The 288,358-nt window shown below is 34.1% G+C and overlaps 13 protein-coding genes and 2 long non-coding RNA genes across 17 annotated transcripts; 8 read left to right on the top strand and 7 right to left on the bottom strand.

The window, feature by feature from the left end:
- The first annotated feature begins 3,932 nt into the window (after positions 1-3,932).
- On the top strand, positions 3,933-7,925 carry LOC130629895 (uncharacterized). The gene is made up of 5 exons (XM_057443272.1): positions 3,933-5,499; positions 5,670-5,978; positions 6,083-6,662; positions 6,869-7,157; positions 7,248-7,925. Exons 1-5 carry the CDS (start codon positions 3,933-3,935, stop codon positions 7,923-7,925), a joined length of 3,423 nt encoding a protein of 1,140 aa, XP_057299255.1.
- Positions 7,926-13,667: 5,742 nt separating this feature from the next.
- LOC130629919 (platelet endothelial aggregation receptor 1-like) lies at positions 13,668-19,696 on the top strand. Its single transcript, XM_057443295.1, has 6 exons — positions 13,668-13,917; positions 14,971-14,997; positions 17,496-17,644; positions 17,782-17,950; positions 18,204-18,313; positions 19,034-19,696. Exons 1-6 carry the CDS (start codon positions 13,860-13,862, stop codon positions 19,097-19,099), a joined length of 579 nt encoding a protein of 192 aa, XP_057299278.1. The 5' UTR covers positions 13,668-13,859; the 3' UTR covers positions 19,100-19,696.
- Positions 19,697-28,410: 8,714 nt separating this feature from the next.
- Positions 28,411-30,436, bottom strand: LOC130629918 (uncharacterized). Its single transcript, XM_057443294.1, has 2 exons — positions 30,321-30,436; positions 28,411-29,670 (listed from the first exon to the last, which is right to left on the bottom strand). Exon 2 carries the CDS (start codon positions 29,659-29,661, stop codon positions 28,900-28,902), a length of 762 nt encoding a protein of 253 aa, XP_057299277.1. The 5' UTR covers positions 29,662-29,670; positions 30,321-30,436; the 3' UTR covers positions 28,411-28,899.
- A 33,001-nt stretch (positions 30,437-63,437) lies between these two features.
- Positions 63,438-66,587, bottom strand: LOC130629893 (tigger transposable element-derived protein 6-like). Its single transcript, XM_057443270.1, has 4 exons — positions 66,539-66,587; positions 66,203-66,311; positions 65,371-65,919; positions 63,438-64,638 (listed from the first exon to the last, which is right to left on the bottom strand). Exons 1-4 carry the CDS (start codon positions 66,585-66,587, stop codon positions 63,438-63,440), a joined length of 1,908 nt encoding a protein of 635 aa, XP_057299253.1.
- A 15,582-nt stretch (positions 66,588-82,169) lies between these two features.
- Positions 82,170-112,214, top strand: LOC130629912 (TNF receptor-associated factor 5-like). 3 transcript variants are annotated; one of them, XM_057443288.1, is made up of 9 exons: positions 82,170-82,441; positions 82,535-82,657; positions 91,005-91,185; positions 93,575-93,626; positions 98,207-98,311; positions 100,606-100,770; positions 104,925-105,002; positions 109,703-109,777; positions 109,879-112,214. In XM_057443288.1, the coding sequence occupies exons 3-9, from the start codon at positions 91,028-91,030 to the stop codon at positions 110,770-110,772; spliced, it is 1,527 nt and encodes a 508-aa protein (XP_057299271.1). In that variant the 5' UTR covers positions 82,170-82,441; positions 82,535-82,657; positions 91,005-91,027; the 3' UTR covers positions 110,773-112,214. The 3 variants fall into 3 exon arrangements, with proteins under 3 accessions (XP_057299271.1, XP_057299270.1, XP_057299272.1); XM_057443287.1 differs by lacking the exons at positions 82,170-82,441; positions 82,535-82,657 and adding an exon at positions 84,434-85,098; XM_057443289.1 differs by lacking the exons at positions 82,170-82,441; positions 82,535-82,657; positions 100,606-100,770 and adding an exon at positions 84,434-85,098.
- A 1,557-nt stretch (positions 112,215-113,771) lies between these two features.
- LOC130629906 (probable global transcription activator SNF2L2) lies at positions 113,772-219,977 on the top strand. The gene is made up of 38 exons (XM_057443282.1): positions 113,772-113,782; positions 204,430-204,533; positions 204,613-204,748; positions 205,066-205,433; positions 205,808-205,991; positions 206,709-207,012; positions 207,097-207,223; positions 207,455-207,561; positions 207,737-207,977; positions 208,102-208,266; positions 208,599-208,720; positions 208,959-209,078; positions 209,205-209,310; positions 210,034-210,197; positions 210,394-210,460; positions 210,559-210,669; positions 210,936-211,229; positions 211,671-211,733; positions 212,302-212,409; positions 212,685-212,771; positions 212,855-212,901; positions 213,155-213,485; positions 213,721-213,855; positions 214,081-214,176; positions 214,428-214,505; positions 214,715-214,750; positions 214,978-215,058; positions 215,439-215,552; positions 215,902-216,033; positions 216,340-216,376; positions 216,681-216,759; positions 217,166-217,271; positions 217,699-217,800; positions 218,023-218,049; positions 218,175-218,262; positions 218,688-218,725; positions 218,807-218,884; positions 219,205-219,977. Exons 2-38 carry the CDS (start codon positions 204,483-204,485, stop codon positions 219,283-219,285), a joined length of 4,611 nt encoding a protein of 1,536 aa, XP_057299265.1. The 5' UTR covers positions 113,772-113,782; positions 204,430-204,482; the 3' UTR covers positions 219,286-219,977.
- LOC130629909 (uncharacterized) lies at positions 128,640-150,246 on the bottom strand. The gene is made up of 5 exons (XM_057443285.1): positions 149,897-150,246; positions 148,380-148,518; positions 141,028-141,553; positions 139,214-139,412; positions 128,640-131,024 (listed from the first exon to the last, which is right to left on the bottom strand). Exons 1-5 carry the CDS (start codon positions 150,132-150,134, stop codon positions 130,414-130,416), a joined length of 1,713 nt encoding a protein of 570 aa, XP_057299268.1. The 5' UTR covers positions 150,135-150,246; the 3' UTR covers positions 128,640-130,413.
- Positions 156,041-159,990, bottom strand: LOC130629911 (uncharacterized). The gene is made up of 2 exons (XR_008982027.1): positions 159,833-159,990; positions 156,041-156,416 (listed from the first exon to the last, which is right to left on the bottom strand). It is a non-coding gene; the product is annotated as an uncharacterized LOC130629911 (long non-coding RNA).
- On the bottom strand, positions 156,041-160,899 carry LOC130629907 (52 kDa repressor of the inhibitor of the protein kinase-like). Its single transcript, XM_057443283.1, has 2 exons — positions 160,205-160,899; positions 156,041-159,846 (listed from the first exon to the last, which is right to left on the bottom strand). The coding sequence occupies exon 2, from the start codon at positions 159,573-159,575 to the stop codon at positions 156,789-156,791; it is 2,787 nt and encodes a 928-aa protein (XP_057299266.1). The 5' UTR covers positions 159,576-159,846; positions 160,205-160,899; the 3' UTR covers positions 156,041-156,788.
- Positions 176,433-195,298, top strand: LOC130629905 (uncharacterized). The gene is made up of 13 exons (XM_057443281.1): positions 176,433-176,628; positions 179,517-179,579; positions 179,693-179,844; positions 180,157-180,274; positions 180,458-180,910; positions 181,390-181,642; positions 181,778-182,039; positions 182,129-182,583; positions 182,676-183,638; positions 183,755-193,227; positions 193,392-193,778; positions 193,873-194,256; positions 194,378-195,298. Exons 1-13 carry the CDS (start codon positions 176,583-176,585, stop codon positions 195,202-195,204), a joined length of 13,836 nt encoding a protein of 4,611 aa, XP_057299264.1. The 5' UTR covers positions 176,433-176,582; the 3' UTR covers positions 195,205-195,298.
- A 3,469-nt stretch (positions 219,978-223,446) lies between the features above and the next one.
- Positions 223,447-234,004, bottom strand: LOC130629910 (DNA methyltransferase 1-associated protein 1-like). The gene is made up of 18 exons (XM_057443286.1): positions 233,864-234,004; positions 230,806-230,914; positions 230,378-230,466; positions 229,902-230,097; positions 229,320-229,358; positions 228,948-229,015; positions 228,663-228,720; positions 228,463-228,522; positions 227,979-228,092; positions 227,018-227,214; positions 226,276-226,408; positions 226,008-226,080; positions 225,676-225,727; positions 224,644-224,715; positions 224,253-224,302; positions 224,048-224,082; positions 223,880-223,954; positions 223,447-223,684 (listed from the first exon to the last, which is right to left on the bottom strand). Exons 2-18 carry the CDS (start codon positions 230,863-230,865, stop codon positions 223,619-223,621), a joined length of 1,437 nt encoding a protein of 478 aa, XP_057299269.1. The 5' UTR covers positions 230,866-230,914; positions 233,864-234,004; the 3' UTR covers positions 223,447-223,618.
- Positions 234,005-239,686: 5,682 nt separating this feature from the next.
- Positions 239,687-248,450, top strand: LOC130629908 (probable ATP-dependent RNA helicase vasa-like). The gene is made up of 8 exons (XM_057443284.1): positions 239,687-239,881; positions 242,898-242,934; positions 243,956-245,046; positions 245,317-245,604; positions 246,109-246,518; positions 246,924-247,194; positions 247,521-247,625; positions 247,992-248,450. Exons 1-8 carry the CDS (start codon positions 239,843-239,845, stop codon positions 248,127-248,129), a joined length of 2,379 nt encoding a protein of 792 aa, XP_057299267.1. The 5' UTR covers positions 239,687-239,842; the 3' UTR covers positions 248,130-248,450.
- A 7,620-nt stretch (positions 248,451-256,070) lies between these two features.
- On the top strand, positions 256,071-259,011 carry LOC130629904 (sulfotransferase 1C1-like). Its single transcript, XM_057443279.1, has 2 exons — positions 256,071-256,209; positions 256,663-259,011. The coding sequence occupies exon 2, from the start codon at positions 256,668-256,670 to the stop codon at positions 257,544-257,546; it is 879 nt and encodes a 292-aa protein (XP_057299262.1). The 5' UTR covers positions 256,071-256,209; positions 256,663-256,667; the 3' UTR covers positions 257,547-259,011.
- A 6,320-nt stretch (positions 259,012-265,331) lies between these two features.
- Positions 265,332-268,106, top strand: LOC130629903 (uncharacterized). Its single transcript, XR_008982026.1, has 2 exons — positions 265,332-265,965; positions 267,579-268,106. It is a non-coding gene; the product is annotated as an uncharacterized LOC130629903 (long non-coding RNA).
- Positions 268,107-271,839: 3,733 nt separating this feature from the next.
- Positions 271,840-273,567, bottom strand: LOC130629892 (interferon-inducible GTPase 5-like). The gene is made up of 3 exons (XM_057443269.1): positions 273,448-273,567; positions 273,161-273,393; positions 271,840-273,075 (listed from the first exon to the last, which is right to left on the bottom strand). The coding sequence occupies exons 1-3, from the start codon at positions 273,565-273,567 to the stop codon at positions 272,268-272,270; spliced, it is 1,161 nt and encodes a 386-aa protein (XP_057299252.1). The 3' UTR covers positions 271,840-272,267.
- Between the last annotated feature and the right edge of the window lie 14,791 nt (positions 273,568-288,358).

The following is a 288,358-nucleotide window of genomic DNA, read 5'->3' as shown; positions in this document are numbered from 1 at the left end:
AATTCACGCGTTTCGACCCACAAAATTATTAGATGAGGGCGGAATTAATTAGTGAGAATCGGCAACATTGCTAAAAATTGCGCAACTTATTTTTGATATATTTTAACAGTCTAAAGCATAAGAAATTAATTTATCTGACTTTTTCCTCATAAAGCAAATCAAAATTTTTCCTTATTGCAAAATTTTTGACTTTCTTTGGCGTTTCCTTGGAATTAATTAGTACGATTTTTACCAAAATTCTTAATAATCAGTTTTCTATTCAGCACACCTTTATTCTCGCATTTTTAAATGAAATATTTTAAATGCATACTACAGCGTCTACCTTGACTGTTTTAATATTACCTCCTTACGTCATCTCTTTAATAATAGCGAAAGCCGCGTCCCGTAACGGAAACACGAAATTTTAAAAATGCGCACCAATACCAAATGCGGTATATTTTTGTCTACTTTGTTGCAACAGGTTAATTTAAATGACGGGCGACCCCTTGGATTATTCCACGGGCTAACGACTAGTCTATATTATAATACCTGTATACGTCTGTCTGTCACGCAAAGTGGTAGCTTAGCTCTGCAAGTAGTGAGACGCACGCAATGCGGAATAAAAAGGACGGGCGAGTATACGGCAGCCTTTATACTTTAATGGATTTTTTTTTCTATTTTACGGCTTTGGTTTTTTAACTAAACGCTTGTTGTGTATTGATAAAAAGATAAGCACATCAATATATATTTTATCAGGATGAGGATGCAATTTCTTTACTTTTAGTCAATGTCTCATCTCTACCAAATGATGAATTTTAGGTTTCAACTAAAAATAGGAAAAAAATGACAATGAAAAAAGCTTGGATAATAGCACGTAAAAATAATAAAAATTTGGTCATTTATCTGTGATATCAACATATTTACCTACAATACTTTCGCACAATATATATGTTCAATTGTTCTGAGTTATTTGTATGCTTTGTAATTTGTGATTTTTTAGCATGTTTGAAAATTTTAAAAAAAGAAATTATAAAACTTTAATTTTCCCTGTTATGAGTTTTTTCTGAAGGTTTTTCTATATTCTATTTTTTCCCTTTTGTGTTTTATAACATGTTGTCACTAGCGAAAGCACTATAGACTATTCGTTCACACAAAACCTGTACAGTAGGCCGAAGGACCAATATAGTCCGCACAATGCTGAACTTTGGTTTAACTAAAGTGAATTTTTGAGAAATTTCGGGCCTTTTGAGACGTCACTAATAAGATGGCGGAACTTTTTTTTATTATTTTTTGTTTATCAGAATATTTATACAGGATATGTACATTTCAGTTTTGAAACTGCTATAAATATGTATCCTGTTTAAAATATAAAAGTAATGATTCCAAAAAATAAATTATATATAAAATATGCTCTAAAATTACTATAGATATGTTAAAAAGTAGAAAACTATTCAAAAAAAATCTTTATATAATAGACAGGGAAGATTATAAACATACCCAAACAGACTATATCCAAACAAATGTGAGACGGAAAGGTAAATTTACTAAGTATATATTAAGAGAAACGAGAAATGATTTGTTGTGAGCCTTTTGTTTCTTTTACGCCACGCCACAATTGTGTAAATTTGATTTCATTCTGGAAAGATATTAGATGTTATGGATGAGTTGTTGATTCTCTCCGTGTTTAAGATGTAGTAAATAAGAGCAGGGGTTAACAAATTATTTTTTTGTATCCGTAGCTACACATATTGTTTATTCATTGCACATTTGTTGATGGTGACGAGCATGCATAAATATGAAACATAGTTGTACTTTTTGACACCATTTATTCTTTGCTGTGTGAGATGCAATTTTTTAGTTGAGAATTAAAAAATCTGTAACCAATTAACCGAAACAAACAAAATTATTTAAACTTATAGTCTGACCATTCTGGTCAAAAATGTTTAAATGAAAAAAAAAGGTTTTTAAAAACATATTGTCAGATCTCTCTGGTGGACAGCCTCCCTCACTTTGGATATATTTGTGTGTAGTGAACTAGGTAATAGTTGAAACTTTATGTTTGAGAAAGAAAAACTTAATATTCAGTCTGATCGTAATTCTTTTCCCGGGATCCAACAAATGGTGCCGAGACCCGGGAAATTTTTAGAAAATCTAGTTCATAATTATATAGGAAATCTTAGTGATTAAAATTAAACAGAAGATTATTCTTGTTGATTGGAGATTTTACAAAATTTATTGTTGTTGATTTATATTTTACAAACACGTGTTTAGTTATTCGTGGTTTTACTTTTCTTACTTGGACATTTTTTACCGGAGAAATTTTTTTTGATAACCTTCACAAAGATGGAAGAACAAATTAAAACATGGAAAAGATCACGTGTTATGCACAGAGTAGTCGCTAAAAAATGTCTTTCGGAAACACATGCTATTTTGCAGCAAAACGTAACGACAGACACATTTCATAACTTAGAACAAGAACTTTTGAAAAATGAGAAAATTCTTAACGAAAAGATGAACATTCTTAAGGATTTGGATGAGAAAATTTTATCGAATATTGATGAAGAACATGAAATGGAAAACGCTAGTTTGGACTGTTACGAATTTCAAAGAAGTGTAACGAAAGGTATAATTAATATTCAATCTTGGTTGAAGCGAACTCATTTGGATAGTGTGTCTACTATTTCGGCTGACGAAGCGCGTAGTTTTCATTCTGCCACTTCTTTCTCTAAGTCCGCGAAGCTTCCTAAATTAACCTTGCAAAAGTTTAGCGGCGACCCTTTAAGCTTCCAGTCATTTTGAGATTGAGTTGAGAGCGCTATACACTCAAACGAAATGCTTGATGATATTTCGAGATTTAATTACTTAAAAGGACTGCTTGAAGGAAGCGCTAGTTTGAGCCTTCAAGGATTGGCGCTTACAACTGACAATTACAAGGTGGCTGTAAAAATTCTAAAGGAAAGATTTGGCGATACTCAAACTATTATCAGTGCTCACATGGAGTGCTCAATATCGCACCTGCTAAAAGTTGTGATACGACAGAATTGCGCACAATTTTTGATTTGATAGAAGTGCATACCCGTAATCTTCAGTCTCTTGACGTTGAATCCAAGGCGTATGGTCCAATTTCTATTGTAATGAATAAACTACCAGGTGATTTTAAACTTGATATTACTCGTAAAATGCCGCAGGGAACATGGAAAATAGGCGACTTAATGAACTGCTTTAAAGAGGAAATCATGGCGCGCGAGCGCCGTTGTGCGATGGACCCTAACACAGGTTTTGCTTCCACATCCCCTTCTTCGACTCTTTTTACTCAGCAATATAACGCTGAAAGAAACCCTCGGAAACAGCAGCATGGACGAGTCAACTCTATCTCCTGTTCTTATTGTAAGGGTTCCCATAATTCTAACAGGTGTACCGTAGTTACAGACGTCACAGCAAGGAAGCAAATCATTCGAGCTAAAAACAGATGTTTTAATTGTTTAAAGTCCGGACATCTCGTTAGAAATTGCAACTCTAAAAACACGTGCTTTAAGTGCAAGGGAAGACATCATATCTCCCTCTGTGACCTTAAGGGTGGAGGAGAGCGAAACAAAAATAACAACGATGGACAGGTTCCGCATTCTCAGGATGATGAACAAAATCGATCATCAAATGTGAACGTCGTTGGTTGCCATGACAGTACACTGCTGCAAACAGCAAATGCGCACTTGTTAAATACTGACGAAAATTCCGTTGTTTTTTCTGGTTGCGTGCTCTTTGATAACTGTTCGCAAAAATCATTCATCACAAGTAACGCAAAACAACGATTAAAATTAAAAATCATCCGCAGCGAGATTTTAAACGTAAAAGTGTTTGGCGACAACTCTGAAAAACCTTGAAAATTAGACGTCGTAAAGGTTAAAATTAAAAACGCCCATTCTAACGATTATTCCGTAATCGAAGCGTATGTTATGGACATGATATGCTCACCTCTATCTAACCAAAGAGTCGATTTAGCGCAAACACTTATCCCAAACATTTGCCTTGCTGACAACAACGCCTCTGACAATAAACAGATCGACTTTCTTATAGGTGCAAATTATTATTGGAACTTTGTAACAGGACAAATTATAAAAACCGAGAACGCTCTTACCGCTGTTCAAACTATCCTTGGTTGGACTCTTAACGGAAATGTGCGGGCATCTTCTTCGACTGTTAACGTTGCACACGTTTTACTTTCCCATGGCGGGCACGAACTGTCAACTGATAATCTAAAGAAATTTTGGCAAGTCGAGGACATAAATGAAGTAGATACTACGTTTAACATAGGTAAATTCAGCGAGAAAATTGATTTCGATGGAGAAAGATATTCCGTCCCATTACCATGGAAACAAGATCATGAACAGATACCGGACAATTTCCAAAACAGCCGAAATCGGTTAACATCAGTCTTCCGCCGACTTAAGGCTAAGCCCGAGCTTCTGCAACAATACGACGACATCATTAAACAGCAAAAACGTGACGGTATCATCGAGCAGGTGACAGAGCCGCCACCGCCGCCAGGTAAAGTCCATTACTTGCCCCATCATTACGTCTTAAAGGAAGATAAGTCCACAACCAAGGTGCGCATTGTTTACGATGCTTCTTCAAATTCTCCGTCACTCAACGATTGTTTGGAAAAGGGTCCTTCTCTTCTTCCTCTACTTATGGACATCCTTATCCGTTTTGGGACCTACAAGGTTGCGGTAGCAAGCGACATTAAACAAGCATTTTTAAATGTGGCGATCAACACACCTGATCGTGACTTCTTACGCTTCCTATGGTTTGACGATATAACAAAAGAAAATCCTCAACTCATGATATACCGATACACTCGTGTAATCTTTGGAATGAACGCTTCACAGTTCCTTTCAGCTGCATCAATTATAAAGCACTTGGAGAAATACCAAAGTGCCGACCCTGACTTTGTGCTAGCTTTCTTAGAAAATCTTTATGTCGACGACAGCATTGGCGGAGGAGATACCAGCGATCAGGTGTTCACATTTTACCAAAAGGCAAAAGCACGGCTTAAGGAAGCTGGTTTAATCTTACGAAAATGGCGTTCTAACAGTCCAACTCTCCAAGCGGAAATCTCCAAATTCGAAATCGAGGATCCAGCTCCTCCCGATGAAAAAATCTTGGGCATCACATGGGATACGACCAATGACGAAATGGAAATAGACCTGTCAAGACAAAAACAGTTAGCTCAATCCGACGTCCTTCTAACTAAACGCAACATCCTAAAAATCATCGCATCGATTTACGACCCAGTCGGTTTGGTTTCGCCCCTCGTTGTACCGTTTAAGGTATTCTTCCAGGAGTTATGCACAACCGTAAACGATTGGGACACTGAGGTTAGTGAGGAATTAAAGGACGAATGGAATTCGTTAATACAGTTATTTTCAATCTCGTCGAAATATCGATTGCAACGTTATTACTTCGCTAACTATCCTTTAAGTGATTTAAAAGACATCACCCTGCATGGCTTTTGTCATGCAAGTAAAAGATAATACGCTGCTGTTGTCTACATTATTGGAACGTTATCAAGCGGACGCTCTGTTGGACGCATTGTGTGTAGTAAAACAAAAGTATCCCCTCTCAATGAACTGTCTATCCCTAGACTGGAGCTTCTCTCGTGCTTACTTCTTTCTTCCTTCTTCCGTCGTTAGGTAGCGCCGTTCCAGTAGCTTTGAAATTTTGTTGGAGCGACTCAATTGATGCACTATTTTGGGTTAGAAATAATAATTCTAGTAAGCCATTTGTTAAGAACAGAGTGACAAAAATTAGGGATTTAACGCCTCCAGCTATGTGGAGATTTTGTCCCGGAAAGTTGAACCCTGCTGATTTATCATCTCGTGGTGTAAACAAGGCCAATAAAAACAATTGGTTTCAAACATGGACTGTCGGACCTAGTTTTATATATGAAGATCAACTACAATGGCCGGAAGAACCAAATAATAATAAAATAAAAATTACAAGTGTTAATCCCGGGACCGTTGATCCTGGGCAGTCAGTCAAGGATCAACGGCCCAACAGTGTTCCTAATTAATTTTTTACCCTGCATTCTGTACTCTCCCACCAGAATCTAGACACTGTAAAAAATGTTGTTCTACTAAGCCTGTTTTATCTGATGAATGTCCTGTTATTTGCAAACGGACCGTGGACCTTGAGGATCATCTTCAAGATCAACGGCCCAGCCTTAGACAACGGACTGGGGACGTTGGGGTTCGACCCCAAGGTCAACAGCCCTATTTTTCAGGTAGCATAATAAATTCAAGAACTCTACCTATCGAGGAGCTGGTCAACTCCACACCTATAAACCTACGACGAATATTTGACGTCGAACGATTCAGCTCAATGCACAAACTTTTGCGCGCTACAGCTTACGTGATTAAATTTATTGATTGTCTAAAATCTCGAATTAATGGTAACGTATCGAAACAAACCTTGTTGTCAACTGAAGATCTGGAACATGCAGAACTTTTGTGGGTTAAAACATGTCAAAAAGACTTAACAAGCCGTTTAAATCAGTTAAATAATACTCTTGGGCTTTTTATTGACAAAGATGACATCATCCGCTGCAAAGGACGGCTCCTGTATGCCAACTTGCCGTACGACTCTAAATATCCCATCTTGTTACCTGGTGACTCATACCTATCAACGTAAATTATACGAAGAGTCCACCAACAAACCTTTCATGCAGGTGTGAAACACACGCTTTGTCGCATTCGAGAAAAATATTGGATTCTGCAATGTCGAAAATATGTACGTGCTATTGTAAACAAATGTGTTTACTGTAAAAGGTTGTTTGGGAAGGCTTACAAGTCTACAGAATCTGCCAACTTACCCCCTTTCGTGTTTCTGCAAGCTATCCATTTCAATCTACAGGAGTGGATTACTTGGGACCACTCATGGTCAAGCCTATATTTAACGAAGATCAAAGCGCAATGTTTCCGGTACATGTTGCACTATTTACCTGCGCTGTTACTCGTGCAGTCCATCTGGATGTAGTTCCCGATCAGTCAGCCTCGTCGTTTATACGAACTTTAAAACGATTTATAGCCAGACGCGGCATACCTACGTTAATGATTTCCGACAACGCAACGTGCTTTAAAAACGAAGAACTTAGGTTAAGTGAAGAGTTATCTAAATTAAACGTAAAATGAAAATATATAGTTGAAGCAGCCCCATGGTGGGGCGGATTTTGGGAACGTTTGGTTTAATCTGTTAAAAGGTCATTAACAAAGGCCTTGTTTCGAAGTAGTATATCTTATGAAGAACTTCAAACGGTGCTATGCGAAGTTGAAAGCCTTCTTAACTGTAGACCTTTAACGTACATCTATAACGATGACATTGAAGAGGTGCTCACTCCATCACATTTAATGCATGGTCGCAACATATGTAGGCCTTGTGTTCAGTCTGGAGATGCGGACGAACTTGATAGCAAGGCAAAACTTTCAAAACGAATGATGTACATAAAGACCTTGAAGGAGCATTTTTGGAATCGATTCAGTAACGAATACATAACCAATCTGAGAGAGTTTCACGCACAAGGACCAAGTCACAGTCGTTCTGTTGAGCTTGGAGAAATAGTCATTATTCATTCTGATAAGGAGCGCATCAATTGGCGTATGGGAAAGGTGACATACCTTATTACGAGCAGGGACAATAACTTCCGTGCAGCTATAGTTAAAGTGTTTACGCCGTATACCAAAGTCATTAACTATATGAAGCGACCAATTGAAAAATTGTATCCCTTAGAGGTAAAGAGCGTTGAATCTGTGAGTTACGAGGAGAAACAAGAAAGTATGAAAATTATGGACAGCGATATGACAGTTATAGCCGATGACACTGCAACGGAACGCCCCAGAAGGATTGCAGCAGACAATAGCATTCTTATACGACGTATTCTGGGGCAAACCTGACATTGTATATACTCTTTAGTTTTTATGCATCTTGGCGTAGTACTTGTTGAACACTTTTGTTCAAGGGGGGAGTGTGTCAGATCTCTCTCGTGGAGAGCCTCCCTCACTTTGGATATATTTGTGTGTAGTGAACTAGGTAATAGTTGAAACTTTATGTTTGAGAAAGAAAAACTTAATATTCAGTCTGATCGTAATTCTTTTCCCGGGATCCAACACATATTATCACGCAATTAAAAAGAAAGAGTGTTCAGAATACAAAATGCGCGGCGCTGACTCACATTAAATTCCGTGTTCAGTGCCTTCGATCAAAACCTTTAGGTGTGTATCTATATATCAGCGTCAGTTATATGATGATAGTAGACAGAGTATGCTTTGTTCTGACAACATGCTTTAAGCATTTCGTTCTGAATTATTTAACCTGCATGAACCGTAAGAAATCTCATCAGATTCTATCATTATGTTGTAGTTGGTTTACTTTTATTTCAACTTGATATCCGACACGACTTTTATTAAAAAGACAAGAACACGGATATGTGGACGAATAGAAGTCTGTTAGGAGAATCAAAAATATGGGAAAAAAGAAAAAGGCAGTAGTACTGTATGGGAGCACCAAATTATCTCCCGATCCAGGAGGAAAGGGAAGATGACAGATTTCTTGCCATCTACCTGTGAAGGATTTGCGTAATACGGAGCAGACATCTAGCAAAGCGTGATATTAAAAACTGGGCGCTACCGTGGATAAAACCCTTTGTGATCGGAGAAAAGAAATTTTCAATAAAACTTAACCGATCAGTATAATTATTACTGCAACAAACATAAAAGTATGTGTCAAATCAAAATCTTTTGAAATGCTATTTGCAAAACTTAATTTTGGTCCAAAAACCCTCAAAATAAATACTCAAAAAATGTGAGCTTGTTAAGTGAAGAATAAAAAGAATTGCGTTTTAAAAACATCTAATTAGGAAAAGGAAAGGCAGGTTTTTGGGAATGTCAAGGATGCAAAATGTAAAAACAAAGATGAGAAGATTCCTAAAGTAAATACATTTTTGAAGCTATGTCAGTTGCTATAATCCCGGTCAAAATATATTGGCAGTAAGCTACAAAATAATCCTTAGCAGTATAATCCTTTCCTACCCCCTCTCCCCCATTATCAATGTTTGGAAACGTGTTAGCACAGCTTTTGAACATTGATACTGGGGGAAAGGGGGCGTTGTACTTATCTTGCTCTTGCTACACGTGTAAAAAGGGTTTACTGCCATTATTTTTGACCGGGATTGTAGAAATGAGTTCACAACATACGAATTCAAAGTTTCAGTTAAGCATTATAAATAAATCATTCTTTGTTACAATGCTCGTATTGAGTATGGAGAAAAGGAATTAAACCGTCCTCACTTTCTGAGGAGCAACTTTGAGATCATAAAAGCTACAATACAGCCACAGATTAGAAAATGAGAATTCAAGAGCTTAAACATAAAGAATGGTTATATGAAGTTAAATTTCTGCCCAGCAGTCATGCACCTAGAATTACATGACCATTTAAAGATTTTGCAGCTATTTCTGCACTATAGAGAACCAACGAAGTGTTATAATCAGATCAAATCATTTACCAATTTCAAAGTATCCCCTGGCTACAAGTTTTGCAACTCAGTACTTTCTAGCCAACCAATTTAGTAAAATATACGTAACGTAACTACTGGAATTTTAAGTAAACAGCAGCCTAAATGACATGATTGTGCATTTCGCTATGCATTTGGAAAACAGTCAATAGCAATGCGCGAGCTCCGTATGAGAGGAATGAAAACAAACTCGCCGCACATATCTGTGACGTAAAAGACCGAGCTCGCTTATCTCTAAAAGTCATATATAAAACTTGAGTACATTGAGACAAATCTCATTAAATATTACACCCAGAAACATGGCCTCCTCCAGGCCATGTTCGCCTCACCGACCAGATATAAAAAAGAGACAACAGGCACTAGCTGAAACGTTTCTGCATTATACACAGTATTTAATTCAAAAAAAATATTTAAACTTTCTTTAAAGTTACAATGTTGCCTTCGTTATTTGACCTTTAGACCTGACCACATTAATTTATGTGTGTCAGTTAACGCTCGTCCAGAGCGCGTAAAAACTTGTGTCGGTAAAGAAATTACACGAAGTCACAAAGTTAGTTACAGGAACACATTGGTCGTTTGACTTATATTGCTCAGGAATTTCCAATAGTTCAGCTCGACACGTTTTAATCCACTCATGTTATGGGTTTATAATATTTGTAATATCTATTGGGTCATCTATGTCAACCTGTATTGCATAACGACTTATGGCTAATCACCGGTATGTTTGAAGGTCGAGTGCGTATATAAGAAGAGCTCATCGGTGTGTTTAATATAAGCAAAAGTGAGGAAGCAATTGTGTTTGACATTAGAAAAACAAACTATTTCTTTGCTACAAGAAGACATCGTGATGAACAGCCAAATGTACATTATCCTTGTTGTTATTATTGTACGTTTCAGTTCTGTCCATTGTCGTAAGTGACCAAATATTTAATATCATTTTATTAATATATTTCAGGCATCTTTCTTGACCAAGGTTACATGAAACTCACTTGGTATACTGTTATTTTTATTTATTTTATAGCGCAATACTTCTAATGTTCTGTATACCAGTTATCAACATTATTGACGCATGCGTCTGGGATATATATTTTTGATTTTTAGATCAGTTTTTATTATAACCTGTTTGTTGTTACTTCTAAAGGAGTGTTTATCTACAAAAACGAAATTTCTTCCAACTATTGTTTTGCTTATTGGTTTAATTGCTTTTTTATATAACGCGATTGTTTGATTTCACCATTCAATCAATTTTTTGCATATCAGGAAAAGAACAAATTTAACTGTCAAAAAGAAAATGATTCATTAAGGAAGTGATTTGAAAGGGTTATTTTCCGTTTTTATTTCATTTTGTCAAAACAGGAATCCTGAAGGAAAAACAGTGTCAACTTGTCTAATGAAAAATTCCTAATCATTTACTCATTTGCTTCTTCGACAGATGAACATTATATTTTTAAAAATAGAAGTAGAAAAAGCTTCCTCTTATTTTTTAGATTGCTCTTCTGTTAACGACTGTCAAATAACACCCGGTCAAGCCTTTGCATGTCTTTCATCTGGTAACTGTTTATGCAATCCGGGATGGATCGGATCAAATGCTACGTATCTAAATATCGACACACCGGTACATGGAATAAGACTTGTCGTGAGTAGTTAAAAACATTATTTATAATAACTTGTCTCTCAAATTTAAATATTCTTAACAGGACGTGAGGTAATTTTGTATTGACAGTAAAAGATTTTTATTTTTTCTCACTAGTATTTCAAGAAGATAATATAATTTAATAGATGAACATTATTATAATTATGTTTTTTTCGATTCGGCTTACCAGATCTCGTTACTCGTACTTCGCCCTTAAATTTGAGTAAAAGTCGTTATGTTTTTCCAGTGGAATATATAATAGCTACCTAAACAACTTGTTTTTATTAGGCAAGTAACTGCAAGACACCTTGTAACACTGTTTCGCAACCATCGTCATGCGCTTCCAAGCACTCACCTCAAGGTTATTGCAGCAACAGTTCGCCTGAAGACCAGCTAAGAAAAGATGGGTTATTACCTCCAGCTCCTGAAACAAAATGTCATTCAAGATGTACAATGTGTAAGTTTGTAGTAAAACTGATCTTCATCTGCATTCGTTCGTTCGTTCGTTTGTAAATTTTACGTCGTCTTCATATCGATTCATTTCTAGATGGTGCTGGAAAATGCTCAACATCCGTTCCTGGTGCGTGTGAATGCCATTATGGATGGACGGGACCCAAGTCGTGCTTTTATGACAAGTCAAATAAAATTTTAGTAAGTTGTAATGGAAAAACATTAAATTATCTTAGTGTGACAACAGGTTAAATATTTTAAGGATGAATGCTTGTTATTTACATTTTCATAACGAAATGGGAAACTAGCGAATAAAAGAAACTTTTGTTGAACCATGTTGAACTGAAAATCAGTTTAGATTTCAGTTTGTTTGATTGTTTTATTTTGTTTTGTTGTTGTTTTCTAAAATTTGAAAAAAATGAAAAAGTTCACTTCACGCCCTGTAGTATGTTTTCAATACTCAAGGGGTAAATACAATTGAGAAGAAGGTATTTATAAATCTGTTTTTATTTTTTAGGCTTTATACTGCACCATTCCATGTCATTACAATCACAATGTAAGAAATTCTCGTTGTGTGGGAATAATAGCCTGATAAAAACGAACAAGATTGTATATAGATCATGTGATCACAGAGATCTACATATTTTTTTTTATTCTGTAACAAAGATATAATCTTTCATAATTATGTTTTTTTGCTTTCGCGTAATCGCTCCTTTTTGCTTTAAAACCTCATGCAATTGGTGAAAAAAGAACTACGTCTAGAAAAAACCCCTTTTTTAAGCGACAGATGAAGTATACAGAGTAGGCATTTCGTGACGCATGGTTGTCTAAGCCTACGTCAGTTATATTGATTCCTTTTGCTTCTCTCTCCTTCTTCATAAATGTTTAAGTTCAAATTATAAAAAACATTATAGCCATGTTTGATTTAGTCTAGAATCTCAAAGTTTTATAAACCAGACCTGATTTACGATTTTATAGCTATTGTTACATTAACTTGCGCTTACAAACTATTCATTAACATTAAATATATATAAAAAACTAGCTGCGATCTTTATGTTTTGTGTCTCAGCCTTGGACGAGGCTCAAAACTATCTTTACGGTAGCCGGAGTTTGCTATAGGTTGGGAATTAGTTATTGAAATTGATTTCTGTTTTGGTTTGAACACTTCCTGCTCCTAACCACTTCAATAAGTGGTAACTACCGCACTATAGGTATGAACAGATTTCTGTCTGAATTAAAACTAATTAAAAATTAACAACATTCGCATTCTTAACTAACGATAGAATCTAATTAGTTAATACCATAATGAGGTTTGCTTTGACGTATACTAAGATTTTTAACTACAAATCAAGCGCTTTGCTGAAGACATGGTTACTCTTTTTTAGGTTTTTTACTCGTTGATGAACTATTTTATTTTATAAATGTATAACTGCTACATTTGATTTCTTAATAAAGGAAGTATTCCCATTACCGTTTAATAACAATTTAAGCAAGATCAATCGGGAACATTGGATATAAAAACCTTAACATTTCACATGTAAATTTGATTTTAGTCGTTTATAGTCTGATGATAAACCTAGTGTATGAAAAACTTATTTTTTTTTACTATGGCTGTTATTTTTGCACAATACTTTATTCAACATTTTGGGTAAACGAGCGAAAATAATGGAGCAAATCCAGCTTCTGTTTGCTTAAAAGTCTTGGAATGGAATAAAACATAAAATTTCGGTAGTAATGGTGTGATGCTGTTTGTTTACAATTCCATACGCTAAAAAATGCTTGCAATACTTTCGAGGTGAGCAATGCAAGTTTTCAATGGTATTAGATTGATAAACTGTAATTGAATTAGCACCTAAGAAAACCAATCTTAATTGCATTAATAAGTTCAACTTCTGATTAAAATTTAAATTAAAATACTAAACGAGAAGAAAAGAAAAGCTTAAGATTTAATTACTGGCGCTAATTACATTAAATTTAATTAGGCAGAATAAAAAAAATTAATCTAATTTGCAAATACAATAATAGGCGGAAAACGAAAAGAAAAACTTCGAATACCTGCAAATTAGACAAACAAAAAACTCTGTATGGTGCACGTTTGCTCGGAACTAGTAACACCTTCTCTCTTCTTCACCAGTCTCCTTACATCAAGGATAAGGAAAGGTTCATTAAACGGGGAATCTTCAAGCTTTATTTAGCTAGCAACATTATCATATTGTGTTAGGAAAAGAAGAGAAAATGATGAGCATCACATACATTCTTATAGCTTTTCTTTACATTGGTTTTATCCATAATGGTAAGCAACATTTATTTTATAAGGAAAATAAACTACTTTGCTAACGTTTTGTTTGCCTTTACTTCAATTCTGGCCTTGTATTACAACTAGACGGATCTGTTTAAACAAGAAAATTGTTTATTAGACAATTGGTAACTTATATTATTGACAGCAAAAGGGTTGCTATTAAAAGAATTAATGTTGCAGCGTAAGTAATTTTTGTTATTACAATCATGAACAAAATTGATGAAAAAAAGACAGTTTTTTATCAAATTTTTCAAAGCTTTGTGCACATGTAGGTCGTGTAAATAGCGTGAGGAATTCGCTAGTAGCATCAGTTAGCGAAATAATCCACGTCGAGGTCTACAAAGGTGGCGAAATTCAAGAAAAAGGTTGAACTGACCTTAGCAGCAATTTACATGTTTCAAGACTTTAAATTTCACCAAAGAAGTCCTGAGTCTGCTGTAAACATTGGCAATTTCAAATTAGGCGACTCTAAAATGAAACAAACAATGTGATCCTTGCGGCAGCTAAATTTGAAATTAGCCGTGCTATATCATTATACTTTGTCCATGATTGTAAACATTTTTTGATGATTTGATGACTTTTCATTTTTGTTCGATGTGTATTTTTTTGTGTGTTACCCGTGTAATGCCCATAAACTTTTGAATTACGGTTTTCGTCTAATTTTTGAAACATTCGGAACAAATTCCAAACCCTTTTTTAACTTTTTCTTTTAACGGCTGTCGTGCACCAATAAATTAACAACCCTTGGAAATCTATTCGTTAGGTTTTTTATTTCGAGTACTTAACATGGTACTCCTCTCACATGGAAACACGGTCGATGAGACGAGGAGACTAGGCAAGACAAAGTTAAACATGTTTTAAACTCTAACACGAAAAGTTTTGAAAATAGATCCAAAAAATTGTTGTCGTCGTCGTTATTTTGGTAGTAACTCTTTCTTGCCTTAACATTTGTTATCCCGCAAATGTCACATTTATCAGATATTTTTTTTAACAAAAGCACTGGCCTATAAAGAACCTCAAAACTTTACACGTCTTTATGTGTTTTAGGAGCTGCATTATGCGATGCAAACACAGGTGAGAAACTTCTTATTTCGCTTTATCTTATACCATAAGCAACTCACATACCGGAACACTTATAAAAATTTTTACCCCATAATACCTAGGGAAGAAAACTCCTGATTTCATCTTGAATGTGGCACCTTTTAAATTTGACATTGATTTTTTACTTTTACATAGATTTTGTTTTTGGTAAAAAAATATTTATCACATTTTTTATCACGATAATGCTCAAATATTTTGCGAGTAACAACGATTAATTTCAATTTTTGAGCACTAATAATATTTGCGCACTGGAATTTTTTGCGTTAAAACATTCGTTGAAACCATTTATTGGGTAGCATAATAAACAGTATTGACATCGACATATTAAATTTAACGCAAAAATCACATTGCCGAAGAATCTTAGTTTTTTGGAAAAAGAACATTCAAGGCAAGAAATTATTTACACAAAAATTTGTAACGCGCAAAAATTAATGAATTTATGTTGATAATATTTTCTTATTAATCTTGTCGTTTGATAAAAAAAAAAAAAAAATAAAAATAGGCCGACGTTCATACAAATAACAGTGGCATGTTTGTTCCTGTACAGGCTGATAAGATTGATAAGTAATTTAGTTGTGACGCAGAAGATTTGCAAAAAAGATAAGTAAACAAGTGGGATGTAAATGTTACGTTAAAAACACACATGCATGATATACCGGAATTTTTTAACATAAAAAACAAAACAGTTTTTGTATTTTATTTATGGTTTTTAAACAGGCGCAATTGCGTATGAAAATATGATTATTCTTGACAATGAGGTGAACTTAGTGTGGTGTGATATGTCAAGTTATTAGTATTCCTAAACCAAATAGCATTTTAAGTCCGATATCTAATTGTGTCAAGAAACTCATCCAGTAAACGAAGATAACCTACAAATTTAAACCTACCAATTCTTTTACATAAAACCTCCAATTCTTTTACATAAACATGTTTCAAACTGCAGGTAAATTTAGCTAAAAAAAGTATTTGTTTACTTGTGTCTAATAATTCGTTAAATGTTGTGAACTCAGCTTAGGTATTCCCAAAAACACCTTGATAGTAAACTTCAGTGTATTCTCACATGTTGACTGAAAAACGTGGAAAATCGCTCTTTAAATCAAATTGTTAATCGCTAACACGCGTGAAAGTAAAATATTATTGCTAACTTTGACAAATATTTCTTTGTTTTTGCATAAAATGTTCGTTTCTGTTCACAAAAAAGGATAAAGTGATTGTATTTTTTAACCCGGACCAGCATAAAATAACCAACCGGGTATCAGAAATAACGATTTTCCATTCTGGACTGGAAATCCAGATTCTAAAAGTTTTAATACCATTTATAAGTTACTCTACTCAAACTTTAGAGCGTGATTCCAAAATTGAAATGGAGCAAAAAAAGGCGTAACCCTATTGGTTTCGGGTTTTTTGGAACATATTATGACCGGGGGATTAAGCGGATTTCGCTTCCCAGCTCATTATAACTTTTGTTAGACCAAATTTAATCAAAGTTGGCACACTTATATCATGACAAGAACAAAATAATAACAATAGTTTTTGCTTACGTCAGCACTTTCTCTCTGACGTCATTATGACATCATTTAAAGCCTAAATTTGTCCACAATACCACTATCTGATTAAATTTCAATTAATTTAGTGCTGAAACGAATTTTAAAATTCTGTTTAAAATTCCCTTTAAGCCTTATAAAAGTCACTAATATATTTTTTACGTAATTTCCATAAAAATATCCGAAAATTGCATTTTCCCAATTTTTTGGTAAAATCCAAAAAATATCGAAATAAAGGGTTAGTCACTTCGATAAAAACTTCACCTCAATGAATAGAACATGTGTTGCGAGTTTCAAGTTCTAAGAATAATCCTACCGAAGTTATTCTATTTTTCCGATTATAAGAATCTCATAAAAATTTAAGGGGCAATTTCGAGTAATGGGCAATATCTAAGACTTAAAGAGATATTACACCTAACTATTAAACTTTAGTAAGAATCAGAACGATGTAGCACAGCAAAAAAGAGTTATTAAAAAACTGACAGGAGCGGCGCGGAACAGGGCGCCTTTTTAGTTAGCAAAGAAAAAAATAAAGTTATATCATTAAGACATAGAAGACAATAAGCTTCAGGTCAATTTACGACAAAAAGAACATATTTTCACTGGACGGGAAAATTTTTAAAAGCGCTATTGAAGTGCTATTCCTACAGTTAGGACACACTCATAACATTTTTAACACTTTGGAACGAAAAACGGTTTCACTTTGTAAATACGGATTTCATTATGATAGGCAATATTTACAAATCTGCAAACGGATTTAGGAAGTGATCTGTGAAGGTTTGAGATATCTCCTTCTCCAGAAAATAAACTATAAACTGCCATTGATCTCTACTCAGTGAATGTTTAATTTTGTAACTATCACGTTCGTCAAGATAAGGCAAACAAACGATGCTAATAAACTTTACTTTACTAATTTTTTTTACTCAGGGTGTACGTCGATTAACGATTGCCAGTTTACGCCAGGCCAAGCTTTTGCGTGTCTTTCATCCGGTAAATGTTTGTGTAATCCGGGATGGACCGGACCAAATGCTATATATTTGAATATCAATACACCGGTACATGGCATCAGACTTGTTGTAAGTATATATTAAACAATTTTACTGATAACTGCTTTACTTTTCATTATCTACGAAGATCAACACAAGACGAAGACATAAGTCATTATTAATGTTCATGAGTGGTGATTTTTTTAAACTTTTTGTTTTCTTTCTAGGCTGACAATTGCAAAACTCCTTGCAACACAGTAGGACAGCCACCAACCTGCGCTTCACAGCAGCAGTCGAACGGATTCTGTGGCGAGCCCTCACCTGAAGATCAGCTGAGAAAAGATGGTTTGCTGCCACCTGATCCTGCAAAGGAGTGTAACTCAAGATGTACTCTGTGTAAGAAACAGCTAGCCAGTATTAACTGCTTTTCCACTATATTTGTGGAAGTTTAAGATGGCAAAACTAATACTTAAATAACACTGTATAAAAGAAAAGTATTCTGTTATTTGACAATGATAGGAACATTCATGCCATGTTCCATATCTTTTTGTTTTTAAGTTATAAAGTTAACTTAAAAACATTTTATGACAATACCGTAAGTAAAGTAAGCGCCTTATATGATCAGTTGAACTATTTCTTGTATCCTTAGATGGTGCTGGGAAATGTTCCACTACTGTTCCCGGAGCATGTGAATGTTACTATGGATGGACTGGACCCAATTCTTGTTTTTACGATATGTTAGGAGTAAACAGAATTCTGGTAAGGATCTTTCATTTAAAATCTTTTGCCAGAAGTCAAAGAGAAAGAAGGGAAATACAATATACCTAAAATACTTCGAGATATTGGTTGAAATGAATAGAAAAAAGACTTCAGATTTCTATGAAAAATAAGTACAGAAAAAAACTCAGTTTGGGGAAATTAAACTTAAAGATGTTAAAAATAAATAACGCAAAATACTGTATATCCTTCACTATAAGAATAAGGTAGTGAATTGCAAAATGGGATTAAGTTCTGTATATCACGTGTAGAAGTTTGATTTTTAGGAGATGTTTTAACTATATTTAAATTGTTTCTTTTAATATTCTTATCCAACATCTTTTAAAGACCATGATTTAACCTCAAAACTCTCAAATCCTAAGGTTGGCTTATGTTTTTCTCATACAACAGGAAATTTAAAGATATTGGTTTAGAGTTAAATTATACAAAAGTATCTTTGATATCAAGGTCATTTTACCAATGTGGTACAGAAAGAAGAAACAAAGGAAGTGAACTTGCACTGCTATGAAAGTTGTAACACAAAAATTCTATTTCTCGCCTTCTTTTCTTTTATAAAAAAATCCTTTTTTATATTCATGAATAAACGTGAAAGGCGCCCCATAAACAAATTACTTTTTTATTTATAACTATACAGTAGCTTCATTTTTTCTTGTATTATAACAAGACATTTGACATTTGACCTTTGTTGTTTTCTATATTTAGGCAACTCATTGCAATCAACCTTGCCATTACACCCACGATTATCGAAATTCGGCATGTCTAATGTAGATATCATGTACTCAAAGATGGCTAAAAAATGTGTCACTGTCGTCATGGAGTGTAAACACATGGAATACAAATAATGAAAAACAAAGTTGAACATCTAATTTTAGTCAGCAGTAGTATTTATTTTTTGGATCACTTTATTTTATGGACTTAAGAATGATCTTTCTTAACAGCAGCAAAGAGCTTTTTCTAATATTTCGACGACTTAAGATTTTTGAATCTCTATGATAATAACCGTGTTCTGACTTTTACACCGAGTGATTTTGTGCTAAAAATCCCACAAAATAGAGATGATATAACGAGCGAAAATCTGAGGTCTGGGACCTGTAAATTTTTTCAATGGGTTTACCTCTACTACTTTCGTATATTGCCTGTTTTGATTGCACCCTTCTTAAACTTTCGAGACAAAATATTCCACCATACACAAGTAAACATTATTTCATTTCCACGAGAGATACACCCATTATCTTTTGTCCAAGAGTTTACTTTTTTCTTCGTACAAAGAAATTACGGAAGTGTAGTACGTTTATTATCAACATCTACAACCAGTTTAACTGAACGATACGTATTAGCTGACTACTAATTTATATATTAAATGGACTTAGGGTTTTCTCCTGTTCTTCAGATGTCTCACCGTGTTTCCTCGTAAATCTTTATGAACTCGCCGTAACTGGAAGTTGAGCATACTTTTGCTCATATAATAAACTCTTTCTAAATGTTACGCTTTTTTAAATTTCGATTTATAAAATTTTTTGTTATCTTCGGATTTATTATAGCTAAATTAGCACGCGTGTGAATTTATAAACTCGTTTCAGTTTAGTGAAAATCTGTATTTGAGGCATTATTGTCAACTTCTAATCCTTTTTAATTTTAAAGTAATTCATATGAGCCTCGATTTTAAACAAGATTCAAGTACGACAATGTTAAATAAACCTTTTCAGCGTTTTTTTGTAAACTTCAAATTTCTACATAGTAAAAAGCTGTGGAAAAAACCAAAAGAAATAACTAGTGTTATATTACATTGTGAAATTGCAAACACACCAAGAGATTTATTAACATTTTCGAAATTTTGATGGAAAACCAACGATAAAAAATTAGGGTGAAAAAGTATGACAAATGTCTTTATGTACAAAGTTTTTTCCCAGAATGCTACAAAATACTATTACGTGATCTTCTGATTTCCGATGTCCAGGATGAACAAAATGAGGACAGAAATGCTGAAAAAGGAAAACAGTGGTTCGCTATATAGCTAAGTGCCAACCTCGTGTCTAGTCTTCCGTGCTGTTTCCATATTCTATCACGGGAACGAACAAAGCAAGGTAAAAGCTACAAAAAGAAAATCTGAGAAATCTTAAGTGTTTTGTTTCTACAGAAATGCCTAAAATTTAAAGAAAGGTGATGCTATATAGCAGCTCATATTAAGTTTAATCTAATTGCCAAAAAATGCTACTTCTCTAATTGTTTTTCTAACTAAAGACTTAAAGCTGCACTATGTCACGTGGATGGCTGCTGAGCAACTATTGTTCGACAGCTAACATGAGTAAATAGCAATTTCGTAACGTTGTTTTGTCCTGTTTGTAAGCGCCATTCGGATCTGAAACGAGACCGTTCGATATCGGGTCATTGAAGCAAACTTGTCCCTCAAATCACTACGGCATCCCGGTTTAAAACACAAAAATGCCATACCAACATAACTTCCCTTGTATTAGGTTATAACTTATAAAACTTGGTAAGGATGATGTCTGTCACATGACTATCATGCCTAAAATGCTAACTATCAGCAATTTTATAGCCGACGTCAGCATTTTTTTTGCACACCTGGTTAGAGATCACCAAAATGCTAAAGATAATTGGAACAGTGCCTTTTATAATAGGCGTAGCACACAACCTGCTGTACATTTTTGGATTTGTTTTTCCCATATTTCTGATCCAAAATGATAAAAAGTCAGCTACTTCAGGGTAATACCATTTATGGTTCCAGAGCTATTAACGAAAGTATGCCAGGTAGGGTCCCTAATTTATCCAATCAGTTGTTCCAAATCTGTTAGCTGAAATGTTCGCCAACACTTTCCCGAAGGGCAGAAATATACATACGATTTCCTTTGTTTTCATTGATGTAAGCTTCTTCTTTTACCATACAATCTTTTTATAATTTCTAGTTATTCCATAAATGAAGTTATTCTAAATTTTGCATTAAAACTATAGCTAAAACTGCATTGCAAAATAGCTAAACTTGCATATCAAGGAATATGGTCACAGATTTGCCTCTCCTAGAGGGTGGGTTTGTACTTTCCAATAACTACAGCTGTTAAAATGGGGGTGTAAATTTAGGATTTTGTGAGCTGATGGTGTAACCAGCAATTATTATTGGATATAGACACAAGAAATGATATTGCTCGGTATAAGATTAGAAATTGTTGCGAGTCCTTGTGTCTGCATATACAGCTCCAATGAACGTTGATGGATTTTGGTACCCAGCAGTATTAAATATGAACTGTCTAGGTCTTGTCTCTAGTCACCAATCTGGGTTCCAATCTCGAGAAGCTGATTATATGTTGACTACATAAAAACGAGGTTTCCACTATCGCAGATTGCTGGAAACTACGTTTCTTTTCAGATTCTGTACAGCAATACTTTTCAGGTCTGACCACACATGCGTAGTAAGTTAGTATTTAAGGGAATTCTCGCAAGAGTTCTTCCTCGATTGTGAGTTGGCCTTGGCATCGCAAACATGGCGGACGGTGATATCCAGAAGATTGTCGAAGCAACACTTGCAAAGCATCAGGGATCCACTTTGGAAGCTGCTGCTACCGTTGCAGAAACAATCGCCAAAAGGTTCCTAAAAAAGCACGAGAAGAAGGTAGAAGCTACCATAGAAGAACAATGCAGCTTCCAATTAGCTAACTTGAAGGGACGCGGTAACCAAAAACAGATGGAATTCTGCACCAAATCGCTTACTACATTAGACAGAGCTTTCTACATTTGGCAAGCTGCTAACAAATATGAGAGCGATGATCTAGCATCTAACTCTGAGGACGAAAGCACCATAAAGAGAGCAATAAGGACAGCAAATGCTAAAAAAGAAAAAATTTAAAAAGCAAAGTTACAATATAAGCCTGCGGAAACTTGCAGAAGATACTTTAACTATCACAGTCAAAATACTACATTTGTTCCTAATGTACGAAACCCCACATCTACTCGGTTATTTTGGATTTGTCAAAAGCAAGGTCATATTTCGGCGTATTGTCCTAGCAAGAATCAACCTTTGCAACTACCTACTATCCAAAGTAGGGACGGAAGATAAAACATTTTCGAACTTTTGCAGACAGTCTGATTTGTGTTAAATTTCTATCTTTTACGTTTATTCTAATTTTCTCGTTGTAGCCACTCGAAATTGAAAATTTGACTCAGGAGGTACAAATGACATCTCCGTAGTCGGTACTTATTTGCCTCGTAGATTTTCTTTCCAAAATTATAGATGCAGATAATTGGGGCATAGACACAGAGTCATTTCTTTTCATACAAAAAGAGTTCGAAAAATTTACAATAGATCGATTTCCCGACGACCTAAACAAAAGGTGTGATAGGTTCAATTGAAAGTATTTTTGTTCCGGCTCAGAACGCGTTAACGCATTGACTTACTGCTGGACCCATTTTACATTAATAACACAGGTTGTAAATCTGTTTTTAACGGTTTTGCTAATTTCTATGCAATAGCAATGTTACTTCGATTCCGATAGGATATCATAAACAAACCTAATTATGGCAATCAATTGAATGTTTTCAGTAAACGCTATGCAGGGCTTCATGAGTAAAACTGAAAGGTGTATTATTTGGATACCTAGCCGCCCAAAGCTTGAGAAAAACTTGATGAAAGAATTATTTCGATATCTGGCCGCACAGGACTTGAGGAGAAAAATGTGAGAATTGTTTATGTTATCTTGCCGCACAGGGCTTGAGAAGTGAAATTTATATGATGTATAGCGATACAAGGCTCGACGAATGATTTGTTCACGATATCCTGCTACCTGTGACTTGACGAGCTGAAAAACGAAAAAACTTGAAATATAAAAGTATTTATTTATTTTTTGTCAATAATTTCACGATACCTCGAATTATATAGCTTGAAGACTTGTAATAGGGGCTTTAGGTGTGCAGTAATGTTTGCGCGCTTATAGTTTAACATCACTTGAAACTTGTTTCTATAGCCTCTAAGATGTAATTTAGAATTTATTTTACAGTGATTACGCAAACTTTACATTAATTAATCAAATAGTTGTTTTTTTTGACAGATCACCTCAACATTGGCATCTGGGAGAAACTAGATTCTATTAGGGGCGACTCCTTACGACAAAAAGCTGCTAACCTACCAGCACTTTTCAACGCAGTCTTTGCGCTAGTGACAATCAGTAAATATTTTAGGGCATGGCAAAGGTGGGTGAAATGGGCCAGTGACTATCTTGAAGTTTTACACTGTCCGGCTGAACCGTTCTTCGTTTGCATTTACCTAAACGATTTGATCGGAGAAAAAAGTTCTGTCAGTACAGTCATTTCGGCTTTTGTGGAATTCAATTGGGGCACCTGAATACAGGTTTGAATCTCCTACAGACAGCCCAAATGTAAAGTTAGCATTTTAAGAAGCTAAACGGCTACTTTCGAAAAACAATACAAATCGCAAGGAACCATTTACTGCGAAAATGATTAGAACATTGGTGGCTAAGAATGAGAATTCCAAAAATTTGCTGCATCTAAGATTCACAATTTTAGGTATTTTTGGCTTCGCGGGATTCTTTCGTATAAGCGAACTCCTGAGCATTTGACTAAAACACTTAAAAATAGAAAAGGATTCTGTCCACTTTTTTATGGAAAAGTCAAAAACAGAACAGTTGAGAGATGACAACACTGTCTATATTGCAAAAAGTGGCAGCACTGCTTGTCCATTATATTGGCTTCATAAGGACTTGGAAGTGTCAAATATTTCAGATCCAGAGTCTTTCTTGATGTGCAGGTTAGCAAAGACCAAACATGGTCATAACGCAATAGGGAATAAAGCAATTTTATACAGTGCTGCCCGAAAAACATTCGTCGATCACGTTAGCGACACATTTCTTAATTCTGGCCAATATAGATTGCACTCTTTTAGATAAGGGGGAACTTCCGCAACTGCTAACTACGGAGTTACCGGCAATTGATAGGGAAGCATGGTCGCTGGGACCCTAGTAGCATCGCCAACGACAGATACATAAAAGATAGCAAAAAGAAACGTTTGGACATTTCTCTGAACTTAGGTATATAGCACCCTACAGACCTGAGCTCTTTAACCCCTTGGTATATTGTATGTGCTTCGCCAAGCCAACGAGGCGAGAGTACCAATTATCACCTTATGGAGTTGTTATTTATTCTTGATCACCCATTGCTGGGAAGAAGTGAAAAGAAGGAATTTTTTCAAGAACGGACCGTCCTTTAAGGGCTAAGTATCTTTCATTCGCATAAAAAATCTATATATATTTTAATTTTATTATCGCTGGAAGTAAAGCTGATCGTCGCAGAATTCTTCAGTGTTAAATCATATCTTACTTTTATTATACGATTTACCATATAAGTTTTTGATAGCCCTACATTAACCTTTTCTGTATGGTATACTTTCATTTATGTCCTTGTTATTTGGGATTAGTTATACCGTATTTTTGCTTTGAACAAGTTAGAAGGCTTGAGCATTGTAATCATTTTTGTACATTTTAAGAGCCTCAAACACTATGCGATTTTTTAAAATAGATAGATAGATATTATTCCGTAAACAAAGGTATATACAGTAGTAAAGTGTTACAGTACTAAATTCAATAAATTTAATTGTTACAAGATTAAAAAGATGTAATAATGCTGTCTAATTAAACACCTTTGTAAACAAGGAAACTCACAGACTCACTCTTGCTAAGAAGACGCTTATATATAAAAATATGCATGAAAAAGAGAATTAAAATAACCTACGTAAAAAATGCTAAATACTATATAACAAATGCCTGCAAAAGATAAATAAAGATCTAAAAGTACAAGACTTCATTGTTCAATCTGTGTAATATAAATGTTTCTTCTTTGTTTTGAAAATATTTAAAGGATCGCTCATTGTCAAGTACAAATCTATCAATTCTGTGTATGCTATTCCAGATATATGGACCACGATACGAAGTTGAAAACTGACTGGCCTTAGTTTTTCTGTATGGTGGATAGTACTGACCAGAAATTTAAAACTGCAGTAGTGGTTTGCTATGCGTAAATTTGTCCTTACAGCGTGTTTTTGACGTTTTTATATCGATTCAAGATTAGATTTGTTAGTGCTGCCCCAAACTATATTTGCGTAATTTATATGACTATGTACGAATGAAAAATATAAATTTATTAGACAATGTTTATTTAGGAGGTGTCGAGCTTTATAAAAAACACCAATAGATTTTGAAAGTTTTATACTTACAGTTTCAATGCGTTTTTGCCATGTAAGATTCTCATCTAGTAAAACTTCCGGGAACTTCGTTCCTGTTTCACGTGAGATTGTGAAATCTTCGATTTTTTATTCCGGTAATATTGTTCGTAGTCTGTTTCTTTTATGCGCTCGGTGGAATAATGTATATTTGCTCTTTTTAACATTTAGAGATAATTTATTTGCCTTAAAATAGTCTGTTAGTTTTATAAGTTCGTTGTTTACAGTGCTGTAGTGTTTTTTGAGATCTTTATGAGAATAGAAAAGGTTAGTATGATCTGCAAACATAATGGGATTTAGAACTTGAGTGGAATAATTAAGACCATTAATGTAAAATCAAAAACAGGAGAGGCCCAAGTATAGAACCTTGAGGGACCCCACATTTTATCACCAGATTATTAGTTCTTTTGCCATTCCCAACATTGACAAACTGTGTGCGATTAGATAAATAACTTTCAAACCACTTTAACGTAACTCCGTCTATACCATATGTATGTAAATTTTCTAGTAAAATCTTATGATTAACATTATCAAAAGCTTTTGAAAGGTCAATAAATACACCCAGGGTATATTTATCGCTTAAAAAGGAATTGTGTAAATCTTCCACAAGTTGCATAAGGGCATGTTCTGTCGAATGCTGTTGATGGAAGCCAAATTGCTTGCTATAGAAAAGTGAGTTTTTAGTAAAGTAATTGAACACTCTGTTATACATAATTCTTTCCAACAGCTTCGAAAACACTGGCAATATCGGTCTGTAATTTGAGACCGGCTCAGTATCGCCTGATTTGTGTATTGGAATTACTTTAGCAGTTCTTTAGTAGCTCTGGAAATATGCCTTGTGAAAATGATTGTTTAAAAATATGATATATAATGTGTTTAATCGATGTGAAAGAATTTATTACTATATCACTACTAATATTGTCGTAACCTGGAGCTTTACCCTTTTTTAGGCCTTTAAATGCATTTTTTAATTCATCTAATTGAAGTTCATCATTTAGTATTTTAAATTTACATTTCGGTATATAGTTTTTATAGTTCACATTGCTTGTAACCTTTGAAGCCAGATTTGGTCTACATTAACAAAAAAATTCATTAAACGTGTTACCTATTTCAGTATCGTTTTCAATAATATTGTTGTCATATGTGATCCTGTCTGGAAGACAATGTTGAACATTTTGTTTTTTACCTATAACTTTTTTATTATTTGCCACGTTCTTTTTGTGTCATATTTATATTGTGTTGCTGCGCTTTTGTAGTGCTGTTTTGAGATTTTTTTTAGCCGCTCGAATAAGTTTTTATAATTTAAATACGTTTCTTTATCTCTAAGTGATTTAGATTTTAGGTACTTTACATACATTTTCTGTTTTAATTTTGATGATTTAATTAATCCCTTCGTCATACAAGGTGATAACAAAGATTTTATTTTTATTACATATTTTTTAATGGAAAGCATTGGCTATAATGGCCAGGGAAGATCTCTATAAATTAATTGTACGCGTCATTAACACTTTTACCGTTTACTACTTGCTCCCAATTTAATTTTGCTAGAGCTAGCTTAAATTTCTGGACTGCTGGTTTAGAAAAACTTCTTTTGTAAATTATCTTTTTTCGCTGCATGGATGGAGTGTCGTTAGCAGCATTGCATGTAAAAAAAACCTGGTAATTGGTCAGAAAATTCTGTTTTTATGATACCTGACGTGATGTGGCTTTCAAAAAGAGAGTTAGTAAATATGTGGTCTATTATTGTGTTAGATATACTGGTCACCCGTGTTGGCCTGTTAGTTATTGGTATAAACCCTACGGAGGAGAGAGTGTTACATACATTTTGAATATTTGCATTGTTGTCAGATTTTAAAGAATCTATGTTAAAATCTCCAATTAGAAAACCTCGTTTGTTCTCTCGATTTATTATACGAAACTCGTTAATATTTCCGGTAGTACGTCACACTAATGACGATATTTTTACCACATTTTTTTTCTTCTTCTATTGTAAGAATCTCGTTGTCAGGATTAGAACTATGCGCAAGAAAAAATATATTTTTATGATATTATAACGTATTTTGACAAATTTTTTAAAATATTCTACCACTTTTCTTTAAAATTAACTACCGCAAAATTACGCAGATAAGCCCTGCGATTATTTGATTTCAAAGGCTTTTTTGAGTGGGAATATCTGCGAGTGAGCTGATCTGTGAGTGGGCTTATGTGCGGATGGACTTATCTGCAGATGGGCTTATCTGCGGATGGGCTTTTTTGCGGCAATTAGCTTTTTTGAGTTCCGATAAGGTTGACTTTTAGTAAACCACAAACTATTCATAATTTGACGACGACGAATAGTCTTCCTTGTATTGAGATTCTTTATTGTCATATTCGTCATCACTGCTGTCACTGTTAAAAAGTGAAATTTACTTTCTGGCTCTAGCGTTTTCTAATCATCAAGATCTCGAATGTTGACTAAATGATCCTCGCTACAGTCTAGCTTGTTGAACAATCCACATTTAAGAAAGGATCGCCAAAACATTTTCTTATCTTCTTTTATTTTATTTTATTTTCTTATTCCTATATTTGCAGCCCAACAATTTGAAACCAATTTTGTCGTTAAAACGCAGCAATCCAAAACAGTAAGCTATGTTTGTAAAGAAATCTTCATTCATATGCTTTTACAACGACCCTCGCACACGATTCTCGACCGTTGTACATAATCAGCAAATCTCTATTTCGTGTATCCGTGAATTTTCCAAGAGTAAAGTTACAAAAAGAGTGTTAAAAGTTTTATAGTCTTTTTTGTCCAGCAGTAAAAAGATGACTGAGGTGTGAAACAAAAGTGTGAAGTAATATATAACAATAACAAAAACAAAGTCTGTATTTCTTGTTGGATGGACCTAATTATATTCAGTCGAAAAGTGTTCTAGATTAAAATCAATTACATTTTCCAAGTGGGAAAAAAAGTCATTTTTTTGGAAATATTTTGCAAGCTTTAGGCCTGAACATTAGGGATCCAGAGAACCGCTCTATGGCTTACAAGATTAAAAGGGTTAATTAAAAACGAAGTTTGTAAAATGCTTCAACATATTTGGCTTCCAGTGGTCCACAAATATTTCTAGATTTCATTATGTCAAGGTTTTATAGAGCTTGTGATTTTTACGGCTAACAATTGTCTGAAATTATCTTGTAATATCAAACAAATTTGTCCTAAAATGTCCTGAATTTACTTTTTAATTTTCTGTGCTTACCATGATTTTAGAACTTTCAGCTACTACTACTGCTGGCTTAGTGATAAAATAACCAATGTAAAACCTTAACATTACAGTTTATTGCAAACCAAAATTTAATTTCGCATCGAAGCTTTATAAAACATATACATTGCAATTGGAATTGATACAAGCTCATACAAAAGTATCATGGAACGTCTGTGATTCCTACCAGTCCGTTCATGAAAAGATTGGCTGTCATTGGTGTGTGGAAAAGGCTGTTCAGGAATTGGAACATTCAGGAATTTACACAGCGGTTCCCAGCCTTCTTTAACACTATACACAAGTAACTTCTCTTCGGGTACGTTCCGCTTAACTTCTTCAACCCATCTGTTGTAATACGCTACACCGTTACCGCTCTTTAGGGACGATATCATCTCTCGAGAACGCTCTGTTTGGAATAAGGCTCTTTGCATCAGTTTAGTAGGCATAAGATAGGATTTGAAGAATCCCAGACTGAGAAAAATACATTCTGGAAATTGGTCATCATCAGCCATTTTAATAATAGTTTCATTCATTGATCTTTCCCAGGATTTCGGTTCACGTATATTTAATAGCACTTTGGCATTTGGGAATACTTTCATCAATCTTTGATAAACTAAAATAACAGGCGCATCAACTCCCGCAACGTCTCCATTTGAAAGAAAAAAATCTTTAAATTCGTCGTCGGACATTTCATCGTTTAGGATACGTATCCATTCTTTTTGGTGGAAAGCCAAAGCCCTATACATATGATGGCATTTACCAGGGAGAAGAATCTCCAAAGCAGTTTTTGTTGAATAAGTTCCATTTCGAGGGAGACCTGCACCGATGAGAATGAAATCATTTCGCGTCGTCATATTTTTACCCTGAAAGAAATGAAATATATCAATAATTAAGTTTATACTGTTGATGAGGGCATTGCCAGATAATATTAACTGACGGTAATAGCATTGCGCGAGCTTGTTAGTAAATTTGACAGTGTTAGTTTATCGTTTGATAAAATCTCTTAAAAGTGTTGTAATCACTAACATCTTTTTACTTCGTTGCCTTTGCCTTTTGTTTGACAATGTAAGCATCTATATGTTCACTACTTATAAGGTTGAATGTTATGTTCTTTATACATTTTACATCTATTTTTGCCCGCTTACCCAGATGATAAAGGGCAATAACATATTTATTACCAATATCTTATGAATGAGTCAGCCTAAAAACACATGCGCATCTTATTAAAAATTATAGTATTATCTGCAGTACGAATTACAGAACCAGCCAAAGGTAAATAAGCAAGTAAATATATGAATAATTTTGTCATTTTCAAAGTTTGATCGTCTTCCAAAATCCTAAAATTGAAGTTAAACTTTGACACAACCTATTGTACAGCCCAGACATAGACGAGGTGTCTCTTGGTGTTACACCACAAATGTCAGTAACCGCTCTTCTTAGTGTAAAAGTTTTTTTTAAATGTTATTACCACATAATAAGAACTGACTGACGAAAATATTTAAAGCGTTCTCACCACATTGAAAACTTCAACTAACTTTATAACGCTTCTCCACACGCTTTTCCAAATAATGTCGATTAAAAAGTTTTTGTTTTGTAATAAAATTAATCATTGCTTTGTAAAAAATTTAATCAACAAAGGAGTTTAAAGATGTCATAGAATACACTATTGTCGTGACGTGCAACAGTTTCATCAAAGGGAATCGAACGCTCCTCCACAGATTTCCAAAAGTTGTAGAAAATACTTTTGTTTGCAATTAAATTAAAACAAGGACATGGAGAGTTTGAAGATAAAATAAAAATTAGCTGTGGTTTGCTTAATGATAAGTTGCTGTGGCAGCAGAAGTGTGTTTTTTTACCGTGGCTCAATAGTGCCATTTCTAATGGCACCCTTTTTTTCTTTCTTTTTCTGTCGAATCGTCACTTTTTTTTTTCGATTCGCCACTTTTTTCTGTCGAATCACCACTTTTTGTGTCGACTCGCCACTTTTTTGTGTCGAATCGCCACTTTTTGTGTCGACTCGCCACTTTTTGTGTCGCTTCGCCAATTTATTCGTCAAATCGCCACTTTTTGTGTCGATTCGCCACTTTTCACGGTAGTTCACGGGCGGACATTCAGTCTACGCATGCGCAAACTTTGTTTACGTTATTTTTAAATTCAATATTGCCCCTGACCGCGTGAGATTTTGCTCTTTTTAACCCTAAATAAGCAAATTAAATGCACGCGAAAACTTGCTGACTCAGACTTTGACTCACAATTCGGAAAATTTTTGTTGTGGTGACTTGAAACAACTGGATGCAGATTTCTTGAGCAGTTGAAATTAAGGTATGATAATACCTGAAAAATCACATCAAAGCAAAAAATGCATTATATATTTCTCCAGCCGATTATGGCAACTTGTTGAATGGTTTTAAAGTGAAGCGGAAAGGTTACGGATATCAGCTCAAGCTGCCTGAGTTATGGCCATTTTTTTTGTGAATTTAGTAAAACATAAAAAATGACCCTTTTTGACGCTCAAAATGGATACCATTTATCGCACTTGCAAGGTATGTAACTGTAAGTTTCTTTTGCATATATTATTTCAGTGTGCATAGATGTAGAGCAGCCTATTATTAACTTAATTCATCCTCCCCCAGACACCCTTTGCTGCTTCCAGCTGCAAACGTTAAAGAAAATCCAGCTGACGGAACGCCTTATTCTTGTGCGGACTTCAGGGCATAAACATGACATATTTTCATTGGTAACCCAATGTACAATTCTTTATGCAGGTTGGCAAAAAGTGGATGTTTGCCTAGGGTACCCTTAAAACTGTTTGTTTTCTGTAACCTAACTAACTTTAAAGGTCATTTCACCAACCTTACAAATTTTACCGAAAAAGAGCTTAAAACTTTTATTGATGTTGAATAAACATGGCTCTGGTGAAGCGATTTTTCGAGTTGCTGAGACCAACATGCAATTTAAAGTTAATTGTTGTTGCATAGCAAACGTTTAAATACATTTTCAGTGTAAAGTTTTTCCTTTTTTATTTACAGTGAAATACACAAAAAGGATGATGAAAAGAAATGGGGCGAACATACGGAAAAGTGTTATCATAACTGGTGCAATGTTTTGCGTTTTATTTTGATAAACATAACTTGATCCTTGACGAGCATTAAAATTCAGTGCCAAATTGTGTGATGTAGCTTACAGTTTACTTTTGCTCAAACAATGTATATAGTAAATAGACTTTTGAAGCATAATATATAAAAAAATTCACGTAACAGACCACTTTCTGAGCGACGTAGTATTTCATTTTGAGAACAATGGGCATGCGCACACTCTTGTGTAGGGAAAAAGCACGCCTAGCACAGGGCAAAATGGTTATTAATAAAGATTAAAGATTTTTTTGGGTAGCATAAGATCCAGGAGGAACTAGAATTAAATTTTAACTATATCTTATTAATTTTTCTTAAAAAATTTCACTAATTATGAGCGAATATTTCTTTTTTAGATGAATTTCCTTGATGACTGTGGTCTGTTGTTTATATTTTCTGCCTATAGAAATGCTTGCGCATGTGCAAGAAAAACGCAAACTTTTTAAGTTTTGTAAACATTAGCAAGTCATCTATAAAGTTATAGGTTATATAAAAATGTTTTCATGGCTCAGTTTGAGATTTGTCTATGTGTCATCACCAGAATTTAAAGATGTTTTTGGAAATAAAATAATGTTGTTGTTGTTACATAGAATATTGAAATCACAAATTTTACTACTGTATATGACTGGTTAATTGTTCAGTGCTTTAGCATCCCGTCCCAATACGAGCACAGATTTATAAAATTTTAAATATATTGGTCCGTCCGTGCATTCATATCAAGCCATATTTGTGCAACATTTAATCTATGGTTTAGAAATGCGCTTGTGTTTTGTGATGCAGATTTTGCAACAAAAAATTATCACTCGATTCTCGGGCGAAAAGAGTAACATATACAACACAATATTGTGACCTCAAAAATACAAGAGAGCTACAGTTTTTGGTGTCAAAATATCATTATTTTTTAGTTCCATATAGCCACCCAGGGAAAATTCTTCTCCCAATGGTACACTCAAAACAACAATTTTTTGATTTTATAAAAGTGCACCATCCTGATTCATGTTGTTTTTATAAAGAACACTCGACTTGAAGAAAGTTCTTAACTTTCTTAATCTAAAGCCTTGAAATGTTCTTAAATTCTTCGAAATTTTCCTTTCATTTTGCCATTTTTGAAGTTTAAAGAAGATTCTTGGTACTCACGAAGGCTTAAATGTTTTTAGCACGTTCTAATGTTTTGTACCTCTAAAGCCATATGTTCTTATATGGTTCGGTCTTATATAAAAAAAAAACGAGTCAGCAGTCTAAATATTAGAAAATTTAGCTCCTTAATCAGGTCGGTTGTATCAGTTAAACGTTTTCATAATTGATTTTCTTTGTGCATTATTGTGCTAGAAAGCCATTATCAGTTTCAATTGTAAAAGGAGTATCTTCCAAATAAAAATAGGGGGATTTTCAGACACATACTAAACATTTGCCTTCTGGTTCCAACTTTTAGGGTTGATTTATGTATATAAATATTATATTTGTTAGTATTCCAATGGGATTTGTACACATTTCGGCAGTGATTTGTTGCGGGTAAGCCATTATGAATTGGGCTAGCTACTGCGCAAAAACGTAAAATAAAGTAATATTACAAAAATGCCAGTAACTTTTTGTAAAAAAGTGGCCATTAGCAGAAACTTTCAGGAATGGTGGTTGTTGGTTAGCTTTAACTATTTCAATTAATCTTTTAAATTAAACTGACAGGGCTCTGATATTTTATGGCTAAATCAGAGAATTAGCTAGCTTTACTTATTGGAAGATAAGGAACTGATTTTGTTTGGGTGTTTCAAGTTATGTCAATAGTATATTCAATGTTCTTTACATTTGAATATGAAATATGAAATGTGTTATAATTGATGGTTTTTCTACAATTTCAGGGCATTTAACTCATGTGGTCGTTTCCCGTAGTTTGTTTATCGTAAATCCACGCATGCGTAGACTGAATGTCCGCATTCGCAATGGGATTGAATGAACTTGTTTTTGTGTCGACTCGCTACTTTTTGTGTCGACTCGCTACTATTTGTGTCGATTCGCCAATTTTTTCTGTCGACTCGCCACTTTTTTGAAGTGTCACGTGGTTCTTTTCTGTTAGGGGTATTGTTTAAGGCAGCTTGTATCAACTGAAATCATAATAAATATGGCTGCCTCGTTGCAGCAAGATGTTGTTGATGTTGTTAAAGGGGAGAAAGACGTATTAAGGGTTAGTTTTAATCGTATCTCTTTGTAAGTCTTTGTAAAAGCTTCGCTATGTGCTAACCAACTCTAAGAAACAAGTTCCATACATTCCTTTGTGATAGTTTTAAAGTAATAGTTGATATTTATACTTTTGCAGATTTGTGACTTTCTCATAAAGAGAGATGTGAACGAAAATGTTATCAAAGAATTTGCATCAAATAAGGTAGCCATATATAATTATTTTAATGTTTGTAAACTAAAGGTAGTACCTAGCTTATTTTTTGCATTCATTTTGATCAGCTATAGCTAACTACGTAGTTTTATCGGTTGGTGCTAGTAATTTTGTTTAGTTGAAAATAAACCAAACAGCCCAGCTCTTCTTCACAAAACGCGTCTCTACCCTGTTTATTACGTTGCAAAAATTTTGGGGCTTGTTGTGAGTTATTGAGCTGGCGGTTCAGTAGTAAAAAGTAAACCTGTACAAACGTACAACATAAAAGAGATCTTCTTTTACAACGACTTTACAACAGCTAATACCACATGTATACTTCTTTAGATGGATTGTTTTCAATGCAAACATAATTTAAAGGATTTGGAAAGTTTTTTACAAAATTAAAACCACAGTTTATTGATGCGTTATGCTACCATGCAACGGCAACTACTGAATTACTAATCAGTAATATAGAGAGTAATTAGATGTGCAAAATTGATCAAAACCAAAGTTTAGATTACTTGAGACCCATATCGAAAACGTGCTTCGAAATCCTAATTTTTCCAAGACAATACAATTGTTTTACACAGTTGAGATAGAATTTGGACTTCTGCATCAACAATTCTGAGAACTGGATTGTATGCTATTGACTCATTGTGACTTGACTTTATTATTGTTTATGTTATCTTAGTAATTTTTTGCATTCTTATGTTTTCATTTTCTTCTGTTGATTTTCTCCTAAAGGGGAGTGTCGTGTTCTTGACTTCTGTCCATTTTAATACAAGGAAACATGCACATAATTTCAGTAAGTTATTACGTATACATATTTTAATAAGTTTTTATATATGCCGTGACTTCTTGACGGATTATTTTCGAATTATTTTGCTTTGTAACTAAATTACATCTTATTAATACACGCCATACGCTATTTTTGTTACCTTGTGTGGGTAAAGCATTGGAAAAATAATTTTCCTTAAATTTTTTTATACTACATATACTTTACAAATTTTCAATTTCTACTAAAAGACTTTGTAAAAGTCTTTCAGCGTTATATACACCGTAGTGTTGATGGCTTTTCGCAGAAACCTGAAGCAATTTAAATGTCAGTTTCGCTTACGCTGCAGCTGCAGTCTCTTTCTTTGGATAATCGTGGAGAATAGAATAATACATCCGGACGTCCTGCTAAGGATTCCGAATCGCGCACTTTTTGCCTTCTGTGACAATTCCATAAGTTTTTGGTTTGCTCCAGTTCTTCTTTAAGAATTTCCATGAACTTATTTCTACATTTTTAACGTCGCATAGTTCTTTAAAAAAGTTCATCAACCAGTTGCATCTATTGCAGTGGAAGATAGACCACCATGCTTCTATGCGTTGATTCTGTGTTGACGGGCCGTACCAAAATTTTGATTATAAGATAACAAAACAGCAAGCTGTAGTAATTCGACTAGTCTAATGACTCTTATTTTAGGTGGTACAGGTTAAACCCTCTAAAGATCTCTATACAAAGCAAGATCTCCCTTTTACAAGGATGGTCTGTACAACCAAGTTAATTAAAAGCAACCCTCTGGACAATACAAATTTTGCAACAACAACAAAAAAACAACATACATTGACATAACTACTATAAAAAAACTATAAAAAGGGGGCAAACAACTACCTATGCGCAGGACTTGTGAACCTGGCTGTAGCTTTACACGTGTTACGGGATCCCAACACTTAGCCTTACACAGGTGATTGATGCTTAGAAACAGCCTGAAGTTACTGGGGTGATATGCGTGGGCGTAAAACCACGAAGACATGAAAGAGAAATTTCACACCCCTTGCAGAGCTTCTTACAAGAATAACTATGGGTACAGCAGGGTCGTTAACCCTGCAGACCAAGTGAGCAAACTATTGGACTGGGGTAAAAAGTGGGGTCGTCGCACCCAAAGACAAGACATAGTCGAACCCCCTTGCTATGCTTCTTATGATTACTCTAAAAGAGAGTGTAGAGTGAGCAAACTCTAGGTTCACGGTAGACGGCTTGTGACAGAAACAGCCAGGGTAATACAAAACCGCTAGGGAAAGATAACCCTACTGTTATTTCCCGAAAGATATTCGAGACCGTTGCGGCGTAAATATCTCTGAATTCCACCTAAAACAACGTTTTCGTAACCCCGATCTCCTCTCACCAATTTCGGGGTAAATTTAAACTTTTCGACACATGTCAAATAATAAAACGTAATCGATTTAGGGTTTTTATTACTTGGTGAAACCTCGAGTCTTGTAATTTTTCGTCTATAGTCATCTATAGCACCATGTATGGAAAAACCAAAAGGCTTCACTTATCATAACCATCACTGTCCCAAACAAAATTTGGTCCTGCTGATGCGTATCTGCGTCGATTAAGTTTGTTGGTAGCTCTTGAAGCCACACCAGAAGGATCCAAGTTTTTAAGGATAAAGCGGACGATGTGGCGATCGACAACAACATGGCCTTTACCTTGAAGTTGTTGATGCGTGAACCTATATCCGAACGAAGAACCTGATCCTTCTACAATCCCGGTCAAAATATATTGGCAGTAAGCTACAAAAAGTGCAGTATAATCCTTTCCTACCCCCTCCTCCATTATCAATGTTGGAAAACGTGTTGGTACAACTTCTGAACATTGATACTGGGAAAAAGGGGGCTTTGTACTTATCTTGCTCTTGCTACACGTGTAAAAAGGGTTTACTGCCATTATTTTTGACCAGGTTGATGCATGAACCTATATCCGAACGAAGAACCTGATCCTTCTAGCTCCTTGCTAACACCATTTATTACATCATTTATTGAAGTCTTTTCTCGTCTTCTGTATAAAGATAAACGTCTTAACACACGATGAAGTTGACGATTACTTAGTTTAACTCCGTGTTGCGATTCCAACAAACACAATATCTCTTTGTATGAAAATCCTCTGTGAAAATAACTTTCGATTATTTGATCTCTCTCTGTTGACATTTTGGTAATAAACAAAGTAATTAACACCTCAGCAGTATACAAACCAAATACACGTGACTAACTACCAATAAAAACGCAATATTACTCATCCGTCACTAATCTTCGCATGCGTGCTGAAGAATACACAAAAAGTAGCGAATCGATACAAAAAGTAGTCAGTCGACACAAAAGTAGCTAGTCGACACAAAAAGTAGCGAGTCGACACAAAAACGGCGAATCGATAGTCGACAATTAGTAAACAAAAAAGCATGGCATTAGAAATGGCACTATTCTGCCGCGGTAGTTTTTAGTTGAGTACAGTGGTATCAAATATGCATCCACTACACCTGGTACGGTAAACAAGAAATGCCAACAAATTTGAGATAGAACATTTACCTTCGACGTGAGTTTAAACCTAAAACAATAAACAAAAATCTTAAACCCGTACAAAATATTAAAAAATGATAAAATAACTCACTGTTTTATCGCGTACAAATATCCCAACAGTTGATGCTTTCTTTATGACTAGGTGTTACGGGCGAGGCGTTGCGGATAGGACGTGGTTTGACAGGCAGCGTGACGTGGCGGTAGTGTATTTGCGGGCATTGAGGGATGAGCGTTGCAGGGGAAGGTGAAAGTTGTGGCGTAGCTGGCGCGTCAGTGCCTATTGCCTTGTTTGTTTTCGTTCCTATTTGGCTTGCTCTGTCTATTCCGGCAGCTACCTTGTTTTGTATTGCCTTGCTGATTTATTTTCCTGTCGCCTTGCTAGTCTTTACCGTACCTATTCCCTGTGATGATTAATGCCTTTGCTTGTTGCAGGGTGACGTGGCGGGCGTACATATATGGTTACAGGTTTCTGGATGATTTTTGCGAGCGTAGGTGACGGATGCAGCGTTAGTGCCTTTTGTCTTGCCTTTTTACTGACCAAAGCAAAGTTCATTTTCCGATGTCAATTGTGCGCGCATATAAAATTTCCGCCATTTCCCTTTAATATAGGTGAAATTTGGAGTTGCACATTAACTTTGTAAACGTTTAAACTCAAGACACTCAAGCATAAACTGGGGTAGCTTCTTGTGTATGCAGCTGAAACAAAAAGGCACAAAGTGGCAAACGTAATCCATTGGCTGAAAATAGCATATGATAGCTATGGTTTCCCAACAAACTAATAGAGCACAAATAGAGCTCCAAAATAAGTGAGTCAAATCAATAAAAAAGTTTTGGAACGAATTTTATAGCAAATAAAATACATGACATGCTGCCAATCCATAGCTTGTTGAGGTTTGATTTTCGTGTTGGTTGGTTTAGTTCTTCTTTGTAGAATTAAATATTTGTTTTAACTAATAATCATAAAAATTTATGACTAAGCCAACAGTAAGAGTAGCTAGAAGTTTTAAAGTCATGGTGACCACAGAAAATTAAAATGTAAATTTAGGACATTTTAGGACAAATTTGTTTGATATTACAAGATAATTTCGGACAATTGTTAACCTTAAAAATTACAAGCCCAATAAAACCTTGACACAATGAAATCTAGAAGTATTTGTGGACCACTGGAAGCCATATATGTTGCAACATTTTAAAAAGCATGTTTTTAATTAACCATTCCGAACTTGTAACCCATAGAGCGGTTTTCTGGATTCCTAATGTGCAGGCCTAAGGTTGCCCAAATATTTCTGAACCCATTTGGAAAATATAATTGATTTCATGATAGAATCCAATAAAAATAAATTAGCCTTGGTCAAAGAAGTAGCTATGAATACAAGTGATTCAGAGTAAAAATACAAAAAGGAGGGTAAAGAAAAGTAACAGTATTCTCAGAGTGTACTAAAGTCTCTTCAACGGTTCCTGTGGAACATAAAAGATCAGTAACATTTTTAGAATGACGTTTTGAGAAAAAGATATACTGAGATAATCAGTGATCTGTGAGGAAAACGAGCACGTTTAAAAAGATTGCTCAGTAGTTTTCTTGCTATTTAACGTCAATAATTATCATTTTTTGTTCTGGGAATATAGCCAATTTTCTTTTAAGGTTAGAGTGAGCGAAGTGTATAGCTGCACTAACTTAACCTCACCAAGACCTACGATATTTCTCCATGTCATGAACTTGTAAGTTTCTCACTAATGAGCTTTCGCTGTAAACAGGTGTTAAATTTTGAGGCGTTAGCACTTTATTCATACCATATTTATAAAAAATTTAATTGAAAAATGTACCTTATGGTCATCTAGTAAATTGGTCTAGAGCATATTGCACTTAAAGTAGTTTTTTTGTTAATTTTGTCTTGTAAATTAATCTCTGACCACGTGGGAAAGTATTTTCAACCATTATGATTGATTTAGAGCAAATTTTATACAAAAAAAATGTTGAAGTTGGTGGCTACACAATGCGACTTTATTTTCAGGCACATGCACATGAAATCATTGATTTCTGGGATGTTTATTAATCTCAACAAAATTTCGAAGCTGTGATGATAATTTTAAAAAGTTTAAGGACTAAAAGAAAAAAAAAACTTGGATTTACTGAAAAAATAAAATGAAATTAGTAACGGGAAGTTTTAACTTGGGGATTCCATCCTAACGGTTGGCTCTTCCTCCCCTCAGACTGCAACTATGTTACATTGCCGCCGGAAGTACGTATAGCATTGCTCTAACTTGCCAGCCTGTCACACAAGCTGCCTAGCTTGTGTGACAGGCAAATTTAAGTTTTTTCTTAATAAGCAAAGCTAAAAAGAGAAAGTTCTGAAAGTTTCCTTAAAAGAGATCGGTCTCTCAGAACTTAGCAGCATCGCATTAATTGATTATGAAAAACCTATGAAAAGTGAATAAAAAATTTAGCTCAATGATGTAAAATAAAGAAGTTTAAGAAACCTCTAACTAACAAATTTTAACTACTACTTAAAAAAATCATTTTTCTTAACATGATTACTTTCCAATTCCAGGACATTTTCAATTTTTTGTCAACATTGCAGGATTACAGAAATTTCCAGGACAAGTCAATTTTCCAGGATTTTTTAGGACCGTTGTCCCCATTAAAGTAGCTTTAGGTAAGCATTTTTTAAGACTTTATTTTCTAGTTAGCAGCAAAACTTTAAAAAGTTCAAGAGGCTTCTCCGACTCTAAACGTATATTCCTACGTTAAAATTTATCTACTAATGTTTAGAGAAACATCTGGTTTTAAAAGCTGTTCTATACTATAAGTTGGGCACATTAACAAACGTTTTTGCGTGAAAACGTCCGGTTTGATCAGTAAAATCTGCCCCACTACCGAAAAATATCTGCAATAAATGATTGCATGAGACCGAATTAGTCTACTTCTTGTGATAAAAAACAAGAAATCGTGTATAAGCATTTCACATTACAGTGAAACCTCCTTATAGAGGACATCCTTTACAGCAGACACCTCTTTACAACGGACACTTTTCTTGGGAACAGATGAAACGACGGTCAAACTCTTAAAACAAAACCTCCAAGGAGCGTACACTTTATAGTGGACACCTCTATATAAAGGACATCATTTCACGGTCCCGACTGACATTACCCCCCTGGAACTGACCTCTCTACAGCAGACAGGCTTAAAAATGGGTCATACGAAACAAATTTTTGTAAAGAATTTGTTTATATTTACCTAAGACATTGTTTTACATTATTATTTAATAATTTTTCAATCTTTCGTATGTTATCTTTCAGCCAGTTTTTCAGGGCCATAAAAACAAAAATTTCCAGGGATTTCCAGGGCGTATCCACCTCTGCGGTTAACGCTTTTCCCAGTCACTATAATTTCCATAGAGCAATAAGGGAGGGATAGAAACATAAACACAATTTAGATATATTTTTAGGCACATGACCAACCACCACTTCTTTAGTATGAGAATTTGTACGAACAACAGCAACTTCATTTGTGTCCACTTCGTTAGTTGGCTCTTTCACGCATTTCAAACACTCACCAATCAGCGGTTTACAAATATCCATGTTTTTGTTGCATACTGTAAAAATTGCGGTAAGCAAGGACTTGGTTCAACTGTATCTTGGAACCATGGCATTAAAATTCTGCTGATATCACTGGTAGACATTGTATGGTATTACTAGGTCTTCTAACGGAAAGCCACATCTAACAAGTATTAAGAAAAATTCTTTCTCAGAAGAAAGAATTCTACTACGTCCTCTTTTGTTTACATTTGCAGTTGTTTTATTTTCCTTATTCATGTTTAATACAAAAATACACTAGTTTGCTGGCTGCTGGCTGAAGGTAGTCTAATACAGCTTTAAATACGTCATAAAGTTTAATCCTGTATAGAACTTAAAGTAAGCTTCATTATGCTTGAATCGATCAACTGTAAATTTGTTGTTTTGAATATTTGTTTAAAGGTTTTGTAATTTTGCTTTCATTTCTTCCCCTCTCAGATCATATTTTAGTTTCAAATTCTGGAGCTCATTAGTTAGTTTTGAATTTCTATGTTTAACTCCTCTTCAACTGAAAGTTTTTTTCTGTAGCACCATTGCGTACAGGAGACCGGTTTTTATTCGTGATATAATTCCTCTACTATTTCTCCGCGGGTAACATGTTTAATTACTTCTTTCATGTAAAAACGATAATGCCAATAAAAAAAATATATCTCAAAATAACTTGATTTTAAAAACTTGTATTGTATCAAAATAGCAGGGTAAATCTGTATTTATCATTCAAAAGAGTGATTAAAGAGTAAAAAACTTAATTATTACCCCCGTCTGTACAATTTTAAATGTCTGCGGAACTTTTAAACAAAACCAAGTCGAGAAAGGTAACCGGTTGGTTGCAGAAAGTAAGTTAAAATTGTTTTTGTTTTTATTTGCATTATTCATCAAATGAGTTCCGGCAATGTGGTAGCCCGATATAGAGCTGAGGCTTGTTTCTTCTTAAAATTGATCGTGTTTTTTCATGAACACCAAAAAAGTTATCTTTTTATTTTGTGAAGCGAGTTTGGGGACTAAGAGCTATGGATCGTATGTAGTTAAGGTCATGTTATATATTTATTTTATTGTTTACTTTTTTTACTGTTAAAGCTAGTAGCTATAGTAAAAAATATTTTTTTCCAGGGTTGTAGCTAGGTGTTTCTAGCCAGCTAGTGTAACCATAAGTCTCATAGAGCTAAGTTTTACGTGCTATCTAAAGAGAAAATAATTAGTCACAAATGTTTATAGTTGTACCAGCTAGCTAACAAACATTTATAAGCCTTTTACACCCAAAAGCCACCACACCACCCACACACAAACCCTATTGATTCTGTGTGACTTGTACAATTGAATTTTTAAATTAAACAAAAGTATTTACATCACAAAAAGTACCTGTGTCTTAATAAAATTTCCATATAAAGATTATTAGAAAGTCATACAAAATACAGAGAAATATTTGTGACATCTTGCAGCTATTTCTCAAGGCAAAATGACATATACTTTGCCAGTCACAGACACGTTTCTGTAACTTGACCTGAACTAAAAGCTGACGTTTCTTAAAAATTATTTAACTAAATATTTTATTAAGAACATTGATGAATAAATCTTCACTTTCTTAAATAAGTTTTGTAACTATAACTTTAGAGTGGATCGGTCTGTACTTAATAGAAATTGTCAAGCAAGTTTAAATTTTATCCACAGGCTGGCTATATTTTTAACATTACATCAATTTTAACTAAGCATTGAATTTATTTCAGAAATGGATAAGTCAAAGAGGCGGAATGAACGACGGAGGTTGCAGCAAAAAGTTGAGGAGTTTTTAAGGCAGGAGGATAGCGGAAGTAGTGATAACATGTTAGATGATACATCAGAAATTGAAAGTCAACCAAAATCTCACAATCGTCTTTTTTTTTCCTTTTTTTTTCAGACGCTATTGCACGAAAGTACACTGCAGCCACGGAGAAGGATGTGCGCAATCAAATTGCAATAAAGCTAAAAAACGGCCCTGATCAAAAGGGCGGTGCCGGTCGCCAAAAAGCAAACCAGCCAGAATGAAATATTTAATATTTTTGTGATTGTTTTTCTGTTTGTTTATTCCGCTCCTCAGGATTTGGAACTGTTAGTCTTTATTTATTTATCACGAGCATTTATACAGGATAGTCATTCAAAAACTACCGTAGTTTGTCTAATTTAACGCATAGGCCATTTTTAGCAAAAATTGTAATTTATTACCAAGACAGACTTATTCTTTTTACATATCAGTACAGTACGCTCTGGGAAAGTGGAACCTACCTGTGGCGGAAAACATTGAAAGAGCCCGAAAAAAATTCTATCCGACTTAGTGGAAGTACCATGGTTCTTCTAACAAGATTTATAAAAAAAGTAAAAAAGCAAATTATATTTGGTCACAGTATTTTTATAACATAAGGCAGATATAATTTGAAAAAAATTCTTATTTTCCGGGCTTATAAATTTTTTGCCTTTAATTAACGCGTGTTTAGTTTCGTTCCAGTTTCTATTTTATTTTCCTTTAATTATTAACGCATGAAAATAATTATTTTTATAATTAGAAAAACTACGGTACCTTAACTTGGAAGTATTCGAATATAATTAGCGATTCTAGACTCACATTATTTGGTCCTTAATCTATGGGGGGATTCACACTGAGTACTAAGCCTCAACGTTCTTTTAAACTAGGTTCTCATAAAAAGAAAAACGTGTAGTAACTAACTAATTTGAGCAAATACTAATGTTTAACTGCTGTGAATAAAATTATTGTAAATTTGTTGATAATATAGAATTATTTATGATATTTATGATTTTAAAGAAAATATTACAAAAAGATAAAGTTATACAGTTTTACTGCATTTCTAACCCCTCTAAGGACAAAGGTTGTTTGAACAGCTTTCTAGATTGACTATATTTATGAGTTTACGTCTTATTTGCCACTTAAAAAAGACGCACAAAAAAGACGCAAACATTTAAGACCTAAAAAGATGCACTTAAGACGCATTTAAATAAACGTCTTTAAAAAGCATTACAAAGACGTCTTTAAGACTGCGAAAAAGACGTCTTTAAGACGCACAGAAAGATGCCATAAAGACGCACAAAAAGATGTCGGAAAAGCGGACATTTAAGACCTAGAAAAGACGCATTTAAGACGCATTTAAAAGATGTCTTTAAAACGCATTTGGAAGACGTCTTAAAAACTTAAAAAAAAAGACGTCTTTACGACGCACGGAAAGGACGTCGTAAAGACGCACGAAAAAAGACGTCAGGAAAGCGGATATTTAAGACCAAAATAAGACGCCAAAAAGACGCACGGAAATGCGTCTTAAAGACGTTTTTTGCCGGCTGGGATTTCTTTCAATTCCTTGGGTTTTATGGCTTTTGAAATATAGTGGGAATGGTGTTCATGTACGTTTGCTTACGCGAAAAATTAAACACAACTACCAGAATGCATTGCGAGAAAGCCGTATAGAGGGAACGGGGGATTTGGGGACGAGCTGTTGGTGCTTTTTTTTCTTTTTTTACTGTATATATATTCTACTGCAGAGAAACAAGTTGAACAGCAATGTTGGAAAATCGATGTTTTGTGATTTAATTTTTAGAATTAGAACAAACAATTAGACAAAATACAGCCTGTAAATTTCTGTTGTGGACACACCGGAAATAAAAGTGTCATTACATGACCGACATGTCAACAATCATTTATTGTGGGTTTTTTTTATCCATAAAACAACATCTTCTCGTTAGGGTCAGTTCATCCGTTAGTATACCTTTAACTCTTGGCACTATTTGCTGTTTATTTTCTCATTGATAAGGTAGCTTCCACCTTCTGAAGTTACCGTCTATGTATATTTTGTTTGAAAAATTTAGATACTTTAAGGAACAGAGTACATCAAGGTTAATATTCGCTGCCAACGTGTTGACCAACGTGATTTGTTTCACAGCGACGTGGAAACAGTATACTATAGCTTACGAAAAAGAACCTGATGCGAACTACGACCTAATCAATAAAATGATTTCATAGCCTGAAATGCCTTTTTTCCCCATTATTCTGCAGGTGGAGGACAACGTTGTCAATAGTAGCGCTAATGAGCTATATATATACAACGCAGAAAAAAAACTGAAGGCGAAACATCAATCAAACTTAACTCAAGCTTCTTTAAATCTGAGTGTGAGTTGTCTTTAATCTGAATAATAAATTTTATGAATATTTTTGTTTTTAGAGGCTAAAAATACAGACCAATTTGATTGGATTTATTCATAATGCTTCACCAAAAAAGAGTAAGAAATGTTTCCGCTTCAAGCGACAATTCTCAAAATTAAAAAAAAGCCATAAGCTTCGATACAGAAAAACACGATATTCTACGTCAGAAAGAAACTTCTGGGGAGCCAGTAATATTAAGAACAGTGTGTGAAGAATTAAAATATAATTTCTATGCTGATGTGGTACTTAACAAGGCAACTATTCTCCATGAAGTTGACAGTATTAAATTAGATCGGTTAACTCAATCAATATGGATCATCCATTTAAACCAGGCAGTTTAATTTCAACAAAAGCAACATTGGATGTAAAACATGCAGCAGAAAAAATAGAATAAAATGCTACAGTTCTTAATCAAGCTTATTTGTACGATTGTAAGGCAACCATGCCTTTAAGCATATGGGAAGGGTGGATTCCATATCTTCGGGAAGAGAATAAAAAATATAATTACTTCACATTTAACAACTTATTAGTGCGTAAATGAAATGCTTAAATACCATTATCAACATGCTCACAAACTAATATCAGTGCCTGTAATGAAAATGTACCTGATGTTGACCTCCCATTGGAAAGCCAACATGGCAAGATCGAACAATTGAAGAATTCTTTTCCGTAAAGGATGTATTATATTATGCAGTCTGTGGAACATGTAAGAACAATATTCGAGCTGCAAAGGACACTCCTCATATGTAATTCCTGCCGAGCGATAATGCGCAACAAAAATTTAAAGAAGATAGTTAAAGTCATTGTGAGATGTGACGGAGATGACAACAATTACTATGTTAACGATGCAGCAGAAGTGGTGCCATTCATGTCACCTTCCATAGATCCTCAATCGTTTACCACCGACAAGGAAGAACTCATAGCAAGAGTTATGGAGTTAAAGTTTATGAGATTAATGGAATTGGATGAAGGAATTACAGATTTATTATTTGACAATGCAAGTAAAGTCCAAAAACACTCAGATTGATCGATGAATGAACAGATTGAATTCAAAACAAAAATTAAAGAGCTCGAAAGATTTATAAGTAAACATAGCGAAAATTTTTGTGAATAAGTCAAGTGTTACTAGTGGTATATCTGGGGAAGCTCCGATGTGTTGGAGTTCGTCCCATAACGCGTTTTAGGCAGCCGCTGACAATAACCAAAATTTATCACGAGTTTAAAAAATGACTTAAAGAGTTACTTTGGTGGAAAAGCCAAGGATGCGATTAAAGGATTAAAATCATCCAACGATCATTATGACATAGGGATGAAAATATTAAGTAATAGATTTGGAGACACTCAAATATCGATTTCGCTTACATGAATGAGTTGCTAAGTTTGATTCGAACACAGAAACAGAGGAAATTAAATTGTTATGTCGCTTATACAATAAAGTAGAAAAGCAAGTAAGGTCATTAAACAATCTTGGTACTCCATGTGTGAATTAGGGGCCGATGCTGGCACCAGTTTTAATTTTAGAAAATGCCCACAAAATTTAACTTAATTATATCGTCAATTTGGAAAAAACAATTGGGACATAAAAGTATTATGGCGTATTATAAAGATTTTACCCTAACTCAAATGAAATCTGTACTTTTACAAACAGCTCGTACAAAGGTTTCTTCTACTGATTAGAAAAATTGTGAAACTTTACGTATATTGTTTGACAGTGGATCACAAATAAGTTACATAACGCTGAGAGCGGGTCATTTAAATCAAAACTTTCGGAGAAGCTGAAACTAAAAAAACGTTTAGTTAGAGTTAAATTTGCTATAAAATCTATAAATGGAAATTTAAATATTTATGTAAGTGGTTTTGTAAATGATGTTTGCTTCCCAATCGAAGACAACAAATTAAATTTGCAATAGAAAATTATCCTTATACTTTAATTTAACATTAACAGACACAAATCTTAATGAGTTATCAGTTGGTATAGATATCCTCATCGTTGCGGACTTTTACTGGCAGTTTATTAATTCGTTGATCGTAAAAGGAAATCATGGCCCTCTAGAGATATAGACCAATTTGTGGTCCCGTTCACAACAAAACATCCGTTAATTCGAGTACAAACATCGTTAACACACATGTTTTAAAAATCCAAGGAAAAATTATTCAAAAAAATCCGAATCAAACTTTAAGAAATTCCAAAAACCCTGTCGAGCAGCCTGATGAATCAGCCATACAAAATTTTCAACAAAAAGTAAAATTTAAAGATGATAGATACGACGTTCGACTTCCGTTTAAAGAAATACATGGAAGCGATTCAAACAATTGTTTACACGAATGTTCAGAGAAACCCGTGTTATGCGCAAGTTTGTAATTTCTGCGCCACTTTGTAATTATTTTGCACAACTTTTCTGCGCCACTTTGTAATTAGGAATTTCTTTTTTTAACAATTTTTTTATTTACAAGAAAAGTGTTTATCCTGAGTTCTATTATCGCACTTAAAATAGATAGAAAGCAACATGTTTCGCGGCGGCAGGTGTTTGAGCAACAGGTGTTCTTAACACATCTATTAAATAACAAAGGAAATAAAATATTGAAAATGAGTTACTCTGCAAGTGATGTAGCATTATCGACAGGTGTTTTTTCTGCTTTAACTGCTATGTAGCGTTAATACTTGAAGCACTGAAATAATTTGATCGACATGCAGTAAAGGTTGTATTGTTAGTTGAAAATGTTCACGAAAGTAATTATTTTAGTAAGCTTTTATGTAAGCCATATTTTGGGAGCATACATACATGTTATGAAAAAAAAAATATGAAATAATAAGTCAATTGTTAAAAAAGGATGGACGATTCACTGTACCTTCAAAGGACAGGACAACTAACACTAAGAGGGGTTTCTGACATTTACAAAGTCGATTTTACTATTGTTTCCACTCTTGAAGCCCAAAGGAGAATAAACATTTCACCAGCTAGTTTTAATTCCCTCGGTATAATCGTTCTTGGTAACTTTGCTGAAGGGTTTGGAGAGCACTATGTTTTGCTGACTAATTCCGGTACGGCAATGATAGGCATCAATTTCAACACGAAAAAAAGGGGTAGCTCGGAAGAAAAAATTGAAATAGTGGACAAAACCGAATCAGAAGAGCAAACATAGATTTTAACGTCATGTAAAATTATGACGTTTAATGTTTTCTTGTACACTGTGGTATTTCCTTTCTTAATGTGTTAAGGTTTATATTTTGGAACGTCCAAAAAGAACAAAAAAGGTTCAGTCGAAAATAAAACACTCCATTGGAAGTCCTAGTCTATCACTCGCTTCTTTAAGAGGTTTTTATAATTATATATTTTTTTATCATTAGAACAGAATTAGTTTTTTATAGATACGTAAAAATTTGTTTAATTGATTAACACTTTTATACTTTAGCTCGTTCTACTAGCCTTTCCGATTTGAGCTGAAATTGTGGAAAAAATTCTAAAAACAGCATTAAAAAGTTGTAAATACGATTGGCCTAATCACATCGTTTCACTCTTTAAGAAGTGTTTGCAACTTCTGGAAGATAATTTGCGACTCAAGTAAATTTTGTGCAATTCTTCCAAGGGTGTATATACAATACCAAGAGATTTTACCGAAATCTAAAGCTAACAACAGCATTCGTGTGAATATGCAGAGGGTGATAAAGACTGTTGGTTCATTTTCAGGGATTTCGATTAAGTTAAAGAACATTTTAAATCATCCACAATGGCACACTGCTTGGCTAAATTTAAGTTTACTTCTTTATGGTTGGTATTTAATTCAGAAAATTCAATTGCGCTTTAAAGAATGACACTCTTTAATTTTTTAAATCTTTCTTTTGTTGCCGCTTTTTAGTGTTTAAAAGCAGATTCCTTTGTTTCATTCATTTCTTTATGTTTCATTTACTTTATTTGGAATTTAGTCTTTATATTGTATTATTTGTATTAAAATTTAAAAAGAGTAAAGACTTTTGGCAAAATTGACGCTGATTTAATTGTTTATATACGCAACTTCATATATTTTTGTCATTATCGTGGTTTTAAGTGGTAGAGGTTAAACCCTCTAAAAATCTCTATGCAAAGCAAGATCTCACTTTTACAAGGATGGTCTGTACAATCAAGTTAATTGAAAAAGCAACCCTCTGGACAATACAAATATTGCAACAACAAAACAAAAAACTTTTATATCTACACACGGTGCGTCTAAAGATATCATTTCAGATAATGGTTTCTGTTTAGCAAAAACATTTTTTGGAGTTGCTCGTTTCATACAATCTATTAAAAGGTGTTTACGTAAAATTTTATTGAAACCCCGTTTAGATTATTTGGTACTTTGAACAATTTTGAAGCGTATCCAACAAGTAGTCAGATTTCTAACTTACGTTTACAACGAAATTACGGAAGAACCGTTCACTCCAAATCATATGATCTATGGACAAACGTTAAATCAATCTTCAAATGGCAACCCAAACTCAAACGAGAGTACCGGAAAAGTTGTCCATCTAGCAGAAAACGTCAACAAGTTACTCGTAAACATTTGGAAACGATGGAAAACTGAATATTTCTCGGAACTGCGCGAAAATTATTTACATTACTCGAAACGAAAAAATGGCGATTTACACGTTAACGATGTCGTATTAATAAAGAATGAAAAGCCAAATCGCAATGTTGTAAAATTAATTGAGAGTAGGGACAAAGTCAGTTGTAGCACAAAAATTCTTACACTTCCGGAAACGGGAAGATTGAATGTGTTACGTTGCCGAATTTACGAACCTGTTCTATTAGAACTTTCAGAACAAAACGAAGACCAACATGTAGTACAACATGACGAACGTACGCCGGAAGAGAAAAGAACTTACGGGAAAAGAACTCGTGCGAAAGAAAACTATAACGGCAGTATGTTTTTCTCGCAATTATATCTCGCCTACTCAGGTCTTGATAATCAAAACTGCTGCATTTTTTTGGTCAAAAGCCTTGTGGGGACCTTTTACTTTGCGGGGACCGAATTACATGTCCCACAAGGCTTCTGACCAAAAAATGACCTCTAACAGCCCTCTAATGATAAAGAACAGCATTCTCACAAGGCATGTAAATTAAATCCCTTGCGGGAAACGCGTTTATATGATGTCACATTCCAAAATTTGTTTTGTTGGGACAAACACAGAAGGAAAATTACAAAATGCACGCACAACGATAAACTCGACCCAACTAGAAAAGTCATATTTTCATTCCGTCGACATAATTTTGATTTGAATTAAGGGGCGAAAAAGACAGTCGGGAAAAGTAATTTTTTGACGAACAAAACCAAAACTGGACTCAGGACTTACGACAGAGTGCATGCTTGGTTCTTTTGCGGGACACTTGCTTTAAATTTGTCACGGCATCGTTGTCGCACCACAACAAAGAGCAGGCCGTGCAAGAAATTTTAAAGCTTTCAGTTGAAGATAAAGATGAGACACGCAATTGACATTCTACGAAAAAGTTGATTTTCTCCACAATACAAAGGTTTTAAACGCGGGACATGGTAGAATGATTATTTACCACCACACAAAAGGAATACACAAGCGTGATGACTATATACTATGCAAATTTCGTCCGTTTTTTTATGCTGGTGGTATAAGCAGACAATGTAAAAAATGAGTGCAACGAAAAGGTGGTGTTGAGCGTGCTGCTCATTAACATCAAAATCAGTTTGAACTACTTCTGTACGACCCCTCCCACACCTCCCCACCCCCCAAAAAGCCGGTTGGTGGTTCAATAGAATTGCAAGGATTTGTTGTCCAACTAATGAATAACGACCAAATTAAAGAATTTATCAAGAGTTTATCTAATGGATCGTTTATGGTTAGTGGAAAGGGGCTTAAAAATCGTTCAAGATTTTACAAAAAATTGAGGATATTGGCCAGGTTGGTTTGGGAAATTAGAAAAAATGCAAGTATAAAAGATTTTACAATGTTCGACTGTCTCACTCCAGCTTTTTTAAATGTTTTTGAGGCCACCAAACATCTTGCTAGGTTCACAAACACAAATAATGACGGTGAAAAGGTACCCGCATTGGATAAGCCATCGTTGGCATTAAAACTCGCTTACGCTCTCGAGAACTAAGCAATGTTGTTGAAGGGCTAGGCTTAAGAAAAAATGATGACATAATTGTTGTTAGGGCGCAGAAATTTTAAAAAACTCTTTTAGAGTGAATGATCTGTGAGAATTCTTTCTGCTTCCTTGCGTTCCTTGGCTGACAATAAATATAAAAAATAAGATATCCTTTCGTTAACATCTGACTTGCTTCTCTTGCAATCGTACAGCGATAAAACACTGGAATAAATAGGAAAAGAAATATAAATAACCCCGAGCATAGATCTATAGAGGGAACAAGCAGACATAATTTTGACTAAAGTTACAGTTTTTAGCAAAAGAAGAGGAAACGAACCCTCTTCAATATTATTATCAAGATATACTTCAAAAAACGTTGTTGATGGTGATATATTGGAAGCACTGTCATATTTTCCAAAAATTAATCAAGTAATAAAAATGTATTTTACTTATCCTGACAACATGGGCTGGTTCAGACAATATGGGTTGTTGTTGTTTTTCGGACAACATGGGTCGGCCGGACTATATAGGTCGGAGCAGCTATATTTGAAAACAAGATTTCAAATAATTAGACAACAAAGTATACGGAAGTAATGTTTATTAGCAAACCAAACCAAAAACAGTCTCAAAGTTTGTGTCTGTTTAGATGCTCTAGTTTGTTGTTAAATTCTTTAAAATCATTTTTTTACGGTGATTTTTTTCTACTAGAATTTAGCTTGTTTTCTTCATCGTCTAGACCTTTAAATTTTAATCACCATAGATACAGGAAGAAGTGAGTGAATCTTCACAGGTCGTGTGAAGCTATGAACGCCGTGTGACGTCACAAGCGATTAAAATTTGTATAAACCAAGTTGGCTTTTGTTCAATAATAGTCTCGACCGTCACTGTAATAATCGCTTTTGGTTGACAAAATTTGCACATAAAATGTAAATAATGAAAATTTTTATGTGTTTATGAGTCCCCAATTAAAATTTCTATCAGTTTGCCGGCGTAAAATTACTTTAATGTTTGCTGCGTTTTCGCAGGACTTTTTATTTCAACATTCTCGGGAGTCTTATTCAAGATAAAAATCATATTTCTATGAAAGTAGCTTGTATAACCTTGAGGCAAAATGTTATATTTTCTAAATATTTGTTTTAAAATGAAGTTGTGTTGAAGTGAAAAGTAAGCTTTAATTGTCAAGATATGGAGAGTGAATCCAGGGCAGCAAAGCGGCGTCAGGGAGTTTTCATCACACTTCGCAACCATGAGAGTTCACAGCGGCATGCAGTAATTGCTGCTGAATATGCGAAATATGTGCTTTTCGGCGGCAATAAGTTTGCCGTCGCCCCAAATATCTGTTGTAAGGGAGGAAATGCATCGAACTGACGTAAAGTAAAAGCGAATATGAATCCTAATTATCAGGGATATTGCCGATCTTTCAGTTGCTGTGGAGCTATTCGGAGCAAAAAAACACTCATTCAACAGGCAGATGTGGATTTTAAGTCTTTTGTAGATAAGCAACCACCAACGTTAAACAACACATTGATTGCATGAACATGTTATCCTGAAATTTATGACTCCCATGCGAAAGGTCCGCTTTATAAGGGTGGTACTATCACAATTTTAGATCACATTTTTCTATAAAAGAGAAAATTTGTTCACATCCGCCTCATTCCAAAATAACCATTTTATAGAGTTTTCGAGGTGACAAACTGCTTAAACTGCTGAAACCAAACAGTTCGTGTTCCTCATTTATGGATGCAAAGAATCCTGTTAAGGGTTTTGTGATACAGATACAAAAATTTGAGGCATGTCCTAACGATTATGTCCTCTTCCAGAAAGAGTTCAGGAATTTAAAAAATTGCCCTTAATGTCATTCACCTCCATAAAAGGATGGAGTGCCAAAAAAAGGTTTTTAAATATTTGCTTGCTGATCAAACTACACAACAAAAGATTATACCAGAGTCAAAAACTCTGCAAAATTTTACAACTGCATCGCGCTCGACCTAAAAATGGTTTCATCCAAGACATATGAGGCACGAATAGACGGAATGAAAAGTGGTTTAGTAGATCTGGTGAGATGGTAGAACAAGGCAGTGGTTGTGTATTAAGTTTTTGCACTGACGGTGTGAATCCCTTCAAGATGAAGCATCTTGTGTATTCTATGTGGCTGTTGATGTTATCTATTTTAAACTTTCCTATAGCGTTAAGAAAATCAGTTACTTTTACTTGGCATTATACCCGGAAATAGTAAAAAAGAGGGCCTTTGAAATGGAATCATATTGGAAAGCTCCGTGAATGATTATGAGATAACAAAACAGCAAGCTGTAGTGATTCGACTAGTCTAATGATTCTTATTTTAAGTGGTAGAGGTTAAACCCTCTAAAGATCTCTACGCAAAGCAAGATCTCCCTTTTACAAGGATGGTCTGTACAACAAGTTAATTGAAAAAGCAACCCTCTGGACAATACAAATATAGAAACAACAAAACAAAAAAAAACAAAAACATATATTGACATAAAACATATATATACAAATAAATACAAACTATAAAGAGGGGGCAAACAACTATCTATGTGCCAGGACTTGTGAACCTTGCTTTAGCTTTACACGTGTTACGGGATCCCAACACTCAGCCTTACACAGGTGATTGATGCTTAGGACCAGCCTTGGTCAGGACCAGCCTGAAGTTACTGGGGTGATATGCGTGGGTGTAAAACCACGAAGACATGAAAGAGAAATTTCACACCCCCTTGCAGAGCTTTTTCAAGAGCAACTATGGGTACAGCAGGATAGTTAACCCTGTAGACCAAGTGAGCAAACTTGGCCTTCTTACCAGACTGAGGTAAAAAGTCATCCTTCTTACATGACTGCACCGGTAAATGTTCTTGTGGAAATTTTGGAGTATGTTTTAGATTTTCTCATGATTAGTAAAGTGCTTCACCAGCCTTGGGCAGGGCTTACAATGGCCTGTCCTTGGTGTGGTATTGTGGGATGTTACGTTCATTCCTTAAAAAAGGCCGTGTATCTTTAAAGTAGACGATATCTGGAGGATGGAGGTCCATTATGGAACAGCCCTGATTTTACTAATGTTGAACAAAGAGGTGGGCCACAGGTAGTCTTAAAAAAGCAGAAGCTGCCAAGACAAAACTTTATAATAAATTACCAAATAAAGGTAAATGGTGTTACGGGTAAGAAGTTTTACCCTATATAAAAATATAAACCTGTATATTTATAATGAAATTTTTCTATTATTCATTTAGGTGTTTATAATTTGTGAAACTCCCCTAACATTTGCATTATCAACCAGATCCAATGCATTATCAACCAGATCCAATGCATACCATTACAGATTTGGTTCAACATTTGGTGGACTGGCTAATTGGTAACGTTGACGAAACCAAATTTGGCAATCTTTTAACAAAGATTGTACTACCTTAAAATATACATTTGCTCACGTTTTCACACCCGAATGTTAGGTTGCAACTAAAAAATACTTCAATAGCAGAACTTGTTTGTTAGGTTCGCTTGCTTTTGGATCATTAAATAAATAAAAAATAGCCCTTGTTTTTTATTAGAGCCTTTTAAGCGCTATAAAAATTAACCGTTATGCATGATATTGGCAGTTAACAATATTTATAAACCGTCATTAATGTTTACACTTAGTTAATAAAATCTGTTAGCGGTTAATATTTACGCAAATGGTTAGTATTACTTAAATATGGTCAACTTATTTTGTTGCCAGACAATTCATTTAATTAACGGTCAATTTGTTGTTTACGGTCAATTTAGAAGAATGAAAATTACAAAGTGCACGCACAATGATAAAGTCGACCAGTTAAGTTTTAAAATTTTAAATTCTAGAGGTTTTGCTCCTCTAAAGAATATGCTCATATAAAAGAACACAATTCTTCCTTTTCCAACTCACCTTCCTTTTCCAACTCACATTCCTGAACCAAGGTACCCAAAATGTCTAGATGAGTCACCTCAAAAGAGGTCTGCCAACAGTCTTCAGCAGGAACTAGACATTTCTTTCATCCATAACTTTTCATCTGTCCTACTCTGTACAATCTTGTGTAACTGTGTTAAGAAGTGGAGTAGTCACTCTCAAAAGATAGGACCTGGTACAGTCAAACTCCCTTGCTGGCAAAATTTTTATTTTGTTTTTCGCTTTTATTTTGACTGGGGTAATAATCAAGATAAGTTATGGAGATCTAATGATACAACAAAAGAATGACATCTAGCTATGATATAATACATCAAAGTATGTCGTCAGTTTAAACTAATCAGTCGACACAATCTATAAATGTAAGCAATAACCTATAACAATGTGCATTAATCCTCTCACGGTAAGTGGAGTCACCACTCTCCAAAGACAAGACTACAAAAAAAAATAATAAGAAGAATAGTCAAACCCCCCTTGCTGACATAAACCGGAAGTTGTGGTGCTGACTGCAATTTACCTTTAGCTCTTCAAGGAAAAGGATGTAAGGCTGTACACCATTTAGCAAGCTTTGTTTGCAAGGGAACACTGTTTCGCAATGAAACCCCTTACCATACACTTGGTTATAAGCAACAGTAGTGTAATGGCCATTGTTCAAGTGGTTAATTATAGCCCTTAAGTTATAGTGCTTGCGACAAGAGACTTCACTGTCTACAGTGATATGTATAGCAAGGGTGCCCGGGTAAGATGTGACAGGAGAACAAACCTTAGACACAAGACCTTTGTTATAGGCAAAGCGCTTTAACTGCAGAACCAAAATTTAACTGTACTCTGTGACCTCATTTTTACCTGTTGCAGTTTGGTAACAATTGCAGTAGTGACAGAAGTACGAGTTGACAAAAATTCTTTGCCCTGCAAAAAGTTATCTATTGAAGATTGTACAGGACTTACAGAGGTGCTAATATTATTGCAAGCGCTGCAAGTAGTGCAGATTTTCACACGAGTGTTGAATAATCTACCAAAGAAAGGAAAGGCTAAGGACAACTCTGGTATGAGATTCTCAAGAATCTCTAGGACATCTTGCTGAGAGAACGAATTAAAAGCAGCACCCCTTGCATTAGAAACATGGCCTTTTAATGCATTTAGAAATAAAGAAGTGTTCACTGGAACCTTGGAGGAGAATAGTTTGCGTAGAATACTTACAAAACTTTAACCTATCGCCATATTAGAATCATTTACAGAGATGGATGTGGCAACTGCGGGTAACACATAAAAACATTGAAAGATGGAAATGATGTAACAAGTGTTGCCCAAATTTAGTAAGACGCTGTTGCTGCTTAGTGATTCTTGTGCAGGAAAGGTAGTGGAGCTCTTTGTTACAGCCTGGGGATTCGTGTCCTTAAAGCTAGTGGTTGAAGTTGCTTGTGACTTAGATGTTTTCTTTGAAACAGTTAGTATTAATTGAGCGGTATGCTGTGGATCCCTACCAGAATGAATCCGAGACAAAGAATCTCGAGATATCAAGATGTAAAACGACAATCGCATAGATGACTCAGTAAGCGATTTCAGCAACAAACATGTCCGAATGTTTTGGAGAAACGCATGGGAGCAGAAAGAACTTGCTCTTCGACAATGTTTTCATCAATCACCCAAGAAACTTAAGGAACACTCTCACCAACTACCTCCAGTCAATGTTGGTAACAAATGCCATGTCCAGAATTAGACTGGCAACTACCCACAACGTTGGGGTCGGTCAGGAGTTATTGTATTAAACACTGTTTAAATTAATAGCAGAAGATCCAAACAAAACAAAATAGGAAATTCCTTTGCCGTTTTACGCAACCTTCTGTGGCTGTCAATCACGAGCCCTTTGTGCAGCATAAATACAACTCCAATTCCACATTTTGTTACGCCACATTTATGCCGAAGCTACTCGTTGCGGAAACAAGCCATTGAACATACAATATCTCAGCCCTTAACTGATGCTTCACCTAAGGATGCAATCAGTGTCGACATCGTTTCACCACAACGCTTAGATGCAATACCTTTTACAAACAGCCAGCCATTTGTAGAGCCAGCGCATAATAAAAGATTGGAGTTTTCTGCCCCAAAGCTTAGCGCTTCACCCGTACACGAGAACAACCTTAACCAACCACTCGCCCACCAAAACAATATGAACTTGAAACGGGACTATCGAAAGGAGTAGAATTCAACTTTTGTCGAACTGGTGGGAAGAAAATAATTTAGAAAGAGGTGGCTAACCACCGCAATGATGAACTCAACCAGTTAGGTCTTTGGAAATAAGCTAGAGGTTGTACTCCTCTAGAGAAAATGCCTCTAAAAGCACAATAATCCTTCTTTACAAGGAATTAATTAAAAAAATTAAGAAATAAAAACGACAGAACACATTTGAAAAAATGAACAGACCTTTAAACAAGGGCAGGTAGGTTTTGATCCTTATTTCTAAACCTAATTACCCTGGATGTCTAGCTGGGTCACCTCGAAGAGGTCCGCGGACGATCAACAGGAGAAACTAGACATCCCTATCTTCCTAAAGTTAACTTTGACCACTTTCTGTTCAAATGTGCTATTCTTTGTTTTTAACTCAGGCAAAAGTGGAGTATTCACTCTCCAAAAGACAAGACTGCGTGTAGCCAAGCCCCAGGTTATTGCTGACTTATTCTGGAGAAAATATTCTTACCTCAGCTTTTCCAAAAAGAAAACATATGACTCGTGACTGTTAATAAGGCGATCATCACAGAAAATTACTGCTCTATCGTTGCAATGCATCCACCTGTGAACCATTTGGTCAAAGGCTATGGTTATGTAGTGACTGTTATTTAAATCGCCGCAATGGTTGATAATAGCCCTTAATTGAAAATTTTTACGAAATTTCATTTTTCTATCTACGGTAAAAGGTATGGAAATGGTACCAGGGTAAGCAGTAATACGAAAGACAATTTTCGACACAAGGCCGTTGGCACTGGCAAAACTTTTTAGCTGTAAAATGAGATGGGAACCGCACGACACTACCTCTTTTTAACTAGAGCAGTTTGATGAGTGTTGCAAACATGGCAGAAGTAGGCATTAGTGTGTGACAACTCCTTGCTTTCAAAAAAATATTCTAAGGAAGATTATAACATAGGGTGCAGAGAAAGTGGGATGCATGGTGCTAAAACTTCTGAGGAGCCAGTAATATGACATGAATTGGTGGGTGATGTCTTGATGCCAATACTAAAAAGACTTCCAAGAAAACGAAAGTCTAATGACAGACCAGGTAGGAGATATTCAAGAACCTCGGGGATGTCGTGCTGAGCAAAGATATTAAATGCACTTCCCTTCGCAGCTGAGATATGTTTCATAGCATGCAAAAATTGGGAGGGATTAATTGGACTTCTAGAAGCACCAAACTTTGAAGAACACCTACAAATGGTTCGCCTAACTTTGAGGTTGTTTTGCTGACAGAAATGGCTTCTTTAACCTTTGGAAGGTTATAAAAACATCGTAAGATTGAGTTTGTGTAAGATTGAGGTTGCATAACATGTGTTTCCTAAGTTTTTTAGACCGCTATTCCTAAAATCAATGTTAGATGGCAAAGCAACTGTTGTTTTAAAATACCTTGTAGCAAGATTTTCGGGTTTTTTGATTTTACAAGATTTTGTGTGACTTGCGGAAGATTTCTCAGGGGTTTTTGATGTAGAGTCATTACCACTTGTTTTGTTAAGGACATCGATTATATTTTATAACATTTACTCTTTGTTAATGTTAGATCCAAACATCTAATAGACATTTAAAACTACTAATTAAATTGGAGGATCTTTGCTACGGATCAACGGAGATATTTTCTTGCTTTCTTTTTGCGGAGCGTAGCGGAGCCCATTTTCTCATTAAATAAGCCAAATATAAAAGAAAAAGTAAGCACGGTGGAGAGTATATAGGATTTCTATACGATTTCCGCGCCCCGTCCCCCTATACATCAAAAATATCAAAAATCCGTCGTTTTGGGGCCCAGTCTCCCAGCGATTTCATATGGTCATTCTTAAGTACATTTTTCTAGTGAGCGAGACAACATGTTTTTAGCACGGCGATGGAGTTTTTGTTGTTTTTTAAATATGGTACCAAGCGTAAATGGTGCCGTTTCCAGTTTAGGTTAAATCTGCCTACACTTTTTAGCCACGTGATACATAAATCACTTTTACTAACATCACATGACATTTTCTCGGACACATAGCGCCTCAAACTCAATCTAAGCCATATCGCAACTGACGGAAGGGCTTGTTATGTTCAAGAAAGCGAAGAAAGAAAGGGTATGTAATGAACCCTTTCTTATTCTCACTCACACCTAAGGTTAGCTAGCATAAAACTACTGACTGAGCTGGAATAATAATAGAACTTAAATAGCTAGCTAGAGCTACTTGAATTGAAGAGCTAACTAGCTAATAGCATAAAAAAGATCAAACAATATCATAATGGCTAGTATAAAACTAGCTAGCTACAAAGAAATAGATTTTCTGGCTATAGCTAGCTATAGCTCTACATATACTACACAGTGAATGAGATAATACACTCAATCATAGTGCCGTGTTTAATTTTTAATCTTTAACAGAAACTTTTTCAATTAAATATTGCGGGGTTTTTTTGCTTAGAGAAGGTAAAAACAGGTTATAAACTGTATTTTTATTTTTAAATGTTACAAAATTTTCCACAAAGTATATAAAATTGTTTTAGCTGCGTAGGATAAGAACAGGTTGTTAACTGTCTGTTTGTTTGAACTGAAGTTAGGATAGTTTTTTAGAAATGGGTATTGTGCCGAAACGTATGTGCGAAACAGTATACCTGTACAAATCACTCAGCCCTGTGTTAACAACAAGCTGTTACCTGTGTTTCTATTTAACAGAAGTTTAAGCTAATCTTTTGTTTGAAATGGTATTAAACCTATATGGATGTGCAACATACCTGTACTAAGCACTCACCCTGGATTGAAATTCACTTTTTAAGTTTTGCCAGAAACATTTTAAAAAAATTCGCTAAGATGGGCACAACATATAAACTGTATTTTTGCAAAAAAGTTATTATTTAAAAAATATATTACACCTGAGACATCTTACTGCTATGTGTGCTTCACATAATTTATCATATATATACTGCATGTACTAAAGCGCTCCACATGAAAGTTCTTCATTCGCGAAAGTTTCTCCAATTAAAGTACTAAAATTGTATTGCTTTGATGCAAAATTTAGCATTCATATAAAAGGCTTTTTGTATTAAAATTTAATACTGAGGTAGGTTTCAGACACATTTGTGTCCTATGTTTCTGTATTATATCTTTAAAGCAATTGCTAAAGTTTTGCCACATAAAGGCAGTCTTCCATAGACTAGCTGTTGTTATTTGGTTGGTCTCCTGACTGCCATAGATTGTATTATGTATATGAACTCATTGTCATCTCATTATACGTAATACATAAAATTGTAATTAAAACAGCAAATAAATACTACTTTTAGCAACCAAATAAGATAATATAATACTTAGTTGGATTAGCATACAAGAATTAGCATATAAAAGTACAGTATTAAATTCATTTGAGAGGAATCTTTATGTAGGAGTTGAAACAGCAAGTTGAATTATTGGAGGGAAAAGTTGCTGAGTTAGAGGAGAAGGTTAAAGTAAGTTATGCACTAGAAATAATTGCTTTAAAGTGTAGAATGTGGTAAAACAGTAACAATAACTTAGTGAAAGATTAGAAAGTTTAGAACGTAGCATTTCCACAAATGTCTTATGTTTTAGGAATTATCAGCTGAGAAAACTGATTTATCTTGGGACACCTTCCGGGACTTTTGTTCCCAAAATAAATCGTTGGGAGCTTATATAAGCTCCCAAAATTACAAGTCCTGGAAGGCGTCTGGTGGCTCCCGCACCTTCACGGAGGAGGACGATGTGCGGGAGCGGATGAAGCTAGAGGGGCAGTGGAAGAAGAGGAGGAAGAGGAGGAGGAGGAGGGTATCGCTGGTGAAAAAATAAAAAAATGCTAAAACTTGCTGTTCTTAATTCATTCCTCTCAACCCATCCCCAGACCTTTCTTCTTATAAAATTTTTCTTTTGCACAACAGCATGCGGTTTTAATATTTTAACGTAGTATATAGTTATATAGTCAGTTAGCAAGCCTAACTTTAGGTTATAAAATTCTTTACTAAGCTATTATAAAACGAGTTATTTAGCTACAATAAAATTCTGGTAGACTGGTGCGTTTTGTCATTACACCCTATCAACAGCTAGTAGCTAGCTAATTAACTAGATATGCTAGCTAACCGAATAAAATATTGAGAAGAGGGTTCCGTTGGTATTGTATTTATAAACTATTTTTGTTGCTTCAGTTTTGTTCCAAGATTCTGCATAAAATGTGCGTAATTATACTCTCTTGGTCTACCTTATTCCATGAAATTACCTAGTCATGAGTGAACGCGGTTTTTCAAAAATTCGCGTTAATTAATGACCGTTAATTAAATGCAGTGTTAATTTAAGGACTGTTAATTTCATGACTCGTAAATTAAAATACTGTTAATTAGTGACTTTTTTACAATATATAAAATCCTAAAAAACATAAAAATACAAATTTTCTGTTATTATCTTCTCCTTGGACGATAGCTCAACAGTGTTCTTTTTTTTCAGAGATCTTTTTTAAATAGCTTTTGTATCATCTTCATACTCTGATCCAAGTGATAAAACCACTTCTTCTACCAAAATTTAAAAATTTTTAACATTGTCTTTCCAAACAACAAAAACTTTTATTTTGATTTCCAAACCACATTGTAATAGAGGAGACCGCTTCACTACCGTGGATTCGACTGTTGCCGTAATTTTATTGTTAATTTAATTCGGGTTAGTTTCTTGACTCGTTAATTTCATGGCATAAGGTAGTTTGTTCTGATAATAGTCGTTCCTTTACATTGGGAAAACTTTATATAAACATACTTAGTTTCACCTCAAGTTTTGGGATTAAGCCTGAAATACACGATCCTTTAAAACGAAAGGTGAACCTGGATAATGGATAATGGATGGATAATGACCAATATTTTTTAAAAGCTTAGTTAATTAGACATAAGCGTAAACATTTCAGTATATGTAATTAACAAAATTACATCATTATTACGCCCTGTTGGTCTAATGGCTATGACACTCTTGCAAACGAGAGATCCAGGTTCGAATCCTGGACAGGGCATGAAAAACAATTATCTTGCACCTACAACAACCAGGTTGTATTATATTGGCACATAATTCTGCTAAGATGATTCACTGTATATTGACCTTATATAAATGTAATACTTTACATTGAGTATATCTTTGAGTTGTAGGGGAAGAGAGTTTCTATTAACGTGCCTGTCCCTGCCTTGCCGTCCTCTTTACATTGCCTACCCTTCCTATGCCTTTTCTGTTGCCTGCCTTCTATGGCCTTGCCTGTGCGTCCCATGCCTTGCCTACCCCTGCCTTGCTGATTTCTCTTCCTGTTTCCTTGCCTGCTTTGCCGTGCATTGCCATGCCCTTTCTTGCCGTGCTTAATGCCTTTGCCTACCCTTCCCATGCCTTTTCTGGTGCCTGCCTACTATGCCCTTGCCTGTGCCTCCCATGCCTTCCTACCCCTGCCTTGCTGATTCCTCTTCCTTTTTCCTTGGCTGCCTTTGCCGTGCCTTTGCCGTGCTTAATGCCTTTGCCTTGGCAACCTCTCCGCAACACTTTCTATACTAGTTGTGGTTTTGCTACACGAATATTTCTAATAAATAAAAAACAGTAAAAACCAGCTACAGTAGAGTCTCCATAACTCGAACAGCCACGGGGAAAAGGAAATCGTTCGAGTTATGGAGACATTCGAGTTGTAGAGGTTTTCAACTTTTAGCGCAATATCCTCCCTTTACGTGAACCAGCTGGATAAAAACGTTATATTTAATCTTAAGTCTAACTTTAAGGGGGCTATTAGGTTAATGAAAGTCAAAACAATACACTTTTAATGAATTTTTTAATGTTTATTTAGAAAAGAAGTCGGTGATAACTGTTTGCTTACAACTCATATGAAAATCTTTGGCGATATTACGATTCAAGTCCCTCAGGGAAGCTATCATTTCTTCTCCAAAATGTGAAAAAATACTCAAGTCTTCGAGGACGTTGATAGCTGTACGCACTTGCTCGGCCGTCGGTCTTGTGATCTTATCTTCTTCCTTCTTGTCTTCTTCGTCGACCTCTTCTAATTCTTCGTCTTGAGTCCCAGTGATCTCAGCAATGATGTCAGCAGTCTTCAGACGCCCATGAGATGTACTGACTTCAATGTCAAAATCAATGAAATCTTCAGTTGATAAGTCAGGATTAATGTGGTCAGGAAACCTTCGTTTTATGTAAGAGAGTTCAGCATCGAGGGTTGGAATTGGGTCTTCTTCTACTTCGCTGGTTAAACTTTTAAAAGGGTCGTCATCTTCGTTGATCGCTCTTTCTGCATCCTTTTGGGAAATTCCTGATTTTCGAAAGCAATTGGTGAATGTTTTGTTGGAAACATCATCCCATGCTTTCCTTAGCATGTACATAGCTGCAAGAATCGAGAACTTCGGAGTCGATTTTGCCTCGTCCAAGGCTTTTATCAATTTCCGCACTGCTAGCGATCGATATTTTGCTTTCAGGGCGCGGATAATTCCTTGGTCCATAGGTTGGGTTCGGGACGTGGTATTTGGAGGAAGAAAGATCAATTCTACCCATTCCAGGTTTTCAACATGAGGATGTGCGGTACAATTGTCAATAATCAAAGCAATTTTTCGCTTAGAGACAGAGAATTTTCGATCAAGCTCGCGTACCCACTCTTCGAACAGCTCTCCAGACATCCAACTCTTCTTTTGCGAACGGTATCGACAGGGTAGTGTTTTGACACCTTTAAAGCAACGAGGGTTGGCGGACTTGCCGATTACAAACATTGGCAATCGTTCCCCCAAGGCATTACCAGCAGCTAAACCTGTAAGTCTAACTTTGCTGTGTTTTCCTCCAGGACACTTATCACCTTTCATATGCAAAGTTTTATTGGGAAGGCATTGAAAGAAAAGCCCAAATTCGTCGGCGTTAAAAATGTCTTCCAGAGGATAGCGGGAGAGAATGGTTGGTAATGTTGTCTCCGACCATGGCGCTGTCATTTCCTCAGTGACGGACCGTGATTCTCCAGCGATGGTTTTGAAGGATACTCCATACCTGAAAGGAATGGATGAGAAAAACGTTTATCTCTGTAGTTGTGACTAGTGTAGATGGAGCTTTACATTTTGTTTGATTCGAATCATGGAATTCTAAATTTAGAATGCCATGGCCATGATTCGAATAGAAAACATTCGATTGTTACCATGTTTTGATTTGTGAAAGAATTCGAATAGAAAAAGATTCGATTTTTACCAAGTTTCGAAGTTTTGACGAGTGAAAGAAAGCATGGAAGCCATGAAAGGCCAACAAGTCAAAAGATTAACAGACATTATTTGTTGTATAGAACTTTCTATCATTAAACTTATTACGTACGAAATCGACGCTTTTGTCATGGGGTATCATGTTTATAAAAGTAATTGGACACCCTCTGTTGGAGATGAATTTTATGGTTTCATGGAACCAACAAATAAAATGGATAAATATGCAGTTGCAGTCAAGAAAAATGATGGAGAAATCATTGGACATCTACCACTAGGAAAGTCAGGACGCTTTGCAAAAGTCATATTTTACTTTCTGAAGAATGACAGCTTCAATGTTTGCAAAATAACAATTACTGGAAAGTCATTGAATGCTGGTGATGGATTAGGGATGAAAGTCCCATGCAAATTATCCTTCCTCTCTGAAAGAGAGTCTATTGATATTTTGAAAAAACAACTACCAAAGCTATTGTAACATTTTTTTAGATTTTATTTTCACGAAGATAAACAAACAAAATCTTAGTCAACTAACCTGGTTTTCCATTTAGCCATCCACCCCTGAGAAGCTTGAAATGACTCGACACCCAACGCTTCGGCAAACTCAAGAGCTTTCTCTTTCAGCATCGGGCCACTGATTGGGATATTCTCACTCCTCATCATAAGTAACCATTTATGAACAGCTTTGTTCACATCTTCGAATTTTTCTGGCTTTGATCTCTTCGATGTTTGCCCGTTGTTAAACTGCTTGTAAATCTTTTCTTTATTTTTTTTCCAAGTTGACAGGGTGCTTGGAGGAATTTTGAACTCTTTTGCCACATCCTTTGGCGCAGTACCCTTTTCCAACGCTTTAAGAGCTTTGTACTTGATTTTGCACGACTTATTGTCAATTCGACGCTTTGATCCTGCCACAGACGACATTGTTATGAGAGTGTCTTTCTTTTGAAATTCTTTAAATTTTCTCGAAAACGTTCGAAAAAGACGTTCGAAAGGCTTGGATGACGCATCATTAATCATTCGAATTAAAAATAAGGCCTGCAAAACACGTATTAACAAGATTTTTAGACCCAATTTATCAGGAAAACTGTTCGAATTTTGATTATGATGTCAGAAAATTCGAGTTATGGAGAAAAAAGTCTCCAAGGGACAAAAAAATTTGTTCGAGTTAAGGGAAGATTCGAGTTATGGAGGTTCGAGTTGTAGAGGTTTTTTTATAAGAGTTTATTAGGAAATTTTCACGGTGCCAACGAATTTGTTCGAGTTAAGGAGAGATTCGAGTTATAGAGGTTCGAGTTATGGAGACTGTACTGTATATCCCGTGGAAGAATCCGCTGTATTTTCTCAGTTGGTTCATGTAACAGATATACGTCCATAAAAAAAGAAACAATATAGCAATCTTACAATCTGCATTATTAAATAAATACCCAAAAAATTGAAGGTGTTGAACAACTGCAGTATATATGTGACATATGGAATCTAAATTTAATAAAATTATTTGCTCTGACCCTCTGACAAATACGAAAATTGGAGCAATTTTACAATACAGTCTACGATAGGATAGATATATTTTTAATATTTTAAGCGCTCTCAATAATGCTGTTTTCCACAACCTGTTAGGATCTCACCCTCTTTCAGAGAGAATGGAAATAATAGAATCCACAATTTACCATCATGCCTCCCTCCTCTTTGGATTTAAGGCTCACAAAACACACATGCCCCATGTGGTTTAAACAGACGTGCCTTACAGTCCATCTCGTCTTCATCAACAACTGGAAAACATGTCGGACTTAATGCAGAGGGAACATTTACAAACTTCGCTAGGTAATGTTAAAAGACTAGTCGAATCATTACAGCTTGCTGTTTTGTTATCTCATAATCATTAAAGATAACAACACTGCGCCGGGGTGAACACAACAGAAAATAGCGATGCAGATCCGCAATGCAAACCGTGCATTTTGTAAGAATCCTTATCAGGCTGGTAAAGATCTCCTGGATCGCAAATGCTCTATTAGGCTTAATGTTCATTGTCAGATTCAGCTGTTGTCCAACAGGTTATTGTTATTGCTGTAGACCAAGTCAAACTCATAGATAATTCGTCCCATAGAGGCAATCACAAAAAACATCATGTCTTAAAGGTAGCATCTCACCCAACTGACGATGTGTCTTTCAACAACAAGTATAACTTGGTTGCTACCATTAACCACTCAGGTACATCAAAAGCAGGTCATTACTGGGCCTTCATTAAGGACCAACAAAACACCTGGTTCAAATGCAACGATTGCTGTATTTCTCAAGTAGACACATTCCACTTGAATAATTCTTCGTCATACATACTTTTCTTTTCCAGAAGTTAGCTTATTTGTATGTCACACAACAAATGGGGGAGGGAATCCATGACCCTAGCGGTTTTATTTACCCCAGCTGATTTATGTTGGTCAGTGCACCGTGAAACCGGAGTTTGCTCACTCCTCTCTTTGTATAGAGGCAATGTAAGAAGCACAGCAAGGGGGCTTGATATCATATCTTGTCTTTGGGTTTAACGATCCCACTTATTACCCCAGTCCAGTAGGGAGGCAGAGTTTGCTCACTTTGCTTTCAGGATTGACAATCCTGCTGCCCTTAGTCATTTTAGAAGAAGCTTTGCAAGGGGGTTACATTTTCTTATCTGGTCTTCGTGGTGTTACGCCCACGCATATTACCCCAGTTATGACAGGCTGGTACTGTCATTAGACAGGTCCACAGCAACAATTATCTGTGTAAGGCTGAGTGTTGGAGCTCCATAACACATGTGGAAAGCTACAGCCAGGGTCACAAGTCCTGGCGCGCAGATAGTTGTTTGCTTCTTAAACACATTCTCTAAAGAATAATTTTAAATTTACCCGTTTAAGGATATTCACGTTATGATAAGTTTTATTTATCTCATTTGTACCTATTCAATTCATTTTGAATTGCTTTAATATTTATTTTTTAGTGTTGTGTTCTGTCGCTGTTGTATTTTTCTGCCTTTTACGGTCAATGTTTTTAGGAAATCCTTGCAAAAAGGGGGATTTTGCTTTTTTGAAAAATCTCTAGAAGGTTGCAACCTCTAACTATAGTAGAACCAGCTGTCATTAGACAAGAAATATCATTACAGCTAGCTGTTTTGTCACCTCATCATCAATTTAGATCATCTTCTAATTCCCTGAATATGATGGCCTTTTTTAATTTAAGAAGTTCCAATATCTCGTATTGTTTCACTAGAACAAAAGTTTTCTTTTTTCATAAGAAAATGGCTGAGACTCCATCACTCTATTTCTAACATAAGTTTGTATTCCGCTTCATCGCCATGCCTGTTAGTCTATCCTCTGTGCTAAAATCTGGATCAGCGGTCATCTTCTCCTGTGAGATTCGGCAGACTTAAACGATGGACACTGGAAAGTAGATCAGACAGTAAAATCAGCAGAGAGTCAACTCGAAGTCAAGAAAATACTTGGTTTCCATCAGTTTGGTAGCGCAGGCTTGGAACTGGTAAGCCATAAGAGTGTCCCACCAATTGGTTCCCATTTTTACTGCAAACTTGTATCAGATGTTGTGCAGGACAATGAGGAAGACATCTATTATGCTTGGGCCGTTCAGCTTCATGTCCAAGTCAACTAGACTAAATACGATCTTTCTTGGAAGAACCTACTGTCTCTGCCGCAAAGTTTATCAGAAGTTCTTATCCGATTATGAGCCAGCAAAGTCATCTAGATGTCATAAAATATCCTTTGTTCCAGCTGGTAAACGTCTTCCCACCAAGAAGCGTTAAAAAATTTAAGGAATCCTTCACTTGGCCTCTGATTGGAGATTATTGTCAGACTTAGATTCAACCTTAATAGTACCACCTTATCTTGCTGTAACGCAACTTCGTCCTGACATACTTTTAACTTTTGCCATGACCAAAACTGAAAATATCCTTGAATTAACTTGCCCATGCAAAGAGAACATGGAGACTTGGCATGAAGTTAAGGTTGAATAATAATCGTCTTTTTGTTCTCTCATAAGATTAAACAATTGGTCTGTCCATTTCTTTGCTGTTGAAGTAGAAGCTAGGAGATTTTGTTCCAAAACAGTTAGAATCTGCCTCCGTGGCCTCAGCTTTTCTAAAATATGTGTGTGTGTTCCACTCTGAAATGTGTTACTGAGTCATCTATGTAATCATCGTTTTACATCTGCCTATCTCGAGATTTTTTGTCTTGGATTCATCCTGGTAGGGATCCACAGCATACAGCTCAATTGATATCAACCGTTTCAAAGAAAACATCCAACTCACAAAGTAAAGAAACTTCGACCATTAGCTTTAAGGACGCAATTTCTGAGGGCGTAACATAAAGCATCAATTTCATCTTGCAATGTTTTTATGTGTTACCGAATTCCCAGGCCGTAACAAAGAGCTCCACTACCTTGCCTGCACAAGAATCACTAGGCAGCACCAGCGGCTTGCTAATTTTGGGCCACACATGTTCATCAATTCCATCTTGCAATGTTTTTTTATGTGTTACCCGCAGTGGCCACAGCCATCTCTGCGAATGATTCCAATATGGCGATAGGTAAAAGTTTTGTAAGTATTCTACGCAAACTATTCTCCTCCAAAGTTCCAGTGAACACTTCTTTATTTCTAAATGCACTATTTGAAGGGCTTGCAATAATATTAGCACCTCTGAGAAAGTAAGTTCATTTCTTCAATTGCCTTTGACATCGACTGTACAATCTTCAATAGATAACTTTTTGCAGGGCAAAGAATTTTTGTCAACTCGTACTTCTGTCACTACTGCAATAGTTGCCAAACTGCAACAGTTAAAAAGAAGGCGCAGAGTGCAGTTCAATTTTGGTTCTGCAATTAAAGCGCTTTGCCTATAACAAAGGTCTTGTGTCTAGGGTTTGTTCTCCTGTCACATCTTAACCTGCCACCCTTTTTACACCTATCACTGTAGACAGTGAAGTCTTTTGTCGCAAGCGCTACAACTTAAGGGTTGTAATTAACCAATCTGGATATTGAACAATGGCCATTGCACTAGTGTTGCTTATAACCAAGTGCATGGTAAGTGGTCTCATTGCAACGACAGAGCAGTGGTCCCTTGCAAACAAAGCTTGTTTAATGGTGTACAACCTTGCATCCTTTTCCTTGAAGAGCTTAGGTAAATTGCACTCAGCACCACAACTTCCGGCTTATGTCAGCAAGGGGGTTTGACTATTCTTATTTTTTTTTTACTTTTTTTTTGTTGTCTTCTTTTTGGAGAGTGACGACTCCACTTATTACCCCAGTCAAAAAAAAGCGAAAAACAAAAAAAATTACGCCAGCAAGGGGGTTTGGCTGTACCAGGTCCTATCTTTGGAGAGTTACGACTCCACGTATTATCCAAGTTAAAAAGGAAAACACAAAAAACAAAAACAAATAAAAACAAAAAATAAAAAAAAAATTACGCCAGCAAGGGTGTTTGGCTGTACCAGGTCCTATCTTTGGAGAGTGACGACTCCACGTATTATCCCAGTTAAAAAGGAAAAAACAAAAACAAATAAAAACAAAAAACAAAATAAAAATTATGTCAGCAAGGGGGTTTGACTGCATTGGTCTTATCTTTGGAGAGTGACGACTCCACTTCTTACCCCAGTCACACAAGATTGTACAGTGTAGGACAGATGAAAAGTTATGGATGAAAGAAATGTCTCTTTCCTGCTGAAGACTGTTTGCAGACCTCTTTTGAGGTGACTCAGCTAGACATTTTGGGTACCTTGGTGCAGGAATATGAGTCGAAACCCTTATACCCTTTACAGAAGTCCTGTCCTACTCTCTCTGCCTGTTTGTTTGTTCAGTTTTTGTGTCAATTATCTCCTTGGAAAAGGAAGAATTGTTCCTTCCCACAAAAGTTTAATCAAAATGTAAAAGATGAGAGGTTAACGACAAAATCAAAGTTTGCAAAATTTAATTATTTTGGTATTATCTATTGCATATGCCCCCTAAAATATTATTTTAATCCAAAGCGACAAAGAAAAACAGTTTGCAACAAAAATCAGTTATTTCAATGATATTGCATCTTTCCCCACAATAGCTCACAAAGTGTAAAAAAATGAATGGTTTTAGGGAGTACTTCTGATTCAACAAAAATCAATTTTTTTGACATTTTACATGTTGTCGTTACCTATTAAATCTTGCACAAAATTTTAAAAAACTACTATTTGGAACGTATCAAATTTATATTGAGAAGGGTGACGGACGGTTCTGGGTCCCTTGCTGTTTCTTATTTACATAAATGACCTTTCAGAGATCATTAAACATTCCAAAACTTTCCATTTTGCTGATGATACCAGTCTGTTGTGCTCCCATAAATCACTAAAAAGGCTGAACAAACAAGTGAATGAAGATCTTAAATTACCCACCATTTAGCTTAGAAGCAATAAAATAATCAAGAGCAAACATAGCCAAGTAAGTGTTTTATCGTTATGTTATCACTCACGTTAGTTTAGTCGAACCATTTCCCTTTCTGATGCTGCACCTCACAGTTTTCCTGCATTGGTGGCCAATTCACTGTTTTTAAATTTTGCCCATTGCTCTGCACCGAGCCAAAGTTCCATTTGAGCTTCTTCTCTGTCCAACCCTGGCGTATCGATCACTTTTGTTATAGCTCTTATGTCATTTATGAAATCTTAATTTCATGGTTATCAAATCATCCACACCAAGTTCATACAACTCCAAAACTTCACTCATGGCAAATTCCATTAATGAAATTACCGACGACATGTAGTGCTTTAGGTTTGCTGTTTTGCTTTGCTTTTCTAACTAATTGACAGATGTTACTCTTAAATAGGTTGACAAGTTGACCCCCAACCACTCTTTATTTCGTGTTGCTAACCATCTGGGGACAAAAGGTATATTAGGAACTGTAGAATTGGACCATCAATTTTAAAGCTCATGCTCCTTTCGCTGTCGTTTTGTTTGAAAAGGCACAAGAAGAACATAATAACTGATAAAATGATCATTAGTCTCCAATTTATAGTAAAGTTGCAGATGTTTTGACATTAGTTTCATCACTCTGGAGCATGTTGCCAACGCATGTATTCAAAAAAAACATGATAGTGTTAATATTTTTTTTTTATCTGCATCTCCTTTTCTCTACTGTGTCAATGACAGGTTGAGTTCATCATTGCGGTGGCTTGCCACCTCTTTGTAAATTATTTTCTTTTTCTTTCATTACTTTGATTTTTCTGTTCTTCCTTACTTTCCTTAACACGCTCTGCTAGATGCTCTAAAACATCATTAAGTGGGATAGGCTCTGGACAAATAGCAGTTGCATTTATTTCAGCTCTTTATTTTGATTTGAAATGATTTGGAAGTAGGTTAAACCTCTCTTACAGCACGGGCATCAACTTTGAAGAAACAACTTTCAGTCGAACCTGCATTCAATGCATCAGCTATTTGTTTACATGCATTACCTCTTTCACGACTTCGAGGCTCAAACTGATAAGTCAGCATCAAAAGAATTTCTCTGCAGAGGTAATCGTCCTTTCTGATCATTCCATACCATAATTGCCCTGGAGGAAAAAAGGAAGAAATTCTGTGTCAAACAAACAAACAAGTTAAGTGGAAGGGATTGCTATTTTCTTGCTATTTTTTTTTTATTTTTTTATTTTTTTTTTTCCAAAGTACAACTCCCTTCTTAACAAGATGAGTCCTGATAAGTCACCAAAAACAGCAACTATATTTAGCCATTTAACCTGAGCTGGGTAGCATAAAATTATCCAATGCGTTGCAAAGTAACAACCAAACAATAAATAAATCGCTTTGAATCAAGATTAAGACATACAAGAGCTAATTAAACCCATCACTCATCGCGTTCAAGAGAAAGACTTGACGGCAAGCAAGAGAGGAATCCGCTCAGTCTGCGCACAAAAATTTTATGACGTAATTTCGCTGTACCTTTTCTCCTGTCGTCTTTGCTTAAGGTCCCTAATGGTCGCTGTTTGCAGAAAAAGAACAGTACTGTTGGTGGTAGTAGTTGTGTACCAGAGATAACGTTGCCTGTGATATCTGTTGTTGATAAGGCAGCCCAGTTCTCAAATATTTCAATCAGGGCGGACGGTGTCAATGAATGTGGCTGGTGTCTTGCAAGAGGCATTTGATGCTTACTCAAGGGTCCGCGCCAGATCACAAGCATGAGTGAATTTCACCAATTTTCATGCTTCCACATTCATAGGTGTTTGTTTCAGTACAGTCGAAATCCATTTGCTTTCCGATTATCCCTGTAAAGGGGAGAAAGGAGAAGTTCTCTAGCGGTTTCTTATTCTTTGGGGAGAAACCTTTTTTTTTTCATTAAACTTTCCGTCTTAAAAGACTAATTTTATCTGCATTTCGATGTAGTTACTCCTATTCTCTCTTCTGCTTTTGAAATTAATCAATGTTGATTGTACAAAATGTAAAAAGTTAATTGCGAATTGACTGATTTAGGTAAGCAACTCGGAAGCTTTTAGTTAATTTTGTGCAATGTGTAAAACACAGAAACTAGGCAATGCAAAAAGTATGGGCCCTATATAACTTTATATACGTTAAATCGAGGGAAATGCTTTTCTCTTGGAGGCTTCCTAATTAGTTCTCGTGCTCGAGTGCACAAATGTGTATCTTTAAAGGAGCATAAAGCCATCTAAGGCCATTTTAATTCGATCATTTGTGTTTCGCCCATTTTGGATTATGTGGCCGCATCGTTAATGAATCTTCTCGATCTCTTCTTCCGAAAACATTTTTTGTCGGGCAATATTGCTACTAAATTGGTCTAACACATAATAAAAAAAGTAAATTATTCAGGTCAGTTTGCATATCGTGATGACATTCATAACACATAATGTATTTCATATTATTATTAAGAGATTTTTGAGTCATCTCCAAGGTGCTCAGAGACCACATTATAAGTCTTTTTTTTACCTATTATTGTTCCTACTCTACCTTACTACCTATGTAATAATCAATTTAATTAGAAACTAAATAAAGCCTTGCCTTGTGTAATTTTATTTTATTTTTACGATTCACATAGTGCGTTTCTGTAGTTTGGATACTATATGACATCGCTTCAGTTGGTTTAGCATAACATTGTTTTTCGCCTTTCGAATTCCAGTGTTATCACTTTTCCCTAATATTGCGCAACTTAAGTTTTCGGTTAAGTTATCCTTCGATGCCTTCCTCTATCCAAAGACTGTGCAGCTAACGACTGATAGCAAAAGATCCCATATGTTTACCAGACCATGATTTTAAAACGTAAGAACAACAAACGCTAATTATCTTTCTAGTATCGCAATGCAGGCTCATGTACGTGAAAGGTTTTGTGATCTCTCACTTCCATCGTCTTGTTGAATTAGAGCTCCAAATTCTTGTAATTTCATGCTTGTACCAAAGCGTTAAGCTGTCTTGGTATGTAGCTCCACAAACAAAAAAATTCTCATTATGCAAAAATCTGTCATGTTTAATCGTATCAGTATGGGCTGGCGTATTGACCAAACAGCTTAATGGCAGCCCTGCCATGTTCACTTTTTTTTAAAGTGGAGTAACCATCCCGATCTGATCCTGTTCTTGTCTTTCCCAAGATCACTCCTTTGAGTGCTTCTTGTAGGTAGGGGACGAGGTTAATAACGCCTCTAAGGATAAAGGTAAAGGAATACTAGCTTTAACTAAATAGTGTTCAAATCTTGTTCCTGCCCTTGATGAGATTATACGGACAGACAGGAAACGAAAACACATGATTCAGCAATTTTTTCAGTTTGTGCGATAATGTGACGACAGTTGTCAAGACAACGACGTAACGACATATCGTAGCAATCGGTTCCCCAATGAACGCTGGCTCTTTAACGATTATTTACTTAACTTGATATTTTTGATTATCATTAAATACTTGTACCTTCTCATTCTTTAGGGCAGTCTTTTTTCGGCATAAAGAGGATTGCAGACAGTTTTCACATAATTTGGTAGGCAACACACAAAGGGCATTGCATTCGCCCATTTCACCCTGAAATTTTCTCTTCTGACAATAGCAATATATATGAAATAAATAAAAAATAAAATGATAATGCACCGTTTAATGGGTATGTTAAAACACTAAATTTTATTTGGCGTTATATGAAGCTTAATACTACTCAACATCCTATAAATAGTTTCCATGCAAAATCTTACCTTGACATTTGTTTATCCAGGCATAGAGTACATGAAAATACATCACTCTCCGCACACGATTGTCGGCCACATTTTTGAACAGTAAATTTGTGCTAAAAATACGTTTTAGGAAATTCATCTATCATATATAATATATATTCACTTAAGGAAAAAAAAAGTGAAATCATAACCTCTGCCCTAGTGATCAGTATTTCTCAAATGAGTCTCTTCAGAAGTCTTACAATGCGATGGATGTCATGACGAATAATCTAAATGTTAGTGTCTGTCAAGTTGGCTTGAAAAAAAGGTCCGTCACGAGTTTATTTACCTTTCTTCTAACTTCCACTTCTAAGAAATTTGGAAACTTTGCATGGTTGACATTTATTATATTTTCCCGGCTTTCTGGCCTAAATACTATCGTATCAAACATCATCGACAGTTGATAGTGTTTTCACTGTTGAATAACCAACTCAGCATCAGACTTCTTTTTCGTGGTCTTTCAACACTCCTTACGATTGTACTTCAGTTTGTCAGAGTTGCAATTGCCATTGCGAATTTTAACAAACTGAATTGTGACTTTTTTTCACCTTTAATTGGTTACAATGACGACGAAAATCAATTACTCACTTTAGCAATATTTACACAATGAAATAATACCTTTAGTTGCCATCTTTTGTTATTGTTGTTTGTTTGGTTTTTTAAAGAGCTTATCTAAAAATCAACTCCAACTATAGACCTGTTGTAGTCCTGTACAGCTGTCGGACAGTTTATTTTCACATATTGTAATTTTTGGCGGTGCCGCAGTCTTACGCTCCGAGCTTTCCCTGGGTCAGAGTAGTTGCTGATAATTTGCACACACTTTTACTGTATCATTTTGTTGTTCGAATCAAGTTGAAACGACTGACTGCGAGGATAGCGTTTGCAAAATACCCATTTTTTCAAGACGAGTTAAAACCATTTTAAAAACAATTATCACAGAAGATTTTAAAGTTTTGTGGCTTTAGCAGTGTTTCAAGTAGCCTCTATACGACATAGGAAGCGGTTCATTTTTGGTTACTTGCAGAGCCAAAATATGGAAAAAATTAATACGTCGTGCAGGATTCACAATAATGGGAAAAAAATAACATCTGCAATTGGCGCATATCTTGTTTCAGCAGCCCAGTACATATTGTATACAGGAAGAGTGACAACTGAGATGGCAATTAAATTGAATACTATATAAATTTTCTTGATCCGATATCAGCTGATTCAATTCACATTTCCAAAAAATCTTGAAGTAGGTCAACGGTGTGGAAGTTGCACAATCACTTGGAGGTAAGCTGATATATTCCAGTGAGAATCAGTGGTGATTGCTGGTGGAGCTTTCGAACGCTAACAAGGTAATGTTTTTTAAAGGGACTGTCCGGTGAAAAATTATTTTAAAATATTATTTGTAATTTAAAATTATGACACATTTATTTACACATTTACGATACATTTCTTTTTTGATATTATTCACTTAATCACATATATAAACAAACCTTTTTATCGTAGATGTTGTTAAAGCATGGCTTCGTCTCGTTGCTGCAAATGCGCGCAAAACGGCCTGGGTTAAAAATTTAATATGCGTAATTATGCATGTGACGTAGAACAGTGGTGAAAAACAGACTAGGTAGCGAAAGTGTGTAGCGTTTTTAGTACAAAATATGAACCCCCCTAGAAGTTAACTGTTTAGAAACTTATTTAAAAAAACTTTTAATTTTAAACTCTTCTCTACAAATTATGAAATACGATTATTAATATGTCTTCGTCGAACAAAAATTTCACGGTATTAGGATTTCAGTATGAACCAGAAAGATCAGATTCCGAAATTGCTTCACAGCCTAGGCGGGTTTTTAATGATGCTTTTGATGATCAGGCGACTTCGATCCTCAGCAAAATCCTAGATTGTGTAAGCCTGTTACTGATTGGTGTCGTTGTGGTAAATGTGAGAGGATGCCGACAGAGAAAGAGTGTGTTTGCTGTGTTGAAATCGATGCCAAAAAATACTTCAATCTTAATGGTAGCGATTTATTTTTATATATTTCCAAAAATAATAAGGGGAGTTTATATTTCCAGACTTTTTTCTAACTTCATGATAATTATTTTAAGATCAGGAATGCATCACACAGCATCCACATTTTAACTACATCGTGTTGTAGAAAGATGTGTTATGGACAGCGTTAGTCGCGCTATATGACCGGGAAAGTCGCGGTTTACCTGAGCGTGACCATGTACCAAATAGGTAATCTATTTAATCTCTCCCGCGTTACTAAAAATTCGACGATTGACTTAACTTATTTTGCTAAAAATTTTAGGACGTACCGTTACGGTGCTTATCGACAGTTTTGCTGGTTTATCCACAACAAACTTGGGCGAGGTGTACGACGTGTCATACCAGCGTGTGCAGTTTGTAAGATCAGGGAGGAGTATCCTAGTGTAGATGGACGATACACTGGGTTTAAGGGTGACGCAGAAGGGGGAGAACTGGTTGAAATGGATTTTTCTTGGATAGCGGAGATAGAAGACGAATAGTTGTTATATACACTACTTGTACATATTTACAAAAGTCATACACATTTTTTTCGTATAAGAATCTGTTTTTTTAAGAAACGTAGTAATAGATTTTTTTGTGCAAATTTAAGAAACGTTAGAAGAAGTATTCATCGGATTGCTTAAAAATTAAAAACGTGTATTAGAAATTTTATATTTACAATTTTATACGTTTATATTTGGTCGATTTTTCGATAATTTCTTCGCGAGGTGGCCTGTCATCGGGAGTATCTTTAACGACAGTTGGCGTTTCATCCGATTTCTTTCTGAAACTTTTTTTTTACATTCGGCGCGTTTCATTATTTTTTGCAGGATATAGTGTAAGTAGCCATAATCCTTATCAACTTTCACAATTTTGGATACAAATCTTTTGATCGGTTTGGAATACGCGACTTTGAAAAGTGGTTTCCGAATTCCTTCTTTGTTAACTGAGTGTTTCTAAAGATTATCAGAGCACATACAAAATATTGCATATTTAATATCAAAAACATAAAATTTGCAATGTTTTATATACCTGTTCTCTGTTGATGTTGTGGTTGTGATCTAAAATAGCGAGTTGGGTACCAGCGAGCATCTTTTCCATTTAAAAAAGGTTGACTTTGGCAAGTACCTAATTTTCAGTGAATGAAAAACTTCCAAGAGGGTAGTGTTGATTTGCTCCGTAAGCTTTTCAATATCTTTTACAAGGCAAGGCTGTGTCACAATTTTAACCAATTTGTTGTGAGCTTCAGAACCCATCACAAGCCACTTTTTTCTTTCTGTCTCTTCCTCATTTAATCTTGGATGGTCGCAAGCTTTGTATGTCTTGTTGTGGGTAAAGGTATGTTTGTTGACAGAGTGGTGAATTATCGACGTAAATCTTTCAACTAACTCTTTTCCACTACCATTACAATTATGGATTGACCAGTACAGATGGTTGACCACTGCAGGTGCCCAGCTTGCAAGTATGTTTAAGTCTATGAAGAAATAATTTAATAAAATCCGCACATTGAGATCTTAATCACTCTACAACAAAAGTAACATACCTTTCTTTTTTGAAGCCTTTATTAACTTTTTAACGAGTCCCTTCCCAATGTGCCAAGGATCGAACTGATGAATAATTTTTGTAAATCTTGGGTCGGTCCTCATTAGCTTCTTTATGGAGGGATGCCTATCAGTGAAAATCACACGTATTGGAAGTTCCATGTCTTCTTGAAGTTCTTGGATACATCTGATAAAGCCTTCTTTTTCCATTGCTTGTGAGCTGGTTACCTCCTAAATGTAAGAAGAAGTTAAAAGCCGATGAGATAGAAATATATATTTAGGAACACTCAAACGTAAACAAATTTACCTTCACGTGTACTATGCTGAAATTTAATATTTTGTTTGTCTGGCAGTCCATCGCCGATACGGTACTGTAGGTGGCGTTGTGACCAGCTGTATCACATTGACCGTCAACGGCAAGTTCTAGCTGCCGATTTTCATTTGTAATTTCACGTGACAGTATCTGTTTTTCTTTTCGCCAAGCATGATCTACCTCTGGGTAAGCAAAGTTGCCACGATGCTCGTAGTACATGGTTTTGGAAATGAATTGCAAGTTTAATATGTTTACAAATTTTAACATTTTGTTAAATGTTATTCCAGCTAGTTCAATAGCAGCGGTTAAGTGTAAATTACCAGGTCCTTTGGTGCAATTTAGTTTTGGTTGACCAGACCAGTTGTAGTTACAACCTAAAATTCAACAATTAAATTAGAACCTAGGAGGGAGCTACAGGCTATTTTTCAGAATCGATCAATAAATGTTTTACTTAACCTTTTACACACTGTATCTTGTACGTTAGCTGACTGCCAGTATTCTTAACTTCGCTGATGCTTTCACTGTCTATGATGGAACCACACTTTATGCAATACTTAATCAGCTCTTTGATACATGTTTCGTACACCAAGTAAGTTTTTGCTTGCATGACTCCATGTTTCGATGTTCAATACGTTCTTGTTCTTGTTCTTCGTCTTCCCCTTCATCCATCTCTTGACTAATTGAATAATTAGGGTCACTTTTATCAGCCCTGAAATAAGGAATATGCAAAAAATAGATTCATAAATACGACTTTATGGAAGTGGTTGGAAATTTATTTTTGTTTTGTTACTTCTCAAGAGATTTGACTAGCCATTCATCATCCTCACTCTCATTGTCGCCATCGGAAATTACGTCCTCGTCCAAATCGTGTCCCCCGTGTGAAAATTCAGAAGTTGGTGGTTCAATTAAATTCGACAATCCTAGCATTTCCAATGTGTTGCTTATATTACCTGAAGTATTAAATGAAGAAAAACGATATAAACAGTTCCTTCATTAATAATTTTTTCATTGTAAATTCGTGCACGTATAAGAAAATATTTACCTTTGTGTAGGATATTGAATGTACTGTTCAGAGCTGCTGCTGCGCTTTGTAGGTTCACGTTATCCAAATCGAAATTAAATGAGGAATCAGTACAATTTGAATCTGAAAACATATACATTCTTAAAAATTACAAAATAATTTGCCACTTCGGTTAAGCATGAAAATGAAATAAAGTCGAAAGCCATACCGTTATATGTGTCCGTTTCATTTTCAGTTTGACAAGAAGCATGTACAACAGCTACTTGGGTTTGCGTTTGCGCATCTGCTACAGAACACGACGTTTGTGTACATGTACTTCGTACTGACGTATCTTTATATTGGGTTGCACTCGTTTGTGTTTTTGGTATGGCCTGTATTCCAATTGATAATTTGGATTCAACTTCAAATTCAACTTCATTATCGATTAAACATAATTGCTCAGAATCTTCAATCAAGGCTGACTTCACCAACTAATAACGATCGAACGAAGTAATAAAAAGGAATGGGAACGAAGATGATATACTCGAAAAATGTTAAGAACATTCAAGGCTTTGTCAATACCAATAGCAAAATACGAGGAAATTAAGAATAATTTTCAAGATTAACATTCTTATAAAAAAAACGGATTTGCTTACGTCTTTAGATTGACTTCGTTTGGCTCGCGATGTGGAGGATGTACGTTCCTTAGGGGCAGTCTTATGACAAAAAATTGTCGGCACTGAATTTGGAATCAACCGCTGTTTGCAAGGACGATCTTTATAAAATAATTCATTCTGAAGTTTCCAGCTTGGGTCAAAGCAGGTTTCTTCAAAATGGTCAGAGCATAGAAATACTTTAGCTGGCAGCTTTGTTCTGTTAATTGCGGCAATCCAGGCTTTGCTAACTTCAGGATTCTTAGGCATTAGAAAGAAGCTTTTATCTTTGTTTGACTTAATGTTGTTTTTACAACCGTACGCCGAACAGTAGGCCATACTAACAGCAAGTTTTTCGACCTTTCTCCGTTCAGAGTTGTTTCACAAAAAGAAACAAAAATGTTACTTAGTTTGCTTTCGAGGGGAAATTGCGTAATGTCGCGCTGAAGCGGCTTCTTTTACATTTTGATCTTTAAATTTTATCTTCAGCGAAGCGCCTTTAGCGAATAATAACAGAACCTGTGAAATCTGATAAATTATTTATAACACATTTCCGAATATATGCTACACGGGGGTATTAACTGACTTAAAAATAATAAACGAAAATAAAACAAGTCAATAAGATTTTTTGTTCCGGTCTATCCTTTAACGGGCTAGCGCGTTTTGTTTTGATTTTCTCACCATTGTGCTACGTCAGGGGAAACATGTGTGTTTAGCCTCTCATTCATGCTGAATTATTCAAACAAAATGGCGATCCAAAGGTGATGCTTCACGAGGGAATTGAAAAAAAGAAAACAACTTACATAAGCGTATTAATATATTATGTTTTAAAAGATGCAGATATTCTTTAGTAATAAGTACATATTAGTTGATATAATAAAACTTATTTTTTTACTGGACAGTCCCTTTAAACTTAGACATGTTTATATTTTCATCCTACTTCTGACCGGAGGGGTGAAATCCGAGTTAAAATCTGTATTATATCTAGAAACGATCAAGGTTATAAATATCTAGTTTTTCCACATTCACTTAACACATAAAATGTGATTATTTAAATTATTACCGCTATCCTCAACTTTATAGCCATTTTGTGCCTTTGTTTTCGACGTGATAAAGTAAATAATTTTTTTGTCGTAATTTTAGCAAGGTAAGATTTAAAAAGTTCGGATGAAAGGTAGATTTTTTGTTTGACAACATTCGAAGTAATTTTTCATCACTATGGCTTTCGAAAAATGCGTTTTAATGGTACATCCAGAGACACTTTCGGAAGGGTGTGCTCAATATGAAGTGCGGTTAGTTTTGATGCATTTTAAGTAACATCTTGACTTTATATCAACTTAATGTATCTACAAAACATGATTATAAACAATCAGAAGTCAGTGATAAACCTGGACCATTAAGACCCTCAGTTTATTTATAGTTTTTATTTTCCTAGAAATAACAAAACTTCATATTTAGTTAGGCTTGGGAAGTTATTTATAGTTTTTTTTCCTGGAAATAACAAAACTTCATATTCAGTTATACGTGGGAAGTTATTTATAGTTTTTATTTTCCTGGAAATAACAAAACTTTATATTTAGTTATGCTTGGGAAGTTATTTATAGTTTTTATTTTCCTAGAAATAAAATTATGCTTGGGAAGTTATGTTTATAAAAAAACGTGTCGCAAAACTAAAAAAAAATGTTCAGAAATAATTGTTTCTTAGTAATTCTAAACTCACATTTTTTTGTTCTTAAAAGCAGTAAAGGAATTCAGGCTGAAATGTCATGGAAATGTCATAGAAATGCCAAGAGTACCATTTTCTGTCCATATTTATAAATATTTATTTTCCTAGATATATAAAATGGCAAGAAAACGAAGTTTCGATTGACAGAAATACCGAGAATTGGGCAAAAGGTAAGTGAACTTAAACTTAAAATCAAGTTGATTTTTTAAAACTACTGTTCGTTTGGTGTGTGTGTGTATAAATTGGTGTCTCGTTACTTTTAGGATTCAAACCGTGTTTTCCTCATTTTAGTGTGATGGTTCACACGATAACTATATTTTGTTTTCGGACCTACATAATGCAGTTAAAACAGGGTATGCTTGATCTATGGCACCACTACTAACAGGGTATGTTTGATACTATGGTACCACTACTAACAGGGTATGTTTGATACTATGGTACCACTACTAACAGGGTATGTTTGATACTATGGTACCACTGCTTTTAAGATTAAATAAAGCATGTGGTGCTAAAAATGCCACTTTGCAGAACGGAACTATGGATTTTATAGCTCGAGCAAAATAAAGCGAATAATTAAGGAATTTTTCATTGAAACCAGTCATTTGAGAGGCTCATTGACGAAAATCAAACTCATTTTGCCTTCAAACAATGAACAATAAAATAGAGTTTAAAAATATGTATCATTTATGTTGTGTTTTACTGAAAAAGTTTTACGTTACGTAATATTTATGTGTTTTTTTCTCTACTTTATCTCTATCTTTTAACTCGTCTACATTTTTTATAAGAACCATGAAATTTAGCTTCAGGCTCAAGTGTTCTTTAGTTCAGCCTGAAATTGTTCTTATTTTGTTCTTAAATTTTGAGTATTTTTAATCTATTTCACAGTACATTACATTAAAATCGAGTTTTCCCAAAAACGCAAAAATTTATTTTGTGAAAAATTCTGCCTTGAAAGATATTTCTTCATGTTTGTTGTGTTTTTCCTCTATGTTTGTTATGTTTTTGCAAAAAAAATTAGAATATCAGTAAATTTTTCGCCTTGCCATTGTTCTTTTTTTGTTCTTATATTTCAGCAAATCTCAGTCTCATCATTCTTATAAAATTTTTCTAATAGAAAAAAATTGTTCTAATAAAAGAAAAAAGGTGTATCCTTTTGACCCTTGTAGAGCTTGTAAAAAAATGCACGTAAAAGCAATTCTTGTTTCAAGGATTTTAAGAAAGTTCTTATTTATTTTAAGAAGTGCTAATGCTTAACAAGAATTATAATGCTTATTTTCTTGGAACAAGCATTTTGTTTCTTAAAATATGAAAATTCTTACTTAACTTATTCTTGGTAAGAATTTTACTTGAGGGTTAATAACATAATGATGTCTGTGTTTAATTACTAGTATACTTTGACACCTTGGCATCAGCTTGACAACTAGCTAGTGATTAGTATGCGTAACGCAAACATCTGTAGGGAATTTCGTAGCGCTGGTTGGTTAAAAAGCCTTAACGACGGGCTTACATACAGCACGGTATAACTTTTTTAATCGTATAGCAACAATAATGGTAGCTATAAATGCGAACAAATAACATTTCCGGAGAATCGTTAAAACAGCTACATACTTACAGAATCAAAAATCAAGTTACAGTAAATCTGAAATCTCCAATCACTCCGCCAGAAAAACAGCAAGAAATGTTGATAATTTTAAATCCATTTTTAATGGTGTAAACATAAATAACTGCGTTTTTAGTATAAACATTCATCAGCACAATGAGCAACCATGAAAACGGCGTCAAATTTGTGTGATAGACTCTTCTTCTGACGAATAGTAAACTTTCGTTCAAAAAAAGTTTAAAAAAAATATATCTGGTTATTGAAATATTTTTTTCTCTTTGTACATGGATTTGAAAAATTAATACAATAAAATTTAAATCAAACGTTATCTTTTTGGTCTTTACAACCTTATCACAAGTATCATCGTCATTCTTGACTTTCGTTTACTTAATATATATATCTAAAGAATAATCCTGGTTTCTAGACACCTCAACAAAATAACTATCAGTTAATAAGTACAATATAAACTGTTTTATCTCTCTCATTGACCCCAGGTAATATTTTTCGGTATAAACAGTTTATATGTAACAAAGAATAGCACAGTTGAACAGAAAGGGGTCAAAGTTTACTTTAGGAAGATAGGGATGTCTAGTTTCTGCTGATGACCGTCCGCGGACCTTTTCGAGGTGACCCAGCTAGTCATCCTGGGTACTTAGGTTCAGAAGTATGGGTTGAAACCTTCCTGCCCTTTGTTAAAGTTCTGTCCATCTTTTCAAATGTATTGTGTCGTTTTTATTTTGCTTTTTATTTTTAATTCCTTGAAAGAGGGAGAATTATACTTCTGAAGGCATTTCCTCTGGGGAGTACAACCTCTAGTTTGTTTCCAAAGACCTAACAGGTTGAGTTCATCATTGTGGTGGGTAGCCACCACTTTGTAAATTATTTTCTTAATATAAAATTACAGAGGACCTTTACAACCATTCGAAAAACGCGTTGCTCCGTGCAACAGTCATGGACCCTATGGCGTGAAAATATTCCAGGAATCTAGATCTTAATTAAAAAGTATTAGACAGACTAATTCATAAACGGTGAGTAGGACAAAGACAGCTAATAAAGTTATACTGCAGTCATAGGTACAACAATATAGCAAGATTTTAATTAAACATCACAATATGAAATCAAATGCTCCTACTTTCTCATTAAAATATTATTTAGCCAAGTAACTCGGAGAAAGCTATCAGTTCACGTTGATTTTTGCACGTTTCGGTGGCATTCCAAAATTTTTATGTAAGTATATTTTTTTTATTCTTCTTCTGCTAAATCACGTAGGTATAAGAGCGCCATACTCCAATGGCCCAATGTATAAATTTTAACTTTCACTTTTATTATTTTCTGCCGATTTTTTTTTCTTCTTTAGAACTTCTCACAAACTCTTCTACACAGTACATTTAATACAGTTGTGGTATAGCATATAGAAACAAAATGCAATAATTTTGCTGTGGCATTATTTTTTTTAAAAAAAGCTATATCCTCAAGTTTTCTCTTACTTTGGTTTAAATCTAAGTTTGGAGTTCTGTTTCGATTTTTCGCAAAAAGATCTAATTTTTATAGTTTTGGGTAGAATAAGAATGAAAATTAGAACACCGGTTAGTCACGTGTCAATTCATGACATAAAAGTAGTAGCAGTTTTAAAGTTTTGAGTTATGACCATATTCACAACTGGAGTTTATCATAACAATGACAAAAAATTAAACAAATTATTTTGAATAATAACCAGTACTTAAAAACCAATAAAGTCTGAGAGCTAGCGAAAAGAAGTTATTAAAAAGATTCCTTCAGATGAAAATTGACAAATTTTTAATCCAAGTTGTGAAAAGCCCAACAAATATTACCAACGTTTTAAAAAAACAATGACAGTAAAAAAAGTTATTAATTTGTAAGTCCACTTTTGAAGCGATATTTTTCGTTACTCTGTTATCTTCTGATGTGATGAAACCTATAATCCTTGTTAAAACCATGTAGGCACAATACAAGACTGCTTTTGAAAGGATATTTTTTTCCTTATTATCATTGGTTAAGTTTTTTTTTTTTGCATTTGGTTAGGTCAATCTGCACGAAATATGTGCCATATTTTTATTTTCTACTGAGAAACGAGTGCAATTTTCACTCCTTTTTCAATTCAATAGGACAAAAATTGATTTTTTTCTCCCTGTGGCTGAAATAGCGTACAAAAAACTTATGTTAATCTGCTAATTGGTAATAACTCATTGACTAAAGTTATCGTTCCATAACTTTCTTCTCATCAAAACATACATTATTTTTATAAATCTGACATTGTTTACGGTTCAATTATTCGTTTGTTCGCATGTAGTCATTTCAAAATGCCCGTGCTCTCCACCGCTGAGATTTTTAAGGTTTAATTATTTAGATCAAAGTTATAAACAAGTAATAAAAACAAGTTTTATGAAGAAGAGTACGATATATTTTAAGAGGATTTTTGTTTTAAACACAAATTTGGAATTTACTTCGAAAATTTTAGTTCATCTGTAACTATTTGCATTTTTATAGTCTGAAGCTGCATGTACTTAATTTTTTGCTGAAATTGTTCTTATGTTTTTAAGTAAACAAAAAGTTAAGAAAATGTCAACTTTAGCTTTTTAAGCGCTATTTACAAGAGGAGCTTATTTCTTAACCCCAAACAGGCCATAAAAATGCGCGGTCTTTATTTTAGGGCGTATCTTTTGGTATATGTTAGCTAGCTAAACCTAAAACCTAACCACGTTTTTAGAATGATGTGAATACATTTTTATTTTACTGTTTCCAAGTAAATTTAGAACTAAAACTCAATATATAGTTTATCAACGCTCAGTGGCACTTCAAATCACTCTGATCAGTTCAAAATATTAAAATTAGCTTGCTGGTGTGGTAGCTAGTCAAAGTAGCCAGCTAAGTTACAACCCTGGAAAAACATATTGTGAATTTTATTTTGAGCTCTCCATTCCCTCAAAATCAATGTTGAATACTGAATATGCTTTTCTGATGCTAACAGAAGTATGCCAGAAACCTGGAGTACAAAAGTAAAGTAACATTGACTTACAAAGGCTGGGTTTTCTTATAGCATTTTCATACAAGTATTTTTTCCAGAGTTGTAGCTATAGCTTAGCTGCATGAGTAATTAACAAATCATTTTTCAACATTTGTTGCGTAAAAAAAAATATTTAAAATTAAAATTTTTAAACTATTGACTGTTGTGATTATAAAACTGTCGCACTCCCTGTAAATAATCGTACATTTGTATCAAGCATTGTAATGGTTAACCTTAATACTTACAGCTTGTAAGTAATACGAATTGATAGAGCATAGAGCTTATCATAAATCTGCATATATAGATATATATATTTTTTAAATGACACCTTATTTTTTTAGGTTTTTATTCAAAAAAGGAAAATAAAAGAATCTACTTTTTCTCATAAGAATGTCTGGATTTCAGCGTGCTTAATTTTTGTCATAATCTTGAAAATTAATCTTGCAGAATTGTTCAAATTGTTTCTTTACAGAAAATAATCTCCATGGAATTCTTCCATAGAGTCGATTTATAAAAATATAAAACCAAAAATATTTTTTTGACGTCACAAAAAATTCCTCATTGCTTTCACTTATTAAAGGTAAAGTTCAACATGACAAAAATTTTGTGGACAAAATTTTACAGGAATTTCTTTTTATCTAAGGCAGTACGTCAGCAAACATTTTGTGTTTTTGTGATTCTCTCAAGGAAAAATTTGTTTTTGACCGAGGAAAATCACTGGACAATTTTATTTGCCTAAAAAAATACCAAGATGGTTACTCTCTGAGTACAAAATTTAAGAATTAGGATATCATCCTTTTAGTCAACCTTATATTTTAAAATTTTAAATAATTTTTTTACCAAATTCAATCTACGACAGAGGCTTAAAATTTAACACAAATAAGCAAGAACATTCCAAGGAAAATTTAGTCCAACTTTTTCCACCAAGTCAAATTAGTATCCTCATTCTGAAATCACAAATGTGTAAAATGTGAGTTAAAAATACTTCCAAAACTACCCTTACTTGAAAAAATTAACGAGTTAAGGCACCCAGAAGGTCAACCCAACTACTATTTTAAAACCACAGTCAGTAAGCCTAGCTAATGTTATTTTCACAGATGTTGTTTAAAAAATAAGGTACACTCAATAGCTGGAGAAAGGTTATATACCAGCAACATCACCAAAAACAAGTCAACCAGCCATCTAGATTGCTACCCATATATTCAAAGCTAGTAATATCTAGCTCATTTAACACCAAGAATAATAATTAAAAAGCATTAGAACGGCCCAATGATACATGCTATTATCCCATATTATCACCAAATGTTGACAATCTGTATGACAAATTAATTTTGCAAATACTTCTTGTAAACAAACCATATCTGCACTACTTCACCGCAAACTAAAAATTCGCTCATAACTAATCTCGTTTTCATGTTATTCGGTATTTTGGTATGTATATTCCGCGGAACGAAAATTGATATGGATATAGGTCTGTTATCAAATATGTTTTATCAAACAATCAAATTTTCAGAAAAGTCGTTCATTCTTTAATTCAAGATGGCGACGGTGGGTCAGGATTTAACAACTTTTTTTCTGGTAAATAAATTAATGCATTCAGATGACGAAAAGCCCCACCGGGGTAAAACAAGAACATGGGTGTAAAATGCGTAAAAAAGAATGTTTTAATAAAATTATAAGAGTTGAAAATAGAAGATAGGATTGGCTTCAGAGAAATGTTTCGTATAGACGCTACAGATTATGAGTACGTTTTGAGTAAAATTTTGGATTAAGGACACAATTTCTCAGGGCGTAACATAAAGCATCAATTTCATCTTGAAATGTTTTTATGTGTTACCCGTAGTCGCCACAGCCATCTCTGCAAATGATTCTAATATGGCGATAGGTAGAAGTTTTGTAAGCATTCTACGCAAGTTATCCTCCTCCAAGGTTTCAGTGAAACCTTACCTATCTCTAAATGAATTAAAAGGCTTTATTTCTAATGCAAACGGCGCTGCTTTTAATACTTTAACTAAGCAAGATGCCCTAGAGATTCTTGAGTATCTCATACCAGAGTTGTCTTTAGCCTTTCCTTTTTTTGGTAGATTATTCATGTGAAAATCTGTACTACTTGCAACGCTTGCAATAATATTAGCACTTCTGAGCAAGTAAGTCCATTTCTTCAAATGCCCTACAATCGTCAATAGATAACTTTTTGGAGAGAGAAGAATTGTCAGGCATTAACAACTCGTACTTCTGTCACTACTGCAATAGTTACCAAACTGCAACAGTTGAAAAAGAGGCCGCAGAGTCCAGTCCAATTTTGATTCTGCAATTAAAGCGCTTTGCCTATAACAAAGATCTTGTGTCTAAGGTTTGTTCTCCTCTCACACCTTACCGGGCATTGTTTCTATACCTATCACTGTAGAAAGCACTACAACTTAGGGCTGTAATCAACTGCTCTGGAAATTTGGACAATGGCCATTACACTACTGTCGCTTAAAACCAAGTCCATAGTAAGCGGTTTCATTGCAACGACAGAGCAGTGTTCCCTTGCAAAAAAGCTTGCTAAATGGTGTACAACCTTACATCCTTTTACTTAAAGAGCTTAGGTAAATTGCAGTCCGCACCGCAACTTCCGGTTTTATCAGCAAGAGGATTTGACTATTCTTTTTTTTTCTTTGTAGTCTTGTCTTTGGAAAGTGACGACTCCACTTATTAACCCAGTCAAAAAAAAACGAAAACCAAAATAAAAATTACGCCAGCAAGGGGTTTGACTTTACCAGGTCTTATCTTTGGACAGTGACAACTCCACTTATTATCCCAGTCGAAAAAAAACCAAAAACAACATAAAAATTATGTCAGCAAGGGGGTTTGACTGCACTGGTCTTATCTTTGGAGTGTGACGACTCCACTTCTTACCGCAGTCACACAAGATTGTACAGAGTACAAGATTGTACAGAGTAGGACAGATGAAAAGTTATGGATGAAAGAAATGTCTAGTTTCTGCTGAAGACTGTTCGTAGACCTCTTTTGAGGTGACTCAGCTAGACATTTTGGGTACCTTGGTTCAGGAATATGAGTCGAAACCTTTGTACCCTTTACAGAAGTCCTGTCCTACTCTCTCTGTTTGTTTGTTCAATTTTTGTGCCAATTATCTCCTTGGAAAAAGGAAGAATTGTGTTTTTTTGTATGAGCATATTCTTTAGGTGAGCAAAATCTCTAGACTTTAAATTTTAAGACTTAACTGGTCGAGTTTATCATTGTGCGTGCACTTTGTAACTGTCATTCATTCTTCATAAAAAGTTATTAAAAAAGGGACGGAGAAGGGGCTAAATAGGTTTAACGAATTCCTGAAGTCTCTCAAAAAATCTTGGACATATTGAGCTATTTAATGAAAATTCCACTTATAAGGAGATTCGCTTAAGTAGAACGCCCTCTAAGTAGTACATTTTTTTCTCCGTCCCTTGAGTGTCCCACTTAACGAGAGTATACTGTATTTTCAAAGTTTTGGCCCATCTCAAAGGCGCTTAACAGTGCGTCAAACTCGCAAGTTTAACGCAGTTTAATGAACTCTCTGATGCACTTACGCCCACCTTAGCATTGCGCGAAAAAATTACGACTACGAATTCCCGTGGATTGTTCCACGGGCTAATGACTAGGATATAATTATTCCTTCAGCTTCTAACGTGCTATTGAAAAAGTTATTACTCCAACTAAGAGAAAGTTAGGTAAAATTGAAAAGGTGAGCTATCTAGCTAGCTAACTAGCTAGCCAGCATAACTTCCCACAGTTTTATCCAGCTGGCTAACTATAGCTGGTAACAAAATAATTTTTACCTGATAAAATATATACATGAATAGTATCAAGTTCTGTTTTACATCACGTGAGCTACGCAATATACATATATTTTGACTTTACCACCAAATAGAAAAAGAATAGCAATGACTGTCATTTAGACGTTCTGGCCACGCGAATGTTTTTGACTTAAACACAACTTTTTACGAAAGTTCAATGCACATTTATATCCTTGCTCGTTGTTAGGGAAACCACGGAATTTACCTTTCAAGTTGTGACTAGTAATTAAGAAAGATTACGCTAATTTTTTTAAATTTTTTTGTGCTTTTAGGCAAAATATCTTGAAAATAAAAGATGGCTACAAATCATGACCTTAAAGTTGTTGAGAAAGTGAAAGGAGGTTTGTATTGTGTTATTTGTCAGATACTGATAAAAGATGATATGCAGTTAGGTTGCGATCATGGTCTATGTAAAAGCTGTTTGGATGACTTAAAGAAGATCAGCGAAAAAAGGTATGTTAGAAAAATTGATTTAGCTAAGCCCTGACCAGAGAACAGAATGCTAACTACAACTCACGTTATAAGTATTTGGATAACGTTTTAAAACAAATTATCAAAATCTTTATTCACTTTGAAAGTTAAATGGTTCATTATTACAATAACAGGTAAAGGCTACTCATGTTGTCTCGTTTAAGTAAAAGTTACAAAAATGAACCAATTTTGTAGGAATAAAGAACGTTCTGGGGATCAAGGGGGTAGCCTGTGACATTGTGTGCATTTTTTGGATCTCTTTTTGGGATTCAGGATACATAAAAATGCTAAGAGAGAAAATTCAGTATGATTTAAAAGTTGTCCATAGACAGGCATGGCGAGAAACATATTCTTAACCCTATTCGGTCCGGGGTTTTTTTCATAGGCTTGTCAAAAGTGAATAAAACTTAGCACACTTATATTACGCCACAAAAGGAACAAAATAGCACAATAAACTTTTGCTTGCGTCAGCACATTTTCTGTGACGTCATCAAAAGCTTGAAATTTGTTCAAAATGCCACTATCTGCTTGCAATACAATTACTTTAGTTCTAGAGCGAATTTTTACATTCTCTTTAAAGTTTCGGAAAGCTAAATAAAGGTTATTTAACATGTTTTCCGATTTTTGCATAGATAGCATGAAAAATTGACAAATATAGCCCGGATTCCGCCCCCCCCCCCCCTCAATAACTTTTCATAGGGTTGTTCAAATTGAATCAAACTTGGCACACTTATAGTACGTCATAAACGGAACAAAATGGCGCCAAAAAAAATTTTCTTGCGTCAGCACATTTTCTGTGACGTCATCAAAAGCTTGAAAATTGTTAAAAATGCCACTACCTGCTTAAAATATAATTACTTTTGTTCTAGAGCGAATTTTTACATTCTGTTTGAAGTTTCTGAAAGCTAAATAAAAGTTATTTAAAATATCTTCCGGTTTTTACATAGATCGGATAAAAAATTGCCAAAAATTGCCCGAAAATCCGTTTTTTCCCGATTTTCGGGTAAAATCCGACAAAATCGGGAAATCGGATTAGTCACGTGTTCAAATTATTCAAAATGATTCTTCTTGATGAAACAAAGTTGTCTTGCAAGTTTCAAGTTCTAAGGATAATCCTAACAGGAGTTATTATATTTTCCCCATTGTAAGGATTTCATAGAGATTTTTAGGGGTAGTTTCGAGTAATGGCCAATATCAAAGCCTCTGAAAGGTATGGGACCTAAAAAATTAGCATGCAGGTGTCTAATAGATAAATGTTGAAACTCAGTAAGTATCATAGCCATATAACAAAGCAATCAGGAGTTATTAATAAAAACCGTCAGGGGGGGCGGAATCCGCCCCCCCCCCCGGACCGAATAGGGTTAAGGGATTTTTAGGGGTAGTTTCGAGTACTAACAATATGAAAGCCTCTAAAAGGTATAGGACCTAAAAATGTTGCATCCAGTTGTCTTATAGATAAATATTGAAACTCAGTAAGTATTGTAGCCCCCAGATGTAACGTTTCACAATATAGCCTAGCGTCCTAGCAATTTCTATTTTCAGAATAAGCTTTTGTCAAAGTTCAAAAATTGAACCGTATCTTTGCTTTTAATATAAACACAGGGTTTTTGCAAAGCCACATTCGACAACCTGTTGCTTTTGTTATTTTTGCTACTATTTGAGCTATCAAAAGCGGTGCAAACTAACAAATCTTTAAACTACGCTGCAGCCTAAGATATCAACCTGTGTTCTCATGCTGAACGTTAGTCGAAAAAATCGATTCACACTTTTATAGTATACGACATGACTCGGCTAAGGTTTGATCTCACGACCTTCATCACCAAAGACTACAAGTCGGTGCCTCTTCATAGCAGCTCACCCGGCTAATCAGCCACCAAATAATTTAAGTTTGTGAAATAAGTTTTCGTTAGATGCTTCAATTTATCGTCAGATTGATCAAAAACGCAGACTACCATCGCAAAAATACCACGTTAATCAAGGCTGGGAAAACCTCTCATTGAATCAATAAACTTTAGACTTTTGCCCAAGTTTTTATCACAGTAAAAGGAGTAGCTACATATGTCTAGACAGATACAATAAATGCTGTCTATGTTATAAGCACTTATACCAAACTTCCGTTGACGCCATTTTGCTCAGAAATAATTCTGGGGTAAGCATAAACAAACCTTTTTCTTAGGCCATGTTTTGGCAATTATTTGAGAAGAGCCAATGACAATTTTTTGTCCTATCATGAATTTCCATAAAGAAATAGCTTCTGAAATCAAGGTTGGGTAAATAATTTCCTTCGCAGCAAACATTATGACAATTCGGAAAATAGTTTTTTGATTTCCAAACTCTTATTTTCTTGTATTACATTTGTTTTTGTTTTTAGTGGTTTCGGATTTGTCTGCCCGAGATGTCGTTTTGAAATATTCCAAACACAGGTAAGAAAGTAAGATGAAGTAAAAGTTTTCTGCAGCATTCATCATTACGGCTATTTATCAAAATTTGCGTGTATCCATACTTCTAAAATCAAAAGTAATTGCTTTTATACAGAGCATTGTATTACAACGACAATATGTATCAGTCATGCCACAGTACAACTTAGCAGGCAAAACAACGTTCTAAAAACGTCAAATGAACGTTCTTTTAAACCGTTAGATTAAGGTTGGCGCGAGGTTCTGTTTGCAACATACGACCACATTCTGTAGCGACGTATTTTGAAAGTTAATGTAAAAGGAACGTTATATTGACGTCCGCAGACCGGTCCGTGTACTGAAATATCATGATTAAGAATGCATCCAAGGGAGTCAAATCAATTCACATTTGTATTAAAATTGATTCAGTTATTCACAGTAAAAATGAACTATATAATACAATTACTGTCTGGTTTTTTTAAACCTACTTTCATAAAGGGGGCTTGCTTGAGCACGTCCACGCAGAACCGTCTCACATCGTCTTTTGTTACATTTCATAACGTTCTCTAAAAAGAATAGGTACATCGATATAAAAAATACCACTAAGTCATGCATATGCCTTCATTCTATTTTGACTACGTGGAAAAAAAACTAAATTCGTAAAATATCGAGGTGCACAAAAATTGGATGCACGATATCTAAACTCGCGCATGAAGGTGTGAAAATGAGATGAAATGTTCGTGAAAAACATAGATATGATTTACAAATCATTTATTTACCAACAATAACATTATACAATGTCAATTCAGTAAACTTTTTTTTGCCATGCTTCCCAGTCTTATTGTACGCTATAGTGTTAGTCAGGCTGAAAAGAAAACGACGACAGAAAACGTGTAAATTTAATTTGTACTACTTTTTTAAGAAACGCATATAAACCTTTTTAAGATTTTTATAAGCTATCTCTAATCAAATAAAAAGTAAAAACAGTGAATAGCTTTTGGTAACACTTTTTAATTTCAAATTTTATACAGCATTAATTTAACATCATCCCTAGCTATACCCAGTACTTGCTATTCAAGGCGAATTTAAAAACGCCCAGCTCTTTATGAAGTTGTTGAAACAGAAATCTAAAATCTTTACTTACTGTAGCAAAACATTGTACACTACTTTCCGAGCAATGCTTCCGCCGTTTTTACTTAATATCCCCTAATATAAAGCAACAATTTATGTGTTAATCATGGAAATGGGTTTTCAGTATGAAAAAAGAAGAACCATTTGATCAAATGCCTTTTTTATTTATGTTGTTAAATAAGTTTAGATATTTTGTCGGTTTTTTGGTCTGTTCTGTGCCATGAAATACTTTTCCAGTATGTTTACTAAACTGAATTCGAATTACAGAGCCAAAAACTATAGATTTTCTTTAAAACATGCCTTTTGCGAAAATTGAAACAGAGAAAGTGCCAAAAAATGACAAATAGTAACTAAAATGACTATCTGCAATAATATCAAATTGTAATTTACTTACCAAATCCAAATACTTATTATGTTCTTGAGTGACATTATCATCAACTTCTCTTCTGTGTCGCATATTGTCGATGCTGATAGGTGTACTTCCTTGTCAGCTATTGCAAATTTGACAATGACTTTTCTTTTTCTTAGGCGTATTGTGCAGTTGAACATTTCCTTCATATGACCTCTGAAAATTAAATATGTTCAATCCGTCTCCATTAAATGGAACATTCATAGCTTTGGGTGGTTTCGGAAATACAGTTTCTAAACTTAAAAATATCCAGATTTATTATGATTATTTTTATATTTGGTTTAACATTCACACATACAAAAGGAAGCAATATTTCAATGTATAAAATGTAATGTAAAATTATTAAAGTCATAAAAACTATAATTGTGAAACTTATAGTGTACGGAAATGCTACAAATCTAAGAGGAAATCAAGAAGATATGGAATTCCTAAATCTTAAGTGTTTTATTAAAAGTACACGAACTAAATGTACACTTACCGCAGGGGCACTTTATTTTAATTAATTGGTAACAATCCCATCTTTCCCTGATCTCTGTACAATTCTTTAATCCATTTCTGCATTCAGACCATTTTCCCAATATATACAGTTCTTGACTAGCCAGTGAGAGGGAAATCAGATATTGTACAAGACTATACCTTTTTCTAATTTAATTTCTGACTATGACTTTCATGCTGATAAATATAAAAATCTAAATATAAAAGGTGTACTTAACGCCTGTTACAAGTTCTACTAAAACTCGCCAACTCTCAACTTTAAAACAAATAAGGTTACATTTAAACAATGTTTAATATTAACTATTAGCGCTATGTGATCAATGTCTTGTTCTATATCATTCAACTTTCTAACTATACCTACTTTCAACCCAAGATAAGCGTAATAACCACCCCATTTTGTCTATGTTGGAACATTCCTTGGAGTTTTTGCTATGGTCCTATAGTCCTTTGGCATAATAATCATGGTGAAAAGTCTAATTGAAGGGAAAAGTCGAATTGTATCTATTTATGTATCTCCTTTTAATCAGCACGTTATATTGTGACACCATTCATGAATGCCATTGTCCCTTCGCCAAAATTAGTTTCCGCAAAATGTGCGAAGATTTTACTCGCAGAAATGTCATTGCGAAGCAGTTACATTAAATAATTTAATCTTATTCTTAATGTGTCACGTTTCCACGTTTTCTGTGTTAGCAGCAGCGTATGTTTACGACTTTTATATGTTATACTTAAATTTTATACTCGCTAACAATTTTGGTTAATGATTTGCAGGATTTTTTTAAAAAATCTGGCGAAATTTGCATCAAAATTGTATATTAACTGTACTTTCTTAGTTAGAGAATTAAGGTATTTTTAGGACATTAGTGAATTTTTCCCAAAGCATTTCTATTTTGACGATATCAAAAGTCACTTAACACAAACTCTTCCTAAATGGATGATCCATTATACATTTATATAACTTGGCACATTACATACCCTGCACACCACAGTAACTTAACCTGCCTTGTATTCAAAGCATGTCATATTTTTCGCAAAAATTTCTTCATTTCTAACAATTCATTTGTAATGAAAAAAGATTTTAAGTGTGATTAAAATAAAAAGAGGGGTTACCCAGCATGACACTTGACACAATATGCCGGCATAGATATTATTGCTATAACAGCCGTCAAAACGTCAAGTGAAGCCACCAGTAGTCAAATAAATATAAAATGAATACTGAAAAGTTATATTTCCTATGATTCTATTGCTGACAGCATAAGAAAAACTTTATCCTGTGAAGTAGGCAAAGCAATTTTTAAAAAGGATATTTTTCATTTATTCACAAAATTGCTTACATTCTTAATTTTATGAAAAAATAAAAGTATATTGACTGTTAGAAGAGGACACTGGTACATGTTATAACCCTGTAGTAACCCTGACCTTCAGTTTAAGAATGTTAACTGTGCCAAAAAGGATTTTAAGAAAAAGAAATGCAAACATATTTTTAATAGGAAAAACAAATTCCTTTTTTTTGTAAAGAAGGAAGCCATGGGATTTGAAACCTCACCCAAGAGAAAGAAAAGCAACATTTAACGGTACAACAAAGGGTAAAAATTTTGCCTTACGTTTTGCTGCGGCTTGTTTGTGTAATTGATTTACTCGTTTTACACTATGACGTTGTGCATCTGCTTTACTACGTGGCAGAGCACTTTCTACATTTTGTTTGGCTCTTAATGCCCTCTAATATTGAGCGAAGTCAGCCCTCACATTCAAACTACCATGTAATCGAGGATGAGGATTTACATTAACATCAACAGTTCAAGGAGTACTTACCAGCAATTATTATTATTATTATTATTCCGAATATTTATACAGGATATAGCCACTTAAGTGTTTGAAACACTGTGTGGGTCCTGGTTCGGAATGTATACATTAAGTATACACCGGCATTACCTACCCAATTTCCCTCACATGGCATGGGTTGACCCGTAGCTGTAGTAAAGACACTTGCTAAACATGCCTGCGCTGTGGACCGAACCACGGACCTTGTGATTGCGAAGCGAACTCCATAACCACAAGGCCACGCGCTATGTGATTAGGCTGGCTATGGGCTCGCTAAGCTAACAAAACAAACCTACCTAGCTATAAATAACAAGAAATGTAAACGAACAGAAAAATTATAAAAAGGTTTACAAAATTTAGAAAACTGTAATATTCTCAGAGCAGGAAAAGTCTTCTCAGCAGGATCCGACAGACAGAATACTGTTATTGATAAAAGATACTAAACGTAAACCCGTGGACCATGCACGAAAATAAAAAGCGATTTGGGATAGTTCACTATATTGCCTTTTTAGACAGCCTTTTTTTTCTGGTGAAAATATGGTCTCGCATAAATTGATTCACATATATCGGCTATACAGAGATAAACGTAAGTATAACATGCCACTGACGTGTGGTTGGCCAAAGAAAATCTTAAAGATTTTAACGTAAACCTTCACTGGCATTATTTTTTTATACACACAAAGTTATAATGTTTATGTTAAGAATTCTGAATAAGACTAAACAAAATTTAACTGTTTTTTAATATTCTTAGGGACAACCGTCAATAATGATAGATTGGATGCTTTCATCTGTGACAGCTAAATATAAGAATACCGCAAAAGGATGTGAGTGGACTGGTGAGCTTTGCAAGATGATGGTACGTTTGTTTGCTATCATAAATACATGTTAAAATGTGTGCAATAGATATGATTATAACTACTTTACCTTTTTGGAAAAATCTGTAAAAAAAAAGCTGCAAAATATCCGGTAAAAATCTGTAGTCTGTAAAATTATTAGTCACTTGCGCAAAATTTAGTCACTTTTAGAGGTTATTTTGGGGACAAGTTAGGTTGGTTATGTGTTATTAACGGCTTAAAATTGTTCCCGCATTCGAATGAATTTTGCAGCGAACATTTTCACGATAAAAATACTTTTTTAATTTACGATTAAATTTTACGATTAATATCGTTGTTATATTTTTCGCACTTCATACACACATGAACTTTATTTACTGATTTATACATTGTGTTATCACATGGACGGCAAAATAACCGCGCTTTGCAGACCCGATCTAATACTTCTTCTCATGCCTGATATAACATCAAAACAAACCACCAAAATATGCTGCGGCAGTTTTGGAAAATACGTGACAAATTTTAAAAATATTACATTCCTGCAATTTCCGTTTACTAAAAAATTGTTTTATGCCATGTAGATTAGGATTCTGATCTTATTACGTACCAGTAATAGCTCTCTTATTTAGGAAATAAAAAGTTGTGTAGGTTTTTAAAAACTAATTTTTTATTAAAAAAATACTAGACCGTGTTTTATGTATCGTCAAATTTTTTTAAGAAATTTCACAATATTTTGACGTATTATGTTATAATGTGGTGCATTTCAGCAGCACGACTTTTTATATCTGTCTGGCGTCTATTTATAACACGCTGATCATTATACATTTGCCGAGCAGCAACAGCCTGCTTTGCATCAATTCGCAACATTCTCATATTTTATGCTTGACGCGCAGCAGCCTGCATTTCAGCATTTTGTGAACATGTAGCATTAACCTGCTCGCTATATTGAGCATTACGAACAACCGCCATTCTAACAGCATTGTTGTGCCGCCTATTAAAGACAGTTTCAGAAGGCCACATTTTGCGCATGTCGGCACCAAGCAGAAGCAACATTGTAGTTATCTAAAATGCGTAGCATTTCATTTTGTTGGCCATTCTATGGAAGCTCAGCTTGTTCAGGACAATAGTGCTAAAATAGAGCCCACCATACTTTGATTAAATCCAGGCTGTTGAAGCACAAATTTACCCATTCTTGAAAAGCCTTAAACTATGTACAAGGGTGCTACTGTTATTACTACTTACAAATGTTTTTGACGTTTTGTATTATAAAACAATACAGGTATTTCAAATATTAAAAATACAAACTGCATATGATACTGCTGCTAGAATTTACAGTAAGGAAAAACTAATCAAATACTACTAATTTGAAGTGTTGCTGCTGACTAACAGAATATTTAGGTCTAATTTGAATAATGAAAGGCTAATTATCTATAAAAAACATAATCATTGATTAAACAAAAAAGTCAAAACTGCACGCTCTTTAACAGTCATACACACACAAAAAAAAAATAAGGAGCCATTTGTTTCAAAATTAAAATTATTTTGCCGGACCCGACGTCAGCAAACAACCATTTCACAATGCATATAAATTTTGTAATGGAATTCTTATTGGACGAAGTGAAACTTTTTCTGCCATTTTTAAAGCGTTTATGGTTTGCAGCGCTTAATTAGGTAAAAATCAATAAAATTGGGGTTAAAGAAACATATGGTACAAAAGTAACCAAGATCCCCCTACTTTTTGTATAACAGACCCTGCCTTCATTTCAAAAGGTAGGGTCTGTTATTACAGACCCTATCTTCATTTCAAAAGGTAGGGTCTGTTATTATAGGCCCTACCTTGAAAAAATCCATTTGAAAAAGACCTGAGGGAGGTAGGGCTTGTAGGATCTGTAATAACAGACCCTAGATTTGGAAATGAAGTTATAGAACAATAATTTTCTCAAGATGGGTCAACACACCCGTTTTAGAACAGATAGGTTAATGGCATATTCATAATTGATGCAACAGGTAAATAATCTTTTATAAAGAAATGTGTATATACGGGCCACTGTTTACGTCATCTTATTGTTTTTCTGTCTCAGTTGACTTTTCCGCATGTTGTAAAAACTACTCCTTTATAGTAATACGATAATTCAGGTGTTGGTGATACAATCAGGGTATTCTGTTGGGCCCAGACATAACTACCTCGGTCTGTACATTTAACTTCGGGCTTTGTATTTTACAGTGTAACATAAAAAACGGTTAGTATCCCCTTAGTCACTGACAGTGTAATGTTTCGTTACAATCTTTTAACACAACATTAACGTCATATTTTAAGGACCATCTTGTCAAAGAATGCAATTTTCATCTCGTTACTTCCTCCTTTACACACTGCGAGGAAAATGTTGAAAGATATGTTCTTGCAGAACATCAGGTGGAATGTCCTTATAAATCTATAACATGCAGATATTGCAGATGGGTATGTTGCCAATCACAAATCCAGGTATATCTAACTTCGCTTTATTTCTTAAGTAGAATTAGGTTAGTTTTTTTTTATAATATGCTTCATAAGATTATTAGGTTGAAATTTCAGAAACAATAGTTCTACTGTTTAGAACAAAAGAGAAATTAAAATTCTGACCTTCTTATAAAAAACAAACGTTTATAAACGGGTGGCTTTTTTTTCTCATATGCGACATGCTGGTACAGATACCATTATCCATAATTTCCACTTATGACACTTATTATTTTGTTTCAAGTGTACGCATGAGTGTTGTAAATACTTTTATCATTTATAAGTAATGCCTTGCTTTTATGTCTAGATAGAACTTGCTTTAATTAAACTTCCAAAAAGATAAAGCGTTAATAATCTTCTTTCTAGCTTTTTTCCCGTGGAAGAATCCACAGTGTTTCTCATTTAATTCATGTAACATATACGTCCATAAAAAACAACAACAATACAGCAGTGCGAATTTTACAAACTGCATTATTATATAAATGACCAAAAAAATTGAAGGTGTCCAACAACTACAATATATATGTGACATTTAAAATCTAAATCTACTAAAATTACTTGCTCTGACATTCTAAATTATTAGGAAAAAGTTTACCAAAGCATTTTAAAACAATCTCACCAATAAAATTTAAATCACTTAAAATGTAACATACAACAAAAGCTGATCAATGTCAAACGCAAATCTCTCTCAATGTATATGTTGAAATCAGTCAGTTTATTGCAAACCCTGCCAAAGGTCGGCACAAAATGTGAAAAATAAACAATAAATTGTGCCTCTGGCAGAAATTTTATCTAAGGTGTAAAAAATGGATTGGAAGAATAAATTATAATGCAACAAAACGTTTTTTGATATATTGCATATTCCTCACTAAACTTTAGAAAAAAAATCCGGTTTTATAATGCGAAATTAATAAAAATCAGTCCTTTTAGCAACTGGCATGCATTTTCACCATCAATAAAGTCTTACACAAAATTTCAAATCTCACATAAAACATATATATAAAATAACAGCTTGTATGGTGTGAAACTATTGGCAAAAAATGTTTTTTTGCTAATTAGTAAAATTAGAAATGCAAAAAAAGTTTGAGTCATAATGAGTCATGTTAAAACAACAATCAATCAATCTAACAGTTCATTTGGTGTCAATTTTTGCACCAAATTTGCAACACAAAATACAAATTCTAAATAATACTAAGTTCTCTTATATTGGTCCATTGCATACCCACGATCGCCCACAAAAGTTTAATCAAAATGTAAAAGACGAGAGGTTAACGACAAAATCAAAGTTTGCAAAATTTAATTATTTTGGTATACATACGATAATATGACATACACTCTTTCCTCACAAAAAAGGAATTGTTGTACAGAGTACTTTTGATTCAACGAAAATCAGTTGTTTGACATTCTGCATGTCGTCCTTAACCATTAAATCTTACACAAAATTTCAAAAAACACGACTTGGAACGGATCAAATTTAAGTCGAGGAGTCCTCTCCAGTAAGAATTTATACAAAATATAGAAACACAGAGCTTGCAAGGTGTAAAATCTAATTGTTCTTCTGTGTATGGTCCTTCCTCAAAAAAGTAACATAAAATGTCAAAAAAAGATTCAGTTATAACCAAAATTAGTTCTATATCAGTAATGTCACCTTAAAGTTTCACAAGCCGCAGCCTGTAAATTAAAAACAACTAAGATCTGGTATTTTGGTCTATTTCATACCATCCTGTCTTAACCCTACTTGGTATGGGCTTTTTTGACCCTTGTAAGTACGGGGGGGTGGGGGCAAGTGACAAAACTTGGCACAAAGAAGCATTAATATGTTATGACTTAATTAGTGGCAAAATATTTAAGTTGACATGTCATTACAGGAGGTGATGACGTCATAATGAGACTAATTTGAAGAAAATATGTCTTTCTTGGAAATTCTCGTTTTTGTATATTTTTTAAAACTATTTACATTACTAGTCATTAAAAAAGTAATATGAGAATGTAAGATATTATTAGAAACATTAACAGGTGGTATAAAGACAAAGGGTTTCTCTAAGGAGAAAATGGAATTCAATCAGAATTCAAATCTTCAAGTACTTTTCTTGAAAAACCTATATTTGAGAACCTTAGTGTAAGTAGCTGTCATGGAATAAAACTTGGTAATATCTACTGGCACTTATGTCAGTAGCTACTCAATAAAGAGAAATTGGATTGACATGGGAGAAAATGACCTATGACGTCATTATATGACAATTGAAATAGAGAAATAGGAAATTACAAATATTCCGATTTATAAATTACCAATATTCTGGTCTGCAAATCACACAGTATGCATGTCAGCAATGTATGATGACTTTTGTCACTGTCACATACATAATCCCAAATTCATAGAACTGGTTAGTTTAGAAAGCATTTATTTTAAGCACTACAGTGAAAAAGTTGATATGACCACCTGTCAAACAGGACAAAGTGACATTGACAGGACCATTTTTGGATTTTTAATTTTATTTTTTGAAAGTCCAGTAAAAGTTAGGAAAAGTCACAAAATTTCAAGTAATTTCATCCAGTATTTAAAAAGTTATTAGACTTTGAAAATGCCGCTGGCACTTTATGTCCCCCCCCCCCAATGCCAAATAGGGTTTAAAGAATTTATATAAAATGTGAAAATTGAGTGGTAAAACAGACATTTGCAAAATTCTTTTTTTATATGCATATTTTAATGCTTTCTACAACAATGACTTAATCCAAAATGTTAAAAAGAAGACAAAAATAGCTCACAAAGAGTATAAAATCAATAAAGTAGCTCTTTTGGTGTATTGAATATGGCCATACGCACAAAAGTTTACACTAAATGTAACCAAATGGGTGTGTTTAATAATTCTAAATCAACAAAAGTCAAGAAAAGTTAGCATGCTGATTTATGTCTTTTGCGGGAAAAAACTTCGCCAACAAAAAAAGAATTAGGAAAATGTTTAAAATTTTCAGGGTCAATAACGTTTGATGGATTTTGTGGTAATTTTACTTTTTGATTTTGTATATATAATGTCAGAGTTGAATTTCTCATTTTAATATAAAAACACGAATGGCTTGCGAGGTATATGATCCTTTTGCCACAAAAGTTAACACAAAATTTCAACAACAAAGAACACAACAGTTTGTATATATTAAATGCACTATGTATATAAATGGATGTGATAGTCACCCCAGCCTTCCCTGTACATTTTACCTTAAATGGAAAATGCCATGTTTATAAGTCCTTCCCCCGCCTCACCCCCCCCCCAAAAAAAAAAATAATAATAATAATAAAAATAAAAGCCCATGTAATTCATTTCTTTACCAAATAATCTAAACAACACACTTGCTTTTTCTTTCACTTTCTCAGTTGTTGCTAGCGTTTTCTGGATGAAAGTTCAATTAGTTTTTTACTTCGAATACTAAACTATGCTTCATCCCAAAGAGAATAAATTGGAAGCGTATACAATTGTTTGATACATTTTCAAGCAATTCTCTAAGTGATGTTACATCATGGCACGTTTTTCTTTTTTTAAAAAATATTTCTAACTAATAACACCAACTTCGTTCGACAACAACAGTTTGTTTTTTACATTTTAGATTTGGATTACATTCATATTCGAATCCAATAGGTTTTCTATAAAAGGAAGCAACCTCGGTCTCAAAACACAAAAATGGAAAATATAGAAGAACAAATAAGCCAACCTTATGATGAGTAAACATTGGCATACCTTGTTTGAAATAACTTTTTTCAGGTTTAATTTAAAAAGAAACTTGTTTCCGTGAGATATGGCACGCACATGGTAAACCGGGGGTAAAATTAAGTTATTCTATTCATAACGACTCTGTATGGCTTTTAAAAAAAACAACAAATAAACCCCCGTGTGGCAAAAAATGTTTAACTTAGTAAATTATAGCGTAACGCCATGCCTTGGGCAGACAATGCACGAGTCATAAGAAAGTGACCCGTGATTCTAGTACCGTGAACTCATATAGTCACAGTCTAAATTGCACCCGTACTGATATCCATGTAAGACATAAAATGGACAGCTGGTACCTGATACATGTGCATGGTTATGATGTAAGCATGTTGCTATAAGTACTTTAAAATGTACAGGCTTCCTTTACTATACTCTTTTTAGGATCATTATAGTACATGTGATAAATACCCTGTGAAATGCCCATACAACTGCTCAGATGAGTTTATTGAGAGAGAAAAGGTAAGTACAATGTTTTGTTGGATATAAATAACACAGCAAGGTTAGGTACACCTGCTTTTATTTGACGCAACAAGATTCTAAATGTTTTAGAAATTATTGCAGTATCCTGCCGCATTTATTGGTCACATAACTACGAAGCTTTACAAATTGTTCAGCATAGGTATTGAAGATGAATATTACGATACTACAAAGTTCAAGCGCTTTTAAAACTACCTATGCTTAGGTGATAAAATTTTTAGATACAAACTGATTCCAGTTAAAACAATAATTTGATGACATCACACATGCTTGAAATTGGCAGTTTTCCATATATTGCAATAACTTAGAATTATTATTTCATTAGTCGATAAGGCCCGTAGAGAAATCCACTTAGGCAAAAGAACAATAGACAAATAGGTATTTAAGATGTTTCGCTGACGTCAACAGTGCAGATCCAAAAAAAATTGCAAAATTTAGTTGATTCTTTCTCTGTAATGTGTAGAGGTTGAAACGCTCATCACAATAATGTATAGAATCATATGTTTTCGACGAACGCATAGCTAAGAAGATATAAGGCTATAAAAATTTTGCTGACGTCAGCAATGGCCCAATGGAACCCAAAAAAATTTTATATACATTGTTTTCAAAATAACGATTTTTGTTGATTTGAAATTTACTCCTTGCTCATTGCTTTTTCGACATTTAAGTTTAAAATGTTTGGTAAAGTCAGTACGGATCATTAGACAAAAGAAATGTTTTGTTAACCGGTTAATTTTTACATTTTGTGCATATTTTTGCGGAAGAGGATGTTATGCAACCGAATATTTGATTCTTTGAAGTTTAACTTTTTGTTTTTTGGTTTTTTGTGTTTGTTTAAGTTTGACTTTTTTATATTGTTCAGGTTGTATCGTTGTGTAAGCATTTAGGGAAAAGACAATGTTTAAAACGCGTAAACAAGTTATTTATATAGATCTGTGCTTACTGTTGCAAGCCTTTCTTTTCGAAACTTCAGATTAAAATATTGAAGGTTTTCAAGATAATCACGTAATAAGTTGTATACAGGCCTATCAATAAGGGGAAACCAATGCTCTCGCTCACGCAAAGGCTCTCCCAATTCTGAGAAATGCGACACTAGCTTAGACATTAATTGCTCCCCCAATTCCAGAAAAGTTTTTCTGGCTGAGTAATATCAATTCATCTCACATAGAAATCAATGTTCTCTTTCTTATTTTTTACAGTTAAAAGAACCAAATATATTAACAAGATAAAATAAAATAAATAAAAAAGACTTTGTGATAAAATACGCATTTATAATCTTATTCTATTTATTTAGATTGCTTGCCCAGTTTAATTTATTGTAACCGTGGGGGAGCGATTTATTGCTCTGGTGTTATTTTCTTATTGATAGGCCTGTGTATACATATTTGAGATGTATTATTTATGACATTATTATTATTGTTGTCGTAACTGTCTGGGCTGTGACTGTCAATATTGTAACTTTCTACCAACTAGATTTTATATGGTCCTTCCTCACAAAAGTTTACAATGAATGTAGAACACAAAGGTTTCTGAGGAGCAAATCAAAATAAGAATAAAAATCAGTTCAATTGGCATGTTCTATATTGTCTTCACCCATAAAATCTTCCACAAAAAGGGTATGAAACCCATTAAATTCAACTACAGAAAAAACAGTCATTTTAGTGCATACAAAATACAACTTGGAAAGTGTAGAATATCAAATTATTATTTTTAGTATATATAGTTGCATATGGTCCTCCCTCACAACAGTTAAACAGCTTTAGTCTGAACATTCAGTAATTTTTTATCATCACGAAATATTTATTCCCGCAAAATTTTGTGAAGTTCTTAACAAAAAAAAAACGTGAAATCGTGAACTTTTCTTCCAGCAAAACTGACATTACTTACAGTTAGTTAGTTTTAAGCATAGAAGAAGTTTATAACACAAAATACAAAAAAAATCAACTTACACAACAGCTCACAGTCTAATTGTAGAAAAGCTCTGTGCTACTATAGAGATACTAGCTGTATGCCCGTGAAAGAGTCCACTGTATTTCTTATTAAATCTATGTAACAGAAATACAAACATCAAAAAGTAAGTAACACAGTAGTTAGAATTTTACTATCTGCCTTATTCAATGATCGCAACCTAAGCATGTGCATCAAAAAAACTGCAACTGTTCAACAGTGAAAGTGTCTAACAACTGCATTTTATGTGAGAGCCAAATCTACTAAAATGCCTTGCTCTGACAATGCAAAAAGGTAATGTAAAAAATTAAGTTACCAAAAGTTCACCATAACATTTCAAAATCCCAAACATAAAACTGAAATTTTAATTTTTGAAAGTCAAAATCTTCATTATTTATACCCTTTGAAATGTCTAAGTAGGTGCAAGAAAAAATAATAAAAACTTAAAATGTCAAAAGATATCGAAGGTGTCCAACGACGTTGAACAGTGGTAAAAAGCTAAATCTGCTAAAACTATATAATTTTTGCCCGTGTTAGATTTGATTGGAAAGGGGTCATTAATATACCCCCTCTAACCATGGTAGGATGGAGAACAGACGTTAAGCCGAGAATGATGATGATGAATGATAAAAAGTACAGCAGGAAAAAGTGTACCATAGCATTCAAACACCCCCAACATATTTTGGTTAAAACCATAACCAGCTGATATTTTTTTTATCTCGTTCCTTTGAATATCGAGTACAAAAAAATTTATTCGGACTAAGTTTTTTACTATATTTCGATAAGTAATATAAAAAAGATTATTCCAGAATTTCAAAATATACCAAAATCAGCTATTTAGTCTATTGCATACCGTGTATGTAAGAAAAATGTAAGAAATCAACAGTTAACGCCAACTACAGTAGATTTATGAAAACTTTAATTATTTCGCTATATTGCATGCTGCCCTCTACCGCAAAATTTCAATCCGTAATATTAAAAAAACCGTAAATTATTTTGTCTCGACATATAAAATCTTACACAAACTGTAAAAAAATCAATATATATATAGAATTGTCACTCATTTTGTTCAATCTCTTTCATAAACACACATATTTATGCAAAATATAGAAATCATACAAAAAATAGTGTTTTAGTAACATTGCATATATTCCTTCCTTCTAAAAAATGATCATAAAATGTAAAATAACCAACATCTTTTACCAAAAAATTTAAAATCCCACAATTTGCAACACAAAAATGTAATTCTATTAAAATCGGTTATTTAGTGGGTATTAGCACACATTTCAGGATGTAGCAATCAGTTTGACAACGTTACATTGCATTGATTTCATAAGATCATGCAGAAAACCGTTTAAATATTTTCATGCGACACAGGTAAAATTTATTGTCACAGGTCAGAGTATCACAGGTCAGATCATTGTCCTTGTACCGTATCAAGCAAACAGCGCAAACGTCCCGAGCGTGATACGAATGCAGCGTTTTTAAGAATCGAATATACTTCAACGATCGTAACGTAACAAATTTAAACATTGGTTTAACTTTGTTCACATTTAGGTTTGATGTATAAAAACGACAACAACACCGAATCGCCCCGCCCTGTAGTGTTAACAAGTAGTAATTCCGTTGTTACTACTATTTACAGTTTATATAAATTCTTCTCTGGGAGATATACGCTGTATCTCATAAGAATAGCGTTTTTTTCGTTTCACCCTCAATATTTTTAACTTTTTTTTGACAAATAGTATCCTCATTATTCTTAATATATTTTTAGCACGACTATGGGCTGAAAAAATATATAATACCTTAATAAAATAATGCTTGCCATATAATTTACATTTAATGACAAACTCTGCCCTGTGAACAGACCCATTGATGCTTTTGACGGATAGAGAAGTTTACTTTACCTGCAATAAGAAAGTAAACGTCTATTGAAATGTTGTGCTTTAAACAAACTTTCTTATTTAGATCAAACAATCGAGCTTCAACATATTCTCAGAATACTGTTAACTGCTATTTTTAACACATTGCTATTGTTAACACATTTTTCAGAGTATTTTGTCATAAAAAAGACACAACAAGGAACTAAATATTTAAAAGTTGAGCTCTGCACTTCATCTATTGTGCGAAGCCGGGTCATTTAGCTAGTATCTTTAGCTTTATTACGCGAAACGGACAATTTGTAGCTATATCCTATCACTTTAATATGCCTGTTTTGTTTTTTTTCCCATATGCTCTAAGGTTACAGGGGTAAGAGTAAGAACGGACAAAAATAATTTGCCAGTGAGGTTGCCAGTACCAATAGTGATGTCTTACGCATAATATACATAAATAATACCCTGAAAATACAAAAATTCTTGTCTGCAGTATACACGCTGATTATTGGATTTCGGGTTGAAACAATAGGGCCATTGCCTAAGGCAATAGATCAATAAAAATGTCCAGCTTGCCTATGTGGTAATAGATATAGGTAGTGAAATCCAATTTCATTCACAAATCAAATAAATGTTTATTTTTTTATTTTTTCCTTACTTTTAATGTCTTATTTGAACTAAAACACAAAACAGTTTTTAAAAAAGTAAACAAAGCAATCTTAAGATTTTACCTATTTATAACGCACATAACATTCAGCATGGCAAGGTGTTTATTAAACATGTCATGTTTTTGCTCGTTACGATGTTTCTGAGTTTATTTTTGTAGCGGCAAATATATATTTTTTCATAACTACTTTTTAGGTGGAGGAGCATTGCAATACCTGTGGTAAAGAGATTATCCAATGTGAATTTGTATCTTATGGATGCGATTTCACGGTACTTACTATTTTTGTTTAGTTTCGTTCCAGAACGCCATTAAAACTGAGCATTTGCCTTTTTTCATTAATGTCTTAGAGTGTGCATGTATTTTGGTTTAGTGTCCTAGAGAGAATATGTCGGTGCATAATCAAGATGCTTCTCGTCATTTATCTTTAACTGTGAAAAAATATCATGTAGATATGCAAGAAATGAAAGAGGAAATAGATAAATTACACAGTCAAGCTGTTATCAGGGAAAATTCTGAAATAGACTTTTACCAGGAAAAAGTTTCTGAATTGGTAAAACAAAAGGAAAATAGCAATTCAGTTAACTTCAAGAAGCTTTTCGAACCTTCTATAATCAAATATCAAATACACTTCGGATATTTTGTAAAGGGAGTGCCATGGTTAATAACGAAATTGGAAGAAGTATGCGAGGGGAAAGATCATACTTGTAAAGCTGTGTACGAAGCAATTCTAAAGGAATACATTAAGATGTTAAAAGGATCTATCACAGATCTGAAGAAAGAAGTTCACCTTCCTAATAATGTTTGGGAAAAAATTGAAAACAATATTGAAAAGGAGTTACCAAAACAACTGGCAATCAAAGGCAAGGATTTCATTAAAACGTCCTTATCATTGAAAAACCGCTTACACAATTTTGTTGAGCGGTTAAAGCCAAATACCATGTATCAAATTGAAGGAAACCGATTTTATAAACTTTATAACACTAATTACGCTTTGGCCAGACTTTTTAGCATAACTTCGCAGCAAGGTTGCAGTGTGTTTGGAGATGAATTTCTTGATTGTTCAGTGACATACTACAACTTTTGTCTCACTTTGAAAACAAGAGAAAAGTTTTGTTGTGTGATTTATACAGATGCAAATTCCGAAGAAGGACATAAAATTGAGATTGATGGTACTCAATTATCCTTTGAAACAGCAAAATATTATTTTTCATCATATTATAGAAAGTATTACATTATTGTAAGGTTCAGTAACAGAACCATTTAACAACAAGAAGATAACACGTATGTGAGTAACAACACACAACCGACTTAACACAACTTTCTTCAGCGTGAAAAAAAATTTTCAATTCAATTTTTTTTTAAGGATTTTTCTATATTAATAGTTGTATTTTGTAAACCGCAAACAGTAGTGATTTATTTAAAGGTAAATACCGTGTATCAAGTGGAAGATAGCTGATTTTATAAAATTAGTCCATAGGATCCATGAAATGATTCAGTGTCTCCTAAACTTTTTACGGATAAAATTCTTTCTTGTTTGGCAGGAAGTCACAATTCTCTATTCTTATTCTCTTTTAACCATAGGAAAATATTTTCTGTGTAGTTTGTAAAGGGAACATAATTGTCATTCAAGGGCTTACATGACTGTGACATAATCAGAAAATAGCTAGTAGTACAGAAGGCCGAAAAAACACACCATTTTTTTTTCAGAGTCTATTTCTCTAGTTAATAGTTTTAACTCGTCAACCACAACATAAAGGTACCGCGAGCACTAGTGATTTTTTTGTTTTAACATTTAAAATGAAGGTTTGTATTTTTTCTTAAAGGGGATACGAACCGGTTAAAATGCTCACAATTCCGTATATCCCGCGCACATATTAAAAATTCGGCAAACGCGCTTTGCGCAATGAACAGATCAGCGCACTTTGCTCGCTGGTTCAGTATTTTTTTTCAAAAAGTATATTACAAAGAAATATTTCAGCGAGACTCATTCTCGATGAAAACATGACCAAAGCTGGAGAAGATAAAAAGTCTAGATATATCTATATGTTCGAGTTTCTAAATTACCTACATGCCGTAAAAATAGCCATTTTGTTTTTCGCCGCCATCAGCTTGACTTTAGTGTAAGTCACTAGTCGAAAACCAACAGTCGTTCCTTAGCCCCTTTAACAAAATTTAAACAAAAATCGCTTGGAAAAGTTGTACAAGTTCAGAATTTTAACGGTTTGAGATTTTCGCATAACACATAAATTTTATTTACTAGTTGTCAGAAATGTATTTTTCTCGTTTTTGTTTTTGTTTTTTTTAATACGTAACTTTGCGCGATCTTTTATCACTTTTTTCAAAGTCACTAATAGAGTTTTTTAATTTTATTTGTTTCCTTCTTAGTTTCACAGTGTTTCAATAGCTTCGCCAACCGGTTTGTATCAAAAAAACCCTGGTTAAACAAGCCAACAATTCTATATTCGGATTCATCACACAAGAATTGGGTTTTCGTATTAGGCAGTTAATAAGTATTATACTTTTGTAAAAAAATTTTATTATCGTTTTGGGTTTCGCAGCATGTCTTTGTCAAGTTACTGTTTGCTAAGTGATCACACGAGCGAAAGAGAAGTCTGATTATGTACGAATTTTTTGTTTTTTTGTAATTAATATTTGTAGTTTTGAATGTATTATAAGTGACAAGAGGTAATAAACTTAGATTGGGAATGTTTTGATATTATTTTCAGATCTAGTAACATTACCGGTTCTGGCTTTTCAAACATATTATAACCGGAGTAACACTCCTTTAAAATGGAATCAAATTTACACAATTTTAGCGTGGTAGAAATGGACGTTGTTCTTGAAGCTGAGAAGCTATATTTGGCAGAGGCCTCATTTTTGTTAAAGCTATTTACGCGAAAGACCATTATGATAAGGATGCCTGCACACATCGATATAAAGAGATTTTTTTTCAAATTGCTGTGTTTCACACAGCACTTACATTTCTTGCCGTGAATGAAAAGGTTTAGGTGTTACCCCGCCTGGTGACTACTGGATTGTTGACGCTAACGTTCGATAGGATTAAGCTTTTTTTGAAAAATTTTTCCGATTTTTTCAGTTCTTTTTTAAAAATACAGAAAAATTGAATTTTTGAGGAGTGGTTGTTGTTTTTTCATTAGAATTGTGTAAAACCGGAAGATATGTTAATTAACTTTCGGCTGCCAATAATTTAAAACTGATTCTTTGGAAAAGATTAAGTTTCCGATGACGTCAAATTCTCTGCTGCCATTTTGTTGCTTATAGCGGGGCTGGTATCCACCCTTCTCTTCGCGGTCATAAAACGTTCGAAAAACCCCTAACCGAATTAGATTGAATATCGCATTTCTTTGATAAACTAATACCAAGGTCAGGAAATTTTTAAACCAACCACTAAAGCTCTTTTAATTTTTATCTGTTTCATACCTTAGCGGAATGAGCCATGAAAAAAGTCATTTCAAGAAGAAAATATACTTCAGCCCGTATCCTGAGTATATCTCATGAACCATTAGTGGAAATTCAGAAGTTCAACAAATATTTCAATGAAAAAGAAAACTTTTTATTTATAACTTTTTTGAAATTACAAAACACACTGTTAAAATTGTTAGGTGATTTTTATTTAACCTGAATTAAAAACTAAAATTATGTTGCGATACTGATAGCTTTGCCAAGTATACTTTCACTCTTCTTTTCTTGCAAATACATCGTATAAAAAGTTCATTATTCGTTTCCAGTTGAACAACGAAACCTTCTCAGTTTTACTAGATGACATTATAATGTTTCAAAAGTGGAATGAACACTGCGTTATGCTCAATGATATAAACATTTCTGGTGCCACTTTGATGTCATGGTATTCTGAGTTCATGGTATTCACTTAAACGCGCCTTTTTCTGTTTCTCAGGTCCATTAAAACTGGAAATTAAACATAAGACCATGAAGCTTCGCGTCAAATCATTTTCGAATGTTTGCTTATTATCTACTGTATTACTTATGATTTTTATTATACTACTGGGTTAAGATGAAGCAACTATGCGTTATCTGGCATCGCACGCCTAATGTAGCACTACAAAATGAATGGTTTGTTATTCCTTTTACTTTTAAATAATTTCTCACTCAATTGCGATATTATATCGTCATGAATGAGCTTTCCACACGCTCATTTAAATGTCGAAAATGCAAAAGCTTGAGACAAGAGAATTATTGACTTGAAAGTTGATATTCAGTACTTTTAGATTAAAGTAAATATTTCCTGAGTTTAACAGAATTTAAGAGCGATAAGAATCTTTTAAAGAATAACAGATTTTAATTAAATAAGTAAAAAAAGAAAGAGGTTTCCTTATGAAAATGTTCTGATCTAGCTAAGCATGGTAAAAGCAACTGAGCTTGTCGTTTTTTTGTTAAGCCGAATTGTTGTCAAGCATTACCAAGAAGAAGAGGATACCAAAGTCTTACCTTGTGCTCAACACACTGCAACACATCATAATGCAAAATTCGTCATAATCCACACGCTAGATAGAGACATAACTGTCTACTTATTACATTTCCCACAAAAACACAACAACGCAAAATTGGCGTAGATGAACGCACATGCATTAATAATGTGTCTGACATCGTACCATAACTAAGAGAAAATGGTTGTTTGTCTCTTCCCGCCCTACGACTGTACTAGTGCGTTCTATGGTTTAGGGAAGGCCAATGCACTCAACATACCCTTCTGAAACATTTGCAAATTCAACGTAACTTAACAATTTGTATATCAGTGGGAAAGTTTGTATGCAAACTGTATGGCATCACGACGACAAACGTAATGCAGTGAGATTCTTGAATTTTACTTCATCTAAGTTAACACTTCTTACCGCTAAACTTATCTTCAGCGCCATACTTTTCGTTGTAACATCGTGAACGTCTTTCGTACGTTACTTATATGGTTAAAACAACATCGGATGGACATTTTATGGTGCCATCACCAGATGGTCATGGGTGGAAGATTAATGTTGGGCAACTTTCGATTAATGGCTGCTCTGACCACCTGCCTCAGATGAAGTTCTACAGTTAATACGTACAACGTTTTCCAGCCGAAAACAAGTCGGTTTTTGTGTATGGAAACACGGTATTTTGTCATCAGCGGGGTACTACCTAGTCTGTAGGTTTTACATTGTCCTCATGCCACCAAAGTTTTTTTACGAAAGCTTCCTGACTATATCTTTTAGCCGTTTTAATTGGAGTTCAGCTTTAGTTAAGATGGACAAAAGAAGCTGTTGTTGGTGCGTTATGAGTTTTAGAAGCTTTTAGCTATATATGAAGTATAGTGATGTGAAGTGAAGTGAGGAAGTGAGGTGAGAAAGCATTTCTTAAATCAACAATGTTTAATTGATTTCAAAGGACGCTATTTTAAAAGGCTGAAATACACGATCAGTACAAAAGTTCCGTCAAAACCAGATGGATTTCCTGTAGGGCGAACACGATTAAAGTTTTCTGTAGTCTATGCTGCATTACGTTCAAACGTACAAGAAAGAGATATGAAACATAAATTCAGTCTGAATAAAACCAGGCAAAATCACATTTTTTACTAGCTAACTAAAGTATGAAAAATGTTTTAGCGGACGTTATTTTGTGCAACTAACGGCTTTGTATACAGATACAATGCAGTGACGCATTAAATTTTATTGCAAATCAAAGTAAAAGTGATAATATTAACAAGAGCTAGTATTTTGCACTTGAAATATAAAACTTGAAAAACAACATTCGTTTTAATGAAAATGATGTCTTCATTTTTTTCGAAGCTTTTAAAAATACATGATGTGTTTTTACCTGTGACGGATGTAAGGTTTAAATCTTTAGTTTGAGTTTTTTGTTAAATAATGCAAATATTAAAGAAAAAAAAATTCCGCATAAATTTGTAATTAAACATGATTATGCATATTGCGGAAGTATTCTTAAAAATGGTTGCATTAATTGGTTGCATTTTCCACCAAAGTAGCTAAATGCGCTCGTTAGCTCGGTAGTTAGGACAAGTTTTCTTCCAAACATAACATTTTTTACATATTCTTGAAATGAAACTTTTAATTAAAAGTTCATAAATGTATCGTAACAATGTTTAAACACCAAAATGTTCTTAAATATACCTTGCTAGGAACGCATATTAATTTACGTCGTTCCTTAATGCCTCGTGTGATTCCGTTGAACTGTAACAATAGCTGCGCCCTGTTGTTTGTTTTCATGTTAGTGGGCATGCAATAATTTTTTTTTTTTACTCTAAATCACTCTTAATTTGGCATAGTACATGCGTTCACAGCTAAAGAAAAATTTGCAAAATAAACTGAAAAGCCTTTTTTTTAATTGACAACGCTTTTCTACTATAACTCCGAAATTTATTTGCAAATTATTGCCATGTTGTAGTTAAAACCACTGAATTAACCAAGGAAATAATGTGGTTCATTTGTTAGTATTCAGCAACACACACACACGAAATGTAATTAGAACTGCAGAAAATCGAATGATTTTATTTCTTCTCTGATTAATGCTCATGAAAACCAAGCTTAACACGTGCGTAAAACACCTGGCACATCTATATTATAATGCCCGTATAATGCGGTATAAAAAGGACGGGCGAACGTGTGGGTTTTCCACGGGCTAACGACTAGTTTGTCAAAAATGCGAAGCACTGGGTAAGAGGTTTAAAGGACATTAATAAACGGGAAACTAGAATCCATTTGCGTTTTTGAATTTAATTTCCAGCATGCAATGTGTAAGTGTGGTTGAAATATTTATAATATAAAATGAGAGGTTTTTTTCAACTTTTCCAAGTTAAGTTCAATCAATCGCCTAATTGGCATATACCGAGAATAAAACCAATCAGAGCCGTGAATTCATATTATTGTGGATTTAAAATTGTGCAGGGTTTACCTAACGTAGACAGTGATGTATTTACTTCCTTAATATTTTTATTTCATTTTTTTACATGCGCTCTCACAAAAGCACAATTCATATTTGGTATTGCTTTCATTTTGTGTTTTGATTCCAAATAGTTTTCAAATAGTTTTAAATTTAATAAAATAGTTTTGAAAGTTTTAAAAATCACGCGCAATGGAGAATTGAATACATGCATTTTTTTGAACAAAACATGTCTACTTTGTAGAGAATGGTCAATGAAACTTCTACAGAATGAATGACAGAGATTAGTTCTATTTTTGCATTTTATTGCTTCCTTCTTTGATAAAAACGCACTATAATTTTAACACCATGTTTAATTTTTTCTCACGAGCAAATTGGTCTGACTTACAGTCTTAAATTTTATTTATCCGCTCCTAATACACAATTTACCAGCATGCAAGTGCATGCAACTAGAGACAGCTAATTATTTTCTTCATTAAAATTTAGATCCTTTTTTTTCCGGCACATTTCAATCTCGTTCCCCGGGCTTCTTTTTCGTTTTCGGATATGTATTTAAAAAATCTCTGGAGACTTGACTTGACATATTCTCCTATTCTTATCAGGGTGCGCTGAAACTTTTGTTTCATATAATTTAATGATTATCGACATGATATCTATCCAAGTATATTCTGCCACTATTATCTGATCTTTATGCAGCGTAGAAACTCGAGTTTCCCACAATGAAACAACATTCTATGTAGCATGACGAAAGTTACTTGTCGGCAGTCCCTTAGTGAAATCAGTATGAGCACACATATCTTCCAATTTCCAAAACTTTCATTGTTGTTACTGTGTTAAGGACCTTCAAGATTATTTTTGTATGCCGTTAACGCACTGTTAATATAACAGCATTTTTTAAAAACAATAGACTTGATATTCAACAACGAAATACATGGCAGAGGTTCCCTAGCTAGAGCTCACAACTCCATTGAAAAAGAGTGCAAAAAGTCGAGTTTAGTTAACTCGACTTTACTGTAAACTTATGAATATAATGTGAAACTGTTAAATTATGTATGCCCTGTTGGTCTAATGGCTATTACTCTCTTGCAAGCTCTTATTTGCATAAGTGACCAAGATTCCAATCCTGGACAGAACTATTAATGAAAACATAATTTTCTTGCGCCTACAACTACCAGGTAATCATCAGTGCATGATATCAACGATATTGTGGGGAATTGGTAATCTTTGAATCTTAAAGTGAAGAGTTGGTACTGTCATTCATAGAGTACAAAAATACATGTCAAACAAAAAATGACCTATTCAATTGTGTATTTTGCCATGGTCTTCAAAATTCCCTCTGGAAAGAGTTTTCGCCTTATTCGTAAAATACTAGTAATACTTAATCCAAAAAAAGTATTGCTTACAGAAATATTACCCTAAATCCTAAACCGACTGGTAGCCTTATGGTGGAGCGTTCATTTCCAGTGTGGAAGGTCTTAGGTTCAAACTCCGGCTGAGTCATGCCAGATAGTATAAAAGTGTGAATCTATCCTTTCTGCTTAGCGCTCAGCATGAGAATAGGATTGATATCTTAAGCAGTTGTCTAGTTGAGCGATTGTTCTTCTTGCATGACTTGAGATTCACTAGGGCCTCTTCGCTGGACCCTCGTTGTAAGCAGTACCAACAGAAACTGAAAAGGCTATCCTGGGCAAACTATTTCAATAGTAATAATGATAAACAAATTTTGGCTACGTCAGCAATAATTCCGTTCTCATGCAAAGAAAATGTTTTAGATTTGTTAACTTGTTTTTACTATTTTGTTACCATGAAATACTGGTCAACATAATCCAGATTAAATTTCTAACAAAGTAATAATTAGGAAATTCAAAGCTGGTTTAAAAAAAAAATCTTTAATAAATATGATTGGTTTACGCCCTGCTCTATGATGTAAGGTTTAATTAATTTATTGGCTACGAACACAAGGTCGCTCTCAAAAAGCGATTTGTGGTAAACAAGAGTTTTCTACACGTTTTAGGAAGTATTATTGCGGTAAAGGAACTTTATATATATGTTTATCTATAATTCTAAGAACAAATATATAATTACAACAAGAACTCGTAATTTAGATGGAACTACAAAAACAATTTGAAAATTATATAGTTGATCTAGCTTCATAACTTCTGGTTTAGTGAGTTTCAAAGTTGTAGAAGTGATTTCTCTGAAAAACGTGAGACCTATTTATTAAAATTTTGTGGTATACACACATCTGGGACAACATTTGATTGACCTGACCTAACCCTGCTTTCTACAATCTTTGATAGTTTTCCAGTTCTCATAGAATTTCCTACAGTATATTATCTCCTCGCAATTCCTGGGGCCTCGTTATTGCCACCTGCAGACATTTTGAGCCTACAGTGCGTTCTTTAAAATATTTAATACTTAAAATAAAAATTTAATTGGAAATGGAAAAACAATGATGATGATGATGATGATTATAGACAACTAACATTGCAAATTTCATATACACAAATTTTACCTTCTTGAACCAATGTTTAGTGGAAACTAAACATTGGTTGAAATACACCCCACGTTCAGATTATGATTCGTATAGCTTACGTGTTTACGTTCTGCAATGGTTAGCTACTTTTTCTGGACTACTTTAAGTCATTCGACACTTAATATGGTTTGAATTTTTATGAAACTTTATCTTCTCTTAACTTGGTTGTTATTACGGAGTTTAATACCGCGCAGGTCTGGGCGCTAGCGAAGCGCTTTGTAGGGACAAATTTTTGGCTTGTTTTCATTTGTCTCGATGGCCCAAATAATTTTCATGGTCAGTTTTTCACAACCATTCTGGTTAATGCTGCGAAAAGAGGCAGAAATGCAAAATCTTACCTGATGTTTCTCCAACTAATTTTTAACTTTAACTGACGTTTTGCTTTTTAATAACACGTTTAAATGGTGTTGCTAACCCTCTTTGTGGTATATTGACATGGGTAAGATGTTGGAATTCGAAGAAAACTTAAATTACTGACTTTTATAGAGAGGCAAGAGAAGACATATTGTTGATGTTGGTTTTAGGGGTTATCTTCCTGTTGCAAGCTAGCTACATATACCAAACATTTTGTGTTGTGAGGAATAAAGTAATGGTTAAAAAGAAACACCATTCTATCATTATCAGTGCACTTTGGCAAGAAGAAATAAAAACTACAGTTAGCTATAGAAAGACTTAAAGGAAGTTTTTTACAGTAACCTATAGCTAGCTACATATGGATCTGCAAGTTTGACATGGATTAACGTGGAAGAGCATTTAATGAAGGATTTATTTGCAAAGTAGAGCTAACTAGCTATATAAAAAAGAACACAGATGAAATCGATTGAAAATAAAATACACACTTCAATGATATAATGACTGGCTTCGACTTTTTGTTAGAAATTATTGTATATAAATATTACATAACTAGCTAGGAAGGGATATGTATAATAGCATGTTACACTGTATTGTGTTCTTAATTTTGGTAAAATGCAAGAATAAATTTAGGCAAGGTGCATTTTACAATTTTGTGATAGCTATAGTAATTTTGGTACATTGACATAAGAGAAATTTGGCAACCGAAAATATTTGACGAAATCATTTAAAGTCACTAAATTTGTTTAAAAAGTTATTTTCCATTAAAATTCTTTATTTTAACCACAGTATATTATTTTATTTTATATTTTGCACCAGTCGAAACTTTGTACTTTACAGTGAAATTATTCCAATGCAAAATTGAGGCGTAGCAATTTTTAAGGCTAAGTTGGTGTTCACTGTTTGACGTTTTTTGAAGTTGAGTGATATTAGAAAGAAGTTTTTATGATCCTATTTTTAGCATCTGGGCACTCACCCACCTATACATCTGATCACTCTATTAATAAGGCTACGATATATATGAGTGACCCAGTGTGACCCCTAGCTAACAAAAACTACGAGACAGATACAACCAGCTTTTTGACAATTTTTAATTTGGTTTATAAAAAAAATAGGTAGCTCCACCCTGGTTAGTTAAATAAAGTTTCTAGTAAACACAAAGCTAGGTATCTGTTTAATGAGCGTGAAACTATTAGTTTAGAAAAAACCCATTGTTTTCTTTACTTGTGTTATTATTTTGGCTCTACTAGTAGCTATATAAATCTTGAATGACATAACTAGCCCTCTTTGATCAGCACTGTGATATTTTTAAGACAATATTAAAACTTGTGATGTAACTAACTACCAAAATAAGGTTTCTTTCTCTTTTGACTGCCAACTTTTCATGATGAGTTTACCCCACAACTTGAAGCAATTAAATTAATAACCAAGTTTAGGTCTTGTATTTTCATAATATACAATCTTATGTCAATATTGAGTATCCTTCCTTTAAATAATTGTAAAATCAATATATCGCACCAGTTTAAAAATTGAAAATACAAGCGAAAAAGTAAATAATTCTATGGCTACTGCATGTTTTTCTTAGCAAATGCCTTTCGCTCTGCGGGGGATAAAAAAATTTGTCCCAACAAGCGCTTCGCTAGTGCCCAGACCTGCGCGGTATGAAACTCCGTAATGTGCAAAACATTCAATGTCACCACTGTCTATATTCAAATTAAACCTTGCAGAAAATTGAAAAACATTTCTAGATGTCCGGTTGACATTTTTTTTTTAAATATTTCTTTTTCTCCACATCTACTTTTATGAAATTTAATTTTTATTTTTTCTGTATTTGCCACAGTTATATAAAGCTAGCTACAAGAGTTGGCATGTACTGACAATCTTGATATGGAACAAGTCTCAAAATTTTCATTGACATCCAATATATTTCGAATATATATGGCATATATTTCTTTACAACAGTCTTTCATTGTTTTTTCAATTTTACACCACACAATTTTTGGATTTTAACACATCCAATCCAAACCCATTTTGATACAAAAAAAATTACAAACTGTTTCTAGAAGTCAATATGATAATCCGTCTTTTTAAGTTTGCAAGTTAACTGAAAGAAGATTTAACTATATATAGTTGGCCAAAAAAATACATATTTATGCAGAGCAATCCTAGCTATTGGAGAAACCTAACGTTAAAAATTTCACGGAGGTAGATTCGTTGTGTATTTATAAAAGAAATTTTAGTAAACCAATGAATAAAACGATGGATGGAAAAATATATTACAAGCAGGGAAAACGTATCTATAAATCCTTATAGCTGGAATGGAATTTATACGTTTACTGCTGGTATCATATTTTCCTGGTCTTTTCATTTCCATTAAAAATAATGTTTCTTTTTTAATTTTATTGTTTCTTTTTTACCATCTCATTTTAAGGGATCCGACGATATCCCCTTCTATACCGCTTTTTTTCCTTCAAACTCGCATAGCATTTCTGCTTGACCACCCTTTTTTTTACCTCTGTAGCTTAGATATAAAAATGATAGTAGCGTTTGAAATTCCAGTTAAAATTATTGAGAAAAACGCAAATAGAAAATACAGTAATTAAAGATTTATACTTACATAAACCCTTGGCATTGCTACAATTGTAATAATAAGAAAAAATTCCTTCCCTTAAGATGCATTTACATAATCATACTTTTAAATGATAATTTTTGCATCACCTCTTTTCATTGGTACACCGTTTTGCAATATTTTGGGGACCAAAAATTCCCCCTCAAAAAAAAATTTTCGGGTTAAGAAGTTAAATTGTCCCTAAAAGTGTCAAAATAATACTGTATTTACCTGAATTTAAGGAAATATAATTTAGGAATATATGTTAAACGATAGAACTGTCTTAACATGGGTTTCTGACATACGTAGAGAAAAGGTTTAACAAGACATACGTAAACTAGCTTGGAAAATAATTAAAACTTTGCCTGGGGAATCCCCAAACTCTAAGAAAAACTAATTGTCAGACTGCATACGAAAAAATTTTATTTTTGAGAAATAAACATTCCAATAAGTCTAAGTGCATATTCTTTCATAATCCTTCACCAAAACACAGGTCACAAAAAATTACGTGCATGATCTGTATCGGGCACCAATTGTGCGTGTGCAAAATAGTTTTAAGTGGTGTAAAAAACATTGGAAAAGAAATTTGTTAACAAATTCTGTGTTTCTATAAGGAAAACATCAAGAGACCTAGTGTCGAACTTAGTTGTATCAATCCACTTATTTGCGCATAGGCAGGTGAGCAATTTTACTTGAAACTTATTTTTTTACTATGATGTGTTGACAAAAAAATAATGTTGTTAACGTGTTAATACTATGCCAGCATCGGGTAGATTGATTTGCTTGTACAGCGTACCGAATTTCTTTTCAGTCCGAACACTCGATCGCATTATTGTTTGTGAGAAATTCCCAACATATCTAAATTCGAATTTAAGAGAAAACGACAAATTATAAAGAGACAAAGCCGTTTTGAATCATTTTTTATTACAGCTTCCAGTTGTTTCCACTGCCATCTCCAGTGAATACAACATTTAATAAAATACTAGTTTATATACAAGAAGATATTAATGAACTAATGAACTAGTAAATAATATTATCGGATTGCTCCAGAATGTTCTCCCTAATAGCTAAAGGTTTTAAATATTGCAACGTAGGTGGTATTTATATCGAATTTGCTGCTCTAAAGGAAAAAAAGCTGTTAATGATTAGAAAAAAGAATATGTCTGCAAAAGTACATATTAATTCAGACAAATTTTTAATTTAAAGAGTAAAGGAAAATTTTACGTGCCGACCTCTAAAGTGCCTCTAAGTCAGCTTTGTTAATCTCACTTGTATTGTAGGTGGAACTTCAAAAACGTAAATGAACTAAAAAATTAGGACAATGAAAAGTTTCTGTGTAGCAATGCGAAGTATTGACTGAAAGAAAAGAAAACAAGGAAGCATGAAGGGACAAAGATAAGTAGACTCGATAGAAAAATATGCTAGACTTCAATATACATATACTATCCATCAAAATATGTGTCGCATAGATTCTTGAAATCCCTAAATCACTCTGTTTGCTTTATTTGAATGGGCAAAGAATTGAAATTAATTACACCGATCGAAAAAAAAAACAGAACTAGCAAACTCGAGTTTCAGTCTAGAAATTTTTAGAAAATAAATATTATTACAAGCTCGTAAGCTTGTATTAAAACGCAAATGTGTCCTACAAGAATGGAAATTTTTGCCTCTCTGAGCACCGACACGGGAGTAGTCGTGTGTTCGAATCTCATCTTGGTAACTATTTATACTTTTTTTTTTTTCTTTTTACTATCTCGCCCGCGAGGACGTGTTTACAGACTGACCTAACGAAAATTGAAATTTCGAGAAATTTTCTATCAATATTATTGCCTATCCGAATAGCAAAATATGTCGTGTCTAACTTCAGCTTTTTATACACTTTTTTAGCGAGGTTGTTTGCGTATATCATACGTCTTGTTTCTGTTTCTTTTCGTGTGCTCAATAAACATAATTAGGAAAGCCATCACACATTAAACCATTAATAGCTTTTCGCACAATTAAACTGACCTTTTCTCAACCATATTTATAATATTTTTTTGTAGAACATTACTGATCCTCTCAACTCGATTTCTCATTGATTGCAGTTTATATTTTTCTCCAAAGTTTAAATTCAAATTTGTTGTACATACATACATTAATGCAGATAAAATCATTGTTAAGTAAATTTTGCTAGACCATTCATTGACCAAACCATCTCTCAGGTTACTCAACAATCGAAATTTATTTGATTCTTGTTCATAGAGGTAATTAAAATTCCATATTCCATATTTAACGATTGATTGATTCGGGTACCCAGATATTTATATTGAGATGTAGCCACAACATCCTTATGATCATACGAAAGGCTAGGTAGTTGGAAATTTTGGTAGCTTTATAGCAGTTTTAAGCAACATGGATTCGGTTTTCCCTTTACTGAGATTGATAATCAATTCGTTGGTATAAAAATAGACTTAAATCGAAAGAAAATCTTCATTTAGTTTACGTTTAATTATGTAAAAACACTTATCTGATACACAAACAAATCTATCGTCTGCAAGTTGGATCAGTTTAAATGTTTAGGGTTATCTTCACAATCATTGAAGAAAATAAGGAACAATAAAGGTCCCTCAGTGGACCCTTGCGGTACGCAACAGGTTAAAAGATAAACATCCGACAGGTCTCCATCGTATTGACACCTGCTTTCGCTTAAATAAGTAACTAGAAAACAAATCCAACTCAACGTATGATATACCATATGATTTCAACTTTCTGAAGTAACATTTTTCTTGGCACTTTTTCCTAGAAATTTTTTCTGGTGAAAAATGAATTTTGCTCCGGGGTGAGTGCTTACAGGTAGAGAATCTCGTCTAAACTGGGTGCCTAGTACAGGTATATCGTGTCGCTCATCTGCATACGCATATTACTTTTTCCAAAAAATAAATAGCTACAATTGTCCACTGAAATATCGCAATCCACTCCCCTCCGTGACATTTAATGTTAAAAAGTGCCATTTGAGGGCTGAACATTGTAAATGATCACACATGACCCCGTCAACCTCTTGCTATGTAAACATTGATCATGAGTGGTGTTCCCCAAGGTTCTATCTTAGGTCCACTTCTGTTCTTACTTTATGTAAACGATATGCCACAAGCTTTAGTACAATGTGATCTTTTTCTCTACGCAGATGATTCATGTCTCTTATTTCAACACAAAGACATAACTGAGATTGAAAATGCTCTTAATACAGACTTCAGTAATTTATGTGATTGGTTTGTGGACAACAAACTCAGCATACACTTTGGTGAAGATAAAACTAAGTCTATTCTTTTTGCCTCCAGGGGAAAAATTAAGAAAGCAGAAAAACTTAATATTTCCTACAATGGAGTAGAAATCAAGCAGCATACGAAAGTTGAATATCTTGGTTGCATCTTTGACCAATCACTGTCTGGTGAGTCAATGGCCTTACATGTGATTAACAAAATTAATGGCAAAATTAAATTTCTTTATCGTCAAAGCTCATTTTTGAACAAGGATCTGCGACGACTTCTTTGTAACTCTTTAATTCAACCACATTTCGACTATGCCAGTACTGTGTGGTATCCAAACCTGACAAAAGTTTTAAAAAAGAAGCTCCAGGTTGCTCAAAACAAATGTGTTCGCTTCTGTTTACAAAAAAGTAGCAGATCACATGTAGGTGCTACGGATTTTAAGGAAATAAATTGGCTACCAGTTGGCGAAAGGTTTAAAGTATGCGTAAACAATCATGCATATAAATTTTTTCAGAAAAAATGTCCTCTGTACATGTCTGATGTATTTATTCCATCAAGTCATAGAAGAGCTTCGACTCGTTCATCATTGCAGAGGCTTGAACAATCTTGTGTAAAAACATCCCAAGGTCAACAGGGTCTTAAAAGATCTAGTACTACAAACAGTTTTAAACACAACCTAAAAAAGCACTATTTTGATGTTATAACGAGAAGGGACTCAGATGATTTTGTGAATTAAATTCATATGATCTTTTGATAATCCTTTCGTTTTCGTTTTGCTTATCTTTTTTTCTATAAGGGTAGAAATGGACCACAATGGAAATCTCGCCTTGGCTTGTTTTGTGTTATCCAGCCATCAAACATATCAACACTCAGGAAAATTGCATTTCATTTTATTTTATATTTTTTATGATACATTTTAATATTATATATAGTTTATTATTTTATTTATTTGTTTTCAATTTCTTTTTCTCTGTAAATATTTTTAACGATTTTATAATGATGGCAAATATAACTTACTTACTTACTTAGTGGGAGCGGAAAAGACTATTTGAATATATTACTATTTTGCTGACTTTGGTTCTTGGTTGTTGGTCTAAAATTTCCTGAGTCAACAAATTTTGTGGACGATTTTAGCTAGAACGAGCTGTGTTATGGGACATTCGTAACCAAGGTAAAATAATCTCACTCACTGTATAGTATATGTAGCTAGCTAGCTAGAAAATCTGTGCAAAAGAATTCTGCTATGCTTGGTAGCTCGCTAATTTTAATGCTATCTTTACATTAATAGTTTTATGCTAGATAATTTGATAGTTTTATGCTGGGTAAATTTAGATGTGAGTGAGGTTAAGAGGGGTTTATTACATGTGAAAAAAATAGTGATATATACTAGGTATACATAGCATTTCTTTGTTTTCTTGAAAATGCTCTTCTGTCTGTTGTGACGGAAGTTCTGTTAAGGCGTTATGTATCTGAGAAAATATTACGTCATATTAGTAAAAGTGACTGATGTATTACGTGCCTAAAAAGTGTACGCTGACTCTTGCTCTTAACTGTAAAAGGCACTCCATCGCCAATATGCTGTCTGACTTAATCAAACATTTACGGGAGAATGACCAGATTAAACTACTAGGCAACCCAGTCCAGAAAAAGTACGAAAAAACTCAAGAATTCAAGAATCCTCGACCCTAATTATATTTGGCTTATTTAATGAGGAAATAGGCTTCGCTTGCTGCGCTACTCTACGCAATCAATATAGAAAGGGTTATGGAGCGGGCGACGGGGTCCCAGGTTCGCAGGCAAAAAACTGAAGGTGCTCCTTTCGGTCGAATCGTATAAAAAAAATCGTAAAAGAGTCTCCACGTGCTCCATGTGGAGCAAACGATTTTATTTTCGCCAAAGCGCAAAAGTTTTATTTTAATGAAATATGTCCCAAAGTTTTTGCATTAGCAATACTGCAGTCTGTTCCGGCGCAATATTTCATGAGCCAGTGACATATATTTTGTTTAGAACCGGATGTATCAGAAAATACTAAAACAATGATAAACGTAGCATCAGTGTACAGTTTAGGTCAATTTACAAAAACGGAAACTATTTCTTTATCGAGAAATTATTTCTTAGTTTATAAAATTTTTCCGATTAAGAAGTTTGTTCATATTTCTGAAATTCGTTTTAATTGAACCGATAAATTGAATGCAATGTTTATGATTGCACGAGAACCGCATGTCAGAATTTAAAAAGCCTCAGTAATAACAAATGTATATATATACACATGTTGAAAAAGTTTCCTGATATATTTATACCCCACTCCCCCTCCATGTCATTCAATTTTTAAAAGTTCCCTTTGCGGCTGACCAGCCTAAACGATTACACTTTACCACAGCAAACTCTACATAAACATTGATCATGAGTGGGGACAGACCGTGCTATCTTCAGGATATGTAGCTAGCTATCTTTTTTTACTGATTTTTCTGAAATTTTTGGTTCTTGGTTTTTGATATAAAATTTCCAGAGCCAACAAGTAGACGATTGTAGCTAGAACAAGCTTATGATGGGACATTCCCACAAGGTAGAATTATCTTACTCACTGTGTAGCACATGTATAGCTTGAGAATTTGTGCAAAAGAACTTTGCTAATTAGCTATTTAGCTTAGCTTGTTTTATGTTAGCTTTGAACTAGTTTAATGCTAGCTATATGGCACCGTTTGCTCTTTTTTATGCTAGCTAACTGTTGAAGTACCTAGCTAGTTATATGCTATCTAATATTATTAATTTTATTATTCTACTAGCTAAGTCGGCAGTATTATGCTAGCTAGCTTTTGGTGGGAGTGCGGCTACGAAGGGTTTCACTACATGTAAAAAAGAAAAGTGATACACTTGCTCATACGTCTTCATCGTTTTCTTGAAAATGCCCCTTTATCCATTGCGACCAAAGCGATATGGCTATTATCAGCAGAAGTTTTTTTTGAGGTGCTATGCAACTAAGGAAATATCACGTGATATTAGTCAGAGTGACGTATGAATCACTTGGCTAAAACTGTAAGTCTATTTGGTGCCAGCTGGAAACGCCACGGATAAATTTGTCTTGATCGACCAGATTTTTACGGAATTCTTTTAAGAAGTAACAATAACAAAAGTTAGGCAGTATAACCATAAAAATAAGGTCAAAAAGTCGGAAATTTTAAAAAATTCATGTACTAGGAGAAAGCTCCACTTCGCAAAAAAAAAAAAAAAAAACACTAGAGAAAGGCATAGATATAGCAGATTTTTACACTGCACTGCTATGTGTTTAATTTAATTTCAAAATTTGTAAAGTTTGTGGTAAGGACCTTTAATTCAGACAAATTACATTGTATGGCTTTACTTTCGCAATTTGTTATTTGATGTATAGTTCAGTTCATTTATTTAATGGTTACTGCAGATATTTTTTTTACTGGTGAAAACCTTATTCTATAACTCGAATAACCTTATTGATTTTACCATATCTTTAGTCTTTGAATGTCACGCTAGTTTATGTGTTAATATGACTCGTTGTCACTTGTTGTCATTTGTTGACTGTTGTTGTTAGTAGCTAACGTCTTTTGGATGAAGTCCAATCAGATTTTTACTTCGATTACTAAACTTCGTTTCAAGAACGAATTGAAAATGTATGCAATTTCCTGATATCCTAGCAGTTCGCTTTGTGACGTTATGTCATCGTACGTTTCTTCTTCTTTATAAAAAATATTTCTAAACAGCCAACTTTTTTTATACTCAACTACAACAATTTGTTTTTTTAGTTTATTTTCGAATTATATTGAAGTGCTATACAATTTTTATAAAAGTAGCAACCTTGGTCCTGAACATAAAAAGAATTATTTTGAGGAGCTCTCTTTGCTTCGGTCTTTAACTTGTTTTAACTTTTTGATTTAGTAAATTCAAGCGTAACGCCACGCTTTGGGAAGACAATGCGTTAGCTATGAGGAACAAAACGAAAGAAACGAAACGAGAGAAACGAAATGGCGACGTTACATTTAGCAAACCCTGCTATTAAGCTTGCGCGCATTGAAATTAGCAGCTTTCTCTAAAGACATTTTTACCTAATCCTATATTATAATACAATTGTGCCAATGACGAATTCCAAGTCTAGTTTTCTTTGACTGCCATTGTGTTTTTCGGAACTTCTTTTTTTAATGTTCGCGCGTTATAAGTAGCTCAAACACTTTACAATCCTTGCTACACTTACCCATAGGCTTAATGTTTTCTCGATCTCACACCGATTTACGCACAATAATTTTTTCTGCTTTTGACGTTTTTTAGAGATTGGTGACGTAAGCAGTTACCTATTTCGATCCAAAAGTATTAACTAAATATCTTTTGCAACCAAAAATGCTCAACATTTTGAAACGCGTATCAATTTCTTACGGATTTTAATGCCTAATTGGCTCCATAAGTTAGTATTTACCTGCATTACAATAATATATAATGTTAGTACCTTCAAAACAGGATTTCTTAAAAAAAACATTTTGCTGACGGTCATCACTGGAGGCATTGTATTTGCTTTTCATGTAACAGACATTATTCGTTCCGCCGTTTATGACTTAAAACCCATCAGAAGGGGAGTTAGAGAAGGTAGGTCGGTTTTGCCACCTATCCCTGCAACACAGTTAATTCGTTGCCAAAACATAGGGGAAATTGGGCTAACTCCCTACAACACATCAGAAAATTTATTTTTATTAATTGCGAAGACAGATAGTATGGTTTTTTTAAAAACTATCTGCTATCCTTTTACAAGCGGTTGCACGATCTTTTCGAAAATTTAATAAAAATGATGACATCAGCATTAAAATGACAAATGTAATTAATACTTATTAATATGGATAGCTAAAAGTGAAGTCAGAATGGAAAAACCAATGTTTTACCCTTGAATATGCTTAAGTTCGAAATTAATCCAGCACCATCCCCCTCTCCCCAATGTGCATGTTTACCCTCCCTGGCCGCCTAAACATTAGTTAGGATTTGTAAATTTAACCTTCAACTTCTAGCGTCCTATATTTCGTGGGCTTTGAGTCTTTGTTTTATACACTTTTGTTAAAAGATACAACACGTTCAGATTCTGATTTTTCATCTTTTTGAAAGACGCCGCATGGTAAGAATGTTTTTTTAAAAAAAACTCTGATGAAATAACACTTTTCCATGTATATTCAACATATTCCACACAAAAGTTCACATAAATTATCAGGTACATGTATAGCAATGCTGCTAATTTAATGTCCTTTATCTTTTTTTGATAACTATGTCAAATTCTTCGTATTCATCCAAATTCCATGTTATACCACTTTTAAAATTAGAGCATTTAGAATTTTGTTTGCAAACTTTGACTTCCATTGAAGATGGAATAATTACAGATTTGACATCAAACTTGCATAAATGACTAGGGAGATCGTAGGAAAATTTTCCCTCTGTTTTCTGAATACAGAGTCCCATACCATACAATTCATTGCATAGTAGCACCTTATCTTCGGTATTTAAATCAGATGTTTGAATATTATAGGTAATCGAATTTTTAGGCGAACCAGGATGAGTATTTTTACCCCTTTCAGTTATCGACATATGATAATTCTCTAGTTCCTCTTCTAAACAATTGTTGTTGTTAAACATTTCTTTTAAACTCATCCAAAATGATTTCTTTAAGTTTACCAAATGACGACCGTATATTACAACCGGAATTTTCTTTTCTCCATTTTCCTTTTGATCCTTTTCCTCTATTTTGACTGTCATACCATCTGGTACAAAAATTGACGATAATTTCCTGTTTCTCCAATCTATTCCATTTATACTTTTAAATTCGCCGTCTTTTTTAGGGATTATGTCGCACCAACCATTTTCTAAATAAAAGGAAAGACTTTTATTTTTATTTGCATTATATTATTTACCTATTATTGTACGGATAACGTCGATAGAATAGGATACGGATTTACTGAGCCATCATTGACGACGTCAAAGTGGTGGCGATCTTAAGGTTACTGTGAGGAAAAGTGAACATGATTTTTCGCTGACGTCAGCAAAGTCAAAAGAACACAATTTTTTTATTTATTTAGCAATCCAATTAAAAAGATCTGCCATTTTAATTTTTAAGACATTAGCATATTGAATACTGCCTTTTAATAAAAGAAACAATCTGAAAATGCGAAAAAAACGATTGCAAGAAATAACTCCAATATAACAAAAAAGTTCTTAAAATCTTAAACAAAATGTCAAATGTCAAATTGCAGGAAATCATTCCAACAAAACTTCAGACAAAATATAAAAAACAAAACCTAGTTGGTAGGATGTTACAACATTGGCTATCACAACCCAGACCGTTACGACAACAATAATAATGCCAGAATTGACACATCTCAAATGTGTATACATCTTATCTGGTGTTGAAATGTTGAAAACCTTCAATATTTAATCTGAAGTTTCGAAAAGAAAGGCTTGGAAATACTTACTCGCACAGATCTGTGAAATTAAGTTCCTTACGCATTTTAAATATTGTCTTTTCCTTAAATGCTTATACCACAATATCAAAAGCTATATTTGGAAAACATTAAATTTAAATTTTGAAAAATTATTTACTCGGTTGCATACCATCCTCTCGCGCAAAAATATGCACAAAATGTAAAAATTAACCTGTTAATAAAACAATTTTTTTGTCCAATGATCCGTACTGACTTTACCAAACATTTTAAACTGAAATATCAAAAAAGCAATGAGCAAAAAGTAAATTTCAAGTCAACAAAAATGATTTTTTTGAAATCATTATATATATATGGTCCTTCCTCACAAAAGTTCATACTAAATGTAGAACACAAGGGTTTCTGAGGAGCGAATAAAAAAGAGCAAAAATCACTTCAATTGGCATGTTCTAAATTGTCTTCACCCATAAAATCTTCCACAAAAATATATGAAACAATAAATTCAACAACTAGAAGAAGCAGTCATTTTAGTGCATACGAAAATACAACTGGAAAGCGTAGAATGTCAAATTATTTTTTTTAGTATATATACTTGCATATGGTCCTTGCTTAAAAAAGTTAAACACAAAATGTAAAAAAAAAAAAAAAACATTTTCAGTTCGAACATTCAGTAATTTTTCATCATCACCAAATATTCTTTCCCGCAAAATTTTGTGAAATCCTTGAGTAAAGTTTGTAAAGTTTTAAAAAAAATTATAACACAAAATATAAAAAAAATAACTAACACAACAGCTCACACTAAAGTCTAATTGTATCAAAATTTGCTCCTTTAGTATAATGCATATGGTCTTTGTGCGCAAGTTTACACGACATTTTAAAAAACAGTAATTTTTAACACAGACAATATAAACGGACAATCATACTATCAACTTCTCAGAAATTTTAACAAAAAATGTCAAAAACCCAGCTAAACTTTCCCCCAAAATGCCAACAGCCTTTGTAAAAATATCAACCACAACCATTGTAAAAGTATGTAACCTGGTCATTTACATGGTAAGTTTAACAAGATGTTACAACAGAACAATAAAAGTTGCTCCAAATCGCGCACACACTTCAAGTTTTGCAAAATCGTTCTCGTAAAGTTTACAGAAAACATAAGGAAAGTTATTCCTCTCTATATCCTAAAAGTTCAATAAGCCTTTGACAACAAACCAAAATTCTTCACTTGGACTTTTTCCTTTTTAACTATGCTTTTTTAAACCACTTTTTTTACTTTTTTCAAGATAACGAGATTGTTCTTTTGGGGGCGAGAGGACACCATTTTTTAAAAGTTAGCCGTTAAATTTATTTTAGCAAGTTAATTTGAGTCGTTTTCATTACGTGATGTAAACAAAGTAAACCCGCTAGCAAAATGGACATAATTTTTTTTGCAACTTTAAAGAAAATTTTGGCGACTTCAAAAGAAAATGTATGTGACTCTCATAGTGAATGTGCAGGAACACATCCACTATGAGAGTCACATACACTTTGTATTATTATATGAGATTAAGGACAAGTTACTGTGTGCATTACTAAAATACGCAGAGGTCCGATATTGTCGAAACATTCTCTCTGGGAATGAACAAACGGATGTCTAATGATAAAAAATCTCCTATAAGTTTTATGTTAGACTACTTGTCAAGATTGTAGAAAATACACATGGACAGAAGAACAACGGAATGGATGGCTTATTTTGACGTCTGCAATTAACGCACAAAACATTTTATTTAGTTGTTCAGTCACTGTTTTTTTTGTATAGAATTGGGAACGCTGATCGATAAAATTTATAAGATCGGATTTTGATGTATGGTTTTAAAGTTATAGTAATTAACCAAGAGTGGTTTTTATTTAACAAAAAATTTCGGATATGAGAATCCATACTTTGTCTGAAACAATTAATAAAATCAGTTAAGGACAGATTATGTTTAGTGAATTATTTTCATATTTGTAGTCCTTATAGAAAATTCTGTAGAGTCTGTCGTAGATTTTTTCCTGTTGCAGCACAAGGCCTACCCAGGAGAATTGCAATCTTGGTGAAAGATGAAGTTTAAGAACTTTACTCGCGTGCAATGCTCTATTAGGTCACGTTGAGCAGATCGCAAACGTTTTTAAGAATCAATTTGGAAATTACGCCCTGTTTCTAGCATGACAGTCTTTACAGGAGAGGTAGGTCCTTCTAAAGCTCATTGATGGCATCAATTTGCGTATCGCCAAGAAGGCTGATGGCGCGGAAGATAAATTGTGTTACGTATACCTGCTAAAAGATCCCTGGCTCAAAAATCTTTGCGGTAGATGGCAGTCCCTAGAATATTAAAAGTCGCAGCAAAGTCCTTTGGCAAGCGTTTTTTAAAAGTGGTTTCTCACAGAAAAAATGGTAAATATTGGGAAAGAACCTGATATCCCCCGGGACCAGCAAGCTGGGCAAGACTAAGGGTGTATTACACTTGCTCACTGAGTGTAAATTATACTTCTGGAAGACTATACTTCCATACGATATGGTGGAACTCCTTGCGTCTTGAACTGTTCTTCTACATTGGAAGAACGACTACGTTTTCTCAATGCACCGAAAAGATTATCTTTTTAAATGGAGCGTTAAATTTTTGTTACTCCTTGCTAGTGAAGAAAGCGTATCCATCAGTGACGAAATGATAACAGACTAATCGCACATAAAGCGAAGACAGTCTCCAGTCAAACTGGCCATCTCTGAGAGACAGGACATGAGCCTCGAAGACAATGAAAAGAACATGATGAACGACTGATAAAAGATTAGGATTAAGCCAAAATACAAAAATACTAGTCGATAAGGCCCGTGGAAATATCCACTGAAGAGGCAGGATAAAAATGAAAAAGAAGAGTCATTTGAATTTTGATGACGTCAGCAACCGATCCATAACAAAAAATAATTGAGAACCTTGTTTTCGCGTTGCCTCCATAGTGTAGAGCTTAAAGCGCTGATTAAAAAAATGTATATGATTATGTGCTTTCGATGAACGGTTAATGAGATATAAGGGTTTAAAAATTTTGCTGACGTCAGCAGAGACCTGTCAAAACACAAAATATTTTTTCAAAAATTTGTGTACCCGTTGCCTTTATCGTATAGATCTTGAAACGCTGATCAAGAAAATGTATAGGATCATGTACTTGTGACAAACGGTTGAAGAGATATTAGGGTTTGAAGGGTTTTTGATGACGTCATCAACCAGTCCACTCCGAAACGGATTTGTGAACCCAGGTTTGGGAAAGTTACTTAAATTGGTCCTCTAGTGGTCCCTAGCTACCCACCCGGTGAAAAATCATTGACGTCACCACCTCGTTTTCAAGTTATTTGGCCCCAAGGTTTTAAGTGCATTGTAATGGCTTCATTTATTTAATATAGGATATTGACGTTAAAGTAGTGTTATTGACGTCGCGCCGTAACGTCATAAAATTTAGCATTTGAGATATACTTTTTTCGGCAACTTCAAAAGAAATTTCGGCGACTTTAAAGGAAAATGACGATATCCACTATGACCGTCACATACACTCCGTATTATTATAAGAGAAAAACTTTCTGTGTGTCAGACCATCCGAGAGGTTATTGGATTGCAGAGTGACGTAAGAAGTGCATAGCGAAGCCACAAGCTAGAAAAAAGCCGCTAGAGAAGATGTTCTGGCCATTTGTTAACCGTCTGGATTTTTCAAGCGGGTCATACGGGTTTTTAGGTATTCTGATTGGCTCAGCGCTCTTGACGACGGGCCGATATTTTGCGGTATTGCCCGTCGTCAAGAAAAATGGCTTAAAATGTAAATAAGCACAATAAAAATATTTAAGAAGCATTGGAAATGATTATATATCTAACTCCTACAATACATTTATAACCAGATTCACCAATATTTCGTCGGATGCTTCTTCAACATAACTAGTTAACTAGCAACATTGTCCATAAAAAACGGTGATCTGATTACCAGTTTTATCAAAAATACTAAATACAGGGCGATGGAATCATAAAAAATACATCTCCTCTCATTTTCAGATTCGTTCTTTCAGCTTTGTGGTTGCCAAGTCAATATAAAACTCGTTGAAGCCCATGTTATTATTGCCTTGCTAGCTAGTTAAAAAAATTACTTTAATATTCGTTGTAACTATATTGTAGCTGCGCATTCAACTTTACACATTATTCTGTGCGTGTCTAACATCATAATGTTTGGTTTACAAAGTTTTATTCTACAGGGACTTTCGAATTCTAAATAGAATGTTTGTTTTCAGACAGGACTGTTTCGAATTTTGACCTCGAGTGTTAACAAAAGTAGTGCTAGTGAATTTTAAAATTATAAGAACACTAAACTAAAATTCTTATTTTACATTTTTATCTCACTTAGACGGTTAATAAATACAATAAAAACCGATTACCCCGTGCTGTAGCGAAAATATCGCCCTCAGTCATTGCACCGACCTCGCAAGGTCGGTCGGCACTTAGACCTCGGGCGATATTTTGCGGTACAGCCCGGGGTAATCGGTTATTATTGTATTAATAGAAGAATCTGTGAAGTATACTAAGCAAAGTGTAAGCTTTGTAAATTGCAGGAAGATGGTTATGAAATGAAATCTGAAATACAGGCCTGTAAAAGGGCTATAGACGCACTAACAATTCTAGCTTATATGTGATTGAAAAGCAGCGTGATAGAATTCTCAAGCTAGAGTTAGAATAGGGAGGCTAGCTACGGCCAAAAATTTTTGTATGGATAAGTTTATGTCTTCTTCACGCCTTTTTCTGTTTAACCCATGCTTGCAGAAGCCATTGAGAACTTGTACGATGTGCACTTGGAGTCTCGATTAGAGCGTATAAATTTGCATTGGAAGCAATGATATAAAAGCAACGTACGGAACTGTACAAACAACGCCGCGCACAAGTCCATGAGGTGCGGCAAGACGCACCCCCTTAGCAGGGGGTTTGTTTTAAAAATCTCTTAAGAGAAGTCAATATTAGCACGGTGTATTCCTTACAATGGACTGTGTTTTAGAGATTGTGCATCGGTCTGCATAGTCTAGGTTCTCTGTAGGTGTGAAATCTTTCGCCCAAGGAATACTTACATCAACCTTCAGGATGTCGATATTATCGTCAAAGTACTAAGTCCTTGTCTTATCAACTGCTTTGATAAACGGCTCTGTATCTGCCATATTGTACTCTCGCAACCAGACAATTGTTGTGACAAACAAGCGCGTGTAAAATTTACCACGGCATTCCTTAAACTTCACAGGAGATAGCACTTTTTTCCTCTGATGCTATTGTGAATGTATTCGTGTGCAATTGGTCTTACGTAGTTCAGCTAATCGTAGCTTTATTGCTTTGGCATAGGTGGTACCAAAGTCCCAAAGTCGAAAACGTTGTAGTAAAGATGTGGCGTTATTTTCTTTGTAAAGTGACGATTTACTCGTGGGGGTTTCTTACATTCCTAAGCTGTGATGAGATTTTAGCCTACCTCCTGTATAGCTTTCACTTTCGCCTAAGTCTTTTTGTAACGGTATTTATTATCTTCTCGCTGAAAGTGCATAACGAAGCTGCAAGATAGAGATCAGGCGCTAGAAAAGTTGTTCGTGTCATATGAAAGAATGTGTGAAATATACTAAGCGAAGTGTAACCTTTGTGAATTACTCTTTTTGTAACGGTATTTATTGTCTTTTTACTTTACCACATCCGAGGTACTCACATCCAACGTACTTGTAGACACACCTTGTAGTAGGCTCATACCCATCTGCTTTTATATCCATTTTTCTTCCCTGCGATACGATCTCTTCTATTTCCACATAGTGCGTGCATGTGTCTTCCAATCTTTAGTGACATTTATTCTATCCATTATGATACAGAATGACTAAAGTTTTTTTAAAAACAACATGGCATACACTTCCCCTTTTTACGGTTGCAGATGATCGTTGTCTTTCCCCCTGTCATTTATGCTGTTTTAGATGACTTGCTTGTGTGAAAACGTTTTCGTAAGACTCGCATTTGCAGCATTTTGTTTAAAAATCTATCTTTTCGATTGAAAAACAGTGCCGTTCCAGCATACTCGGGTTGATGCCGACAAGCTCTTGTATGTTTTAATTCTTGGTAAAGACTTTTCTCAACGGCCTGTTTTTGCTGTTTGTCTTTGGTTGATGTTGAGGTTACAGTGTTCTGTAAGAGGTTTGATCCAAAATACTCTATGAACGCTTCGATGGCTTGCAAGTGAAACGCACAATCTCCGCCACCTTTGTGAATGTCGCAGTTAAATTTGTAGATCACCGTAACTCTCATATCGATATCTGACGTGATTTTTCACATGATTACATCCGTAAGCACTTGGGTTCGGTTCTAGTTGAACAATTTTTCAGCAGCTGTGTATCATTTCTTTTAAATATGTGTTGACACTTTTTTTGCAAAATCATGGGTCCAATAATTCAAACATCATTCTTTTTTGTTTTTCAACTTTTGAACTTTTTAGCCATTTGCGAACATCCTTAGAGTCCATTGATATGTGCTGACCATTGTGTATATGCGATACAAGCGCCGCATTTTCTGTATTGTTCTTTCCATCTTGCAGCATATTCTAGCACCTTTTCCCATTTTGCAGTCGTTTTTAATGCCCTTTTCCTCGCTTCTGGATGGATCGAAAGGTTTTCGCAGATAGAGTCATCATAAAATTTCAACATTTCGATCATTTCGGATTTCCGCTTGTGACACCTCCCTAGAAAGTTTTATTAACTCTTCTCGTAACATACACTTCAACCATATTTATACGCTTTCGACCATGCCAGAATTTGCTAGGAAGAGAAAAATCTCTTACGTACGAAATTTTCCCTTTTTACCCAAGATTTATACGAAGCATAGCTTCGTATTTGCTGTAGGATGGGACTAACATGACTATTTGATTCATTTGATGTATGTAATATCATAGGTTTTAAAAGAGTAGCTGCCGAGGGAATCTGAAGCAGGGATTTGATCTCTATTTACATTAACACCACTCAGAATAACACCTATGCCTACTATCCCACTCGCTCCAAAAACAAACAGGTTGATTGCGTCATCACAAAAAATTAAATCCTAAAATCTTCTCAACTGCTCCTGAAAGGTAAATGATCCCATGCATTTTCTAGATCAGCGTTTGAAGCTCTATGCAATATGCAATGGGTAAAGCAACTTCTAAAGAAATTTTTTTTGTGTATCTAAGAGTCATTACTGACGTCATCAAATTTTGAATGACGGGTCCTTTTATTGTACTTCTACCTAAGTGTTACTAACGTCAAACTAATATACTAACGTCAACAAATAGCTACTTTGTCACTGGATTAATCACAATAACATTCACCTTTCGGAAGACACACACTCACAGGGCAATAAAGTACTATTATCAGGCGATTCTATTTTGTAGCTTTTTCTTGACTGTTCATAGCCTAATAGGTACAATTATTTCAGAAAAATGGATATAGTATAAAAGATAAATTATAAAATAAATTTAAACTACTAATTAAAGTGTATTCTAATTCCTATAGAGGGTGTAGTAGACTTCAATCCATGCACTGGTTAGACGCTAACTGTAAAAAAAAACAAAAAAGATCTTACCTCTACATATGCGCACGTATCGTGAAGCATCAGACGATTCATCCTGCTTTATTTTAGCACAGGAATATTCATTTAATTTTTCATCACTGGAATAAACAGACATGCCCTTGAACGGCCCAATCTTTTTATTCTTATATTTCGTTAATGTTACATCAAGGCCAAGTGGAATAATCATTGATTTGATTGTGTAATCTTTCAGCTAGAAAATATAAAACGTCTTTTATATTAATAGCCGTATTCTGTCTGTTTAAAAGAGTTGCGCCGCAACTTTATTTAAAAAATTTCGGCGGAACTCAAGTTTAACAGATTTTGTTTTGGTCGCAAGCAGCTTAATTTCGGAATCACGGCAGAGCACGAAAAAAAGCTCAGGTTTGGAAGGGATGGTGTAGGATTGTAGGTCTTCTTTTGAATTTTTCTCCGCTAAATATTTTGTATGTTGGAGTGTTTATTTTCTGGATGTTCGCAACTGCTAAGATAAATATATCAACACGTTCTCTAACCATGTAAAAATCATAAGCAAACCAATATTTAGATTTTGGTTACAAACGTATTCGGCTAGCTATCAGTTAGCCGTATTTATTCTTATTCTTCTAAAGTTTTTATTCACTTTGGTATATATTTATTGTTATGTTAGGATTATGGTTATCTAGCTAGGTCTTTAGTTAACCTCTGGGTAAAAAGTAAAAGTAGCCAAATGCAGCTCGGCTAAATAAATCTCTTAACCTTAATTAATGCAGTTAGATAGCTAAAAATTTGTTACTGTCATGAAAGCTTTTTCTGCAAAATAAAATTGCTAAGTGATTTTTTTAGCTAAAGGAGGTTTAGCTGTTTCCTAAGTTTTTTACTTTGAACCAAAGTTACGATAAGGTTTCTTTGGAGAAAGGTATTACGCCTACACAGTTGTGCGGCACAGTTTACCTGTGCTTAGTCACTGAACTTAAATCTGCAAAACAAAAAAATGGGGTCTTCTATTTTACAGGATAACAAATGGTTGTAAATTGTGTTTTTATTTAAGCTTAAGTTGCGGGAAAGTTATTTTTTTGGAAGATATATTACATCCGAAACACTAATGTTGATGCGCTTAATTTAATTGAAAGCGGTCTACTTGCATGTGTTGCACACTTTACGGCTCTGGTTAGGCGCTGTACAGAGTGTTCAACGTCGGGTCATACATTTACTTGCGGCTTAACCCGGCTAGTTATTTAATATACTTTTGGAGCCAGAAGGCTATTTATTATAATTTATTGATTTTCATTGATGAGACTCTCAAATTATAGATTAGTATTAGTAGATTACTTTCATCCTTTTAATTTTTCCTAAAAAGCTTTCAAAAATGCGGATCAGAAATTGACACTGGCAAAATAGCATGATTTAAAATACAAGAGAGCTTTTATTGAAGCGAATACACAAGCTCTTCCTTAAAAGCATAACTTGTAACCCTGCTAGACATTTATTAAAAAAGGATAACGGGATTATCTTTCTTTTATATTTGATATTCTTATCTGTTGAGGTTATTGATTGCACCAAAGATTTCCCTAATTTTCTTTCTTTCTCTTGCGAGTGGTGTAATCTTTGTATCAAACACTGCCACACTTCATAACTCGCCCCGTCAAGAGTAAGGTTTGCAATACATAACGCACCAAGGTTGTGTTTACATTCCACACCATTTCAGCTCGTACAAAAAGTTTATTCGCTGTGTTCAATTTTTTTAATGCAATGTAAATTTAGACTAACAAACCAAAGCCAAATCCAGGGATAAATCGTAAAGATTATCCTTGTACGCTGATTTATTTACAACAAAATTTTGAACTCACCTTGCACTTAGATTTTGTTATTGTATAGCATGCGCCTTTGAGCTCTTCTTCTTCGCATACGTAGATATATGGTTCCACGCGATTTTTGGACAGTGATCTTACATATTCATAAGTAACATACTGTTGTGGATTATAATATATTTCATGAAGAATAACCATCTGCTCCGATTTCATTTTGTTGAACTTATAAAGAAACTCTAAGTTCTTGGCGTCATTCATGCGGTAATTATCCAGTTTTGTCTTTATCTTTTCGTAATGCTTGTCCCCTGCGGCCAAGGCGATCATTAATTGGCTGTTTAAGGAATATTTCGATAATATTTCCAGACTCTTGATACATTTCACCTTATCCAATATTTCTCCACAGTATATATTAATTTTTGTAAGAATCGGTGTGCGATAATTCATTGCTGCATCAAATTTTTCATCCAAATTTCCAGAGTACAAAGGATTTGAATAAAGATTGAAATCTAAGATGGCATTTTCCACTTTATCATTCAATACATTTAGATCGTGGTTCTCCAATGCGCTGAAAATAAATCAGGAAAGACTTTTTGAACGCATTTGTATATTTAATCTAAAATCATAGATAGGACTTTGTCCCAAAAATTAATACATTAGTTATTTTAATATAATAATTTATTATCTCTTTAATAATAGCCGTCGTCTGTTTGTCTGTGTGTCCGCGAAAGCCGTGTCCCGTAACGGAAACACGAAATTTTTAAGATGCGCATCAATACCAAATGCGATATATTTCTGTCCACTTTGTTGCAAATGCGATATATAAACGACGGGCGACCACGTGGATTTTTCCACGGCCTAACGGCTAGTCTCTATAATAATAGCCGTATTCCGTCTGTCTGTTCGTGCATCAAAAGCGACTTGTGTTAACCACGCACGAAATTGCACACAGCTCTTTGATCTTTTTGCTACGCTATTTTAAAATTTTATTTTATTATGTCTTTTACGTAGTTTCACAAAAGTTTAATTTAATAATTTTCTTATACAAAATTCATGGTTAATTAACTTTTATTGTTCCTTCGATGCAGTTTCTTTGTTATAAATAACTACGGTCAAAGTTGCGGACAATTACTTTGCGTTGTCTATTTCATTGAAAAAGTTTTAATTATTCGAGCCTTTTCAAGGAAATTAACAGAAACAAGTTTTTAATAATAGAAGGAAACAATAAATTTTAAAAAGATTTTGTAAGTGATTTTTTGTTTTTTCTAAACATGAATGTAAAATTTATTTTGTAAATTTTGTTTCATCTTCAACCATTTATATTTTTAATGACAACAATAAACCTGGATGTGCTTATTTCTTTCCTGAAACTTATTGTTTTTTAAACCGAACAAAAAGTGTGAGAAAATGTCAATCTTAGTTTTTTAAAAGTTATTTGCAGGGAGGAGCCTCTTTTTTACATCAAACTCAGGCCGTAAAAATGCACAAATTATTGTTAAATATATGAATTTTACGAGAAAGCGGCGTAACACTACTTCCGATAAACTATACTATAAAAATAAAAAAGTGTAGTTTACACTGCTTCTGTGTATATTTCCAGGGACCATGGCTACCGCAGAGTATTTTCATAACAGAAATAATTTAATTAACAGATACGCGAAATAATCAGGTCAGCTAAATTCCGTTGATTGTTCCACGGTTTAACGACTAGTCTCTATAATAATAGCCGTCGTCTGTCTCTGCGCGGACCCCCCACTGAGTTAGAAAATGATGTTACGGAAACACCAATATCACATGCGATATCTTTTTATCCACTTTGTTGCGACGGGTAAATATAAAGGACGGGCGAACCCGTGGATATTTCCACGGGCAACGACTAGTCTCTTTAATAATAGCCGTATTCTGTCTATCTGTTCGTGCGTCAAAAGCTACTTGTGTTAACCACGCTACGCTATTTTAAAATTTTATTTTTATTTTGTCATTTGCGTAGTTCAAAAGTTTATTTTAAAAAGTTTTTATGCAAAATTCATGGTTAATTAACTTTTATTGTTCCTTTGATGCAGTTTCTTTGTTATAAATAACTACACGGGCAAAGAGAGTTGCGGACAATTAACATTGCGTTGTCTATTTCAACCTTAACGCAACAATAGCTGAAATAAAAACAGAGTTTACAAAGCGTTAGTACACCGTTATAGAAAAAATATTATTTTTTTTTTGCGGAATAAGTTTTTTTAAATTTAAAAAATTAATCGTGACACCGAGCTGAGCGCTTAGTACAGTTAAACGGTGCTGCACAGACGTATAGGGATAATATCCTTTTGAAAAAAACTTTCTCGCAGACTCTGTTTAAATTAAAACACAAGAAAAAGTTCATTGCTAACACAGGGATGAGCAGTTAGTTCAGGTAAACAGTGTTGCCCATCCGTACAGGTGTGATACTCGAGAAAGTTTAAAAATTAGTACAGGTTTTACAAAAAACACGTGGTTAAAACTGGGCTAACCGCCTAATACAGTTAAACGTACCCTTTTCCAAAAAAACTTTATTGCAACACAGGGAACAGCCTGTCGTTGCCCGTCCAGCTAAAACAATTGCTCAGCCATTTAATTTGCGGGAAAAATTTTAGGAAAACAATAAAAGATGCTGGCTACCTACCTAACTGCTTTTAGCATAAGAATTATAGCTTAAGAATATCGTTGTAGCCAAACTGAATTTTTATCTTTATGCTCTCACTCTTTAGCCAAAGATAGGAGCTAGCTAAATGGCTACAGGCTCAACATAAAAATAAATGTTGGGTAGGATAAAAAGCTCTTAGACCATACAGATTAGTAATAAGTGAGGCTCTAGCTAGCTAGCCTTCAAAATCTTCGTGTTATACATGAGCATAAGGCTACTATTATATTCCAAAAGTCTTCGCTTCGGAGTTTAAATCAGCCCGGTTCTGTTTAAAAAATTACTCGGCAATTTTATTTTGCAGAATAAATTTTTAAAACAGTAATAAAAGTGGTCGCTGCTAACTGCATTGAACTTAGCATAAGAATTGTTAAGAATTGTGTTGCAGCCAAACTGCATTTGACAACTTTCACTTGCAGCCAAACTGCATTTGGCTACTTTCACTTTTTAGCCAGAGGTAGCTAAAAGAAGGTAGGTAGGTAGGTAGACCCAACTTCAACATAAGATTAAATAACAATATACCAAACTGAATAAAAACTTTAAAAGAATAAGAATAAATAAAGATAGCTATATCTAGCTAGCTGCCTCAAAATTTACGTTTTGTAGCTAGCCAAAAACTATGTATGCCCCCCCCCCTAACTTGTTTAAGATTTATACGCAGCTAGAAAACGTGATGAAATATTCACCTTAACATGTGAAAACAAGCTAAATAATCCCATAGGATAAAAAGTACTCAAAAGAAATAAGGAGGATTGAAAGGACACCTACAAACTTCACACCATCACTTCCAAGCTACAATGGCTTTCGTAGGGGTAGCATGTTTCCTCCCGTCGGCATGTTGGGGCCGCGAAGCACTTGGATTGGTCATTAGTTAAAATGGAGCCTCGTGATTGGTTTATTACGCGTGAGCTGGAAAGCAAGGCCGGTAAAAAAACGGGGTCTGCCGGGTATTCGAAATAAAGCTGAAGGGCCGTGGGGATTTTCGGCGGGTCTCGCTACTTGCTCCGCCATGTTGCGCAGAGACAGACAGACAACGGCTATTATTATAGAGACTAGTCGTTTAACCCGTGGAACAACCAACGGGAATTAGCCGACGTAATTATTTTGTGCACCTGTTATAAAATTATTTCGCGCACCTGTTATGAGATTACTCTGTGGTTCCTGGAAATATACACTTATGGCACAAAAGCAGTGTAAACTACACATTTTTTATAGTATAGAATATCGGAAGTAGTGTTACGCCGCTTTTTCCTAAAAGTCATATATTTTACAATAACTGACGCATTTTTACGACCTGATTGAGGTTAAAAAAGAGGCCTTTCTTGCAAATAGCTTTTAAAAAACCAAATTTGACATTTTCTTACACTTTTTGTTCAGTTAAAAACATAATAAGTTTCGGCAAAAAAAATTAAGCACATCCAGCTTTATTGTTGTCAAAAAAAAATAAAAATGGTTAAAGATGAAACAAAATTTTACAAAATAATATGCAAATTCATGTTTAGAAGAAACAAAAAATCACTTACTAAATCCTTCTAAAATTTATTGTTCTCCTCCTATTATCAAAAACTTGTTTTTGTTAATTTCCTTTCTAAGCTCCCACTCCCGAAAAAGTCCCTATTCGGCATTGGGGGCTTATTCGGCCCCTATAGTATTTTAATCATAGGGACTTGATAGGGACTAAGAAAATACTACTTTAAAGAATTGATTATATGTTAAGGTAATAATAATCCTCGGAGTTATAACATCCAATTCAAAGTTAGGGTGTTTTTCTTTTCTTTTTTTTTTTTTTTGAGCAACTTGCCAAACGATATACTTCCAATATCTTGGAAGTCTGTGCTGCCGTTTTCTTTTTCCTGCCAAAGAAAACGTTTACAAGAGACTGGAAAACCGTTGAGCCATAAAATGGAGGAAAAATAATAGAATGGGTTGTTGAACGTCGTACAAAGATGCTTATTGTGTCAAAGAAACTTATTAGAAAGAAAGCAGAGGCTATTACGAAATAAGTTAACATAGACATGGAAAAATAAAGTTTTGATTTTTTATAACGTAAGACAGGAAGCACCAGCAAATCCACATGATCTCGTAGGATTTTACTCCTGCAATTCATGTAACCGTAGTTGTATGGAAGGCGGGTACAAAGCTTGCTGGTTACCGATTCATTTCGGTAGCACTAATGGAGAAACCAGGTCTGTAGTTAGTTGGAAAAATACTGTTTTCGGACAGTTTACCGCAGATTGTTTGTTTGGGATACATATCAGTGTCATTTATGTAGTAGTGGTAGCGGATTCGGCTTGTAATCATACTGTTTCAGGTTCAAGGATGTTAGTTGGAACAAGAAGTATAAAGCATATTGCACAGAGAAATACAACGAATGACTGAAACCGATGCCTAACATTAGAAATCTCCGCCTCACACCATAATTGTAAACTGGATTTTTGGAAGGCATTTATTTACAATGGGGACACAAGATGGCGACTGGCAAGAAGCTTCTTCTCCAGCTAATATTATACAACTTTAAAGACGAATATCTTGTGAACAAATCAAAATAAGTATAAAAGAAATTTTTTTTTCGTAATTAGTACAATATTTTGACTTGATTTTTAATTACTCTTTTTAAAGTGAGAGCTAATCTTTAATGAAAGTACTGCAAGTTTTGACAGAAATAAGAAGTAGAGTTCAAAAGTGCTGCTTCTAGAGGGGTCACACCATCATCTGTATTAGTGTCCAAACCACGTGGAAGACCGCTGTTACTTGGAAGTATAGAGGACATGATGCAACAATATATCCAGGCTCCCAGCAAGCGTGGTGCAGTAAAAACTAGAGATGTTGCTGTTAGCACTGCAAAGGCGTTAATAAAGAAAAATCCAAATTTCGTCGGTAACGTAGATATATCTTCTTCATTGGGCACAAAGTCTATTTTGAAGGATGGGATATGTGCTACCACAGCAAAACTTGAGATCCCAGAAGGTGTAATTAAGGAATCAAGGTTGATGTTTCATTATGATATTGTTTCGAAGATCGAAATGCACAAGATACCGGATTCGTTGATCATTAACATCGATCAGACGCCTACATATGCCTAAGTATGTTCCAGTAGGCCGTACAACTTTAGCAAAAAGATGTTCATTAAACGTAGTAATCAACGGAAGCACTGACAAGAGAACCATTACCGTTACGTTTTCCATCTCACTGCCAAACAATTTTTTGCCCATGCAACTTATTTATGGAGGGGGAAACAAGTAAGAGTTTACCCCGGTTCGGGATGAAATTCGGAATGAGAAGAATCTGGCTAACGATTAAATAACATTGGTAATAATGGACGTATTCACTGGACAGATGACAGCTAGAGTTTTGGATCTATTTCGTGGACACAACATCGAAATATCATGTGTGGCTGCTAATATGACTCACATTTTTCAGCCACTCGACTTGACAGCCGATGGATTTGCTAAAAAGTTTATGAAAAAGAACTTCAATGACTGTTACAGTACACAGATAACCATGCAGTTAGATGAAGGGAAGTTGTTCCATAACATCGACATTGCCTTGAAGCTCTCCATATACCTGTTCAATCAAATGACCAAATCAGATGGCCGAAAGACGATTATTAGTGGATGGAAAGCGTCTGGGATTACTGGTGCAGTTGAAAAAGGGCTGGTAGGTCTTGTCCCACTCAATGACATTGATCCAATGCTTGATTTTACCGTCAACAACGATGGAGTGGGAGGAATAACTACTTTGAGCGAAGAAGAATTAGGTATACGACGATGACGATTTAGACTCTGAATGGGAATGTGAAGAAATGGAACGTAATGCATTTGATGCATTCATTATTGACGAGGACGACGATTGATAGTTTTTCGGGTTTTTTTGTTTATGGTGAGGTAGATATTAAACTTGTACATTTTGCGAATTTTCGAGCCGGCGAAATTTAATCCACACGAAAATTAATCCCATTAAAGTAGTATGCCATTGTGCCTTCATTACTTTGGGAATCGCGTTTGACAACTTTCTAAGATCTAACATTTTGTCATGTTGTTTTGTTTGATGCTCTGTCTGTGATGGAAAAATTTTTTATGGTTATTGCGCAAAAATGAGTATTAAGAAATGCAAAACAACGCCACCGCATACGCAATAATGAGGTTATGTAATAAAGAGTGAGGATTCTATTATAAAACATTTTTTAATGAAGCATGACTACCTATTTATACTTCAATTTTTTAACATTCTTTGCATAAAAACTATTTGATGGCAATTTTTTATGTTGGAAGAAGTTGAAGTCATTCATGGAAACCAGGTTTTACAAAGATAGTTTACACAGCCACCTTTTTTACCTCTTAACCCTATTCGGTCCGGGGAGGGGGGATTCCCCCCTAACTTTTTAGCAATTTCTCATACGATCTATGTAAACACCGAAACATATGTTAAATAACTTTTATTTAGCTTTCAGAAACTTCAAACAGAACGTAAAAATTCGTTCTAGAACTAGAGTAATTGAATTATAAGCAGATAGATTTAGAACAAATTTCAAGCTTTTGACGACGTCACAGAAAATGTCCTAACGCAAGCTAAAAAATTTTACTGCCATTTTGTTTGTTTTGTGACGTACTATAAGTGTGCCAAGTTTGATTAAATTTGGACAAGCCTGTGGGAATTTATTGAAGGAGGGGGGGGAAACGGCGGAGCGAGTTGGGTTAAGACCTTGATGAAATAAATCCCGTACCTGTCAAATTTGTCTTTAGTAATTTGCGGCTTCTTTACGCTGAACAAAGATACAATCGTTGCAACCAGTTTGACTATTGGTGTCGCAAGACCGGGTATTCCAAATAGTGTTAAGAAGGTGTCGATCATGGAAGAAAATCCTTAAAAAAAGGTTTAGCATAATTTATATAAAAATTTAGCAACTACACGATCGACACATAATACAGTGCCGTAACCACAATTTTAATATTGGGGGGTCTATATTGAAAAATGAGATATATTAATCTCTCATTCATTCTTTCTTTCTTTCTTTCTTTCTTTCTTTCTTTCTTTCTTTCTTTCTTTCTTTCTTTCTTTCTTTCTTTCTTTCTTTCTTTCTTTCTTTCTTTCTTTCTTTCTTTCTTTCTTTCTTTCTTTCTTTCTTTCTTTCTTTCTTTCTTTCTTTCTTTCTTTCTTTCTTTCTTTCTTTCTTTCTTTCTTTCTTTCTTTCTTTCTTTTAGTAGGAAAAATATTGGGGGGCCCTCGGCGGTTACGGCACTGTAATATGTTATTATCTACCCGTATTTGCTCTGTCTAATATTTTAGATATTTAATATCGAATAATTGACACTTCTTTAAACATTTTTTTCCCACGGCGGGAAAAAAATTGTTGCTATGTTAAATGTTTTGTTAATTTAGAAACAACACAAACAGTAATCTTTTTTCTTTTTCTTTATATCTTCATATATCGACTTTGAAAAATTAGGTATCAAATATATTCAGGCTCGTTTTTATGACAAGCTCGACTAAATAAAATATTCCATTCTACCTTCTCCAGTATCTGTTTAATGTACGTACAAATTTCGTACATCTTCTGTTAGATGCAAGCATCGTTGCGAAGCGGTTGAACAAAGCGGAAAATGTTGAACACGATTACTATGCAAGCGCACCAAGAGATTTAAAAACGGCTATTATATATTATTTTGATATCTGATGTCGAATGTGTATCTACCACTATTTACTTGGTAAATAATAAACACAAATTCTGCAAGGCTTAATAGTTTTTTCTACACAATTTCCATAAAAGTCTGGAATTAAGGTTCAGTTCATACCATTTGGTTAGATCCGTAACTTAAGTAACGCCTAAATATTCCCGCTTAATATATTCTTTTCCATTACTTGCTCCTGCCGTTATTATATGCCAACTAGCATTGCAATTTATATATATGCATACTTTTATACTGGCGAAATATATATAATAATAAATATATAAAAATAATAATAATATGGCTATATAAATGCTTTCGTAGGAAGTTGATGGGAGCAACTTCAGGGTGCGTAGATGAATTATAGAGTTAGTTAAATTACACTTTTTGCGTTTTCTTTTAATTTAGTAAATTCAAACGTCGCGTTACGGTTTAAACAACCTTTCTTAATCACGCAAGGGAAGTAAAAGATTTAACAATTTTTGTATAATCTTAAATGTTTTATTCCATAAAGTTATGACCTCCTTGGTTATGCTAAACAAGAAATAAAAATAACAAATACATCAATCATTACCTAATATCACGCCCAAAACATCTTGTTGTTTGTAACCGATCAAGATGTTGTTTGCAGCGTTCAAAGCGTTTTTCGATACTTCTGTTGCTTTTGGATCATCTAACTGGTCAACTTTATCTTCTATAGCCTCTAACTTGCTAAGTACATCATTGTTGTGCTTAGCTTCGCGGTGTAAGACGTCGGAAAGCACATAATTGTTGGCAAGTAACAAGATAGCAACATACGTTAACAAAAGCATGGTTAAAAGATTTGTACACCTTTTCGTAACAACACTGCATCCGACTGTGAATTTAAAAGTAAATTTCAAATGACCAAACACTTTATGAAATATGCTTTTACAGATGACTGCCCAAGCATTAGATCAACTCAATGATTTGGTTGATTACGAATGTTTACAATTCAGGCGAATGAATACATATTCTTTTAAAAAACACAACATTCAGAAACATTAGACTAAGATTGCCGCTACTCGTAAACATTTGAAAAGAAATGGCGAATGTACATTCATAATTCGGACAGGATCAATGTGCAGAAAAGCCAGTATCTAATTTTGTGCAAATATTTTGGGTGCGATTTTTTGATCTACCCAATCAAATAACTAGGAAAATAGTGTTGCTGTAAATGCATGGCAGCTGCTTTCCCGAAGAGGGTATATTTATTCACATTCTAAAACAGTCAGTGTCCTGCTGTTTCTTTTTGCAAAGTTGAGAATTCTAGTTCTAGTTTAGAAAAGTTTAGAAAGTGAAAAATAGAAAAGTGTAGTGCGCATAAATATTTGGGTACAATCACATACAGATTGTCCTATTGTTGCGCTTTTAAGAGTTATATTAGGGGCTGTTCATATAGGAAATATTTCCTTGCTAACCGAGGAAATATTTTCCATATGAACAGCATTTTAATAACAATTCCAGCCTGTCTTGAAAAATATGGACATCCAAATTGTTTACTTATTTGAGATATCCATCTTATTTCAGATTCTTAATTTTTATAAAAGTGTGATGTTTGTAAAAATGTACTATGTTAGATTAAGGAGATAATTATTTCGGGCTCAAATTTTAGAAGAATTTTCCTTATATTTGCGAAATAACGAGGGCCTTATTTCGTTGAAAATTCATTTTTAAGGTCAATAACAAATTTGCTTATTTCACGGTTCGGCAAACAGGATATGCACAATGACTATAATGCGCAAAATGTTTTGCATTTTGTGTATGTATTAAAATACTTGCCTCCACATCTTTCCAAGCCAATCACTTTTTATTTTTGTCTTTGAATAATCTCTGATTTATCATATAAGATCGGAAAGTTTGTAACTGCTTCAGAAAGTCCTTGTTCACTTTGGGCTGCCATTTTGATTTCTTGTTTCACGTTAAAAAAAGTCTTGCTCACGTTACTTCTTATGTTCACTTTAACAAAATCATGACGCAAGTGTGAAGTGAAACCAATTATGGAAGCAGAAAGTGAAGCAAGATATAAAAACGTTTTGATATTCATGCTTCAACGTATGCTTCATACTTCACACTATGCTTAAAGGGGGATTTTCACGAAACGAATTTCACGACAGCGAATTGTATCTGAGCATGCGCAGTTCGATGTAAAATCAAAACAAACAAAAAAAATCCCCCTTAAGTCTGCTTCCGCGTCTGCTTCTGCTTCTGCTTTATAGATGTGAACCAGGCTTAAGTGTTTGAACATTTCGTCTCCCTTGCTTTTATTATTTTGTGACTCTTTGTTAAAAAGTTTGTTGGGAAAAAAATCATATGAAATGAGAAATATGGCTAAGATGTTGGCACATAAAGATAGTGTATTTTGGCAGAACACATAGCTAAGTAAAAACTGAGCAATTAAAGTGAATTATTGCGTAAGTAAACAAGTGGATAGTAAAATAGAAAAATATTTTACAAACATTATATTTATCTTATTTAAACTAAACTAGATACCCAGTGGCTTAAAGATTTCGGCCATTAAGGCCGATATACACGGAGGAATATTCACAAAGAATATTCATTTTTTAAATATTCTTTTAAAATTCTGCTAATATTTTTTTCATAAATACACGTAAATATATTAAAACGATATTGTAACACCTGCCTCAAACATATACACGGAAGATTATTACAGTCAGAGTGCAACTATGGATAACTTCAAGGAAGAAACTGCTTTTCCCATTGCTACTTGCAATAGCGTTATTAAAAATATTAAAAGAAAAACACATCGTAAAAAACACAGTTTGGGTTAAGGAATGGTTAAGAAGACTAAAGTAACACATATCCATAAACGAATGTGTGATAAACAGTTCCTACTTGAGCTGTTTATCAGAGTTCATACTTGTTGTCTGTGCAGAGATATATAATACGTTGAGAGAAATCTACTTAATAGTTCTAAGTAACAGGGAAAAGTGGGAAGAGTACGAACATGAAACAAGGTGACGCTGGTAGTTTCCATATTACTTTGGTGCAGCTGACGGCGAACATGTTGCTATTATCCATCCAGCTGACAGCGGATCAGATTTTTTTAACTACAAAGGTTTTTTTATAGTGTTGTTGGCGCTTGTAGATTATGAGTTTGGATTACAATTGTTTGCCATAACGCTGTGTTTACTACAACTTTACTCAACAACGACCAAAGTTTCTTTCACAGCTTTAAAATAAAGTATTGTTACTTGGGTAATAAAACAATGTGTTGCACTGTAAGTCTGATTAACACGGCAAATTTTAATGTTTCATTTGAAAATGCATTGCGTGCTCACATTAAAATTTAATGTATTTGAAAATAAGTTGAAAGTACATAACCGCCAGTTTCACGCTAAACGATTATCAAATGTACAGTCCTAAAATTAATAGTAGCAAAAATTATTAATTTTAATAATATATTCTTTTATATTAAAAAAGCTACATGAAATGTTAATCTCTATCAATTACCGGGTTTATTTATCCTCTTTGCTATCCTCTCAGTCGACGCGAGGAATTTCTGATCAACTGCCGTATAAGCCTTTGTTGCGCTAGTCTAGATACGCTATTCAACAGCGCATCCAGGCTTCGGGTGGTTATCTCAGGCTGGCTCCTCAGCTTATTTTAAAGGTTCAACTAGAAGGTCGATCAACTATAAGGCAAAACTAAATTTCAGAGCAAATTATTTTTTTTCTTGACTTTGTATATAATTTCATACCTGGTCCTATGTGCTTCAAAGAGTTTTTCTGTACCTTATGTTCTAAAAACCCCTATGGCTTTTTTTTCAGCAGAAACGTCAGGAGCGACTACAAGGAAAGGTAACTGTCATCTCTCAATGATTAGCTAGTGAGCTGTATATAACCGTGTTTTTTTTGTTGCAGCTAGCGCTTTTAATTTCGTTGATTTGGCCGAAAATAAACAGAATTGCGTAGTTTTATTAACTTTATATTGATTGCGCAAATTGGCAACAGGGATAAACATATGATAGCGACAGTAATCAAGAATTTTATTAGTGCTTTCTTCCAGCATTTCTTTTTAGAGGAGGGGAGCGTGCGTAGTCTTTTCTCTTAAATTATAACAAAAAATCTTTTCTATCTACAGTATTCTCTCCAATTAATGGACACTCTAAAAGGTGGACACCCCTGATTAGCGCACACTTTGTCCATGCACCGGTTATTTTCTGGTCAAAGTCTCATAAAAAACTTTCTAATTAGCGGACACTCAATTATCGGACACTCTGATTAGCGGACAATTTTTTGCACGAAATGGCAACTATAGGTTGTTTCTCTCCAATTAGCGGACAGTTCAAAAAATTAGGGAGCAGCATACAAAAATAATAAAAATCGAATAATTTTAAAACATTTATTTTAAACACTTCAAAACTTTACAAGAATTATCGGCTTTTACACCCTCAATTTTCTTCGCAAACCGGTTAATCAACTTTTGTTGTCCATAAAACTTACATATAACTGGTATATCTAGACCATATCAAACTCTACGATTAACCCTCTTTCCACAAACCTCAGCTAATCGCATATCAAATCAGATTTTAATAGAAGAAAGAACTTCTTTATCCTCACTTAAAGACAGACTTGAAATTATTCGAGTCAGGAACTTAAAACAACAATCTTTTGAATTTTTTTTCTCTAAGTAAAGTTTTTTTAAAAAGACTTTTTCGTTCATTTAGTTGATATTACATTGCAAAACTTTTCAAAAGGCGGACACCTCTAACTAGCGGACACTTTGTTCATACACCAACAATGTCCGCTAATTAGAGAGAATACTGTATTTAAAAATGCATTCGTTGTCAGAGTAAAAATGGCATATACATAGCAAGAAAAGAAAAATTAACATTAGACATCGATGTTTTAAATATTTAAAATATATATATTACAACAAAGAGAGTGTGTAAGATTTATTGCCTCTTTTTACCATAAATAAACGAAACATTTTTTTCTTTTCTAGAAGGACCGAGGCTCAGTAAATGTTGCATTGGTTTCATATATGGCCGTGGTTAATTTTAAAATACAAACCTCCTTGGCGGACATTCCTTAACGTGAACGCCTTTAATATCACAATACTTTACAATAGCCCTGGAATGGGCATGCTTGTAGCCAGAGTTCGTTAAATAAAACTTCAAAAATCTTTTTTCTATTATATTCAAGTAAACAAAAAGAGCAAAAGCAAAAGCCAAACTCAAACAACGTACATTAAATATGTCTGAATCTCAATGGAACGTCTGTAAGGTGGCTTAACACCAAATAACCTATATCGCAGAGGATTGTCCTTTCTAAATTTAATTGATGAGGATATCATAGTAGGCGACAGTTGCTGTGGGCGTTGCTATGCACTTATATTTGCTGTTGGTTGGAAAAAGTGCCAGATTGCGCAATAAAAACCGAAATTAGTCACAAGTACTACTTACCACGGTATTCTAAGGTAAATTTGCTGTCAGAAAACAAGTAAAAGACAATTCTTGAAATTTAGACATTATTTGCTGGTGAACCACCTTAAATTTGATGAATCGAACAAAAACAGCGTAACGAATCAATGTTGTTTTCTGATTGTTTTCTTTTCTTTATGACTTGCATTTGATAACGCCAACAATACCAAAGCACTTTGCCTGCTTGGTATGAAGTTATCAATAAAAGTAGAAATAACATTGTATTGCTCTTCTACAGTTCTTGTTCAAAATTTTCGGAAGGAAAATATAAACTATAATATGGACTACAAGCATATCCGAAAAAGTTTTGTCTTTACGTACAAATATACATGTGTGGGAATGTAGCTTTAAAACAAAATTACAGAGTTATCACAAGCATTCTGAATAGACCTATTTAGCTGTGGACACACAGCTTCTAGTTTCGACTGAAAGCTCGAACAAAATCCTGATCTTCTTTTGTTTTTATCAACCTGAAGCTAGCCACAAAGTAGTAGGACTGTAGTATGACTACTGAAATATCGATATCGAAGAAAAGTAAAGAAATTTAAGCAAATCAGATCTCTACCTTATAAATAGCCGCACAAGCAGCTGATTTTACTGCATGTATCGTATAATTATCCTGTAATGGCTAACTAAATTTAAAGGCTAATTATCAGTTCACCCTGACAGGTCAAGTTATGGTTAAAAAGTATCTAATAGCATTTTTTCACTGATGTATAATGTATATAAATTATAATCTGCATGCAAAAAACTAGATTTTAATTTCAAAATCAAATTAAGATGCCTTCACTGAAAAATAAAGTTTGTAATAGGCTGGTTGGTCTACGGCTTATCGCATGCTTATTTTGCCTCGATTTGCGCAAAAGATCTTGGGAATATATGCAACACCGCATTACAATGGAACTAGTCTTAAATTGTTCAGATTTGTAGAAACTTTCTGCAGATCATGTCTTAAAGGGTGTTCTATTGGACTAGCCTTCAACCCATAAAACAACGGTTGACTATCGCAGATGTCTTTAGATTCTCGCCCATGATATATCTCCCTGTCATCCTTTTTCAGGCGTCCTTGCCACAAAATAACAATTCGGCTACCAGTTTAAATAAAATATGCATATTATAATTGAGCTCGCTGCTCAGTGACCAAAACAGGAGGGTTCTACAATTTCAGGGGCGGATCTAGGATTTTTTTATGGTTAGACAAATTTTGTTTTTTTTTCAATTTTTTTTACGAGATACCAGAAGACCAGAAAGAGGTTTTCGAGGTGGTAACAAGTGCTTTTCGGCTACTAAGGCTATATAATAATATAAAATACAAATAAAAGTTTTGATACATAATGCGATAACTACTCCCGTCTTTTTACTATCTTCCGACGTTTTGTATATGCCAGAATAATGTTTTTTATAAATTTGAGGTTAATCTAATAACCAGGCAAACAATTTTTCTTCTTTCTTCTTTCTTCTTCACTTGTATATAAGCAGAAACAGAAGTAATACCAATGGACGAATGAATCTAGCATTGAAATCAAAATAAATGATCAATTGTCAAACAACAAACCATGAAGTGAATGGAGCGCCACTCAACAGATACAATTATTTGCATCAAGACCAGTCAAAATGATAGGGTAAAAGGCTAAAGGTAAAAACAATCATAATAAAAAACACACAAAATTTAGGAAAAACAGAACTTAAGTAATTACGTAAATTGATTGTGAAATTTGGACCTTACTCTGGAGGTGCTTTGTTACAGTCAATTGCTTCCAGGAGAGGCCACAAAGGCAACTCGAGAATTAAAGTTACAGAAAACATTTTTGTCAAAAATAGGTAAGGTAAGTACATAAAAATGTAAGTATAATTTAGGCAATGATAAGGCATATACTAATATAAGTATAATTTAGGCAAAAGAATAGGTATGGTAAAATAAGAGGTACATATGTATATATAATAAAAGAAGTGTTCTACAATAACTTGAAGTAAGGTTTTATGAAGAAGGTAATAATGTAATTCACTTAAAGTTTAATCGTCTATTTTTCAATGAAAATTTCTCAATAACATCAGAAATATTAGGAATGATGTTTTGATGTACATGCATTAAGGCTAAGCCATTTAGTCTATCTGAGTCCATGGTTGTGCGAGTAAATGTTTTTAACCTCTTCATGGCTGAAAATGTCCTTTCACACTCGCAAGAAGTCACAGGTAAAGTGGCTAAAATTCTCAAGGCCACTTTTACATTTTCAAACCCAGTAAAATTGACAGATTTCAATGTGGAGGAAATGTTGTTAGGTATAGGCCCTTCATATGATTTCCAGTAAATTTCCCAAAGTTCCAATTCATGTTCGATAGATTGAACATTGGGCAAGTCTTCTAGATAGAATTGAAAGAAAGCATTGAACCTTTTTTTCCAATCTACATTTTCTTTGATAAGACTCAGCATTTTTTCTGGGAGAATAGCTAGCCCACTATAGCAAGACAATGCTTTTTCTTCAAACCTGCCAGTAAGTTCGGAATGTAAATGATCCAACATAGGTATTGTAATATTCCTTTTATAATGATCAGAAGGATTTTCTGATGGTGTGTTGGATCTAAAAAGTGTTATACCCGAGGTTCGAGGACTTGCCTCAGTAACATGTAGTTCCTTAGCAAGATCAGAAGCTTCTTTGTACCACTTTTCATGGTAGTAGTCAATGTTGTTTCTAACCATGGTAGTACGAGACTTGAGAGCATCTATCATGTGTATACCATCCATGATATCATTTGCTCTGCTTTGTAAAAGCTCAGTTACTTGTAAAGTCATCAAAAAAATATTTTTAGTGATCATAAATGTAGCCATGAAATCAAATGAGGTTAGGACTTTTAAAAAAGGAAGAGCTTTAGAGGATGTGTCAGCATTACAAACATGATTTAAATTTAAATTCATTTCATCTAATGTGTTTACAATAGCTACATAAAGGTCATTAAATACCTCCATACCTTTAATTCTCTCAACCCACCTTGTTGCACAAACATTAAATAATTTATATTTTGTAGCTGATGGACAGTGTTCCTTGATATTACGTTCTAAAATCAACCGCCTAGTTTCAGAGTAATTAAAAAAAAATGAAATGTCTCTAATCTGTCCCATAACATTCTCAACTGCTTGAATGCCACAGGTTTTACAGATTGCTAAATTTAATCGATGGCTATGGCAATGCGTATACAAGGCTTTTCGGTTTATGCGTAGGATTCTTGCTGCCAAACCATTTCTAAAACCTGCCACTGAACCTGCACCATCGTAACCTTGACCTCTACAATCCATTATATTTAGCTGAAGATCTTCTGCGAGACATTTTAGGACAATTTTACATAAACCATCACCTGACAAACCTTCCCCACAATGAACCAGTCTTAAAAATTCTTCCCTAACATCACAATTTTGGTCAACAAACCTTATACAAAGAGAAAATTGCTCTTTGCATGAACTGTCCATGCATTCATCACCAAGAATAGAAAAAAATTTACTGCCTTTTATTTCAAGAACAATTTTTTCAGTGATGACTTCACCAATACAATTAATCAACTCATTCTGAGCTGTTTTTGAAATGTAGGTAGCATTTTTTGCACTGTTGTCAAGAGTTTCTTTGAAAACAGGGTTTGCACGAGCTCTATAATTTAAAATTTCTATGAAATTACCTACTCCCCCAGATGAGTAACTGCCTACTTCAGGATGATAACTGCTATCATCTCTATGACCTCTTAAAGGGATATTTAGTCTTCCACACAACAAAATTGTATCGATGATTGGCTCAAGTTTGGCTTTATTTTCAGAAATCTGTTTACTTATTTGCTGATCAACAAGTTCAGAAATTGGTTTGCTTTTACCAGAATGCTGGCTCAAATATGTTGTAAACAGTGAAAATGTTGCCTGGTGAAGACTTTTTACAGAGCTAGATGTTTTTTCATGGTTTTTGAACAACGTTGTAGCACAACGTTTTGCATTAACAGGCTGTGTTACCAGATTTCTTATGTTTTTTAACAAATTAGGAAACTTATTTCCAAAAAGAACACATGGCAAACAGTAACCACCATCATAAGCAGGTGAATAACAAAGCCAGGTGTATTGTTTTAACCAATCAAATTTAAAGGAACGACCATCTTTAACAGGAAATTTATAGTTATTATCAGGGATGAAAACTTCGTTTATTAATTTAATTATTTCTGAATATTCCATGTTTTGAACTTTATTCATATACGAAGCTATATCGTTGGCTAAGGTTATTTCGGTTGACACAGAAATAATAGAACTTATTGCACCTCCAGAGGATTGCTTAGTTACAGGACTAATACTAGTCACTGATTTAACAGTAGAACTTGATGACATTGGAATATTTTTTGTTTTGGTTGACATATTGACAGCAGGAAATGTTACTGTAGGTCTGTCAGAAGCAATACCTAGGTCATTCATGCCATGTCTATTTACCCAGAAAGGCAATTTTGACTGCTTATTTTTTTTAATCACAGGTTTTGGCAATGGTTGCTTGATTTTTCTTTTTGGATGTACACCACATAATAGAGGCACAAAATGATTATGTTTAAATTCAATTTGTGTCGGTAAAGTACCACAATAACAAAGTAAAATGTGAAGACTTGTAGAAGAAACTGCAGAATCTCTAGGTTCAATATTTTGACTGTAAAGAAGTTTCAATTTTGCGTGACCACAGTCTGGATATAGTGTAATGATGTTCCTCGAAATTGCTGAGGACAGTGCAAGAACACAAACAAAACTACACCACTCAAAGTTTTTTATATTATGCATTGCCTCTACTTTAATTAAAGCATCAGCAGTTTTACCTGAATCTAAAGCAGCATGTGAAACTAAGAGACCACCTAAAATGTTTCTGAAATTGTTAAAATAAACTCCTTTGCCTTTCTCATATGCCGAAATTATAGTGGGATGCTTTATATAAAAGCCACTATTTAAATACAGTTCTAACGATGTCAAAGTTCTTAGTTTTCGAACAAGAGAGTTATCTCCACACAAAAACAAAGATACAGAGCTGTATAAACAGTTACCTGAGGCTTGTGACCTAAAGAAAGTAAAAGTTAAAAATTAAACAAAATTCCCAACTATCACACAAGCAGCTGCTGGCTAGCTATACTCCATACTAAACTTAACAAACTCATCAAAACATAAAACAAGATTACACTTGTCTCAGTTATCTTGTTTTTAAAAAAACAAAGTATTCATATGATCGAGGTTATTAATTGAAGCTTTTGTTTTGATAAGAAAGATTTAATAACACGTTTTGTAAGAACATCTGTGGAGGTGGGGGTTAATTATTTCATAACAATCAGTGCTGGTGCTTAATAACTTTTAATGTTTTTCACAAAGAGGTACCTAATACTCAAGACAGAAAAAGCTACAAAAATTATCTAGCTACTTACTTCAAAGCAATAAATTTGTCTTTAGCAAAGGTTGGAATAAAGGTTTCAGCAACTAGATCGCGAAAATACTTCTTTCCAACATTATTAATCCTCTCATTATCCGAAAAGGTAGCTGAATCCAGAATTTCCTTTTTTCAATTTTGCATACAACTCATTCAATTTATTCAAATCATTTGACTTGAAAGCTTCTTCAACAGTGTACTCCTGATCAAGGGAATCCATGTTGAAAAAGAAGGACACACCCTTGGCCGCACAGAGATTTATGTAAAACTTACCCGCGGTCGTTTTAGGCGTTTTTCTTCTCGGTTTTAGAATTCTATTCATTTGAAGTTGAAGACCCACGGACGTTTTAGGCGTTTTTTCTTCCGATTTAAGAATTCCATTCATTTGAAGTTGAAAACCCACGGACGTTTTAGGCGTTTTTTCTTCCACCCGTGATTTTCATTCATTTAAAACTTGGAAACCCACGGACGTTTTAGGCGAATCGGTATCTTGCCTAAAATCGCCCCGGGTTTACTTCTTATTGAATTTTTAAAAAAAAACAGTTCCTAACAACGCGCATCCAGGTTGGCGAAGCAAAGTTAGCACTACAAGACAAATTTACAAAAATATTTATTACTTTCACAAGTTATGCTATATGGCATATTTTCCTTTTTTTTGCCCAAGCTTAGGCTTAGGCAATTGCCTAGGCTGCCTAACCCTAGATCCGCCCCTGAATTTAGCCACCCTGTTTAATTTTTCCTCTGTAAAACAAGCACCAAGCATTAGTTATGCTACCTAAATTGCAAAGTCAACCTTTTGTTGCTTTAATGGGTTTCTTATCTTCCATGCTTTAAAGTGTTTTCTTGATGCTGTATATATTTTATTGACATAAACTAGCTCTTATGGAGGGGTTATGTTTTATTAAAACATACTTTTACTGGTACACCTTTTAACTTTTATTAGAAACCTTATTTACTTAAAAAAATGATGTAACTTTTTTATTTCATTATATTTTAGTCTAGGAAAAGTAATAAAAACGATTTTTAGTAATTAGTCTAGCATCACCTGTTGCAAATACTAGGCAAGCTAGGCTTGAGTTTTTTTTTTTGGCTTGCGACACGTCCATGATCAGAAATAGGCTTCGCTTATTCTTTAGCATTGTTATACCATTGTTTCCACAGCTTCATAGCTGCACAGCTATCTTGTTCCATATCTATTTAATGGGAAATCTGCATGTGAAAATGCAGAATAACATAAGAACGAGATTAGTTATGAGCAAATTTCGGAATGCTGGTTGTTTACATGCAAGTTTGGAGAATGTATCAATAAAATGTTGACTTTTGCAGGTTTTAACTGGAAGTGTCATATAATCGTTGTTAACACGTTTATAAAGAGGGTATTAGTAGTGGTAGTGTGACAAAAAAGTTAAGATATTGCAAATTTTAAGGGCGTATCTTTTGGTATATGTTAGCTAGCTAAACCTAAAACCTAGTCACATTTTTAGAATGATTTGAATACATTTTATTTTACTGTACTAAGTAAATTTAGAACAAAACTCAGTATACAGTTTACTAACGCTCAGTGGCACTTCATATCATTATGATTAAATTAGCTTGCTGGTAGCTAGTCAAAGTAGCCAGCTAAGCTATGCTTGACTGGTGCCAACAGAAGTACTCCAGAAACCTGAAGTACAAAAGAAAAGTAAAATTGAATTGAAAAGGCTGGGTTTTTTTAGAGCATTTTCACAAGTATTTTTTCCAGAGTTGTAGCTATAGCTTAGCTGCATGAGTAATTAACAAATCATATTTCAGCATTTGTTGCGTAAAAAAGAAATTAAAATTAATATTTTTAAACTATTGACTTTTGGGATTACGAAACGGTCGCACTCCCTCTGTCATTACTCTCTCTCTCTTACTGGCTGGCAATAATCGTATCAAACATTGTGATGGTTAACCTTATTACTTACAGTTTATAAGTAATATGAATTGAGAGAATAGAGCTTTTCCTCCGAACTTTTTTTCCGGGAAGAATATTTCTATCCTAAAACTATATATACTATCGCTGACGTTTTGCAGCTACTCTGGTTCTTATAATATCTAAATAAAAGACTTATTTACAAAATCGTTTCTACATGTTGAACGAAATATTTATGAAAATTTCGTATCTCTTAACAAAATTTCTGATTTGCACAACGCCATCAAAAACGCTCTCTAACATTGAATGGTTAATTATTGGTAATTTCAAAACAACTCCTGTTGTACTTTTTAAACGAACTGGCTACTTTATCCTATTATTAAAGAGCTGAAAGGGAGGCATAAACTAGATTCAGAAAAATGTTGCATGTTTTTTTTATTCATCTTCACGAAGATTACTGACTTGATTTCGCCTCCATAAATAGACATCTGTGGTGGTCATTTGTTGATAATGAATGACAAAATGCTCGCTCTTACTTTGCGTTATATCAAAACTGACGAATCTTAAACCGGTTCCAGTGTTTTTCTATAACACCTTGGTCTAAACCAGCAGATTTGAAGTTTCGAAAAAAATTTTAACAAGGAAAGGTAGTAACGGCTGTTTTTTCTATTTACAAAATTTACAAATAACATGGCAAATTCACGTTTTTTTAGTCTCAAACCATTTTGTACTTTTTTAAACATTCGCTTTTCGAATTGAGGATAATCATATTTTTGGAAGTTGATAGAAAATACTATTGATATGAGTATTTTTTGTGCGTACTATTTATGGTTTCTTTTACTTTCTTGCTGTTCAACCAGACTCTCGATCTATGACCTAATATATTCACTCTTCCAGCTATTGTTCTCAACCTTGTTGTTGTACGGCTTTTTGTGTTGACTGACATAAACATCCTTACACGGGATGTTGTCGACATTGATATTGTCTCCGAGTCAATTTAATGATTTCGCCGTTCATGTCTTTTTTTATACACATAAAGACACTTTCTAGGTTCAACCTTGATATATCTTAGCTAACTTTAAAAAAAGTTCTCCTAAACATCCTTGAAATGGAGCTTTAAAATTCTACTATTTTGTATTTTATATTTCTTTTTCAACATTTTCTAAGTAGCACTTAATCCCACCGTCATGTTTCTTAAGTCGTGTTCCTTAAATAGAAGAGTTGCAGTTGAAAAGTAGCTTGATCTTTTTGTGTGTCGTGAATGGTTAAATTCTGCTATTAAAAGGGATTTGGTAGTTGCTTAACCTACACATTTTTTGACTTTCTTTTGATGCGCTACTTTGTCACTGCTTCGTAACCTTCGTTATCTTTGTGTGCCTTGTAAATCTGTGGGCAGTAAATTTTTAGGACCAAAGAACTTTTCATGTTTACGGACGAAAAAAATATTCGTCGGGAAATTTATGCTAAAAATTTTTAAACTAACTTTATCGTAAGCTCTCACGTTTTAACGCCTTGTAATTTAAATAAAAAACTGTGCTGGTTTCGAAACAAAAATGATAAAACTACGACATCTCATTAACCCACTATGAAAATTTATTTGAAACATCAATGTGAACAGGTTGGACAGACTGTCTCTCGATATGTGTACTTTACGATTGGTTTTAAATGCAACAGAAAAACACCGACTCAATGTTGATCTTATCATTAAACCTACATGTAACATAGCTGCGAGATAGAATTCTATGATTTTCTACTGCTGCAAAATGTTTTTTATTTACACATCCTTAGTAAGAAGTCACGCATATTTCCAACAAGAATTGATTTATAAGAGAAATATTCGAATAAAAAAATGATTCTAATCCATTTAAAATTATGTCTGTTCCGTTGAAATCGTTAATTTTGAAGTAGTCTTCCGTGAAGATAGTCTACTAACGGGTGTCATGTGGAGCAAAAATTCTGGTTGAAAAATTTTACAACTAGTCAAAAGTTTTCTAATTTTTAGAAGACAACTGGTCAGTTTTTTAAAAAGTGGTGTCTTATATAACAAAAGAAGTGTGTAGAAAACTACATTTGATAGTGAGATAGCATTTTATCTATAGCGCAGTCGGTAAAGCAATCGGCCGGCAAGCGGGGGTTAAAGTCTCCCTTGATCCATTATCTTTAAGAAGATAGTGTAGAGGTTTGCGTATACCAATGTTTCTCACATGCACCGTTGCTTCTATAATATTGAAAATAATATTGTGATTAACACGAGTAGAATCGATTTTTTGTTTTCTTTTTAAAGCAATGAAAACGTCTTAATTTCAAACATATTTGTTTCTAGAGTTTATGTGAAACAACAATGTTACCAAAGTTTTGTAAATTGAGGCTTTGTTATGAATTTTAAGACAATTCTTCTATGAAAAATTTCAGTTACAAGTAAAATTTAAATTTACAAATTGATCAGTAAATAAATATTTGCTTTATAATATTTCTTAGAAATCAGTTTGTGGCAAAATGACTTTACAACGGGTGGGAAAATTTTTGTGTCTTTTCGGGTAGAGGATTAGGAACCCATGATGCTTAAATTTGTTAAATTCTTCTAAGACTACGTCAACCTTTCTTTTTCAGATCCAACGTATTAATAGTGTCATCAAAAAGGACTTGAACCTTATTACATCAAGAGTGGGTGAAGATTGTTTACCGAACAAAACTAATAGTGAAACAAAACAGAGGAATTAAAAGCATCAGGACTTCACCCTTTGACACAAGCATCATCTAGATTCTTCGTTGAGTTCTGAAATCACGCAAGATCAAATGTTTTGTGTTTGAACTTTAAAGAAACACAACGCAACATTTTGTTTAAACCAAAGTGACAAAATGATCTGGATTAATCAAAGTAACCTCTTCTTTAAAATCCTATGTGGTAATTGCAATGATAGATGAAAACTAACAACAGTCATCAACTCACCTGGAATGAGAAGAAAGTCATTAACAGAGATTCTAGAACAACCGTCAAAAGAATGAAACAATGACCAGTGTAGAATGTGACAAACACATAAACAGAATCTTCTGTCAACTTTTCGAGATTTGATAGCGATTTTCTACATTGCTATAAACAACCATAACGCCACAGAGCATAACGGTCATTGACGCCTGAGAACATTTTGATTTATTTTTGCTGTTACGCGGTTGGCGCTCTGTGAAATTTTTCAATTTTGTTCAAAAGAGTGAAAAAAACTTTTCGCAACCAAATTTTCCCAACAAAAAATAAACGCTGCATCTTACGGCGTATCATCTTCGAAGGTTAATAAAGAGGAGGGGGGAGGGGGGGGGGGGGGGGGTGGGGTAAAAAAACATCTCCAATGGAGTTTAAAGTTTTTTTTCCCCATTTTAAATTTTACAGTGAGCGAAATTTTTCAAAACATGTTAAAAATATGTTTTTCGTAACTTCCTTTTCTCCTCATTCCAAGCAAATATTGAGAAGAAAAAATATAATAAAACAAAACACGACGCGGCACGTCGTTTATCGTGGGTGAAAAATGTTTTTAAATTATATTTGCATAAGCTTAAACAATATGTAACTATATACAGTTCCGTGTACGACTTAGTGTGTAGTCGACCCTGCCTGTCCGTTCACATTTTTTTTTCTAAGAATTCGATTTTAGACTCTAGAGCATGTTTACGTATTTTACGTATTAGTAATCATATCATTAAAACAGCAACCCTACAAACATGTGAGAAATGACAAATTTAAAGAAAATTTAAGGAAGAAAAAGAAAAAGAAGAAAAGAAAAAAGGAAGAAAAGATTTTTGTCTAGTCATTACAAAGTCAAGTTTTCTAACGTCATATTTACATACGAAAAAAACATACCAGAATATCTGAAAAAAGATTAATTGAATTTCCGCGCCTGAAGGCGTAGGAAATTCTTTAAAACCGTCGTTTTTTTCTTTTGGAGCATTTTTTGAGAAAAAATCGACCCTGGGATTACACGTTCCTCCGTCACAGATGTAAACTTCGCACCCAAGCTCCCCAACTACTGGGAACTAATCTAAATGATGTTTCAGGACAAAATTAGTATTTGTTTTCAACAAAATTTGGCACAGTTAACAAAAAAAGTATGCTGGACATAATGGTGACATAATAATTTTGATTTTTTGCCACCTTAAATGTCATTTTAGGACAAAATTGGTCCAAAAATTAAAACTACTTCATTTTCAACAAAAATTGGCAAAGTTAACAAAAAAAGTATGGTGAACATAATGGTGACATCGAAATTTTGATTTTTGTCACCTAAATGCCATTTTAGGCCAAAATTGATCCAAAAATTAAAACCATTTTATTTTCGGCTAAATCTGGCACAGTTAATAAAAAAAGTATGCTGAAAATGATGGTCACAGCGAAATTTTGATTTTTTGTCAACTAAATGCCGTTTAAGACCATAAACGTTTCAATCGCAAGACTTACCATGAATGTTAGGCTGTATTTTTTGTTAGCAATTTATTTTAAAATGTGAGTTTATTATGACACGTTTCGTTTTGTTTGAGTTTGTTGTAAGATATAATGTCACTTGTGTGCTTTATCTTCAGAGGTTCATGCACCAAACCTCCTCAAATGTTTAGCACAATCACACAACGAATTAGCAGGTTTTCATCAAATATTTTGGTAGCGAGCGGAAATTCTTAGAGCCCCCAGGGCTTCTTGTTAAGTTTAAAACTCTCGGGTTGTCGTTTTTAAGAACATGTGTTACGGGTCATGCTCTTTCTCTCTTTGTTCAAAGTAAAACGTTTGATAACCTGGTCACGCGTTTGTGATGTGAAGTTTTAATAAAAAAGGCAAAACATTCCCACATCTGGACTATTGTTTCCAGTACTAGGTTGTGATGAAAAATATACGTTTGTTTTAGAAAGAGGATGAGCGAAATATCTAGGTCTCTTCTTCAGCCCCTGTGAACAGCCCCTTAACTATTTGAACGTGATATGTGTTTAAATTATGTCCAACTGATTCTGTTTAAGCATTCCAAATTCTAATTCAGCACTCACCTGTGCTAAAAATGACATACATGCTACCCTTTGCAAAAGTATTCTTTTAAAACTCCCTCAATTTCTTTAGCTTCAAGGCGCTTGGTAAGGTGTGTTAAAACAACGAACTCTAAAAAGCACTTCTTAAAACACTATGAGATCACTTTGGGATTGCTATAAATATAACTAAACTTTGATGCACAATGGATCCCATTACATGTCTACTTATCGTCTCCATTTAAAAGAATTACACCTTTGCAAAAAAAAAATATAGATAGACCAGTGCTAAAATCATGTGCTTCGCATGTTCAAAAAATCGGTGAAATCCCTAGATTGCAAATAACGAGCATTTAAGAATGCTTTCTGTGCTGCAAACATGTTTTAAGTGTTACTTGCTTATATCAATAGAAAACTTTCTCGGTTGGAGAGACTTAAACGTTTCTGAATTTTGCTGAATTCAGCAAGCTCTAATTTCTTGGATTTTAATGCCTTCGACAGTCATAGTGTAAACTGACATTTCGTGAGAGCATTCCGAAAATGGCGAATATTGCGTCCCACGTTCTGATCGGTTAATCTGAGCCTGGTAATTTTTTTTAATTTTTGTGAAATCTTTTTCAAGGACTATTTTTAACCATCCAAGTTCACTTCACCCTACCCATTCGATGTCCGAAAATTAGTTCTATTTACGTCTTGCATTGTTATGTTTCCAACGTGATTGGATATAAAATTAACCAATAGGCGGAAGGAATTTTTTTGTATTTACAAACAACACATGTACCGTCTATATAAACATTTAACATTGAAAGATTTTTTACATGTACACTCACAAATCTCATCCGATGTCTATGACAATGTTTTGTTTTACGTTTCGTGGCTTCCTGACCGTCCTAATATCATAGAACAACCAAAAATATTTGTATAACTTGAAGTTTTCTCATCTAACAATATCTGGAGTAGGTTCAAACTCCAAATGGTTTAAATTTCTACTAAAAAACCCGTATTTAAACTATTTGATCGGGTTACTTACGTTTAGGGAATTAAGAACTAATTCTCACAAATTTCGCAAAAATAAAATTTCGCAAAGTTGGGTTTAAAAAAGATTAGCTCTTACATATCTATTATTAGGACTGAGAAAACCAGAAGAAAAAAATACTGTAAATAATTTTTCAAAACAAATTTAAAACTATGTGTGAATTAGTTTAGCAAATTTCGCGAATTGAAAACTAATTTTAACTAAATTAAGAAAACTCAAGAAGTTCACAAAACAATAATTCCCTTAACGCAGTTTTTAAGAAAATATGTTAGATTTTAACTGACAGAAGTTAATAAAGGACTGGAAAGAAAAATAAAGAACTGCAAAGTATATTGATGCAAGCAGTAAGAAAATATTAAAATACAATTACTTTATATCCTTCCTGTGCTCTCAAACGGTTATTTCTATAAATAAGATTTCTTACCTATAAATAAATTCTTTGTGATGCCAGAGTGACAAAGAAACCAATTAGAAAGAGATTTTGTGTAAACCTATACGAAGACACTGACATTACAAATTCACATATAATCCAAAAAGAGGGATTAAACACACAGCGTTAAAATGAAGCACGCATTTCATTAAAACATACCACTTCCAACTTCTCACACTATCTTTCCGTCAATTCTCACCCCTTCTTATTTTCGCATCACAGCAATGACAAACTCCTTTTTCTGCACATTAGTTTAGTAGCTTTTTAATTAAGTTGTAGTTAAAAAATTTAAAAAGCTGGAGTATCGACCTCCAATCTTATAATTAGCTCACAGTCTTTTTTTTAAGTGGCGCTTTGATGAACCATGATAGATATCTGGTAGCTTGGATACAAATCTATGATCTGTATTATTTTTCGAGGGTTTTAATTTTATTGATTCACATATTTTCACTTGTTTACCTCACATCAATTCCATAGAAGAACTCTTTTTTTTATGTTTTACCCTTTCTTCGGCATTTGTAGTATCAATATTATAATACCGTATACGTCTGTCCTTCTGTCTGTTTGTCACGCAAAATGGTAGCTTAACTGCGCATAGCGGCTTCCCTCTAACCACGCCTGAACAAAACTGAAACAATCATATAAATTGCTTTTTTTTTGTAACCTTCATCGTCCTACCAACCTTTTTATACATCTTTTTAAAGTCACGTTCCTTTTTACCACGAATTTCGCCACTGCAAAAAGTCGACATTTTCGACGTAGCCACCCCGACCATACTCCGGACCATTATCCGGAGTATTAAGCCGTTTTGCCCCGGAATTTAATTTGATTAACCAGTCAGAAACCTTATTCGTTTCACTTGTTTATTAAATCCTTGCAAAAGAATGCCAGGGTTAACGCATTCTCATGTAAATATATTATCATGTTCTATAGCTTTGTTTAAATCTTAAACAAACCAATTTTAGAATTTTAGCTAGGAACGTAGATTTTGAGGCAGTATTCTGCTGAAGCTGTCTAGATAGCTATAGCTAGCTGTATTTGTTCCCATTATTTTAACGTTTTATTCACTTTGGTATATCAATATTTGTTGTATGTAGCTAGCTAGTTAGCTCTTTTGAGCTGCCTCTGGCTAAAAAATGAAAGTAGCCAGATGCAGTTTTTAGCTGTTATTATATTATTTACCACTCCATTTATCACATAAAACGATAATCAAATTTGATACAACATCGACATTGTTGTATGTAGCTAGCTAGTTAGCTCTTTTGAGCTACCTCTGGCTAAAAAATGAAAGTAGCCAGATGCAGTTTTTAGCTGTTATTATATTATTTACCACTCCATTTATCACATAAAACGATAATCAAATTTGATACAACATCGACAAACCTGTCTATTTTTGTCCGATTTGTTTGTGATGAGACTCGACAAAAACTCGTTACAACCTTGTTGGCCACACGCAGCTGTAAATTAGCGGCGAAGCACTGAAGTACATTCGTTTGGCTGCGGCTTGAAACAGTTATTTAAATATTTACTATCTAAACCAGGTAGCCAGTATAGCTACATCTTTTTTAAGTGGTATATCTACATAAACAAAACTGAAGAATTATTAAACAACACAAGTGTAAATTATTTCAAATATTTTGCTGCATGTATCTTTGAACAATGAACAATAACTTTGTTTACAAAAGTTACTTGTTTTCTTTCTGTTTTTAGCAACAAATTATTAACAAGAACATACACATTAACATTTCCAGGGACATAGCAAGCACCTATTTTTTTATTAAGTGTTTCGGGGATGGTAGAAGGGGTGAGCAGGGGGAGCAGGGTTAGGGACAAATCATTCGTACTATTCTCCCCGTATTAGCCATGGTCAGCAAAATCTTTTGGGGAGGGAGAGAAATTTGGCTTCTCCTTGGTCTCTGCTCTCCGCCCTCTCTGCCCTCCTCTTTGCAGCTACGGTTCTAAATTTTTGTTATTATTTGTTTTTTAAATATTTGAAAAAATAAGAATTCATGTTGTAGCGTTAAGTGTGATCTTCCTACCAGCAGTTAATTGCTTAAGTTAAGTTGTGAGTTTGGTTTCTACCTCTGCAGATAAAAATATATCTTCATTACACCAAGTATTATCTTCATGACCGTCATCTTGCAACACTCAACTACGGGTACTCAATTACTTAAAACATCAAAACTCGCCAGTACTCAAAAACAAAACATCCTGTAACTTTTCTTCTTAGTTGTTCTGAAAGTCGTTTAGGGCGGTGAAAAAAATTTCAACAGCTCGGTTTTTGTGACTTTGTATGGGCGGAAAGTGTAACAAGTACTTCGTTTTTCCTCTTGGAGCTGATAAATATTTTCTTATGTTATAAGAGCAATTAAAATTCTTACAAGTATTATCTTCAAGTGGATAACACACGTATGTGATTCTGCGGTTTTGTTTACAAATTCAGTTGGAACAGAACTCGAGCATCCTTTTTTACGGACTTTCACACTATTAAGAAGCAATGTTTTGTATATAAATTTTGAAAAGCGAAGCAAGATTATCCAGCTGCGTTTGATTGATGCAAGCTTGTGCAATCCGGAATCCTGTACATTGTTTTGTTTAGCAAGGAGAACAACAGAAACAAGAAAAAAAGGTGGAACTGAGAAGAGAGTGAAAATATATAGTTCCACACAAAAATAAAACCTGTTGAAACATCCACCTCAATAACTGTTTGGTTATTAATTGTTTCTGCTTATTCAGTTTTGTTTTTTTCTAATTTAAAACAAAAAATTAGCTTGGAAAATTGCCAACAAAATCTTACAACAAACAAAACCTTCAGTTCTCATAGCATTTGCTTACATTTTTAATGCTTATACATTATGGTTACCTCAGTGTAATATCATTTAACTTGCAAATTTTAATTTGTTTGGGCAGACAAGGCAACATAGTCGCTTTTAGATTTAAACTAAACTTATTGTTTGACAAAAATTTACAGTACCTTTACAAACAAGCCAACCTGAACCACGCTGAATTCCTTCCGTCGAAGCTGTGAAAAAGATCCTAGGATTTTGAAGGCTTCTTTTTCAAGAACGCAACAAGAACAACCCTCCCCGTTTTGATGGACTCAGACTTGTAGATTCGCTGCTATCAAGTTCATCATAAAGGTAAGATTACCTGGGAACGAAGTTGGACAAGTTTAGATTTGATTACTTTCGAAAAATGCTGTCAAGTTTTTGGGAATGAAGTTGGGCAATTTTAAATTCGATTTTTTTCGAAAAGTCCCATGAAAATTATCATAGATGCAAAATGTCCTGGGAATAAAGTTAGGCAAATTTAGACTCGATTACTTTTGAAAAGTGCTGTCAAGTTTATCATAAAGGTATAATGTCCTGGGAATGAAGTTGGACAATTTCAGATCCAGTTCCTTTCGAAAAGTGCTGTCAAGAGGTTGGACAAACTTAGCCTCAACTCCGACCGCTTCCTAATGCTTTTATTGTCAGCTGTTATAAACGTGTTTATAAAGGAAACGTGTGTAACATTTTGTTTATAATTTGTTAAAAAAGTATTTTTTTTAATCTGGAAAATCAAATGATAAATGTTATCCGTCATATATTTAACAACAGAATCTTGATTGTTATTTCTCACCGCTCCCCGTTTTAGATAAGATAAAACTTTATTTTTATCCCTAATTAGAACAAAAATTTAAAAATCCTCCGCTACTACAAATAACAACAAGACAGGGCCACCACCATATCAACAAATTGAACACAAGACGTTAAGGCGCTGTGTACACATTGTTGAAATCTCACCCACATCGTTGTATTTGTTATTTAAATACTACGATGTCTTACGCAACTTATATGTGTAACATACATAGACTCAAAATATGTTTTGATTTATTTATAGTTAGATGAAAGTTGTTTTTGACAGATACTGACAATATCTTTTCTATCTTTCCATTATTTTAAAGTTAATCATAAAAAACGTCTTTATTTGATTGTTCCTCTCATGAGGAGAAATGCGTGAACCAACATGAAAATTAACTTTCTCACAAGACATGAGGACATGTCTGGAAAACCCAAATATTATAATTGTTTAATCTTCCATAGTAAACAAAGATTTTTTTGTTTTAATTTTGTTAGTGTGTGGCTTTTGTGAAATACTCTACTTTGAAAGCACCTAAGTCAAACATCCGTTTTTGTTTGGCCGTAGATAAAAGTGAGATATTCGGATTAATATCGGAATTTCCTACACTTTAAAAGGTCACTAAACTTTTAAATAAGAAGTTAATTTTTACTTTGCTTAGTTTCAAGAAGTGTATTAACCCTATTCGATCCGGGCTTTTTCGAACATACCATGACCGGCTGGGGGCAGAATCCCCCCTCAATAACTTTTCATAGGGTTGTTTAAATTGAATCAAACTTGGCACACTTATAGTACGTCATAAAAGGAACAAAATGGCAGCAATAAATTTTTGCTTGCGTCACCACATTTTCTGTGACGTCATCAGAAGCTTGAAATTTGATAAAAATGCTGCTTAAAATTTAATTACTCTTGTTCCAGAGCGAATTTTTGCTATCTGTTTGAATTTTTTGAAAGCTAAATAAAAGATACTTAACAGATTTTCCGATTTTTACGTGGGTCGCATAAAAAAGTGCCAAAAATCCGGTTTTTTCCGATTTTTGGGTAAAATCTGACAAAATCGGAAAATCGGATTAATCACGTGTCCAAGTTATGCAAAATGATTCTTCTTAATAAAGCAAAGTTGTGTTGCAAGTTTGAAGTTTTAAAGATAATCCTAACAGGAGTTATTTTCCCCATTATAAGGATTTCATAGAGATTTTTAGGGGTCGAGAAATGGCCAATATCAGGGCCTCCGAAAGGTATGGGACCTAAAAATTACACAAGGAGGTGTCTAATAGATAAATATTGAATCTCACGAGTGTAACACTAATTTATAGTTTAAAAGAAATTCCCTTTCTTTGTTTGAAGAAAAATCATCTTTCTAGAGAGACCTATAACTGTGAAATATTCCTTGATGTTTTAGTGTTGCGACTGTAAGTTTTGTAATATGGCAAATCTTGCTGACTCAGGAGAAAATTTTTGTTCCAAATATGCAGTTTGAATAGAATTATCAGTGCTCCTTTGGTATAAACAAAATAATACCAAAATATTTATAATTGATTAACCTAATAATTAAAATTGCCCCTTTCCCTACATTGAGAGTAAAAGAATTCGATGCCATATACTTTTCTAAAAATACTCGTCCACAAAGCTTTTAAAGTGTTTTAACAAACTATAACCCAAAACTAATTCACTCAGTTTAAATTTATTGACAACTATAATAAAAAGTAAAGGTCTGGTATTGAGTTGACGAAAATAGGGGATAATGTAAACAAATGGAAACTCTTGCTTTGTCTTTTTTGTTGTCTTTTGTAACAGGTGCTTAAAAACGATTCTTTTTTAAAATAAATTGGGAAAAAGAATTCTTTGGTTGACCTAATCTAATATAAACAGTTGCGTCGGTGGCATGTTGGCCCATTTTATTTCAAGCTGGGCTAATATTCTCCTAACTCGTCAGGCCTTGTGTTACATGTCGAGTTAGAGTCCTCCCATTTAAGACCACTCAAAGCACTCTAATGAAGTTATTTTGCTTGACTTTTATGAACAATAGATTTTAAAGTGAAAATGAGAGTACTTTTTTGGCCTTTAAGAGCAATTTTTGCGGCGAGACATTAAACAAACGCGTATTGTCTTTTAAAAGTCTAAAATCCATTCTACCATCAGCTGGTTAAGTCACATGAAACAAAAAAGGGTTACTAATCGTTTAAAAAACATTTTAATTATAATAAAGATGACGTTATTTTCACATGGCTTTTATAACAGAAGCTTTTGAAGCCTTTAAACTTTGGACTCCATAAAAGAAAATATTGACTTCAATGTTTTAACCTTGGACACGAATCCGTTATCATATTTATGTAATAATATGTTTTTAAAGAGAATTTCCAACTGAGAGAAAAAATGTTTTCAGTGACTCTCACTTTTTGTATCATCAGAGAGTTTTTAATAGAAAATATCACAGGAAAAATAAACATATCCAACATTGGTGTGGTCTTAAGATTCTCATGCTGATTGAAATTTCTGTATTCTTATTGGACACCCTCGTCACTAACCATCTTGAAATTTCTTTGTGTTGCACCATGAAAACGTCATCGTTTTCCTTCTTAGTTAAAGGACATCAAAACAGCTTTTTAAATTTATCACAGTAGCCAATTTCTTCTACATAATTATTGTAATATTCGTAATATTTTCTAGGTGAATGGAAATGCAAGTGCATGTTCTCTTTAAACATGACATCATTGATTGCGACCTTAGCAAACATGTAAAATCGAGTTGAATATTTCGGTAAAGCAGAAGGACCTAACAAACAGTTGAAAGACGGGGGTTCGATACGTTTTTTTTTATTTAAAAAGCACAATCAGCTTTCTTTTTTTTTAAAATGAAAGTCCAAAATTCATAATAAATGAAACTAAGTGGAAAAATTACTACACAAAATTTCAAAATGTACACAGGCCTTAAAAAACAATTTTTAGATTGTATTTACATTAGCAGTTTCTACTATTTATTTTGTCAGTTTTACCAGTGAAAAGAGATACGCGCACTTAACAAAGACACTTATTTAGCGACTTCTAAATCACCGCATGGAAAAAAACAAACATACATACCTAACACGCACCCCTTTTGTTGTCAATTTAAGGATTTTACTAAAAGATATTGTAACATTTGGCTTTTCATAAAAAAGGGAACATTTGGCGTGTCATAGATTCCTCATAAAAGCATGCGCTGTGTCGCCTTTTCCTTTAAAAAGAAATAATTAAGGATTTGACAGATTTGACATTCACTAACTGTTTTAAATAAAATTTATCGAAATCCCTATTACGGAGAAAACCCCTTCGCAACAGGTCGGTGTTTTTCATGGTGGTTATAATCCTGAGCTCAGAAGACGCCGTAAAACGACGGTATTGGGGAGATTCGAAACATTAACAGCAATAAGGTTGCATGTATTAAAATTTTATAAAAAAGTGCATCGGATTGGTTTAAAGGTGCAACAACACGATATGTATCAATTTTAAGAGAATTATCGGTGGTGTTAAGCCTTACCTTGCTAAGCCAACTCACTCACCGCGGTTTTGTTTTCCCAATATTAAGTGAAAGTTTTACCAAATCAAATTGTCTCTTTTCTTGAGGTCCCTATGCACAGTCCAGGAAACTAATAAATCAATCGACAGGAGATAATTTTTTTTAAAACTGATGCGTTGTTAACACATTTTCAGGTGGCGAGCATTCTGCAAGCAAGAATTGCATTTATACTGCCGTAACGTGACCAAAGCAAAATTGTGTAATCGAGGGCTTATGAAACAATGAGTTGTCTATAATAGGCCCTTAAGTTGCTTTCAACCTTTACGTCAAAGGAGCTTTTGCTCCGAGCGTGACGCTGTGTCACAATGATCTTTCTTTCTAAACACGTGTTTTTTTTATCTGGAATTACCTTACAAAATAAGTTTGTTTACCTAAAGTTCGTGACATTGTTCTGCGTGACGCAAAAAGTACTTTTAATTTTCAAAACACATTTTATGCTAAGCACAACAAAAAAACATGACAACTCCTCCATTGTGTACAGAAAAATAATAAATGTTATAAATATCCCTTTCCCCCTGATCGACAAAAGTGGAACTTGATACTGACTTAACAAAATAAAAAGATTTCTATGGCTTCTGATTGGTTGATTTCGTGCAACGGAATGTTATGCTAATGAACAATGGAAAGCACGAGGTTTTGGGCCACCTAGTATATGGTTATAAAAGACGCTAACTTTTTTTGCAGCACTTCATAACGGCGCAGAGTCTACTGTAGCACGCACTGAGAAGAGAGTATATAACGTACGACAAATTGACTTTTATATTATATATAGTTTTGTAAAAAAGAAAGAAATATATTCTTAACGGTGGACTGGCGCATGCGATAAATTTAAAGGCTTCACAATGAAGTACGCCCTGTTGGTTTTTTTTGCCGCTGGGACATTAGCAGGTAATTTTTATCTACTTTTTGAATTTTAGTTTTCTTGTTGCATTTTTTCAACTATTTTTTATTTACGGTAATGTTTTCTGTGCTGTAAGTTTGTCAAGACATCCTAAAAAAAATTTTCTTGGGTGTTCCCCTGAAAAGATCAAAGTACAAATTTACGGGTTTTCCCCTGAAAAATATTTTATTGTACAAAGGTTTGGTTTTAAGTTTTTTTAACTTTTTATTCTGTTCTTTTTAATTTATGTCTATTTATGCTATTATATTTTTTATTATTTGTATTAAATTGCTATTAAGTTTACCTATATATAAGTTCACAGAAACTTCTAACAAAATTTTAGCTACGTGTTAAGAACAAACATAAATTATCAAAAACTTCTACACAGATCTTATTGTTTCAACATACAAGTTATTTTTTTTAAACTTTTGGCCGAGCCCCAACTTCAAAAAGCTTTTTCACATTTGGTTTAGCCTTTGTCTTTATCTAGTCTCATTTAAAAGGCCTTCGATTCAAAAACATTTCACCTACTTTTCTTTATGAGGGATTAGCGTGTTACAGGGGCATTTTTCTCTCTGTTAATTCTGCGTTCGGCGCTCAAATTGTATAATAAAATCAAATAAGGTATTTTACAGTACAATAAAAATGTGAGAAAAAAATTCGCTGAAAAAATTAAAACTGAATGCAATTGAATTGTTTTTGCTGTCATGTCTAATTATAAAATGGTTTTGATCTCTGTTTTTAAGTTAGCTATATTCAAAACAACAACGGGCCAACAGAAATAAAAAATGTTTTTGACTACCATTTCTTTATTTTTCCTAAATAATGGATTTTTTAACACTGCTTGCAGAAGGTCAAAAATTATTACCAAAGTTTAAAAAAAAATTAAAAAATAAGAATCAAATCAAATATTAATATTAGTAATAATTAATATTTTTTTCTAAAAACTCTGTGTTTCCTTAGCAGGTCCTTTCCCTTTCAAAGTACAAGTTCTGAATCACATGATAATACAAGGAGTGGTTTCGAAATATGACCTTTGATAGTCACAAGTGTAAATTTTTATTTTAGTTCAAACTATTTTTTATCACTTGGGTATTATTTGTTTAACGTGACATAAAACTTAAGTTACACTTATGTGAAATTTTAAAAATAAAAAAATAAAGGTGGTTTTACACTACATCAAGCTTACTTAAAAAAATATAGTAAATCTCATATTTTGCAGTGTAAGTAGGTACGACTTAAGAAACAATGGGAACAAGATGTCTTTGTTTAAAACATAAACTTTCGGCATTATTTCACTTTGTCGAAGACACTACCCAACCAGGGGGTAATGAAACCACTTTTTTTCTTTTTTCTTCTTTTCCTATGTTGACGATATTTTGACATCATATGTCAGGAAAGGGTTGACAAAGTAAACAGAGAGACAAGTGTAAAGTCCACTTTGCAACATAAGTTCGTGATGTTTACATAAGCGATTATCACGAGCTAAAAAAAGTTCTGTTTTGTTGAAATGTATTGAAAATGTTTTCTAAGAGAAACTTAGTACCCAATATTTCGCATGGACTTTGTTTACAAATATCAAAAGAGATTTAGTGCTAATATTTTCACACATGTTTAGAGCTGACCTTTCTAAATATGGAGCTTAAAATCTCTTACGGCGAATGTTTAGAGTGGACATGTCACATTTAAATCCCTACATGTTTTCAATGAATACAAAAAATGCTGTAATATTTACTTTAAGTTATGTTTTTTAGCATTTTTAACCTACCACAGCGAATTTTTAAAAAGACTCCTAATCTCATGTCAGTTAAAAATTTATCTAGCCCAAATATTAGAAAAACAAATTTAATTTAGAAACAAAGATCTAGCGAAACATTTTTGAAGGCGTTTTGAAATTCCCCGCATGTCTTTCCAAAGTCTACAAGAAACAATAGATTAAAAAAACATACCCGCAGTATTTGCATAGTTGACAGAAACGTACCGCAAATGTAAACAAACATGTCGAAGCAGGAATCTTACGCTGTATTTTTTGAATGTCACAAACAAAACTAAATCAACATTTAACTTGAACACATAACACAAGAATGTCGCCTAAGATCGATATTCATTCAAACTGCCACAGTACACGGTTCAATTTCATTACGTGTTCTCCACGTAGATTAAATTTTACACCGCAAAAGCTTCATTAATGTAATAGTTTTGTAAAAGACCAAAGTAGAAGAGTGAAGATGTCTGAGAATAGTGTCGCCATTAGGTAACTCCAGCGCAGAGAGAATCTATGTCAAACAAAAGTACTTTTTCTTAAAAGCTTGCGTACAAACTCAAAAGGAGAAGATTAGGTCTAACAACTCCCCTGAGGTTGACCACGAAGAGTGTCTTGCGAAAGAGTTTGTTATCATAAGATATTTTTGCTATTTGTATAACCAGCCCACTTCAACATGAAGTCCCTTAAGAAAACTTCAAAGGGTTAAAGTTCAGCATATTTTCTAAAGTTCAATAAAACAAATGAGACAAATCAAATTTCCCCATTGCCTTGGTCGCATTTTTTTTTTTTTTTTTTTTTTTTTTTTTTTTTAACTGAAAAGTGTTTTGTCGTTAAAAAATCTTGCATAGAACGTCACACCCAAAGTTTCCTTTACCTCATTTAAATTTTCGAGAATTATTTTTTCTATTTTATACCTAAAAGTAAATTTTTACATTTTTCATAGCAGCATAATAATGTTTAATAATCTTAGAATTATAACTGCAAAGAAGTATTAAAACTTTTAAAACCTTTCATGTGATATAAATCTTCACCCTTAAGTCATCCTTAAGGTCTCTTTGCAGCAAGTCACCGTCTGTTATAGTATATTACTTTTATTTATTGTATAAACTTCAATATATATTTTTTTTATAGCACCGTTTTTGGTACTAAATGACAACCTACCTGGTTTGGTGATTAAAGAAGTTGGCTGCTCTGGTAACTAACATTTTTATTCTTTAAATACTCCCACTTATTTGTTTGTTTGTTTTGTTTGCTTCTTCTTTTCTAAGCAAAAAAAAAGTTTTAAATTTACTTTCACTTTTATTCAGGATCACGATTCAGACAAGGCCAAACATACTCCTATGACTATGCTGGAGAAACTCTTAACAACGTTGAAGGATCTTCGAAGCAAAAAACGGGTCTGCAGTTGAGGGCCCGTATTTTCATTACACCCTTGTCGGAATGTAAATTTTCCATGAGTGTAAGTTGTATTAATTTTGACAGTTAATTTTCAACAATAAAAAAAGAATCTGCTTATTTTGTCTGAAATATTTTTAAAGTTTTAAAAAGAAGTATATGCTTGCGTCCTCACACAATTTTAATGTTTGTTTAACAAATGTGAGACCAACTTTAAAATAAATTATTTTTCCAAATCTATGTTCTTTCCAACCATTTTATTTTGTCAAATATCAAAGGATTATTTAAATACTGCTAACAACATTGAACAAGTTTGACATTCATACTCAATGCGACGAGTTCTTATCTAACCTGAGTTTTGGCTGGTTTTTTTTAGCTGGGTGGAGCTGAACTCCTTTCAAAGGACAGAACCCAAGCAGGTTTTGTTAAAACAGCTGAATCAGCAAAGTTTAAACAAGAACTTGAAAAAAATGAGTTGCTCTTTACTATGAACGGTGAGTCGTATTTATTTTTTTTATTTTGTCATTTTATTGAAATCATAGCTTCAGTATATTATAATTTAATCCACGATGCTTGATTTACTTCTTCTCTTTACATTGACATATCATTTGTATATGTTATTTATGTTTTCTCACATTATTCTTTCTTTTTTTTTACTTGCATCTTTCTTTCCACAGGCAACAAAATTCACTCCTTGCTCCCCCACAACACGGAACCAACACACATTCTTAACATCAAGCGAGCTATGCTTAGCGCATTCCAAATTGATGAAACATCCGGCATGGAAACAGACGTCAATGGTATTTGCCAAGCAACTGTCGAATCGGTAAAAGGAAAACTTGTCAAGACAAAGAAACTCACAGACTGCTCTGTACGTGGTGTGAATGAAATTGGTATCCAAACGGCAACAATCAAAACACAGTCATCTTTGAAACCTTTAGATTCCAACAGCAAGTGTGATTACGTAATGGAAGATAACCTGATCAAATCTGTGAGTTGCAAAGAAACCCACCTCTTTAGACCATTTTCTGCTGGCTATGAAAGTCCATCTGGTGCCATGACATTTGTCAATCAGGAATTAAAGTTCGTCAAATATCAACCAGTTATGGACGTAAAGATGACTGCTGCCAGTAAGTTTTATATTAATACACATTTTTCCCCTGTTTGCGCGTGCAAGAAAAACATCATGCTACGAACACATGAAATAACACATGTGGTTTATTTTTAGCCACTTTGTTGTGACGGGCGAATTCCCGTGAATTAAAAATGGTAGCTGCTAGTTGCGACGGGTCAAGTTCCATGTTTTTTTAGCTGAACCACCCCCTCGAATTTTACACGGGCTAACGTCTGGTTATTATTATTTGTACCAATCACAGGTTTATAAGTGATTACATCCATGATGCTTGACGAAGTGCTAGTTTTTACTATTGCAGTATTTTTTTGCAAGTAAAAAGACAACGTCTCACAAGGGGTGACTTGGAAAGGGTTACTGCTAAACAATTACTTTGGAGGAAATCTGTGACGAACAGAAGTCATAATAAGGCTTCTAAATTCTTTTCTATAGTGGATTTTAACTATATAATAACCTGAGTATTCATCTTCCTTCTAGACTATGGAAAGGAAACCTCAATCGTATTTGACTACTCAACCGAAGAATTATCGTTGTCCAACACTGTTGATGAACATGTTGATCAAATCATGGATCGACTTGTCAAGAAAGGGGACCTCTCAGCTAAACAACATTCAGCACATGAGTTCACTTCACTTGTTTTCTTGCTACGTAAAATGGACCAAAAGCGTATGAAACCAATCTGGACCAAATACTTTGAGAGCGAAGATCGTGACTTGAAAGATGTTTACAGGTAGATTTAATACTATATCATACAGAGATTCGTGTTACTAAAAGCTGGATTTAATGATATAATAACTCAGAAGGAATTAAAATAAGGATAATATAGGTGTGCCTTGATATACTAATAAGAAATTGATTCTTTTAGACAATACCTTTTGGATGCTGTTGCATACTGTGGCACATCAACTTGTGTCTCCATGGTTCGAAATGTCATCATCGAAGGAAAAGTCAGTGGTGAGCGAATGAACATGTTCTTGCAGAGTATTGCGTTGGTTGGAAAAACAACAAAGGAAATGATTTCCAATGTATTGGAGATTTTAAAGAAGCAACCATCGCGACAAGCTTATCTAACACTGGGTACGCTTATGTCAAGACATTGCGGAAGTCTCCCTGAAGAATGTGTCTTTGTAAGATTTTTTTAATTTCTCAAGAAAATATTTAGTTCTACTTATCTAATTGTTATTAGATGTATTATACATTACTTTTTTGGTTTTAGGGTAATAAAAATCCTATCACCGAAGCTGAAAGGTACTTGGAGAAGAAGCTCAAAACTCAATGCGAAGGACAAAAAGATCATGAACGTGTTGAAGAAATTTTGATGGTGCTGAAAGCAATTGGAAATGCTAAACGACCAATTCGTGTGAGATCAACTCTCATTCGTTGTGCTAAAAATGCAAAACACGCCAACATCACCAGAGCTGCTTTTGATGCTTTCCGTGGAATGCCCTGCGATGGAGCTCATACTGATGACATCATGAAAGTTCTCGTTAATGAAGTTGTAGATCCAGAAATTCGCATCCACTCTTTCATCGCTTTAATGAAGTGCCCGTCTGAAAGTGTCCTTGCGCATGTCATTCGTGCCCTTGAGACTGAGCAAAGTAGACAAGTGGCATCTTTCATGTGGTCTCACTTAACCAACATCATGGAATCAAGCGACCCTAAAAATAGAGAGTACGTTATATTTGGTAGAAATAAAATAGTTTGTTGCTTAAAGTAGCCACATTATTACTATGATAATATTTTTATACAATATTTTTTTGCAGAGCAAGAAACATCTTAGAGCTTATGACCAAAACCACTCCCTTGAGAAAAATGGATCTGCCAATTCATCAATTTTCACGATCCTATGAGAAATCTATTCACTTGGAGTCCTTGGAAAGTGGTGCAACTGCTGAAGGTCATGTTATCTTCCACCCCGACGGTTACTTACCCAAAAGTGCATTATTCAACTTAACTGCACAGGTTATGGGAGTACCAGTACCCATTGTCGAAGCTATTGTTGGAATGGACGGTATGGAAGCAGTCATGGAAAATGTATTTGGACCAGATGGCATCTTGGAAGATAACTTTGTCTTTAAAATCTTTAACACAACTTATACTGCTGACAAAATTCGTGAGTTCGCCCTTAAACGCGAAAATACAAACCAAAGAACACGACGAAATGTTAACGACAACTTAAACAAAGTGCACAACAAAGTCAACATGAAATCGCCAACACCAACTGGACACTTTTCCGTTAAAATTATGGGTCAAGAAGTTCGTGTTATGAGCTACGATGATATCTACTGGATGATTAACAAAATTGATGACATGAATGTAATCCAACTGATGAATTTCGCTGCAACAGGTGGACACAAGACGTTCAGTAAAAGCATGATGTTCTTGGAAATGACACACACAGTACCAACTGGTCTTGGTTTGCCATTAAAGTTAAAACTTGTTGGATCAACTGTTGCTACCGTTGAACTTGATGGTAAATTTGACATTAGAAACATGTTCTGGGGACGTGGAGGTATTCAAGTCAATGGATATGTTAAACCAAGTGCAGTTGTTGAACTATCAGGACAGATGGGAATTGAGAGTCACTTTGTGTCATCTGGTGTCTTTGTCAATTCATCCATGTTTGTGTCAAACATGATCAAGGGCAGTGTTCTGTATCGTGAAGGACAAAAACTTAAAATCAATTTAGACACCCCTGAAGAGCCAATTCAACTTTTTAATTTCTCGTAAGTATTTACTACTTTTACTCCAAATACTTTTATTAAGTTATCCACAGGTGGATTTTCATTGTCGTAATTCGTATTAAATTAAGTTTAAATACCAATGTTCTCCTTCTTTTTAGATCAACGCCTTTTACCTACATCAATGAAAAAACTGATTTGATAGAAGGTACTCCACGAAAAATCAATCCAGATGTTTGCCTTAAATCTAAGTTGATTGGGTATGGTTTGTGCACAAGCGTCAGACTTCCAGTTGCCTTCCGTGAATATGAAGCACCATACTTTCCACTATCTGGTCCAGCTCACTTCGGCATGAAATTGGTTCGTGGTGATGAAAAATTGACAACATGGCAATTTTTAGTTGCTATGACAAAAAAGAAGACCGTTACAACTGGTAAAATTGAATTTAGCACACCAGGAGCAGCATATGAAAGAAAACTTAATGGTAAAATGGTGTACTCTGACGTGGATTACACCAGATCATTACAACTGTCAACAGAGAGGTATGGCAAACGCGCAGAAATCAACTTCAGTTACGATACCCTCGCAAGAGGAGCAGCCATCGAAACTAAAAACAACTTCCTTACTCCAAAGGATTTCATGACAAAACTTGAGTACTTTAACAGAGGCAACATGGTGAGTCAACACTATGGCGTATCTTTCACAACTGAATACGACTGGTACAAATTCGAACACGTCACCAAATACGTGCGAAAAGCAACTGGACATATGCTTCACTCATCAACGATGTATTACCCAAAAAAATCTGTCACTGGTGTGTTAGAATACAACACAAAAGATCAAAAGATGACTGCCAGCTTAAATGCTGACCAGTTGAAACAAGCTGTTGAAGTCAGTGGACAATGGGAAAATGAGAGCACTAAGAAAGGACTTAGACTTGTTGCAACCCATATATCAAGTGGAAAATCAGCCTCACTCTATGGCGGAATCGTCAACAAAGACAAAACTAAAGAACTGATCACAACTGTCAACATTTTGGGAAAATCAGCTTCAAATGTGCTTGGCTACTACGACAGGAATGGAAAAAAATCAATTGAAAATGTTTTAATGGTAAATGACAAGAAAGCAGATTTTAGTGCCACATTCCAAAACGCAAAGAGCGAGAAGGTCCTGGTCTTAAATGTCAATGTTTTGGAAAGAAATGCAAACTCCAAATTCTCTTTAACCAACACCAAAGTCGAGAAAAGTGTAAAAGTGGTAGTCAATGTCGCAGGAAAGACAGCTGAAAGCAAATTTGGTATCTACAACAAAGACGACACCAAAACAGTTAAAATCAATTTCAATATCAATGAACGCAAAGGCGAAGTTTTCGTAAATGTCTACACAGCTGAAGGATACAGAACAACAGTTGGAGCCGCTTACGGTAAATATATTGCTGGAGTTCGTGGAGTATACACAAACAACCATGGACATGGTAAGAGTCTCTGCTCAAGCGCATACTATGGTACCACTGACTCCGAAAAAGAACCCGTTTTAGTTTGTACTAAGTATCATTCTTTGGGCTCAAGATACATCCATAAACGTCTCTCATTCAGCGTCAAGCTGAATGGTATGGATAAGACGTATGAACTGGTCAATGATTACGAACAACACACTGGTCACATTAACCTGAAATCACAAGTGAAATACAACGATAAGGTGAAAGCCAAGAATACTTACGATTTGCAGTACAAGGATTACAGTAATGTGGAATTGAAAATGGACTTGGAAGCTGGGAAATACAAAGCTGGATGGAAGGTATTCAGCCAAGCTGTTAACAGTGCAACAAACATGGGACTAGAAGGTTACGTCATGGACAAGACTATCCTTTTCACGAACAAATATGAAAGAACTGGTGTTGATGGTAGCAACAAAATAGAATTAACATCAGAACTTGTCATCAATGGCAAGACATTACCAGTCAGCACAAAATTCGGCTACATATACGGTGGTGGCAAAAACGGACCAATGGCTAAGCTAATTGTAGGAAAGTATGTTTTTGGATATACCACTGTTGTTGAGTACAGTAAATCCAAATATGGTTATGTATCGGAAGTTGTGGCTTCAAAAAATACTAAAAGTTTGGTGAAATTATATCAACAAGCTTCATTCACAAACGGGAAAGACGTGAAAGAGCTAATCCATAAATTTGGCGTTTCTACCCTTGGAAAAACTTATGAATACGGCTGGGAGGCTGCTTATGAAAATCGAGGAACAGCCAGCAAGACAGCACATGCTTTGACCTTCCGTATACAGTATGCTACAACAAGAAAATCTTCGATCACATTTACCATCGCCAATGGCAAAAGAACAGCTGAAATCATTGCTGATTGGGAATACATTCCAACAAAACATGTGTCTCATTCAATGCGGTACACCAAAAAAAATCGTCAATTAGACATTTCCATTGAATTCTTACCAAAGATGTTTGCTACCTTCACAGCCAGAGTTGACAAAAACAAAGGATATAGTTTAACAACCGATATGGGGATCAAATGGCAGAACTACAAAAGATCTCTAACAGCCACAAACACGTACAAAAACACCAACAATCAATTAGAATTCTCCACATCAATGGGAAAAGACATCAATTTTGCAATCATTTTCAGCAAAACAAATCCAAAAACTGTTAAACTTGTTGCTCAAGTGTTCAAATACAATGGAAAGATTGTTGGATTGATGACACGAAGAAATGTACAACTTCGATTGATCTACAACAGAAAAATGCTGTTTAACATCCTCGGCGACTACAATAAAGCAACAAGAGGATTGATCTTCTCCGTTTCCAGCGCACAAAAAACCTTTTTCAAAATATCTGGTGATTACAACAGCTTTTTTAAAAAAGTCACATTGGCTGTTTCTGGTTTTGGATCACAATGGTTTGAAGTTAGCGGAAGATACGCGAAGAAAGAGAGCATGGTTGTTTTTAACGTCTTATCAATGAAAAAACAAATTTTCAAAGCAATTGCAAAGAAAGGAGTAAATTCAGCTTCTTTGAAGTTAGTGTCTCCACAACTGAAACGCGACATCACTTTTGCTGGAAAAATCAATCGCAGAGTCAAATCAGTTACTATCTCAGCTGAAACAGCAGGAAACATTGTAGGAACCACTCTTCGAGCTGACTGGAAAAATCTTGCAATTGGAGCACAAGGATTCTACAACAAATTCACATCAGGTTGGGAAGCATTTGTTGAGAAACATGCCATTGTCTACAAGATGAGCTTTACACCCAATGTATTTGCTCAAGTGATCTTTGAGGTTCAAGACGACAGTATTTTGAGAATGACAGTTCAGCGTTCGCTTAACAACAATATCGTCAACGAAACATCTTTCCAGTATACCTTATCTAAAGGCATGTGCCAATTTGCTTTCAACTGGAATGCTAATACCATCCAGAAAATCATCGGTGTCTTCAGACCAGTCATCAAAACGACAATGGAAGAAGTTGAGAAATTATCCAATCAAATCTTCCAAACATCACGAAGACTTACAAAGAGAGCCGCAGATGACTCACAAAAAGCGATTTTGAGTGTCTTAAGAAATGTCGACAAAACATTTGACGAGTTCGATTTTATTGATGCAAGAAACAAAGTCGGGGAAGTTACAGTTGATGCTTTAAGAAAAATGTCAACAATGATCAGAAGCTGTTTGAAAGCAATGGCCAAGGAGTTGAGCAATGTCGCCAAAAATGTCCCTGAATTCATCCACAAAGGCAAAGAATTGGTACACAAAGGTAAAGAAATTGCCAGAGAAGCTAAAAAACTTATGAAGAACTTCCAGAGAGAACTAAAAAAGAACTTCAACGAACTAAGCCAACTTGCAGTAAAAGTAGCAACTAACTTGACAGAATCTACAAGACCCGTTGTCAACAAAGCTATTCAGTTGGTCAAGGACTTCAAATTTAGAGGCAAACCAATGAAAGAAATTGTTGTCATCATTACCAACAAGGGAAAAGAATACATTGCATTCTACACAAAAGAAGCAAACCTCAAATTTGCAGAATTCAAAACAAAGGCAATGACACATGGAGCTAAAGTTAAAGATGACATTCTAAAAATGACAATACCATACACAAAAAAGAATGTTGAACAGGTTGTTGAAATCATCAAGTCTAAAATATCCGAACTTAAGACCAAGCTTAATAGCATTGAAGTCGAACAAATGATGAAAGATGCTCGTGTCAAAGTTATGAATTACAAAGTGCAAGGAAAGCCGCTCAAGAAACACCTAGTCGTCATTAAAGAAAGTTTCAACAAACTTCCAAAAACAACACGCAAAGCAATGTTAGATCTGATCAAACTGGTACGCACCTACTCAAATATTGTCGACGTTAAATTTGGCAAAGCCTTCAACGAGGTTGCTAAATTCGCTGAACCATTAACTGACTATGTTACCATTGTTGGCAAATCACTTGACAAGCATTTCGGCCCTGTGTTGAATCTTGCTGTACAACAAGTAAAAGGAAGAATTGCTTTGATTAGAATTCCATCAGTTCGACCATACTTCATGAAGCAATTGGCCAAAATCGAAGCATTCTTGTTACCCCTAGTGAAGCCACTAACTCCCTTGTACAACAACATAAAGCAACAAATTAGAAACATCGATGTTTTAGGGTTCAAGCTTGGAACATTTACAGATTTGCAGAAAGATATCATTAAAGCATACATAAACGAGTACACCGCTGCTTCGTTAAAATCGATGAATACTAAGATCGAAAAAGTGAACACCATCCTTGACAGAATGCTTGAAATGACTCCTGAGCAAATGGTCGACAAGTTCTTTGATTCTGCAACTGATATGAGCACGGAGGCTGTTGCTTACGTCACGAAGATATACAAGGACAGAAAGACATTGATCACAAACATTCGTAGAGAAATTAATGCTGTTTACGATGGCTTAATGCAAGAACAAAGAAGACTCAGATCAAAATCATTTGAAGAACATATGGAGACTTTGATTCACACCTCATCAGAAATCATCACGTTGTATGCTGAAGAACTTTCCAGTACTTTGAAACAACTGTCTAATTTGGATATTGCAGGACCAACATGGAAGGCATGGAAAGATGCTGATCTTCTGAACCACCTTGCCAAGTATGGAGTAAACAAAAGGCTTAGCGATCTTATCAAAACTGCCAAAAGTATAAGCCTTGAAAAGTCTGCTATCGACTCTGTTAAAATGGTAAAGCAACTTATCGATGATATTTACTCGCAATTATTTGTTACAGCTATCCAAACGTATGCTAAAATTGAAAACGCCTATGACTACATCCGCTCTATTCCAAAGAAGGAATATGAGCAATGGTTTTTGGAATTGAAAAAATTTGCCCTATCAAACAAAGAGAATTTCGTCAGCTACATTACAAAAATGCACAAAGTCTCAACAAAACGTGCCACAGAAATCTACAACATGGCGGCAGAAATGAGTAAAGTTAACTACAACAAAATCTACAGCAGAATCTACAAAGAAGTTGTAAATCCAGCTCAACAATGGTATACTGTTATATCAGACAAATCTATCCTAGTCTATAAAGACCTTAAGCAACCAACCATTGATGTATATGTCCACTACAAGGACATTGCTGTTAAGTTCGGAAACAAATACTATGGCGTTGTCAAGTCTAAAGTAACAAAGGAAGCAAAGAAAATCTATGGCGAATTGAAATCAAAGATTGTTGCATTGCAAAGCAAAATGGAAAAGGAGTATGAAAAGTTCTTAGCTAAATATGGTGATCTATCATGGGAAGAAGTTGGTGAGAAGGTCTACAAATATGGACAAGACAAAACAAACAGGATGATGAAAGTATCCAAAGTGAAGTACAACAAATTGGCGAAACTGATGAAAAAATACCAAGAAAAGGCTCTTAGGATGTACAAGAAAACTCTCGCTGTATGTAAAAAATACATCAAGCAAGCTGAAGACAAATACAACGAGATCAAACCAAAAGCTATTAAGATGTACAAAAAATACGAAGCAATGGGACGAAAAGAGGTAAAAAAATACATGTCAAAGGCTAAAGATTTATACGTCCAAGTAAAAACTAGAGCTACTAAGGTGTACAATGACAACAAGGACAAAACTTTAATGGTAATCTATGTAGAAATCAAAACATTGATAGTTAACCAAATTAAAGCCAAGTACGCTCAAGCTGAGACAATGGTAAACAAGAACATCGCAAAAGTGACAGATTTGACCACTAAATATTACACCAAGGCTGATATCTTATTGAAAACAGTTATCTTACCAGAATTAAAAGTGGAAAGTGAATCTATCATTAACCAAACACTTCGTGGTTCAGTTGAATTAGCTGAAGAGATTGTGAAAGCCTATTACCCACACTACATCTTGGCTGTTGAATCAGGAAGCGAAGCTATTGTTGTTTTGAAGGAGAAGGTAATGACTGCTCTCGAAAAATCATCGGTAGCTGCTAAAGAAAACATGGATAAATTATCTAAAGCATTGAAAGAATTGCAGGATAAGATTCAGAAACATGAACTCTACAAAAATGTGGTCAACCACAAATATCTTGTTAAAACTGTCCGGAAAATCAGAGAGCTCGTCAAGTTGGTCCAAAATAAGATCGAGGAGCTTAAATCTCATCCAACCACAAGGAAACACATGAAAGCAGCCAATGAAAAGATTGCAGAATACAAAGCAAAACTCGGTAAATACCAAGCCAAGTTGGAAAAATACTACAATGAGTACTCTAAACATCCACAAGTCACCAAGGCTTTGAAAACTCTGAAACAAATGAAGAAGAGCGGAATGTTCACCATCAACCAAGTCTCTAGGAAAGTCGGCCCACATTTTGATGCTTCAAAGAAGAGTGTTGAAGATTTCGTCAAAATGGTACCAATTCAAATTTCAGACAAATTTGCAGCGTTTAGAAAAAACCCTGAAGAAACATTCTGGAAAGCAGTTTCTGCTATTACCCTAATCACTCAGGATTTCATTAATGAACTCAAAAAGGTGGATAGAACGTTGATCAAAGAAAAGTCTAAAGCATACTTAGATATGGCAACAAAATATAGTAAGATGATACTTGATGAGTGCACAGATAAATGGACTAAAGAAACCTGCAAACAGATTTACAACGATGCAGTTGAAAATATCAACATGGCCAAAAACAAGATGATGAAACTCCCATCGGAACTGAAACAGATGTTAAAGAAAGCGTACAACGAACGTGTTGCCAAACTTACAAAAATGATGAAGGACAATCACAAATACCTTAAACATCAATGGAGTGAATGTCCAATTAAGGCTTTCGTTGACAATCAGTTATGGCAGGAAATTGCAGATGAAGTAATGGCACATGAACTTGTAGATTTATCAAAGACCGTCTCTGTAATGACCAAAGGCAAGATCATTGAACTAAAAGACTTAGCATTGAAGGAATTGGCAAAACAAAAGGTCGCCATTGAAGCAAAGGCCAAAGAACTAATGTCCAAAGCATCAGATAAATACGACGAACTGAAAGAGAAAGCAATCAAGAAATACGAACAACTTGTTCTGAAATATAAACAGATGGTAAAGAAATCCTTGAAATTCTTAGAGGAAACAACTGTAGCTGATATCGTTGCATTCACTGTCAAGACATACAAACAGGCTATTAAAAAAGTTGAAGAGACAAAATTAAAACTGATGAAACTAAAAACCAAATATATTGCTGAAGCAAAGGTATTGTACGCAAAATATGAAGCCAAAGCTAAAGAAACGTACACTAAATTGTACAAACAGGGAAAGAAATTGGTTTTAAAACTTAAAGGAAAGGTTACACCACATTACAAGAAATATCGCGCTCAAGCTGAGAAATTGTACAAAAAGTACTATCCCATTGTTGCTAAAAATTACGCTGACTATTATAAAAAGGCTGAACTTAAGTACAAGGAATTATCAGTAAAGACTGTCGAACTTTTCAACGAATACAAAACCAAGGTATGCAATTTCATCAAGAAGACCAAAGCAGATTCATACAAAAAATGGATGGATTCTGAAGTTAGAGCTAGAATGATTGTGCTGAAGAAAATGACCATTCGTGAAACTATTGAAGCTTTGAAAAAGTTGCCCAAGCAAACTAAAGTCTTCGCGATCGCAACGTACAACAAATACTACAAATTAGCATCTGAAAAAATCCAACAAGAATACGCAAAATTAATGCAGAAGTATTTGGTAAAGCGAACGCAATTGATCAAAATGGCTAAACCTTACACCGAACCGACATACATGGCCCTTAAATGGATTGAAAATGAAATCACAGAAACTGCAGTTTTTCTGTACAAATACCACCACATGAAACAAAGATACAACATGGCAAGAGATTACATCACCAAAGAATACAAAAGAATTGTCCCATTGGTTTCAGTAGCCGCTAAGAAATACGCTAAACAATACAAGGAATTAGCTGTCAAATACGCTAAAGAATACTCAGTCATTGTCAAAAAATCTGCCAAAGAATTTGCCATCACTGCCGGTGACAAAACATTGAGAGGCATTCACTCAACTATGCGATACATTGACAATATTGATGTTAAAGCAATGCAAGCCAAGACGCGTGCCTATTTCACAATGATCAACAAATACATCTCTATTGACTCCACTAAAGGAGAAATCATTGTCTCCATTCCTTGTGGTATCACCACGCCAAAATTTAGCCATCACATTCGAAAAGTTCAAAACAAAGTTCGCCGATCTGTTGACAACATCAAGCAACAAGGTCAACACACAATGGATAAGATCAAGACTGAATTAGCTAAACTAAAGGTGAAAGTGCAACAGTTAAGGGATCAAATCAGAAACCAAGTCATGGAAAATACAGTCGAGTTACGTCAAGATATGCAAGTCAGTTACAAACTAAACAAGAAAATCGCTGAACGTGTCTACTTCCGTCTTAAAATTGCTGCACAAAAGGGATACAAGGTTGCTGTTGCAAAATACAATGTTTACAAGAAATCAGCAGAGAAGATGTTGGCAAATGCTAAAGTTCGTTCTGAAATTATGTACAAGAAGTTCTTGAAATCCTACCGAGCAGCTTATTTAAAAGCTAGCGAGATCCTTTTAGACATTTACAGAGCAGGTATCTACAAAATGCACAAACGTATTGCTTTCCACTCCAAAAAATACTTCACTTTGGCTAGAAAAGAATCTGCAGAACTTTACAACCAATACAAACCAATTGTCAAGTCTTTGGCCAAGAAATACTACAACATCATGAAAGTAAAAGCAAAACAAGCCAAGAAAGAGATAGAACCATACTATCAATCTGTAAAGAAAGGATTTGTAAGTGTCTCCAAAGGACAGTGTATTAAGGATGCCTTCTACCCACTTTACCGTGAAATGAATTTCATTTACAAAACCTACAAACACAAGGGACTTAAAGAAATTGAAAGCATGAAGAGACGTGTATGTAAAGCTGATCCTAAATTGTGTCAACATGTCAAAGAATCAATGAAGGTGCATAAGGCTATGTTTGATAAATATTCCGTTCGGGTTACCAACATCATTGACGCTGGAAAAGCACATATTTACCGTGCTATGAGAAAAACAAGCCATATTGTCGCAAAAAAGACCGAAATGACTTCTTCAAGATACAACGGTAATATACATATGTGTTTTATCTTATATGTCTGTACATATTGCTAATGTCCTTACTAATTTCGTTCGTTTTTGCTGTTGCTCTTAATGCCATGACATAAAAGTACGTTTATATGCGTTATTCAAATTTGATGGTTTTTTAAGGACCTTATTTTTCTTTTTTAGCTGTTGCCATGATCTTTGGAAACAAACGAATCTTGTCTTTTGACAACAAATTCTACAACTTCTTGACCAACAAGAACGCTGATTGTCAATACCTTCTTGCACACGACTTTGCTAACGACAAATTCTCACTCATCAGTCAGAAAGACGCCATCCTTATCAAAACCCAAGAAATGGAAGTAAAGATCAAATCAAACGGAAAAATTAGAGCAACAATCGCTAAGAAAAATATCTTTAGCCTACCAGTTGAATCCAAATCAGGAAAATGCATGCGAAAACAATCTATCGTTATCTGTCACTTCGTTGAAGAGAAATTTAAAGTCGTGGTTGACTTGAAATACTTTGTCACCACAGTCAGCATGAGTGGATGGCACTATGGTAAATCAAGAGGTGAGTTCCGTATTATTTCCAACGTGTTACTTCGCACATTCGTTCTGTTCGTCTCTGAATTCTTTTGCTTAATAGGACGTGATTTTAATTTCAGGTCTCTTGGGAACCAACAACCGTGAATCCTACGATGACTGGAAGTTACCTAATGGACGTATGGCTAAGAACATTTACAATTTCCAAAATGCATATGAAATCACAGGAAAAGGCAAATGTCAACTCAACCAAAAGAAAATTGACACGCCATCTTGCACAAAAACTCCTTCTGCAAAATGCAGCGAAATCTTTAAGCAAGATTCATCCGCATACGCTCATTTGTTTAAGAATGTTGACCCAGAACCTTTCCGAAGAGCTTGTGAATTAGAAACAGCTGACTGCGACAACAAAGCTAGCAAAGATACAGTCCACTGTAGCTCAGTTGCTGCTTACGTTTCAATGTCAAGAGCAAGAGGATACTGGGCACGTCACCTACCAGAATGCAGTAAGTGTATATTCTTATAACCGACAAAGCTTCCAGTACACTCAGTTGTATTTAGTTCTTCCAAAATTCGTAGTAGTATCAATAACTTTTTTATTTAATTATTTCTTATTTATTTATTTAGTGTCTGTCGAATCTCATTCTATTGGTGACGAATGGACACAGAAACCAATCAAAAAAGCCGTCGATGTCGTTGTTATGGTGTCGCAGCAAAAGAACGTATTCGCATCTCGTGGACAAGTTGCAAAACTAATAGGAAACTTGAACAAGAAATTCAAAAACTCGGGTTACAAAACACGCTATGCCTTAATTGGATTTGGTGGTGCTGGAATCCATGAGAAAGCTCATTCCCACCCATTGGGCACAGGACACGACGTTTTTGGAAATGCGCAAGAATTAACTACTGAAATTAAAGCAATGCCCTACAAAGGCACAGCGAAGAACACCAACGACGGGTATCACGCTATTTTAGCCGGATCAAGACTTCGATTCCGACCTGGAGCAAGCAAGGTATTCATCCTCTACAATACAGAACCACACAGTTCTCATGAGCACGGACCAGCATTTGATGAAGCTATCTATGCTCTAAACAAGGAAGTAGATGCTACTTTATTTGCTTTCGACAAGTTCGAATTCAAGAATATCCGAGGAGCTGGAAAAGTGATTGGCCAAACAACCAACAAACTGTACACCACAAAACGCATTAAAGGACTTCCTCAACGCAATTTGGACTTCCCTACATCTGAATTCACAGCTATGGCGGAAGCATCTAACGGAGGGTGGTTTTCGAGCCGTGTTAAGTCTCCCAGACATGTCGCTACTTCTTTATACGACGCAATCACTTACCGATTAAGAATTGATAGCGAATTTTGCCAACAATGCCGAATTGAGACATCATGGACTGGAATCTCGCGTGCTCTTTGCCATACTCAAAAAGAGTTGAAGTGTTAAAACAAAAACCTGGACTCGTCTAACTTAAATCTGTGTTATTTTTCTTAGATTGTACTAACTTTATACCCTATTATATATTGACATTTTGATCGAATCCGTTTAGTAAATTCATCATATATGAACACAATTATGACTCTAAAAATAGTGGACTAAAATGGCAGCCAATCCACTGCTTTATATGATGTGTTTAATTTCTAGGATTCTTTTTGATTTCGTTTTATTCTGTTTAAACAAAACTTTTGTTTGTGGAACATATTTTTTTTAAAAAAGGACTTAGTCGTTGTTTACTTTATGTAAATAAAAATAATTTTTTTGTGTTTTTGTGTTTATTTTTGTTTGTTTTTGTTGTTGTTATGTTTTATATGAACATGAAAAAAAATATCTTTTGCTATTTCATTTCAACCAATATTTTGACAGATCGAACTGTATTATTTCGTCTTCTTTTCTCTTATCTACTTTTAGTAGCCAATAGCTGAACTTAATAATTTCTCTTAATTTTGTCGTTTTTTTCTATAACTTTTAATATATCCTTAAGCTGAATGCTTCAAAAAAACCTTATCAACTACTATTTTCATATGTTATATTCTGAAAAAAAAAATTGTAACCTTTATTCTATAAAAATATATATATGCAGAAGAAAAATACTATGCTGTTTTATGCCCCCAATCTATCCATAGCTAAAAATGAACAAAACAGACAGCTATTTTGATTAACAAAAACCAAATGCAACCAACTAATGACGTGATTTTTGCATCAAGGTGATTGTTGTTTAAACTGGACACAAATATCTTGAAGTCTAAAGTAACAAGAGTTAACAATTCAGTTTGCTGGAAACACTGTTTTGTTCTAAATAAACGCGTAAGAAAGTTGAATTATTTAACTAAGTAAGAAAGAAAACTGTCGATTTTGCTGCAGTGCCATAGGATGTGGGAACGCAAGGAGGAATGTGTTTTTTAAAAATAAAATAAAATAAAAATCTCTTTTTCGTTTCTGCACAATGTCATTATCTTCATTTTGCCTCTCAAAATCAACGTGTTGCAGGGTGTTAATTTTCACAATCTTCCACTCGGCTAAATCCACAGCCCTCGGAATGACACTATAAAGTTACGTATGTGATACCTTCGACACTGGGTTCACTCTTGAAATGTTGAACATAAACAATTTAAAATATGTTTCTTTGAAAATTGAATAAAATATACATATTCTGGATGAAAATTACTTCCTTTTGATAATCCGACTGCCGATACAAACAAAGGCAACCACAATAGAAAACCTATCTTTCGTGATCGATTTACACCGATTCAATATGTTATAAACTTAACCAACACCTCAAGCAATATAAAGGCTAAGCTGAAAATTTTTAGAAATATAAAAAAAGAAATTTACTCCCTCCCTCGAGATAGTCTTGTAAAAATAAAAAAAAACTTTTGATAACCGTTAAGCTCCGAAGTACACAAAAGAAATTCCAGCAAGACTGACATACTGACATGTCATCTATTAGCCATACCTTGTGATCACTTAACCTTTAGATATCGCCATAGGGGCCGACATGAAGAGAATTGAACTTCCAATCCGGTACTGCTAAAATTCACCAGCGTTGAGGTATCAGGTGGCTGGAAATTGCATTTAATGACAAAAGATTATTGACTAAAATCATTGAATATTTTGGATTCTTCAAAAAGATGCTTCGAAGGCCAGGGTTTAGAAAAGCTCTATATAGGGTAAATAAGAGTTTGAACTCTTCTACTTCAGAAAAATAATCTTTTATAAATTTTGCGAAATCTTCATTTCACTGAATTTTATGACATCCAAAAGGCCTACCTATGCTAATCCGCCATTTTAGTACACCAAAAGTTTTTAAGGTGAGAACCCAGCACGGTAAGAACGTTTGTAAAATACATTAGTCTACAATTACGTTCTCCAAATATCTAGTTTATAAAAAAACTGTGCTAAGGCGAGAACTCATAAATCTCCTTGAATTTGGAAGTTCAAAGTAAGACAGTGACATTTATCAACTTTTTTACTTGGATTTTCTTTTATTGTATCTACGCATGCGCACTTAAAATAGAATAACAGTAACTTGGCGGTCAGACTTGCCGCTCTATTACATACATAATTTACTTGTATTGACGTAATTATGACTACTTTTTTTAATGTTATTATTTGTGAGATAAAAAAATTTAAAAAATGCAATTGAAAACAAGAACAAAAAATGTTATTATTTTCCAAATTATGTTATTCAAGGGAAAACTATTTATAAAGAAATTGGTTTTGAATTTTCCTGTGATTAGAGAGCCGGAGTTTCTCTTTCAATTATGAACGTGCATTCTAAAGTTCGTGATTTAGACAAAACTTACAACACAGTCTATGCAAAGGGTTGGTTTTGCCATCAAGCAGTCTTCATAAGGAGGGAGGATTATGGATATCGTACTTTTTAAACTGTTTAGAACATCTCCTTGGATTTCATTTCTTTTTGTTCGTATTAAAAACACGAAGATAAGTTGAAACTTCTTAGGCCGTTATACAATCACTTCACATTCAATTTCTATTGTTCTTACAAACGTTTTTCTTTATAAGCAACAGTCTATAACCAACATCTGTAGATGAAATCCTCAAATATCTGTAATTTGAAATTTCATTATTCTAATAGTTTAAGAGAGAATCGATCAAGGTTCTAATAAAGGTGAAAAAAATTTAGTGGAATTTTTAGAAGGATAGAAAAATAAAATTCTTAAGGTCAAGAGTTATGCAACCTTGTACCCGGTACTCTTTTCTCTTTTTGGTAATCTCAGACAGCAATAAATAAAAGGATTTGGGGTCCCGGTCAGATTTACATTCCATCTTAAGCACTATCTGATAAATAGACGGTCGCAATGTTTTTACGTGACATTAGAAGTTCACTGTCATCATATGTTTATGTAAACATCATTCTTCTTTTGCCGACTGACATGGTGTAGTGCTAAACTAGCTAAGAACAATATAAATAAATTATATTCTTGCTTACTTCCCACGTTCTTTCCTAGATGGTCATGTCTTCGCGCATCCTATCGCGTAAGCAAAGTGGCGTGTGACCGAGTTTGACTTAAAATGAGGGAGAAACCGAATCAAGCCAACTAATTATAAATATTTGATTATTTTGAATCGTTTTAAGAAACTGAAGCAAAATCGTTTTGGAAACTGAAACGAAAATATTTGATGATCAAATCAATAAAAAAACAACTTGACTACATCATACAATTTTCGGGAAAACTCTGTGGTTGTGTACCTACACATCGCAGGTAAAAAGAGTTTAAAGGTTTATTTCGGAAGCCCATTTGCCATTTAAGTGAGCAAAAATATTTCTTACCAAGGAACTTTTTAAAAAAGTTAGTCATGTGTCCATTTATGACCTTTAGTCCAGTTTTGCTTATGACCCCAAGATTAAAAAGTATTGGCGTATTTCAAAGAAGATATTTTTGCGTAGGGTCTGAAGTGACTCTTTGGCGCGAAATGTGCAAATCCAAATTGGAAGTCGATCACGACGTTCAAAATTGACGTAAACAATAAAAACTGCTGAGGAAAGTTACAAAGTTTTGACATGTGGGCAGAGGGAAATGAAATAATATTAATAAAAGTTTATCATTTTTGCGTGTTTTATGATGGCTCCTCGAATTAAGTTTATAAGAAAAACAGTCTGAGCTTTAAAGAGGTAAAAAGTAGAAATGAACTTAAGTTTGTAACGATATTACTTTTACTTTCTTAGGTGAAAAACTAACTTTTCTAATAAACTTCCGAACCTGCTTTTTATTTCTCTCTCACCGTTAAGCTATCGTCCGATGAGATGAAAATAGTAAAAAATTTGTAAAAAGGTTTTTACATACTATAACAAAGTCACCAATATATATTAACGCGAATTTTAAAAAACCGCATTAATTTCATGACTCGTTAATTTCATGGAATAAGGTATTCGATGCAAACAAGAGCAGAGTAAGTTCAAAAACCAAAAATAGGGAAAACAGAAAAAAACAATTATGTAGGGAAAACCTTTTTCTTTGTAGTGTTTTCTATAATATAAATAAAATTTGCAACGTGTATGCCGTTTGCACTTGCTGAAAAACGAATGCGTTTATAAAAAATTCACGATTTTTAATTGGAATAGAAGTGCTCTGCACCTCGACTCTCAAAAAAGAAAACCTGTTGAGCAACCATTATCCAAAAGTGAAAAAGAGCCCTGGGGACGAGGTTGCTGGGGGGATTTGTAAATTGCCTAAAAAATTTCTTGATGTCACCGTCGAGTATAATATTTCGCTTGCGGACATAGGGAACGCTCCGCAACACATTGATGGAGATTAGCTTGTTTTTCTTGATATCACCGTCGAGTATAATATTTCGCTTGCGGACATAGGGAACGCTCCGCACACGAAGCGCTTGTTTCACGCGGAAAAAAATTAAAACTTACTCTGCTCCAGTTCTCCGCTTTCTTTGTTGTGATCAAGTCACAAGAACGCCATTATGGAATTATAATAATGGACGACGATACGGCGAGGGTAAAGGAAAGTTGTTTGCGCCTTAAAGTTTTAGTTATGGAGAAAATGACATTTTTAAATATCAGTGATAAGGGTTAATGTTGTGGAGATGTATTGCAATATTTACATCAATTTATGAGTTAAAAGTTTAAAATATATGGTAAAGCTGCTGTTGCTATCGTGTTAAATACGGCTAAAAATCGCAGCCTGTAAATAACCCTTTTGTTGTAGAGTTGGTAGGCGACCCATTGAAAGATCCAGCTATGTTTTACTGTTGTAAAGTTATAATTGTACACATGGTAGTACTTCTTATTTCTTTAAGGTCTGTGTAGCCAGCTTAGTAAAGGCGTTTGAAGGTGGATTTCCACTCAAAAGAAGAGGGTGCCGATAAGCCGCAAACACCCGCATTTATAAGGGCGAGTCTCAAAAGTAAAACAGATTGGAACATGAGGGTGCAGCCTTACTGGAAATTATCCTAAAACTACGGAAGCTTGTCCAACAAAAAAACAACACAATTTCCCTAATATAGCTAGCTATATATGCAAAATTTTGCCAATGTGAGTTCAAAACTGCTGCAGTGTTCTATCGAAAAGTTTGCAGGAAAATTTCATCATTCATTATTTAGGCCACCGTCAAAAATATGTTTGGTTAGCGTCATTTCTAATTACAAAAGTGAGTTGGTCGTTCTGATAAAAAATTTTCCCGAAAAATTACAAAAATACTAGCTATATTTCCCAGCCATATTTCGTTATTCAATTTTAATGTACTCCAGCTGTATTTTTAGCCTCCGTTTCAAGTTTGATTTTTGTCAGTCAACATCGTTCCCATGGTTTTCGTTTCTATTGCCGTATAAATGCGAAGCAGGAAAATATAGCACCGAGTAGCGCAGCGCAGTCCCCTATTGAAATAACATTCGGATGTAACAACCATAATCCAGAGGACCGCTCAAAAGGTAAATGGTGGATCTTGTTGCTTGTCGAAGATTGTTCGTGGATTGTTTGGTTTATTTTTTACAAATTTACAGACTTCCTGACTCGACTTTCGCCTTTCAAAGTAAGTTGATTGGGTGACGCTAACTAATTACATTTTTGAGGGTGGCCTTACCATTTCCATACTAAGAATTGAAGTTTAACAAGGTCGCTTTTTTTTTGCAATGTCAAGATTTGTGCTGTCAGCAATGGAATTGCTATAAATGAATATGGAAGTAAACCCACCCTTGACTTTTAAATATAACAAACTAGCAAGATGAAGATGCAAAAGGTAACATAAACCAAAAGTTTTTGCAAAAGTGTCAACAAATATGATGTTGATGAAGTCCTGGTAACGCTTATTTTTACAAATTATGCTAGATCACCTTCGTTGAGTTGAAAGCTTTTTACTGAGCTACAACACCTTAAAGGGATCCCGAATTACTTTTACAAGCTGGACTCATCTGAAAGATTTGCATGAGAAATGCTAAATGATATATTTACTTTTTGTTAAAACTTCATGTGATTCCAGATATAGCTTTTTAAATATTTATTTTTCTTGTTGCTCGACCGCCATCTTGGTTATCTTTGACCTTCTTCTTCGTTAAAAATTTTCATTCTAGCTCCAGTCTTTTTTAGTGGCACATGACCCTGTTACGTATTATTTCAGTAGCGCTTTAATTATTACTCACTGCATAGCCAGAACATATACCTTTGCGCGGCAAAGTGAAACGAAAGCTCTCAACGAACAATTATTTAAAAAAAAAAAAAAAATTTTTCAAAGGGCTTTAATTTGAGACGCAGGTTGTGAAAGTTACTGATCATTCAACATGTCACACATTTGTGTTACAGTCCTGGCCTTTTGAGGTGCACAATCGCGCCCCCGCACCTCCGCACGCTCCTGCAACAATGGAGCAGCGTTTTCAATCGCGCACCAAAAACACCCTAGTCACTTGAATAATGCACACCTGAAATGTCTTTTGTATAAAGTAATTATTTACTATACTAATAATCAAAGAAAAATTGGAATTTTAATGATAAACATGCGCGTTTAAAAATGAATTATTTATTCATTAGGTTAGGGGATCATTAGGTTGTATATCGCAGAAGTCGCCAGTGGCATGCTTCGAAAATGCTTGTCACTGGCACAGCTTAACATGAAGCAAAACTGAACAGGAGACTCAATTGTTTGAGTCTTCGCAGAACATCTCTTCTCACAAAACCGAGGGCAGAGCTGACTTATTGCCTGCTGTGTCGTTTGGGAGACAGAACTTCTGGACTTCTTTTTAATACGATATATATACAATTTTTTCGATTATTATTACTAAACATATTTGATTTCTCTTTCCCCTTTGGTATTACATCACAAGAACATACGTAACATACATAAAGCTGTATTAAGTTACAGGACACCTAACCTCTCCCATGTTAGGGTTATATTTGACTTGCATGGGTGCGCATTCTTCTCGCAGTATTCTCTGTGACGATGAAAGTCGGACTGACTTGTGGCTTGGTTCCAAATGGTCTTTCGTTCGAGTCTCAGTGTAATGCACCAGCCGAGCATAAGAGTGTCAGCATGAAGGAAAGGGCTGACTTTAATGTTCTCTATACCTTACGTTCTTCATAATAACACCGACCGTTTTTGATCGTGGCATTCAAATTTCACAACAAAGTTACGTCTGCAATTTTTTTGCAGACACAACTAAAGTATCTTCGTATTTTACGTCGGCAATTACGTCGGCTAAGGATGGGATAAATTAAAGTAGTATTCTTTTCTATTGTTTTTTAATATTTTTTAATAAAAAATGTATCCCTCTACTGACTAACTTAGGCAACCTTGTCCCCAAGGATTGTTGAGAACAAGGTTGGCAATACTTACTTGAGCATCATACCCCCGCCTATGTAGGTCGTCAGGTTATAGATAAGTAATTTTTACAACCTGTTTGTTGAAATAAATTCTTTTAAATTTGAAATAAAAGAAATCATGCACACACCTGCTGCTAATATCTTATTATTTTGTTTTATTACTTAGACGGCTAGAATATCATGTTGAATTATTTTTTTTAAACAAAAACAAATCATTCCTACAGAGACCGATGTGGAAAGTACATTGGATTTTTTTAACTTTGTTGCCACAGTATATTAATTCTTTTTGGCTATGAAAGTCATTAATAAAAGCGAGTAAGAGTCAGTAATGTTTAAAGCGCTACTGTAATACTACGTAACAGGGTCTTATGCCACTAAAAAAGACTGGGGCTAGTCTGAAATTTTCAACGAACAAGAAGATCGAAGCGGCCATTAAGGCGGCAAGAAAAATAAATATTTAAAAAGCTATATCTGGAGCTACATGAAGTTTTAACAAAAAGTGAATATGTCGGAATCCCTTTTAATCAGGAAAACCATTATGTTGTGTGAAGATAATGAAAATTACTGCTAAGTGAAAATTAACAAAATGAACGTGTCATTTATTTATATATATATATCTTTAATAATAGCAATATTTTGTCTGTGTGTCCGCGTCCCGTAACGGAATCACGAAATTTTTATAATGCGCACCAATACCAAATGCGATATATTTTTGTCCACTTTGTTGCGACAGGTAAATTTAAAGGACGGGAGAACCCGTGGATTTTATATATATACTAGTCGATAAGACCCATTTAGAATTTCACTTAGGCAAAAGCACAATGGAAAAAAAGGTATTTGCTGATGTCATTACAGGCAAGGATACACAAATTTCTTTTATTTTTGTTGACACATTGCGTCAACAAAAATAAAAGAAATATGTGTATCCTTGCCTGTAATGTGTAGATCTCGAAACCCTGATCAAGAAAATATATAGGATTGTGTACTTTTTAAGATTAACAAATTAGACATAACTATTTGGCAACTTCAAGATATTCACACAGATGGACACAACTTTCGTATTAATATATAAATATATTTAAACATAACGTCATTTCAAAGATTGATGTCAATTGTATTATTACATTTCGTATAAGTTATAGGCAAAATAAATTTCAAACAAAAGATTTATACTTTCGCCCTGTGTGTTTCATTTCAAGGGTTTTATAAAATTACACAAGGAATTTATCACGATTTAAAACATTATGCAAAACTATTTAAACCTAAATATCTTTTTAATAGTCTAAATAGTCTAAATTCGAACAATCCTATGCATTTACATGATAAGTGATGCAATATAAGTAAACTCTACACAATAGAAATATACATTGTTCGTGAACTTATGCTGTTATTATTCTGAAAATTTGCACAATGTCCTCCTAGAAACCACTTTTCATCTTTGCCCCAAACTTAATTGTAAATAAAGAAAACTTTTCTGACAAATTCAATGTTAAATTTTTCCTCAAGAATAAAAATTGTGCTTAGCCTTTGTAATTCAAATTTTTCGTGTCTGCAATTTCTGGCTGACGTTATATTTTATTTACATGCCTGCCTGCTTTGTTAACATATCAGCATTAAGATGGGCAATTGTTGAGGGCCGACTTGAATTACAAAGGCCACTTTTAAAATGTTCGAGTTACTTTTCACACCACGTTTAATTACCTCATCTTATTGTCACATATACATATAGTCATGTCATGCATGCTAACCCATAATTGGAAAACAATATATACAGAATTGTCTTGTTCATAATGTTTATTTTATCACATTACACAACACATTTATAACATCTTGGTTGGTTAATTGCAGATTATACTGTGCTAATCTTTGTTTTGTTGTCGATCTTAGAAAAAGTATATAGATTTTATTGCATATCTTTCCTGCCAATTTTTGGCAGAAGATGATACCAACAATGAACCATTCATCAGAAAGTTTGCAAGGTCTTCAGAGAGTGAGTACAGAAAATGAATTTGAGGGTTTTGATTCCTGTTTTGTTCTGAATCTAACTAAAAATAATTTTATTTTCATAGGCACTGGAAGGTATGCAAGAAAGAGGTATGGAGAATGACCCTAGGTATCAACAACTCCTGGCATTAGCAAGGATGAATGGTTTGCAAAACATTCCTGGAATGCCTGGTATGCAACCTCCAGTAATGGGTGGAACAGGTAAGTTAGTAGCACTGCTCTGGTATCCCTTTCAGCAAAATTAGTTACAGTTTTCTTTCATTACAAAAAGTATTTGCATCATTGCAATTTATTTGAGTTAATATTACTTGTAACCCAAGAACTGTAAAAAGTAAAATAGTTTATTAGTTACTTGCATAGAGACAGGTGAATAGTCTTCACAATTGAAAGTAGCCACCTTCTACCCAATCCTCCAAAATATCCCAATTGTAGCCTATTTTAAATTTCCAGGGCCATAATTCTTTGGCATTTTCCTTTTGCTATACCTAGCATTTGCAAACAAGTTTAATATTTTGTAGCAATGGGACCAGGAATGCAACCAAATCTTATGGGTGGACTGCAGCCTCCTAATCTGTACGCTATGATGAACCAACAAAGACAACAAAGCATGATGAATAACATGGGTGGTAATGGGGGTGCGGAAACCTTTCAGATGACTTCTCAAACAGCCCAAGCTCAAAGCAATGCGCAACAAAGTCAGGTTTCTCAAAATAGCCAGCAGGCTGTACCTACTCCCACAGCTCAGCCTTCCAGCCTTGGACCTACAACAGCAGCGCAAGGACAACAAGGTGCTCAAAACATTGCTCCCCCGCCAAATGTTGGGAATCAGCAAACAGCAACACAAGGTGCATCGAAAGCTGCCTCCTTTACCCAAGAAATGTTGCAGGTTTGCAAATTTTGTTATTACCTGACTAAAAACAAAAACAAAAAAAACAGCTAGTATGAGAAATCCAATTACTTGGTTGGTTTACAAATCTTTAAAACAGGACTTTGTACATAGCCATACTAACCGGTTTGGGAAGTCATTGCTAAATTGGTACCATTAAAATGTAAACAAAAATAAAAAGCTAGTTTTAATAGCACAATGGTGGTTGCTTTACTAAAGTATATACAATTATAAAGTCATTGTCTTTGTTTAATAACTCATGATTGTATAAAATAACTATAAAATAACTCTTAGCTTACTTTTACACTTAACCAAAAACAATTCCCTATGGCAGCACCAGTGCACATATAATTGGCCATTTTTTCTTTTACTAGCAATTCAGAGCTCAAATTATGGCATACAGGTTGTTTTCAAGAAACCAACCCGTTCCGGAGAGTGTTGTGTTGGCAGCATTAGGGCGTAAACATCCAAACCAAACAACTGGTGAAGTGACTATTCAAGCATCAACTGCTGTAGCTAACAGAAACAATGTACAAAGCCCATCAGTAGCTGTTGCAGGTATATTTTTTGACCATCTGGACCATAAGCCAAGTTTTGTGACTTACATTTCTTAGATGATATTACGAATAAAAAATCCCGAATTCAGTTTTTCGGAAGTTCTAAGTACTGAAGCAATAATTTATGTTTTCTCACTTTTTGTACTCTAAAAAATACAAACATAGTGACAGCTTTTCTTGTGATGCTATACAAAGGGTCTAGTTTCTGTGTTTTTCTTGCATTTCAGACTTTGTTGTGTAAAAGGGTTCAAACAAATCAGTGTTGCGTGATATTTTTATTTTCAAATTAGTTGTTTTAATTACCTCCTCCCCTTACATAAGCACCCTTTTGAATAGATCCAAAGTTTATTATGATCCAGACAATAATAAATAAGTGCTCATGTTCTTAATCAGGTGTTAAACAGGTTTTAACAGGTTATTTCAGAAAGTGGTGAATGAAAATGATAATAAAAATTAATTTATTAACATGGATAAAAAACAAAAAATACTCAGAAGAGACTTCATGTTTTGTGGCAGTTTATTAAAGATACGACTAATTTTCCCTGTTTCTTTCTGCTTAAATGAATAATAAGTTCGATCTATATGCTTGTCAACAAATAAATGCTAAACAAATAGTGTAAAAGATTTTTCATCTGCAAATTCAATGAACTCTTACAAATTAGTGTGTCTTTTCTATTTTCCACGCTAATTCTCGTAACAATTATATAATGTCATATAGGAGTGCCAACAAACAAGCCAGAGACTGAAAATAAGGATGTTCAACAACAACAACAGCAGCAGCAGCAACAACCAAGACTTCAGCAACAACAAAATGACAATGATGGATCTAAAGCAGCAACTAATGAAGATCCGAATGCTCTAGGAGAAGTTAAGAAAGAAGGCGCACTGCTTCAGTTAGCCACAGGTGGTCAAACACCTAAGAAACTGCCAACTTTAAATAGTCCTCCGAGATCTCGTTTAGCACCAGTCAACAAACCAGTAGGGATCAATCCCATAGATATATTAAAGGAAAGAGAATCCAGGTACATCATTGTTGTAGATGTGTGTGCAATAGTATCCTGATATTATTTATGTGATTATTTATGTTTATTTGTTTCTTACCTCAGAATCCAAGCAAGAGTGGTGCATAGAATTCAAGCATTGCAAAACCTTCCTGCGACTATCAGCGAGGACCTACGCAAGAGGGCATTGATTGAGCTGAAAGCACTTCGATTACTTCATTTTCAGAAGCAGGTAATTGTTTAAAGGCACAGAAATCGATACATGCACTTTAACCCTGGTTGTATTCAAAAGCAGTGTTCCATACTGCCAAACCTGACAATGATGTTTGTCTTTTAATATTATGTATTGTTAAAACGTCAGAGGCTGGTGATGCTATATTGTGCATTAAAAGCGTTTTTATTCAGGCTAGTGTTTAAGGTCAGTTTGTAAAATTCTGTTAAAAGTTTTAATTTTTTCTTTTAGTTACGTAGTGAAATGGTCATGTCTATGAGAAAAGATACCACTCTGGAAACAGCTTTAAATTCAAGAGCTTATAAAAGAAGTAAAAGACAAACACTGCGGGAGGCAAGGTACTTGTCCAGTTTTTAATATATATTTTTTTTTTCACATGTCTTGATAAATTGGTTAGCCATGTTTTCATGTCCACATAGGAAATATGATTGCTTGTTTGATTTTATACTGTTTGTGATGTCCTTCAAAATATTTTAACAAAAATGTTTTACTTAAAATTTCCTTTTTTTACAGAATGACTGAGAGGTTGGAAAAACAACAAAAGATGGAAGTTGAAAAGAAAAAGAGGCAGAAACACCTCGAGTTCATAAACACATTGTTGCAACATGGTCGTGACTTCAAAGAGTTCCATCGTGGTGTGCAAAGTCGTATCCTGAAGACCAACAAAGTTATTATGACGTATCATGCTAATTTTGACAAGGAGAAACGCAAAGAAGAAGAGAGGATAGAAAGAGAACGTTTAAGAAGGCTGATGGTAAGATAAAAAACTGCCATTTTTCTAAAAAATTCCGAACGTGATTGTAGATCATGAGAGAACCAGATGTTAATGGCTTATTTAGGAAATAAATTCTGTATATATGATTGTTTCTCTTGCTTAGGCTGAAGATGAAGATGGCTACCGTCAGCTCATTGATGAGAAAAAAGATCAGAGGTTGCATTACTTGCTGACACAGACTGATGAATACATCACAGGTCTCATGAAACTTGTATCTATACATAAGAAAGACCTTGAAGCCAAGAAGTACTCACGAAAACAGAGACCTGTAAGCAAGATTTGTATTGAAAATTCTCAAATTATAGTGTTAAAGCTCATCTCTTATGTATTGGTAGTTATCATTTCAAATGTTTCTTAGTTTACTTCAATACCTCTATTTCTTTTTGTTCCATGCAAAAAAATGTTGATTCCTGGATATATATTCAATGTGTTTTTCCCCTCTTTTGTATACTGTGTTGCTTTATAAATAAATGAGAATTGTTAATTGAATGCTTAGGAGGCTTTAAATAGAGATTTCCTGATGAAAAAGAAAAAAGGCAGATTTGACCTTGTGTATTTGTATGTAGAATATCTTTATGATTACTGGAAAATATTTTTCAGGATATGGAAGAGGGTGAAGGAAAGAGAGTTCCTGTGGAAAATATAGAGACAGGGCAGAAACTAACTGGCGATGAAGCACCTCTGTATGCTGAACTAAATGAATGGTTATTGGCTAATCCAGGGTGGGTGAAATGCAGATTCTTAGTTATGGAGACAACAGGAAAAATAGAGTTCTGGGACAAGGACAGGAGTGCAGCCTTGATCTAAAATAACAAAAATGAAGCTTGAATTCCTTTGAGGGAGGAAATGAGCAATTTGGTGCATGTAAAACAATAGCTTCACTGAAAAATATATTCTGTCACAAGGTAAAGAATAACCAAAGTAGGAGTTCATTTTCTTTCAATATGTGCATTTTTTTAGGTTTACTGTAATTCCTGAGACTACAGAAGATACCGAAGGTGATACAGAAACGGAAGGAGAAAGCAGTGAGAAGAAGCCTGAGGATGAACCGAAGAAAGAATATGAAGATGATGATGCAGGGTATGAATCAGAAAAATAAAAAATTGTTGTCTTTTCAATATTTTAGTATGAGGTACACAATTTAAAAATCAAAAATTTGCTACCTGCGTCAGTTTCTAAGTATTTTACTTTGTTCTTTCTCACTAGAACTTCAATGGACAGCAGAAATTACTATGCATTGGCTCACAGTACTTTGGAAATAATAAAGGAACAGCCTGCATCACTTGTTGGTGGAACACTCAAGGAGTATCAGGTGATTATTTATCTGCTGGTGGCAAGAATAGGCCACATTTTGTGTAAAGACATTTTATTAGTACCTGTATATGTCTGTCTGTCACACAAGAAGTGAGACGCACACAATGCAGTATACTAACACAGGTAAACTGGTCGATATTCACACAGGCTATTGACTAGTATTTGACAAATATTTCTGGCTGTGGGTGAATAGTGGGTTTTAATGTGGGTGTACAAATGGCCTACACAATCCTATCAATAAGAAAATAACACCAGAGCAATAAATCGCTCTCCCAAGCAACCTGAATAAATAGAATAAGTTTGTAAACGTGTTTTTGATTAAAAAATCTTTTTTACATATTTTGGTTAATTTTTGCTGCAAATAATAATAAAAATAACATTAATTTCCATGTGAGATGAATTGATATTGCTCAGCTAGATAAGCTGTTTGTGGAACTGGGGGAGCAATTAATGGCTCAGCTAGTTTGTTTTTTTCTCAAAATTGGGCGAGCCTTTTCGTGAGCAAGAGCTATTGCTCTTATTGATAGGCCTGCCTACAAATTCCTTTTGCCATTGTTTTTTTATTCAATATTATGAAATGACTAATATAAGCATTTTTTTGTATGAATTTTAAAGAATCAATTTAGTTAAGAACAGTTGCAGGCAAAGTTTTTAAAATAAAAAAAATCATATTGATGTTACTCCGTTAGGGTTAAATTGTTTTTCCTAATCTTGTTTTTAGCTTAAAGGACTTGAGTGGATGGTTTCACTGTACAACAATAATTTGAATGGAATTTTAGCAGATGAAATGGGGTTGGGCAAGACAATTCAAACCATTGCTCTGCTTACTTATCTTGTAGAGAAGAAAAAACAGAATGGACCGTTCTTGATTATTTTGCCTCTTTCGTAAGATTTTAACGGTTTTTGACATTGTAATATAAGTTGTGTTGTTGTTGCTTCAGCTGTTATTGTTGTTTTCAGTGCTGCTGTTGTTGCTGTTAAAGACTTGGTTTAGATTTTAAGGAAAACTGCCATTGTTTGGCCATATAGTCTTTCATGAACTCTTGCAGTATCAATACATTCGTGCTTTACCTTTTTATAGAACCATGTCAAACTGGATGTTGGAGTTTGAAAAATGGGCCCCTAGTATTCTCACACTTAGTTATAAGGTATTTAGTGTATTGCATCCTTATTTTTTATTACCCTGAAGGTGCAAGCATCTGCCTTTTCATTAATTTGGTTTAATTCACTATCTTTCAATATTTAGGGTTCGCCTCAACATCGTAGATCGACGTCATACCAAATAAAAGCAGGGAAATTCAATGTCATTCTGACAACCTATGAATACGTAATGAAAGATAAAGCCATTTTATCTAAAGTAAGTAGCTTGTGCTTGTTTTGTATACCTTAACGCTTTGGATTGTATAGTTTGGCTCTCCATTTTGCTTCTAATGGCTGACCAATAGTTCATAAGAGAAAGCCTATGATTATAAATTTCTCTTGTTAAAAAAGCCATTCCATTAATCGGGATACCAGTTTCTGATTTGAATGATGGAGAGAGAGAAAAACTGAGTGGTTTTATGTGAGAACTTCATTAGAGTCCTATTTTCGATTATTTTTTGTTACTGTGTAAATGTTTTGCAGGTTCGTTGGAAGTACATGATTGTGGATGAAGGTCATCGCATGAAGAATCATCATTGCAAGCTAACTCAAGTGTTAAACACTCACTATAATGCGCCACACCGTATCCTCCTAACTGGTACCCCTCTTCAAAATCGTCTGCCAGAGCTGTGGGCGTTGTTGAATTTCTTACTGCCCAGCATTTTTAAATCAGCTGGGACTTTTGAGAGTTGGTTTAATGCTCCTTTCCAAATGACAGGAGAGAAAGTGGAACTAAACGAGGAAGAGACGTTGCTGATTATACGTCGATTGCATAAGGTAATATCACTGTTACGTTGATTTTTTTTTACCTATGTAAATTTTGTGTTGTGCCATTTGGAAAACATTTCTGACAATTAGTCCTGACAGTTTGCAACTTCTAATGTATGGGCTATTATGATGAAAATTATCATTGGCAATTCTCGCTCTCTCGTCTCGTAGTCTACGTAGAGATCTCTACATGTTGATACCTGGATTCAGTGAACTATGACTAACAAAACTAACAGTCTGTAGTATAAACAAAATAAATGAATAAATATGACACTGTTGTTAACAGTTTTGTGGAACTACAAAACATGCTTTATGCACCAAGTTGTTTTTAATGGAGACACAAGCAGGTTTGGTTAAGCAAGGCAATATGCATAAAATCAACTGTTGTATGTATGGTTGTAATAAACATATTTTGTTTTTTATATTTTTTGTTTACATTTGGCACTGTAGGTCCTTCGTCCATTTTTGTTAAGAAGATTGAAAAAGGAAGTGGAGTCACAGTTACCTGACAAGGTTTGTGTTTGTTCCTTCATTTAAATAGTAAAATACAGAACAAAGTTTGTTCCTTCATTTAAATAGTAAAATACAAAACAAAGTTTGTTCCTTCATTTAAATAGTAAAATACAGAACAAAGTTTGTTCCTTCATTTAAATAGTAAAATACAAAACAAAGTTTGTTTCTTCATTTAAATAGTAAAATACAGAACAAAGTTTGTTGATTTGAATTTAAACGTGAGTACTGAATTGTGATGTCTATTTCTCTTGTGCGTCTTTTGTTTTATAATCCACAGTAGAACAAAAATTTTCCAAGCTTAAAAATTAATTTTATGATAATTAGGGTTTTCCTGCTGTCTTTTTGAGTTTCCTTATGTATTTCACTCCTGTTTTTCCTTTACTAGGGAGGGTTTGTTCTTGCATATGTTGCCATGATAGAATACTTTATGTTTAGAGTAAATGAGTGAAGCCATTCTACCCTGTAAAAATTTGTGACAGTAAATATTATCTAGGCTGTAGTAAATATCTAATTGCTGATCAATCTTTGGAGGTGATCACAGAGGTAATATTTATGTTTGTTTTTGCAGGTGGAATTCATTGTAAAATGTGACATGTCGGCGTTGCAAAAAGTCATCTACAAACACATGCAACAGAAGGGTATCCTCTTGACGGATGGTTCTGAAAAAGACAAGAAGGTACAAGCAAAACTTTACTCTCCTATCAACCACTGAGTTTATATACCTTTGTAGAAGCCTAGATATGTCTCTTTGTTGCGGTTATTGATTTTTAATTGATTTGAAAGATAGGAAGTCTGGAAGCACAACACCTGAATGCACATCAAAGTAATTGTTGTATGTCGCTTGCTGTGCAAGTATTAAAGTCTTTCTTAATAATCCTAAGATGCCGAAGTCAAAATTTAGAACAGCGTTTGTTCATTCTGTCACTCTGTTTGTTTTACTTTCTGTTTCAGGGACGTGGTGGTACAAAGATGTTGATGAACACTATTATGCAGTTGAGGAAGATCTGTAATCATCCGTTCATGTTTCAACATATTGAGGTACAGAATTTTTGCGCCTCTACTTTAATTTTGCTATTCTTTAAAGCTGAGCATCCGGTGTTTATGTCTACTGTGTATTATAGGAAGCTATTGCAGACCACAACGGATATCCGGGAGGAATTTGTAATGGGTAAATCTAATTTTATAACTCTTCTTTTCTGAGAATTTTGTTTTTACGCCACATTGTTATATGGTAAAATTCGAATTTTGCTTCCTCAATCCTTATTAAACTGCACCGTGAAAAAAAAACAGTAAGTTTTTGGTGTCGAGGTAGGTCGAAATATTTAACCTTTAAGTTTATTTGCCTGCTCACAACTTGAAACAAGCATAATCGATAATATTGCTAAAAATGACATTTGACAAAATATATTCTCCATATTTAGGCCAGAGTTATTCCGTGTATCTGGTAAATTTGAGCTTTTGGATCGTATACTTCCCAAGTTGTCTTCTTGTGGTCATCGCTCGCTCGTCTTCTGTCAAATGACGCAATGCATGACCATCTTGGAAGATTACTTGAACTGGCGACAGATACCTTATCTTCGGTTAGACGGCACCACGAAAGCTGATGATCGATCTGAATTACTGAAAATCTTTAACGCCAAAGATTCTGTTTATCAAGTGTTTTTACTGAGCACACGTGCTGGTGGTCTAGGTTTGAATCTACAGACAGCGGATACTGTTATTATATTTGACAGCGACTGGAATCCTCATCAGGTATGCGAAACTTATTCGTTTTTAAAAAATTTAATGGCTTGCCATTTCGTTGCCTTTTTATAAAATTTCGAAATTTCTGTGCTGGTTGGCTTACTGACAATAAAATACGAAAAACCTAGATTGAATGATCGTTGTTGTACAGATTGCTTCTATTCTCTTACCTTACAATTTAAAACATCTGCTTTTAATAACCATATAAAGTTTGTTCTCAACTACCCTCTTACTTCATATGCAGGACTTGCAAGCTCAAGATAGGGCACATCGTATTGGTCAAACACGGGAAGTGCGCGTCTTACGTTTAATGACAGTAAATTCAGTAGAGGAACACATCTTAGCAGCTGCTAAATACAAGTTGAATGTTGATTCCAAGGTTGGTTGTTGTTTTATCATGATGTTGGTGCATTTTTAGTCAGTTCATCTGGCATGGTGTCAAATCCTTTAAACTTTTGCCTATTATTGTTCCTGGGACACATTAAAAAGCAAGCTGATATACTCAGGACTGTCCATGACACAAAGTGTAGTAAATTTGTTAAGAATTCTATCTGCTTTTTGGTTTCCTGTTTGAGGTGGAAGCTGATTCAATCATTTCGTTTAGGTCATCCAAGCTGGTATGTTCAATCAACACTCCACAAATGCTGAGCGAAAACAAATGTTGAGTCAGTTGTTGGAGAGTGACTCGCTAGAGGAAGAGGTACGATGGTCCTGTTAATTACAGGGATGCTTTTACATGGATACATAAAGCCCCGAATTTGGGGTTTGGTCCGTGTTTTGTTTGTCTTTTAGTCTTCGAAACTGTAGTCCATCACTGTCTGCTTGTTAGAGGTCGGAGTTTTAGCTGTTAAAATTTTTAGTTGGGCGTTTTAAGATGATTTAATTTAAAGGAAGTCTGGGTATGTTTTTATTGCAAATCTAATTTTTCCAATACGTTTTTCTGGTCCACAGGAGGAGAGCGAAGTACCAGACGACGAAACAGTCAACCAGATGATAGCAAGAAACGAAGAAGAGTTTGAAATTTACCAGGTAACTTTGATTTGCATGTTGCTGTAGATGCTTCAATCTGTAACGAGGAAGTGAGAGTAGCAGCAGTAGCGTTGGAAAAAACAAAATTTTATGTTTTGTTCTCTTTTTTGCTGAATATATTTTTGTGTCAGTTCTCACGTGTGCGTTCAAAGGTATTGGATGATTATTTGAAACAAAAACAATGTTCATTATATTTCTTCATTTTCTAGAAAATGGATGCAGATAGAAGGAAAGCCGAACCAAGGGTGAGGTTTCATTTTTTATTTTTACCTGACTGTATAATTCTACGGAGTCATGATAACCTGGAAAGTTATAATTTTAATTTCATCAGTCAGAAAAGGTAAAAAAAATGCTTAGTGAATTCTTGGATTGGAATGCTTAGTGAGTTCTTGGAGGAAACGTTGGGAAATATAAGGTTCAGTTCTTAAAGAAAATTTTTTTCGATTAATGCATGTAATATTTTCTGCAATAGAATCCTGAAACTATGCGACGTAAGCCACGTTTGTTACAAGAAGATGAACTTCCAAAGTGGTTGCTTCGTGACAGCGAAGAGGTTAATATTGTAATATTCCATTCGTGTTGCATATATTGTTGTATTTAGCTCGGTGCAAGAACAGTGTTTCTCGATAAGTATCGTGATTTGAGCGCTCGGTAATTTTACGCTGTCTGCGTTCTTACGCCATTATATTGTGTCAATTTTAATACCTTGAATCTTCTGAAATTTAGCCTTTGATTTTTTAAAACAAGAGAGCTTGTAAGAGTTTGACCATTTCGACTTTTTAAAGGTTTATTTCAACTAAACTTATTAATGACGTATTTAAATGTTTCAGTCAAAGTGGCAAAGGTGCGAACTTAGAGAAAATCTATTGGCGCCATCTTTTGTCTTTTTTCACTAACCATCATGAAAAGGTTTTATACAATTTTCTTTTTTAGATCGAGCAAATGACGTTTGCAGAAGAAGAAGAGAAATTCTTTGGTACGGGAGCCAAACGTCAACGCAAAGAAGTTGACTACAGTGATAATCTGACAGAAAAACAGTGGCTGAAGGTAGGACTGTGTGTTTGGGGACTTTTTTACTGTTTGTGCTTTATGTTGTAAAAAAAAAATATCTTGAAAATTTGCACGCTGGTAGTTTGGGTAAAAAGATAATTGCTATCTTTTGTTGAGGGTTTTAAAACTTACCAATTTGTTGAACAGGAGTTCTAAAAATTTAAACTAGTAGAAAGACGAGTAAGAGAAAAGTGCGAATCGTTTTCAAATCGTATCTTTGGAAACTGCTAGTGTAGTAAAACAGAGACAAAATGTCGTCAAATATTTTCTTCCATATAATCACATCGCTATCAAATTATATTTCTTTATCACGTATTTCTATTTCTTGTCTTCTTATTTTTTGTAGGCATTAGAAGATGGCAATTTGGAAGACATCGAAGATGATAATTTGAAAGTGGCTGCTGGCAAGAAAAGAAAACGAAAGAAGAGAGACGATGAAGAAGACGAAGAAATTGGACCGAATGGCAAACCTGCTAAGGTAGCGAACAAATTTTTATTCAATAAGCGGCTCGGTTATTTTTGTAGTCAACACAAGGTTGTCTTGGCAACAGAAGGCAACCGTGTAGTGTAGTAACGAGTAATGTGGTAAACAAAGTAGAGGTATAAAATCAGACTTTTTTCTTAACAATTTTCAAAAATGTATTTTTCCACTTTAAAAAATGTTTAAGGTCTATAAGGGGTTGCATGCTTCCATGCAAGCAAATAAGTTCAGTTATACTTTAATCTGTTCAATGATACTTTAATCTTGTTAATGATACTTTAATCTGTCCATTTACTTTTTTAGAAAAAAGGGAAAAGAGGAAGACCAGTCGGTAGTAAAGGTGATTTCTTTACATTTAAACTGTCTGTAAGCGTCTGTAAAACGAAGAAGTCATGGTGTCTCTTGAATTTTTAAAAAGAGGTTTCTGTACTGTTGGACGAATAATGAGAAATAGAGTGTGCTTCCCTTTATCTTCAACATCAATATTACAAAACTATAGATTAATTTTTTCATGCAGGAGGTTCAGCTCAACCAGTCTTTCCGTTTTAAAATGGAGATTTTATGAAACGGATTTGTTATACAAAAACACCTTTGTAATTTCGACGCATAGTATCCTCTCTCTTCTTTCTAACGTTTTTTTTTAGTTAAGTACGATCCGAATCCACCTGAACTTACAAAGAAAATGAAACGCCTCATCAACGCTGTATCACAATACAGAAACAGGTTGGTACACTGTACTGCATAGAGTTTAATTATAGTAGGCGCAAACCTTGGACTAAACCGTGAGATGTGGGTAGCGTGACTGTACTGAGCGCAAGTTGCTTGAATTGTGAAATATTTTTTGCGGATAAGTTTAAAAAAATCGACTGTTCTAGTAGGCTTTTGTTCGGTTACAGTGTGAATCATTGAGGTTAAGTCATCTAAGCTTGTTCGTTTCACACCTGTTGGTTAAAGTACAAGTTTGGCTAAATATCCTTTTTTTTGAATTAACCTGGTATACTGGTACGTCGTCCGGTCGTAGTGCATGCGACTGTAATCTACACCGACTCCAAAAGCGTTCACAATATAGATTTTTAAATCCTTTGAACTTAAAGTCCTGTTGTGACGTGTGTTTATTTATTTTTTTCAGTGAAGGGAGGTGTTTAATGGATCCGTTTGTAATCTTGCCGACACGTCGAGAATTGCCTGATTATTATCAAGTCATCAAACAGCCAATCGATCTGAGAAAAATTAAGGTGAGTGCATTGTAATGTGGAGTGGGGGGGGGTGTTTATTGTTCCCTCCAGTTGTCCTGTGCCACCTTTGTCTAATAATAGCAAATCTTTTTCAAATTGCCTTTAACCTAAATATTTGAAAACAAAAATACTCTTCGTGACCTCAGGTATAGGTATTATTAGAAAAAAAATAAGGATATAAAAGCAACATTAAAAGCACGTGATTCTACACGTTGTATTGATCGAGTTTTTTAAGCTCAACACAGTTCAGACAAGGGATCAAAAAAATATCAGGGCATAAGTCAGAACGACGTCATCAAAATCATGTTCTTAACTCTTATGTGAGTGGATTTTCTTCACGTAATTAAGGAAGAAATTTAATAATGTAAGACAAAAGAACTACCTGTTGTGCTCGCGCGTGCTGTAGTGAAGATTTTGTTCTTATTAGGATCGGATACTTCAACACCGTTATAGAAGTTTAGACGAATTGGAAATGGAATACATGACCATGTGCAAGAACGCACAGGAGTACAACATTGAACAATCCTTAGTAAGTTTAACGTGTCTTTTTGGGGTGTGTGGAGATTTTGCACTGGTTGTTTTTGTTCGTGTTTTGGTTTTATGCACTAGTTTTAAATTGTCCAACACATTTTCCTTCCATTTTTTATGTTTTCTGCATCCCCTGCTTATTCTACCTTACTTGCTTGGGATTGCTTCTTTGGCCTGCGTGTTTTGCCCTGCATTTCTAAGCGCTTTTATTTTCTTCTTTTAGATATACCAAGATTCTTTCACTCTGCAAGTAAGCTGGTGGTTCATAATAAATTTTCCACTTTTCTTTACCAACTTTGATGTTGCTATAGTATTTAGCGTGGAGATATCTCTTGGTTTTTGTTTCCTTACTATCAACGACACCGTTTCTTTTAGTCTATCTTTCGAGAGTATAAACCCAAAGTTGAAGCCGGTGAAGACCTTGGGATACCTGACATTGATGATGAGTCTGATAAAGAGAGTAGTATGTATTCGTTTGTTTGTATCACAACAGCATGATTGGAGATTGGTTTACCTTATCGGTAAAAAAAGTTAATTAAAAGTTTGATTCGGCAAAAATTTATATTTGGTCACTTTTTACCGATTTTTAGAAATACCTGTTAAGTTTAAATATATGCAAGGAAATTTAAAAACGTCTGTATCCTCTTATAAAACATGCTGGCTCTGATAGGCTAAATATAAAACAAGCTGGCTCTGATGGACTAAAATATAAAGAATTAGTAAAAAACTTAGTCCGTCAAAAATGAGTAAAAACGGTCTGATAAAGAATAGCGGTAAAAATTTTGTTCATTAAAAATATTAGTCACTAATCAATAAATTGGTTATGTTTTTGGTTCGATGTTTTATTCACTTTAAAAAATTTTGGTTTATTGATTGATTGGTTTTTAGATTTATCAAGCGTATCCAAAACAGGAGGACGTGTAAGGGTGAGACAAATATTGCACCTTCATGAAATGTTAGCAAATCGTACATGTGGTGACCTTACGTCCAACTTTTATCTCTTTCAGGGTAAAAAGATGAAAAGTCGTCTCCACCAGCTGCAAGATAGTGATGATGAAACAAATGATTCTGTAGAATACAGAACGGTACGTACGATCATTTAGGCTATATCATTTTGTGTGGTTAACTAGCCTTGAAACATTTGTCCGACTTGTATGAAGTTGAGCTTTCTTCTCACCTGTTAAAATTTTTTATGTGATTAAGGTGGCTAATTGATTCCGTACGCATGTTTGTTATATTGCGCAGTCGATTGGTGTCTAAATGAAAACGTTACTATGAACCTACTTCGATAGGATTTTTTTGTTTTTGCGCAACAAAAATCACTCGATGCAAATGCTGACATTTGTTTTGATTTCAGTAATTAAATTAACACCCATTTCTTTACCAGTTCCTTTTATTTTACTAGGATGATTCTGATTATGAAGACACGTCTGTATCGTCCGCCGTCCCGTCGCCGGCATCAACGGCTTCTTTACGACGTAAATAAAAGATGTCTACACGTAGTGTAGTAAACGTAGAATGTCTGCTGTGTATAGTTTTCGTGTAACCTCGTACGCTGACCCTTTCCAGTTTAAACTGTTGTATGTGGCTGGAAAGCCTAGGTACGAGAGTTGTCTAGTTGTATTATGCGTTAGACTAAAGGAAAAATTTTAATTTATGCAATTTATTATTTGAAACAAATATTAGTTAGCGTTGTGAACAGGGAGGAGTGCCCAAGAAAAAAAAGATGCGCTCCTTTTTTTTAGATTCGCGACTTTTTTAAACTGATATGTTAGTTATTGTCAGAGCAGTACATCGAGTGCAAAGTTTTGTCAACCATCTCCAATTATATCTGCGGTTTAACATTTTCAATTATATCAATGTTGTTTCAATTAAATATTATTTTTGTTCAATATTTGAACATGCAAAAATTGTGGTAATTGCAACAATGGATCTATTAACACTGCGAAAAAGAGAGTATTTCGTTTTTAATGTTCGGAGATAAGTGTAGTGAAGATATGGCCTTACCATGTATAGAACTTTTGTGTTTCCTGACAATTGCTTCAGTTCCCTTTTGCGACCTTTTTCTCTCCAATCATAAATTAACTAACTTTTATAAGTTTGAAAAACGAATTATTATTTTTTTTCAAGTTTTTATCCTCAACAAATATTATTAGTAACAATATAACTGTAATTGTATTTGCTGTGTTTTGGTTGCTTCAAGAGTGTTCTCAACTTCAGGTTGTGAAAGAAATATGAAAGCAGTAACAAGTTCATTACCATGATTGATTGTATTAAGTCGTGCAGACAGGGCCTTCAGAGCGAAAAAGGTGGGAACAGGATGTCCAGCAAATTTCGTTAAAAAATTCTAGGATTTTGATAGTGTTCAAAAATATGTTTTGAACCAGTTGAATTAACAGCTGATTTGAGCTGTAACAATATATAATAATTACAAAAAAATTGAAAAATTTCGTATTTCATTACTAGCCGTAGTTCTGAACTAAACTTCCGCCCGAGGGTACTTTCAATGTTGGTAGAAAAGTTTGATCTTTACAGAGGGCTCACAAAAACAAGTGCTGGTGGTTTCGTTCTTATATTTGCAGACTTTATTCATGCGAATATGGAAATAGTATCTATTCGAGTAAATCTACAATATTTGACATATTTGCGGTTATTCCTACACAAGTCGAAAGCTCTGTTAAAAAACGAATAATGAGTAAAGAAAAGAAAACAGCTTTGTTTACATTTGGTAAAAAATGACCAAACTTTGGGCTCAGTGACAAGATTTTGTACCAACCAAAATTTTCGTTTGACTTTTTTTACCAGAACAGAAAAATTTTACCGACTTTTCATTGAATTTCCGCGCCCGAAGGCGTTGGAAATTCTTTAAAACCGTCGTTTTTTCTTTCGGAGCATTTTTTGAGAAAAAGTCGACCCTGGGATTTCGCGTTGTTCTGTCACGGATGTAAACTTCGTACCCAAGCTCCTTAACTACTGTTGACGCTTCAGGCCAAAATTGGTATTTTTTTTCGACAAAATTTGACACAGTTAACAAAAAAAGTATGCTGAACATAATGGTGACATAATAATTTTGATTTTTGCCACCTTAAATGTCATTTTAGGCCAAAATTGGTCCAAAAATTAAAACTACTTCATTTTCAACAAAAATTGACAAAGTTAACAAAAAAAGTATGCTGAACATAATGGTGACATCAAAATTTTGATTTTTGTCACCTAAATGCTATTTTAGGCCAAAATTGGTCCAAAAATTAAAACCACTTTATTTTCGGCTAAATCTGGCACAGTTAACAAATAAAGTATGCTGAAAATGATGATGGTACAAAAGTTTGGTTTTTGTCACCTAAATGTCATTTCAGGCCAAAATTTATCCAAAAATTAAAGCTGCTTTATTTTCGACAAAAATTGACACAGTTAATAAAAAAGTATGCTGAAAATGATGGTCACATCAAAATTTTGATTTTTTGTCAACTAATGCCGTTTAAGACCATAAACGTTTCAATCGCAAGACTTTCAACCATGAATAATAGGCTGTATTTTTTGTTAGCAATTTCTTTTAAAATGTGAGTTTATTATGACACGTTTCGTTTTGTTTGCGTTTGTTCTAAGATATAATGTCACTGATGGGCTTTATCTTCAGAGGTTCATGCACCAAACCCCTTCAAATGTTTAGCACAATAACACAACGAATTAGCAGGTTTTCATCAAATATTTTGGTAGCGCGCGGAAATTCTTAGAGCCCCCAGGGCTTCTTGTTTTTTGTTCTATTCGTATTCTAAAGAATAAGAGGACATTTTTAGTTCACATTTGTAGCTGAAATTGTAATTTGAAAAGGAAAAATTGTTGAATTACATTGCAAATGTTTATTTTATAGTCTTGTTTTATAGAAACTTCTTTTACAGGCGTTACCACTACCACTTAACCAAATAAGGTATACTTCTTAAAAATCTAAAAATTAACCCTTCCTATGTATAAGCAATATTCATTAGAATCTGTAATATGAGTCTCTTATAAAAATTCGTGTTTGTTCAAAAGTTGTCTACAGTTAAAATATATACAATAAGTGTTGTGAGCCTATTCATACTGTATGTTACAATTCCTCAGATATTAGATAATTTAACTTCGCTTGTGTGTAAACAACCATTTTTTTTTTTTTTTTTTAATTTAAACAAATGTTAACTGATAAAACAGTGTTTAGTTCACGTTCTAGTCACATCATTCTCTTAATATCAATGTCGGGTTAACACATGCGCAAGTTTACAAAGTGTTGCAGAAGATTTTTACACAAGCCATATTTAATGACACGTTAGACATTGAAAAACAGTACTGGACTTTTAATAATACATGCATATATATTGTTATTAAAAACATCGTTCACTCTCTTCTGTTGATTTGGCTAAGATTGCTTTACGTTATTTTTGTAAGCATTAACTTTGGCTAGAATTGATTTCGTTTACGCAAGATGACTATTTGCTTCTCAACGGCCCTGTGGTTTCTGATAGTTCTAGAAGGTGCTTGGGGTCGAGCTTGTACTAAAGTCAGGATTTAATATTGATAAAAGTTACATAACCAAAAATTATAACAGAAAAAATATATTTACAATGATCCATGGAAGTAGAATGATTAACCATATGAAATTTGGAGCCATAAAGATAAGCGAAGAATGCAAAGTGGTAGAGGTAGAAGGTTTCTTTGAGAGAATTATCACCGACCTTGACACATCTTTCTGTTCATTTATGCAGTAGTATTAAATCTTACTTCAGACTCATCTGGAGATCATTGGATACTGATATATAAAAATGACTGGCCTTTAGAATAACCACTTTACCTCCCCACTGAAAAAATTCTGGCTTTGTTACCCAATGCAACAGTTTAGTTCAATGATTTTTCATTTTTTTATGGAGAACAAAGTTATTGAGATGTTATAATGTGAAGATTAAATAAAGAAAGTCATGCCAAAGGATAGATAGATGTGCATATTTTACATGACTAGCAACAAATATCGAGGGCTATGCCCTTGCCAGGAGGGGGCATGGCTTAGATGGGGAGTTCTAGAGTATTTTATTCTCTACCAGACATCTCCTTGCAACATCTAACAGAACACACAGTGTGCCATCTCCTCAATTTCCCTGACATGTCTTAATCGAGCACTGGTCTTCCGAGTTATAACCACTGAACTACGGCGCTACAAAATATCCAAAATTAAGAACAGCTATTCAGGTTAGATTATACTGGTTTTTGTCAAAGAATTCACCCAATGCACGAGTTTTAAAATTAAAGCCAGCGAAACAAACCTTACGATTGTTGATGCAAGCAGTTTATGTAACATTTTAATTCCCGCAGAAATTCTCATTTTTATCCGACCACAAAATTTAGTTTGACGAAGCTGGCGGAAATTAGCATTCTTCTATTCCAAATCAAGAAATATTTTTTTAAAATGCAATTCATGAGTATTTTTGTTTCCTGGAATTCTTTGCCATATATCTTAAATACGTTTCACTCCAAAAAGTCTGATTTTTCTTTTAAGTCATTCTAGAAATTAAATTCTCGGGGAAGTAAAAAACGCAATCATTCATCCATGAAATTTACTCCCTTTAAAGCAGAAATCTATGGCATTCTCTGTGTGTCATTTTTGTGGAGTACAACATAATTAAAAATAATAAATTATCTTTTTCTTTCGTCAATTTATTTACAAGATCGGTTTTAAAACCAAGCTTTAATATTGTTCAACTCTACGTGTAAAAATTACTCGCTATTGATTCTCTTTCACTTTAGTCTCGCCCAGTCTCGCTAATTCACCTATTTTTTAAAAAAAGCTTTAATCAAACTTTGCGTGTCTTTTTCCAAGGATTCGTCTCCAGTAGAGCAGCAGCCGTTCGTCGTTTACGCTAAAAAGAAATCACCGAGTTGGCTTAGAGAAAATAACTGGCTAGAATATACATTCAAATTGCTCAGTTTTATTGACCACCCGGTCATTGAAATTTGTATTTCTTTTCACCCCTATTCTCGCTCCATCTTTTACTTTTTGAAATTCTATCTGCTGACATTGACGAAGAAAAATTAAAAAAAGAATTTAGACATACTGAACCCAACGCTGCGAGCGGAGCCACTGAATCTATTAACAGCTGGCTTCCTCCTGAAGATGACACCGAACCATCCTGCACATAACAAAAATCAAAGCAAGCTAAATATAATTAATTCTTCTTAGCATTATAAACCCATTTTTGGAACTCCAATGAATTTTTTTTTACCTCTGTTATTTCTTCTGGAGGATCCAACGAAAAACCTAAGGATAATCATAAGAGTAAACAAACAAACAAACAAATAAAAATAACGAAGTATAAAAATAATGCATACTTGTGTGGCCAGCCTTGTGAGAAATAGTTCAAAAGCACAAATTACTCTCCCCCGTACAGCTTTCCACACTACTATTAACACAAACCAACAAAAACATACCGATCAGATCTGACACTTTCTTTCCCGGACACATAATTTCATACCGGACTCTAAAAACAATGTTGTATTGTTAATTACACAACAACTGATGTCTAACTGATGGTACATAACACCAACAAGTGGACATCGGCGCCTTTGTGTCAAACTTCGCAATGTTTCTGGTTTACTTGGGCTCTTATATTTATTTCTGCAGAATGAGGCGTTTCACAAATCTAGCATAATTAACCCTAAACTTCGAGTAAAGTGATTTATTTGGGACAAAAAAAACTACATCGTCAATGGATAAACATCGTATCGCACTTTTACATCGTTTCAGACAGGAGCCTAATGCACGTTTCTTCTATACGCCATGCTGCGGAAAAAGAACGTCATTTCGATAAAATAAACTCACTTCAATGTTTGTAATTCATATTCACAATTACCCATCGCTTGTTTAAGTTCGTACAACAGCAAAAGTTGGTTCCTAAATAATGACAAAAAAAATGTAAACAAAACATTAAAAAGACTGCATAGAGGCTAGTTTACACTCCAATAAACCCACATGGACAACGGGATTTTTTTTGGATAATTCTGTTTATGCACACAAAGAAAGAAGCCTATCACACCGCGATATGCATTGTATCCACACATTTTATATCCATATTTTTTATGAAAACATTTATTCTGGCTCAAACATTTGACACGCAGTAATCAATTCTGCATAACTAGAATTTATAAATATTCAGCCTTTTGAAGATTAGCTTGCTTGCAACTATAACAAACTCACTTATTCAGAATAACTAGGCAAATGTTAAGAGGTACAAGCAAAAGCAGCAAAGAAAAAAACAATTCAGTCATTCTAAGCTACGGATGGAAATTTCTAAGAAAATACTTAGGATCAATTAAAATGGAAAAGTGAAGCACAAGCAGTTATATTTTTTAGTTTTTACTCTGAGGTATCTATTATTACTACACAAGCAATTAGTTGTGTACAATAATTCATTCAACATTTACAAATTTCTTTTGCTATATTAGAAACCACTGACTAGTTGCATTCAAAAAAATTAAGAAACTTCACCAGTTGTAAAAATGTAAAAAAAATTAAAAAGAAACTTTGTTCCACATGCCTTCCCTCAATTTGACAAACATCGAGCACAATGGAACACTGATCATTGTAGATGATGAATAAAATGCGACATAAGCAGTTATTTCATCCTTTCTTGTATATATGTTGATGAAAGTTTCATTATGTCAAAATCGTGTTTTAATTGAATATCCCTCTTTGTCAAGAAACTTTTTCTAGTAAAATGATCTCGGAATTTAAGATGCCGTTATAAAAAAACACAACTTGATTTTAGATAAATCTTCATTAGCAATTTGAAGTATAATTTTGCGGAAAAAAAATACAGGCCACTTGTGTGCTAACGGTTAAAAAATCACTTGCCTGAGTTCGTTGAAATTCTGACAAATTTCTTCAGTTGGCATCGGTATAACGTCTAAACAAGTCCACAAACACACATAAAAATATGTTTGTTTGCAAAGAAATTCAGCTGTAGGAAAGATCGGACATCGACCAACGATAAAAAGACAAAAAAATTCTGAAAGATTTTACATGCATCCGAAATTTTAGGCGGTATTTGAGCGAGGCGATGGCCAACATGTTCGCAAGATTGTCAAACTATACGAGCAACACAGATTGCCGCCTTTTTTACACGTATAGAGAAACAGATAAACTATGCAACACGTTCGTACAGTTTCACGTCTGTTTAAACTCACCCACAGATAGCTCTTCTAATAATTGTTCAACTGCTTTTGACTTCTTGTTGCCCACAGACGCTGGCATTTTCAACTGAAATGAAGAACACACCACTAAACTTTGGAAATAAAATCGAGGTCTGAAGTAAAAACAAAAAGATCTAGAAGGAGATTGAACGCACAACAGTGACAATAATAACTGCTTGTTTGCTAGACAATAAATTACTTCAGTAGGGAGGTGAGAAAAAAATATTTTGTGTAGTCTAGCAAGCAACATAATAATACTAACCTTACTACTCCTCAGAAACGCCCCCGCTCCTTTTATATCTGGAAACTTGATACCAGGCTGATCTTTCGAAGGTTTCCCGTCTGTAGAATCCGACCGTCTCTTCTTACTCTTTTTGCCGACTTTTTTGTCTTTTCTAGTAAAAAAAAATATATGAAAAATCGCAATGTTATAGCTGAACGCAAAATCTGTTTTGCATTGTCTGCAAAAGCTCTCTTAAAATACGATTCGCATGTCGGTGACGCCTCCTCATACGCTTTCTTCACCGGGAAATCTTGAATTTGTAGAACTCACTGGACGCACAAACCGCACACATACACAGTTATTGGGGTGGGAAAAAGGGATAAAAAAGAACGTTTTTACGGACAAATTTACACCACATAATACTTTTTTGTCAGGACCTTTTTCGAACCTGTGTAATGTGCGTAGAGAAATGAACTGTTTTCTGAGGTTTTTGGACTGCAGAATTTGTGATTTGGGTTTACGCGTCATATGAATTTGTAGATGTCACAAATTACGACAAAGTCAAATAAGCCAGGTGCTTAATAAACATCCCATTAAAAATACTTTTAAACGATTAAACGCTTACGTCTCAAACGGAAATGATTCGCATCAATCCCGAAACAACACACGCAAAAAAAACGAACACACACGAAAAGCATACAAACACACACAAAAATTAACATACACGGCAAACACGAACACACACACACGCACAAAATAAGAACACGCGAGAAAAACTCACTTTATTAATTGTTGTTGTTGTTGTCGAGCATCTTGCGATAACGCGTTTGCGTTCGATTCGTTCGAAGTCGTGTGAACTACCGGTTTACTTTCTGTGGCGGTAATTAATTTATTGATATCCTGCGATTTCTTTTCACGGTCTTTCTTACGTACTTCGATTTTCTTCAACTCGGCAACCAAATTTTCCTCCTCTTCAACCTAAACACACACAGGTATTGTAGAGACAAGGGGAGACAAGACGATGGAAATTTAACCAGTAGTTAGTTACAATTAATAAGCCATCTTTGGACAATTGTTACGGCATCCAATTTATGAACAGACAGATGCAGGAAAAGATCGTTTCTTTTAACAGTTCGAATGGGCAAATTTTACAATAACGTTTTTTAACAATTTTTAATAACTTATTTTAACACACTACAGCATTACCAAGTCACTTGACTAAAGCATCCTTGAAATCGTTCTAATGCAGATGCAAACGTTTTAAAAAAAATAAAATCAAGTCATGTATAAAAACTTTTGGTGAATTAACTTAGACGTTTTTAATTCCAATTATTTCACTTTCATCTATTCTAACAGGTTTTCTATAATTAGCTTACTAAACATTTTTGCATGTTTACAGGGGAGGCTTGACAATTTAGACTGAAAACTAAATCTGAAGCGTAAAGCTTCCAAAGTAGACCAAAGTTGAGGGAGACAAATAAGCTCTTGACTTCTCCACCCTAACCATTTACTATAGATACTATACCTCGAACTACTTTACTAATCGGGTCACAGTATTATGAGCCATGTTACCTCATATACTGTGTTACATATATGCATGGAGCATTTAGAATTATTTTAAAACAGTTGGACTAAAATGAGGTATAGACGTTTTACATTAGTATTCCTGGGGGACTTAAATCAAACCATTTCTAGAGTATAATCATGCGAAAAACAACAGTTTTCATTTTCACACCACTTACCTCCTCTGGTGTTCTGTTGAATAACTTTATGAGTTGTTCCTTTCGATTTTTTTCATGTTGGCAATCATAAGCAGGTGGAACATCTTGCGGGTCTTGACCAGGTGGTGTGCGTGCCTATATGTTATAAAGTAATAGATTCGAAAACTGTATCAGAAAAGCAGCTATTACAACCTCCGCCTATATGTACTCCACATAAAGGACGTAACAAAATCATTTTTTTTTTTTGTTCTCATGTACACATTTTCACCAAAAAAATTCACTCCAGAATGTGTAATATAAATCACAGCAGGAGTTTACATGGTTTGCGTAGCATTTTCCCAGCATTTATTACAAATTTCAGCGATAGTCCTTTTCTCTCATCCTCACCTAAGAGTTTTACAGTTTCCTACGTAGGTCCTAGAGAAATAGCTAGCACGTAGCCTAGTTTAAACTAGGTTTTACAAACAGATAAAAAAACACAACAACAATATTGGTGCACAAGTACCTTGATCAGTTTTCGAACAACGTTATAGTAACGCTCTTTCAAATCCTCCATGACTCTGTTCTAAAAGTAAACAAATGAACAAAACAAAATTAATTGTAAAAAAATTGTAAAAACAAAAAGAACAAGTTAACACTTGAATTTGGTTGCTGTTAGCTAGTGGAATTATTTTAAAAAGAAGAAGAAAACAAAGGCTGGCTTACTGGAAATTTTTCAGAATCATATCTGTCCATTATAACCACAAAACGCTGGTCAAACCTCCTACAATAAGAAATTTTTTACATCTACAAGATTTATTTTATGATGAGATTGTTACAGTTACAGTGACCTCTTGCAATAAAAACCTCTGAACGGATGCACAATTTCGTTATATCCAATAGTTTCATCAGAATTTAGTTAGCGAAATCAAGATGTTCGTTACGCTGGGGGTTTTTATTATCAAGAGTTCATTGTGTACAGATTGAAAAAAGAATTATGTGCTGGCTTACCTAGACAAGTCAAACAAGTGGTCAGTTTCAGCACGTGACCAACCACCACTTTCATCACCAAGATATAACTAAAATTGAAAATAAAAGTTACAATAGTTCAGAACAACTAAGGCAAATATTTACAAACAGGCATACAACTCAGGTAGAAAGTTTACAACACTTGTTAGATCACGTATGTAAGATTTTTTTTATGTTTGTGATTTTATTGTTTGGAAAAATAAAAAAACAGCCTAAGAAATGCATGGTCAGGAAACAAATGATAACTTTTTGCAATGGTGGCATGTTAACTCAGTGGTAGTTATTGCACTTTCCGTGAGCGTTTGTACTTGCACAATCATTCAGTCAATCATACAAAATAAAGTTTTAACTTACATTGTATTCTTCATCTGTATATGTGACATCAAATTTTGCCTATATAATAAAGGCACAAATTTATATCCCATCGAAAAAGCCAATATATACATACAGCATAAAGATTATTCCTCAAATGATTATCCAGAATGTAAAATTAATATTATACAAGCACTTTCTTTATTTTTCAATGTAAGGACGCAAGTCTGAACCTAGTCATATCATTAAAAAACATTTCCTGTCTGCACGACACATGATATTTCGTGTTTCTTAAAAACATGTGAGCTAAAAAATGAAACATTCTCTTTTTTAGATATTAGATGAAAAAAATTGTAGAAACAAAAAATCCAACCAGAAAATGCTGGCAAACAAAAATAATTTTTTACATATCAACGGGTTCTAATAATTTACGTCTTATTAAATAAATCAAAAACTAACTTTTGGTTTCTTATAGTTTCTTGTGGGTGCAAAGGAACTTGCAAAACAAAAGAAGACCAAAATTAGTTCAATAAACTGTAATAATTCTCTTTCAACATATTTGGTGGCTTTGAAATTATACAAAACATACTAATATACTTTTAAAATTTATAACGTAAAAATTACCTTCCCAAATTTTGCAAATGGATACTCTTTGCCCTCATCTGCCTTTCTTCGCCAATGATATAATAATAAATCATCACTGCGTGCAGGATTTTCGAATGCCATCCATTTCCATGGTCTGACACGACTTCTTCCAATCTTGGCTTTTGGTTGCTTATATCCTGCACCTGTGTCTGTTGGTGCTAGTGTTGGTGGATCTCTAAACAGCAAAGTAATATAAATTTAAGTCAGGTAATGACCCTAATGTTTACATCTGTTGGTTTGTTGGACAGTACTTTGATTAATATTAACAAAGTTTTGTCTTTAAGTATATACAGAGAATTCTTAAATTCCTAACTTCATCCGTTTTTTAGGAAAACCAGCAAACTCAGGCACACTGCATGTTAAGTTTTGAAATTTCCAATAAATATTAACTTGTGTTGTTATCTATGAAAAACTGACTCACCTGCAATCACTTTGAAGTAGAACATATAACTCACCTGTAATCACTTTGAAGTAGAGCATATAATTCACGATGCATTCCTTCTGGCTTCTTAAATGTTCCCTCTGTCAGCCTTTTGATTTTGCGCTAAAGAAACATGCAAAGACATTCACCTCCATTTCCAGGGTGTTGATTTATTTTTACCTTTTTGTGTCAACATTTATGTAATTGCTTAGCAACAAGCTGAAAATTTAACATTTAAAGACAGAACATTTTTTTCAAAGAATTAGAAGCCTTTAAAAAGTTGCCCTTACAGCAGAGCCTAAAATAAACATGTGTTGCTTAAAAAAAAAATGAGTGTCCATTACAAAATTTATTGCTTTTTCTTAGAGCACAGATCAGATCATTTTTTCTGACATTTCTGACATTTTACCAATTTAGCGAAGTTTTTATCATTCTAAATGGTACATTCGAAATGCTACATACTGGTTTAGAAGCTGCTCCATCTTTCGACTCAATTCCCAATATATCACGCGCATCAGACATGCTTAAACAATGTTAACAATATTGATTTGCAATATTTATATTCAGTTTTCTATAACAAAAAAAGATAAAGCATTAATGGCCAAAGTGGATTTATATTTTTGAAATGATTTGCCAAGGTTAGAGGAAATTATATAGTTAATAACAAGTTTAATATGTATATAAGGTTGTTAGGCAATAAATAATAAGCAAGATCTAACAAATTAAAAAAAATAGAAGTTGGCCACTTCAAGCCTATCAATAAGAAAATAACACCAGAGCAATAAATCGCTCTCACAAAGTTACAATAATTAAGACTGGGCAAGCAACCTGAAGTATTACAAAATCTTTTTTATCTATTTTATCATCTTTTTTTACATGTTTTGGTTAGTTCTTACTGCAAATAAAAATAAAGATAACATTGATTTCTATGTGAGATGAATTAATATTCCTTAGCTAGAAAAACTGTTTGTGGAATTGGGGGAGCAATAATGGCTCAGCTAGTTTTTCATTCCTCAGAATTAGGGAGCCTTTGCGTGAGTAAGAGCTATTGCTCTCCCCTTATTGATAGCCCTGTCACTTAAGTCTTCTTCCTCAGACGCTTACACTTGGGTTTATACATTTAATAAGCATTCTCCACTTGCCATACAAAACATTTGTTCGGTTAAACAAAACATTGCAAACTGTTTTTGTTTAATATCTATTATTAATTTAAGACCTGTGTGTTTGATTTATCCAAATTAAGTTGATAGAAAATAGAAAAAGTATATGCTGTTAATACATGGGACTACAATATTTGCTGCCTTTGATCAATGTTGCATTAATTAAATTATTCTTGGAATTAAATAATTTTTAAGGCATCGAAGAAGGTGAAATCATTCTCTTCCCTGGCACCAACAGGATGCATGTTTTACCAGATCCTTGATAAAAATTTTACACATCAGTACTGGGCATCAGCACTGGTATCTATGCCATTAATTGCAGTACAATTATAAACAATTGCCAATTTTGCAATTTTGAAGTTGAACAGATATATACCGTTTAATCCCAGTAATGTCATCCAAGTTTTTCTTGGTAAACAAACAATATTTGTAGATAATGACTTATGCACAAGGAAACAATTATTATTATCCCCACACACAATTAATGCAAAAGGCACTATAAAAAATATTTACAAATGTGTGTTTTGTGTAAACCTTTCTTGCTATAACTGCACACAAATGTGGTCCTTATTGGATTATAGAGAATATCAATCATTTCTGCAGAGAATCTGTTTTATGTTATTAAATCTGACATAGTTACAAGGGGTCTCATCTATTTAACGAAAATTGTGAAATTGACAAGGAAATTGTTACTTAAAAAAGAATAGTCTTATGTACACCTTTTCAAACTATTGAAACACAAAAAATGTTGATGTTGTTCTTTACTTAAATTACATTAGACATGACTATGAATCAATCGTAACTTCATGCCACCTTTTTGTGATTATATGCAGCTTTAACTTGTTATGATTTATAAATATGTGGCAGCACTTCTTAACAGAAAAAATAATGATACTTAATTGACACTGTAAAACAATTTTGACATATATTCATTCTGGTTCTGATTAATGTTAAACCTGGCAACCCTGAATAAATTACAAAATACTTAATTTACAAATTAAAGAGTATTTAGCACATTTATATTAAAGAATTCAAGCCAGAAAAGAAAGATATCCTTGAATTTATGAAGGTTTTCCATATGAACAGCATGCGCACGATTTGTTTACCACAGGTTATAATGGTCAACAACGAGTGCATTTTTTGTTTTTGTTTTTCTAGAGCATGTATATATTCACTCAATTTTTCAAAAAAGTAATTCTCATGGACCTGTTTCTATGTGATATTGTTTAAGCCAATCATGGGTCAGTATACATATCATTTGTTATTGCAGCCATCATTATAAACCTGTGAGGGAAGGCTTGTTTATGAATTTATAAACTTTTTTCAGCTTTAAATACTAACTATTTTTAAAGAGGGTGCCAATAAGCCACAAACGCCCGCATATACAAGGGCGAGTTTTGGCGACTTTCTGAATAAAATTGGCGTTTGTTTCCGGAAACCGCCCGCACTTTCCCGAAATCGCCCAAACTTGCCCAGAACATTCCCAAAATGTAATTTCTTGTAACATACCATGTGAGCGACAGTTGGAAGTAGGCACTTGAAGAGAAAGGAGTTTATAAGGTTTATTTATCAAGTAAGTCTTATGAAAAACCATCTTTTGAATCATTGGTGGTGAATCTTTGATTGTTGTTCTTCTTTTTTTCAGGCATTGTTCAGGTCTAAGCGGGTTCTTTCGGGCGAATACTTGATTTTTTTTCAAAACGCCAAACTCTCCTGAAAACGCCTGCACTTTTTGCAGCGTCTGTGTAAAGTTAAGGTTATTTTTCTTCAGAATTGAGAATTGGTGATTTGTTCTGCTTTAAAGATAGACCCCTAAAAGCATTACATTTAAAAGTTTAGGGGCCATAGCTGTGATGCTATCTATATAGGCAAAACATTACAGTATTTAAAAGTACGAGCAAGTGGAGCACATTGGCATTTCAACTTTAACCAGAAAAGTCACCAAAACTGTGCATTTTTCAGCTGTGTCCGAACTTGCGGTATATTATCAGTGAAGGCCTTGTTTAGAGAATTTTTTATTTTTCTTCACTGCTAAAAATAAACGAGGGTGCCTATAGGCCGCATACAGTAGGTAAACAAGGTAGCTAATGGAAGCAGTTTCTTTCTTTGTGAATACAGGAACCAGATTTTCTGTGTTTTTTTTCTGCATATAAAACAGAAATTGTTATAATCATTTAAATAGTACTAGCTTGTATATTCTGTAAATATGACTTAATAGCTAGCTATATTAATGGCTTATAAAGTGGTGAAACTGGTGTTGTTACTTTTGCGAGAAAAATTCCTAATCTTCGCAAAAAATTGGACTTTCTTCAAAAAAAACAAAAAACTCATTACTAATCAATGAAACATCGTTTTCATACCAGGTTACGCATCACCCCGATCACAGATAAGGCAGAACTGCAGGACAGAGAGACTGCAAAGGCATGATCAAAACAACCAATTTTTAACAGCTTTGTTATCCTGATGAAACGGCCGATATGCCGTTCACCGGTTGCAGATTGTGCCAAACTCGAGTGCTCATGCTAAAAACAAAAGTATATAACTCGCCCGACTTATATACTTGTGTCCCACCCACCTGTGACCCTCTATCAGAAAATTGCACGCTTAAATTGTTGAACGATAAATGTGATTTAACCCTGAATTTTTCAAACTTCGATTTTTCTCAAACGATTTAAGGGACGGCGGAGTAACCTTGATTTTTTTAATCTCTTTCTATTAAAGTCAGTATTTGTGCAGCCATTGCACAAATATGTGTGGGAAAAAAACACCTTGCATTGTTGCAACATTTGTTGTGCAACATCTCTTGTGTCGCTTTGTTATAAAACATGTGTTTTCTATGATTGGCGACTGATTTTATAGTGGAATATCAACTGTAATTTCGTATGTGTTTTACTGTGAGTTTACCTTCTCTTCTTCACTTCCATAACCTTAAAGTATTGGTTTGCCCCTAGGGGTTCTTGCTTTTTGACATTGAAGCAGCCGTCAAAATATCTTGCTAGCCCAACCGGCTTTGACATGTGGTACAGAGATCCTGAAGGGCTATGATGACCTGCAAAAAATTAAGTGGTAAAAATTTTATTCCACGAGCAAAAAATATCCATCGGAGTTATTGTCGCGCTTGTGAGTATGATAACCTCACACGTTCTGGTGGCGCAGTAGTTCTTGCCACTATTATTCATGCAAAAAATTGTCAAAAAGCCTCAAAAAGTTGCAAAGATTTTAATATATCTTGCTAGCAAAGCAATACGGCACTTCCTGAGATCATTGAAAATATTGTGAGCTCTTACTTACACACGACTGGTAGTAAGATTCGTGGCGCCTAATCTAAATCTTGTCTTAGGTAGAGTCCTTGTTGTTGCCTGCAAGCGTGGAAGAAAGAGAAAAAATTGTCGTTTTATCCATCAAAGCTTGGATGAAAGACGTACGATCTCTGTGATCTGTTTGTTAAAATATCACCTACAATTGTTGTTATTAACACCATTTTCGCGGAGTGAAACCGTGTATAACAATGTGTAACAATTCGCGGGGTAAATATTGTATAAGAATGTGTAACAATTCGCTGGGTGAACCTTGTTTAACAAATGTTACACTTTGTTAAACAAGGCTAACCCCGCGAATTGTTACACATTGTTAAACAACGTTCACTCCGAGAATTGTAATCGTATCCTATCTTGGTCCCCCAACCTCGTCCCTAGGTCTTATTAGACTTTTTATATTTGGGCATCAGGCCGTCCTAACAAGTCCTGGGGACGAGTATGGTGGCCGAGAAGTGTCAACCCATAAAATGAATTTAAGAAGGAAAAATGTAAAGTGAAATATATTCTATAACGCAACTGATGACATTTGTCGGCCAACATCATGGCCGGTTAGTGTCACAAACTTTTTCGGTACCATCAAATTTGATTTCAAATAAAAAACAAAATTTGAAATGATTTTAATTTTAAAACTTGAAGCGCAACTGATGACACTTCTCGGCCAACATCGTGGCCGATGAGTGTCACAATTTTTTTCGGTACCGTCAAAAAAGAATCTCTCTTTCTAACTGATATTCAAGGGCATGGAACCTTGTTAACTGATCCAGAGATAGCATCATCAGAAATTTCAAAAGACAAAGACGCTCTTTTTTGCATTGGAAATTTTTGCAGAAAAGCTATTAAAAAATTTGGGATGACGCATATTTGTAATGAGTATTGCAAGTTCGCAGAACTAGAAGATATTTATAAAAGAAAGTATGAACAATATGATGACACCATTACTTTCTTAGATGGAACTACCTCAAAGTAAAACACTTTTATTTTTTTTTGAAATATTTTTTCTTTCTTGTTTATTCCGACGTCTTATTTGAATCCGTTTCTTTGTTCAAGTTGTCTTGTTTTTTCTTTAAGGGGAAAAAATATTTTAGTGCATCTTAAGTACAATATTTTGTTCCATAGATTTTACAAAACGTTAAACTAGTTCGTTTTCACTTGAAAAAATAAGCCATTCTTCTTCGTTTATTTTTTGTATATAAACGTTGTATTGATTTGTTATGTTTTATTTTTGAAAATCTTTTGTTTTGTTTGATAAATATTTTGATACATGATGTATTTTTAGCTACTGTAATATATTTTTATTCAAATAATTGTTACTTCAACTATTTTTTTCTTCTGTTCTAAGTGCTTACTCAGGTTTTTTAAACTCTATTAAAGGGGAATTAAGCCCAATTTTTTTTTCTTCGAAAATATCTTTTACAAACCCTACTTATTTTAATGGTATATAAAAAAAATTGAAATTCTTTGAATTTACATCCCTTTTTTAGCATAAAAGTTGACAACAGTAATCGCCATGTTTAAATCATAAAAAATCTGCGATGGAGATCTATGACGTATTTTACGCTCATTTCAATTTTTTGATCTCTTCATCTTTTTTAAAGTTGTTTACACAATGTGAACAAACGTAACAGCGTATTTGTTGATGTTATCTTTCTTCCAAAAACGATGCCTACTTGTAAAGCTTATGGCTGTAGAAATAGTACTGGGAAAGAACGGCAACATTTCGAGTTGAATGTGATGAACGCCCGAGTGAAGTTGGCTATCTTGGACCATAACAATAACGTTGGTCGAAAGCAGGCTGTTGTAAAATGCGCGCGTAAAGGGAGTCAGAAGGTCGGTGAAAAAAAGTGGAAGTTTGTCTCAAGCAAATTGAATAAAGAGTGGATCGCGAAACCTGTGAAAGAACCCAAGTCTGTCAGTTTTGTTGATGCGATAATGAATGACATAATTGAAAGAAAGGAGAGTGGGGTGAAGGTAAAGATCTCTGGTAAAGAAGTTGTAAACAAGCTTAGTCGACCACGTAACATTGCCCACACGGCCAGACCTGACACTTCGAAAATTTTAGAGAAACGGAATTATGCAAAACGATTCAAAAAATAACTCTGGTCCGTTGTACTTTATTTCGCTTTTTTGTTGTTGTTATTGTTTGTTTAAAAATGTTAAGTCCCGTTATATGTCAACAAATTCTTTGAATCCAGTATATTTTCCATCTGAATCAGGAAATTCTTCCCTTATTTTCCGCACAACACAAGCTGGAATCACCACGCGACATCCTTTTCCAAGCCTTTCATAATAATGTACCCAGGCCGTGTACTGTCGGTAACTGGTGTACCTCATTTCCGTTACAACGGAATGAAAGTTTATGTTATAGTGTAAACCAGGATAAAATATTCGAAAGAAATTATTTATTCATCAAAACTTCTTTGAAACAAATTGTTATTTGAGGCACATGGGCTCTCCTCCTTTTTTATTAGATATTCAAGGAATGACATTATTTTTAATTTAATTAAATAATCTGCGATGGTGTGTATTTTCATAGCGCATTGGATCTGTAAGATTTAAAGCGAAAAGTGAGAAGATTAGAAGAACGTTTTATTTGTGTGTGACAATGAGAAATATGGTCTGTGAAAATATTTACGAGAAACATATTTTTTTAAGAAAGACTTACTTATTAGTATATGTGGAGAGTTCGTTATATTTTTTCTGATATCGTCGATGTCGTATGCTGGCTGTCTCTACAATGTGCGGTTCAAACATAACATTTCAAAATCCTTGTGCATCGTGATGCACTTGTTATCAATCAACTTGTCGTTCAATAAATTGAAAAATTCTTGGCAACACTTGCATTCCACAAGAGTGAAGCAATTATAAATAACGCAACATGTACAAGTACACCAATGCAAATTTTCAAGTCTGCTTGAATTCAATTCGTCTTCTTCTTCGCTATCACTAGATTTATAAGTCACTTTTTCAAGTTCTGCTTTGGAGTATTCAGGCTCATTCATGTAACATCCTGTTACTGACGTTTCGCTAGAGTCACTTGAATATTCTACTTCTGAAATAGGAGAGTCAGAGCAGGAGCTTAAATTTTCCATATCTCGCTGCTTTCGCTCAGCGCAAGCTTATGCTTCTTCAGCGTAATATACGTCACGATATAACAGTCTCCAGAATCAGCCGTGGCCTCAGAAAATTTAAATGGCGCTTATCGTTCGCTCATAGAAGGGGTAACTTTTATATTAAAATCAATCCAAATAATATTTATTTTTCAAAATTTTGACCAGAATTTGGGAAACGAACATAATGTTAACCGAAATAATGCTATTTAAGTGTGAGGCTTAATTCCGCTTTAAAAAGACGAAAAAAAAGATGGTCCTCCAAAGTGTACAACTCTATAAAATGAAATGAAAAATGAAACATTTGAAGGATTATCTAGCATAGTTCATCAAATAATAAAAAAATAACAATATTTGTGATCAAATTTGTAACGCAGTCTTCTTTTTTTCCAATTTTACAAACATTATTGAGATACGCACACAAGCGGCGTAGAACTACGACGCGGGGCGAGGTTGGAATTTAAAAGTCGTGACGTTACGGCAACAAAAATCGGTCGAAAAAGAAGAAGGAAAGGAAAAGACCGCTCGTTTTAATAAGATCTCGGATGTGATCAAATATCTTAATAATTTAAACTCGTCAGAGAAGACGAAACTTAACACTTAAGACTTGGGTTTTGGGCCGACAAAAAGTCATCGTATCGCCCTCCTGCTGCTTCTATAATAGTTTAAAAAAATCTTAAAATCTTCTCAAAACAGCATCATTCAGTCTAAGGTTTGCTAGTGGGTATACTCCACAGTTACAACAGTTGAAATTGGATAGTTAAACCTAAACATTTTTACTTTTTTTTAAACCTTCACTCCTCGGCCACCATAGACGAGGTTGGATCCCCCTAGATTGAATGTATCGACGCGTTCCCTGTAATGATTTTTTTATTGTGGCCTATATGTATATGTGATTTCTAGTTGTAGTTATAAATTTAATACAAGTCGAGATGACACAAATATGCCACCATAGCTTTCAGATTTGCGCTTAAAAAATACATCTAGCTTAAACTTTTACATATTTTAAGGAAATTTTTTTTTAAGCAACTTTTATATACACAACGTGATGCTTTTGTATACACAACATGACGCTAGGTTTCGCTGTCCTAGTATGGTTAGACTTTCCAAGTTAATTCCTGCGAAGAAATGGCGAATCACCCTCTGTGTTGTGTGATCATAAAAACTGTCTGTGGGGGGAAAAACCTAACGTACCTTCAAAAGTACAATGTTTATAAGAAAGCTCGTGTGCTTTTTACGCTGTAGCGGAAAAAACAATCAAATGGAAACTAGCCTTTATCTTATGTCTCATTTGCACGACCGTTGTTTTCTTGTAAACAACGTAAACAAACAAGCCCAATGGATTTTTCTTGATTTAGTTTGACTGAAACCTGACCCACCCACATTGGTGACAATAATTTTGTCAGATAAATATACTGGCTTATATCAAAATACGCCCAACAATCTCTCTCTCTGCGCTGCAGAGAGAGAGATTGATTGTCTAAAATTGTGAATATTGTCAAACAGAAACCGAAAAAGAAACTCTGGGAACGAAATTGAATATCGCCGCCAAATTTTCTTTATAAAAAATATTTTCAACTTAATGGAAGGAGATTACAGATTTTTAAATGTTTGTTTTTCATATTACAGTAGTTAAGGGATTTGTTAAAACCGTGTGGACGAATCACGAGTTCGAAATTTCCACCTTTTTTGACGATTCAATGACGAGTTTTTTTTTTTTTTTTTTTTTTTTTTTTTGCGAAATGCGGAGGGTATCCTGGCCTCACAAAAACCTGAGATAATACTAGGGTGTGTTAGACCAGGGACCCACGAGGAAAATTTTTTCAACACGCGAAGTCACGGTAAAGGACGCTCACCACGAAGAGGATTTGTGGATATATTCTACTTTATCTCATCTGTTTTCTATATATCCACGATGGCTGATGAATGGGACGAGACTCCAAGTTCCAATGGAGTAAGTTACTTTACGTAGAATAATAGGCAATGTATCTGTGTTTGTTAGTCACATTTGAAGAAAATTAGTATAAAAAAATTGGGATAACGTCATTCAGCCCAACAATATGCATTTCCAAATGCCAAACATGGAAGATCATTGAAAAGGTCGAAAATAAACTTGAAATAAAAAAAAAAATTAAAAAGGTTTAGTTCAAAGAGTTTTTGTCGTGCAGTGCTAAGCAGTTCGGGATAAAGTAGCTACAGATTTGGAAAAAGTTACCCTTTTCAGAGCATATTCAGAAACTTTTTTTGTGTAAAAATAAGAAATAGTTCTTACAAAAACCAATTTCAGTTTTCCAATTTTCCCCAAGCTACTTCAGGTTTCTGCATTATAATCTTTTGGCCAATAGAAAGCCCTATCAATAAACGTAAAAATATTATTTGGAACCGGAGTATACTTCCAGGGTTCTTTTACTACTAGAGTTATAATCAAATTTACCCCGGTTTAAGTTATTTTACCCCCAGCCAAACCAAAAAACAGTTTCTGAAATTTGGAAACTGTTCAATTTTTTTGAGAGTTTTATTATACAGAAACTGTTTTCTTATCTGTACCTCATCCCAGACTGCTAAGTAGTAGGTCCTGCTAAGTAGGTCCTACTTTGCTATCAAAGTGGACTTTCACCTCAAGTGGAAAACAAATAAATTAACCGATTTTCTTTGATCTCTAATGTACAAAAATGACGATGCCTGAAGTAATGAATTTTGTTTGGTCTGTGTGCGGAAGAAGAAAAGGGCATAGGTTTTCTTGATTTTTTTTTTCCCAACTCCTGATTTAAATTTCGCCTTTTTAACCCTCTGGCCTAAATAGAGTTAAAGGAATTCCTGCATTAAAAATGATATTTTTCTATGTTGTGCAGGATAAAAAAAATTTTCTCAAGTCCTTTGCAATTTTTAAAAACCTTTTTTCATTCTCAAGTTGTTCAAGATTCAAATATTTAAACTGAGAAGTTACGATGTCATAAGTACTTTCCTAAAAAATTTGGAAGTTACCTTTCTTTCTTTAATTAAAGATAAGATCACAAGCTACAAAACTTCAAATATGTCAAGATATCATCAAGAGCATAAGTCCACACTGCTAAAAAGTTTTAATATTTTGTAAGTTTGAAATTTATTTAAATTATTAATTTATGCTTATGCAGCTTCGGGCGCTTAAGTGCATATTTCTTACTAATAGGCCTGTTTAGTCCAAAATACCCAATTGTTTCATCCTACAGTCACCAAAATTAAATGTTTTTATCATTAATCCTGCAAGCCTACCATGAGCAAATCATCCTTGAGCAATGATTGGCTGTTCAGCTGGATTTTGGTCACCCTATTTTTGTAAATTTTTTATTCTGCTAAGCATTTACTGTTAAGTCTACCTTTGACTGTTGCAATCTATAATATAGTGCCCCCCCAGTGGAAACAATCCACTAACTATAGGTTTCTGTGATTTTCTGGGCTAGCCACTTTAAATATTTATTATTATTATTTTTATTATTATTATTATTACTACTACTACTATTACTATTATGTGGATCCAGGTGATCATTTATTTTTAAAAGCTTTTTTTTTATATATTTCATGTTACGCACGAACCACGATAGCCCACGATGCTTATTTTTTTAACAATCATGGACCTCACTATCATGTTTCGTGGACTACACGAACAAAAATTAAACATTACACCGTGGCGTCCACGATAGATAACTTCTATTGTAAAACAACAAAGACCGTATTAGTTCATCAATTAAATCAAAAATCGACTGCAAAAAAATAAAATAACACTTGTTGTTTTAATTCGTTCTCATAAAGCCAACTAAATAATAGATTTTAAACGTTGGTGAATCAAAACGCAATGTAAAAAACATTTCTATCACTGCTTTTCGTTTTTAAACTTTAAAATGCAATCTAAAAAAAACATTTCTATCGCCGCTTTTCGTTTTTAAACTCTTAAAATGCAATTTAAAAAAGCATTTCTATCGCCACAGACAAATGTAACTTTTCTAGACAAATGACATTTTGTAAAAATACAATCGCGTCCAAGGGAAAAAAGTATACACCAAGCAAAAACTATAAATATGCTTTTTTAACTTGATAAAACCTGAAAAACAAAAACAAATTAACTTTAATAAAAAGACTTTTTTGAAAAGAAAAAAATTAAATTATACTGGCTATAAAAATTGTGGAGCTCGCGAAAATAATCGTGGGATACACGATCCTTCGTGGAGATAATAATATTAGCGTGGTGGCCATGATAGAATGTTTTAAAATATATAAAGACCACGATTTTATCATGGTTTGTGTGCACCACACTCGTTACACGAACACAATGTTAACAAACCTTTTCACAGTACTGTAAGTTCCATAACCATAAGTTTCATCACAACTTGACAGAATTTATTTTTGGCTCTTCACCTTTCTCAATAAAGCTGAAAGTGAAAGTAAAATCTTTCTTGTTTAAATTTTTATAACAGACATATTTAAATTTAATTTTTCAACCCACAAGCAGGTAGAAACAGAGTTTAATGGCATTAGCAACAATAATGCTTGATAATGATTTTATATGGAAATAAATAATTACTACTGCTACTACTACAGGAGCATATTAACGCTTAGGCAACAAACATTTAAATGAGCGTGATTCATGGCAAGGCCTGACATTGTTATTACTTGGTTATTACATGCTTTAAATTAATTTTGGAGATTAACTACTTTTAACTAAGTAACAAAATCTTGCTAAAGTTTTACAAATAGATCACACATGTTGGAGAGCTTTGGTGTGTTTTGCAACCCCTTAGAACTAATTAAATTCTATTTTAGGAAGACAAAGATTAAAAAACTTTGTAGATAAGTTCTTTTTTAACCCAGTGCCTGGTGTGCTTTTGCAGCAATTAACTTTGCTGCAAAGAGATTGTCTAGGAAAATAATTTCACATCAAACATTGTTTCAGATTTATTAATTATACTGGTTTTGACCTATATTTATCTTTTTAGGGTTTTGAAAGTAGCACATCAGGTGGTGGCTTTGGAGGTAAGTTTTGTACTATTATTAGCAGCTAATTTGAATTGCTGAATTAAAACTGAAGTACAATTGTTTATGTGGAGAAAAACTTCACAAAATTACAGTCAACATTTTGTTAATCAATTTGTTTAAGGCTTGATTTCCAACCCTGTTTCGGGTGAGTCTTTATAGCCTTGTGAAAATAAGTTATGAGAGTGTAATTCTTTTAGCCCATGTTTTAAGTTTACAAGATGTTACAAATCTACTTTACAATACTTAAAATGTCTGAAAACTTCCAAAGCAAGAACCTATGAAGCTAACACTCAACAAATAATCTCATTTAGATAGAAAAAAACAACATTTAACTAATTATATTATAGTGCTTTTTTTAAAAATTAATTTAACTACAAGTATATTTTTAAACTGTTTTTAATTATGCAGTTGTTACGCTTTGTTATTTCACACAAGTGAAAAAGTTTGTTTGGCATGTGCTTTGAATCACACACCTGGTGAGCTATTGCAATTAAAACTATTCATGGAATGTTAGGAATTTTGAAAATATACTATTTAACTGAGACAAAGTGTTTAATCAATTCAGTGAGGTGAATCTATTTCTAAGCTATTCTCCCTGTTTGGCTTACTATGGATTTTTGTGTTTGTTTTTTGTGACATTTTAAGAAACATATTTTTAAGTTCAGCCAGTGCTGCAACATTTCTCAGATATTCTGATTTCTTTAAACAGTAATGAATACACATTTATGATTACTAATAATAAGGCAAAAAAGAAGAAAGAAAATTATTGTTTCCATTCACAAAAAATTTTCCTTTGCAAATGATTTGTTTTTCCTAATCTTTTTACAGTAAATTGGTCTCAAAAGGTTTTGTCCCTAAAGTAATTACTTGCAATGTTTGACAGGAGGTGGAAAGGAAAATACTTCTGTGGAAACCAGTTTATTGTAATATCCCTCATCTTTCTTTAAGCCTGATTTAAATGTACTAAAGTGTTATCAAAAGAAATAATCTCTATTTCCAATGTTTATATTAATTTCAGGTGGCTTTGGTGGCAGTAAAGGTGGTGGTTTTGGAACAGGTGGTGGTGGTGGTGGTTTTGGGGGTGGAAACAATGGCTTTGCAAATGGTGATAAGGGCAGTTCTGGTGGGGGTGGGGGTTTCGGTAGAGGTGGTGGTGGGGGTTTCGGTAGAGGTGGTGGTGGTGGGGGTTTCGGAAGAGGTGGTGGTTTTGGTGGTAGTAGTAGCAGTGGAGGAAGTGGCTGCAGAAAATGTGGTGAGGAAGGGCATTTTGCTAGAGAGTGTCCGCAAGGAGGAGGTGGGGGTGGAGGGAGCAGGGCTTGTTTTAAGTGTGGTGAGGAAGGTCACATTTCTAGAGATTGTCCACAAGGTGGTGGTGGTGGTGGTGGTAACAGAACATGTCATAAGTGTGGTGAAGAGGGTCATATTTCCAGAGATTGCACAAACAGCAGCAATACTGGTGGAGGATTCGGTGGTGGAAGTACCTCTGGTGGCTTTGGAGGTGGTTTTGGTGGAGGCAGTACAAAGCCATCAAGTGGTTTTGGTGGTGGCTTTGGCAGCAGCAGTAACAGCAATCCCAATGGCTTTGGAGGAGGATTTGGAGGCGGAGATGATGATACTGCTGGTGGTGGTGGTGGTTTTGGAGGTGGCAGCGGAGGAGGTGATGACTGTTGTAGAATATGCAAGCAATCAGGACATTTTGCACGAGATTGCCCAGACAAACCAGAAAGAGATGATAAGTGCAGGCGGTGTGGTGAAAGTGGGCATTTTGTAAAAGACTGTACACAAGAGCCCACTTTAGACCCTGATAGACCTGCACCAGTCACATATGTACCGCCAGAGCCATCTGAAGCAGAGGAGGACATGTACAAAACAATAGCACAGGGCATTAATTTTGATAACTACGATAACATCCCTGTTGAAGTAACAGGCCCTGGAAATATACCTGCTGCTATCAGAAGCTTCTCAGAAGCAGGGCTATCAGAGTCTATACAAAAAAACATCGAAAAAGCAAAGTATGTAAAACCCACACCGGTCCAGAAATATGCTATTCCAATTATTCTTGGGGAAAGGGATTTGATGTCTTGTGCTCAAACTGGTTCTGGAAAAACTGTATGTTTTGATATTTATATTTCTTTGTTTATTTTTATGTTTGATTTCCACTAGCAGCATACATCGAGTTTACTAGGTGTCATTTTAAGTAAGTTTAAATCTAAGCATTAACTGGTGACACTACAAGTTGGTTGTTTTAATCCAAAATCATTGAAAAAATCAAAGATGCAAAAAAAAGGACCTGTTTAAATCACTAAAATCTCTTGTGCTAACCAAGCTTTATTTTTGTCACAGTGTAAAACAACCAAACAATTATGTTTACACATTTAGGCTGCATTCTTATTGCCAGTTTTGGCCAGTATTATGCAAAATAAAGATCAGCTCACTAGCCAACTAAGTGAAGTACAAGCCCCCCTTGGTTTGGTCATTGCCCCAACACGTGAATTGGCTAATCAAATATACCAAGAGGCTCGCAAGTTTTCTTTTCAAACAAGTGTTCGTCCAGTTGTTGTTTATGGTGGTGTGTCGGTTGCGTACCAGTTACGACAGGTTCAGAGTGGTTGTCATTTACTCGTCGGAACACCAGGCAGACTAAAAGATTTTATTGGAAAAAGAAAGGTATGTATTTTGTACCATGTTTCCTAAAACAAATTTAATAAACAAAGAGTGGCGTAATTAAGCAGAAATTGCACTCCAGTATGATTAACCAGAAGCACTTGTAGTAATTCAGCCTATAATAACTTGACTATATTGTTGTATGCAGACTAAACAAGTAGTAATATTTTAAAATTAATTAATGAAAACGTTGATAGTTCAAGGGTTTGGTTACACGTAAACTTTTGCTTGCTGAGTTTAACTCAATTTCGGTCTTTCGACTGACAGGTGCATAAACGTTTAAGGGGAAGTAAAACTTATATGTAATGTTGTGTGTTCTCAAAATGAAATCTCACGCCAATGTGATAATAATTAGAAATTTACAAGTACTACTTTCGATACGTTTAATTTAAACTAAAATTCACGCAAGCTTGATTTTCACTTCAGGTGCTGCGGTTTGAATTTAGGGGACAAAATATTTGTCAATAATATTGTATCCAGTTGGATTTTTTTATAATTTTTTTTCAGATATCTCTTGAAAATTTAAAATACCTAGTCCTTGACGAAGCAGACAGAATGCTTGACATGGGTTTTATGCCAGACGTTAAAGAAATCATCCATGGTTTCGGAATGCCGGCCAAAGAGGACCGTCACACGTTGATGTTCAGTGCCACGTTTCCCGAGGAGATTCAAAAATTGGCTGGCGAGTTCTTAAATAACTACGTTTTCTTAACTATTGGTAAAGTTGGAAGTACTCACTCTGATATTGAACAAACAGTCATTGAGGTCGACAATGCGTCTAAGCGAGACAAACTTGTTGAAATGCTGGGACAAGAAGGTGGCAATAAAAACTTAGTATTTGTGCAAACAAAAAGACAGGCGGATTTCCTGGCAAGTTATTTGTGTCAAAATGGCTTTCCAACGACTAGTATTCACGGGTAAGTTGAATCTGTATAAATAAAAAAATTGCCATGTTTATATTTATGCTGTATTCATGTAGTCTTGAAACTACTACAATAGATTTTATCTTTCTTTAGTTTTGACAAAAACTCTATTCGTTGTTAGCTTGTACTTTACCATAGTGTCCTTGAATTTCCATACATTTCATACGCATTCAAGTATGTCGTGTACATGTAAGTAGGGAACTCGATTACTACTTATCAAACACATTTTAAAGAAGGGTAACTTGATTACTTGATAAGTATATTCCATTCTCATAAAAGATTCAAAAAAAAACAAATGGAATTGTAGTTGGGAAAGCAGAAGTTTTTTGAGTCCAGCCAAATTTGCATCAAAAACGATGTAACGATGTCTTTCCTTCTTTATATTTTTAATCGTTTTAGCGATCGATTTCAACAGCAACGAGAAGAAGCTCTGCGCGAATTTCGAGCCGGCCAGCAAACTGTTCTTATCGCTACAGCCGTGGCCGCACGCGGTTTGGATATTGCGGATGTAAAGCAGGTAATCAACTACGACCTACCGGATGAGATCGAGGAGTATATTCATCGTATCGGTCGTACTGGTAGAATCGGGAACAAAGGGCGTGCTACGTCGTTCTTTTCGCGTGGAAATGACGAAGGACTGGCGAGAGCGTTGGTCAAAACATTGGCTGATGTAAGTGCAATTGCTTTTTTATTGGCCACAACTACATATTACTGCCGAAGTAGCTTAGATATTATTATGTTTATTGGGTGAGTGAAACCATAGCCTAAAACGTCTAAGATAAAATTTACCACGTGATCAAAGTGCGATAGAAGAAAACAATAAAATAGTGTGGTCATTATTAGACTGCAGATCGTTTACAACAGAGCGTAGATGTTCCGTACGTAGCTCTTTTAATTTCTCGTTGGTAAGAAAAAATTAAACCGGATCTCCTCTATATGGTGTATCCAAACTTTTTTGTCCGAATACTTGGAATAATTTGATTGTTGTTAATTTAGTCTGAACAAGTAGTACCTGATTGGTTGGAAGAGGTTGCCGAGACAGCTTTAGGTACTGGATATGGACCAAAGGGTGGCAGGTTCGCCTCCAAAGACACTCGACGTGTAAGTAGTATTTTTTTGACTACTTATCCCTAAACAGGGTATTATATTTTTATATCAAAGTGCTTTCGTATTGATCGGTTTTGTTGATGTGGATGGCACGCGGTAAACTTAAAGGAAAATCCCCGCTAGACGTTTTTTACGACGGTCGCCGTTAAAAAATTTTGATTGATTTTAAACTTGACAATCGCTGACCGCTTGACGAAAAGTAGTAACGATATTTTCGCTGCAGCAATGACATTTTTTATATCTTTGGGTGTCGTCACGAAATATTTGACGATCGTCGTGAAATTCCGTAATGCTCCACGGAACTTCAGTACTATCGTCATGTTGTTTAGCTACTGTTTTACACTAAGTTGTTTTGTTTAGGGTGGAGGTATGGCCGGTGGAGGTGGCCGATTTAACGCCGTTGGAAACGACGATGGTTGGAATAACAGCAACGACACTAACGGTAGCGGCGGAACGACCATAAACAGCGGTGGTGGTGGGGAGGACGAGTGGGACTAACCGCGCATCAAGAAAGTGTTCTTTCTTGAATTAAGTAGCTGTTGTTGAGTTGTTGTTCTATTCCGCCGCGTGTTGTCTTCGTTAACCGCGTCTTGTTTTCCTGTACCGTGAACAAAAAAGAAAATTCCGCCGAAATGCATTTGCTCGGTGTATATTGTATATTGAAAGTACACGTCTCGTTGAGGACGAGAACAGATTTTCGGACTAAAAAAAAACTGTAAAAGTGTTTTATACATTATATTTTTTTATTTATTTGTTACATTGTACTGTTTTTTCCGTAAACTTGCTACTTATTAAATAAAGTTTTTTTGCTTGCTAAAATATTTGGTTCGTTGGATCTTCTCTAAAGTCGAAATAATGGCGGTAGAAAAATGTATGATCACTCACTTTACTTTTACTTAAGTGATGTGATAAGATAAACTGTTTTAACTATCTGGCCAACTATATCCTTTGGCAAAGAGTTAGTCACAAGCGCTTCCTGATCACTTTCCGTGGTATTTCGCAGAAGACGTGCCTCTCAGGCTGACATTGATGGTCACGCACTGGTTCGCAATTTCAATGCTATGCACTGGTGGTATATACACTAGGTATGTTAGCGCACTCTCGGACTCTTTTCGTCTCTGCTCTATCCTTTAACAAAGAACCACGCTGTGAAAAACGCATGTGCGAGATTTTCATGTTCCTTATTCATTTTGCAGTCTTTGTTTATGCAGCAAAAGTGCATCTGCTGATACTGCCCTCTTGCCTTTGTTGCCTACGAAAAGTCTGTTCGGTGCTTGTTTTTCACAATGGAACAGCCTTGTCAAAGCAATCTAAGCACTGGTGGGCCACAAACATAGCGTACTCGCCTTTACGTGTAGTCATGGCATCGCCTTAGTAATGCAACGACAAGTTTTGAACAGCCAAAGGCGTCCAATGTTCATCTCTTTAGTATTGTTCTTTTAAGCAAGTTAGGTGTTCGGGTTCAAATGAGCTTCAGTATGTGATATGCAACCACAAGAAGATATCTTATATAAAAAAAAAACAGGTAGTAATGACTTTCTCTTATATGCAGAATTACCTCTGTCGGTATCTGTCGAAAATACTGTAGTTACGTTTCGTTTTCGGGACAATTTTTTGGTCATTTTGAATAATTTATCCTATAATGTCTGACATGTCGGAAAAATATTTATCTGTCAACGCTACTGCTTTTCTATATTATAATGTAACAATATTTATATTTAGTTGATTCACCTAGTCACTCACGCATCAAAAATTTCTGTGCATAGTAACTGTGAAATTTAGCAATTACATGCATTGGCGTCTTACATAAAAGATGTTTAAGATTTTACAAGTAAAGTTTTCGTACAATACGAGGTATAATATCTTGCTACTGACACTGATTAAAGGGGCTAAGAAGCGGCTGTTGGTATTCGAATTGAGCTGTTGAATCTTTTCGTTGCGCTCTTTAACCAACCAGCCATTTGTTGAACTGCGTTTGATAGCAATACCAATAAGAAAAAATATAGGTGAATATTTATCATAGCACATCTGGTCTGATCAGGTCTGATCGGGGTGAAGCATTCTCTGTTGAGAATGAAATACGGATGTGCTATGATAAATATTCGCCTATATATAAACACACCATCCGGATAAACTATATGAGTTCATCACTAAGATATTGCCGCACGTAGTGTAGTGGGTTTGTCTGCGGCTCCCAGTTCTGGGGACCGCGGATCGAATCCCGCTCATTTTAATGTAGTATGTTAGTGATGAACAAAGTAGTTCTTCTTCAATAAGAAAAAATAATTCTGTTTATCCTCATCCAAACTGCGGTGTAAGGTTTTGCCATACCCATTCTTTTTCAATTTTGTAGGAAAATGTCAAGAAATCTTTAGAAAGTCTAGAATTTGTTTTTACGCATCAGAATCTGTACATGGACTGTATAAAGACTGAATAGACCAAAATTTCCCAAATAACCTAAAAGATACTAAAATCTACTGGATAACTAAAATTTGGACCTAAATTATTTTTCCTCCCTCGCGTACATTTCGTTTTTCATTCCAAGTGTTACTTAGTTTAACCAGCCTCTTAGGAAAGGCCTGATTATAAACGGTCCATTCCTTCCTAACCTTTTGTCAACTTCCAAAATATGGGATGGTTTTTATCTGTATTAGCCTTTTTCTTAATTTTGACTTCTAAAATAATTGATTCCTAAAATGTGTTTCAATAAATATGTTTAAAAAAAAAACCTGACGGGAAAGACATGCTACCCTGGTCATTTGCTTCCTTTTTTTTGAAATGGTGAAGGAAGATCTTAATCTCGCGCTATTTTGTATGCTTTTAATGGTGTGACAGTGGGTAAATCGATTAGATGCGAACTCGTTTTAGTTTGATTTTTTTTTATTTTGGGATGCTCATCTAGCAATGATTGAACTTTTAATGGCGGTAAAAATTGGGTCAGTGTGGTGATACCCTAAAATCTACTAAATAATGTTAAATTGGACCCAGAACTATTTACTCCTCATAAAACCTCTTCAAATTATCTATCCTTGTTATGCATTTTACTTTATTTGCGTATAGTTTTTCGTTCTGAAAAAAGATGGCCAGTGTGGAGAAGTAACTGTCCATTTATTTAATCTCCAGAAATATGGAATGGTTTTTATATGCGTTTGTAGTTGTCTTTTCAAAGTTCTAAAACCTCCTATGTTTTCTTAAAATCTCCTAACATTATTTCAAATTTATTTTAAATCTATGACCACCCTGTGAGTAGTTGGAATGAAAAGCGAGAGGTTAAGCATTCGGATTATGATGTCTTATAATTTATGATGTGTCGATAAAACATAAACTAACGCTAATCAGTTAAAAGCCAATATTATGAAAGTTCTTATGAATTGTGATTTCAAACAAACAAAAAAATTAATCTTTGTAATGATGCTCTCCAAATATTCTCATACCAACTGGCATTTTGCGGCGTTTTAACTTTTCCAAATGACAAATTCCATGATCGCTTCCTCCTATAATACGACCACCGTGCTCCAGCTTCTGCTCCCCGCTTTCTTCCACAATCTTCACCCTGACAGTGTGTGGTAGCTTTCTACTTTTGATTTTCTCTATACGACTCTGTCGTCTCTTTCCTATGTGTTCTCGATGTCTTTCAGAGTCTTCTGGTATATCTTCGTTCCATTTTAGCGAGTGATTTGTTTCCAATACATGTTCTTGATTTCCTTGTGCGTTTGAATCATTTTTGTTGTGCTCCAATGCAGGATTTTCTTGTACGTCTTTAGTCTGTTTTGCTCCCATATTATCTAACTTTTAGTTGCGTTACTAAAACAGAAAAGTAATGGATTTTATAGGAATTAGTCGTTTTTCCGGTGAGAAATACACATGAACTGCCTTTTGTGCACCTGTTAGCATGACGTAATTAATTTCTCCTGTCATGGTACGAATTAAAGCTGCGGTAAAGCTATATTGCGCAGAGACAAACGGGGGCTATGTAGAGCCGTCGGTGCATTTGTGCAATATTTGAGTAAGTACTACTTTAAGGACAGAAAATTCGCGGGCAGAAATTTTAGCGAGGATCAAAAATCGCGAAATTTACTTTTCGCGAATTCTACTTCTGGAAGAAATTTTACAGAAAAAACTTTCGCGAATTTTCCAAAATTACAAAAACTTTACAAAAATTTTCGCGAATGACAATGAATTTTAATTAAAATAAAAATTGATTTTATAAATGGAATATCTTTCCGATGAAATAATAACAATACTACGGTATATATTATGTATATAAATAAGGTTGATAAAAATGGAGACACAGTTGGGCATTTGCCAAAAAAAAATATCATATTATTTTCAATTTTGTGATGACACTTCTTCCGTTAAGTGGCATGCCTGCCACACCGTTGAAGAAAAACAAGAGAAAGAAAGAGTCAACTTCGGATCAAGATTCTGGAAATGGGAGTAGAGATATTCGTGAAATGTTTTTGAGCGGCAAAAAAAGAAGAGAGACCAGCAAGAAGTTTGTATTGTTATCGAGTAATTCTTGATATAAGAAAACAATCAAAATTATATAGAAAAAATTCAACAAAAAAAATTGTTTCACTCTTCTCTTCGTTTTTTGCCTTGAAATTTGAAATTTCTGATCCGAAGATATTCGAACTCTTCCGTTTTTTGATTTTTAGCTGATTTCCCTACATTGAGTCGGCTTGGAGCAATTTTTTCCGTTGTGATTCTGTTATTTCTACCCTTGTCCTCGGAACAGTTATTTAAGAGTTTTCGGCTTTTAAAACTTGGAAAGAACTTTCGCGATTTTTAGAAAAAGTTGATTTTTCGCGAATTTCAGGTTAAATTTTTTATCGCGAAAATCATGAAAATTTCTGCCCGCGAAAGTTTCTGCCCTTAAAGTATGACCAGGGCAGGTCGCGATTTTTGACTCTTCTCGCAAAAGTTTATTCTTTGAAACATTAAAAATGAAACTATCGCTGAAAGTTTTCTTTCGCGAAATTGACAACGTTCCTTGTTTAAAATAAGTACGATTAAGAACAAGTATTTATTTGAAATCGTTGTTTATACAAAAGAACCTAAAATTACGTACAGAAGTGTAATTTTTTTACAATAGACTACAATAGACTTGGAGATACAGATTGGCTTGCATACTTGCGCCACATAATACTCTATTTTCTCCACAAACAATTCTAGCATTAAAAGTAATATAATTTTTGTTCCAGCGATAGTTGTATAAAAATGTCAATCTCCCAATACTACATTATTGAATTTAACCTGGCTAGTCACTAGTTCCCAAAATTTTAACTCGCATTTCAGCACGCTTCCCTTATATCTTTTGTTAGCATGCAACAAGACCGCTTGCTACTATTAAAATGTGACTCGCCTAAATCCCCAGGACGAACTGACCACCGCCAGGGTTTTCTAATTTTTCGCTGTCTCATATCAGATCAGAGGGAGAAAAAGAAGCCTGGATGAGGTTGCAAAAACTCTTACTTGAGTTGAGAGAGTGGTATTTATACAAGGGATTAATTAGAGACAAATGAATGGGTGTTTGTCGCGGCTCTAATTATCCGCGCTTTTAAGTGTGGAAATGGACTAACCTATTTCGACACGATCGTAATCGTCAACGATGTGTTTTTTTCTGTTGGTGAGAGATTATTTTGTGTTCAAAGAGAAATTTACGCTCCTTCCTTAGCCTCCCAAACTCAATTTTCACACAAACTACTTTTAACCTGAAGTTAATGTTATCAGTTATTTGTGATTGGAAAAATGTAAAAAAGACAAGTCTACGTTGAAAGTGTTTAATATAGGAAATGAAAAACTGACAAAAGTCAACTAAACACTCATTTTCAAAAATTCTCAATGTTTTCAGGATATCTTCGATATTTTTGCGATAGAACTCTTTATGAACTCCTGGACTCAGTGAGTAAAATGATTCAATGAAAATATGGTGAAATAACTACCAACCAGAAAAAACAGGGAAGAGAGAGGGTCACTCATTGACTGGAAGTTTCCCCTGCATAAATGTTTTTCCGACTAACTTCCCGACTAATACATTCTCTGACTTTTTAACCCGACTAAACAATGGCATATATTTTTTATTGAAATGTTCAAATTGTGTTCCTGCTTAATCCATTTTTCATATTAACTAATAAACTTTGATAATTATAAAAGTGGGAAAGAAAACAAGGAAGAAAATACACAGTAATGCTTACTCTATCTATTTAACCAAAAGTTGGGGGGAAGTGTTTTGCATTAAAAATGCTCCCGTCTTATATTCATCCCGTTTTCCCCCAACAAGGTGAACAAAAATCAGCCGCATTGTGTCGGATCGGAAAAAAAATACCTTGATACCTTTTATAAGTTCGCTTTTATGTCATCTTGAGTTATCGAACATTGCAAACGGTGTTGTGTTCGATGAGTGCAAACAATGGAAAGTTTGCAATAGCAATGCAAAGGCTTCAAAACAAAAACAAAATCAAAACAATGTCAAAAATGTCTGGCAATAAGGTATTTTTTTATTATTTAAACTTTTTTGCTACACACCCTATATACATGTCAAATATCAAAATATTTTGTTCCTATTCAATATCATTTTCTACCCGTGTAGTAAGCTAACTATGTTTAAGCCAACCTAGTGTTCAGATGCCAACTACCTCATTCGCAGAGCTTCTTGGTCCACTTCTGGGAAATTGAATTCGCGCCAGCCAAGCTAAAGAGAAGCTTGATAGGGTTCAAGATTAATAACGCTTGCAAGAAAAGTATAATTCACAAACGACGCATTATTCTATCCTGTTACTTGTGTGTGTGTTTTTTATAACAGATCTAACCATTTGTGTGCTGAATTTTAAATTTTTTTTTATTTATAACCTTCTCCTCGATACACTGGGACATTAACCCCTTTATTTTGTAAAGCAAGAATTAAAAGTTTTAACCAGCCTGCATCCCCCCTCCCTGGGCCTCTTAGCCGTGGACACGTTACTGGAGCGGCGCTATAAAATCAATCAAAAAGGCATAGATGGCTTGAGTGGAAACAAGGTCGGCCAGGCTGGTCATTATTCCTCTAATAAAATATATTTTATGGGCCTCCATCTTAGAAAAATAAAATAGAAAAAAGATGAAATATCCCAAATCATTTTGTCCGGTTTCTATTGGGTGAGTGAATCAAGGGCAATTTAAGTGTAAAGTTAGGAGTAATTTAGGATGAAAGCTTTTTTAGGTGTCTAGGGATGAAAAATTCCAAAGTGAATTACTTCTGATCTATAAGAGATACCGTTTTGAAATTTCACTCTCTGATTATATTATTTCTAAACTTTGAGAAGATGTAAAAAAAATGTTGAAATGAGTAAAATAGGATGAATTATTCCAAAAATAGAGTGAAAAATTGATTGCAAAGTGGAATGTATTATAAACTCAGAGGATGTGCTATTAACTATAAAAATGAATTTATCGAATATTATTTGTCTAATCTTAAGAAATATAGTAAAAAGTTTTAATAAAGAGTGATAGAGGATGGATTATTCCACTTTTAAGTTGGCCACAACAGAAAGCGTGTGATGTTTTTCAAATATTAATGATAGTTGACAAATGGTCTTCTTCAGTGTTTTATAGAAATTCTCGGAGTCACATAGGCTTTAAAATAATCTTAACTTGCCAATTCAACTAAACTGAAGTGAAAATATCGCCAAAGGAGTAATTTTGGATGAAAAATTCCATTCTTTAGAGATTTTACATTATACTATTTTGATACTCTATTAAAGAGAACAAGATTAACTTCATTTTTTATTGTTACTGACAGTTCCACAACATAAAATTTTTGAGTCTTTCAGGATGAAATATTCCACACGCAAAAATCGTGATAAATTAAAATAATATTCGCGATATTTGCACTTAGTTAAGTTGAATTGGCAAAGTTCTGATCTTACATTATGTCTTTATGACATTCGTTAATAATTATTTCTGTATCAATATCCTTCAATACCAATAAATAAGGGGAGTAATAAGGAGTGATACTGGATGAAAAATTCCAATTTCCTTAAATTTTTATTCCGTATATTCCTTCACCCCACTTGCGATAAAGTCTTTTATGTATTGTCAAATATTGTATGTATTGAAAATACTTATTATTAACCAACGAATGGATGTTCTACCACATCTATAGATAAAATTTGATATTGTGAACACTGATCTTAGTAGATGTTTGAGTTATAGAGAGTCTATTGTGTTGTCATGTTTGTATGTATGTACAAAACTGACACATTGTACATATTTACATATGACAGTGTTTCTATATATATATTGTGTTTTTTGTGCTTTGTTTACAAATGATAGTTTTGTTTACGCACTTACTTTCTATCAATTTATTTTAGAATGTTTAACAAGATCGATTTTAAAAACCTTTTAAGTAAAACAAACAGTTCACAGCATGTAATGTGTAAAAAGCATTCATGTTAATCCAACTTGTTTAAACATGCATTCTAGTAACATATAATTTGAAGCTGAGGGCAGTTGTTGGTAAAAGTACGTAAGAGAATGCTGTGAAATATTGTATCTTACAGTTAGATTTGCAAGCGTTATATTCCATAGCGTGTCACAGGTAAAAAACGTAGCAAGAATAAAAATTATGTTTGAATAATTCGCTATGAGTTAAAAACGAGAAATATAAGTTTACATAATCTCTTTATATATGTATCGTCTTTCCAACTACTGGAAGGTTTTCCAATAATATAGACAATTCTAGAATATATTATATTCTTATTTACAATGAATTTAAAAATATCGTGTGAATAATGGTCCAGTTAAGTTGAACTCTCATACAATCAATTTCACATTCAGCATATGATCTTAAGGATTCTTTGAAAAGTTCGACTAATCAATTTGTAAGTATAATAAAGTTTGGAAGCAAAATAAAGATATTATTTTGACATTGTGGCAAAATATATAACAATGTATTTGGCTACTACTTGTCACCAATTTCACTCTTCTAACACCCATTTTTATTTTGACGAACAAGGTTTATTAAATTTGCCATATGTTAATTTAATTTCAGTAATAATGATTGCAACAAAGCCTTGCAGTGACGAGTTTCCCAAGGTTAAAGACCAACAAATTGTAACAGATGGAGTCAATTTTATGACAGTTGGTAGCTACTTACCGCCCATCTATTTGGAACGAATACATAATATGGAATTGAAAGAAACAGACATCTTATTAGCCACATTTCCTAGATCAGGAACAACAATAACACAGAGATTGTTGTTGGTAATGATGTATGGAGGTGATCAAGTGCTTAACAATGGTAAGGAAAAAATGGACGAGATATCTCCTTTTATAGAAATAAGGAAATATAAATCAGACTTCGTTGGCTACGATATTGCAATGTCTTTACAGGAAGCTCCTCAACGTATTTTAAAAACACATTTGCCAGTTTGGCTAGCACCAAAATCGAGAAAGGCAAAAAAGGTTGTTGTAGCACGAGACGTGAAAGATGCATTGGTATCTTTTTATTACTTATATAAGAATGATTCCTCAAACCCAAAAGAGATATACAACACACTTGAATTTGAAACATTTTACAAAATGTTTGTATCGGGTTCTACCCTTTATGGAGATTGGTATCAATGGTATAGAGGTTGGTTAGATGCTTTTGATGGAAATACTCTTCTGTTACATTATGAAGATTTCATTAGAAATTTTGAGGAGACAGTTACAAAGCTTGCGAAATTTGTTGATGTAGAAATGACATCTGAATTGATGTCTACATTAAAAGAAGCAGCTAATTTTCAAAGCATGAAAAAGGTTTTGGATATTCCATCAATTAAAGATTTTGTTCGTAAAGGTGTAATTGGTGACCATCAGAATTATTTGGATGAAGAAAAAATCAAATTCTTAGATGATAAATGCCGAGAAATTGTTCCTGAACTTTTGAAATGATTTTTTTTTTCATTAATAGTCAGAATTTATACCGATTTTTTGTTACTGTAAGAATGCGTTTTTAACAGGTTGTAAATTGTTTCAACCTGAGATTTTTATTCATAGTACCGTAAATAATCTTTTGGACAAAGAAATTGAAAAATAACACGCAAATTTGTTATTGAAAAAAACAGAATCGATCAAGTATTATTAAATCTCTTTGCTATTTTTTATTTTAAAGTCAATATATATTTTGAAAAGTAAGACCTTTTCGGCTGACGCCATCATCAGTATTATACAAAAGTTAAAATTAGCAAGTTTGCTCTGTTTTATGTACAAAGTTGATACATTATAAAACAACATAATAGATGAAACAAAAGTAATTGAGTGTGATAAAAGAAATAAATAAAATAACATTCAGGTTACCAAGCATAATAATTATGGCTATGTACTATATTTAGCTATATTAGCTAAATATAGCTCCTTTTCCTCCCTAGCTATATTTAAAAGCACTTTTTTCACTGTACTGAAAGTAAGCACTAGCAAAGAGCTCAATTGAAGAAGTTATCTTTCTTGCGTCCAAACACTGCGTAAATCGAGTAATATCAAATCTTGCTTCGCACTAGAGGTTTAAGTTAGTTCAAGCAGATTAACAGGTTGTTTTTTATTTCACGCATAGCGCGTACATTCCGCGTGTTTCCGCGTGTTTTGAATTTAACGGCTTAAACTCACTTTAAAAAGCTAAAAACTCACACACATGTCAAAAACATTTTGTGTAGTGAGTTTAATTTTCAAAGACATCGACAATTCTTCAAGTAACAAAAATAAGACAATTGTAAATATCACAAACATTTATCGGTAATAATGGAACTCGTTATCGTAAAAAAATTGTTTAAAGCTCCGAGACCCAGTATTTGTCTGAAACTCAATCTAACCCAGAGTCCTGGTTTTACTCTATTTTGGTATTAGCTAATATTCCGCTAGTGTGAGATGCATAGTCATTGAACAATTAAAATCGTATACGCAAACTCACTAAAAAGCCTAGTGCGAGCCAAACAATTACGAGTTGACGCAAGCACGTAGTAACAATATTGTTTCCTGATAATGCACATTTACACAAAAAATGTCAGACATAACGTTTTCTACGGCGCAGGTAAATTTTTTATTAACAGACTATGAGACTAACTTACTTTCTTATAATAATTAATCGAGGGACGACTCATTCTTGGCAGAATTAAGGATGTAAAAAAAATTGCTTTGCTGTTGCGTTTACATGCATTAATAAATTGAATATTTTTTCTCATTCGTGTTACTTGTTGGCATGGCTTGCAGTTGTTGTTAGATTGCCGCCATATTTGTTTTTGTTTGCTAGACTCTCGGTGCCGTTTAACTAGAACGGCATTAGGACTAAAGATGGTAGAGTTAAAAGTGTAAAAAAAGAAACACGTGTTTGTTGATTTTATATAGAAGAAAAAACATTTTCGTATTTGTTTATTTTATTACCCCCAAGTGACTGAAATGGCTGAAATGTTCACAGTTGTAACTTTAACGACTGACAATCAGCGTGAATATATTACATGCTGTGCCAATTTACATGCTAATTCTTAAGTGTAATTTCGTGATGATTCATAAGGTGGAAAAGCATCTGAAAAAAGTTCCGCTTCGCAGGTGCATTGCTATTTTTACATGCATGACGTAAAAATTAGGTAAACCGAAATCAAAATTAAAAAGATAATTGCAATGTCATTGTATAAATACAGTTTCTTCCAAACGGTTAGGGAAAGAAAATAAAACGATAAATTGCGATACTGGTATTATACAGAAAGTAATAAAGGGCTTATTCATTTATTTATCTATTTATATAATATCTATTTACCATATTATTGAGGAACAAATAATATTAAACAAATTTTATTTAAAATTTTTCCTTATAATTATCAAAATGATGCGTGTGGTGTTACTTGTGGCCATGGCTGCAGTTGTCTTGTGTAGGTACCAGTTGTTAAATTCAATGATTTTTTTCTAGCGTTATAACTTTAACTACTGACAATTATTGAACACAAGGCATTTAATATTGTTAACTGATTTAATCGCTTCGGCCAGCGTTCTACTACAGATGTTCCAGATAGTGTTCTGTTCTTTTCCTGTGACCAAAACTTTAACTGAGACAATTACTTCTTTTTAATATGGCATTACACAGTAAAACACGATTAAATGGCAAGGTTAACCCTATTCATACGGGTTAAGGTAGAAATGATGCCTCATCGCGCATGTATTTGTCAGAAATTTAGAACAAAAATATTTTATGTAGAGAATGTACATATTACCTACGTGTAGTCCCTACCTTAAAGATAATCCTTTTTGATTTTTCTGAGATTGAAATAAAAAAAACTTGATGAGCATAATTTGTGCGTGTTGCACTGTTAAGTAAAAATATTTAATTAACCGCTAAGCTCTTTCTGGTAAAAGTACAATAAATAAATGTACTGTTTCATATTTAGCTATATCGAACTTTGGTCCTCAGTCCCTCATATCCAAGAACTACCCAACTTATAGCATTGGAGTAAAAAAATGAAACCGAGCATACATTGTCAATTCCAGAAAACCTAGTTTTAAAATGGTGTCAGGTAAGAGAAGCGCCATCACAACATATATCAATAAATGTGTTAGTAAGACGGATAGTTCGTTGTACAAATTATTCTCTTTGATAGTGTAAACACAGTACAAGGTCATCAGCCAATGAATTTTTCTTTTCTTTTTTGTATCTCAATTCGCACAACAAATCGGTGCACAATTTGGAACAAATTAAATCAACATAATATTATTTCATTGCAAAATTACTTTATTTTTTTATGATCTAAAGTTTTGTCATTGATTGCTGGTGTTTTCGCTACTGAGTTATATATAAATATCACAGCTTGATCATAAAATATGTCATAACAACTATCTACCTACAACAACCAATTAACTTATCTTCAATACTATTTTAATTTGAACACCTTAATATCCTGGCTTTTTAATAATGCGTGAAATTTAACTCAGACGACCACTTTTCCTCAGTATAAACACGGCTAACTAGTCACGATTATATTCTGAATTAATTGTCTTTTTTAAAGACAGAACAATCTATAGTCCATCCGCTACAAAATTGTTATTGCGTACTATGCTATTCAAAAAATAATATCATTATTTTCTTTTATCAAGGATTGAATGGTAAACCCGGAACCATCAGTTTCCAATCATTAACCGAACCAAATGCGTATATACGACACCGGGGGTTTCTTGCTTACGTAGACAGAAACGATAACGGCCAACTTTTTAAAGACGATGCTTCATTTATAATCATCATGAACAAATTTTTCAATGGTTACGCTGCGTTTCAATCATCTAATTATCCCGATCGCTACTTACGTCATCAAGGATATCGTATCAAACTTCATCAAGATGACGGAACACTTTTGTTCAGAAATGATGCGAGTTTTAAAATATCAGCCGCTATACAGCATGTGAAGAGTAAGTTTATTTTTATGCCATATATTTTAATTCAACTCTAGTTTAAACGAAATAAAATTTAATCGAAATCAAAGGGGTTCAGGGAAGTCTCTCTGGCAATTTAGTAGGAGGGTTTGTTTGTTTTTCTAGCATAAAATTTGAAAGAGTTTTGTCTACGGTGCTGCTCATATACCCTAGTGTTCTGAACATTTTCAGTTTTGGTGACAAGCAGAGGGCCAAATATCACGAGTAGGATACTCGTGATATTTGGCCATTTAAGAAATTAAGACGGAATTTCTAACAAGATCAAGTAGTTTTAAGGCGTCGCAGGTCAAAGAGGCATGACCTTTCTGCTGCGAAACAGTTAACGAACAAAATTTTTGAAAAAAAAATAATTGAAATGTCTCGATACCACAAAAAAGCCTATTCAGGATGGAAGTTAAACAATTTCTGGTGAGAAAATTATCCGATTAGAAATTTTTTCATATAATGAATAATGATCATTCGCTGTAAGGTTAGCAACGAATTAGTTAGACCATTAAGTCCTGGGAATATCTAGGAGAGGTTCCACGTTAGCATATTGGATAAAAGCACGATGAGCGCTTTTTTTTCATCCAGTACGTCCAACAAGCATGAACCGCGTTCACATAAATTGCAAATAAAAGTTTGATTTCTTCATGAATAAAAATTTACTAAAACCATTTTGCAAAGGTGTGTTCTGACCCGTTTTTTAAACTAAGGTCAGAATATGTCTCCCGTGAAGCTAAGAGATAAACTTTTGTAATACATGTAGCGTAAATTTTGCATGAAGGTTTAGCTTCTTTATTCTGTGGATTGGATTAGTACAATTTCATCAAAATTAACAAGTCAGTCAAAGCATTGATATTTAGCTTCTTTTATCGATTGATAAGTACATAAACATTTCTATCAACCGGTTGATTACAGTGGAGCAATATTTTACAGAAAGCGATTTTATTTACTCTGGTGATATTCTAAAAATTTAATTTATTATTATTATTATTCCGAATATTTATACAGGATATAGCCATTTCAGTTTTGGAAACACTGTTATCAACGTGGTTCCTGTGTTCTGAATGTATACATTACGTAATCATCGGCATTGCCTACCCAAATTCCTACACACGGCATGGGTTGACCCGTAGCTGTGGCGAAGACATTTGCTAAAGATGCCCGCGCTGTGGACCGAACCACGGACGTGGAAATTGCGAAGCGAACTCCATAACAAGGTCACACACCACGAATCTTAATCCAATTTGCAACATTGTTTGTATATGTTTTCCTCATATTAGCGTTGCTATTCGTTCTATTTTCAGACAACGATGAAGAACTTCCATACTCGAGGAACTGAGATACCAAGACCATATGGCAACGAATTTGATATAGTTATAGTTTCTTGATTAATATTTAAAACGTTGTCACCGAAGTTGAATTCCCAAGAAGAGAATTAAACAGTTTCGTTTGTTTTGATTTATCTCGGGAACAATCGCTTTGCCGAAAAGTAGAAATTATAATTGTATTATTATATACTTATTTTTCGAAAAATCTTTGCTGGAATAAAAATAATGTTTTTATTACCCCAAAAATGTTTACATTCGACACTTTCTTTTTATTTATTTGTTTTGTTTTGTTTCTTGTACTTTAGGTAATTGACGGTGTGATTCAACATTTACAATTCGCTATTTGTGAACTTCTTTCTTAAGAAATGATCAATAACTTCCTTGCACTATTAACAAATAAACCTTGAGTAAAACGGTCTTCGCAAATAAAGAAAATTTTGCGATTTTCCATCCCATCAATTATTTGCTTTAACTATTGCTTCACCTATTGCTTCATCAAAATATATTCACCATATAAACCGCCTAGAAAGACAATTATGCGTCGATTAAATTTGCTTAGGAGGGATAAGGTAGAGGGATAAAAACAGATTACAGGAAGGGTGTATGAATATTCCTTCTTATTATCCTCATGGAAAATGAAAAATAAAAGGTTAATATAATTACTGTAGTCTCATAAGAAATCAAAGTTTCTAATTCATGAAAATTCATTTCCCAACGAGTTGCAAATACCTGATTGGTGAATCTCTCTTTTCGTTAAAATAAGACAACGCGTGAAATTACATCCCTAACGATAGTTAAGATGATTCAGTGATTCTAGATTAGTTCACAGAGAAAATTGTATTACTCTTATGGTTGTGTAAGAATATGGCTGAATAAAGTCGTTGATAAAATCTTGTAAGACACTTTTAATTCTTCAAGAATCTCTTTTCGTATTTTTAATTTTTGTCAGAATTGCCTATGGAAGATGTTTGTTTCAGCATTGAGATAGGCAGAAGGAGACTCTAATATAGCATCAGATTAGTTTTTGTATTTTTTATGTCGACGACAGTAGCTTAAATACTGTAAATTTCCTACGAGAATTTTTAAAAAAACTGATGCATTCTAGTTAGTAGTTGTTAAGTTTTATATATTATTTTGGTGTTAATGTTTTACAGCTGGCAACATTGTAGATGAAAAGAAACCCCAAAAGGCAAAATTGAAAGTTTCTACTAGATATATGTAGCTAAGACATTCTTTTTCAATCTTATTCCCGGGACTTTTTTACGCTTATCATGCTATCAGAAGAATTCGTAGCAACTATAACCAGGCAACTGACTAACAGCGTGTTTTAGAAATAGTTATTTAAACAAGTTACCTTTTAGACTATGGAATATAAAACAGAGCAAACATTTAAAAAATGGTTTTTGAAACAGTTTCGTCACTATTTGTGTGAAGTTAACTGCACTTTTTTTCGTTGTTGCTTTAGAAATTTTTTTTCATGGTGCACTATTCCCCTGAAAATCTATGTCAAATACACCTTTCCCGAATTTCATAAATTATAATAATTATAACGTCATCCAAAATTTTATAATGGTTCTATGCTCTTTAAATAAGGATATTTAGGTAGAATATCAAATTATCATGACAAAACTGAAGTTATTGAAGCAAAATAATATTCTGGTTGGATTTTATTTCAATTTGAAAAAAGTAATTGTTTTGAAAACGAGGCTATTCTTAGCAAGCTCGTCTGTAAGAATGATTTGACCGTAACTTTCAGCTGGCAGTTGAGTCACTTAAGGAAGAGAAATATTTACGAAATTAGGTAATTTGTTCTACCTTGTGATAATGAATTTAGGGATGAAAATCATTTTTAGTATCGACCTCTTTAATTAAGTTTGGCATAATTAGGAAATTCGCGAAAGGTCTATTGGTTCAAAAAAAATAAATTTCGGAAATTCGGTTTAAATTTGCTCGCGTGCTGAATTTTGTACCTAGACCATCTTGGCGGTTTCTCTCCTTATCCTATTGCGTTTCTATGATGGTATTTATGGCAACACATTACTGCTTAATACTGGAGAACTATTCTGTACGCTCAAATAAACGGTTTTCAATTGACTAGATAGAATAAAAACAAGAAAAAACATAGTAATAAGAGAAATACAATGTTGTTTGTAATTAATTTTTAAAACTTTTGACTTTGTTCTCTCTATCATCAGTATATGAATACTAGTATACTTAGTCCGTGGTCCTTGGAAACATCCACAGGTTCGCCCGTTCTTTTTTTTACCCCATTGAGTGCGTCTCGTTACTTGTGGCACCATTTTGCGTAATATAGATACTACGTATTATATAAACTGACCATATATGGTAATTAAATACGAATAAAATATTCCTAGACGAATAATTACATATTATCAAAAAGATATAATAGAAATGATGTGATTTTCATGAATCATTAAGATTTCTCTCATTCCTCAAGATTATTAGGAACTCATGTGACGAAACTAAAGTCATAAAAATAAGCTAGCAAATAATGTTTCTTTACTGCAGATAACTGGGCACTTCGACAAAATTTTTGCAACAACTAAAAACGATGCTGTTAAATAGGGGCAGTTTGACTATTTATTAATTCGGTATTGTAAAAAAAAATTGTCAAAAAGTAAAAAAAGTACAAAAGTAGGGCAAAACAATGACTCAATTTTTAAATTGTATTTTGAAAATTTTTAATATAAATGCTTTTAAGCAAGAACTTTATCTTGTCAAAAAAACACAATTTGAAAGCCGAACATTCACAGGAAGCGTAAAAAATAACGCTGACAACGGTTACAAGTTTCATGTTGGCGTAGGTTAACCATTTTTTATATATTAACACGTCATCGATTTTAACAAACAAGTTTTAGTTTCAGCGAATGTTTTTTTTCTTATGTCATAATCAAAATAGATACAAATTAAATTTCTTTAAAACGAGAGAAGAAGAACTTTTTTTGTGTTTTTATTTATAAATACAGAATATATATTTTTCTTGAATGCAGTGAATTAAAAAGTATACTTCTTTATCCGAATGTGTTTTCCTATTCTGGTGAAAAGCTAAGGAAGTGTGACAGGGAGGAACAGGGGGGGGGGGGGGCAAAGATGTGAAGATATGACAAAGTCATTTATAGCATTAGTGAGGACACAAAATGACACATTGAACTGGAAACATACTTTTCTTGGTAACGTTTTATTTTAAAGACATGTTTTAGCACATAGAAGTGTTTAGTAACATAACATTCAGCCATATTTGGTTTCATACTCTCCTTGACTCCTTCTCTTATTAATTGACGTCATAAAAGACCACATGACTTATAAAAAAATGACACAGAATAATGTTCAAAGAAATTGAGTTCTACTTTCGATCACAAGCGAGAGGAGTAATTTCGGTGTTTTCCTTGTTTAGAAACTGCCTCGCAAAAGTTATCGTATTTTTTAAGCAAACACATGTATTGTTTAAACACTCACGCTGTCACGTGATTTTTTACTATAAAAGCAGATTACACTTTTAAACATTTAAATATAAAAAAGTAAAAGGTTAAAGCTTAAGAAAGAAGAATTATTACATTGCTCAAAAGTTCGTAAGTATCATATTTTCTTTACAATCCAATTTTTAAATGTTTACAATGTTACGTTGTCATTAGCCCTCAATCTTCATCAAAAATTAAAAGGCATTTCTTAACATTGACAAATGGTCACAACTCTAAAATTTTGCCTCTTTATATGCGTAGTTTAAAAATGAGTAGTTTCCATTTAAAAACAATTCATCCACGAGATTTTAGAGGAAAATAGGCGCTGTTTACGTCGTCACTTCATTGTCAACATTGACTTGTTAAAAGGGCATTTGTCTAATAAAAAAAGGAAGCAAATATTACACGTCATATATTACACGTCATTACACACATATTACGTCATACTTTACAAAATTTGTAAAGTATGACGAGCGACATCGCTAACTTATTACAACAGATCCCTTAGTAGAGATCGACAAGACGGCGCATCCAAGTTAGATACGTCACATATGCTCTTCTATTTGTAAATACCTTTTCGGAAAAAAAATCGTCGGTAAAAAATAGCAGCCAACAAGGCAAAGATTCGTCACTTTTTACCAACGATTTTTTTACCGATAAAGTGTCTTTTTGTATATGCTAGTGCTCAATACCACAACGATGTTTTCAGCGTAAAATGTTCTCTACTTCCACTCGCCTTTGTCTATCTCAGATTACCTGACGTTTCATAACTCATCATCTGAGTTGCAACAATAAAAATTGTTTACAGAAATTGAATACAGTGTCACACATTGGAGAACAAAACGTAATTTCGGTTATCTCTCCGGGTTTTGTTTTTTGTTGTTGTTGTTCTATTCAATCACATATATTGTGGAAACAAAAACAAACCAAATCATTCAAAAATTAGAAGATCAAAAGCAAAAAGTTAAATTTAAAAAGTTAGATGAAAACTATCATTACATTCAGTCTGAAAAATCTATCAGTATAGCTTCTCCTTGGTGGGAATAAACCAATAGTGATGATAAAAACACTTTCAACCCACTAACAATTATAAAGTACAATCTAAAAGAATTATTGGTACCGTCTGTGTTTGGTTATGTCAATTTTAGACTTAAAAAATATTTTTTTTTTTATATATATAACTATTCTTAAAGTAAATATAAGATTTTCAAAGATATTGCTTGCCAGCGTTTGGGGTATTTTCTTCAATGTTAGAAGGTTAACATCGTGTGAGTATGATATGGATATAACTAACCAAAACAGCAAACTGTACGAGTATGTTTTTAACTCGATCAACAAATGCAGGCGTACAGTTTGTGTATAAGAGCATCATCATTCTTGAAATGCCTATTTTACGAAGAGATCGACGCCCGGTCTGTAAAGCGCAAAAATTAAGCAAACTCTGGTGAAACTTTCACTAACAATAATTGTAGACTAATAACTCAATAACTTAAAATTGCAATTTTTTGCCAAAACAAAAATTGAAGGGTGGTCACTGCAACCTTGATCTTGTTTTTCGACCACAACTAAAACGTTATAGACAATACAGGCAACATCTCTCCCGAATCACCAGATAATTGAAGAATGTGAATTAAAGTGCTTAAATTCTTATATAGATTAGATATATTTGGACTCGCGTAAATCAAAAATCAAGAAATCATCGCATCGTCGTAATTTCTTTTTAGGTTGTCACACCATGGAATCGTCAAATTCAACAAATAATGTTAAACAAACCAAATTCAAATGGAACAAAAAGATATTGGACTCCATCATAATTCATCGTAAAAATTACCAAGAAAACGCGAAGAGAAAAGAAGCTACAACGACAGAAAAAGAACAAACAAACAAATACTCGCACGTTACCTTCGCAATTAAAGAAGAATTCTGAAGCTCTCGGAAAATACAATCACAAAGGAAAAACTATGTTTGCCCGATGGTTTCACACAATTTATCCGCTCGTGCTTTAGGTTATTGTCGACACGAGTCTTACTTACAATGTTTCTTGGAGTAGGAAGTCATTTTTGTATACGAGTATATGTGATTGGCATTTAAGCTCATCTATTTCCCTGCGACTTATGGCTGCTATTTCGTAGCAAATATGAACCCAGAATGCCTAGTAATAAAATGTTTGATTTATATATTTTAAATTTCTTTATCAAGTACAACAGACGGATTTTTAATACCCTTAGTGGAAACAAAAAATGATCAACTGATGATGTGTTTGTGTAATTTCGTGTCAAAAAGGAGACACTCTGAAGGCTTTCAAATAATGTACTTTAATCGCGGATACAATGGTTTGCAGTGAAACATCTCGGTATGTCAAACGGGTTCAATAATTCACTCATTTTTTTATTTCATTAAACTTGAAATAGTTTTTTATGGAACAAAGTAACTGCGCATATTTAAAAAAGAAAACTTCCTTCCGATTTATTTATTTTCGATTCTAATATCGAACATAACTATTTTAAGTCAAAAGTATTCAACATAAATATATTTAACATAATCCTGAAAATAAATAAAAAAACACTTTCCATAAAAGCTTTTTCGGTCATAATGCGAAACAAAGTATGAGCGGAATTTTGGCTTATCACTTCTTACTCGTGATGAGTGGCCGAGCGACGATATTAAAAATAAAATATAAGGTAGCTTTTTTATTTAAGCAGATGTGACCACGTAAAGGCAGATAAACAAGGCAGAATTTTTAAAAAAATGGTGGGAAACGTCACTACTGACCAAGACGTTAAATTTAAATAACGCTACTAGTTAGTTGGGCAAGTTTTAGAAACAGTGTGACTATTGGTCAAAAGTTGAATCTGCAATAACACAAATCAATTGTTATATAATGGCTTGTCAAAAATGAAACAGAAAATTAAAAAGGCACAAAGTCGATGAATCATATGGCAATATGGAAAGAATCATTTGAAACTTTTACTTCAAACCCTTATATAGAAAAAGGTGTAGAAATCAGATGAGTAACCCTGTTTTAAAGACCGGGTGAGATGTGTTGGCCGAAAAGATATTACCCCTTCCATCCAAAAATTGACAAAGGGCATGTTACATTGCCATAAATTTTTGTTACCTCATTTAAAATAAAGGCGGCCCCTCTGCCTTGTTTTACATTCGCTACTCACCAGCTGTACATTACGTCACTTACCCAAGGCGCAGTGGCTCTCTCAACCAATTAACATCTCACCATTACAGGTGCCTTTCACCTACCAATTATATTTACCCATAAAATCACGTGACTTAGTCTTCTTTAGCAACTAGATAGCACATTTTTCCCTTTCCTTTTTCACCTCGTTAATAATCGCAAGTGGTTTGTTATCAATCACTAACCAAATCTGTTAAGGATGGCCAACAAACAAATCGAGAAAGAATTATATAGAGGTAACCCTTTCGTTATAAACAGACCCTCCATAATGACCGACCGCTTACGCCAGGTCGGGTTGTTTTGATTCTATCACAGATCAATTTCACTACCCGAGCAGAAAGTTGTATAAGAAATAAGGCCTGTGCGTCTGATGAAGCTCTTGTTTCTTAGGTCATCCCTTTACCCACACAACATCCTTTCTCTACATACGATACTTCGAATCCTCCACTGGAGAGTTGGGACACCCAATCAAAAAACAAAAAAAACATTATATATTTTTAAAGTCGAACAAAAGATGAAGTAAAATAACTTGATAATAATCAAAAGTATTTACAAGGACGTTAAGAGAAAAAATTGTAAGATCTTTTTCCTGACCTTCTGTTGCAATGACGTCAAGTACTTGATTAATAATGCAACGTTTTTTCACCTTTTTCTAGCCTCAAGAAGACTTTTAACTACATTCTTTTTTTATTACAAGCTCGTGAGCTTGTATTAAAACGCAAATGTGTCCTACAAGAATGGAAATTTTTGCCTCCCTGAGCACCGACACGGGAGTCGTCGTGTGTTCGAATCTCATCTTGGTAACTATTTTTACTTTTTTTTTATTTTTTATTTTTTAAAAAGATAAGACAAGTGTTCAAAACACTTGTTTAACTAACTAGTAAATAAAGGTGTTTCTACCAAACTTTTTAAAAGTGAATGTAGGCAGAATTAACTGAATTAATAAATTTCGCAAATTTTGGGGTTTGTGGGTTTGTGGTCTTTCTTCTTCCTGTCAGTCGGTTCACCCAAGACGGACCCATCTAAAATTAAAAGTTCGAGGAATTTTCCGTTCAGGAAGGTCTCACAAATCAATTTTGAAAAATAAGTGTGTAACAAATATTATTGCGTATCTGAATAGTAAAATATGTCGTGTCTAACTTCGTAACAAAAATCCCAATTTGATAGACAGCTTTTTGTAAACTTTATTCGCGAGGTTGTTTGCGTATATCATACGTCTTGTTTGCTTCTGTAGACGAGCATTGTAAAGTCTTTTTCTGAGAAACTGTTGGTCGGTTTTGAACGTGTTAAAAGATGTTTTTGGTTGATGCGCATTTTCTGAAGTTGCAAGATTGTACTGCAGCATGTAGAAAGTGCAGGGGTGGTTTTGGTACTCTTTCTGTCTTAAAGGAGAATTATCCTTCGCGGCAGTTCCTTAAAGAAGCCGGTAACTCGTACACACAAACAAAATAATTTGCAAAAAATTTGATTTAAATAATTCGAATTCAATTCGATTAGGAAAAACTGTTTCACGTAAATTTCAGATTAAACACTTGTTTTGATAGACCAAGCTTGGAATATAGTATTTTTTTTTAGCGAAATGACTCCGTTAGCAATATAAACAAGATGCAGAGACTGCATAAACTATCTCACTTTCAAAAAGGTGCAAATCAATACACTCATAATAGTGACACACCCAATTCTGTTGTTTAATTCACACTTGAAAGAACCAAAGTGCTGTATGCAAGTTTACATGTGACCACAAATCATGTTAAGTTTTGAAGCCTATTAAATAAATCTAGTCAGATGCTAAAAGAACTTTGAGACATAATACAATACATAAGATGTTAAAACAGGCTTGATCGAAATAATCTTTTGTGGAAACAATATCAAAAATATGATGCTTCACGGTATACACGCTTTTTATAAAAATAACAACATTCTAACCAGGCTGATCATTATTCTATCTCTTCATTGTTTTTATTTCTCTGTATTTTTCTACAGAACACGCCTATTTCTTTTTCCTTGAAACACCGGACGAGTGATGAAGGGTGCTAACATAAAGCAATGAGGAGAACAGTGCGATTGGGTAGCGAAGCTTTAAATAGAGTGAGAATAGGGTACACATACACGCTTTTTTATAAGAATATGCTTTATAAGAATATCATGCTGTGTTATTCAGTTAAAAACAATAGGCAGACCTATTGTTTTTAACAATATTGTTTAAACAATAGAGAAATAAAGAATAATGGATTTAAGACCTTAATGCATCCGGTCAATGACGTGGACGTCTGTTCAGTATTTTGAAGAAAAAAATAATATTTTTTGCGCTCTCGAAGTGTTACTGCAAGCATTGTAATCATCATTTTACTTAAGTTATTTCATTTATGATAATCACGAAATGGGCCTGGGCTCAATCATGACGATGTGATCACTACGGTTTAACTGATGGTTGTCTTTTTTTGGTTGTCTTTTTATATGACTTAACCGCTAGAACTAATTTTATAGACGAGGCAACAACAAACCAAATGGTTTAAAGACATCCTGTACTGCTTCATCCACTGGCTTTCGGCTAGTTATACATTAATACAAAATAATTTTTTCCTCGTCCTTAGGTGGTCCAACAATGAAATACTTCTCCATTTTTCTTGCATTAACTGTTCCTCAAGTTTGGCCTGCACCAAGTAGGTCGTTTTATGGACCGTCTTAGTGTTGACAACGTTTTCTTGTGAATTGCTGTTATTATTATTTTATTTTTATCACAAAAATATTCTTAGATTTTTCTGACAGTTATAAACATAAAGAGGTTTGGTAACTAAATTGAAAGTATGTTTATTTTTACTTATTTATATTTTGCAAATACAAGAAACATTATTAAGATAATAACACAAGTTTGTACCTACGTAATACCTCAACAGTCAATTAAAAGTTATTAAAACTTCTAAGAAGTGACACAATAAGAAAAATGCATCGTCATTGTGATAAATTAGGCAGTCCAATGCTATCGATTTTACAAAATAATTTAATTAGAATCTCTAAAAAACAAATAAATCAATAAGAAAACATATCATGGCCCTCTTGGTTTGAAATTATTTTTTCTTTCCAACGCTTTTTACCGAGTTTTCTAAGTTTAAAAATAACTGATCAGTGCCGGTGGAAATCAATTAAATACAAATTTTTACAAATACATAAACAAAATACAAACAAAACAATCATTTGTATCTATCGAGTTTGTCTGCATCAATCATGTTTCAAGAATCAACTCCATAATTTCGTTAGAAGCTTTTTCAATCTGATCCAACTGACCGTTCAACATTCGATATGTTGTTGCGAAGGTTAATCCACTTGAAATCAATGTTCCAATGCCAGGAATATATCGACTAACTTCTTCTGCGGCTATGCTTGACGAAAAGGAATCAAATAAACTTAGAACATTCTCAGGTGTATCTATAGATGTTAGTATTTGCACGTTGTTGAGGATGTCTTTCTTGTCTGAGTGGACTTTCTCTGAAAGACTGACTAACGTTTCTTTACTTATACCAAATTGTTGTCGGTAAATTTGTAACTCCTTTAAGACAAGTGTCGTATCTATTGCTTTGGACACACCGGGAAAAGGTATGCAGGCACCAGCAGCAGACATAAGCGACACGTACCATACTCGTTTCTGAAGAATTTTCTTTTTCTCGACAATCATCGTGTCCGACAAGGATGGCAACGAAAGTGTCATCGCTTCTTTTTTTAGCTGTGGAAGTGCATCAATCAACTTCAAACACAAAGACGGAAATTCATACTTTTGTGGATCAAAATTAGATATTAGGAAAACATCAGGGTAGCCAAAATCGGGTTGGAGTTTTTTAACACAGTTGTTTCTTATTTCTTCCATGACATCTTCAACTTTAAAGTTGGCACGACATCGTTTCTCATTAATTAAATCCTGATCGATTTTGCTTCGGACAAAAAAAAAGTTTTTTTTAGCCTTTCGAATTTGTGATGCCAGCCAGATTTCATTCTCGCTAAATCGGTTGGCCGTAATGATCAAAAAGAAATCATATCTGTAAAAAAAATCAACGATATACCATGATAATGACAAAACACAGAATAGCTGCAGCAATATAAATTGGAATAAAGTCACCCTACCTTTCAAAACCAATCTTTTGTAGGTAACTTTCATCTTTTGGAAATTTCGGGGTCCCAACACATGGCAAGTCCCAGTACTGCACCATTGGATTTTTAGGGTCCGGATAAGATGTTGGTTTAGTTGTACATTCCACAACACCCACACTCGCTGCATTCTCATCACGAGGTGTCAGACCCCGAATTGTATTTATAAGGCTGGATTTTCCAGTGCCAGAAGAACCAGTAATGCCACAATGGAGAGGTTAAGATTTCCAACCATCTAGCTTTGACTCCATGTAAGATTTTACTAAATCCAACCCTTCTGTTTCCATTTTTTGCTTGATATCTTCCACATCGTCAAGCGTTACTACTCTGTATTGTCTTCTCACGTAGTCATCAGTAAAAAGATCGGAACATACTTTATCCATTTTTTCAGAATACGAAGAGATAATATAAAGAATGTTGTGTCTGGTTTCTTATTTTTGATCTGCACAGCTAGGCGTTCAGAAGTTTAATAAACAAATTACAGTTGACTGCGTAAATAAACTCTTAAACGAATTGTTTATTCAGTGATTAATTGTACTATATATATATATTAAATCATTTCCCGGAAAAACCTATTAGTAAGAAAAATGCTTTGTCTTGCGAAAGCAAAATATTGATTTTATCTCAAATTTTGCGTTGTGTGATGATTTACTTTTATTTTTTGCGTTTTTTTTTTCTAAGATTGTTTTTTATCTTTATTTTATCATAACTTCCCAAAAATAACCCCTTATTTGGCTGATTTTACTTATTATCTGCATACATCACCAGAAATGTTTAAAAACTGATTTTAAACGATTATTCTCAATTAATTCTTAATATACATTCCTGTTAAAAAGCAGACTTCTCAGCTAATCCGTCTGACCCGTGTAAATCATTTCTTTAGTTTGTAGCTCAATCCATTGTCACTGACAACTGTACTCTACTAAATCTACTAAATCTTCAAAAGTATAAATGTCTGGTAAAACTGAAAGAACTAATATAGAACATTTAGGAGAAAAGTAAATAGTCTAGTATTTCAGATTTAAAGTTGACAAGAAATAAAACTAAAAAGAACAATACGTTTCTCCGGCAATCAAGACGTGCTAATTTTTTAAAATCTTCCCCCTTAGATAAAAACTAAACTTGTCTTTGCGGAGACACAAAATTGACCCTGCCACCTTTTATCTCAGTCTAAAATAACCTGTTTCATTTTGATGGCATACTTCTAAGCATACGAGAAAAAAAATTCTCCTCTGTTGAAACTATCAATGCGATGTGAAGTAGAGAAAACAGTGAAACTCGCTAACCTAGAGTTACAGTAGCAGCTTCAATCATTAGAACTTCATTCATGTAGATGAACAGGGCTGCGTATGTGTTTATATGGTGACAAAACTCACCAGTATTATAATATACCGATCAAACCGATCTTGTGAAAGAAGAATAGTCCTGGGTACAAGTTTGCATATCAGTTGTTTGTTTAAAAAACATGGCACAATAACTATTAATAAATAAGTTAAATAAGTGATAAGTTTAAGACGTCAATTTAAGTTCCTTGACTGCAAATACCAGTTCCATTAATTTGTCGAAACAAAAGAAAAAAGATTTCAATAAATAAATGTCTACGCTATGATAACAATAACACTGTCAAAAATGTGAATCAAAACAGCGATCACATTGAAAAGAATGTCTAACGCTTAAAACAACTCTTCTTATATTTCTGCTTTGTGTAAATAATCTTTAGCTAGTGGAAAATTCCACCGGCGATTATTTCCTGCATCGCTATTTTTGCATACTTGCCCATCTACTAGCATTACATTTTAAAAGTTGCGTTACAGAAAAGTGCTGACATAAGCAAACACTAATTGGTGTCATTCTGTTCCTTTAAGTTTGCTTCCATACAGAAAACCTATCACAAGTTATAAAGGTGAGGGGCGGAATCAGCCCCTGCCTGTGATAATTTGTTCGAAATACACAAGATCGAATCGCGTTAAAAGAACGACGAGCAGCTACAGTTGATCAAATTGTATATGATGCCAAAGATGATTTTAAAGACAAGATCGACCGACGTGACCTTCTCTGTGCAAGTCCTTATTTAACTTTTTTGGGTGATTGCTATCCCGGTGTAACAGACAGAATAGGGGTAATATTACGGAGATTATTATAGTTGTTCGTTATGTTAAGGTAGAGATACAACATTTGAAGTTTACTGGTAAGTAGATTTGAAATTTTCTCTCGTTTGTTTCCATACAACTCCTTAACAATACTTTTAAAAAGAAAGATAGATATTTAGTTATTTATGTTATCTTACAGTTAATAATTAGTTTTGGATTACAAATCTATTAGTATTTATCTCGCTCAGAATAGTGTTATGTTTAGTCTGAAAGACAGAGACAGAAACCAAACTCTTGTGTCGTTGATATAAATATATACAAATCCCAAGAAGCGAAACGTGATACTATTGATGTAAGAATCAGTAATTTAATCACCGACACTTATCACATAAGGCGAATTTTTAAAGCTTGTGACAACAAGTAATCGCGAAACCATTTCTATGTAATTAAAATCCACTAACTCGTCGTTGTCGGCTCGTCGATTATTTGCGTATGTTACTGCGGCTTCCAGGATCGTAGAAAGCACTTAAACAAGTAACGTACCCTGTTGCTAGACGGTCTGATTATTAAACCACCTGCTTACCTTTAATTGGAAATATGCAACTTGAATGATCCACTTCTTTCCGTTAGATTTGTGAATTAAAAATATTTAATACAAAAAAAATAATTTATACAAAAAGTGTTCATTCAAACAAAGTAATCAGGGGAGGAGCACTTAATTAAAAATCATTTGTGTGAGTATGATTTTTAAATTAGGTGGTATCTAACAAAGGCCTTAAAATAAATTTAGATTTTCTGCGTTCAAGTTCTCTTTCGCCCGAAGTAAATCTCCTTCACATTTAACACAAAGTCCCGTGACGTCAGATTTGAAGTGACATTGCAAGTCGTAGCCACCATCTCTTACACCGCCATATGATATAAACGTTATATAAACTGTTCATACGGGAGAAGAACTTAAACAAGCGCTTTTCTGGGATGAAAGGCCCAGAATTGAATGAGCGGGAAATTATATGAATAAACACGGTACACCCGTCCCACATTTGTAGAAGGAAAATAGTTGTCAATGAAAAGCTCTTGTTTAATTAAGTCGCTAAAAATATCATGCTGAATCGATGTCAAGTCTTCTAGTTATCATAGCCGAGAACGTAGAATGCAATTTCTGTAAACACACAAATAATTTATTTAAAGATTTTATTTTGGATCGCTCGAGGCGTTAAGTCGAAATTAATTGCTTTTGCGTCGTCAATTTATTATTTATTTATTTATTTATTTATTTAACGAATGTTTATACAGGATTTGCATGTCAGTATATAAAACACTGTTATAAATATGCGTCCTGAAAATAAAATGTTAAAAATATTAATATTCATTTAAAATGGTTATATACAATAGATAAAAAGTAAATATGTAATGTGAAGATTATGTATATTTGTACGGAATAAAAAGAGAGACAAAAAGAGAGAAAGACTATATCGAGAAAAACAGGGAAACAAACTAAGAAACTGTCACAAAACGGTGCACTATATAGAGTCCTCAGTTGAAAAAGAATGTTAACACAAAACTCAAAAAGATTGTGTCAAAAGCTAAACCAGGCTGTATGGAAAACACACTCACAAAAACACTTATCAAACAAAATGTGCTTGACACAAAGCTTTAAATTCCTCAAAAATTTCACATTGCCTAATTCCAATGGGTAAAGAGTTGAATAAACTCACACCCATTGAAAAGAAGCTTCCCTTTGCAAATTCTAATTTCACTTTAGGTATAAATAAAAGAAAACCGTTGTTTCTTGTTGTTCTTTGATGACGCTTCACAGTGAAGTAGTCTTGAAAGTTATCACAGACATTACCATCCAAACATTTTTTAACAAACAGCACAGCTCGTTTTTCAATTTCTTTTCTGATCTCAGGAACATTTTGTTGAGTCAGAATTCTAGCACGATTGTCAATGGATTCGAGTCTCTTTATTTGAGTATCACTGAATTTGAGCTGAACGTTACTGCAATAGGATAATCCTGGTAAAATAATAGCTGTGTAGATCTTTCTAACAGCATCCGCAGTAAGACCCATTTTGAGTGAACTTAACAAACGTAGCTTGTTCGAAGCTCTTTTGTAAATCGTGTTGAAGTTTTCGTTCATGTTCAAAGATGGATCCAAAACAGTACCAAGATACTTATAATGTGTAGTTGAAGATATTGGAACGTCATTGTAATATAAATTCATTTGTCGTGAATACATCGAGAGTCGTTTTTGAGTTCCAAATACCATTGACTCGGTCTTTCCTTTTCTGAGATTTATTACTAATTCGTTATCTTTGAGATATTCGGCTATCTTCTCTAGATCGTAATTGAACTTGCCTTCGATGTCTTGTAACCGTTTGCTCGCAAAATATAACACCGTGTCATCTGCAAACTCTATGACTTCAGAATATTTAACGCACTCTTCAAAGTCATTGAAATAAAGTAAAAACAAGATAGGTCCTAAGATGGATCCTTGTGGTACACCACAGACAATACTTTTCTCTTCGGATGCTACGTTGTTTACTACGCAATACTGCTTTCTATTGAAGAGGTAGTCTGAGAACCAATTCAAAGCAATTCCTTTAATACCATAAGAACATAATTTTGACAGTAATAATCCATGACTAAGAGTGTCAAATGCTTTTGACAAGTCAACAAAAATTGCACCAACTAGATTGCCACTGTCTACTTCTTTCCTGATGTTGTCCGTTAATAACGTAGTCGCCATCTTCGTTGATCGTTTTCGACGGTACCCAAATTGATTTCGAGAAAGTAAGTTATTTGATTCTAGATAATCAATTAATTGGTGATGAACAGCACGTTCTAGAATCTTGGAAACTATAGGAAGAACTGAGATAGGTCGATAGTTTGTTTCTTCAGATGAATTTCCTCCCTTAAAAAGTGGCGTAACTTTTGCGATTTTCCAGTCCGACGGTATTGCACTGGTACGCAGCGACAGGTTTATAATGAATGCTAATGGTTGAGAAAGGAGTGTAGCAGCATCTTTCAAAACACCCGGTGGTATGTCATCTGCACCGGTGGCTTTCTTTCTCTTCAAAGATTTTAATTCTTTTTCGACAAACACTTTCGTGACGTAATGAAAATGAAAGAGTTTATCAGTCCTGGTCGAAATTATTGGAGTATATCTCCATATAAGGTTTCGTAATGGAAAAGCGACGTCCTTCAATTTTCTAGCGCAATCTGAAAAGTATCGACAAAATTTGTTAGCGTAAAGAAGTTTCTCAGCTGCATCCGGCTGATCACTATTTGTTGGAGATGATGACTTTCCTGCAGGAAATATGCTTTTGATTGTTTTCCAAAACTTACGAGGATTATGCCGGTTTTCCACTAACAAGTTTTTCTGATAACCATTTCTTGCAACTCGAATTTTGTTGTTACAAAGATTTTTTAATTGTCTGTACAAACACCAATCTGACGCTTTCTTCGTTTTTCGTGCCTTTCTCAAGAGTTTATCTCGATTGTTCATATGTTTCTTAATTTCAGCACTCAACCACGGACAGGAACGTCCTTTTACCATTTTGGTTATAACGGGAGCGTGCTTGTCGATTATAGCATGTACTGTTGTTTTAAAATATTCCCAGGAACTTTCCACGGAACTCATCTTGACTTTTTGATTTTGACTTCCGAAGCACCTAAGTTTGGTAATTTCTATTTTGCTAAACAAAACTCTGACGAGTTTCATTTACTTTAGTAATCACGCCCGTAGACTCTTATGTTAAGAGCCGCGGAAATGCTGTGTGATTGAAAGACGTTAGATACAGGAAACGTTTTTTAAAAGTTGCTTAAAATTGGTGAAAAATGTTGCTATAGGTTCTGCCATGCACTTAAATTTGTGGTTTGTCGGTAAAAGGGTCATAATGCGAAGATATAATCAACTCTAAGCAAGCGTATAACCTGATGGATTTTGTGTGTAGTAAAGGCTAAGAAACTTTTTTCTCTGAGAGGCTTTACGCTTTAAATAGACAATGTAATAGTGGAATGGAGAACGCCTAACATCGTTATACTAGCTGAGTGTCTGGCGTTAAATGTCAAATTAAGTGGTTAAGCGGTAAAGTACAGGTGAACCATGCCACAACCAGTCTGAGCGCTCAGTGCAGGTAACTTTTTGTGCTGTACAACAGTGATTTAAATAAAAACGCAGCCCATCGTAGCACTGTACTCGTAAAAACAGACAGTGTTTTTTGTTATTTGCGGAATAAGTCCACGTGAATGTTCAAAATTTTCTGTTTAATTAAGTTAATTAAGTACTGGTACACCGTGTTACATATCCGGGTGAACGTTTACAGCTTTGCGCCCTTCAAAGTGAAACGTCGTTTTAAAATTACCTTTCTCTCAACTTCGCTAAATAAAACATAGCTTCCTATCGTTAATCTGATTAGCTGAAACAGTAACACAGCAGATTGACGTCAATAGTGATTTCAACATTTGTAAAACTATTGCAAAACTGATGAAAGTAACTAACCTTATTATCCACTTGGATAACATGGAACCATCTGAAATGGTTTTAGAATTTATTGGGTTGGTGACGTCATTGAAAAACTTTTAGATTTCAGTATAACCGTTAACTCTTTAATTCCTTAACTGTTCGCCAAAAACACATAGTACTACACATAGTTTATTCAGCATTCCAAGGTCTGTATAGAGGTAACAACTAAACAGATATCTTGAAAAGAAATTAATAGGTCTTTGCCAACATAAGCAAAAATTTAAAACCTGAATATTTTCTTAACAGCTGATCAAAACAACACGATCCTATACATTATTTTTTATCAACATTTGTAAAATATGGACTACGGGCTATTAAATTTTCTAACGTCGTCAAAAATTTTAGTTCTCTTTAATCAAGTGGATATTTCCACGGGCTGTTCAACTAGTCTAATATACTAATACTAACGGATAGCACGTGTTAAGTGTTAATAGCAACAGTCGGAAAGGAGGAAGAGCCAACCGTGAGAATGGAATCTCCAAGGACGCTAAACTTTCCGTTACTAACTTACTAAACATTATGGAGGTGAGTAAATACCGACAGGCCTTTGTACTAGCAAACATGTACTGTAGTATTTTTAGCCATTTTTATAAGAACTGGAAACTTCAGCTACAGGTGTACTAATTTTTTTACATGTTAAGCCCGCCTCGATTCCTTTATTTTGTTGCTTCTTTCAAGTTTTCCATACGTCTTGCGATCCAATTGCTCTAAGGGCAGGTTTTGTAGGATATCAGAAATCAATTCTGAAAACACTTCTGAATGATTTGCTTTCTCGTGTTACATTCTGGAAGATACAAAATTTCACGCGTATACACGTAATCTGCTAAGAAAGAATACTTTTATTTCCTAGGGAGTGGCAGTGCATTTGGCAAGGAAGTTACAGCAATGTTATTAGTATACGTCTGGCATAGCATAGCTAGTCAGCTGACCAGTTACAAAGGGCTGCAATTATGTCATGTTGCAGCTGATTAGATATCGTGCGATAAGGAGGATAATGGCTTACAGTTAGCTAATATGACTAGACTGTGTAGCTGGAGCTAGCTAGAGAAAGCAAGCCAGCTAGAGGTAAGCTGAATGAAATGAATTTACACAGGACCTTCAAATTTATGCTTGGACATTTCTTTTGCATTGACTCCAGCATCTTCCTTTCTATTATTATTATCGTGCTCATTTTGAAGATTTAAAAGGGTAAAAATATCAACGTTGAATTCGTTTTCTCGCAACGACGCCGCCATTTTTATTCTATAAGCAAAAAAATAGTAAAACTTTAAAAAATCATCGCGTTCCACTATCGCTAGAGCAAGAGTGCAACAACAGAGTGCGTCGTTTATCGTTCTCCATTTTACAGCGGAGCGGAATAAATATCATACAGTTTACCGAATAGAGTGATCTATAGCGGTAATGTAACCAGTTTACAATCGCAGTGAAGAAAGAGCCAGCCGTTAAAACCTCCCTTTACTTACTTATTCACTTAAATTTATACAAAATTGTAAAAAAAATGTTTGGGGCGAAAATAAATGTTGTATTTAAAGGATGTACTGAAAATGATAAATTGGTTGGAACAATAGGGAGGTTAGAAAATGAGAAAAAATAACATGGATATCTTGAATAAAAACATTTTACTATACTCATCAAAAGGGTATTTTACTGCAATGTAAGATTGTTTTTGATGACTTTCTTCAGGCTACTTGCATTCCAATGTACTGAGTTTGATTACAAGTAAAGGCAAAAGAGCTAGATGGTTCAAATGAGTCAAATACTTTCTTTTGCGATGTTTCTTTCTTCTATAATATTTGTTCGTGTATTTGACATTATCGTTTTGATAGATATTAGATCAGGGGAAAGTTAATAGGTGTTTCACGCGAGCTTCCTATGCTATAGGTCTTCTTTAAATACACCATACCCACAATTCTGTTCCATAATAAGCAATACAAAGTACTTTGCTCAGACATTTCTCTCTGCACTACTCATAAATTTAAATTCTGATCCAAAGTCTGCAGTTTAAAATTCTGGAAATTTGTTTTATGAATAAGTCTAGTTTTTTATTCTTCAGTCTTGCTTCCATACCCAAAGTGGTTAATACTCAGCAAAAATAATATTTGGCTACTATGTTAAACACACAAAATAATACGACTATTATTATTATAGAGCAGTTGTACCGTTAAATTCGCCTTTTAAGGTGTAGTACTTGATGATACAACATAAAACATGCTTGCTGGAGATAATAAATGAAAACTATGCTATTATTCTCTGATCAAAATCATTTTTAACAAAATCTGCATGTTTTTTTACATTCACGAGCCACACATTTTGTGATGGCGTCTGTCTGTGAAGAAATGCATCTATATTTGTATCTGTCACAGTGAGGGTATATATCGTTGCAGTTTGGGTCTATAAGAAAGTAGAAAATCACAAATAAATATTGATACATTAAGTTTTAGTAATTTTTGCATTATAATACCTTATTAATTCAATAATTAATAGATCGTTAAAAAATGTTCCGCGTTTTCAGTTAGAATGAGAAGAAAATGTTTGACAAATTTCTTTTCAGCGAAAAAATTTTCTTTGAATAATACGTTACTGATAATACTGTTGACATTTTATTTTATGCAACCGTTGTTAACCTTGAAATGATCCTTAAAAATTGCGCCTTTTACGCTGATCCACTTGGCAATAATTCAAAGTCATCCTTATTTGACCTTTCAGTGTATTTACCATTAAAATTTAGTTACAAAATAGGGACTAATTCAAACATTTAGTCTTTAAAACGTGATAAATAAATTAAACAGAGATTTTAAACTGCTTTTTTCCTGCAAATATTTGGGAGTTGTTACTGATACGGGAAAGTTGTATTTTTACGAAAATTTGTAAATTGACTGCTGTGACTATAACTGGGTTTAAAGATTATATAAACAAGTATTTGGATGTCAAAAAATCGTCTTCTAATCTTACATGTCAAAAAAAAATGAGTTTTTTAGCAAAAAGAAAAAGCAAGTTTTTATGCAAAACGAAGCATCGGGACATGGTGATCTCGCCTTCCCGATTTAAAGAAACAACACATGGTGGAAACGAAGCTTTTGTAGTCCTAAACAAAGAATCAGTTAAATAATTTTATATTACTATCTTTTTAAACGTCTATTTCTATGTACAGAGTTTTAGTTTTGTTTAGTACAATATCTTATCGGTCCAAAGAAGACGTACCACTTAATGTTTTACAAGACAGAAGGTAAAACGACTGGTAGCCTAAATTTCTTATTATTGTGGTTTTAAAAGCAAAAATTTCTTAAGTGATATAAGTTTCATAAAATTTCAGTTTTCAGTACTAAGTATTATAAACAGGTTTCTTATGAGAAAGCCTATGCAATGAGAGCATCCACAACGGTCCCATAGCACCAAGAACCGAGTTAAACAAGATAAGTCTTACTGAACTGTTATAACTGCTAAAATGAAACAATATGTCGACTATACCTATACAAAAAAAAATCCGTAAACATTATTCGTGGTTTGGCTCCTAATTAAAGTCGAGTCTCGTGTTTTGTTTTCATAGTATCGGGTCTTGAGTCCCAAGTATAACCTAGGGTATCTGGTCTCACTTTTATATATATACCCACATATATATACTTAGATATAACCACTTATACTATCAAGATGAAAGTAGGAAGTAGCAATTGCGGTTCTTCTCCGCATAAAAATAGATATGTGCTGTTCATTGTTATAGATTTTTTAACAGCATGACGATGGAGTTTCATTATTAAAGTACTGTTTAAAAAACGCGGTTTTTACATGTCCTTTTAAAAATAACAACAAGATTTTCGACTTCATTGTTGCAACAGAAGAACATGAACGCTATAGTAGTATAGTACATAATAAAAGTTCTTCTCGTTAATCTTGTTAAATTATGAGTAAAAAGTGAACGTGTAGAAAAAGTATATATTAGTTTGATGGTAAATATGCTGGAAATTCAGAAGCATATAGAAACCAGTTTTACCGGTTTGAGGTGTATATTTTATGTCTAACATTCCTTTCAAAAAGGCAACTCGTAATTATTGAGAGGGATTAATTAAAAATATGCTTTCTCCAGATTAGTGGTTTCTCATACATAAAAAGCAAGGAATCCAATTTAAGAGATGGTATGGCGCTATGGCTAAAGCTTTGGTTTATTTTATTATTTTTTGGTACTGCAATAAGTTTTGTGTGCGAACATCACTAGGAAATGATGTTCGCACACAAAGCGTGGCCATCATCTGCACTTACCACAACGAAGACACACAACATTGTAGCAGTGCTATGCAAATACACGGCTGGTCTCAAGAATTACCAAACCTCGTGGAAACTGTTGGAACTTGGAGCATGAACGCTAGCTCTTACCATTTTCTATGTGGATTTGGAAGTTGTGGATAGGTGGTTAACACGTTAATACCTTATTAATTCAATAATTAATAGATCGTTAAAAAATGTTCCGCGTTTTCAGTTAGAATGAGAAGAAAATGTTTGACAAATTTCTTTTCAGCGAAAAAATTTTCTTTGAATAATACGTTACTGATAATACTGTTGACATTTTATTTTATGCAACCGTTGTTAACCTTGAAATGATCCTTAAAAATTGCGCCTTTTACGCTGATCCACTTGGCAATAATTCAAAGTCATCCTTATTTGACCTTTCAGTGTATTTACCATTAAAATTTAGTTACAAAATAGGGACTAATTCAAACATTTAGTCTTTAAAACGTGATAAATAAATTAAACAGAGATTTTAAACTGCTTTTTTCCTGCAAATATTTGGGAGTTGTTACTGATACGGGAAAGTTGTATTTTTACGAAAATTTGTAAATTGACTGCTGTGACTATAACTGGGTTTAAAGATTATATAAACAAGTATTTGGATGTCAAAAAATCGTCTTCTAATCTTACATGTCAAAAAAAAATGAGTTTTTTAGCAAAAAGAAAAAGCAAGTTTTTATGCAAAACGAAGCATCGGGACATGGTGATCTCGCCTTCCCGATTTAAAGAAACAACACATGGTGGAAACGAAGCTTTTGTAGTCCTAAACAAAGAATCAGTTAAATAATTTTATATTACTATCTTTTTAAACGTCTATTTCTATGTACAGAGTTTTAGTTTTGTTTAGTACAATATCTTATCGGTCCAAAGAAGACGTACCACTTAATGTTTTACAAGACAGAAGGTAAAACGACTGGTAGCCTAAATTTCTTATTATTGTGGTTTTAAAAGCAAAAATTTCTTAAGTGATATAAGTTTCATAAAATTTCAGTTTTCAGTACTAAGTATTATAAACAGGTTTCTTATGAGAAAGCCTATGCAATGAGAGCATCCACAACGGTCCCATAGCACCAAGAACCGAGTTAAACAAGATAAGTCTTACTGAACTGTTATAACTGCTAAAATGAAACAATATGTCGACTATACCTATACAAAAAAAAATCCGTAAACATTATTCGTGGTTTGGCTCCTAATTAAAGTCGAGTCTCGTGTTTTGTTTTCATAGTATCGGGTCTTGAGTCCCAAGTATAACCTAGGGTATCTGGTCTCACTTTTATATATATACCCACATATATATACTTAGATATAACCACTTATACTATCAAGATGAAAGTAGGAAGTAGCAATTGCGGTTCTTCTCCGCATAAAAATAGATATGTGCTGTTCATTGTTATAGATTTTTTAACAGCATGACGATGGAGTTTCATTATTAAAGTACTGTTTAAAAAACGCGGTTTTTACATGTCCTTTTAAAAATAACAACAAGATTTTCGACTTCATTGTTGCAACAGAAGAACATGAACGCTATAGTAGTATAGTACATAATAAAAGTTCTTCTCGTTAATCTTGTTAAATTATGAGTAAAAAGTGAACGTGTAGAAAAAGTATATATTAGTTTGATGGTAAATATGCTGGAAATTCAGAAGCATATAGAAACCAGTTTTACCGGTTTGAGGTGTATATTTTATGTCTAACATTCCTTTCAAAAAGGCAACTCGTAATTATTGAGAGGGATTAATTAAAAATATGCTTTCTCCAGATTAGTGGTTTCTCATACATAAAAAGCAAGGAATCCAATTTAAGAGATGGTATGGCGCTATGGCTAAAGCTTTGGTTTATTTTATTATTTTTTGGTACTGCAATAAGTTTTGTGTGCGAACATCACTAGGAAATGATGTTCGCACACAAAGCGTGGCCATCATCTGCACTTACCACAACGAAGACACACAACATTGTAGCAGTGCTATGCAAATACACGGCTGGTCTCAAGAATTACCAAACCTCGTGGAAACTGTTGGAACTTGGAGCATGAACGCTAGCTCTTACCATTTTCTATGTGGATTTGGAAGTTGTGGATAGGTGGTTAACACGTAAGTTGGAGAGTGAAAGGAAGCAATTTTATGCAAAATGGTAAACGTTAACAATTACACGTTTTTAATATATACCAATTATACTTAAGTTTTGATGAGTCCTAAGGCTTAGTTCTCACCTGGCACTAAAAAGCACTAAGCGATAGAAAATGAGCACTGAGGAGCACTGGAAAATAAACGTCTGTTTTAATGTCGAAAAACAGCACTAACGAGCTACAATGAGCACTAAGGAGCGTTGAAACTAATTCTCACTTTTGAAAAAAACACGAGATATCGCTCTTTAATGCTCTTTAGTGCCAAGCGAGAACCAAACTGAAAAGGTAGCGATGCGTGGGACTTGTGTACGTCTGCCTGTAACTAGCTAAGTCGATTATATTTTCTACGATTTCCCTTAAAAGCGAATATTCTCTAAAAACTATATACTGTATTTAATAAATCTTTTGCTTACATTTTTGATTGGCTAGAACAAATCATGTGATAAAATAAAGTTATTTGATTAGCTGGGAATTGTATTGTATGTTAATTTATATATACTGTGATGGGTTTTAAGACCACGGGGAGTTTAATTGCTTGTTATAATCGTTTTGTGATAAGAACCACAAAATAAATTTTCGAATATATGTTTTGTAAGTGGATTTTTTCACGGCATTAAATAAAAAGTCGTTCTTATAAAACAACAGCAAGAAATTGGCTGTTGAGATAGATAGGCGTTTACATGATTCTCAACTTTTGGTTCCAATTTTGAAGATGTTAGTTTGGAAAGACTATGTACGTATTCCTAATAGAGAGGTACATTATAAAGCCAGATCTTCTTTCTAGATACCATATGTTTTATGTAGCCCATGATCCATCTAACATTATCTTTCACATCTATTTTCAGCTTCATCAAAATGGTGCTCTTAGTTTATATGTTAAGAAACTTGCATCGATCCTTATACAACACGTATTGTGCCACCATCAAAATATCGCATGTCGATTTCGCTTCTTTGAAATATCTTGACTTTGTTTTACAAGTCATGAATGTAGCCTACAGAGCAAAATAGACAAAATTGTTTTATTCTTATTTGTTCAAAGACATAGAACAATCTGTGGTTTGCAATTAATTAATACTGATTGTACATATATCTAATCCAACATACCTAAACAAAAAAAATTAGACAAGAAAGCTGTTGTTTTTGTGTTGTTTTTTTCATTTCTCACAAATTTCGTACAATTGTATTTGTGACAAAGGTTTGAATAATTTGAATAAAAGGAACTGTAAGTGGTTGACAAAATAATCAACACACTTACACCAGCACCAGCAAGAAGAAGGAAAAGCAAGACATACAGCTTTGAGCAGAAGCGGTTAAAAAACTGTGTAGCATATTTTATTATCGAAAGATGGTTTCAAAAGGTACATCGTTTGAAATGGTTAAAAAGCATGTGGCTTCTGTTGGTTTATAATGTTTTTAAAAAGCATATGGAATAAGATGAGTTTTTTCGGAACTAACTTAAAACACAATTTTAACGTTGTTTCTTTGATTGAAACAAAATGAATTTCAAAGTGTTCAGATATAGTGTTCAGATACAGCCAACGATAGTATAAAGTAAAAGCTTGGTATGGCGATTTATTGAGAAGTTCATTTTTCTGATGGGAAGTATTTTAAAAGGGAATTTAAATTTTGCCCTAACACTTGAGTTGCTAAAAAATGACCTTAAAACTGATGAAAAAGTTGCTAAATTTTGCTTAGCAGATAATAGAAATATTTTTATAATTAACAAAATATCAGCCAAAAACGAATAATTTTTCACCCACAATTATTCGATATAATATCAAATCTAAGCTTACTACCCAAACTAAGTAAATATTATAATTATAACTAAAAAAGTTTGTTCCAAAAATGAGTGTAAATTGTTATATAAGTGAATACAAAATGTAGCTCGGTTATTCATTTTTAAAACTGCAATGCGAACATAAATTGTTGCTTGTATTAGAAATTGTTATACTAGAGTAGCTTAGAAAACTTGCAACTTTTAATACAGTTGTTTATAAAGTGATTGCTTATGAAAAAAAAAAGTGTAGACGTACATACGTAACAAAAACTCTGATTTACTCTTAAGTTTTGAAAAAAAACGTACATTTCTTCGATAGTGTAAGAATACATAAAATAAAATATATATAGTGAAACATATAAAGACGTACCTAGA

Source organism: Hydractinia symbiolongicarpus, chromosome 2 (genome assembly GCF_029227915.1).
Source record: "Hydractinia symbiolongicarpus strain clone_291-10 chromosome 2, HSymV2.1, whole genome shotgun sequence".
NCBI lineage: Eukaryota > Metazoa > Cnidaria > Hydrozoa > Anthoathecata > Hydractiniidae > Hydractinia > Hydractinia symbiolongicarpus.
Note: the sequence above shows the minus strand (reverse complement) of the source record. Positions and strands in the feature narration are given on the sequence as shown.

What these genes read in the sequence shown, in the direction of transcription:
- LOC130629895 (XM_057443272.1), top strand. Translation starts at nt 3,933, where the DNA reads ATGGACATGATATGCTCACCTCTATCTAACCAAAGAGTCGATTTAGCG. An exon ending in TAATAAAATAAAAATTACAA is followed by an intron (nt 5,979 to 6,082) that starts GTGTTAATCCCG and finishes CTCTCCCACCAG; the next exon opens with AATCTAGACACTGTAAAAAA. An exon ending in GGTGACTCATACCTATCAAC is followed by an intron (nt 6,663 to 6,868) that starts GTAAATTATACG and finishes TGTTTCTGCAAG; the next exon opens with CTATCCATTTCAATCTACAG.
- LOC130629919 (XM_057443295.1), top strand. Translation starts at nt 13,860, where the DNA reads ATGATGAGCATCACATACATTCTTATAGCTTTTCTTTACATTGGTTTT. An exon ending in TACATGGCATCAGACTTGTT is followed by an intron (nt 17,645 to 17,781) that starts GTAAGTATATAT and finishes TTTTCTTTCTAG; the next exon opens with GCTGACAATTGCAAAACTCC. An exon ending in TAACTCAAGATGTACTCTGT is followed by an intron (nt 17,951 to 18,203) that starts GTAAGAAACAGC and finishes TTGTATCCTTAG; the next exon opens with ATGGTGCTGGGAAATGTTCC.
- LOC130629918 (XM_057443294.1), bottom strand. Translation starts at nt 29,661, where the DNA reads ATGACGACGCGAAATGATTTCATTCTCATCGGTGCAGGTCTCCCTCGA.
- LOC130629893 (XM_057443270.1), bottom strand. Translation starts at nt 66,587, where the DNA reads ATGGACTGTAAGGCACGTCTGTTTAAACCACATGGGGCATGTGTGTTT. An exon ending in ACATGGGGCATGTGTGTTTT is followed by an intron (nt 66,312 to 66,538) that starts GTGAGCCTTAAA and finishes TATTAAATTTAG; the next exon opens with ATTCCATATGTCACATATAT. An exon ending in ATGGCTAAATGGAAAACCAG is followed by an intron (nt 64,639 to 65,370) that starts GTTAGTTGACTA and finishes CATTCCTTTCAG; the next exon opens with GTATGGAGTATCCTTCAAAA.
- LOC130629912 (XM_057443288.1), top strand. Translation starts at nt 91,028, where the DNA reads ATGGCTACAAATCATGACCTTAAAGTTGTTGAGAAAGTGAAAGGAGGT. An exon ending in AAGAAGATCAGCGAAAAAAG is followed by an intron (nt 91,186 to 93,574) that starts GTATGTTAGAAA and finishes TTTTGTTTTTAG; the next exon opens with TGGTTTCGGATTTGTCTGCC. An exon ending in TTGAAATATTCCAAACACAG is followed by an intron (nt 93,627 to 98,206) that starts GTAAGAAAGTAA and finishes TAATATTCTTAG; the next exon opens with GGACAACCGTCAATAATGAT.
- LOC130629909 (XM_057443285.1), bottom strand. Translation starts at nt 150,134, where the DNA reads ATGCTTTTGTTAACGTATGTTGCTATCTTGTTACTTGCCAACAATTAT. An exon ending in TGTTTTGGGCGTGATATTAG is followed by an intron (nt 148,519 to 149,896) that starts GTAATGATTGAT and finishes CCTTTTTTTAAG; the next exon opens with GATTTTCTTCCATGATCGAC. An exon ending in TAACAAAATCTAAGTGCAAG is followed by an intron (nt 139,413 to 141,027) that starts GTGAGTTCAAAA and finishes TATATTTTCTAG; the next exon opens with CTGAAAGATTACACAATCAA.
- LOC130629907 (XM_057443283.1), bottom strand. Translation starts at nt 159,575, where the DNA reads ATGCATAATATAAAAAACTTTGAGTGGTGTAGTTTTGTTTGTGTTCTT.
- LOC130629905 (XM_057443281.1), top strand. Translation starts at nt 176,583, where the DNA reads ATGAAGTACGCCCTGTTGGTTTTTTTTGCCGCTGGGACATTAGCAG. An exon ending in TCCCTGAAGAATGTGTCTTT is followed by an intron (nt 182,040 to 182,128) that starts GTAAGATTTTTT and finishes TTTTGGTTTTAG; the next exon opens with GGTAATAAAAATCCTATCAC. An exon ending in GACTTCTTCAAGATACAACG is followed by an intron (nt 193,228 to 193,391) that starts GTAATATACATA and finishes TTTCTTTTTTAG; the next exon opens with CTGTTGCCATGATCTTTGGA.
- LOC130629906 (XM_057443282.1), top strand. Translation starts at nt 204,483, where the DNA reads ATGATACCAACAATGAACCATTCATCAGAAAGTTTGCAAGGTCTTCAG. An exon ending in TGGTTATTGGCTAATCCAGG is followed by an intron (nt 208,721 to 208,958) that starts GTGGGTGAAATG and finishes GCATTTTTTTAG; the next exon opens with GTTTACTGTAATTCCTGAGA. An exon ending in TTCTCACACTTAGTTATAAG is followed by an intron (nt 210,461 to 210,558) that starts GTATTTAGTGTA and finishes TTCAATATTTAG; the next exon opens with GGTTCGCCTCAACATCGTAG.
- LOC130629910 (XM_057443286.1), bottom strand. Translation starts at nt 230,865, where the DNA reads ATGTCTGATGCGCGTGATATATTGGGAATTGAGTCGAAAGATGGAGCA. An exon ending in CACTTGTTTGACTTGTCTAG is followed by an intron (nt 228,721 to 228,947) that starts GTAAGCCAGCAC and finishes TTCTTATTGTAG; the next exon opens with GAGGTTTGACCAGCGTTTTG. An exon ending in ATGATTCTGAAAAATTTCCA is followed by an intron (nt 228,523 to 228,662) that starts GTAAGCCAGCCT and finishes GTTTACTTTTAG; the next exon opens with AACAGAGTCATGGAGGATTT.
- LOC130629908 (XM_057443284.1), top strand. Translation starts at nt 239,843, where the DNA reads ATGGCTGATGAATGGGACGAGACTCCAAGTTCCAATGGA. An exon ending in ATCAGGTGGTGGCTTTGGAG is followed by an intron (nt 242,935 to 243,955) that starts GTAAGTTTTGTA and finishes TATTAATTTCAG; the next exon opens with GTGGCTTTGGTGGCAGTAAA. An exon ending in CCTCCAAAGACACTCGACGT is followed by an intron (nt 247,626 to 247,991) that starts GTAAGTAGTATT and finishes TGTTTTGTTTAG; the next exon opens with GGTGGAGGTATGGCCGGTGG.
- LOC130629904 (XM_057443279.1), top strand. Translation starts at nt 256,668, where the DNA reads ATGATTGCAACAAAGCCTTGCAGTGACGAGTTTCCCAAGGTTAAAGAC.
- LOC130629892 (XM_057443269.1), bottom strand. Translation starts at nt 273,567, where the DNA reads ATGGATAAAGTATGTTCCGATCTTTTTACTGATGACTACGTGAGAAGA. An exon ending in AAACAGAAGGGTTGGATTTA is followed by an intron (nt 273,394 to 273,447) that starts GTAAAATCTTAC and finishes TAACCTCTCCAT; the next exon opens with TGTGGCATTACTGGTTCTTC. An exon ending in CAAAAGATTGGTTTTGAAAG is followed by an intron (nt 273,076 to 273,160) that starts GTAGGGTGACTT and finishes TTTTTTTTACAG; the next exon opens with ATATGATTTCTTTTTGATCA.